Source organism: Muntiacus reevesi, chromosome 21, assembly GCF_963930625.1.
Source record: "Muntiacus reevesi chromosome 21, mMunRee1.1, whole genome shotgun sequence".
In the NCBI taxonomy this organism is placed as follows: Eukaryota; Metazoa; Chordata; class Mammalia; order Artiodactyla; family Cervidae; genus Muntiacus; species Muntiacus reevesi.
In genome coordinates, this window is record NC_089269.1 from 42916071 (window position 1) to 43204428 (window position 288358).

The 288358-nt window shown below is 39.2% G+C and overlaps 1 protein-coding gene across 1 annotated transcript; it reads right to left on the reverse strand.

The window, feature by feature from the left end:
- Positions 1-41831: 41831 nt before the first annotated feature.
- Positions 41832-164829, reverse strand: CYYR1 (cysteine and tyrosine rich 1). The gene is made up of 4 exons (XM_065913735.1): positions 164429-164829; positions 158264-158366; positions 56067-56224; positions 41832-44251 (listed from the first exon to the last, which is right to left on the reverse strand). The coding sequence occupies exons 1-4, from the start codon at positions 164817-164819 to the stop codon at positions 44127-44129; spliced, it is 777 nt and encodes a 258-aa protein (XP_065769807.1). The 5' UTR covers positions 164820-164829; the 3' UTR covers positions 41832-44126.
- Positions 164830-288358: the final 123529 nt, after the last annotated feature.

The following is a 288358-nucleotide window of genomic DNA, read 5'->3' on the forward strand; positions in this document are numbered from 1 at the left end:
ACACCAAAAGCACAGCCAACAAAAATGAAAATAGATTAATTGGACTGTATCAAAATTAAAAACGTGTGCATCAAAGGACACAGTCAACAGAGAAAAGATAGCCTGGGAGGCCATATTTGCCATGGAAGGAAATATTTGCCAACTCTATATTTGAAAAGAGGTTTATGTCTAGAATATATAAACAACTACAACTCAACCACAACCCCCCCCCCAAATAATCCAACTTAAAAAAAAAAAATGGACAAAGGACTTAAATCGACACTTCTCCAAAGAAGATGTACAAATGGCCAATAAGCATGTGAAAAGGTACTCAACATCACTAATCATTATGGAAGCACAAATCAAAATCACAGCATGATACTACCTTGAATCCATTAGGATGACTGCTATCAAAAAATAAAATTAAGATAACAAATGTTGATGAGGAAGAAGTGGAAGAAGTAAAATGTGGAAGAAGTAAAATCTTTAGCATTTGCCGTGGGGAATGCAAAACAATATGGTGTTTTCTCAGAAACCTAAAAATATCTTTACCACATGATCTAGCTATTCTATTTCTGGGCATTTGTCCAAAATAATTGAAAGCAATGTCTCAAAGATGTATTTACATACCCATGTCCATAGCAATGTTATTTATTTATTTTTAAAATTATATTATTTTTAAAATATTTATTTAGTAGTGGCTCATGGGATCTTTAGTTGCAGCATGTGAAATCTAGCTCTCTGATCAGGTATTAAACCCATGACCCTGTATTGGAAGGCGGAGTGTCAACCATTTCTTTGACTTTGGTTGCCGTAAATTTGGCCATCATGGCCTTACTTGGTTCCTGTTTGGGAGCTGCCTGGAGATAAGCAGGACTTCATGTGGGAACCTGAGGTGTCTGCCGAAGGAGATAACATTTGGAGGTGGTCAGCCAGGCACATTCCTGGAGGCTAGCACATTCCTTCTTCCAACAGGCACCTGAGTGACACATCTCCCTGACTGCCACGTGGGACTCGTTTGCATTTATATGTATTCCACATTTCTAAAAATAAATAAAAATGACTGGGATTCCCTGGTGGCTCAGTGATAAAGAATCTGCCTGCCAATGCAAGAGACATGGGCTCGAGCACTGATCCAGGAAGATCCTACATGCCACGGAGCAACTAAGCCCGTGTACCATGACTATTGAGCCAAAACTGCTGAGCCCACCCGTTGCGACTCCTGAAACTCAAGTGCCCTAGAGCCCATGCTCTTAAGGAGAGAAGCTTTTGCAATGCGAAGCCCAGGGACTGCAACTAGACAGTGGCTTCTGCTCACTGCAAATAGAGAAAAGCCCACGCAGTAATGAAGACCCAGTGCAGCCAAAAATAAATTATTTTAAAAAGTGACTTCTTAATCAGAAAAGAAATGTAAGTTATTATGAGGGATTCTCTCATGGTTCAGATGGTAAAGAATCTGCCTGCGATGCAGGGGACCTGGGTTCGATCCCTGAGTCAGGATCCTCCCCTGGAGAAGGGAATGGCACCTAATTTTACCTGTGGCGCAGTTAGGTCCATATTAAATATCCATTTCAGATTGTCACATTCAGATCTCTACCAAGTAAACACATCCCATTATAATAAATCGAGGAGTTATGGATCCTCCTGCGAATTGAAAGAAAATAATTGTTCTGCCACATCAGTTTATATTTGTAAACTTGATATTGTTATATAAAACGGGCATCGACTTTAGATACTGCCAACTTTAATTGTGTCCTAATTTCTACCAGAGTATAAAAGACATTCCAGTGGGTCAATGGAAAGATATCAACCACCACAATGGAAAAACTTTACAAAGCATCGTTTTATTTCTCTGGAAACAATGGAGTCCTCCTGGCAGGCTTAAGGCAGAGGTAGAGACTTTCAAAGCAGGCCTAGGTACCTGCAGGAAGACTGTCAGGGATCATCATCCAATAATGTTGGTAAAAAAGTGTTCAGATCCTCACATGAAAGGAAGCTTCTAAGAACAAGATTCAAGTGAAATCCTCAGAGTGACAGCTCTTTTAACTTTAAATTATTTATGGGTTATCTACCTGCATTTGGGGTAGGTTGGTGTCAAGAGGGCTTCATTCACAAAAGAATAAAATTTTCTAATTTCAATGAGGGAAGATGAACTAAGGGAGCAAGAAAATTATAGAGCAAATTATAGATCCAAAGGCTCAGAGAAATGCAGGGCTCTGGGCTTTTCCACATGCCAAGAATAAGGGCACTGACGTGCTGAGAATTCATCCATGCAAAATTACTGAAGTTAAAATTACTTTCGCCTACAAACTCACAAAATGGAGGATCAGTATACTGCCAGCAGATAGAAAACACTGACTAATCACATATCTCAGACTAAAGCTGTTTCTGCTATACATTTCTGAGATCTGGCTTTATGTCTAATTAAGCAACTGAAATGATTTGTAGACTTTATAACATTTATAACATTCACTTTAAATGTGCAATGTGAAGGCAATTCTGTCTTGCTAGATTTTACCTGTTTGAATAGGAATCTTAAGTCACCAGTGGTGAAACTCAATTAAATCTCTAGTTAAAAATTCACTTGGGTTTGGATAAAGCTAAATAGATTGCATTACTAAAACTGGGCAAGATTTTCAAGTTCTGTTAACCTCCTGGCAGTTTAGAAGGGCTATTCTGTTTGTTCTGGTTTTCTTTTTGTTTTGAATGCATTAAAAAAAAAAACAAAAAAAACTTCCTTTGCATACTGGCCCCATGCAGTTAAGCACTGTTCCATGTACTCATGATATAAACAATGAATAAAACCAAAGAGAAATTCCTGTCCTCAGGGAGTTTCAGTTCTAGTGGTGGGAAGAGCTAAGAGCTAAATCCGCTTCAGTCGTGTCCGACTCTTTGCAACCCCAGGGAGTGTAGCCCACAAGGCCCCTCTGTTCATGGGATTTCCCAGGCAAGAATACTGGAGTCCGTTGCCATTTCCTCCTCCAGGGGATCTTCTGATCCAGGGATGGAACCTGCGTCTCCTGTGGCTCCTGCATTGCAGAGGGATTCTTTACTGCTGGAGCCACCAGGGGGACCCTGGGAAGGGGGAGATAAGCTTGACATGTTCGAGGATGATAAATGCCATGGAAAAGAGCAAAGTAGGGAAGAGGTACAGGGAAAGGAGGGTGAGAAGTGCAATTTTGAATCAGAACAGGGTGGGTCTTGCTAAGAGGGTGCTACTTGAGTGAAGACTTGAAAGAGGCTTCGGAGTGAGTGATGTGTGTATCTTTTCTTTTCTCAAGAACCAGATAAGTTGATTTTTTTTTTATAATGAAATGCCAAAAATTCTATTCTTTTTAATTGCAGTATTTTAAAAACAATTTTTTAAAAGCCTCTATTTTTATTTATTTTATTTTTAAATTTTATATTGGAGGATAGCCAAATAATGATGGCATAAGCCAGAGAATGAGGAATATCCCATGATGTGTGTATCTTGGAAAAGAGTTCTACAGGCAGAGGAATCAGTAAGGGCAAAGGCCCTGCTTCAGTTAAAGCAAGAGAAGGATGACACAGTCAAATCTGATGTTTTGGAGAGAGTTACAAAAAGTGATTATTCTTTTTCTTCCCCCATTTATTTTTATTAGTTGAAGGCTAATTACTTTACAATATTGTTGTGGTTTTTGCCATACATTGACATGAATCAGCCATGGATTTACATGTATTCCCCATCCTGATCCCCCCTCTCACCTCCCTCTCTACCTGATCCCTCTGGGTCTTCCCAGTGCACCAGGCCTGAGCACTTGTCTCATGCATCCAACCCGGGCTGGTGATCTGTTTCACCCTTGATAGTATTCTTGTTTCAAGGCTGTTCTCTCAAAACATCCCACCCTTGCCTTCTCCCTCAGAGTTTAAAAGTCTGTTCTGTATATCTGTGTATATCTCTTTTTCTGTTTTGCATATAGGGTTATCATTACCATCTTTTTAAATTCCATATATATGCATTAGTATCCTGTATTGGTCTTTATCTTTCTGGCTTACTTCACTCTGCATAATGGGCTCCAGTTTCATCCATCTCATTAGAACTGATTCAAATGAATTCTTTTTAATAACTGAGTAATATTCCATGGTGTATATGTACCACAGCTTTCTTATCCATTCGTCTGCTGATGGGCATCTAGGTTGCTTCCATGTCCTGGCTATTATAAACAGCTGAGTAATATTCCATGGTGTATATGTACCACAGCTTTCTTATCCATTCGTCTGCTGATGGGCATCTAGGTTGCTTCCATGTCCTGGCTATTATAAACAGTGCTGCGATGAACATTGGGGTACACGTGTCTCTTTCAGATCTGGTTTCCTCGGTGTGTATGCCCAGGAGTGGGATTGCTGGGTCATATGGCAGTTCTATTTACAGTTTTTTAAGGAATCTTCACACTGTTCTCCATGGTGGCTGTACTAGTTTGCATTCCCACCAACAGTATAAGAGCGTTCCCTTTTCTCTATACCCTCTCCAGCATTTATTGTGTGATTATTCTTAAAAATGTGGGCACTTTAGTTTCCTTACATGTCTTGGCTACTGTACATAATGCTATTATAAATATTGGGATCCATGTATCTTTTCCAATGAGTGCTTTTGTGTTTTCTGGATATATGTCCAGGAGTAGGATAGCTGGACCATATGGAAACTATTTTTAGTTTTTAAAGGATCCTCCATACTATCTTGTAATGACCTATAAGGAGAAAGAATTGGAAGAAAGAAATGTTTATATTTATTTATAAAGGGCTTCCCTGGTGGCTCAGATGGTAAAGGATCTGTCTACAATGTGGGAGACCCAGATTCAACCCTAGGCTGGGAAGATTCGCTGGAGAAGGAAATTCTCCAGTATTATTGCCTGGAGAGTTCCATGGACAGAGGAGCCTGGCGGGCTACAGTCCCTGAGGTTACAAAGAGTGGGACATGACTTAGTGACCAACAATGACACTTACATTTATATTTACATATATGCTGTGGGCTTCCTTGGTGGCTCAGACGGTAAAAAAAAATCCACCTGTGATGCAGGACACCCGAGTTTGATCACCGGGCAGAGAAGATCCCCTGGAGGAGGGAATGGCTACCCAGATATGAATCACTTTGCTGTATACCTGAAACTGACACCCAAAACAAACAATACACTTTACCCGGTATTGTGCAAATCAACTATACTTCAACTAAGACATTATGGGCCACCTGTACAGAAATGACAAAGGACAGTCTGGTTTCTTGGAGCTAGAGGTTGTAGGGCCCTGTAAACATCGCTAGGCCCGAGGGAGTGACTGGGCCATGGTTTGGGAACCCAGAGTAAGAAACAGCTGCGCACAGAGTCTGCCTGATGGGAGCTGTGACCTTAGGTTGAGAGATGCAGGGCCTGCACCAACAAACAGTGCAGGAAGGAAGCGATGAAAAGGAGAGGAAAGGAGACTCTAACTTTCTCCTCGTCCTTCCTTCAGATGTTCTGCTGCGCTCTCCACTTGGAAGCAGAGGGCCAGGGACACCATCGCATCCGTCATGGAGTTCATCCTTCCAGGGTAGAGAGCAGGGAGAGAGGGTCTGGAGTAGGAGTGGGCTGAAGACATTTGGCATGAGCTCGGAGGCCATATCCTGGCTGACATGAAGAGGACTAACAAGGGCGTCCTGGTGATTATGGAGGAGTGATTGAATACAAGTTCCGGGAAGTGAGTCCCGGAAACATCGGAGGCGAACTGGATGGCACTGTCAAGGACTTGTCAAGTCCTTCGTTCTTACTGTGAGGGAGAGAACTGTTGGAGAGTTCTGTGTAAAAAGGTGACAAGGGCTGAGATATCCTAAAGGCATCTCCCTGGATGCTGGGCTAATTAATAATAGACTGTGGTGAGACAAGGATGGACTCTTGAGACCAGTGAGGATGCTGTTGCCTAATTCAGGCAAGAAAGATGATAGTTTATAGATGGATGCAGGGAAGATGATAAAAAACACTGCATTTCCAAATAAATTTGAAAAGTAGAGCAAACAAGATTTGCTGGCTGAATGAATAGGGTACGTGTGTGTGAACCAAAGCGAGAAGTCAAGGAGCCCAGGATGACTCCTAGTTGGAAGGACAAAGTGGCCATTGTTGAGATGGGGAAAACTGTGGAAGGAGCACTTTGGAGGAAAGCTTAGCAATCAGTTTAGGACATGTTGAGTCTGAGGTGTCTGTTCAGTTCAGTTGAGTCTGAGGGTGAGTTCACTTGAATCTAAGGTGTTTGTTGAAGTGAAGAAGTGAAGTTGCTCAGTTGCATCCACCTCTCTGTGACCCCATGGACTGTAGCCTACCAGGCTCCTCTGTCCATGGCATTTTTCAGGCAAGAGTACTGGAAGGGGGTTGCCATTTCCTTCTCCAAAGGATCTTCCTGACTCAAGGATCAAACCCAGGTCTCCCGCATTGTAGGCAGACACTTTACTGTCTGAGCCTCCAGGGAAGTCCTATGGCTGTTGGGACATGGTAAATAGACAGATGCCTTTATCAGTCTTGAGTTTAGGAGCAAGGTCTTCCTGGGAGATAGCAATTTTGTAGATGTTAGTGTTGGATGGTCTTTAAATTCATTGAATGAGATGCGATCACCAAGGGAGTGAGTGTGGAGAGACAGGAGAGGGGGACCAAAGATGGGTCTGGAGTCTCTGAGGAGAATTCAGCAAAGGAGACAGAGAAGGAGGTGCCAGCACAGCAGGGAGAAAAAAGACAAAAGAAGAGGAGATGTTTTCCTGAAAACAAACTGAAGGAAGTGTTTCCAGTGGGAGGGAATGCTCAGCAATGTCAATTTCTGCTGATAAATCAAGGACAATGAGGATTGAGACTTTACCATTGGCTTGAGTAGCATGGAGGTAATTAGTGTCTTTGGCAAGGCCAGATTTCCTAGGGTGGTGGGGAAACAAGCTGGTTAAAGTGAGTTTAATGAGAATGGGGGTGGAAAGATATGCATTGGAAATAATTAGTATAGGTTTCTCTCAAGAGTGCTTTGTATCAAAAAAGTATCAAAAAGAACCCATTCTAAAAAGTGTTTTGCTGTAAAAATAAGTAGAAAAATAGGGCAATAACTGGAGATAGAGTCAAGAGAATTTTTTTTTTTTTTTTTTTTTTTTTTAGCAAGAGGTAGAATAGCATGTTTTAAGGAGACAGGAATGCTCTAGCAGAGGGAAAAAAAATCAAAGATGTGAGAGAGAGAAGAAATTGCTGGAGAAGTGTCTTTGAGGAGGCAAGGGTGAGGGAAGCTATTGATCATATTGAAAGGTTGTCCTTAGATTTGAGTGTGGACTATTGAGTCATAGCAGTGATTTTCAAAACTGCTCATTAGAGTCATTTGGAGAAGTTTTTACAACTTCTGCCATCCATCTCTTATCCCTTAAAATTTAAAAACAGTTTCTGGGGGAGGACTTTTAAGCAAAACGTTTCCCAGATGGCTCTCAAGCTTTAGCATGTGCCAAAGTCACTCCAAGGACTTGGTAGAATACAGATTGCTAGGCTCCGCCTCCAGAGTTTCTGATTCAGTAGGTCTGAGTCCATCTGAGAATTTACATTTCTAATATCCCAGGTGATACTGATGCTGCTGAGCTGAGGACCACTCTCTAAGGATCACTGATCATAGTAACAGGAGAAAATGACAGTGTGTGGGGGCCAATGAAGGTAGATGGGTCAACTTGAGGAAGTTCTCATCTGATGATCTGAAAAGTGAAAAGATCTGAAGTGAAAAGAAAGATTATTTAGGAGTGTGATGAAAGGTTGGAACAATGTCATCAAAGATTCAGGATAGAGAAAAGAAAGTGAAACTGTCAGGCGCTTCAGTTGTGTCCGGCTCTTTGCGACGCCGTGGACTGTAGCCCACCAGGCTCCTTTGTCATGGGATTTCTCAGGTAAGACTGCTAGAGTGGGTAGCCGTTTCCTTCTCCAGGGGTATTCCTGATCCAGGGATCGAACCTGAGTCTCCTGCACTGCAGGCAGATTCTTTACCATCTGAGCCACCAGGGAAGCCCAGGATAGAGGAGAAGTTATCTCATGGTCATTTAGTAAGTGACAGAGTGGGTGTTATAAGGGAATGTAGCATAATTTGGAGGCAGGAACAGGGAGCACTTGAAATTGGAAATCATGAATTTAAAATGAGACCAAACAGCATGTTTTTTTTTTGTTTTTTTTTTTTAACCTCCTATTTTACTCTTGCCACATTTAGTTGCAGAGATCAAGTGTAGAGATGGTAGAGATGAGCTTGACTAGGGTTCAAGTTTTGCTAAAGATGGGTTACAGAGTGATAGAGGAGCAAGAGATTTGAGAGTGTTCACAGGGAGGGTTTATAATGATTGACGTGGTGTTTAAGTTTGGGTCAGAGGGAAAAGGAAGACCTGAGAAGTGTGAGTGGGAAGGGGATGGAGTTAAAGGAATGGAGGTTTTTTTTTTTTTTTTTTCCTTTTTTTTTTTTATTGGAGCAGCAGGATACTTGTTTGCTAGAGAATAGAATTTTTGAAACTGAGATTAAGGAGGGGTTGCATTTATTCATTTTGACAAGGTCTGTGTTATTACCAGGGGAGTCTGTGGTTGAGGGACTGTTCAGATCAACTGTTCAGATTATGGTGGAGAGGTGTTTCATGAGCGAAGAGTTGGGGTACTGGGAACATCATTAATATGAATAAAGATATTGCTAGGACCGGGACTTCCCTACTGGTCCAGTAGCTAAGACTCCACACTCCTAATGCAGGGGGCCCAGGTTCAATCCCTGGTCTAGATCCCACATTCCGAAACTAAAGATCCCACATGCTGTAACTAAGACCAACTCAGACAAATGAGTAAATATTAAAAAAAAGAGACATGGAGAGGGAAAGGCAGTGAGCTGTATGCCAAGGTTTTTGAGATACAAGAGGAATGCAAAGCCAGGTCTTTAGAAAGGATAGACTGGAGTGGAAGTGAAAACCCAGGAATACATTTCCTGGGGCGGTGGGAGAAAGTAACCACTTCTTGAAGGGATTTGAGGGGCAGCTTGCCTTCGGGGAGACCCAGTTATCTGTTGGACTAGGAAGGGCAGTCCTGGAGAAGGAAATGGTAACCCACTGCAGTATTTTTGTCTGGAAAATCCCATGGATGGAGGAGCCTGGTCAGCTAAAGTCCATGGGGTTGCAAAGAGTCAGACATGACTGAGCGACTTCTGTTTCTTTTTTTCTCTTTCTTTAGGAAGGGCAGTAAAGCCCCAGAGGAGCGTTGAGGTGATTGGATGCTTTGAGGATGTCTGGCTCGAGTCCCAGAGGGCATAGCAGAAGAGTTTCAGGAGACAGTCAGGGACTGGAACAGAGCCAAGGATATGACAGGATGGAGGTGCTTAGAGGCAATGAAGGTCACTTAGGAGTTAGAGCTTCTTGGGTTGACCCATATAAATAGTGGGATGGGCCATAATTAGGTGAATCCTCATGGCCTCAAGGTGATTCTTTGAATATTGAAAGGTAGTAAGAAGGGGGGCCTTCATACATCATTCAGGGCTCCTGAATGAAGGCCAGGGAGGGGTGGTCTCACTCTGGAGACATGAGGCTGTCTCTCCTCTCCTGAGGATGGAGTCTTGAGTGCACAGCAAGGAGATGTTTAACCCAGAGCACACAGTCAAAATCATTCTGATTAAAGGAAATGATCTTGTGAACACTGGCCAACTCAGAGGGAAAAAAATCTCTAATGATTACAGGGAGAATTACTATAACATTTTGGAAAGAACTCAGTCCTTATTTCTGTTATATAAAACACAAAGGGTAAAATAAAAACATGAGAAATTGCCCCTATCTATCGCTCTTTCAGTTGAGTGATTTGGTTCGTTTATCTATCTTTATCTGGAGAAGGAAATGGCAACCCACTCCAGTATTCTTGCCTGGAGAATCCCAGGGACAGAGGAGCCTGGTGGGCTGCCGTCTACGGAATCGCATAGAGTCGGACACAACTGAATTGACTTAGCAGCAGCAGCATCTAGCTTTTCCAGATTTTATTTAGATGTATCTTATCCAAATTTCCCACATAATTCCTTCAACTTTGTACCACATTTTATGAAAACGGTCATTAAGATTTCTTGGCAGAATCTTGATCCGCAGGCAACCTCAGATATTTTGTTTTGATATTTCTTTAACCCTTAATTTCTCTGGATTTGGTGGTGTCAAATTCAATCTAACTAGTATTTATTGAGTTTTTGTGTGCATGGCAATGATTATGTCCTCTGGGAAATTCAGAAGAATCTCAGATGCTGGTGGCTTTCAGTTCAGTTCAGTCGCTCAGTTGTGTCTGATTCTTCGTGACCCCGTGGACCACAGCACACCAGGCTTCCCTGTCCATCACCAACTCCCAGAGTTGGCTGGGTGGCTTGAATGAAACTAAATATTGCTTTACATTTCTCAGCATTTCTTCCTGTTGAACATTTGCAAATATCAAAAGTTCATCCTGAACTCAAATTTGCTTTACGATGGCCATTATGAAAATTAAAATTTATACTTTAAGAAAAGGCCTGTGCATGTAGAAACTCCCAGCAACATGAAATTGTTTGTAGGGTGGAAACTATTTTACAGCTATAACTAGAAAATCTAGACTATATAAAAGGGTTCCTCCTCTAGTCCCTACCACTGATATCTGTTCTTCCAATGGTCCCCAACATTTTTGGCCCCAGGGCCGGTTTCATGGAAGATAATTTTCCCATAGGCTTGGGTATGGTTTGGGGATGATTCAAGAGCATTACATTTATTATGCACTTTATTTCCATTACTAATTACATCAGCTCCACCTCAGATCATCAGGCATTAGATTGTGGAGGTTGGGGACCCCTGCTTTATAGCACATGCATGCATAGTTGCTTCAGTCATGTCCCACTCTGCAACGCAATAGACAGAAGCCTGCCAGGCTTTTCTCTCCATGTGATTCTCCAGACAAGAATACTGAAGTGGTTTGCCATGTCCTCCTCCGGGAGATCTTCCTGACCCAGGGATCGAACCAGCGTCTCTTACGTCTCTTGCAGTGGCAGACAGTTCTTTACCACTGGCGCCCCCTGCACAACTCTTGGCAAATATTTCTACTACGTGTTGGCTACATTACCATTACCTTCAATTCCCTCTCCCACCTACTTCGTTCAGGAGTCACTGCTAGTATTCATGGAGATCTCTAATACCAGCTGAGTTGTCACAGTCTTAGCCCCATCTTCATCTCTATGTGATCCGTGTTTAGTCTTTACCTTGTTCTCTCACCACTTTTGACTTAATTGATCGTTTTTTCCATCTTGATACATTTTCTTCTGCTCTTTTCCTGAATCCCACATTCTCCAGGTTTCCTGATTCTCCTTTGGCCATTGCTTGTCAGACTCCTCCTTCTCTTTCAGGTCCATAAAATGTTGAGGATTCAGTCTTTGGCCCTCCTCTTCTCCAGCTGACACTCCTTTCTTAGTTGCTCTCATGCAATCCTGTGGTTTTAAAAATTGTCAGTAGGATGGTGGTTCCTGAACCTTTATTTCTAGCTGTGAGTTCTCCCTGAACTCCAGCCTCAAGTGCTGAACTATTTCACATCTCCATTCAGATGTCTAGTGAGCGTCTCAAACTTACCAATGCCTTGAGCTGGACCCTCATGTCTTCCTCTCTCCAGTTTTTCCCATTTCAGTGACAGATATCACCATTTACTCGGTTACTCAACTGTCACATGTCTTTTTCTTATACCCAGAATACTCCAGTAAATCCTTTGGCTCTACTTCCAAAATATGTCAAAAATTCAACCATGCTTCATCATTATCACCCTTGTCCAAGCTTTCACCTGGACAGCCACCAAAAAGCCTTACAACTCATCTCCTACTCTTGTTCTCCTAGAGCCTAATCTGCATCCAGAAAACAAAGCCATGTTTTAGAAATGCCAATCAGATTGTGCCCTTTCTTATTCCAGAACCCTCAGAACACTCACACCACAGTGACTCTAAAAGGCAAAGGCAAAGACAAAGGTCTACATTTCCTAGTCATTTTCCCTTACGTTCCCCCTTTCCAAGCAAGCTGGCCATGCTGGTCTCCTTGCTGTAATATACTAAACATGTTTCTATCACATTTTTACCTTTCCTATTTCCTTTGACTAAACAACTTTCCCCCAAGATATACACAGGCTTGCTTTTATTTTATTCAGGTCTCTGTACAAATATCATTAATTCAGAAAGGACTTTTGAACCATCTTATTTGAAGAGCAGTGCCTCCCCGACAAGTCGCCCCCCAGCACCCCAGCACCCCACATTCTCCCTATCTTTCTACTACACTCATTGTTCTTCTTGAACTCTGTACTACTTGATGTTATGTTATATATTTAATTGTTTATTTTTGTTTCTTCCAATGGCATGTAAGCTTACCAGAGTTAGGGATCTTATTTTATTTCTCTGCTGTGTCTGAGGCATTTAGAACACTTTGAAACTTGGAAAAATTAAATTACTGCTGGTGAGGTGAGCCAAAGTTGCAACTCCCTCCAGGAAGACTTTTGATAATGGTGAACATTTGACAGATGGCCTGCAGTTATCTTGTTCTAACAGTTGTTACCGTCTAAGTAACTATTTTTGATAAGGAAACAGAAAGAACATTTTTTTTTTTTTTTTTTTTTTTTAAATATTATTTTATTAGTTGGAGGCCAATCACTTTACAACATTTCAGTGGGTTTTGTCATACATTGGCATGAATCAGCCATATAGTTACACGCATTCCCCATCCCGATCCCCCCTCCCACCTCCCTCCCCACCCGACCCCTCAGGGTCCTCCCAGTGCACCAGGCCCGAGCACCTGACTCATGTATCCCACCTGGGCTGGTGGTCCGTTTCACCATAGATAGTATACATGCTGTTCTTTCAAAACATCCCACCCTCACGTTCTCCCCCAGAGTTCAAAAGTCTGTTCTGTACTTCTGTGTCTCTTTTTCTGTTTTGCATATAGGGTTGTATTTTTATGTTTTAAACCTAGTGGTAGAGAGACAGGCCCATAATAAGTGCTCAACAAATTTTTGTTGAATAAATGACCTAAGAAATGAAAGAATGAATACAGATATATCTCGGTGTGTGTGACATATGAATTACACAGAGATCACATCTCAAATTACTAGATCTTCAGATAATTTATTTTGCAGTTACTATGCCTCTTTGGTTAAAAATATTATTTAATGAACCAAAATAATTTCACTTTGCTTTAAGTAGTAAAATGATTATGACATTCTTTCTCTATGTCTTCACTAGGTTTAAAGCAAAATAACATTCTATCAATCTAAAATAAGAGTATATTTTGATTAACTGGTCCAGTAAAAGAATCTGCCTGAAAAGAAGGAGACTCACAGGAGCTGGGGTTCAATTCCTGGGTCAGGAATATTCCCTTCAGGAGGAAATGGCAACCCACTCCAATATTCTTGCTTGGAAAATTCCATGGACAGAGAAACCTGGCAAACTACAGTCCATGGGTTCACAAAGAATCTGACATAACTGGGAGTGCATGCATGTACCTGTATGAACTCTTACAAATATACTTAAATTGTAGATATAGAACCATTTAAGACAGAATTATCTGTGTTTTTCAAGTCCTTACACATCAACTCCTCAGGACAGAAATTTCTGGGAAAACTGCATATCCACAATAAAGACATCATAAGACGATTTATTGAATTTTGGAGTGAATTTTGGTTTTTTTATTCTTGCATTTTTATCATACAAAGCAATTAGAGCCTTACTTTCTTGGACATGAAATTCTGTCCTCCCTTTCCTGGGGTAGTTGTGCTAGACTCTTCTTTCTCTCTTTTGCATTTCACACAGAAAATACCAAGGACTGACTGCAGACAGAGCCGGAGCTTGGAAAGGCTCTGAGTCGAGTTGTCAGCAAATGTGGTTTCCAGTCTCTAGCTGTGTGATCTTGGGCACAACACTAACCTCTCCATGTCTCCAAAAAAAGAGGGTATTCTTTTTGACCTTTATGATGGTTTTTCACTTTACAATCTCTGGTTTATAAACTTGATATCAATTTATTACAGCGTGAGATTTCTTCCCACTGAAAAAATACACTCTTCAACACTGCACTTCACTGATGAGACCAAAGTAACAAGTTTTAAAATCACTTGGAATCCTAAATTTTTGCCACTCTGTATTCATATCCTTGTATTTAAAAAGTCAGTTCTTCATTAGGAAATCACTTGAGTTATGTAAGGTATAAGCAACATTCAGTAGGAGTTAGTTAATTTCTTGCATGAGGAAGAATGAGACAAGTGCTATCTATTTGCTGAGTTTAATATGCTGGGTTTAATATAGTTGGGGAAAATGCAGGACAAAACCAAGTTTTGCCTTATAATGCACTATTGTATTCAGAGACGGAGCGTGAGTTCTCTTTTCTAATATGCATTTTACATGTCAGATTTCCCCTGAGGATGCTCACAATGTGAAAACATAGGATACTGACTCCAGATAGGTGAGGTGCTTATCAAAGGAATGATTTCAGTGAGGCCAGACTTTTGCATCTTCCCATGTATAGAAAAGTGCTAAATTCCTTAGCCTGACATATCTGATCTTCTTTAATTAACCATAATCTTTTGATGTTCAGACTCCCTGCCTTTTGTTGCAAAACTCCTGTTCCCCACGCCTCCTTGAAGCAGTTCTCTCAGGGTTACAGGAGATGCTGCCTCCTGGGTTTGAGGCCCTAAAAATTCCCCTTGACTAAAACATACCTCTCAATGATGACAACAAAAATTTTCATCGATGTCAAGCTTTTCTTCAATTGACTTTATAGTATAAGGCACACATTTTAAGTGCACAGTTCTATGACTTGTGACAAAAGGACAAGCCATGTGCTATGGCTTGAATTGTGCCCCCTAAAAAGATATGTTGAAATCTTAATCCTAGTAGTGTTTCAGAATGTGACCTTATTTGAATACAAGGTCTTTACAGAGGTAATAAGTTAAAATGAAGTCATTAAGGCAGCCCATAATCTAATGTAATTGGTAACCTTATGAAACAGGGGAATTTGGACCCATGCACGCAGGGAGAATGGCACGTGAAGTTTGCAGTGATGCTTCCACAGGCCAAGCAACTACCAGAAAGTGGGATTTTCTATGGGATCTTCCATATCAGAATACTGGTCTGTTCAGTTCAGTTCCTCAGTCATGTCTGCCTCTTTGAAACCCCATGGACTGCAGCACTCCAGGCCTCCCTGTCCTTCACCGACTCCCAGTGCTTGATCAAACTCATGTCCATTGAATCGGTGATGCCATCCAAACATTTCATCCTCTGTCATCCCCTTCTCCTCCCACCTTCAATCTTTCCCAGCATCAGGGTTTTTTTCCCCAATGAATCAGTTCTTTGTATCAGGTGGCCAAAGTATTGGAGTTTCAGCTTCAGCATCAGTCTGTCCAATGAATATTCAGGACTGAATTCCTTTTTCGATTGATTGGTTGGATATCCTTGCAGTCCAAGGGACTCTCAAGAGTCTTCTCCAACACCACAGTTCAAAGGCATCAATTCTTTGGTGCTCAGCTTTCTTTATAGTCCAACTCTCACATCCATACTGGACACTGGAATGGGTGGAGTGGGTTTCCATTTCCTTCTCCAGGGGATCTTGCAGGGATCAAACCGCAGTCTCCTGCACTGCAGGTAGGTTCTTTACCACTGAGCCATCAGGGAAGCTCTTTGGTGGAAAGTTAAATCACTTCAAAAAAAGGACTCAGACCTTCATCGAGGGATACAGGTAGTGTATCACTGCATCAAGGGAGCAGGTTCTACTCCTACATGGGAGTGGGAGAAGGGCATGGCAAGTGGGAGAAGGGCAAGGCCGTGGATGAGAGGTCAGATTATTATAGCAGGATTTCCCACCAATACAGGACTAAGTTCTCAGTAGACAAGCAGCTGGCCAAGGCTCTCCCAGGCTCATTAAATGGGGGCTGAGAAATAGAACTGAGACAATTCTCAATTACAGTTCCTTATAGAAGGTCTTTCTTGGTTGGGATTGAATCAGTAGCTGGTTGGGACTGAATCTGACAGGTGAAGGAACTGATTCTTGTAGGAGGAGGGAGCTGAGGACGGGTTGGAACAGAGGGACTAATATAGGGTGATCATGACATAGGGTGAAGAGCCTTTCTGGCTTACCTGTGCCCGAGGAGATTCCTGGGACATGGGCCTCTGAGTTGCAAAACTGAGACAGTCCTGTTTTAACTGTTGGTCACCCTATGAAGAAATGTATTTGATAGTCTTGGTCAAATGCCTCCTCAAGTGTTCCTTAGGGTTAAATATGAAAAAAAAATTCCTTATGCAAAAATGTTTCATGTAGTACTTTTTGACATGTGGTTATTTTATGAAATGTGGTAACTTTAAAAATAATTTTGGTAACTAATATTCACATTTTACTGATATATTTCATTATAGAATCCAAGTTTTAAAATTGAGATGGAAATTAGATGTCATTTAATTTTTCATTGTGTAAATGATAAAACTAAGAGTCATAAAGACTTGAATAACTCAAGTTTGTATAGCTCCTTAAGGGCATACATTTTTTTGGAGTTCAAAGTCTTTGCTGGACCTCATCAATTTTTTTCTGAATCACCTAAAGATTCTTCCCTTTACCTCTTGTCAAGGGCCTTTAGAAAAGATCCAAAGGGCTCTTGTTATGATCAAAATAACATTTTCTTCTCTTTTTTTGGTCTTAGAGATGATGTATGTGAACTACATTTCTTGTGGACATGATTTCACAGTATATGAAGGTCAAATCATTATGCTGTATGCCTTAAACTTATACATTGCTGTGTGTCAATTATATCACAATAAAATGGATCCAAAAAAATGAGCTTTTATCACACATAGGCTAGAGGTTCTTTTTTAAGTTAGGTTTCTTCAACCTTCTTCACAAGTTTCTGGTGAAATGTACCACAGAAGTCTAAGGACATTGGTGTGATGTTTCTACGACAGTTATTAATGTGGACAGCTCATAGCATGAATACCGTTGGCACCATTTCTGTAGTTTAAGAGGGTATGAGCCAGTGGTTTAATTCCAGTTTCTTAGGAGGGTTGAAAGGAAGAACACCATGAGTTCAGGGAATCCTGCAGTACTTCTTGGCTCCTGGGTGTCTCTTTGAAGTCCCTACCGTAAATCTCTGAGACAGACACTTAGCTTCGGGGTCAGTCAATTTACTCGTTCCTACATGTTGTCATTTTGGTTACTGCCTGGGTTGTAAGTCATATTCAGGCCTCACATTCCTGCAAGTAGGAAAAGAAATCGAAGACTGCACAGCCACCAAAGCTTCGACCCCATAAACTGTGGTGAGAGAATTCCATACCTGCAGAGTGAGTGAAAATGACAAAGAACTCTTCAAACTTCAAAGTTGAAAGGAACAGATCGATTCCAACTGGAGGGTCAGTCTGACATTTTTCATTCCATGTATTGGCAGGTCCATCGTGTTGAACATGTTCAGAGTAGCCCCAGGGGGAATTGTCTGCTGCTGAGAAGCACAAGCAGAAGGATGTTTTGAACAAGTTCATGGGTAAGATGTGTTTATACTTTAAAAGTGCTTCAGGTGAGTCTGGGAGAAAAAACAGTCCAGATTCTTCACTCCTTAAAATGGAAATTAGCAGACTAGCCTTGAAATAGATGAAATAGGGTATTTCATCTGACCCTGTTCAAGGTTGGATTGAGAATAACTTGATCTGGGTTCAAGTTGAAAATATAGATTCATATTTTGGCTCTCAAACCAATGAAGTTACTAAATGATGGGTTAAATAATTAAATATCACCAAGGATTCTCTTTTTGTTTACATGCTATCATCGATTTAACTTGGGTTGAATTGGTTGATTTCTTTGCCCAAACAATGCCTTGACGACTTTGGAATTTAAAGATATATATTATTTTTATAAAAATTAAAACAAAAAAATCACTTATTTTTCCCAGGAAAACTGTGGATGTTTTGAAAGATGTTGAAGGGTGTTTGTAAAGAAATAAGACATTCGTGACCAGGGTCCAGAAGCTACATATGTGGGACCAAAAATGTTTTCTTTCATAAAAACCTCAGTTACAAGAAGGGAAATTGATGTTTCAAAATTGAATGGTTCATCCTCAAAATTCTAGGGAAGTTTTTCTGAATTACCCCAGAAGCTAACCTTAATATTAAAAATCTCTAGGGAGTTCTAGAGTTCATGGGAAGTTTTCTCTATTTAATTCGGTTAATATCACCTCTTTCATTCTTTTATGCAAGCACCAAGTTCAGTGTTATATAAGTAGTAATAACCAGAGTTTCAGGCTTCAGTAAATATAAGGCCTATTAAATACAAACTAAGTGAGGTTCATTGCTTTTGCTACTTAATAAGTATTTAGCTTAAAATAGTCACCTAATTTTTTTCTCTAGTATAAGACTTACAATGTATTGTTAAAGACAATTAAAAGTTAGTTTCATGAGAAGATCAAATTTAGATGGTTAATATGCCCACACTGGAACTGGGAGATTGCTTTCTCAGAGGGAGTAAAAGTTTTTCTCTGTAATATATTGTTTTCAATAAAGAATCAGTCCCTGCATTAACTATTCCAATATTCATTACAAAGGAAAGCATAATAAAACATATCTTGTCAGATTAAGAAGCTCCTGAATCAACCTTTGGAAGACAAAGTGGAGCTTCTGAATAAACAGATTATATTATGTAGTGCAATGCTAGCAGGCAACCTTAATTATACTTTCTCCTAGCATGTGATAGTAATTCCCATGAATTATTGTGAGTAAACATTGGGATGGCAACCGACAGAATAACTTTTAAAGTAGTCACATTGCATAGTAGTTCTTTTGCTTTGCTCTTATGCTTAAAAATACCTAGTTTTTATCATTTTCCTTAGTTTGATCCAACTCATATTTGATTTTGAAATCTTATCAAGAATAAATCCCTATCTAATCAATGAAGCAGAGAAAGAAAGTAGGGAAAACACAGCTCATAGTTTTTCCCTGTGCAAATGAGAAGCACCATTTCTGCACAGACAGAAGAGAGGCTGAGGACCTGTAGGTATATGTCTTGTGCGGTCATACTGTGTGAGGAAGGCGAGCCAAACCCATCTCCTAGCCTCAGTTTTCCCATGTGTGAAAATGGGAAAACTGGAGTTGGCAAGATTATCTAAAGTAATGTAAAATACTCTAAGTGAGATGGGCCGGGACCTGGGATGCTTCACGGCAGTGCTGCAATGCTTGGGCCTGGACACACCTCTCCTCCAGCAACAGAACACAAGGAAGCTGTATGGGCCTGAAAATAACTGTGTACACGCACACTTGGGGCAGGTTCTGGACCAAGAAATATACATATATATATGTATAAAAAATCCAGCTGCCGTTTCTGAAGAACCAGGAACAAAAACTGAATGTAGCAGCAAAAGCAAGGTGCAGTGCCTGCCCCCCTGCACTCAACACCACGTGAGCAAACTACACAAACCACCCCTCCGGCCTGACCTTTGGGATACACCCCTCTCCTCGCCTCATATAAGAAACACCAAGAGGGAAGGTAGTCATGCACTAATGTGAGAGTTAGACCATAAGGAAGGCTGAGTGCCAAAGATGTGGTGCTTTTAAACTGTGGTGCTGGAGAAGTCTCTTGAGAGTCCCTTGGACTGCAAGGAGATCAGACCAGTCAGTCCTAAAGGAGATCAACCCTGAATATTCATTGGAAGGACTGATGCTGAAGCTGAAGCTCCAGTACTTTGACCACCTGATGCGGAGAGCTGACTCATTGGAAAAGACCCTGATGCTGGAAAGACTGATGGCAAAAGAAGAGGGAGACAGAGGATGAGATGATTAGATAGCATCACCGACTCAGTGGAGATGAGTTTGAGCATCTCTGGGAGACAGTGGAGGACAGGGAAGCCTTGTGTGCTGTGGTCCATGGGGTTACAAAGAGTTGAACACAACTTAGCGATTAAACAACAACAAGGGGGAGTGAGAAGGGACCCTGTTAGTTGTTTTTGCTCCTTCCTGCAGCCGGTGCAGTAGCTGCAGTGATGTCTCGCTTGAATTTCTTGTCTGGCCTGTAGTCAATGTCTATTGCTTGGGGAAGACCAAGAAGCCTGGTTGGTATCGTTACTATGTATTATGCACAAAAGTATTCCTGAAAGTTTTCATTGTAAATCCAGATTATGTGAATAGAAAATTAAATTCACTAGGTGAACTGATTATAGGAAATGTCATGGATTAATCTTCCTATGAAACAGATTTTATCTCTCACGCTTGTTTAAAACGTAGCAAAAACCATCACTAAAGGAAGTCACTGTGTTTATAACAGACTTAGTGAGGGTACACAGAGTCTCCAGATTTTTTGACATGAAAATCTGTTTTGTAGCCTAAATTTGATATAACTAGAAACAGGTGGGGCCATTTTGAGAAATCTGACAAAATCAAGGAATTCTTCCTCTGAAATGATCTCACAGAATTTGTCTGGATTCAACTGAATGTGCTTCTAGACCAAGGCTATTGCCAAAATATCAGAGAAAAGTAAAATGCCTTTGTCAGTTAGTTTAGTAATCTGATGTATGGTACACCCCTTTCCATTACTTATGATATATAATCAATTTGAAGTCACCAGAAATATCTTCTAACCAGCAGTTTCATTCCAACATTTCTGACACATACTGTCTAAAATGTGACCAACATAATATGATGATTGCTTTCTGAACTAAAAGTGCTATTTCCTCTATAAAAACCCCCTTTATGAGCAGATAATCTATGACAAGCTTGACTTCTTAAGGTAATTTCTTAATGTGACAACCTTGCCACAACTAATTTATTTTTTCCCCCAATCTATAGGACTGTAATCAATCTGGATATTTAAGTCTTCTTATTCTTACATCAAATAAGATGTTCTCACATTAATGATTTTACTTAAATTTAGATTCTGTTTTATTCTTAAACAGGCACTATGTTTACATGATTCAGAATTCAAAAGGCAAAAAGAATGTTCATTGAAAATTCTCTCTTCACCCCATCCTTCTTCAGCCACCCAGTTTCATTTCCTGAAAACAATGTCATTCTTTCTTTTATTTTCATTTTTGGTTGTACCACGTGGCTTGTGAGATCCTAGTTGCCCGACCAGGCATCGAACCCAAGCCCTCAGCAGTGATAGCAGGACGTCCTAACTGCTGGACTGTAGGAAAATCCCTGTCAGTAGTTCTTTGGGGATTCTTCCAGAGAGACTTTATGCTGCATATACAAGGTAGCTCAGTGGTAAAGAATACACCTACCAATGCAGGAGATGCAGGTTTGATCCCTGGGTCAGGAAGATCCCCTGGAGAAGGAAATGGCAACCCACTCCAGTATTCTTGCCTGGGAAATCCCATGGACAGAGGAGCCTGGCAGGCTACAGTCCTTGGGGTTGCAAAAGAGTTGGATGCAACTTAGTGACTAAACAACAGCAACATAGATATAAATAGACTGTACGCTGGGGACTTTCTAATCAGTCATGTAGGATGTGTCTCAATGTTACCTGATTTCCCAGGTGATGTTAATGCCCTCGTACTTCCACACCGTGCGTGCATCAGAATGGCTGAGTAGGTTCCACAGGTGTCCCAGGCAGTAGCAGCAGCAGCAGAGAAGCCCGAGGGCAGAAAGCGATAAGTGGGTGGCATGGCTATGGAGTGGGGCTGAGGGGCTACCCAAAGTGGCTCCTGAGCAATGACTTACAGTGAGACAGTACAGCCATGAGGACAGGAAAAAAGGCTCTAGAGACGTCCAACACACTGACCATTTGGGCATGAGTATGCACAGTCCATCAGACTTTAGGAGAGGTGGTGGTCTGAGATTCTAGCATGGACTCAGATTTTAACACATTCACATAATTCTAGAAAGAGATTCATCTTAAGAATTTTCATTCCATGGACTTATTGTTCTACTAGACATTCCTTGTAGGCGTTTGTATGTGTGTGTGTGTGTGTGTGTGTGTGTGGTAAAATATACACAACTTAAAATTTAACTTTTTTTGTTTTTTCTGGCCATACTGTGCAGCTTGTGGGATCTTAGTTCCCAGATGGTGGTGGTTTAGCTGCTAATCATGTCCGACTCTTGCAACCCCATGGACTGTAGGTCACCAGGTTCCTCAGTCCATGGGATTTTCCATGGGCTAGAATGAATTGCCATTTCCTTCTCCAGGGGATCTTCCAGACCCAAGGATTGAACCCGAGTCTCCTGTACTGCAGGCAGATTCTTTATTGATGGAGTTACCTAAAAGCCCATAGTTCCTAGACCAGGGATCAAACCTGTGCCCACTACATTGGAAGCATGGAATCTTAACCACTGGACTTTTAGGGAATTCACTAAAGCTTAAAAAAATTTAAATATCGAAGACACACACATACACATGTATAATCACAGACGCTTAGTGAATAATTTGTGTAAATCTGTTTCAGAAATTCATAAGAGATATTTCTGTGGACCAGTACTAGTGGTGGTAATACAACAAATCCCAGGAATAAGATTTTGTGAGAAAGAAGAAGAAAGGAAATGTAGGTTCTTGTTATTTCTTTCTTTTTTTTGGATAGGTAAGAATTGGATTTACTTAAAGAGAAACACACTTTACGGATAGAGTGTGGGCCATCTCAGAAGGTGAAAGAGCCCTTTCTGAAAGAAATTAAGTGTAGCTGATTTACAATGTTGTGTTATTGTTTCACGTATATAGCTTGATCCTTGTTAGTTATCTATTATATATATGGTACTGTGAATATGTTAATCTCAAGCACCTAATTTATCCTTTTTCCCCTTTGGTAACCATAAGCTTGTTTTCTACGATTTCTATTTACCACTTTAACCATTTTTAAGTGTACAATTCAATAGCGTTAAGTACATTCACATTGTTGAGCGACTTCGTAAGCTTTTGTAGAAGAAATGCATGGTAGGCAGTTTCAACTATTTGCTCATGTTGAAAGTTGCCGTTTCATGCCTTATTTTTCATTTAGACTCCTGCTGTATTAAAAGACTTTGACGTCTTTCCATGAATTTAACTTCTGCAGATCTACAGAATGAAAATCACTAAAAGATGGTGTCATGGCTGGAATTGTAGAATGTCAGAAATGGCTGAAAATTTCCAGGAGCAAAAATAATTTGAAATGGCCATCGTTTTACTCATCACTTTGAGAAATGGCAAATTTGGAAGTATCAAATTAACCCATTCAAGGAATATTATTAGAAAACTTTATTATAACTTTTGTATACAATGCTTAAGGTAAGGCAGAGTTTCTTGACTTTGGCACTATTGACATTTCAGGTCAGATAATTGTTTATCATGGGGCTGTAGAATGGTTAGCACTGTTCCTAGTCTCTACCTGCTAAATGCTGGTAACTCCTTCCCCCAGTTGTGACAATTAAAAATGTCTCCAGAAGTAGCCAAATGTCCTGGGAGGCGGTAGCAAAAATGCCCTTCTTTTAGAACCACTAGCTTAAGAGAGTGCATGTAGGGAAACCCTGATTTAGTTTATTTATTATTATTGGGATTTAGAACTAATCCTAATGCCAGTTGCATCCAAAGATTACAGGGGAATGCAGCATGGTTGAAATATGGGAATAATTTTACAATAGTTGCTAAATAGCTGTACATCTCTCTTTTTCTCCCTTGCCTTTGGCTATTCTTCTTTCCTCAGCTATTTGTAAAGCCTCTACCCTTGCTCTTTGGAAGGAAAGGTATGATAAATCTATATAACATATTAAAAAACAAAGACATTACTGTGCCCACAAAAGTCTGTATAGTCAAAGCTATGGTTTTTCCAATAGTCATGTATGGATGTGAGAGTTAGACCATAAAGAAGGCTGGGTGCAAAAGAATTGAGGCTTTTGGATTGTGGTGCTGGAGAAGACTCTTGAGAGTCTATTGGATTGCAAAGAGATCAAACCAGTCAATCCTAAAGGAAATCAATCCTGAAAATTCATTTGAAGGACTGAGGCTGAAGCTCCAATACTTTGGCCACCTGATGCAGAGAGCTGACTCATAGGAAAAGACCGTGATGCTGGAAAAGATAGCAGAGGATGAGACAGTTAGATGGCATCACCAACTCAATGGGTCTTCCCAGGTGGCCCTTGTAGTAAAGAATCTGCCTGCCGTTGCAGGAGACTTAAGAGACACAGGTTCGATCCCTGGGTCAGGAAGATCCCCTGGAGAAGAGCATGGCAGTTCACTCTAGTATTATTGCCTGGAGAATCCCATGGACAGGCGGAGCCTGGCAGGCTACAGTCCATAGGGTTGAAAAGAGTTGGACACGACTAAAGCGACTTAGCAGGCATGCACGCATGCACCGACTCGGGATGTGAATTAGAGCCAACTCTGGGGGATAATGGAGGACTGAGGAGGCTGGCATCTGACAGTTCATGGGGTCACAAAGAGTTGAACACGACATAGCGACTGAACAACAACAAACAGGTGTTGTTCTTAGATCTCCAAATTCTTCTCCCACCCTCTGCTTTCTCCTCTGCACGACATACTTCCCACCTCCCCTCTACTCCAAGATGTCTTTTCTATTATTAAGTTGTATTAGCTATGATTACTTATTAATGTTATTATTTATTTTATTGTCACCCCTTTCGGACAACTTAGAGGAAACTGGACTCATCACACTTCTGTGTTCACAGTTGAGTCCTTGGACAGAAGGTCAGTTTACTCCCTTTATTTTGTTCTTTTGATAGACAAATGCTATATATTTCCCTGTTCGACACATCATCCTTCCTCAAAAATGATTGATCTACCTTTATCACTGAACATGTATTAAACATTATTCTGGCTGGAATTTTGTTTTAAGATGAGCTTGTTTTGAGAATCAATGGCGAGATACCCAGAGAGAAATTGCTACGTACACTTACAATGTAAAACTTGCTCCAATTGAGAAGATAACAAAAGCTTTGTCAACTTGTTCATAATAGAGTCAGTGATAGTGCTTGGAATTCATCCTCACAATACCTGAGTCATTTATTGACAAGCTGCTTCTGCTTCTCCACAGATTTAGAGACACTGACAAATGTATTTTTTCAATAATTTCCATGGATCTCAGCCTACATTCTTAACTGCAGGATTATTGAGCATTTAAATATTTTCTTGTGCTTTCCTTGACTTTCAAAAAATTCTTTTTTGTTTGAATCTGAAACAATTCACTTCTGCTTCTGCCTGTCATTAAGAATTATTGACCAGTTTTCTGAAACTTCAAAAATTAAAAACCCTCCTTAAAATGTGTGAAAGCAAAATTTTGTACTGTCAATCAGTTCAGTTCCTTTCAGTCGCTCAGTCGTGTCCGACTCTTTGCGACCCCATGAACCTCAGCCCGCCAGGCCTCCCTGTCCATCATGAACTCCCGGAGTTTACTCAAACTCATGTCCATTGAGTTGGTGATGCCATCCAGCCACCTCATCCTCTGTCGTCCCCTTCTCCTCCCACCTTCAATAGTTAGAATTTTAAATAACTATCTTTTTTTTTTTTTTTTAAATAAAACTCAGTGGGCTGTTTATCCTGCAAGTGAAAGGAAAGAAAGAAAAATAGTACTACCCTTTCACCCAGCAATCCAGAGACAACAATTTTTAATTTTTTGTATATATTACTTTAGACTTTATATACAGATAGTATTTTTGTTAAAAGCAACATGGTAGCACACTCTAAATCTTCCATTTTCTGCCTAATATAATGTAGATGTAAATTAGTTCTGCATGACTCACTTGTGGTTGCGGAATATTTCTGTATTAATGATCATTATGTATTTAACCTTCTTGGTCATATTATGTTATCTTTATAATCAACATTGTAATGATAATTTTCATGTATACATCTTTGCGTGTTTGTCTTATTATTTCTTTTAGATTATTTCCACAGAGTGAAAAAACATGAAATCAAACGATATGTGCATTTTGCTTTTTGATTTATGTTGCCAGACTGCTTTCCAGGAAGATCTATCCAGTTTACATTCTAATAGGGTACAAGTTTACTTGTACCCCACATTTTTTTCAACACATATTTTTGAAAACATTTTTTTTTCAATGCATTTTGAAGACCACCCAGAATTTAAAGTCTTGAATTGGCTTAGCTTGACTGTGAAAGTTTGTGATTTTGTTTACTTGAACCATAAAATTCAGCATCTTCCTAGAAGAAATCAGTTCAATCCAATGTAGAAGTTAGTCTGGGAGTCCAGAGAGAGGGGAAAGTGAATCACGTGTGTAGTTGTTGAGAGACATGGCTCTATGAGTTTACCGTATGAGACCAGTACCAACTTCATAACTTACCTGACTTGGTTTAAGTTTCTGCCTTAGAAATTCTGATGAAGAACAGTGATGGTATTTAAAGTATTACATTATTTTTATCACATTCGGCAACAGAGAAAACATAGCCTCATTTCATAGTGCTTCTTCTGATGGAGTTATTTTTGAATTCTTTTTCTCCATCTGCTTTTGAGATGCCAGAGCCCAGGTGAAGCACAGTTTGGTTCTGGGTTTGAAGTGAGAGGGTTTCCAGAAATGAGGCCCACAGCTCTCTTTTAAAGTGACTCCAGCTGGGCATAGAACATTCTCCTCTGGTGGAATGACACTCAGTCTGGGGCTGGATCTGGGATCTGGGCCAGGAGACAGCTAAAGACACACTGGACTCGAATTTTTGGGTCCTGGGCAGTTGCATCCCTTGTGGGAGAGACTTCTTGACTTTCTCTCCCTCTGCCCCCTTCCCCAATTCTCCTATAAAGCCCAGAGGACAAAGCCAAGTTGCTTTCGAACTTGTCTTATGTGTGGACTCCCTGTAACTTTTTGAGGGGAGGAGTAGGGGAGTAGTGGGGCAAGAAGCCAAAATTTATTAAACGCCTACAATATTCTGGCGCCATATGGAACTTCTTGCATCTTTATAACAACACCGTGAGATAGTATATTGGTCCCTGTTCTCCAGAAAACAGAACCATAGGGTATATATGTATGTATATTTTACTATTGTTTAGTCTATAAGTTGAGTCAGATTCTTTTGCTACCCCATGGACTGTAGTCCTCCAGGCTCCTCTGTTCGTGGGACTTCCCAGGCAAGAATACTGGAGTGGGTTGTCATTTCCTTCTTCAAGGGGTCTTTCCAACCCAGGGATTGAACTCAGTCTCCTACATGGGCAGGAGGATTCTTTACCACTGAGCCACCAGGGAAACCCAATATATATATACATACATAAAGGATATATACACACACATATTAAAGCATTTTAGAGCTTTATAAATTCTTCACCCTCTAGCCTCTTTTCAAGGAAATTAGAATATTCTGCTTTTGATTGGCTACCTCTTAAGACATTGAGTGCTTTGGCAATTTCAATATACAGGTCAATTCATTTTTATTCTGTATGTACTGAGAAGCTTGTGCATTCCTTCATGTCCACTCAGAAATATAAAATGGGAAATTAAAAAAGTCAGAAATCAAATGGCATTACTTCATTAGAATATAATCATTCAACCCCTAAATCATCATGTTTTGGCTCTGAGTTAGGAAATAGCATCGTTGTTTCAGAAAAAAAGAATTTTTATGGCAGAGACAGCAGTTTTCTTTAACTGTCCATATTTATCTTCTTTCATTTGACTCATCTTACAAGGAGAGCTTTCAGAGAAAACTGGAAAATGCCATGAATTACTGACTCAAGGGAAATGCTAATCTTACATTGAGAACCACTGTGGTTATTTTCAAATTTGAAGTCGTCCTTTGAATGTTTTATGTAGGTAAGGGATAAAAATCTGGTAATTGATATAGGAAACATTTGAATGGTTTGTAAATTTTATTTTGTAATGGACTAATTTGGGGATGAAAAATGATTCACACTCATATGATGGATTTTCTGGACATCACCTCCATATCTATCTGTTATTATGAATGCTTAAGTGAATATGAGACACACACTAAATTACTCGTCATTGAAAATGTAAAAACTATTAGATATTCATAGCAATAAACTAAAAGTTTCTACTTTCAGAAGTGTACAGCCTCCTTAAATTCATTTTAGAGGGAGCTTATGGTCAAATCATATTTCTCATTTTCACTTCCTATCTGCTGAAAACATGCACAAAAGAATGTTAAATGTATTTTGTAAATTACAATACCTTTAGGAAGTAAAAGGCCCCACGTTACATGGCAGTTCTGGCAAAAAAAGAAAAAAATGGTAAAGCAAAAGAGCATTCATAAGAACCAAGGACTGGGCTTCCCTGGTGGCTCAGTGGTAAAGAATCTGCCTGCTAATGCAGGAGACACAAGTTCGATCCCTGGTCTGGGAAGATCCCATATGCCACAGAACAACTAGGCCCAGGTGCCACAACTATGGAGCCTGTACTCTAGAGACGCAACTACTGAGACCTCATGCCTCAACGACTGAAGCCCATGCGCCCTAGAGCCCAGTGATCAGCAACAAGGAAGCCACCACAGTGTGAAACCCACACACCACAGCTAAAGAGTAGCCCCCGCTTGTCACAGCTATAGCAAAGCCTACAAAGACCCAGCACAGCCAATAAATAAATAAGATTTACATATATATATATATATATATATATATATATATATATATATATATAAAGAACCAAGGGCTTACTGCTTCTTATATTTCTAATAATCTGACACAACCTTTCTTGTACATACTCACTGCCCATAAAAAGAATGAAATTTTATGTGTGTTTTTGCATAGTATCATAGAGATAGTAAACACTCAGAAACATAGGCAGAACCACACAAACAACCAGATTTTCCAGTCCAGGAAACCGTAAATTGGGTGATAGAACATCTCAGACTGAAGACCTAAGGGTTTCTTCAAATAAAAATGAAACTTTGACACCTAATCTTGTACTTCGAAGTTTTATTTCTGGATGTGCCTCGGGTGGGCAGGCTAGGAAGGGCTGAGTAGAGCTCGATCACTATTCTGCAAGCATTAGGGGACATTTTAGTGATCAAAAAAACTTCAGGGAACCATCGCTGTCCACTTTGAAGTGACCCTAATTTTATTCCAGTACCGTCTCTCTGTGAGCTACTCCCAACTGCTACCCAACAATCCAACTCTGCCCCCTGCCCCCTCAAGATCCAAAGCAGTGACCCAATTCTCAAAATTTTATTTATCTTGTTGTTGTTTAGTCACTAAGTCATGTCTAACTCTTTGTGATTCCATGGACGGTAGCCCACCAGTTTCCTCTATCCATGGGATTTCCCAGGCAAGAATAGGTTGTCACTTCCTTCTCCAGGGGATTCTCCTGACCCAGGGATCAAACTCACATCTTCTGCATCGGCAGGCAAATTCTTTACCGCTGAGCCACCAGGGAAGCCCAAACTCCCCAGGAGGATACAAAAAGCTGTTTATACCTGTGAAGTAGGTAAGCCTTGCTAAAGCTAGCCAACCTACCAATCAACTGACGGTCAAACAAATCTAGGTTTATTAAGCAAAATGAAATAAAAGCAATCAGTGTTGGTCACATTAAAACAATAAATAAAAAAGAACTCTCAGGTTCAGAAGACAAATGTTCTTAAGGAAGACTCTTTAGATGACTTGAGTTATGAGCCTGACTAGAGCTAAAGTGCATATACAGCTGTATTTTCCCTATTGGTGGTCTTGTTAGTCTTCTACATAGATGAAAATCACTTCTACTTCTTCTGCATTAACTGGTGTGATTCTCAGGCATGCCTCTTCCTCTGACTACGCTCACCTAAGCCACTTCCCCTTCCACTTCATCCTTCCCATCTTTGAGATAATGCAGTCAAAGTTAATGACTTCTAAGGTTGCATCTTGGACTAATTTGTCTTCACAGAACTTGCTATAATTGGAGTGGATAAATGGATTTTGTCATGACTGATATTTTTCCTGTATGACAAATAGAGACTTGCTGTAATCTCTGTGAGTCAAGAGACCTTGTCCATTTTCTTTATTGCTAACAACCCAGAATTTAGTGCCTGACACAAAATAGGTTTACTATAAAAAAATAATCCTGTTGATTGAAAAAAAAATGCCCAAAGGGACTTCCTTGGTGGTCCAGTGGCTAAGACTCCTGCTGCCAAATGCAGTGGGCCTGGATTCAATACTTGGTCAGGGAACTAGATCCCACATGTGGCAACTAGGAGTTCACATGCCACAACTAAAGATCTCACATGCTGCAACTAAGACCCAGCCCAGCCAAATAAATAAGTGGTTATTAAAAAAAGAAAGAGAAAAATAGCCAAATTCATGGATGCATGAGTGAATGAAAGTGATTCTTAAAGAAAATATCCACAAGTGTTCCAGGATTTTGCTGTTCTTCAGTCACTAAGTTGTATTCAACTCTTTGCCACCCCAAGGACTGCAGCACACCAGGCTTCCCTGTCTTTCACTACCTCGAGAGGTTTGCTCAAACTCATGTCCACTGAGTTGGTGATGCCATCCAACCATCTCATCCTCTGTTGTCCCCTTCTCCTCCAATCTTCAATCTTTCCCAGCATCAGGGTCTTTTCCAATGAGTTGGCTCTTTGCATCAGGCGGCCAAAGTACTGGAGCTTCAGCATCAATCCTTCCAATGAGTAGTCAGGGTTGATTTCCTTTAGGATTGTCTGGTTTGATCTCCTTGCTGTCCAAGGGACTCTCAAGAGTCTACTGCAGCACCACAGTTCCACGATTTTTTGTAACTTTCTGGAAAAATATCACTCCTTCCTGTGAAATCTACCAACTTTGTTTTATTTTAAACCTAGACCTGGAGATATCATTAGATCAGTGGATCCATTCTAGTAATTTTGTTTTGTTCTCCTTATATAAGTAGAAAAGTGGCCTCTAATGTTTTAATTTCCATCATATCTCATGGTTACAGGGCCTGATTTGCTTAAACCCAAGCCCAGGATATGTAAGAAGCCAATGTTTGTGCATCCAAAGACATTACCTTAAGCCTGGTATCATAAAAACAAGGCTTCTTGATTGAATTTCCCCTAATGAATGGAGTCCATAAAAAGGATTTATTTCCAAAATCAATTATTCATACTTCAACAACTTACACTTCCACAAGTTACCACGCACCTCTTCACCAACAATAAAACACAGCAGCTTCACTCTGGATAGAATGCAGTTTGTTGTCAGGCAGAAATACGTCCTGCCTTGAATAGTGGATATTTGCATCCGTTGCTGAGAGGCAGCAACACGTGTCCATGACCTGAGTGAAACACAGCTGTCAAGACTAAACTGCACTCAGAGAGGCCAGAAAGGTGCTTGAGATATTCTTGCTGTTTACCATGTGTCTTTGAAGTTTGAAGTAGAGGATGGAGGTAGCAGATTTATTAATACTCCCTTGTTCCTCAGACCAGCACAGTCAGGGGAGCAATTCACTGCTAATGACATGTCTTGTGGTCATTAATTCTTGCAAATATTTCAAAATTAATGATGCAACATGTAATTGTGGATTTTTGCCTTTTGCGTTGACTCTTAAGTGCTCAAGGAAAGAAAATTTGGGGTAAAACATTGGCACCTGTTGCTGTTGGGGTGGGTCAATTCTTTGTTTTGCTTTCCAGTGTGATGTTAGTTTCTGTTGTACAGCAAAATGAATCAGCTATACGTATACATATATCCCTTTTTTGGATTTCCTTCCCATTTAGGTTACCACAGAGCATTATGTAGTGTTTCCTGTGGTACACAGTAGGTCCTCACTAGTTACCTATTTTATGCATGCATGCACAGTCACAACCGTTACTTCGAGTCTGCGACCTCAAGGACCATAGCCCACTAGGCTGCTCTGTCTATGGGATTATCCCAGCAAGAATACTGGAGTGGGTTGCCATGCCCTCTTCCAGGGGATCTTCCCATCCAAGGGATTGAAGTTGGGACTCCTGCATTGGCAGGCAGACGTTTTATAGCTGAGCTACCGGGGAAGCCCCCTTCTATTTTATACATAGTATTGTGCCTGCGAGCTAAGTCACTTCAATTGTGTCTGACTCCCTGTGAACCCATTGACTTGCAGCCCACCAGGCTTCCCTCGTCCAGAGGCTTCCCCAGGCAAGAACACTGGAGTGGGTTGCCACGTCCTCCTCTGGGATATGTAATATCAATAGTGAAAATAGGTCAATTCTCGTCTCCCAATTCATCCCATCCCTCTTTCCCCCTTGGTATCAATATATTTGTTCTCTATGTCTGTGTCTCTTTTTCTGCCTTGTAAATAAGGTCGTCCATACCAATTTTTTCAAAGTCCACATACATGCGTTAATATACAGGATTTGTCTTTCTGACTTACTTCACTCAGTATGACGTCTTTAGGTCCATGCACTTCTTTATAAATGACCCAATTTAGTCCCTTTCGGGACTGTCTTTTGTGCTATACTAAAGGTCAGTAGCATCTCTGCAGGCATTGCATTAGCTGATGCAATTGAAGGCATTGCATATGCATGTTGTTCCGGGGACCCCTGGTCCCGAACGGTGGTGATAATGAGGTCAGCTGTGAGCCTGGCCTTAGATAAAGTGCAAACACAGCTATGCTTTGCCCTTTAGTGATCCTGTGACATGTGTAGATGAAGATCTCATCTACTTCATCTGTGTTAACTGGTGTGAGCCTCAGGCCTATCTCTTCCTCTTCCACGGCCCCTCATCGTGGATCATGCCGGTGAAGGCAGGGAGTAGGGAAAGAGAGTAGAGAAGGTAACACTCAGGAAATGGTGACTCCGAGTAAAGGCAAGGAGAGTTGGAGACTTACCCAGATCGGGTTGCCAGGGAAGCCTTGGATTGTGGTTTGATATTTAAACTGAGATGTGAAGAATGAGAAAAACAGGATCAGCAGGTGCAAAGGCCCTGAGGTTGGAAAGAGAATGGTAATAACAACCAGAACCAGCAGCTGTGTAGAGATGTGGCATGGCGCAGTGGGTAAGAGCGAAGGCTTTGGGATCACCAATGACTTTGAACAGGTCTCTTCTCCTTTCTTTCTTCCCCCCTTCCCTTTTCTATGTCTATTTCCTCACTTTAGAAATAAAGATATTACATAAAAATATTCTTATGGTGCCTTATAGCTCTGAGTCTATGCAATTCTTTTCATTAGCTTGTTCATCTTAAAAGCTGTCAGATGGCGATTTATCAGTCCCTTATTAAGACACATTAGTTTCTTATTTGGTTCAGTTCAGTCACTCAGTCATGTCCGACCCCATGGACTGCAGCACACCAGGCTTCCCTGTTCATCGCCAACTCCTGGAGCTTGCTCAAACTCATGTCCATCTAGTTGGTGAAGCCATCCAACCATCTCATCCTCTGTCTTCCGCTTCTCCTCCTGTCTTCAATCTTTCCCAGCATCAGGGTCTTTTCCTTCATGTCAGGTGGCCAAAGTATTGGAACTTCAGCTTCAGCATCAGTCCTTCCAGTAACCCAGGCCTCAGGGTGTGTGTCTGTCCAAACTATAATGGCCCCTGGAGCCAACAGCCTTCAACAGCCTCTGGAGGCAGATACAGCCCATGGGTTATTCTTCATGATAGTTCAGTCACTGCAATAGTGGGCAGTGACAATGTAACATGGTACCTCCTGAAATAACAGGAACACTGGTGTCTGGGCCCAGCAAACCAGCGCACAGATCTTAACATGGGTCTTGAACAGCATGGTAGGGCCACGTGACCTCATGCACTCTATGGCAGATGTCTAGCTAATAACAGCAGTAAAGGGAACCTAGAGAAAAAGAAACTGGAAGATACAGCTTAGTAACTTAAAGGCCGTAAGGCATATCCTCTAGGGACTCCCAAATATAATTATAGGCTGTACTTTGTAGGAGTATGAAAATCCTACAGTAGCAAACGAGACCCAAGATGCAGATATACAGTTTATTAGATTACTATGGCCTGGAGAAACACAGTCTTCATAAATATTTTAATTTTGACATTCAGGCAGAGATAGCAGTGTGCTGGGCAAAACTTATTTTATTTCTTGATTAATATAGAACTCTGTTTATGCAGAATTATCTGGAAGGTTATTATTATTGCCTTTGTCTCATTTAAAAATCCTTCCCTAACTATGCTAACATGTTATTAATGTCATTCAATATTTTCTTGCTTATATGTATTTTTTCTCTTAAAATTCTACAGAGATCTTGAGTTTCTGGAAAAAAAAGTGTGCAACAGAAAACCAAGAAGAAATTCCATAGGAATATTAGGTCTGTACAATGTAGACACCAACTTTTACAGTTTTTATTCATTGTTACCAATATTTATGACTATTCCTTCAAAATTAATTAAAAGTTCACATCAGTTTGCAGGTGTCCCCTCCCTTAATGGGCTTCCCTGGGGTTTCAGTGGTAAAGAACCTACCAACCAATGCAGTAGATGTGAGTTTGATCTCTGGGTCTGAAAGATCCTCTGGAGAAGGAAATGGCAACCCACTCCAGTATTCTTGCCTGGGAAGTCCCATAAACAATGGAGCCGGGTGGACCACAGTCTATGGGGTCTCAAAAGAGTTGGACAAGACTTAGGGACTAAACAGCAGCAATAATAACAACCTCCCTCAAGGCCTCATTGACTCATTCCTTTGTCCTGGTCAAAAGAAAATACAGAGCATCCCCAGAAAATTCATTGTGGTTTCTGTACAGGTGACAATTCATGACTTAAGAGATAACTGAGTGACGAGGTCTGCTGAGACCAGGTGCCGGAGCAGAAACAAAAGAGTCCTGCCTTTCTCTATCTCAGCTGCGGTATACTGTAAGGACCGGAACTGATGGAGACGAAGTGATGAATTGCAAGAGAAGGACAAAGTGAAGGATATGAATCATCAGTATTGCTCAAACACGTACAGTCATCCACTTGGAACTCATGAAAAGGCAGTTTCTACAATCAGCTCCAAGATAGCTATGGGTAGGTCTAGAAGCAAAGAATAGATATGGATATATTTTGTTGCAGCATTAAAAGTTTATCCTCACTGAAAGATATTATGAATTGCTCTGTCTATAGTTTATGTAAAATGGGGATAATAATAATAATAATACCTACATTGTGGGACTGGAAGATTAAATGTAATTAAATATAAAGCGCTTACCACAGTGCTTGGCACTTATACTGACCCCAAACTATCATTATTATTATTAGATTTAAGGTAAGGTATTTCTAGGAAAGATTCCTTTGAGAAACAGTCTCTTTTCATAATGGTATTATCTGGATAAACACTCTGTTGCTCTCTCTGTATATTAAATAGTAACAGCACAAAAGCTGATGGCCATTGTATTACCCATTTCCAGCAGTTTTGGCCTTTTTCGTTTCATTTCAGAATATTCAGTGGCTTTTCAACATACCTTGAAGGAATGGTAATGTCAAAACTACGGCATCTTGGGACACTGCTTCTGAAGTCAACATTATATTAGGATGCATTCTATAAAAATGTGATTTATGAGACCATTCTTTTCTGATATTTGATTGGTGTTCTTTTTATGTAAAAAAAGGAGAAGCTCAATTTTAATGTGAAGGATTATGAGAGTGACGCTCCCATGTTGTTGTCTTGGGACAACACGCTCCCAAGCGTGTTGTCTTGTTTGGAGATGAACCTGTGCAATTACTTGAGGCAGCATGTGTTCACTTTTGCTTAAAAACACAATCCAGCTGTTTCTGGATTGACTTGAACCATCAATTAAAAACCACAGAACTGTAGCCTTTTGTCTAGTTCCCTGAGCCATATCTTGAGTTATGGACCCCTTTTAGAATATGCTGTACTAAAGTTGCTTCAGTTGTGTCTGACTCTGTGCAATCTTATGGACTGTAGCCCCCCAGGCTCCTCGGTCCGTGAGATTCTCCAGGCAGGAATACTGGAATGGGTTGCCATTTTCTTGTCCAGGGAATCTTCCTGACCTAGGGATCGAACCCACATCTCTTATGTCTCCTGCATTGGCAGACAGGTTCTTTACCACCAGTGCCATCTGGGAAGCCCCTTAGAACATGTTGCTCAATATAAACACTTTTCCTTTCATTCTTAAAGTTACCTGAACTTTGTTGCCGTGTATTACTTGCTGACTTAATAATACTTCAGTCATTTATTTCAAATATCATAGAGTCACCACCAGGGACTACAGATGTCCAAGAAACAGTTCTTGGAGTATGAAGATAGGTACAAAATGAGGCAGAGGTGGGGATCAATTGATTCTGACTTGGAGAAATGGGCTGACCTCACCTCAAAGTATATGCCCTTTTGTTACATCTGGACAGATGAGCAGGGGTTTTACCAGGCAAGGAGGTGAGGGAGTTTGTATGTTCAGATGATGGGTCCCCAAATGTGTTTTCATATGTAAAACACAAGGAATTGAACTTCAACTACCTCAAGTTCAACTATTTCAACTGAACTGCTTTCAAGCTGTTCCTAGTCAACAGAGAAAATAATACACAAGATGTGTGATAATGAAGGCACTGATTTACAGGATGTAAAAATGGGGAAATCAAATCACTTGGTTTTCTGTGGACTTTAATCAGAAAAAAAATAAATTATCCATCTTTCAGGGCATGGAAACAGTATGAGATTTCCTATTCACCTACTACTTACTACCAGATGTCATTCAGAAAGTTATCCCTCTGCCTCTTCTTCACTAAGGAGTGGCTGGTGGCACATCCTGAAAAGCTGCTCACGACTTGGGTAGTGGAGGGGGAGCAGAGGAAATTCCCTGGTGGTTCAGTGCTTAGGACTGCACACTTTTACCGCTGTGGCCCCGGTTTGAGCCTTGGTCAGGGAACAAAGCGGGCTTCCCAGGTGGCTCAGCAGGTAAAGAATCTGCCTGCAGTGTAGGAGATGCAGGTTTGATCCCTGAGTCAGGAAGATCTCCTGGAAGAGGAAATGGCAACCCACTCCAGTATTCCTGCCTGGAGAATCCCATAGACAGAGGAGCCTGGTGGGCTACAGTCCATGGGGTTGCAAAGAGTCGGACACGACTGAAGTGACTGAGTGCACATGGACGGGGAACAAAGACCCCACAAGCTGCACAGTGTGGCCCAAAAAAGAGGGGGCACAGAACTGAAATAAGAGTCGAAAAAGAGTCTGTGCTTCATTGTTCATTGTTTTAAACCAGTGATTCCTGATGTACCCAGAGAAGGCAAACATTCCCAACACATGTTTCTGCAGTTCCAAATATTCTTCAGGTTTGTTTTCCATTTTTAGTGAAGGTATTCAGGATTAGGTTAGGTAGCAACATGATCCACTATACACTCATCTGGAAACTTGTCTTGGAAGTGTTTTCTTGATGAAGACAAACTATTTTGGAACAAAGTCAAAACAGAGGTTAGAACTGGGACCATGTTAAGACTTGTTCATAAGGTACATGGTATGTGTTTACTTCATTCCCTGTCAAATGTGATGGACTTTAGAGCAGCTCATAAATGAAGCTCATGGAAATGTAAACATGGTGTCTCTTTTCAGTATTCCTCAGGAATGCAGCGCTTGTCCAGTTAGCCTGGGCCTCTGAATGCTGCTGGCTCCATCCGACCCCTGCCGGCTCCCTAAAAGCAACTTGATCCCAGCCAAGCATGGCCCTGGTATTCTTTTCCCTGTTGCGTTGGCACGTTCCTGTTAGAGGGAAGATTGCCTAAACTCCAAATAATGAACTTAAAGGGAATGAGCTGAAATATTCCTGCTCTAGTAGGCTGATTACCAAGACGGCCCCAAATGCTCTCATCTTCCTGTAATCCCCTCCTTCTCTTTTGTGCAGAGTGGACCTAGGGAGTGGATTCTATGGAACAGGACATTTCAAAAGGGATGGGACGTCACTTCTGAGATTAGGTTTTAAGTGTGTGACTTCCCTCTGGCTAGCGCTATGATTTGCTAGCAGGTTCTTTCACTCCGCGGTTCTTCTTGTTGGCTTGCACTGGGGAAGAAAGCTGACATATTTTGAGTTGCCCTATGGAGAGCTGCATATGGTAAGGAACTGGGATAACCAACAACCAGTGAGTGAATGAAGCCCTCAGTCCAAAAGCCTGCAAGGAACAGACTCCTGTCAGTGACCACGTGAGTGGCTGAGCTTGGAGGCAGATCTTTCTGTCTGTTGCACATTAAGATGACTGTAGCCTGTGAGAATCCCCAAGCTGGAGGACCAGCTAAGCTGGACCCAGATTCTGGACCTATAGAAACTTAGATAATAATTGAAGCTGTTTTAAGGCACCAAATTTTGAAGTAATTTGTTTCACAGAGATGGAAAACTATTTCACCTGCTTATTTGGCACCAATGGTAAAGAACCTGCTTGCCAGTGAAGACACGAGAGATGTGGATTTGATCCTGGTTTGGGAAAATCACCTGGAGGAGGGGATGGCAACTTGCTCCAGTATCCTTGCCTGGAGAATCGCATGGACAGAGGAGCCTGGCGGGCTACAGTCCTTGGAGTTGCAAAGAGCTGGACACAACTAAAGTGACTTAACACACACATATAGAAGTGGTAAGGTTTGGAAGTGGGGACAAAGATTGGAAAGAGAATAGGTACACATATTTGTGTCTTTCTGAGTCACCAACCAGATCGAATCTTTATGACAGATATTTTATATACTGTTTTTATATAGATAGTATATAAAAACAACATCCTGACAAGGGTGGTATAGGCATGTTTTAGACAACACTTAGGTTATGGAAACTCAGTTATTTGGCTCAGACACATAGCTTAGAAGGTAATAGACATGAGAGAAACTAGAATCTTACTCTGAAGTCTTAATTCTTTCACCCTAGCCAGTTATAAGAGGCAGTGGTAGGGTTGGGATTAGGGTGGAAATCAGAATCACCTCTAGATCTTTTTTCAAGCTGGTTATGTTACTTTCCTTTCCGACAGTTTGGGCCAGACTATACCACACTGCGGGACTGCACCTTAAGAGCACTGAACTTACACAAGTGCAACCTCATCCTTTGTGTCTTGGACTAATAAGTAGAAAATAAAACTTGTACTTTTCAAGTAGGTTCTGATTGAAGGTCCAGTAGTCCTTAGATGCCTCTGCAGTGATGAGTAAGGTGATCACGTGGTTTTAGCATGCTGGTATTGGATGGTTTAAATTATGTTAATAAAGAACAGCACCCAGAATTCCATTATTTGATGGGCTCAAGCTTGTCTGATGTGGCAGATCCTCTCTCACCTACAGCCCCAAATTGGCAAAATGGGTTTGGCTAAACAAGGACAAGTTGGGAAGAAGTGGATGCGTGGTGAATGCAGGTTTCATTCAGTAGTAAGAACAAGATGATGTAGTAATGAAGGAACCCACATCAGTGCTGCATCTTAGGAACATGTGTGTGGCCCTGGAGATTCCTATAATTGCTTCTAGGGCTGAGCAAGGCAGCTGCAGAATTGATTAGACTCCAACAGGCCGTGGCCCTGTGTCATCCACTCCTGGAGCAGGTCCGGGGGCTCTCCTCTACCTTCAGCCCTGGTCCTGATGAAAGCATCACTGGGACTCTCATCGTTCACGGATCTCCTGTAGATCACAGCCTTGCTTCCATAGCAACGGCCTAACACAGTTGTGCAGGACAGTACAATTAACTGACAAAGACTATAGTTTCTCCTGGACAAGATGACTGTAGCAGCTTTTTCTTACTTCAGCTCCTTCCTGCTACCTTTTTGCATTTTGCAGAGGATTTTCTAGAGCTGCTGCTGCTAAGTCGCTTCAGTTGTGTCTGACTCTGTGTGACCCCATATATAGCAGCCCACCAGACTCTCTGTCCCTGGGATTCTCCAGGCAAGAACACTGGAGTGTAGAGAAATGTAAGATCAGAAACTATAAAACTCCTAGAGGAGAACATAGGCAAAACACTCTCTGACATAAATCACAGCAAGATCTTCTATGACCCACCTCCCAGAATATTGGAAATAAAAGCAAAAATAAACAAATGGGACCTAATGAAAATTAAAAGCTTTTGCACAACAAAGGAAACTATAAGTAAGGTGAAAAGACAGCCCTCAGATTGGGAGAAAATAGTAGCAAATGAGGAAACAGACAAAGGATTAATCTCAAAAATATACAAGCAACTCCTGAAGCTCAATTCCAGAAAAATAAATGACCCAATCAAAAAATGGGCCAAAGAACTAAACAGACATTTCTCCAAAGAAGACATACAGATGGCTAACAAACACATGAAAAGATGCTCCACATCACTCATTATCAGAGAAATGCAAATCAAAACCACAATGAGGTATCATTACACGCCAGTCAGGATGGCTGCTATTCAAAAGTCTACAAGCAATAAATGCTGGAGAGGGTGTGGAGAAAAGGGAACCCTCTTACACTGTTGGTGGGAATGCAAACTAGTACAGCCACTATGGAAAACAGTGTGGAAATTTCTTAAAAAACTGGAAATAGAACTACCATATGACCCAGCAATCCCACTCCTGGGCATACACACTGAGGAATCCAGATCTGAAAGAGACACGTGCACCCCATTGTTCATTGCAGCACTGTTTATAATAGCCAGGACATGGAAGCAGCCTAGATGCCCATCAGCAGATGAATGGATAAGGAAGCTGTGGTACATATACACCATGGAATATTACTCAGCCATTAAAAAGAATGCATTTGAATCAATTCTAATGAGATGGATGAAACTGGAGCCCATTATACAGAGTGAGGTGAGCCAGAAAGATAAAGAACATTACAGTATACTAACACATATATACGGAATTTAGAAAGATGGTAACGATGGCCCTATATGCAGGGCAGAAGAAGAGACGCAGAAGTACAGAACAGACTTTTGAACTCTGTGGGAGAAGGGGAGGGTGGGATGTTTCAAAAGAACAGCATGTATATTATCTATAGTGAAACAGATCACCAGCCCAGGTGGGAGGCATGAGTCAAGTGCTCGGGCCTGTTGGGCTGGGAAGATCCAGAGGAATCGGGTGGAGAGGGAGGTGGGATGGGGGACGGGGATGGGGAATACGTGTAACTCTATGGCTGATTCATATCAGTGTATGACAAAACCCACTGAAAAAAAAAAAAAAAAGAACACTGGAGTGGGTTGCCATTTCCTTCTCCAATGCATGCATACATGCTAAGTCATTTCACTTGTGTCCGACTCCATGCGACCCTATGAACAGCATCCCACCAGGCTCTCTGTCCACAGGATTCTCTAGGCAGAAATACTGGAGCAGCACTGCCCAATAAGGCAGCCACTGGCCATAAGAGACTCTGTAGTATTTGAAATGTGGCTGGTGAGACTGAGGGATTCCATTTTTCATTTAGGATTTAAGTTTTTACTGAATGTTACAATATTGCTTCTGTTTTATGTTTTCATTCATTGGCTGGGAGGCATGTGAGGTCCTAGCTCCTCGACAAGGGATCAAACCTACACCCCCTGCATTGGAAGGTGAATCCTAACCACTGGGCCATCAAGGAAGACCCCCATTTAGTTTAATGTAAACCTTCATTTAAACTGAAATAATCATATGTAGCTGGTGGCTAATATGTTGGTCGCACAGCTCTAGAAGCTGTTGTCTTTATGTTATTCTTCTGTTAATTTATTTTTGGGTAATATTTCTAGAACATTTTCTATGTGCTAGGCACAATATATAGAATGTTGTGTGCATTCACCCAATTTTCACAAAACCTGATGAAGTTGATTCTATTATTCATTTTCCAGAGCAGAAACTGAAACTTTAGAGAGATGAAGTGGCCTGCCCAGGTGCCACTACTGGTAAAGAACCTGCCTGCCAATGCAGGAGACATAAGAGACATGGGTTTGATCCCTGGGTCGGGAAGATCCCCTGGAGAAGGGATTGGCAACCCACTCTGGTATCCTTGCCTGGAGAATCCCAGGGGCAGGAGAGCCTGGCTGGCTACAGTGCATAGGGTCGCAAAGAGTCGGACATGGTTGAAGCGACTTAGCATGCATACACTCCTCAGATCATTCAGGCAAGAGATAGAATTCAAAACAAAGTTCATCTGGCTCCAGTCCTGTGTCTCCTGCATAGATGAATGAGGTTAAATCTGCAGAAATGGAGGATGAAGCAGAATAGACGCAAGATGATTTAAAATATAACTCTTGTTATAATGGGTTATTTCATTTTATTGCTTATGTAAACACTTTGGCCACAGCAAATACATTAGTTTTTAAATAACTGTAATTCAAAGCTTTCACATCGTATACTATTTCCCCCCAAGATGTGTCATCTATGAAAATAATCAGTGAACTCCAAAAGTCTATACTGACATTGTGCACATTTATGCTATTGTGACACTAAATACAAATAGTAAAAATGCTCATTTATTGGAGGTCTATGGGTTTGTGATATGCCTTAAGGGAGGCCTTAAAATCACTCAGAGAAGAGAGATGGTGTGGATTGTAATAGCTCCTATGCGAGTAATGTTGGCAGAACATAGGAGGTATGCAGTAAACATTTATTGACAGCAAAGATGATGAGAATTCAATTACTGCTGGACTTGCCCTCTCCATTTTTTCTTAAGGAATATATGGTGCATTGGGAAACATCACTCTGAATGTCACAGAGGCTTTGACACTTTGAATTGTGTAGCTACTGTGTAATTGGGTCTGATCACACTTGCAGAAGAGAGATAAATTAAAGCATATGTACTGTTAAAATTGTGCTAAAATCTCAGTTACTAGGTAGAACAGGCTGGAATGCTTGAATGGTTTCCATCTTTATAAGCAAGAAAATCACAGTGCCTGAAAATCAAGCCAGTCATTCAAAACAAATCTAGCTTTCAGATCTCACTGGCAGTTAGACTGTATTTCAGTTCAGTCAACGTCTTTGAAAGTAACATATGCTACTTATATGAGTTACTGAGTTTCCTAACTATGATTTTTACTTTAAGACATTTCTTTTGATTGTTTTATTCAGCAAAACTCTTAGCATCATTTTGGGATTTCACTGAATTATGCTGATAATGTTGGATTAAACATTTTAGATTTAATTGCAAAGTGACACACAAATTTCATGATCTATTCTCAATATTGTGCCAACGTACAACTTTAAATACATGAAAATAGAAATGTTAAGATCACCTGCAGCAATGAGTATGGCATATTAGAATTATTTATTAAAAACTTTTACACCTAAAGGTAGGCACTTTATAAAATTTGGGTTTTGGCAAAAGGCAACAGTCAACAGTTTGACATCAATATCTTACTTTTCCATTAACTGTGTAACTTTTCAAGAGACTAGATTATTAAAACATTACAAGAGACACAGAAATTTGTCCAAGTTGCATGTGAGTGGAGTTATACAAAACAGAATCCAAGCTTCATTTTTCCCTCTTCCTTTTGTAAACTGCTATATAGCTTCCTGGTCAAGTTCTAAATTTTACTCCCTGATATAAAATCCCATGGGATTCTGGCTTCTCATCTTTTAATCTGAAGTGAAGTACTTGTTGCTTGTGGAACTTGGTACGAATTTTTTTTCACAGTTGGAATTACCATTATCATCATATACTACATAGAGTCAGATGATTTTTAGGTGGCAATAGCTAGCAGTGAAGAGCTCTTGGCTTCAAGCGACTGTTGAGTCCTTTGGATTATGTTTTAAGTCTCCAATTATGTAGATTCAACTACCCCTGTTGTTTCATTCTTGGTAATGTAGAAATTCACCTCACTTCTATCTAAAACATGAGCAGAGCTTTGGGGGCCCACTGAATCCGTCTACCATTTGACTTAGCTCTCCCTTCTCAAGCAGGTCTCTACCGGGTAGTCAGCCAGAGTCTGTTAGGAGTCTTGGCGACAGGGAGCTTCACAAAGCAATCTAGTCAGTAAGAAAACCCCAACTGCCCTTTCTTATACTGAAACCCGAGTTCTCTTCCTGCAACTTCCATCCAGTGTTTCCAACAGTGTAAGGCACAGAGTAGGCTTTCAGGCACTTGATCTGCATTTGATGAACAAAAAGACTGAAGAGTTCTATTTCTGACTTGTAAAGCTACAAAAGATAGTCGTTTCCTCATGTGGTCCAGGGTATTCTCGTATCTGACATAAATCTTCTCTTTTTCAGGGTGAATATGGTCATTTCCTTCATCTGTTCCTTAAGCGACATGAATTTCCGGTGTTTTGCCTACCCGTTACTCTTATCTGAGTGTGCTTCTGTTGATCAGTAGACCTCTTCAAATGTGGTCCCTGTGAACCCAACATAATACCCCAGATGGGATCAGCTCTGGGTAGGGTAGAAATCCTGTCTCTTCTCTTAGCCAGGCTATTCCACTTGACATACTGTCCAACCCAAAAGGATGTTCCTTAGGGTGATCCTTTCCTGTTTGTTTCTGAGTAGAGGCATTTTATTCTAGGCAAGATTGCTGACTGGCAAATACTCTGTTCCAGGAGGATTACTTCCTTGAATTTCCAGGATATGGAGGGGGTGGAGAACGCTGTGCTGGGGTCGGGGAGTATGGAGGAGGCAAGTCTGCACAGTATTCCATCTCATGGTCATAATTATAGGGGGGTGGTGCCACTGGAAAAAAACAAAATGAGAAATGCATCAGGCATTTAGCAATGATAGAGTGTCCATTATATTTGAGGCACTCAGCTGTGTACTTTGGGGGAGGACATAATTTTTACAAAGGTTCCTATAGTCAAAACTATGTTGTTTTTTTTTTTAAGTAGTCATGTACGGTGGTGAGAGTTGGGCCATAAAGAAGGTTGGGCGCCGAAAGATTGATGCTTTTGAACTGTGGTGCTAGAGAAGACTCTTGAGAGTCTCTTGGACAGCAAAGAGATCAAAACAATCAATTCTAAAAGGATTCAACCTTGAATATTCATTGAAAGGACTGAGGCTGAAGCTGAAGCTCCAATACTTTGGCCTGACTCAAAGAGTTGACTCACTGGAAGAGACCCTGATCCTGGGAAAGACTGAAGGCCAAAGGAGAAGAGGGCGGCAGAGGATATGATGATTAGACAGCATCACTGACTCAATAGACATGAATTTGAGCAAACTCTGGGAGATAGTGAAGGGCAGGGGAGCTTGGCATGCTGCAGTCCATGAGGTCACAGAGTTGGACACGACTTAGTGACTGAACAACAACAACATCATTATTGCCTTCAATAATCAGTTTTATCAGGCTGAGGACACACGTGTATGAAAAGTCAAGTGCTATAAAAAATAGTGCTATCGACCAAAGTATTAGAATTGGTGGCTTAAGGCAAATTTCTTGGAAAGATCATCTTGAAGTGACAGATAGAAAAAGGACCAAAGGATAATTCAAGATGAATAAAAGTTCTGAAAGAGGAAAAAACTTTTATTCAAAGCAAAAACTACACAGAAAAGAGAAATGGGAAAAGATACTGAGGAATCTAATTGTATCAACATCATGGTGGGCTTGGACTCTCACAAAAGGTGTGTGTGATATGCAGTTTTTAGAGATTTTTTGAATATGATAGTATGCTTTAGGAAGATGACTCTGTCAGCATTATGGATTCAGGTGGACCAAACAAAAGGTGAGATGATGTAGTAGCATACGTGAGGGATTATAAAGGGCTCATGGAAATTGGTGGTGGGGATTATTAGGAGCTCTTGAGCATTTGAGAGCTTCAGTGATGACAGGGTGTTTGGAAAAGAGGTAGAGAGCAAGAAGGTATGGAGGTATTGGGTGCCTGGTACTGAGCTCCTGTAACTTGGAGGGTCATGGAGTCATTATAAAAATTAGAAACAAACAAAAGGGAAGACAAATAGGTTTGCAAATAAGGATGGAGAAACTTTTTCAAATCTCATTAGAAAAAGTTTCTTTAATTTATTTACTGTAATATACATCAGTGTGTTTTAAAATCACGTTTAATATAACAAAATCATATTTGTTATGATTATGTATGGACATCTATTTTGTCATGCTCTCCACTGCATCTACAGGGTTGGAAAAGAGGTACTCCTTGAGCACTCCATGTCTTCCAGAACCAAATCACTTGGAAACATCTGAGCAACCCTTCTGGTGATTTGCCAGTAGTTTTGATTTATCATCAGGATCACAATTCTAGTTGGAAATTGACATATCTTAATTGCTTCCTGTGAATGTAACCTAAACCACAGACTAGTGTTATAATAATGTGAATAAAGAGCCAAGCTTTCACTTTCAGAAAGGCAGAGAAGAACAAGCAACATTTCAACACACCTCAACAGGTCTTCTCAGTTGTACTCTTACTGATAAGACTATGATAGTATTCTGATCAATATGCAGGTATTAATAAACATAGGACTTCATCCTATAGGCAAACACAAGCTGTTTCTTCAGCATTTCTTTATTTTGTATTTGTGTTTTAAATTTTTAAAATTAGTTTCTATTGCGATATGGTTGATTTACAATGTTGTGTTACTTTCTGCTGTCCAGCAAAGTGAATCAGTTATACATATCTTGTGTTCAGTGGCTCAGTCATGTCCAATTCTTTGCTTCAGAACCAGACTCCTCTGTCCATGAGGTTTTCCAGGCAAGAAGCCTGGAGTGGGTTGCCATTTCCTCTTCCAGGGGGTCGTCCTGATCCAAGGATTGAACCTGCGTCTCCTGCATTGGCAGGCAGATTCTTTATCACTGAGCCAGCTGGGAAGCCCTAGTTATCTATATACTCACTTCTTTTAAAGATTCTTTTCCCATCGACGTCTCTTTAACTTGGCTCGCTTTACCAGGAGCTTGGTGATTCGAACCATTTACTGATCTACCTATGCTTAGGAAAGAATTGAGACCCTTGACACAGAAGAAGATGGAGACGCAGAACTGAGTGGGCTGTCCTCTGAGGCCAGGGCTCACAGCAGAGGACACAGTTCTGAGGAGAAGGCTGCTTTAGGCCCTCAGAGGCTGGGCTAGTCCAAGCTTTGTTTTCTACAACAAAATGGAGTAATTCCCATTGAGTCTAAACATACCTTCTCTCTGCATATGCCCACTCCTTTGCTTCATTATATTCAGGAGGACTGAGACAGAGAGAAGTATAATAAAATTCCTCCAAGCCAAGCAATGCACCCTCCACGTAAAACAGAAAGTTGCAGCTGGATTCCCGTTGAACTGTTTCGTGTAAGTACGTGGTTCTAAGTTGTTTATATGCTGAAGCTTTTCCCTGCCTCCCACCTGAGGGGCACACACCAGAGGAATCTACAGATTGACTCTCATCCTTCTTGGTCATGAAGCCATGGCATGCCTTTATGCTTCGGTAACAAAGCATTTACATTTTGCCATCTGCATAAACACTGCTGGAGGACATTTCAGTGAGATTCCCTCTGGTTTACACAGCTTCATGTTGAACATGAAAATCTAAGACCTGAAGCCATGTTCTTTCATTCATATAGGTTTTGAATTTTGATAAAGTGATAATACAATGCTGAAGAATGGTATTTTGAGGATTTTGAAGACCATATCCATCATGAAATAAACATGGCACATTTTTTACAGTACCGCCTATGGGAAGGCATTGTGAAATAATACTGGTGTAACTGTGAACTGTGCTATCTTTCTTTCTTACAGACAAAAAGGTTTCACCAGGAAATAAACTTTTCAGGGTATCAATTTTAGAATTCCTAATTAACTCTAATAGTTTTTTTTTTCTATCTCTTAAAGTCAAATCATCTTTAAAAGATACATGGATGTAGCTGGAAATGCACTTTTGATATTTTTTCATAACCAATAATTCCAATTCTCTAAACAGTGAAAATATGCCACTTATCATGTATGTCAGTATAGTTGTCTAAAATTTCACAAAATTCAGGGATGCTAAGAAATTCATAGCAGAAAGTTAATTTTTTTTTAATCCACCCAGGACAACATCTCTAAAGCAAATGTAAAGAAAGATGCATGGTATTATCAAAATTGTACAACATTATTTTAGAAAATTGGAAATAGAGTAAAATTATCCATGATTTTGTCACCAAAATTTAATAAACAATCCACTTGCCAATGCAGAAGATGCAGGAGACACAGGTTTGATACCTGGGTTGGGAAGATACCCTGGAGAAGGAAATGGCAACCCGCTCAGTATTCTTGCCTGGAAAATCCCATGGGCAGAGGAGCCTGGTGGGGTACAGTCCATGGAGTCGCAGAGAGTTGGACAGGACTGAGCGACCGAGCATGTGTCTTTATATACTCTCTTTTAGTCCTTCGTATATTTGTATAAAAATAGTGTCATGCCTTTTCACTTTGTATTGTAAATTAGTCTTTTTCATTATGTTACATATCTTTCATTAACTTTATTGGCAACACTTCACATTATTCCACTGACCATTTACTTATTTTTTTATTATTATAAATACTGGAGTGAAAATATCTTCTCACACATAGACTTTTTATTACTTTAAATTCATTTTTTAGAATGAAATTCCAGGAATCAACTAACTGGCTATGATTTAATATTTTAGCAATTTAATAGTGAAAAAATTTCATTATTAAAATACTCTCTAATTTTATATTTATTTGATATTTATACATCTTATTTATTATTTATAATTCATATTGTGTGAGTTCCTTTGCTTGGACTGATAATTTAAACACTGGGATCTTTAATAGAATTAAGATATAATTAAGATTGTCGTTGTTCAGTTGCTCAGTCATGTCTAACTCTTTGCGACTCCATGGACTGCAGCACATCAGGCTTCCCTGTCCTTCACCATCTCCCAGAGTTTGCTCGAACTCAAGTCTATTGAGTTGGTGATGCCATCCAAATATCACCAATTCAATGATAACAAGATATAAACATGTGAACAAAGTTATTTATCTTTTCCATACCTTTCTTAAAATAAGTGTTTGTCAAAATGGTATGTTATGTTATTTTTACCTTGTTGACTTACTGAAGTTTAAAATATATCTAACAAAATATATGGTTCTTCTTTTTTCTTTTATATTGTTTCCAAGCTTAAACATTTATCTTTTCAGATATCTGATTCATAACCAACCTATTTCTGAATTTCTTCATGTTAATTAATATATTTGATGCTTCCTTACTTCCATTATTTCATGTATTTTGTATCAGTGCTCATTTTTTTCTATTTAAAATTTTGATTAAATCAAATCATTGAAAAGTGGCTTCTTAATCCTTGCTTTTCACGTTGTTTTGTTAGCTTTTCTATAGAGTTTGTGGGCTTCCCTGGTAGCTCTGTTGGTAAAGAATCTACCTGCAATTCAGGAGACCCTGCCTGGTTCAATTCCTCAGTCAGGAAGAGCTGCCAGAGAAGGGATAGAATACCCAAGAATATTCTTGGGCTTCCCTTGTGTGGCTCAACTGGTAAAGATCTGCCTGCAATATGGGAGACCTAGGTTTGATCCTGGGTTGGGAAGATCCCATGGAGAAGGGAAAGGCTACCCACTCCAGTATTCTGGCCTGGAGAATTCCATGCACTGTATAGTCCATGGGGTCACAGTCAGACATGACTGAGCGACTTTCACATAGAAATTTTAATAGAAATTTCACATAGACAATTTAATCTACTTATTTTGTCTCATGACCAAGGCATACAATTTCTTTTTTAATCAAAAATGCCCAATTTTAGTTATTATTGATTCTAAATGGTTTTAAAGCCTGGTAGGATAGATGAAGTTTCATGGTTTTTTAAAGATTTTTTAAAAAATTAATATTTTCAATTGAGATATAATTGACTTAACATTGTATAAGTTCAAAGTGTACAATGTGTTGATTTGATAAATTTATATATTGCAATATGATTATCACCTGTTAAATTAATTTAAAAAGGAGGTTATTAGATTGATATGGGCTTCCAAGGTGGCTCAGTGGTAAAGAATCTGCCTGCCAATGCAGAAGACTTGGGTTCAATCCCTGGCTTGGGAGGAAGATCCCCTGGAGGAGGATATGGCAACCCACTCCAGTATTCTTGCCTGGAGAATTCCATGGACAGAGGAGCCTGGCAGGCTACAGTCCATGGGGGTGCAAAGCGTCGGACACAACTGAGCATATGTTACATTATTATATTGATGTGGCTCTAATGCCATGGTGTCTATGTAAGCAAGCGCTTCCTAAGTCACTCAGTTGTAAAGAATCCGCTTGCCAATGCAGGAGTTGCAAGAGACGTGGGTTTGATCTCTGTGTTGAGAAGTTCCCTTGGAGGAGGAAATGGCAACCCACTCCAGTATTCTTGCCTGGAAAATCCCATGGACAGAGCAGCCTGGTGGGCTTCCGTCCATGGGGGTGCAAAGAGTCAGATACAACCGAGCGACTGAGCATGCACGCCTGCAGTATGTATATGTCAATCCCAATCTCCCAGCTCATCCCGCCCACCTTCCCCCCGCTGCTAACCACACGTTTGTTCTCTATGTCTGGGACTATTTCTGCTTTGCAATTAAGTTCATCTGTACTATTTTTCTGGACTCCACATATAAGCAATAGTACATTTGGTTTTTTCTTTCTGAATTACTTCACTCCACATGACAGCCTCCAGGTCCATCCAGGTCTCTGCAAATGGCACTATTTCATTCCTTTATAGGGCTGAGTAATTATTTCATTGTATATATGTACCACATCTTAACCCATTCCTCTCAGAACCATTTGTAAACAACTGTCTTTAAAAACCTGAGCTCTTTTGTAGCACATTCTAAGAGATTATACTACTTTCTTCTCCTCCATGTTATCCATATCTGTGGTCCTCTCTACTCCAAAATCTCACCTATTGAAGATTTAGGATCAGGCTCATTGCCTTTCTTTGCATCACAGCTTCTAGTAATAGTATCATTCTCTTGGTGATTTCAACACCCCTTTGTTGAAATAAATTTCTAGCCCCAGAAACCACTGGGTTTATAACCACTCCTACTCGAGCTTCCATATCAGCAAACTGAAACTTACATCCATGTCCTTGTAAGCCTCCATATATCAGAAACAGTACATCCATTCATAAAATCCCCAAACAGCAAGCCCGCTCTGGGTTCTACACTCAACATTCCTGGCTCCTTCTCACCCAAACAAGGCTAACTGTGTAGCCCCAACCAATCAGATTGTTTCTACTTTTCTTTGTTATTTATTCTTCATCCTACAAAAGCTTCTTACCTTTCTTCCACTTTGCTGTTCTCCCCATGAAAACCTTCCACTCCATGAAGTGTTAAATAAAGTTATCACCTAGGTTGTCTTCTTTAATCTATTTTTAATATATGGATGGCATCACCAATTCAATGGACACGAACTCGGGCAAACTCTGGGAGATGGTGAGGAACAGGGAAACCTGGTGTACTGCAGTCCATGGGGTCACAAAGAATCTGACACGACTTGGCCACTGAGCAACAATAATCCTGACTCTTCGTCCCTTGGGTCTTTTGTCTTCAAAGGTCTTTTTCTTACTATTATTGTAACCAATGATGGTACCATATTGTAATCTAACCAACACTTCTTATCTTTCTAGAATATACATCACAATATATCTTGGACTTCCCTTGTGGCTCAGCTGGTAAAGAATCCGCCTGCAATGCAGGAGACCTGGGTTCCATCCCTGGGTTGGGAAGATCCCTTGGAGAAGGGAAAGGCTACCCACTCCAGTATTCTGGCCTGGCGAATTCCATGGACTGTACAGTCCATGAGGTTGCAAAGAGTCGGACACGACTCAGCGACTTTCACTTTCACCTGGATTTCTGATTTACTGATGGCCTTAGGCAGATTAATTTAAACTGACATCACTTCTTTCCTGTCTTCACGTCTTTCTTCATTCAACTTATATTTATGGTCCATCAATAAAATTATCTCTGTGCATCTATCATCAAATTTATCTCCTTTTTTCCCCACTGCCTGACAAAACTCCAACCCAACATTTTGGCTATCTTAGATCTGTATCTAGGAGCTTAATATGCTTAGAGAAAAATGCACAATTGTGCCAACTGATCTCACTTTAAATGCATGACTATATTCTTAAGTGTGGAGGCCCTTGGCATTGCTCTGAAATTGTGCATTAGGCATCTCACCATCCCTCCATTCTCTGAGACGACTGTTTCATGTTTTTTTTTCTTTCTCCTTAATTACAAACTCCTCAAATTTACTTTCAGCATAAAACTTACTTCTTATTTCACTAGATAGATACAATTGGAAGATACAATAGATACAATTGAAAGAGACCATCCTCCTATCACCAAATCCTTTGTTGAGTACATGAGTCACAATGAAAATAATTGTTTATCTATCTATCTATCTAACTTCATCATCAGCATCACCATCCATCTGTCTATCTACCACGTATCGATCAATCAGTAAGTCAATAATCTACTGACCTAACTACCATTAGGGACTCTAAAATGTATTGATACTTCAAATCTCCATTTTCTCGATAGCATTATAATCCCTAGTTTTCCTTTTGTTGGCATTTAATTTTTATATCTTTGACAAGCCTTTTTCTTATGTTTTATCCATATTATTTCCTTTCATATATGTAGCGTCCAAACCCATATTTTTTAAAGGCGGTTAACATAATCACTTTCTTTTGTTTACACTGAGGTTCGGAAAAGTCATGGAAATTTAAGACTTGATAAATAATTCTTATTTTCACACTGATGGTTTTTAAAATAGTTGTAATTAAACAGCACATGGCTCAGGATACCCAAGGTGGCAGGAATACAAAACCATTCCAGAAGGTCATGTGCAACAAAGGGTTGGATGTGGCAGATCACCTCTCCTTGGCAATCTCCTCCCAGTGCAGAGTGATAATGTTCACTGTAGGGATCCCCACTAAGGACTTTGAACAAGAGATACACTAACCTTGACTAAATTATTTTCTGCTCATTTATGGGGCCTTCCAGCTGTAGGACTATGTAATAACTTGAGTGGTTATTCAATTATCACAGGGTTAATTAATTAATGTGGGTAAAATCATTTTATATATCCACAGGATGAGAGATTTTTGAAAAGTATTCAATACTACTCTGTGTTGTTTCCTGATCCTTTAAGTGAAAGCTTAATTAGTGACTTTATGAAGGAAATGAGAAGCAATCAAGCAAATTATGTTTTTGAAGGCCTAGTCTTTTTACAGTGAAAAATGCGTCCACCATAAGGCTTATTATGTTTTCTGCATTACTCAGTTCCCAGAACAACACATTTACTGAAAAGGCATCATGGCGCTGTGATCTGCCAGTATAAATAATACCAGTACAATAAAGTGTTTAAAAACACATTTCCATGGGTGAAAGAGAAATCTCAGACCCAAGAACACAAAACATCACATTAAAATATTTTATTTTTTCTAGTCTAATTTTATAAAGAATATTTTTAAATGTTTTAAAAATTAATTTTAATGACACTTTTTTTTAATCAAGGAAAGTGAATCTGGAATATTATCTACAGAGTGTTTCTCCTCATCTTCTCTTGGTTTAATGTCTCTGTCAGACTCTCCTCCTCTCTTGGGTTATGGGTTGACCAGGAAAAATGGGGAGATTTGAAGAATAAAAAAAAAAAAATCCACCCTATTTTTTCCTTATACCATAGTCTTAACATTGTCATATTAGCCCTAACCATAATCTCAGTAAATTGGGAAATTTCAGAATTGTGAATTGCTTTTGTAATGAGTAAAAGATACAGTATATTCCAGAGTGGAATTTAAGGTTAATTTTCTAGGTCTTAATACAATTAAATCAGATTTTGTCATGATATTCATTCATTCAGTCACATCTATTGAGTGCCTGTTACCTGCCAGTTCTGGTCTTGTATGATTGGGATTGAGATATAAATAAAATTGACAACAATGCCTGCCTCGTGGAGCTAATGTTCTAGAAAGAGGGGATGAACAATAAATAATAAACATAACCATTAGGTGAACTTTATGATATCTTAGAAGGCTAAATGAAGCCCTCTGGACAAGGAGTAGACTAAAAGGATGGGTTCATGTGGGAGGTGAGACAGCTTACAATCTTAAGGAGGGTGACTGAGGAAGACCTCATTCATAAAGTGACCTTTAACAAAGACTTGAATTAAACAAAGCATTGATGCTTTTGAACGGTGCTGTTGGAGAAGACTCTTAAAGAGTCCCTTGGACTGCAAGGAGATCCAACTAGTCCATCCTAAAGGAGATCAGTCCTGAATATTCATTGGAAGGTCTGATGCTGAAGGTCCAATACTTTGGCCACTTGGTGCGAAGAGCTGACTCATTTGAAAAGACCTGACACCGGGAAAGATTGAAGGTGGGAGGAGAAGGGAACAACAGAGGATGAGATGGCTGGATGGCATCACCGACTCAACAGACATGAATCTGAGTAAACTCCGGGAGTTGGTGATGGACAGGGAGGCCTGGCGTGCTGTGGTCCATAGGATCGCAGAGTTGGACATGACTGAGCCACTGAACTGAACTGAATTAAGTAAGAGAGTCAGTGTTCTAGGCAAACTCTAAGATGAGAGTGTGCCCCGTGTGTTCACAGAACAGCAAGAAATAGTGTGAGTGGAGCCAGGTGGCGAGAGGGAGAAGGAAGTGAAGTCAGAGAAATAAAAAAAGGAGCCAGTTCCAGTACTGCATTGAGGGCCCTGGTAAAGAATCTGACTTTTTGGATAAAATGAGAAACCACTGACTTTGACTCTTCCTCTGTGGACGTGGGGAGCCACTGAAAGATTCTGGGCAGAGAAGTGATAGGATCTGACATTTAACCATCTTAAATGGGTTCAGTCTGCAACTGTGCTTAGAATAGACCCCTAGGGGGCACGAGTGGATGCTGGCAGAGCAGCTAGGATATCACAGTCATGGAAATGAGAGTTGATGGTGGCTCCCACCAGAGAAGGAATGGTGAAAAGTACTCAGATACTGTTTATATTCCGAAGGTGGAGCTGAGAGGTTTTCCTGCTAGACTGCATGCAGATGTCAGGGAAAGAGAGGACTCCAGGATGATGCCAAGGTTTTTGGCCTGAACTGCTGGATGGCTGGTGATGCCATCAGTCAAGATGTTTACTTATCAGAACTTATCAGTTAAGTTTACTTATCAGTTAAGATAAGTAAAGGGTGAGTGGAGGAGGCTCTGGGGGGATGATCAAAAGTACAGATTCAAGCATGTAACGTTTGAGATCTATCTGTTAGACATCCAAGTGGATAGGTTCAACAGGCAGTGGGATCAAATGAGTGTGAAATTCAGGAAGGAGGTTTAGAATGGAGATATTTAACATTGGAAGGCATTTAACATATAAATGGTCCTTAATACCATAAGGCCAATTGATACAACTAAAGAGGTAAGTCTGGATAGAAGACACAAGGGTGAGACTTGAGGCACTCTAACACAGAGATATTGGAGAAGAGGGAGAACTAACAAAAGATGACAGAGGAGATGATCATGCTGACGTTCATCTGAAATTTGCTCCCTCAAGGTGACTGTGATGGGTAAAAGATTAAGAAAGGAGAGAAGTTATTAGGGAATTGATACACAGGGCAGACCAGATGTAGAATTTGCCTTCTTCCTTTGCTATAAGGAGTGAGAGAGAGGACATGAATGTGGTTTTAAGCCTCTTTCTCTCTTTCTCTCTCTCTCTCTGTAAATATTTAAGTGAAAGTCACTCAGTTATGTTCAATTCTTTGCGACCCCATGGACTGGGGCCTGTCAGTTTCCTCTGTCTATGGAATTCTCTAGGCAAGAATACTAGGGTGGGTAGCCTATCCCTTCTCCAGGGGATCTTCCTGACTCAGGGATCGAACCAGGATCTTCTACATTGCAGGCAGTTTCTTTACCAGCTGAGCTACTTACATATAATCAAATTACAATACTTACATATAATCAAAATATATACTTACATATACTTACATATAATCAAAATACAATACTTACATATAATCAAATTACAAATAATCAAAGAGAAGCACAGCACTTTGTTTATGGATTCGTGTACAATATATTTATATGTGAAATTTCTGGAAGATTCTCAACAAATACTTGTCAAATTACTAAAAATTATGTTTTCTCTTTGGTGATAATTTTAGTGTTATGTTAAAACCGTTTTCTTGCATAAAGAGGACACATAAAAACTTTATTCAATACTTTTTTTCTAGACATACATACCTGTTGAATCAGATGCCAGTTTAGTCAGACATGTAACTTGTTCTTTCTCTATAATTATTTGTCAAAACTCACTGGCAGATAGACACAGTAGGTGTGAATTGTCTATTTCTCTTAACTATGGCAGGTTGGCAACCGTAGTCAATAAGACAACCATTGAACATATTAATATCTTTAAATAGGAGGTAGATAGTACAATGCAGATCTAAGTTAGAGTTCAGTCTACATTTACTAAGAAACATCCTACATGGGGATTATTCCAGTGAGACTCTTTAGTGATTCTTCTCTCCCAGAACCAGAGCGTAACTAACAAATCTGACTCTTCCTTCAGAATGAGTAAGCGATGTGGCTCACCAGGGTAGGAGGAGATGGCATTGATGTGGGTGGTCCTGATGACACCCACCCGGGTCCCACGGTTGTTTTTCATGCACATGCAGATACATATGGCAATTCCAGCAATCACCCCCATGATGAACACGATTCCAAATACTATGCCAGCAATTGCCGTGCCCCTAAAACAGAAAAACAAAAGTACATTTATTTAAAAGACTCATAGGGATTCCTCAGTCTTTCAAATACAGTTCTATGACTATATGACAAGTGCCCTCTTAGAAACATTCTTAAGAATAATGTTAAAGAAAAAAAACACTTAAGTTTTTCAGTTCTTGAAACCATTCCATAAATTAATGATTTCCTTTCTAGCATTTTCTCTGCTTTTCTTTCTGGAAACCTATTCTGAAATAAGTCTCTTAGTCTCCTGGATAACTTCTCTAATTTTTCTTATCCCTATTTTCTTGAACTACTTTGTGGGGGATTTCGTTGACTTTATATTCTAAAATTTTACTGAATTCTAGAATTTCAGCGATCATATTTTTCGTTTCCAGGTGCTCCTGGAAAAAATAAAATATCCTTTATTTCACTTCCTTTTTTTCATAGTGTCCTTTTTTGCTTTTAAGGATGCAATTTCTTCTATTCATCTGTAATGTACTCATGATGATATATTCTTTGAGACTATTTTTCTCCTCTGTCCTGTCTACGCTCCTTTGTATTGATTGTTTACTTTGACCTGTTTGTGGTTGACATTTTCCTTAAATGTCTACTGTGGTTGTTGTTCAGTGACTAAGTTGTGTCTGACTTTTTGGAACCCCATGGACTGCAGCACACCAGGCTCTTCTGCCCTCCAATATCTGCCAGAGCTTGCTCAATGATTCCTGAATCTACTCTTATGTTAAAATTTGTGGGTTGGAAGTTCAGCGTGCAAAGTCAATACTGGACAGATGAACCCCACAGCAGGGGATCAATTGAGGTCAGTTCTCATAGTTTTGTTTTTCTTTTGGATTGTAGATTTTACTCTTTAAAAGGATCCTCCAGTTTCCTACTTGGGGAACATGAACTGGGCTGGCTGCCAGTTTCCTGGAGCCTAGAGTTTTATCCATAAGAGTATGAATTTTAAAAAAATCCTCGGGCTTTCATCTCAGAGACTCGGTCTCATTCTGCTGTGACAGGGGAGGCTTTCAGGATAAGTCATCAGTAACAAAATCTTGTGCTTTAAAGCATGACTCCTAAAGCCAGACTGCCACGGTTCCAACTGTAGCCTTGGGTAACCTTGGGCAAGCTGCTCAATGCCCCAGTTTGCTTATTAACAAAATAAATGCTTTGGTGCTTTTCTGACTCTCCTCTCGAATTCAATGTCATGAAGTAACTGTGCTCCTGGATTCAGTGGTCACATCAAAAAGGTCCTATTCTCAAGTGCTATATAAACAGCTATCCTGTACTTTTCTAGGACAGGTCCATGATCTCCCATCCCAAGCCCTTGGGACTAGATATGTTCACAAGCCAGGAATGTTCAGATTTTGGAAAGGGAATATACATATGCTGTATGTTGTATGATACTCCCACAGCCAGCATCTGTAGCATAACACATGAACATTTCTGAATATTAATACTTGGATTACATGGAAGCTATAAAAATAACCCCAGGTTCATTCAGGTCCAGGCTTGCCACCAATTGTAATGCATAAAACCTTTACTTTTCAGGGTTTTTTTTTTTTTTTTTAAAGATTTCAGAATTGCAGATAAGGAACTGTGAACCTATCTGTATGTATGCTTTGCAGTAGAAATCTTCTCTTTATGACTTTCCCCCACTCAATTAAAAAAAAAACAAACAAAATACTCCATTATGCATTCCAATAGACTCCTTTAAAGTATTCCTACATAATTTTAACTTTGTTAGTAAATTATGAAAGTAGAACATGAGATATTTGGATGGTCTATTAGCAATTAAAGAATGACAGAGTCTAGCAGTTCAGTAAATAAATCCTTTCAAGGAAAAAGATTTATCAAAGGAGATAACATGAAATTAAAAGAAAAGTGATCTGGAAACCTCTTTTTCATTGTAATTTTTAGGTCTAAATAAGATTAAATTGGAGGGCTTAATTCATGTCCCAGAAATAATCAATGGCCCAATTATTTAGGCATAGAGTTTCCAAAGTGTGTGCTAGGGAAGCTAAGACATCAAATTGAGGCATATTTATATTCATTAATTCCTCTTTAAGTAGAAAAAAGTAGAAAATCAGTCGCATTTTATTTTCTTGTCAGCAGCTCCAGCAAAAGTGTCTGCTCTTGAGGTCAATAATGAGGTTGCAATTAATGTGTTAAGAGGTTTTTTGATTAAATCATGATTTTCATGTCCTTGATACTTTGATACCCATTAGCAATTATAAATTAGTTATTTAAAACATGGCAAGTATAAAATTTATAGCATTATTTACTCAGTTATTAATTTAAAAAATAAGCAGTAACCTTCCAGTATATAATATATTTGGTTTAGTCATCTGTTTGAAAGAGAGAATCTATTAAGTTGAGAAATTTGACTTCATAAAATACTTGAAAAAATTTAGGGAATGTATTTTTTTTTTGAAAGAAAGCATTACAAGGTTTGCATATTTTCTCTTTTCTAAACTTCTAATTTGAAATAATTATAGATTTCCAGGAAGTTGCAAAAGTTCTGCAGAAAGGTCATGTGTATCCTTCACCTGCTGCTGCTGCTACTGCTAAGTCACTTCAGTCGTGTCCGACTCCGTGCCACCCCTAGATGGCAGCCCACCAGGCTCCCCCATCCCTGGGATTCTCCAAGTAAGAATACTGGAGTGGGTTGCCATTTCCTTCTCCAATCCTTTGCCTAGTTTTCCCCAAAGTTTACATCTTAGGTAGTAAAAGTGAAAAGTGCAAGTTGCTTAGTCGTGTCCAACTCTATGACCCCGTGGACTGTAGCCTGCCAGGCTTTTCTATCCAGGGAATTTTCCAGACCAGAATACTGGAGTGGGTAGCCATTCCCTTCTCCAGGGGATCTTCCCAACCCAGGGATCGAACCCAAGTCTCTGGCATTGCAGGTGGATTCTTTACCCTCTGAGCCACCAGGGAAGCCCTAGATAGCCAAAGTACAACATTAAAACTAAAAAACTGCAATTGGTATAAAGTATGTGTAGGGCTTCCCTGGTAGCTCAGCTGGTAAAGAATCTGCCTACAATACAGAGATCCTGGTTCAATTCCTGGGTTGGGAAGATTCCCTGGAGAAGGGATAGGCTACCCACTCCAGTTCTCTTGGGCTTCTCTGGTGGCTCAGCAGGTAAAGAATCTGCCTGCAATGTGGGAGACCTGGATTAATCCCTGGGTTGGAAAGATTCCCTGGAGAAGGGAATGGCTACCCACTCCAGTGTTCTGGCCTGGAGAATTCCATGGACTGTATAATCCATGGGTTCACAAAGAGTTGAACGCAACTGAGTGACTTTCAATTTCATGGTTGGTTCTATGTCATTTTAACACATGCATAGATTTATGCAACCAATTCAGTAACCAAGGTACTCTTCCATTACCACCAAATATTTCCTTGTGCTTCTTCTTTATAATCATACACACACCTACCACCATCAATAACCCCTACCACTAATCTGTTCTCTATTTCTATCATTTTGCCATTTCAAGAGTGTTATACAAATGGAATCACATAGCATGTGACTTTCTAAAATGGTCTTTTCTTCACTCAGCATGATGTCCATGGAAACCATCTTGACTTTCTGTATAGCAATACATTCTTTTTTATTACTGTGTAATATTCCATAGTATAGCTATAACCCAGTTTATTAAGCCATTACTTATTATAGGACATTTTGGTTATTTCTAGTTTTGCCTTTTCCATTGATAAAACTGCTATGAACAATTATGTACTGGTTTTTATGTGGACATAAGTATTCATTTCTCCAGAATAAATGCTCACAAGTAGGACTGCTAGGATATACAAGCATATAGTCTATTTTAAAAGAAACTGCCAAACTATTTTCCAGAGTGACAGTACTAGTCTACATTCCCACTAGCAGTGTAGGAGAGATCCAGTTTCTATACATCCTCACCAGCATTTGACATTGCCATTATTTTTTATTTTAGCTATCTTAACTGGTGTGCAGTGATACCTCATTGTGACCTTAATTTATACTTCCCTTTAGTTACTGAAGCTGAGCATTTTTTAATGAACCGATTTGCCATTTCTATATCTTCTTCAGTGAAATGTTTCCTATCTTTTGCTCATGTTCTTATTGGATTGTTTGTGCTTTCACTGTTGAATTTTTGAGAGTTCTTTGTAAATTCTGGATATGAGTCCCTTCTCAGATAAGTAAATTGTAAGTGTTTTCTCCCAGCTTCCAGCTTGCCTTTTCATCCTCTTTATAGAGTCTTTGGCAAAAGTGAAAGTTTTTCATTTTAATGAAGTCCAACTTATCAAGTTTTTTCTTTTATGAACTGTGCTTTTATTATCATGTCTAAGAACTCTTCTCCAAGCCCTAGTTTCTGAAGATTTTCTCTTATGTTTCATTATAGTTTTATGTTTGATGTTTAAATCTATGATCCATTTTGACTTAATTTTGTATATGGTGTCAGATTTGGATTGAGCTTCATTTATTTTGCCCATTGATATCCAATGACTCTGGCACCATTTACTGAAGACACTATCCTGCTTCCATTGCACTGCTTTTGCACCTTTGTCAAAACCGGTTGGCTTTGCTCTTTGGGAGTGTTTTTGGGCTCTGTATATTTTCTTGTTGCTAGATGGGGTGTTTTATAAATTTTGATTAGATTTTGTTGGTTGATGACATTGTTCAGTTCTTCTATATCCTTGTTAATCAATTGTATATCCTTGTTTCTGTCTAGTTCTACTAATTGTCAGAGAAGGGTGTTAAAGTTTCCAACTATAATTTTGGGTTTCTGTGTTTCTCTTTTATGTGTTTTGCTCCATACATTTTGCAGCTTTTCTGTTCTGTCTAGACTTCACACTTGACCTTTGCTGATAGGCACTTGGGTGGAGTGTTTTTTGTTATTTTTTTCCCTTATAGTGTTTGGCTATAGTTAAATTTGTCCAGTTGTTACTGTCTAAGAATTTTCTGTTTTGCTAGACTGTCTCTTTCTGGGTCCTTTGACTGAAGAGATCAGGCTTTTGTTGGGGTTTTTATTGTCTGCTTCCATTGGTGTCTATGGGTTGTCAGTTTCTTTACCTATAAAGCTGGGAGAAATGAGGCGAAAAGAAAACCCAGGGAGCTCACTGGTCTTCAGCACATGGGGTTCCTGGCTGCTTTGCCTTCTTTTCTTCACCTTTCAGGATTTTCTTGTTTGTTTTATATGTAATATCAAGGGAAAACCCTTGATATTTTAAAAAAAGTACTTTAAAAAAAGTACTCAAAGGGAAGAATAAGGAAATGTGCATCTACTCTAAAAAAACCAAAATACTGCAATATATGGTATTGTTTAAAACTGTAAAGTGATTTTTTTAAAGTACAATATAAAAACATCCTTATGGAAGAGATTAAAAATGGATGAATATCCTTAAAAACATAGTTTTCAATATTACTTGTGTTTTTAGGGAAAAACTGTGTCATCTATATATTATATATATCTCCTGTGATTTTGAGATTTTCCTATACATATAAAAACTGGTCCAAAATCTTTAATACACAAATTAAGCTAAACTTTTGCACTTGGTCACTCAGTCATGTTTGACTCTTTTCGACCGTTTGATTGCAGCATTCCAAGTCTCCTCTGTCCATGGGATTCTCCACGCAAGAATACTGGAATGGGTTGCCACTTCCTCCTCCAGGGGATCTTCCTGATCCAGGGATCAAACCCTTGTCTCCTGTGTCTCCTGCATTGCAGGCAGATTCTTTACCCACTAAGCCATAAGGGAAGCTCCTAACCTTACCCACACTTATTAAACTATTAGGGACTAATCCACAAAATTCTTTCTCTGTAATGAAAGTATTACCTAAAGGCACCTGTTAATCCCTTATTCAGATCAAACCTGAAAGGGCATTTTTCTTGGGAAAAGAAAGAAATATAACTTCTTTTTGGTGTTGTCCTTTTTAATTTTAATTGATGACTTTTTGTATTATAAAGCATAATTCATGTAAATATTTATATATGCAAAGAGAAATTTCTATTTTCAGGGGACTACTGCAACACCTTTTATGAATTCTACAATTTCACAAGTAATTATGCTTTCGTGCTTTTCATAATTTCACACGAACTTGGTACTAAACAAAAGCATTTAGTTAATTGGTTATAAGAATCACCAGGCAAAAAATCAAAGGTTTGTGAACAAATTCTTCTTTTAAACTATCCATTATCGTTATCTATTATAGCAAATGACTTTTTTTTTTACTCAATTTAGTCTAAGGGAAGGCGAACTATGGCCATGGACCAAATGGGGCCCCCTAGTTGTTTCTGTAAATAAAATTTGATTGGAACAAAGCCAAATCATTTGTTGACCTGTTGTTTGACTGTTTTGCTGCTAGAATGGCAAAGCTGAGCAGTTGTGACGGAGACCACATGAGCACAAAGCCTACAATATTTACCATCTTGTGCTTTATAGAATAAGTGTACTGAGCTCTGATTTAATTCACTTGTGAATAAATTAATGCTGCCTTTCCCTAGATGATGTTTTCTGAAACATGCCAGTAACAAAAGGGTAGCAAAGCAAGCAGTAGCATAGGCAAGACAATTTGTACTGAAAAGTGAAGGTGTTAGACTCTTCGCGACCCCATGGACTGTAGCCCACCAGGCTCCTCTGTCCATGGAATTCTCCAGGCAAGAATATTGGAGTGGGTTGCCATTCCCTTCTCCAGGGGATCTTCCCAACCCAGGGATTCAACCCGAGTCTTTCCCATGACAGGCGGATTCTCTACCGTTTGAGCCACAGGGAAGCCTCGTTACACCACAGAGCATGAGTGGTAATGATTAACACCGTGGTATAATAAATAAAAAATAAACATCTGGTCTTTGTCCCAGGCTCCTGACACACAGTTTTTAAAACCTTTAGAGTCTCCGGAGTGACTAAAGTGTCTTTTGTATGCTAATGAGATGCCTGGTGGCCCCTAGATACCTTAAACCGGGGGTCTGGTCTCCAGAAAGACCAAAGCATAATTAGAGGGCTGGAATTTTCAGTCCCACTTCTGACCTCCAAAGAAGGGATGAGAGGCTAGAGACTGAGTTAATCACCAGTGGTAAATAATGTTTTTTTCTTTTTGAATTATTTTTTATTGGCGCATAGTTGCTTTACAATGTTGTGTTAATTTCTTCTGTAAAGCAAAATTAATCAGCTATACATATACATATATCCCCTCCCTTCTGGACTTCCAGTCCAGGTCACCACAGTGAACTAAGTTGAGCTCCCTGTGCTATACAGTATGTTCGCATCAGTTATCTATTTTAAAAATAGTATCAATACTGTGCCTGTGTTGATCCCAGTCTCTCAATTCTTCCCACCCTTCCTTTCCCTCTTGGTACCTATCTGCTTGTTTTCCATGTCTGTGTCTCTATTTCTCCTTTGCAAATAGGATCATCTAAAACATGGCTCAGATGGTAAAGTGTCTGTCTGCAATGCGGGAGACTCGTGTTCGATCCCTGGGTTGGGAAGATCTCCTGGAGAAGGAAATGGCAACTCACTCCAGTATTCTTGCTTAGAGAATCCCACGGACGGAGGAGCCTGGTAGGCTACAGTCCATGGGGTCGCAAAGAGTTGGACATGACTGAGGGACTTCACTTCACTTCATACCATTTTCTAGACTCCACATATATGCATTAGTAACCCAACATTTGTTTTTCTGACTTACTTCCCTCTGTATGACACTCTCTAGGTCTATCCAAGTCTCTACAAATGACTGGAGAAGATCCTTGAGTGTCCCTTGGACTGTAAGGAGATCAAACCAGTCCATCCTAAAGCAAAGCAACCCTGAATATTCATTGGAAGCAGTGATGCTGAAGCTGAAGCTCCAATACTTTGGCCACTTGAAGAGCCGACACATTGGAAAAGACCCTGATGCTGTGAAAGATTGAGGGCAAGAGGAGAAGGGGACGACAGAGCATGAGACAGTTGGATGGCATCATCTACTCAATGGAAATGAGTCTGAGCAAACTCCAGAAGATAGTGAAGGACAGGGAAGCCTGGCGTGCTGCATGCAGTCCATGGGATTGCAAACACTCTGACATAACTGAGTGACTGAACAACAACAATTTCACCAGTCGTGCCCACAAAGGAACCCTCCATTAAAATCCCCTTTTTTATGGAGGTTCAGAAAGCTTCCAGGCTGGTGAACACATCATGGTGCTGGGATGGTGGTGGGCCTGGAGAGGGCACAGCAGGTCTGCAAGTCCGCTTCCCCTCCCCCAATGCTTTGCTCTACACATCACATCCCTCTCCTTTGACTGTTCATGAGTTGTATCCTTTACAATCAACTGGTAATAAATGGCAAGTAAAGCATTTTCCTAAGTCCCATGAGTTGTTCTAACAGTCAAACCTGAAGGAGTGGGCTCTGGGGATCCCTGACTTTGTAGTCAAGTTGGGTGGAAGTGTGGGTAACCTGGGGGACTCAACACTTGCGATTGACATCTGCAAGGAGGGCAATCTGATGAGACTGCCAGGTGGTGTGTGTCAGAATTAAATAGAACTGTGGGACCCCTCCTGACCATGGAATTCTCCAGGTAAGAATACTGGCGTGGGTTGCCATTCCCATCTCCACAGGTTTTCCCAAACTAGGGATCGAATCCGGGTCTCCTGAATTGCAGGCAGATTCTTCATTGTCTGAGCCACTAGGGAAACCAACTAACTCGTGTCATGTCCTATTAAATAGAAAAAGAAAAAAAGGCCACAGAGATATTTGATGCCTGTAAAAGATGCAGGTAGAATTACAGAATATTTCTATTAGGAGAAATTTTGAGAAACTTTTCAAACGAACATAAGAGATTTTAAGAAGTACATTAAGTGAGAGAGAAAACTTTTAGAAGAGGTTTTTCTGGAATAACTACAACTTCAAAAGAATAAACTTAAGATGAGTTAATTTCCTATTACAATGAAAAATAAGTCATAAATGAAGCAAAAGCATTTTATCTTTCTATTAAAGAAGGAAATATTAAATAATCCTATTTATTTATAATAATCCATAAGTGATTAATTTGCTTTTTGTTATTTTAGTTACTAAATCATGTCTGACTCTTTGCATCCATATGGACTGTAGCCCACAAGGCTTCTCTGTCCATGGGATTTCCCAGGCAAGAATATTGGAGCAGGTTGCCATTCCCTTCTCTGGGGGATCTTCCTGACCCAGGGGTCAAATCAGCATCTCCTGTGTTGGCAGGCAGATTCTTTACCACTGAGCCACCGGGGAACTAATGCACAAAGTGATTAATTAAATTATGAAAAAAATATCATTCCAGCTCCTGGGCTGAAAGTAAAAAGCACACATGAGAAGGATAAAACTTGGTAAAATTTTTCTTCTGACTCATTTATTTGCTTGATAATTACTCTTTTGGCCAGTGCATTAAAATATGTAATACAACATTTTCATGCTCAAAACCTTCAAAACTCATATTTTATTTTACACTTGTCTGCAGTTTGTAAGGCATATAACTTTAGCAAAACTTGCTTAATTTAAAAATGTACATTTCCTCCTTGTTGCTTTGATAAATCAATATAGAAGAGGAAGAATAGAAAAACAAGCTCAATGGAGTATGGTTTTCAATATGAAGAGTATTTAGTTTTGCCCCTTTTATTAAAAACAATAGTACTCCAGAACTAAATATATCTATATCTGTATCTATTTATCTACATATACATATATATGTAAAATAAGATGACTATAATTTCCAGTAAGTTATTGCTAAATATTGTTACAATTCCACATATAAAATGCTTATGAAGAGTAGAAACACCAATCCATATGATTTTCCCAATAAGTCTATATTACTTGCAAAACCAGTCCATATGATTTTCCCAATACGTCCATATTACTTTCAAAAAAAAAAAATTCCTGTAAAATTCAGATATGCCAAAGATGTTTATGTTGCCTTTTTTTTTTTTTTTTTTTTAATTTTAATCCCTCTCTCTAATGACATAATTCAACTTATCCTCTTTCTTGGGGTTTTACAGGTAATTCTCTGTTGTCCTCAGAATTATAAAATTAGAAACTAAATTTTTCTCCTAAATGTTTAAATTTACTTCATTTATTGTCTCAGTCTCTGTGGTAGACAATTGTCTACCTCAATCTATTCCCTACGTTTTCCTTGATAGAAGAACTCTTGATGTAAGTTAACCGGGTACATGCTGAAATGAATACTTTTTCCCTAGATACTCTTAAAAATAGTCTTTTTATGTGGTACAGTTGTAAGTAAATGTTGTAAGTAAAATGTCTTGTGAAATCACACAAGAAACCTCCTTAAAGATGGCTAGGTTGGGTTTTTCACCCCTTCTTCCTTATCTTACCCGCCATCTTGTTTTCTGTAATGTGGGTGTGATGGCTGAGTTCGAGTCTCCAAGTAGGACCATGAGGCTAGTTCACCTAGAGAAGGGGGAGGTATGAATTTGATGAAATAGGCATCTCTAATAACTACATGAAGATGTTATATCACTCCCATTTGCCTGTCTCTACATTTCCTTTACATGAGACAGAAGCAAACTATTTTTAAAAAAAATTATTAAAACTTCTCTTATTTTAAAGTGTGTGTGTGTGCGTGTGTGAGAGAGAGGGAGAGAGAGATACTACTTGACCTAATCTTACCAAATACTACTCCTTTGCCACAATAAGCTCACTGGGTAAACAAAAAGAAATACCTAACATGCAAATAGCAGTTCCTAGGAGCACACAGGTACTCTGAGATCGCCGGGAAAGTGTTCCATAAAACCAAACAGAACCAAAAACGCATAAGCCTGCATTCCCTTCTACTAAAGTCAGATTATTCATCTTCCATGTAGAATTAAACTTTTATGATTCAGTGAGAGACCTTTGAAAGAATCCCTGCATTGACTACACGTCAAAGATATATACAAAATGAGAATAAAAAATGATCTTGGATGTGTTGTGAACGGTAGGGTGACCTGTATGATTAAGCTTTATCACTAGAGATCAGTACTAACTGATTTGATTGATGAGGACAGCAAGAATAACTCAAGCCAAGAAGTACCCTTTGAGAATTGTTTGGTTTGCATTTACTCCACTGATCAAATTTTCTGAACAAGTGCCCAATTCCTATGTTAGATTTGTACCTCAGTCCCTGTGGTAGACAATTGTCTTTGAAGACAGTGAAGACCAAATCCATATAATAAAATAATATTAATAATATCAATTAATTGTTTGATCACAGTATATGATCATATATGAACATATTGGGCTTCCCAGGTGGCGCTAGTGGTAAAGAATCCACCTGCCAATCCAGGAGACTTAGATTCCATCCCTAGGTTGGAAATATTCCCAGAGGGGGAAGTGGCAACCCACTCCAGTATTCTCACCAGGAGAATCCCAAGGACAGAAGAGCCTGGTGGGCTAGAGTCCACAGGATTGCAAAAGAGTCAGACATGACTGAGCATATGAGCACATGAACATATATAACTTTAATTTAGAAAAATAGGAATCTGAGTGAAGAACTACATTACTTGACATATTCTGTATATTGTGTACATTCCAAATACCATGATCTGACTCATTGTCAGTCGAGCCCTGAGACAGAACAGCATAACACACTGTAAGTCAAAATTTAAACACAGTCATTCATAATTACAGACACTTCCAGAACACTTTTGTGCAATATTCACAAATGTGATTCATTTCATTGTTTATTTAGTGATAATACTTGGAAAAATAGAATTTACCCACATTTAAGTTGGTTTAAATTTCCAGTCATGGTCTTGAAATATTTGATTTGTTCCTCAGTCATTATGCCTGTAATTTTATTTATAGACAAGAAATGCTAATGTATTAGTTTAAAAAAATGATTAATTTATTTTAACTGGAGGCTAATTACTTTACAATGTTGCAGTGGTTTTTGCCATTCATTGACATGAATCAGCCATGGGTGTACATGTGTCCCCCATCCCGAATCCCCCCACCTCCCTCCCCATCCCTCCCTCAGGGTCATCCCAGGGCACCCGCTTTGAGTGCCCTGTTTCATGCATCGAACTTGGAATGGTCATCTGTTTCACATATGGTAATATGCATGTTTCAATGCTGTTCTCTTAAATCAATTGATGTATTACTTTCTAATTTTTATTTGTTTATTTTGGCTGCCCTGGGTCTTCCTTGGTTTGCCTGGGCTTCCTCTAGCTGCAGTGAGTGGGGGCTGCCCTTCGCGGGGTGCACAGGCTTCTCAGTTTGGGGGCTTCTCTTGTTGCGGAGCACGGGCTCTGGGTGCACAGGTTTCAGTAGCTGTGGCTTTTAGGCTCCAAGCTCAGTGGCTGTGGCACAAGGGCTTAATTGCTCCCCTGGCATGTGGGATCTTCCCAGACCAGGGATCAAACCCCTGTTCCCTGCATCGGCAAGCGATTAGTATCCACTCTGGCACCAGGTAAGTCCCTATGCCTGTAATTTTCAATTGCAATTGCTGCATAATGAAGAGTCATTGCTTTATTCAGGAAAAATATATAGGTTATTACCATGTGCTGGGCACTATTCTGGGTGCCAGGATGCAAATTGAGTGATACATGGTATCTGCCTTCAAGGATTTTAGAAGCATGTATGGGACAGTAAACAAAAAGAGATTTTGATGAAAACCTACTGTATGGCTAAGGGAACTCTATTCAGTGCTCTGTGGTGATCCAAATGAGAGGGAAATCCAAAACAAGAGGGGATGAATGTACATGTATAGCTGATTCACTTTGCTATGTAGCAGAAACTCACCATTGTAAATCAATGATAGTCCAATCAAAAGTAATTTAAAAAAGGGAGAGATTTGGAAGGTCAACTATCTACAGGCATAGAAGACTAAAGACAATAAAATAATCAAAGAATTTGATCATAATCAGCAAAAAAGAACCATTCTTTTCTTTTTTTTTAATGAATACAATCAACTCAAGAGAATAGTAATGATTTCTTAAGACTTCTTAGTTGCATGTAACAGTTTTTTTGACCCAGAGGATGCTTTTGTGAAATAAAAGCCAACTCACTCTTTGCAGATGAAAAAATCAAATCCTTGAGAGTCAAAAAAAACTACCTTCTAGCTAGTTTTACTGTAAGGAACAAAGCTTAAAAGTCCTGATTTTCATCCCAGAGCTGTTTATATATCTGTGGACTGTCTTGCTCTTATTCTTTCAACCACTGCCCACATGTTTATGGAGTCTCTTTGCTGTACCAGATACTCTCTTGAGCAACAAACAGATAAAGATGAACAAAGTCTCCTTAGGAAGCAAAGAAGAGGGGAGAAGAGATTCCTGGAATATCTGGGAAATGGAAGCCCTGAGACCTGATGACTGATTGAGCAGTAGTGGTTCAGTCATGTCTGACTCTTTGCGAGCCTTCGCAACCCGCCAGGCTCCTCTGTCCCCAGGCAAGAATACTGGAGTGGGTTGCCATTTCCTTTTCCAGGAGATCTTCCTGACCCGGGGATCGAACCTGGGTCTCCTGCATTGCAGGCAGATTCTTTACCATCTGAGCCACCAGGGAAGCCAGATGATGGATTGAATTGGGTAGTACATGGGAGACAAGAGTGTGGATCACTTTTCATGCGGATGACTGCCCCTTGCTGTACCATATACAGTTCATAAAGATGTCTTGAAATGAAGAATATGTAAGACATGCAGTTATAAACCATATTTAAGAAGACACAGCCACTGCACACAGGTTTCCTTGCCTTCTGCCTTCTAAACCTAACAGAACTTGATGATGTAATGGACCACTGGGCCATGAGCCCATGTGCCACCAAATGCAATATTTTCACAGGTGGCTTTATCAACTGCTAGACTATACATATTACAAGGCACCCAGCCCACCCAAACACCTGTGGTCCTTTGTGCAAGTCCCCATCCTCGACTGAGACAAACCTGTGACTGATCACCATCTGCTGGGGTGGTCTCCATTCGAGGCCCTCCAGGGATTTGCTTGGTTCTGACATTTATTATTCCCACACAGCTGCCGCAGCTCAGGGCTGCCCAGGACCCAAGACAGGCTGCCTGCTGTCAGCTCTCTGGAAGTCTTGTTCATGATCTCCCCTGCACCAGCCTGATGTGGTAGATCAGCGCTGTCCCACTTTGCTTCTTCATATAGGATCTAGCCTCATACTCCCTTAAATGATTCTTGAGATCACGCACAAACAATACATCCTCATCACAGCATCAGTGTCATTCTCTCTCAATCTAGATGGCTGCCTCTATATAGCTCCATACAGTTTCTGAGTTTTATGCCTTGAGAGGAAAACTAAGTTCAACCACGTCTCGTTATAATAAATCCACTATGTAAGAACCTTCAAGTTGTGAACTTTCAAAGGTGTGGCTGGACAATGAGATGCCTAGAGGTGTAACTCGTCCTGCCTTTTTCACTTGATGCCAGCCCTGTATATGAGCTCTTGTATTGTGTTTTAGTTGCTCACTCGTGTCTAACTCTTTGCAACCCCATGGACTGTAGCCTTCTAGGCTCCTCTGTCCATGGGACTTTCCAGGCAAGAATTCTGGGGTGGGTTGCCATTACCTTTTCCAGGGGATCTTCTTGACCTAGGGATTGAACCTGCGTCTCCTGCATTGGAAACCCTGTTGTACTGTTCTACTGTAATTTTCAAGGTAATGTAAGATTATAATGTTTTCTTTATTTTGTGTGTTTGTTTTTATATATTATTCATGTGAAAAGTATTATAAACTTAGTACAGTGCTACCTAGCTGGTTGTGTTAAATGGGTACCCAGGCTAACTTTGTTGGACTTATGAACAAATTAGACTTACAAATGCACCCTCAAAATGGCACTCATTCATATGTGGGGGACTTACTGTATGGGAGATTCAGTCCCAGAGGAGGAATGTGATTGGCTCAGGTGGTCCAGGGCCTGGAATACCACAGTTAGGCCAACTTGAGTGAAATGCCTGTCCTCAGATCTGTTCCATGTAACCAATGCAGAAACACACTGGGGAAACACCACTGTTCTTGTTTAGTCGGTCAGCCATGTACAACTCTTTGCAACCCCATGGACTGTAGCCCACCAGGCTCCTCTGTCCATGGGGTTCTCCAGGCAAGAATACTGGAGTGGGTTGCCATTTCCTTCTCCAGGGGATCTTTCCGACCCAGGGAATGAATCTGCCTCTCCTGCATTGCAGGCAGACTCTTTACAGAGGTGATTAATTCAGAAGCAGTGACAGGAGTTTGGCAAACAATAACAGAGACAATTCACAGGCACAATAACTTTGTATAGTTGACATTAGGATTCCAAGCCCAAGTTCATGGATGTAAGCTAGGATTATAAAAAAATTGAAGGACAGACAGAGGCAAATGCCTCCAAATCTCAGTTCTGTTCATCCTTCATCTAAATATATATGTGGTACCACAAAATCAGAAAGATAACTTCAGACAAATAACAGAGTTATGAGACTACAATGCTTTCTAGTGGCCATCTGTTTTGAAAGACCATATTTCAAAGAATATTTTTTAAGTTATTTATTTGTCTGCATTGGGTCTTAGTTGCAGCACATGGGATTTTATTTTATTTTTTTTGTGGCATGTGGGACTAGTCCCCCAATCAGGGATTGAATCCAGGCTTTCTGCATTGGGAGCATGGAGTCTTAGCCACTGGGTCACCAGAGAGGTCTCTAAAGATTCTTAAATTATATAACTCTAGTCATATTTGTGCATTCCCAATATATGTTGGGAGTTTCAAGGAAGACAGAACCTGAGGAAGACACGATTGCATGCATGTAATTACCATGCACAGAACTGACTGCAAATAGGATAAGCATGGAGAAGCTTCCACGACAGCAGAGGACAGCAGATGTGTGAGTGTGTGTGGGTGAGTGGAGATGGGGTGTGTGAGAGAAGGTTTATCACTGAAAGAAGGTGGAGGTGTATATGCATGTTTTTGGAGGGCGGTCCTTGTGAATGCATAGATTCCCTAAAGAAGTAACCCCTCCTGAATCTTAAAGAAAGATGAGGAATTAATAAAAGAGGATTGAGGGGATTAGAGCAGAAGCACAGCTGAGATCAGAAGAGCAAAATATAAATGTCATAGGGATGCAGGATGCTGTGATGTGGTTAAGGGACCATGAAAAGTTGAGAGCTGCTGAAACAGAAAAGAGGGAGATGAGACAGAAGAATAAGCAGGGGCTTGGGGGGATATTAGGAGGGTCTTCAATAACACTGTAAAGAACTTGACCTTTTGTATTGACGAAAACGGAAAAACAAGTGAAAAGCCACAGCATGGATCAATCTAAGAGCAATGTGAAGAGTGGATTTGATGGTTACCAGGCTGTACCCAAGTAGTCATAATGAAAGGCCATTGCCACTCTCCGGGCAAAACATGGTGAAAGAGTGAACTTGACCATGAAAATGGGGCAGAGAAGAAGGTGGGGAGGAGGGCGTTAAAAAACACAGAACATAGAACATAGAAAGTGAAGTTAATGGCGTCTTCAGGTCATCAAATTCTAACTCCTAAATGACTGTTATAGCTTTGTGCTATCCCTACCCAAAGTCTTTGGACACTCCCAGTGCTTAAAAGTCACAATGTCCGGAGGCCTCTTTTTCATTAGTGAATAATTCCTTGTAAGTATGCGACACTTCAGTAGATTGAGTTCACCGGATCTCTTATCTCTCTCACAGAAGGGACCTCTGCAAAGAGAAAGCTCGGAGTTTTCATAGGAAAGAAGAGAAGTGTCAGGATCAGAAGATGTCAGAGAGTAGGAGATAAACTTTGCTCACCCTTGTTGCCCACTGGTCTCATTTCAACCAAGTGTGTTTTCCAGAGATGTGTATGTTTATGAAAAAGCATATATACCCTTTAATTTATTACATAAACTTTTAGCATAATGAGCATGCATAGATAGGAAGTTTGCTTTATTTGTATAATCAGTGAACTCTTAATTGCCCTTCTCTGAAGCCAGTGTCCTTAAACCTCTATAAAACATAAATTAAAAATAGTAGTCTTTGAGTTATTCTTAGATTGTTTCTGCGGTCTGATCTTCCGATCCAAGTCTTTATGCAGTTTGAATCTAATTGGATCAGAAGATGCCCCACGTCCCCTCAAGCTCCCCAGTACCACAGCTAATTAACAGAAATTCCACTTTAATTATATAGCTGCTGCAGGTCAAGAAAGGAAAGCAGAACAGAGGTGGAAATCGCAACCTAATGAACATGGAAGAAAGATTAGAAGAGAGTTAAACTTCAGTGTGATAATTAATTACAGTCCAAGAAAATGAATATTGGCTCATTGTAATTTAAGCTGTATTTAGGCACACAAACCTATTCCACAACATCACTTCCATTTCTAAGATGGAAAGAGAATATCTCTTCTCAGTAATCTTATCTCATTTATTGTCAGTATGAGCAACAATCTCAAGTCTGTGAAGATGTAAAAATCATCAAGGTAGTATTCAATGTTTTACATAAGTAATTAAAACTGTATGTACTCATGCATAGTATCAAGGCAGCTCTTTATTTATTTCTACTTTGGAAAGTCATAGTTTTAACTCCATGATCTTGTCAAAAATAGCCATACTATAATACAACAGTTGGTGTGGAAGATATTTTACATGATTTTTTTTTAAAATAGAGAGAATAAAAGATTTAAAAATCAGATGGATTCAGTGCAATTTTAGGAGCAGCTATTATAAAGTACTTGGATGTTTCACTGGATTCTCTGACATTCCAATGGGCTGGGTTCTACTCTGACTGCCATCCAACATACAGAGAGGGCATTTTGCCTGATTTGAACCACCAGAGTGGTATAACATCGCTTTTGTCTCTTATTTGTATGTCTCTTAAACTAGGCAGATTTCATCTTTTCCCATCTAGTGGCACAGTCAAATTGGACGAGTGACCCCCAAAAATAGCAGCTCTCCTACTGGGGAGAAAACAGTTAGCCAACAGAAGCTGTGGAGTCTAGCGAGATGAGGCAAACAGTAGGTTATTTAAGTAAGTCATGAGTCATCAACAAAACACAAGATTCTTCTGATCACTTCAGTGCAGGTTGAGCAGAGAGGTGGGTCCAACAGGAAGAAACACAGCAGTAGAGAACCCCCGGTGGTTCAGCAGTAAAGAATCCACCTGCCAATGCAGAGACTGCCTGCAAAGCAGGAGGCGAGGGTTCGATCCCTGGGTTGGGAATATCCTCTGCAGGAGGCAACAGCAACCCACTCCAGAATTCTTGCCTGGAAACTTCCATGGACAGAGAAGCCTAGAGGGCTACAGTCCATGGGGGTCTCAAGAGCCAGAGGCGACTTAGCGACTAACCCACTACACCAGTCTTTAGTTCTGCAGATCCATCTGGGGCAGATGAGTGCTGGCAGTAGGGTTGCTATGGTGATAAGAAGAGTTACCTGCTCCTCCTCTATATTCCTTAGCTTTTCTTGCATCTGGGAAGGGAGGGGCTGTGTGACTGATTCTCCCCAACAGAATATTAAAGGAAAAGATATGTTGCTTCCTGTCAAGATCAGCTGATAGCTGGTGTTCCTTCCTTACCACCTTTCACTACTGTAACCAAGCTGGACCCTATGGGGCCTTCTGGGATCAGGCCTTCCCCCGTATCCTCTGCTTTAGCTCCTCTCTGGGGCACCTAGATAACAGTCAGTTAGTCAGTTCAGCCGCTCAGTCGTGTCTGACTCTTTGCAACCCCATGAATCGAAGCACACCAGGCCTCCCTGTCCATCACCAACTCCCGGAGTTTACACAAACTCATGCCCATTGAGTCAGTGATGCCATCCAACCATCTCATCCTCTGTTATCCCCTTCTTCTCCTGCCTTCAATCTTTCCCAGCATCAGGGTCTTTTCAAATGAGTCAGTTCTTCGCATCAGGTGGCCAAAGTATTGGAGTTTCGGCTTCAGCATCACTCTTTCCAGTGATTATTCAGGATTGATTTCCTTTAGGATGGACTGGTTGGCTCTCCTTGCAGTCCAAGGGACTCTCAAGAGTCTCCAATGCCACATTTCAAAAGGATGAATTCTTCGGTGCTCAGCTTTCTTTATAGTCCAACTCTCACATCCATACATGACTACTGGAAAAACCATATTGACTAGATGGACCAATAACAGTATTGGATGCAAACTGCCTGTGTTGTTTTGCAGATGTGAAAACCCCCCATCAAACGCAATATAAGTGCTGCTGCTGCTGCTAAGTTGCGTCAGTTGTGTCTGACTCTGTGAGACCCCTAGACGGCAGCCCACCAGGCTGCTCTGTCCCTGGGATTCTTCAGGCAAGAATACTGGAGTGGGTTGCCATTTTCTTCTCCAATGCATGAAAATTAAGTACTTGATGACAATAAGCACATAGCCCTGGGCATCTTGGAACCTAAGGACAGACAATGTTAACCTCTCGGACACCACCCTGTTCCTTCCTATCAATATAAGAATTGTGCAGGTCTGATCAGGTACCCTAGGATATCACCCTCCCTCACCTGGATTTTAAAAATGCTGAAACTTAAGGGAGCTCAAGGCATTTTAAGGCTTGAGTCACATTGTTTCCTTGCAAGGCTTTGCCATAAACCTTCCTCTGCTCCAAACTCCATGAAGTTTCAGTTTGCTTGACCTCCCTGTGCCCATGAACATGAACTTCGTTAGCACTAGCCCAGCGTAGGTGGATGGAAGCAAAGGATTCTGGAATGGTGAGCCCACAATGTGGAAGGAGGTGGAGTCCCTGATCATGGCTTCAGGGAAAGCCACACAAGTGAGCTGCTGATATGATTTAGAAGTAATATGGCATCGGGTTGAGCCACTGAGATTTCAGAGTTTATCTGTTTCTGCAGCACAGCCTAGCTGTCCTGTCTAATGCATCAGTGCTATGACTCAGAACACAGGATGTGGATTCAACACACCAGTGTGTAAATCTGGTTTGCACCACTAATGAGCTCTGTGACTTTGTGTCTCTGAGCTTCAGTTTGGGGCAAGAATTCTGTTATCAGGATAAGATGTCATAAGTGGTTTCAACTCAGGAAACAGAATTTAAGTCCAGCAGTGGAGTGGGCCCCTGGAAATATTGTATCCTAAAACTTGATGAAGATTCCAAGATGAAACTTCTAAGGAATTAGGTGTGGATCTCAGACTTCTCGAGGTACAGAGCTGAATCGGCCTGATAGGGTGCCTGATTTAGTAAAGAATATGAGACCTAATCCCATTTTGCCTCAGAGTGAAGACTGGTCCTCAGATCTGTCTTCATGTTAGATTCAAATTCAGTCACACCTAGGTGGCGCAGTGGTAAAGAACCCACCTGCCAATGCAGAAGACTCAAGTTCGATCCCTGGATTGGGAAGATTCCCTGGAGAAGGAAATGGCAACCCACTCCAGTATTCTTGCCTGGAGAATCCCATGGACAGAGGAGCCTGGTGGGGTATAGTCCATGACTAAGGGATTGAGCATGCACGCGCACGTGCACACACACACACACACACACATATCGATGCCTGGGTCCAAATACAGCTCAATGAAACCAGAATCTCTGGGATGATATGCAGATATTATTATATTTTTAAAATTACCCTGATGGTGCTAATATAGAGTAAGAGTTAGGAATCAAAGAGTTGGAGTAACAAAGAGATCTAAAGCTGCCTAAAATCTTTCAGTCTCAGTTGAAATTGACTCAGGAGGTGAAGGATGGGGCTCATAGAAATGAAACACCAAGTGGACTCACATATGTGGAAGCAGTTGCTCAACAAAATAGAGATAATGATTTAAGTCAAAACATTTCCATTTACAGAAATTACATGGATAAATATCATTATGAATATTACTGTTATTTTCTGTTCAATCCTCATTCTATTTCATATTCTTAAACTACTAAATGTGTTTAAGATATGGGAAGATACCATGGTGTACACAGTGAATATTCAGCTGTGAATATTCAACATAGAAAAATGTTTCTGAGGCATAATATAAAAAACTAGCAAACATTAACAAAATGTTACAGACATAAAGAAACTGAATAACTGATATGTTTGGCTCCATGAAAGTAGGCATACCAGTGGTTCCGAAATAGGGAGAAAATTTAGTTCAGCAACTATTCATTCAGAAACTGCCAATTTGTACAGATCCCTATTCATCCAATGTACTGTTCTATTGCTGACCTAACACACATTCAGCAAGAAAGATCAATTACCTAGTGGATGTGAATGACTCTTAATGGAAATGTGTATGTTAATTTCCTTTAGTCATTTTTAACTATTCCTCAAGTTTCTCTTAACTGTTTTTGGACCCTTAAGGTCCAGCGGAATAACAAACTTGAAAGAATCTGCTAGTAATGAAAGGCATTTATTGGACACTAACATATTCATTACTTGGTTTTGATGATGTAAGAAGGTTACTAAAAGTACTCAATTTAGGTTCACTAAGTTTCACTGGCATCAAGGTTTTTCTTTCTTCTTTACTTGAAATCAAAGCTAACAATCTTAATAATTTTGGCTGGTCCTTAAAACATTCTCACATTTGCTCAGATTTACTTTGCAAATCACGAAAGATTGAAGGCAAAAGGAGAAGGAGGTGGCAGAAGATGAGATGGTTAGAGAGCATCACTGACTCAATGAACATGAATTTGAGCATAAATCTGGGAGATAGTGGAGGACAGGGGAGCCTGGTGTGCTGCAGCCCATGGGGTCGAAAAGAGTCAGATGTGGCTTAGCGACTGAACAATATCAACCACACTTTGCAAATGAGCCCTTTCCCACCAATCTACCCTTATCAGGAAATCTAAATCATAAAAATTCCAGTGAACAACACCAATAACATTTTATGTACACAGTTTGGGATTATGTCAATCAATTCAGCAGTTCATGATTTCAAAGACTGTTTCATCAATCTTGTATTACTCAGGTCAAAGAACATAAAATAGACCCTTTAACAAGAATTTGGATTTGATTTTATAGGAAACACAAGGTCATTTTTAAAAAGAAAATCAGCTAGCAAGAGGGCTATGAGAAGCATACCTATAAAGAAAAATGGTCACAGAACCTTTGGGTTCTATTCTATAAATCTTGACTTTTATTTTTCCCTTCTGCTACTAATTTGCTTCTTATAATATTTCCTAAAGGAAGTTCTAGTATCACATGGGACTAAGAAATACAATTTGGTCTTTTACTATTTTAAGCTCAAGCTATTAAAATGCCATGAACTCAGTGAAGTGTCCAACCTCAGAAAGCGTCATATATCCTATATCTGACAATACTGTGATAATGTGAAACTAATTGCTTTGGGGGAAATCAATTTAAAATCAAGGCTCCTAAATGTTATGTTTCAAAATACCTTAGAAACATACATTTTTAAAAATTCTACACTGAAAGACAATCAAAACATGAGTCTTTTAGGAAACCCACATGTAAGTAGTGATTTTATGCTGACCACTGAATTAAAAGAGCTTCTCTGATAGCTCAGTGGTAAAGAATTCACCTGTAATTCAGGAGATATAAGAGATGTGGGTTTGATCCTTGGGTCGGGAAGATCCCTGGGAGGAGGAAATGGCAACCCACTCCAGTATTCTTGCCTGAAAAATCCCATGGACAGAAGAGCCTGTCATGCTACAGCCCAAAGGGTCACAAAGAGTCAGACACGACAGCGATGGGGCACAAACGCCCTGAATTAAAATGTCTAAACTGGATCTCAGGCTTCCCTCATGGCTCAGTTGGTTAAGAATCCACCTGCAATGCGGGAGACCTGGGTTCGATCCCTGGGTTGGGAAGATCACCTGAAGGAGGGCATGGCAACCCACTCCAGCATTCTTGCCTGGAGAATCCCCGTGGACAGAGGAGCCTAGCGGTCTACAGTCCATGGGCTCCCAAAGAGTCAGACACAACTGAGCGAATAAACTGGATCTCACACAAACTGGATCTCAAGTTGAGTTCCCGTTTCATCTGTATCATATATTTTCATTTGGTTTTAAACTCCAAGCAGCTAAATTTGACATCAGTTTGAGAAGATTTCCATTTCTTGTACTTGATAAGATATTGAAAAGAGAGTGAAGAATACACATCTTCATATATTCATCAAGTGTAATGAAATACCTGTTCAGGTGTTTGCTTAGGAGCTGAGGACACAATAGTGATCCAGAAAGCATCTGCCTTGACATCTACCATGGAAGAAAGATGGATAATAAGTTAGAACATAATAGATAATATTTGGAAATATTAAGAAGTGGTGATTAAAATGAGATTTGAAAGGTGAATTAGTCAAGGAAGGAAACAAAGGATTCAGGAAGAGAAAACAACCTATGGGAAATCAGAAGAGAGAAGGAATGTTTTAAGAGAGAAAGATCAGTAGAGCAAGTACTGTATATAGCTTTGGTGGCAGGAAGGTATTTGACTAATAGCTGCAGATGGGCTTGACAAGGAGCTAACTAGCAATAAGGTAATGAAAGGTTTTCATGCCTTGAAAGAAAGAAAGAATGTTTAGTCGCTCAGTCATGTCCGACTCTTTGTAGCCCCATGGACTGTAGCCTACCAAGCTCCTCCCATGGGATTTTCCAGGCCAGAGTACTGGAGTAGGTTGCCATTTCCTTCTCCAGAGGATCTTCCCGACCCAGGGATCGAATGCCGGTCTCCCACATTGTAGGCAGATGCTTCACTGTCTGAGCTGCCAGGGAAACCCTGAAAACCCTGGTAAAAGGGAAAGCGTAAAGTAAGGGTGTAGGTAACAAGAAGGCAATTGTGTTTCAGGGGGCTGTGGATATAATGACAAAGAGATTGCCTGAGACAAGCATGTAGACAGGGATACCAACTGGGAGGTAAGAAAAGGCAATGCCAAGCATAGTGGGTTCAAAGGCATTCCTCCAACAGACATGTCCATGTCCTAATTCCTGGATCCTGTGGACATCACCTTATGTGGAAAGGACCTTTGCAGATGTAATGAAATGAACGATTTTGAGATCAAGAGATCATCCTAGATTACCTGGAAAGTGTGGAAGTGTTAGTTGCTCAGTCATGTCTGAATCTTTGCAACCCCATGGACTGTAGCCTGCTAGCTTTGTCTGTCCATGGGATTCTCCAGGCAAGAATATTGGAGTCGGTTGCCATTCCCTTCTCCAGGGGACCTTCCTGACCCAGGGATTGAACCTGGGTCTTCTGCAACTCAGGCGTCCTCATTACCATCTAAGCCGCCAAGGAAGTGGTGGACTCTAACTGGGTTAGACTACCCGGGTAGACGCTAACTGGGTGGACTCTAACTGGGTTAGACTACCCGGGTAGACGCGAACTCCAATGTCAAGTATCTTATGAAGGGAACACTGGGGTGCTTTGACAGAAGAGGAAAATGCAATGCAACGGAGGCAGAAGTTTGAGCAGAAGCCAAGGAATGTCAGCAAACGCTGAACACTGGGCAAGGTGAGAAAGTGTTTTCCTCTAGGGCCTCCAGAGGGAACATAGCCCTGCTGAGACCTTGATTTGGGACTTCTGGCCCCCAGAACCATGGAACAAATTTCTATTGTTTAAACTACAGTTTTTGGTAATTTGTTATGGCAGCTACTAAAACCAAATACAGCAAAGCAAGAAAGAGATACAGGAGGAGGCAGAGAACACAGGGCATTTGGGAGCAGGAACTAGGGGCCATCATGAGTGAAGCTGGAAATGAAGTTGGGCAGACAGGCAGGAGGCTGTATTAGTGAAAAACTGCTGGGTCTGGATGCACACAGAATGCCAAATATCAGTAAATGTACCAGACTGGCTGAAGGGGAAGAATTATGGTCTTGAGTCATTTGAAGGAAAATTGGAAAGGGAGAAAAAATGAACAGAATGCAATATTTTCTGGCCAGAGGAGAGGTCTATAGCAATACAGGGAAGGAGAGTTAAAGGGATGGGTCTGGGGAACTTATACCCCAGCCAAACACAAGGCAGTACCTTAGCTCAGGCTGCTATAAGAAATACCACAGACTGGGTGACTTAAACAACACAGCACACAGCTCTGGAGGCTGGGAAGTCCAAGGCCAAGGTGCCCTCCTCCTGTCTCCCAGATGACTACCTTTGCACTTGGCAGAGAGAGAAAGCTCTAGTGACTATGCCTCTAGTTGTCGTTGCCAAGTCGTGTCTGACTCTTTGTAAACCAATGGACTGTAGCCCAGCAAGTCCTCTGTCCATGGGATTTCCCAGGCAAGAATACTGGAGTGGGTCACCACGCCCTCCTCCAGGGGATCTTTCTGACCCAGGGATCAAACCCAAGCCTCCTGCTAGGCAGGTGGATCCTTTACCACCAAGTCACCTGGGAAGCCCCAGAGAAATCCTAGTAAATGATTTTTCCCTCAGAACCAAATCAGTCAGGTGGTAAAGCTCCATTCTGAATAGATGCTACCCAATTGCCTAGTGTTCAGCTCACTAACCATGGTGTGATTATTGGTTTTTCTTTATCTATGTGCTGCATGATTGCATGCTAAGTCGCTTCAGTCGTGTCTGACTCTTTGTGACCCTATGGACTGCAGTCGGCCAGGTTCCTCTGTCCGAGGGATTCTCCAGGCAAGCATACTGGAGTGGGTTGCCATGCCCTCTTGCAGGGGATCTTCCCTACCCAGGGATAGAACCTGTGTCTCTTATGTCTAACTGCATTGGCAGGCGGGTTCTTTACTGTTAGCGCCACCTGGAAAGCCTTTCTTTAATGGTATCACTTAATAATTCTTAGGGAAAGTTTTATACAGAAGTTTCTAAAGCATGCCATCCAGTTCTGTCTCTTTTCTCGCAGTCGAGAGAGAGATCTGTAACAAGATCAAATACAAACGAGCCAGAGATTGAGAGCTGGGATTGAAAAAGTGTTTGCACTCTGTTCACACAGCCTCTCTTCCTGTTCCCTTGCTCACCACTTCAGCGTCTGTGCTCATTTTCTTCATCTGTACAGTGGAGATAATGGGTCCCAATGTCATTTTGTTATCTTGATGGAAGGTTTCCCACAGTTAGACTGAATGAAAATCCAACGAATGATGCTCACCTATGTGCCTCTCTGAAGTGTTGTAAGAATTAATGATGGCTGGGAAAATGTATTGAAGACGAACAGCACATCCTGAGAGAAAGCTGATGAGTACTATTAAAATTGTCAACTGATAAGTATATTTTAATGAATGTGGGGAAAAAAAAAACACCCATCAAAGGATCTTGGCTTACCTGCCCTAATACTTCAATGCCTTAGGGTAGAAAGGAATATGCATAATTTCTGAGTAGAAAAATAAAAGCAATAACCATACCTGACATTCCAAGACCATAAAACCATTCACAATAAAATGTGCTTTGCATCCTAAGAAATCCAGCTGATTTCTAAAATAAAGCACTGATGTATGCATCTAGGATATAATGAAATCAAGCAATATGTCTTGGAAATTTAGAATAGTCTGTATAGAGAGTCAAAGGACAAAAGACAGAAATGTTCAGAAATCAAGTCAAGTTGATGTGATCAAGAACACGCTTCTCCCCAATTCAAAGTGCAGCATGGGCAGGATTCATTTGCTGTGTATAAATTTGATAACTGCATTTTTTTCCTGGTCTTGCAAAAAGAGATGAAAAGGATATATGAATGTGGCTTGCTTTGGAGGATATTCAGGGAGCCGATGAAAATGCATAGCAAGTTTGACAAGAAAGGTAAGATACATTTGTAAAGCAATAAGAGAACAAGTTATTTATGAATTTAAACATTTTAAAAGAAAGTTAAAGTCACTGTTTCCTTCCTGTATACTAATTATTTCAGGCTGTAAACCTTCCAGCATATAGAGAATAGTTACATTATCTTGGCCCTTCCACTTTCTCTTGGTCTTTGCATCTACAAGGAAAAGGTATTATATTAGTGTTTGTTTTTTCTTTTTAGAAGACTCTTTTGATTCCTTGTATACATAAAACAGGTGTCGAAGTCTATTTATAACATATTTAACTCCAAATATATTTTCTATTTCATATTGTTATGTTGTACTACACCAGTGAGCTGTTGTTAATGTTAAAGCTAAGACATTTTATTTAATTTCTTATCTTTAAAAGAATGTGTGAAACAGGTGGTGCTCTGTTCCCATAGATGAATATTTTTGATGATGACTTTTTTCTTTTTATTCCTCTTTCCCATGTGCTTGTTTATTCTGGTCCAAATGTTGATATTCTTCCCTAGAGATATGGTCTGAGTATATATGCTGTAGTCAAAAGTGTCTATTTTATATTTGATTCTGGAGGCAGGTGGGACAAGGAAACAAGAGTAGGTGGAACATATAATAGACTTTACTTTTTCTGTTTTTCACAAAGTTCAATTTTAGAGCTGCACTGGGGTCCACAAAAACCAGTCTCTTTGATATTAATTCTAATTTCAGTAGGGTAATTTCATCACCATTAGAAGTACTGGGAGGTGCTATTATAATGAAAAGAATATTCAGGGGTCTCATTTATTTGGATATTAGTGAGATAATTTAGAGTATCTTCCTGAGTGATGAGATACTAAGTCCTGCTTTCCTAATCACTGATTTCATTCTTTAAAAAAGAAAATAGTAATTTGAGGTCTGTGATCAAAATTGAGCCAAAATTATTTAAGAGTATGTTAATAAGCTTTCACTTTGGCCACCTGATGCAAAGAGCTGACTTTGGAATAAGCCCTGATGCTGGCAAAGATTGAGGGCAGGAGGAGAAGGAGGTGACAGAGGATGAGATGGCATCACTGACTCAATGGACATGAGTTTGAGCAAATTCTGAGAGATAGTGAAGGACAGGGAAACCTGGCGTGCTGCAGTCCATGGGGTCACAAAGACTCAGACATGACTGAGCAACTGAACGACAATAGTAATAAGCTTTCCATTCTATTGACAAAAATTCAAATGCTATTAAAGTCCTGAATAAATAATTTAAAAATCCCATATTCTAAGAAATTAATTATGGGTTAAAATGCCACCTTTCAACTCCTCTCTCCAAGACACTAGAATGTTCTGACATGTATCCCTCAAATGCGTCTACATTTTTTTGTGAATTCTTCCTTTTCCCAAACTCAGTGTCTCATCTTATTTCTGTTCACTTTTGTGTCCTCTGAAGTATCTGCCTGGAATCCTGTTGCCTGGAGACCGTTCTTGAAGAACATTCACTGCTGTGGCCTCTTGGAGATTTAAGACTTCTAATGAGGAGCTGACAGCAATCTTTAGCTTGCTCCCCATCAACTGACATTTTTTTTAAGGTCACAATAAACATTTGTCTGGGTATTACCCATTCATGTGGTCATAAAAGTAAAAGTATAGGGTGCAAAGTAAGGGAAAAAAAAAAAACAACCTTGAGAAAATTCTAAATGTTACAAATCCATGCCAAAGGCAGGTGGGACAAAAAAAGTAAATCTTCAATTTTTTTTTTTAAAGAGAACTTTTCAGGGCTCCCCATTATTGTTTATCCATTTTAATTTTCAAAATTATTCTAAAAGGCTCTAATATCTGTATTTTAAGCTTTGTTTGTCTAGTAATGTTCTCTTTAGCCCAAAGGACTTTTAAATAGCAAGTTCAATGAAATGGCATAAGGACAACCAAGAAAAAAGTTAACAATAATGGAAACACTAAATGCAGCTATGAGAATTCCATATCAACAAAAAAATCAACAAAATGAAAAGGAAACCTATGGAATCAGACAAAAATATCTGCAAATCATCTATCTGATAACAAGTTAACATTCAAAATATATAAAGTACTCAAACAACTCAATAACTATATATATGTATAGCTATATATATATATGTGTACACACAGGGGCTTCACTGGGAACTCAGCTGGTAAAGAATCTGCCTGCAAAACAGGAGACCCCGGTTCAATTCCTGGAATGGGAAGACCCCCTGGAGAAGGGATAGGCCACCCACTCCAGTATTCTTGGGCTTCCCTGGTGGCTCAGATGGTAAAGAATCCTCCTGCAATGCGGGAGACCTGGGTTCGATACCTAGGTTGGGAAGATACCCTGGAGAAGGGCATGGCAATCCCTCCAGTATTCTTGCCTGGAGCAGCTAAGCATAGCATAGCATATATGTATGTATGTATGTATATGTATATATAGGCTTCTCCAAAGCCCATAGACAGAAGAGCCTGGTGGGCTCTAGTCCATGGAGTCACAAGAGTCAAACAGGACTTAACCACTAAACCATCACCACCACCACAAGAAAAGGTGTGTAACATCCAAATCATCAGGGAAACACAAATCAAAACTATAATGACATATCATCTCATGCCTGTTAGAATGGCTGGCATCAGAAAGAGGTGATAACAAAAGCTGATGAAAATGGAGAGGAAGGGGAACACTTGTGCATGACTGGTAGGATTATAAATTGGTGCGGCCACTATGGAAAACAGTATGAGGCATCTCAAAAAATTAAAAATAGAACTACCATGTTTGTGTGTGTGTGTGTGTGTGTGTGTGTGTGTGTGTGTGTGTGAAGTCACTTCAGTCATGTCTGACTCTCTGTGACCCCTATGGACTGTAGCCAGGCTCCTCTGTCCATGGGATTCTCCAGGCAAGAATACTGGAGTGGGTTGCCATGCCCTCCTCCAGGGGATCTTCCCAACCTAGGGATAGAATCCATGTCTCTTATGTCTCCTGCACTGGCAGATGGGTTCTTTATGACATGATCACCTGGGAAGTCCTAGAACTACCATATGATCCAGCAATTCCAATTCTGGATATTTATGTGGGAAAAAAAAGTTCTGAGACCTCTAGGGCTTGCTACCCAAACTCAGTGGTTGCCTACGTGCTAAAATGACCCTGGTTCCTCATTTGAGCACTTGGCCACTGGACATTTCAAGCAAATGAAGCTTGTGATAATTCAATGATCAAGATTTAGAGTTGATCACAGAGAAACTAGCATCATTTCCAATATCATCCTTTTCATAATAGGAACAGTGAGCTCTGAGCTTGGATTTTTCCATTTGCTGCATGAAAATACAGAGTATAATGATGCAACTTGGAAAAAAAAATCAAATAGTAGCTATGAAAGCCCTCAGCCCACAGATTGCTGTGATTTTTCACTTGAGTATGTTCAAGGGTTCATTTTACTTTTAGCTTTAAAACTCACACTCAATTTTGACATAAGACATATGACTCAGCTCTTTACAGTATCAATCCTATAAAAACTGATGACTCAGCCACTAGTTATAACAGCATATTATTGCAGTATTCAACCAAACATGCCTTATGCTGACTAGAGAGGTGTTTCACGTTGATGAGGCAAAAACAGCACTGTCCCAACTCAGAACATACACTGCTCTGTAATAAGAAAAAATAAGAGCCAAATACAAATACTAAACAATGCTGTATCACTGAAATGTACTTTCTCAAAAAATCAGGCATCTTTAAATTTTCCATTATTTGATCAATTTTAGAATAGTTGCTCTTAAATAAAATCTATTTTAACATAAATTTCAGATTCAGATCTGCATATGAACCAAGAAACCAGAGGCTGATTTTTCTCAACAGGTTTCCCTTTCATAGCCAAAGTATCCAGTGAACAAGAAAATGAGGTCAACCCTAAGAAGAGTGGTAATCATTTAATAATAGCATCTGCAAGCCAGAAATTTACAAAGACAAATCAATCTGAAACAATAAAATGCCAGGGGAAAAAAAGCCTAAGTAAGGACAGGCTCAATTTTAAAATATCATTTGTGTTCGACTTACTCAACAAACTGATGGAAGAAATCACCATATTTTCCTCAAAAAATGTGACAACATAATGCCACTTTCTATCCATTGAAGTGTCTGACTCTGAGACCCATGGACTGCAGCCTACCAGGCTCTTCTGTCCATGGAATTCTCCAGGCAAGAATTTTGGAGTGGGTAGTCCATTTCCTTCTCTAGGGGATATTCCTGACGCAGGGATAGAACCTGGGTCTCTTGCATTGCAGGTGGATTTCTTACCATCTGAGTCACCAGGGAAGCCCTTCGGCCCACTAAACATCGTAGGATATTGGGATAAAGACATGACATCCTTTTCATTACGTTGATGCCAGGCAGTAGAGCTAGATTGGCATTTTGGAGTGTTAATTCACTCAGCTTGGACTGAGCACCTACTATGTATCTACTCTGCCTCTGTCTTAGGGGCTTGACAGGCACAGAGTTGTCCTGTGGGTGTGACAGATATAAGCTCAAAGTCACCATTGAGATAAAGTTACATATGAGAGGCCCTTGGAGGGGAGAGCAGGGAAGATTTCACAAACAGTATAGCATATAAGCAGAAGCTGAAAGCAGGAGAAATTTTGCAGTTAGACAAGGTGAAGAAATATTCCAGCAGAGGGCATATGTAAAGTCACAGATGTCTGGAAAACAACAAGCAGATTTGTGTGGCTGCCGCAAAAACTGTAATCTAGATGTGACAAGAGATATAGATAAAAATGCAGGCAGAAACTTGATGGTCAGGAATCTTTTAAGTCCAAAGGGTTTAGCTCATTCTTTCTTTCTTTCTTTTTTTTTTTTTTGATGTGGGCCATTTTTAAGTCTTTTTTTTTTTTCCATTTATTTTTATTATTGGAGGCTAATTACTTTACAAATATTTACAATATGTAGTGGTTTTTGCCATACATTGACATGAATCAGCCATGGATTTACATGTGTTCCCCATCCCGATCCCCCCTCCCACCTCCCTCTCCACCCGATCCCTCTGGGTCTTCCCATTGCACCAGCCCCGAGCACTTGACTCATGCATCCAGCCTGGACTGGTGATCTGTTTCACCCTAGATAATATACATGCTTCGATGCTGTTCTCTCGAAACATCCCACCCTCAACTTCACCCACAGAGTCCAAAATTCTGTTCTGTATATCTGTGTCTCTTTTTCTGTTTTGCATATAGGGTTATCGTTACCATCTTTCTAAATTCCATATATATGCGTTAGTATACTGTATTGGTCTTTATCTTTCTGGCTAACTTCACTCTGTATAATGGGTTTCATCCATCTCATTAGAACTGATTCAAATGAATTCTTTTGAATGGCTGAGTAATATTCCATTGTGTATATGTCCCACAGCTTCCTTATCCATTCATCTGCTGATGGGCATCTAGGTGCCCTGGCTATTATAAACAGTGCTGTGATGAACATTGGGGTGCACGTGTCTCTTTCAGATCTGGTTTCCTCAGTGTGTATGCCCAGAAGTGGTATTGCTGGGTCATATGGCAGTTCTAATTCCAGTTTTTTAAGAAATCTTCACACTGTTCTCCATAGCGGCTGTACTAGTTTGCATTCCCACCAACAGTGTAAGAGGGTTCCCTTTTCTCCACACCCTCTCTAGCATTTATTGCTTGTAGACTTTTGGATAGCAGCCATCCTGACTGGCATGTAATGGTACCTCATTGTGGTTTTGATTTGCATTTTTCTGACACTGAATGATGTTGAGCATCTTTTCATGTGTTTGTTAGCCATCTGTATGTCTTCTTTGGAGAAATGTCTGTTTAGTTCTTTGGCCCATTTTTTGACTGGGTTGCTTAATTTTCTGGAATTAAACTGCAGGAGTTGCTTGTATATTTTTGAGATTAATCCTTTGTCTGTTGCTTTGTTTGCTATTATTTTCTCCCAATCTGAGGGCTGTCTTTTCACCTTGCATATAATTTCCTTTGTTGTGCAAAAGTTTTTAAGTTTCATTAGGTCCCATTCGTTTATTTTTGCTTTTATTTCCAATATTCTGGGAGGTGGGTCATAGAGGATCCTGCTGTGATTTATGTCAGAGAGTGTTTTGCCTATGTTCTCCTCTAGGAGTTTTATAGTTTCTGGTCTTATATTGAGATCTTTAATCCATTTTGAGTTTATTTAGAAAAGTATAACCTTCCAAAACTGAACCAGAAAGATCTTAACAGATCCATCACAAGCAAGGAAATCAAAACTGTAATCAGAAATCTTCCAGCAAGCAAAAGCCCAGGACCAGATGGCTTCACAGCTGAATTCTACCAAAAATTTAGAGAAGAGTTAACACCTATCTTACTCAAACTCTTCCAGAAAATTGCAGAAGGTAAATTTCCAAACTCATTTTATGAGGCCACCATCACCTAATTCCAAAACCAGATAAAGATGCCACAAAGAAAGAAAACTACAGGTCAATATCACTGATGAACACAGATGCAAAAATCCTTAATAAAATTCTAGCAAACAGAATCCAACAACATATTAAAAAAATCATACCTCATGACCAAGTGGGCTTTATCCCAGGAATGCAAGGATTCTTTAATATCCACAAATCAATCTATGTAATACACCACATTAAAAAATTGAAAAATAAAACCCATATGATTATCTCAATAGATGCAGAGAAAGCCTTTGACAAATTTCAACACCCATTTATGATTAAAATGCTCCAGAAAGCAGGAATAGAAGGAACATACTTCAACAAAATAAAAGCTATATGTGACACACCCACAGCAAGCATTACCCTCAATGGTGAAAAATTGAAAGCATTTCCCCTAAAATCAGGAACAAGACAAGGGTGCCCACTCTCACCACTACTATTCAACATAGTTTTGGAAGTTTTGGCCACAGCAATCAGAGCAGAAAAAGAAGTAAAAGGAATCCAGATAGGAAAAGAAGAAGTGAAACTCGCTTTGCAGATGACAACTTTGCAGATGACATGATCCTCTACATAGAAAACCCTGAAAACTCTACCAGAAAAGTACTAGAGCTAATCAATGAATATAGAAAAGTTGCAGGATATAAAATTAACACACAGAAATCCCTTGCATTTCTATACACTAACAATGAGAAAACAGAAAGAGAAATTAAGGAAACAATACCATTCACCATTGCAACAAAAAGAATAAAACACTTAGAGTATATCTACCTAAAGAAACAAAAGACCTATACATAGAAAACTATAAAACACTGATGAAAGAAATCAAAGAGGACAAAAACAGATGGAGAAATATACCGTGTTCATGGATTGGAAGAATCAATATTGTCAAAATGACTATACTACCCAAAGCAATCTATAGATTCAATGCAATCCCTATCAAGCTACCAACAGTATTTTTCACAGAACTAGAACAAATAATTTCACAATTTGTATGGAAATACAAGAAACCTCGAATAGCCAAAGTAATCTTGAGAAAGAAGAATGAAACTGGAGGAATCAACCTGCCTGACTTCATTTTTAAGTCTTTAATTGAATTTGTTAGAATATTGCTTCTATTTTATGTTTTGCCTTTTGGCCTCAAGGCATGTGGAATCTTAGCTCCCTAACCAGGGATCAAACCTGCACCTCCTGAATTGGAAGGTAAAATCCCAACCACTGAACTGCCAGGGAAATCCCAGTTTAGTTCATTCTTTACAGGGAGAACGGTGCCACAACTGGATTTGTGTTTTAGAAAGATGCTTAGCAATGTGCAATGAGAGGCTGGAGCCTGAGAGATGCATTAGCGGCTGATTCAGCAGTTCACATAAGAAGGACTGAGGACTAGATTTGGAGGTGTGTCTGAGGAAGAATACTTTGGCCACCTGATGCAAAGAACTGACTCACTGGAAAAGACCCTGATTCTGGGAAAGTTTGAAGGCGGGAGAAGTGGACAACAAAGAATGAGATGGTTGGATGGCATCACTCACTCCATGGACATGAGTTTGAGCAAGCTCCAGGAGCTGGTGATGGACAGGGAAGCCTGGCATGCTGCAGTCCGTTGGCTGCAAAGAGTCAGACACGACTAAGCAACTGAACTGAACTGAACTGAGGAAGACAGGTAAAAGGGTGGATTTGAAAGGTGTATGGGAGAAAAAACTTTTAGAAATGGTTATCAATCTTTAGATTTTCTAACTTGAGCTATGTGGCAATAGGTTCTTGTTTTTTTGGGTTTGTTTGTTTGTTTGTATATACTGAGCCAAAGATTTCTTTTGGAGATCCAGGTGGAATTGACAAAATAATTTGTGGGGTCAACATATTCACTATCTAGGATACTCCAAGTGCTGGTTTAATATGTTATGAAATTATATCCAACTCTCTTTGGCAATTTACAGTGGAGATTCAGGAGATTAAAGACTCTTGCAAAGATTTCTTTGATAGCTTTATGGCAGTGATTCGAATCGGGGCGCTGCAGCCTAGTGTATTATTGGGAACCTAAGATGGAAGTCTGATCATCATCGATATAGTTTGCACTGTATGTGAACTCGACCATTATTGGATTGGTGAGAATTATTCCAGGATCATAATGACCCATGAGTGAAACCAGGATTATATTGCAACAACAGCATCCATTGTAAATAACTTTTTAGTGCCATAAACACGCTGTTAGAAGAGAATTCTTGATAAATATAAACCAAATCATGTCACTACACTGCACCACCATTTCCAATGGATTCCAGCTTCACTCAGAGTAAGAACCAAAGTGTTTATAACAGCCCACGATGTTTTTGTCTCTTTTCCCCTCTAATTTCATTTCTCATTACTCTCCTCCTCCAGTCACTATATTTCAGCTACATTGGCCTCCTTGCTTCTCCTAAAACAGGGGTCCCCAACTCCTGGGGCTGCAGATCAGCAGGAGATGAGCAGAGGGTGAGTGAGCAAAGCTTCTCTTCTGCCTCACATCACTTCCCACTGCTTGCACTACCATCTGCACCGTTACAAACCCCCATCCTTGACCAGCCCAGGGAAAAACTGTAGTCCATGAAACCAGTCCCTGATGCCAAATAGGTTGGGGACTGTTGTCTCAAAACATCAGATGACTGAATATTCTCTTTTTGCTGAGAGTGTAATTTTCAGAAGATTTCTACATGGCTTCAAATCATTGGTCAAATTTTACCTCTTAAGTGAGTCCTTCCTTGACCAACTCAATGCAACATCTAAAGGCACTGGGGCCTGAACCAATCCCTGTCACCTTCTCTTGCATTATTGTCTCCATAGCAACCAAGAGGAGTTTTTGTACCTTCTTTAAACATCTTAATTGGACATCACGGCATATTGGGATGGAATGGTAAAGTGTTGCTAGGAGCTGCAGAAAAGATCTAGATGAGATATGTTAGGATATGCTGAGCTTATGCTACTGTGACAAACAAGCCCCCAGTTTCAGTGGCTAATGGCAAAGTTTATCTGTTCCTCAGCGGAAGTCTGCTTAAGTCAGATGACTCGGCAGGACAACTCTCCTCTATGCAGCGAGTGACTAAGTAATTCAGGCTCTCAGTGTCTTATGGAACCACTGGCTCCACGTGCAGCCTCCACACTTGCCGCCAAAGGGGAAGAGAGACGGTTGGAAGGTCCTATCGAAGCTTTAATAAAGCCATACAAAAGCGACACACACTTCTACTCATGGTCCAGTGATCAGAGCCATTCCAAAGTCCACTGACTACAAGAGGGCTGGCAGGGGAGTGCAGTCTTCTAAGCGCTCTGGAAGGACAGATAACCAGGATATTGGTGGGCCCTCCTTAGAGTCACCACAGTAGCTGACTTTGGAATGAGCTTTAGATGCAGGGTGATGTGATGGAGAGAACATGGGAGTAGGATTCATCAGGGCTGAGCAGAAGACTTGGTTGAACCATTCGGACTAAGTCAGATATCATCTCTGGGACTCTGTTTTCAGATCCACAAAATGAGGTAAATAATACATATCTTGCCTATTTCAGAGGGGTTTGTGAGTCACTAACATAAATGTCTGCAAAGAGACTTGCCAAATTTAGGTTACCATTCAAATGCAAGTAGTGTACATAAATAATGCAGTATGAAACACGGAAAATCTGCCTGGGTGAGAGAAAATGAATTATGCTCCTATTTCACATCAACGTTGATAGTTATCCCACTGTTAAAGCCATAGAGAATGGCATCATTTCCAGACCTTCTGGTTTAACAGTTGTGACATCTAAGCAGTGAATTAAGGAGTTGTTTATTTTATTAGCACTGAGAGGGTATGAAGAAAATGCCAAGGAAATTCAGATATATATCAAATATTAAAGATTACAAAAGCATGAGTTATTGGAGCCTGAAGATGCCTTTGTGTTATCACTTCTGTGTCATCAAGAGTGAGTTAATCCAAACTGGCAGCTTGTATGGTATATTATGCTCTGTTCCCAGAGGGGGTTCTCCTGGTTCAGTTACAGGGTGACAACATCAAGCCTAGGCTCCAAGGGTTGATGCATATTTAGGAGAAAGTGAAATACTGACTATTAGCTATTTGAAAAATCTCCCTGGATTGTATTTAAGGATTTATCAAAATCTTGTAGTAGATTTTTATAGATTTGGGTAGTTAATGAATACATGTATTCTCAGACTTCAAAAAGATACTGAATTTATACACAATTATTTTGCTAGTACCTCAAGATTGTTGTTGATGATAAAATGTTCTTAATGTTAACCATGATATTCTATTTGTCCATTTCTTACATTCAAAGAAACGTTGTAAATAGCATATGTCATCTTTTAAACACATTAAGTGAAAAATACTCAAAGATGTGGATTCTACTATTAAAATAAGCTTTGGGTTCTCTGGACAACTTAGAGGAATCCTACAAAATTATGACAGGAGGAGTCCAAGTCAAGTATTTCAGTATCCTACCAAATTGTCTGTAAGGAGAACTTCTGATTAACTTGCATCTTATTCACTTTCTATAAGAAGGTTCATTCCATTTGTATATATCTCTGATAGAAAAGTATGTCCCATATTAATCAAATATTTGCTTAGGTTTGACCTCCATCCATTACTGCTGTTAGTAACAGGACTGTACACACAGATACTAAACATTAGGAACATCTTTACTATTTTTTGATTATCATAGACTGCTAGTCTGAAATATTAAAGACCATAAACCAGTCAGTATTAGGGTTCAGTTCAGTTCAGTTCAGTCACTCAGTCAGTCCGACTCTTTGCGACCCCATGAACCGCAGCACACACGCCTCCCTGTCCATCACCAGTTCCTGGAGTTTACTCAAACTCATGTCCATTGAGTCAGTGATGCCATCCAACCATCTCATCCTCTATCGTCCCCTTCTCCTTCTGCCCCTAATCCCTCTCAGCATCAGGGTCTTTTCAAATGAGTCAGCTCTTTGCATTAGGTGGCTAAATTATTGGAGTTTCAACTTCAACATCAGTCCTTCCAATGAACACCCAGGACTGATCTCCTTTAGGGTGGACTGGGTGGATCTTCTTGCAGTCCAAGGGACTCTCAAGAGTCGTCTCCAACACCTCAGTTCAAAAGCATCAATTCTTCGGTGCTCAGCTTTCTTTATAGTCCATCTCTCACATCCATACATGATATCTGGAAAAACCATAGCCTTGACTAGATGGACCTTTGTGGACAAAGTAATGTCTCTGCTTTTTAATATGCTGTCTAAGTTGGTCATAACTTTCCTTCCAAGGAGTGAGTGTCTTTTAATTTCATGGCTGCAATCACCATCTGCAATGATTTTTGTAACTAACATTGAAAACCATCCCTAGGACAATTTCCTAATTGAACCTTGTCATGGAGCTTTCCTGCCCTAGTGACTGGCCCACATAACTCCGCTGTGATAAACAACAGAAGATGGATCCAATAGGGTTGACCACAAATAGATATCAACAGCTACGTGCTAGAATGCTGACAGCTCATCCACAATGAGATAAAGCTTTCTGAAGCAGAAGGTCACTGAACCAAGATTTCTGACACCTGCCCAAGTGCTGGCTTTTCAAATGGGGAGCAACAGAAAGCAGTGAATTTTGTAACATGCTTTTTGTGATGTCGTGATAAAACAGAACCAGGTTATTGTTAAAGTTGAATGCTCCTTTGTTTCTTCTGGCTGACAGCTTATATAATTGCTTTGACTCAAGGGTTTGGGTGCCCTCCTACCCCACTGTTACAACCTTGAGAATGACTGCTTTTCTTATTCTCTTTAGACACTTCTGCTATTCTCTTTTATAAAAGACATTCAGAGAGCTCGTCACAGTGTCGGGTTGCTGGTCACACACTCTATAGTCGTTTTGGAATAGAGAGTGCAGAAAAAGAAAGTCTAGGTCAAATGTCGCTTTCTACATGGCAGTTCAAAAATGTGTCAAAAATAGTGCACGTGCGTGCACACACACATACACACAGCTGGAATTATGACAGGAGGCTCAGAACTGGCCTTTTCAAGAAAAAAAATGAAGAAGAAAAGAAAGAATTGGCCTCCTATCTCACACTTCTTTGCCATGATTCTATTTCTCATCTAGCTTTGACAATATCATCCTTGGGGGGGAGTATAATTGTTTTACCATGTTGTGTTAGTTTCTGCTTTACAACAAAGTGAATCTGCTATTATTGTTGTTGTTCTATCACCATGTCATGTCCGGCTCTTTGAGATCCCATGGACTGTAGTACACAAGGCTCCTCTGTCCTCCACCATCTCCTGGAGTTTGCTCAAATTCATGTCCATTGAGTCAGTGATGCTATCTAACCACCTCATCCTCTGTCATCCCCTATTCCTCCCGCCTTCAGTCTTTCCCAGCATCAGGGTCTTTTCCAATGAGTTGGCTCTTCGCGTCAGGTTACCAAAGTGTTGGGACTTCAGCTTCAGCATCAGTCCTTCCAATGAACATTCAGGGTTGATTTTCTTTAGGAGTGACCGGCTTGATCTCCTTGAAGTCCAAGTGACTCTCAAGAGTCTTCTCTAGCATTGCAGTTCAAAAGCTTCAATTCTGTGGCCAAAACTTCCAACACTATGTTGAATAGTAGTGGTGAGAGTGGGCATCCTTGTCTTGTTCCTGATTTCAGAGGAAATGCTTTCAATTTTTCACCATTGAGGGTGATGCTTGCTGTGGGTTTGTCATATATAGCTTTTATTATGTTGAGGTATGTTCCTTCTATTCCTGCTTTCTGGAGAGTTTTAATCATAAATGAGTGTTGAATTTTGTCAAAGGCTTTCTCTGCATCTATTGAGATAATCATATGTTTTTTATCTTTCAATTTGTTAATGTGGTGTATTACGTTGATCGATTTGCGGATATTAAAGAATCCTTGCATTCCTGGGATAAAGCCCACTTGGTCATGGTGTATGATTTTTTTAATATGTTGTTGGATTCTGTTTGCTAGAATTTTGTTAAGGATTTTTGCATCTATGTTCATCAGTGATATTGGCCTGTAGTTTTCTTTTTTTTTTTTTTTTTTTTTTTTTTTTTTTTTTTTTTTTTTTAAACTGGAGCCCATTATACAGAGTGAAGTAAGTCAGAAAGATAAAGAACATTACAGTATACTAACACATATATACGGAATTTAGATAGATGGTGGCGATAACCCTATATGCAAAACAGAAAAAGAGACACAGAAATACAGAACAGACTTTTGAACTCTGGGGGAGAACGTGAGGGTGGGATGTTTTGAAAGAACAGCATGTATATTATCTATGGTGAAACGGACCACCAGCCCAGGTGGGATACATGAGTCAGGTGCTCGGGCCTGGTGCACTGGGAGGACCCTGAGGAGTCGGGTGGAGAGGGAGGTGGGAGGGGGGATCGGGATGGGGAATACATGTAACTATATGGCTGATTCATGTCAATGTATGACAAAACCCACTGAAATGTTGTAAAGTGATTGGCCTCCAACTAATAAAATAATATTAAAAAAAAAAAAAAAAAAAAAAAAAAAATAAACTAAATTTTCTCTGAAGAAAAAAAAAAAAAAAAAAAAAAAAGCTTCAATTCTTTGGTGCTCAGCCTTCTTTATGGTCCAATTCTCACATCTGTACATGACTCTTGGAAAAATCATAGCTTTGACTATGTGGACCTTTGTTGGCAAAGTGGTGTCTCATTTTAATATACTGTCTAGGTTTGTCATAGCTTTCCTTCCAAGGAACAAGCGTCTTTTAATTTCATGGCTGCAGTCACTGTCTGCAATGATTTTGGAGCCCAAGAAAAAAAAAACCTGTCACTGCTTTCCCCTTTCTATTTTCCATATGTATACATATATTATACATATATCCCATCCCCCTAGAGAGTCCCTCCCACCCCACATTCCACCCTTTTCTTTGTCACAGAGCACCAAGCTAAGCTCCCTGTGTTTTATATATACATATATATATATGTATATATAATGGAATATTAATTCCATATTAATTACTCAGCCATTAAAAGAAACAAAACTGGATCATCTATAATGATGTAGATGGACGTAGAGTCTGTCATACAGAGCAAAGTGAAGTTGTTCAGTCATGTCCGACTCTGCGACTACATGCGACTACCAGAGGCCTCCATCCAAGGAATTTTTCAGGCAAGAGCACTGGAGTGGGTTGCTATTTCCTTCTCCAGGGGATCTTCCCAACCCAGGGATCGAACGCGGGTCTGCCACATTGCAGGCAGAGGCTTTACCATCTGAGCCACCAGGGAAGCCCTGGTAGACAGCAAAGTAAGTCAGAAAGAGAAAAATAAATATGGTGCATTAACACATATACATGGGATCTAGAAAAACATTTGTTTCTAATAAACACCAGCAATGGCTTTCCACCATAGCCACTGTGTCTTACAGTTCCAGGAGTATCCTTCATTGAATCTCAGAGTTGGCAAACTATATTGAAGTTACTCAGTCGTGTCTGACTCTCTGTGACCCCGTGGACTGCAGCCTGCAGGGCTACTCTGTTCATTGGATTTCCCAGGCAAAGGTACTGGAGTGGGTTGCCATCTCCTTCTCCAGGGGATCTTCCCGACCCAGGGATCGAACCCAGGTCTCCCACATTGCAGGCAGGCAGACACTTTACCATCTGAGCCACCAGGGAAGCCCAAACTATATGCTGAGGGCCAAATCTGGTGGGTTGTTTGTATAGTCTATTAACTAAGATTTTTTTTTTTTACATTTTGAAATGATTGAAAAAAATCAAAAGAATAATCTTGTCTAATTCAAATTTCAATGTCCATAAATAAACTTTTATAAAAAAAAATCCACACTCATTTGTTTACATATCATCTGTGACTTCTTGAGTTATGAAGGCAGAGTTGACCAGTTACAACAAAGACTCCATGGCCTACAAAGCCTAAAATCTCTCCTATCTGACCAGACAAAACAGATAAAGTCTGTCAACTTGCCACGTGTAAGAATTGGACCTGGTGGAGTTAAGCAGTGAATAGCTGATGTGGCTGTATAGTTCAGCCCTGATTTTCACTGCTCATCACATTAAGTGCTTTTTCGCTGACCAGGCACTCAGGAGTTTCCATAATGCAGCTTAAAGCAGGCTCTCTCTCATCCACATCACTCCTTACGCTTTCCTTGTGCCCTTTTTCTGTCTTTGTTGCTTCTTTGTTCTAGCTGTGCGTTCCTCTTTATCTGTCAATTGATATCTAACATGCAGTTTTTTTGTTTTGTTTTGTATTTCAGTCACTAAGTCTTTGTCTGACGCTTTTCGACCTCGTGGACTGTAGCCCACCAGACTCTGTCCATGGGATTTCCCAAGCAAGAATACTGGAGTGGGTTGCCATTTTCTTCTCCAGGGGATCTTCCCGACCCGGGGTTCAAACCCACATCTCCTGCATTGGCAGGCAGATTCTTTACTGCTGAGCCGCCTGGGAGGCCCGACACTCAGAGGCCACCTCAAATGTCATTTTCAGCAAGGCAGTTCAGAAATGTGGTCTAGTGTGATTTCTTCTAAGAATTCTTGCTCCTCTGATACACTTGCCATGTTCTAAGTATCATGTGTTTAGTCAGGCACTTGCCTCATTTCCTCTACTTTGTTATGTGAGGACTTGTTGTACTCATCCTTGTACCCTGAAGAAGGGTGGGGAAGTTAACAGGCCTAGTACAGATCCTGTAGACAGAGGGACTAGTGCCAGGAGCCGTGCCAGCACTGACTACACACGCAATCACATACTTCCTCACGGTGCCAGGGTCCCAGGGAAATTCCAGCGGTGTGGCAGAAGACCCAAATCAGTGCTCTGATAAAGCTTCTGTGGGGAGGGGTGGCTCAGTTCCATAAAAAACAAACAAGCACTTTGAAGGGCACAGGCCTAGGACTCAACGCCGAACCAGAGGATCTCAAGCTGAAGATCAGTCAGGCCCTAAACATGGGTGGCAAGCGGTGTAAATACCAAGATTCAATTAACCAGAACAGGGCCCAGGACAAAACAGCCAACAGAAAAGGGGATACAGTGGGGGCTGTGGAATTTGGCAAGAAAATAGAGACCAGGTCTTAGAAAGACTGAGGTTCTGAAGAGGGGACTGAGCCAAAGGTCAAAGACATAAAAACACTCAGGATCAGAGCTGAACTCCTACCAAGAGGATGGTTCAGTTCAGTTCAGTTCAGTTCAGTCGCTCAGTCGTGTCCGACTCTGCGACCCCATGAATCGCAGCATGCCAGGCCTCCCTGTCCATCACCAACTCCTGGAGTTTACCCAAACTCACGTCCATCGAGTTGGTGATGCCATTCAGCCATCTCATCCTCTGTTGTCCCCTTCTCCTCCTGCCCCCAATCTCTCCCAGCATTAGGGCCTTTTCCAATGAATCAACTCTTCGCATGAGGTGGCCAAAGTATTGGAGTTTCAGCTTCAGCATCAGTCCTTCCAATGAACACCCAGGACTGATCTCCTTTAGGATGGACTGGTTGGATCTCCTTGCAGTCCAGGGGACTCTCAAGAGTCTTCTCCAACACCACAGTTCAAAAGCATCAATTCTAGAGTTCCAAATATTTGGTAGGGGTTCCTTCCATGCTTCTTGCTTAGGTTTAGAGGGTACAAAAGCCTATACAGAAGGACTAAGTGGCCCTAGCTATGGGGGAAGACAGGAAACACAGAAAGGGAAGGAACAGAGCCCTGGAAAAGAGACCTGGAAAAAGTTGGAGAGAACTTCACTTGAGCACTAAGTATGCCTCTGATCTTGTGACAATAAGTCTTTTACTTATAATTCCTCATTGGACATACATAGGAGCTCTGCAAGGAAGCAGCATTACCCCCATTTTACAGATGAGGAAATTGTGGTTCAGAAAGACAATAAGTAATTAGTGCTCCTGAGATTTGAAGGCCGGTCTAAATGAAACCAAAGCAGTTCCCCTTAGTCCCTACCACTGCGTCATGCCTCTCAAATAAATATGTACTAAATGTATTGTGAAGATAGAAAAATTATGAAAGGACAGCCTTTTTTACAATTCAATGTAGTAAATAAGTGTGATAGTACTAATCTTTTGCCCCATGTTTTCTCTAGTTTTTTTTCCCCTGGTAAGTTAGGCACTTTTGTCTCTTTTATTGCTAGCCCATTGAACTCACAACTCATGGATTCTTTGTCCCACGTACCATCAGGCACATAAACTAATTTAAGAACATATTGATTGCTCTGGGTGCTCTGGATTTCTGACCTTCCAAGCCTTTCACAGACTAGTATAAATTTCCTTTCCAGGATTATTATATTTTGCTCAGTCCTCCTGGGCTACCTACTGTCTTCCAACCACTGCACACCTTGTACCCTCCATGTGAAATGTTATCTCCCCAATAGAACCTGCCCTGATATCTTTATTCAGAAATGGCCTCTCACACTCTCTCCCCTAGTCTCACAGCATTTCCATCTATACCATTTACATCATTCTATATTTCATCTGAAATAATACTTGTGTGCCTACTATAAATTCTATGAACTTCAGAGTTGATAAAATCTTTTTATCCCCCACAATGCCTGATAGTGTCAGTTATACAAAAGAGGTATTTAAAAATATATAAGTACTAAAGAATAATGTGTAAATGAAACTTCACATTCTTAGGCTCCTCTGTGTTAGTGATAGTCCTCTCAGAACTTTCCTTTGTCCCCTTATTTTTGACTTGGTTCTTTCCAGCTAATACAATCTTTCTCGTCACGAGAATTCTGTACAATGAGCAGTTGTATGAAATGGACGTAAAAGTTAGCATTGAAATTAAACTATGGCTTTAAAGTAGACTGTGTTTTATACTACTTGCAAAGTCAATGTGAGGATATGCGTCTAAAAATACTTTCTACTATCAATAGTATGTGCAGGGCTATTGGTATACAATCTGTTTTTCAAAGTCTTTTAATGAAATAGATTGATTTGTATCTTACAATCACATATTCCTCCAAGAGGTTCTATGTAAATAACTGCATAATTTCTTTTATTACATAATTCACATCATTGTGACATATTGATGGCTCACAAGGGTCTTTTGACAGCCAATTGGATTAGAGGGCAAAACTTATTCTTAGGACATATTCATTTCCTTTGATAAATATTCAGTTCAGTTCACTTCAGTTGCTCAGTCATGTCCGACTCTTTGTGACCTCATGGACTGCAGCACGCCAGACCTCCCTGCCCATCACCAACTCCTGGAGTTTACTCAGACTCATGTCCATTGAGTCAGTGATGCCATCCAACAATCTCATCCTCTGTTGTCCCCTTCTCCTCCTGTTTCCAATCTTTCCCAGCATCAGGGTCTTTTCAAATCAGTCAGTTCTTTGCATCAGGTGTTCAAAGTTTTGAAGTTTCAGCTTCAGCATCAGTCTTTCCAATGAATATTCAGAAGTGATTTCCTGATAAATATTAGTGCGTTTATTTTGGGGCTTCCCCAGTGATTCAGTGGTAAAGAATCTGCCTGCAATGCAAGAGATGCTGACCTTAATCCTTGGGTTGGGAAGATCCCCAGGAGGAGGAAATGGCAACCCACTCCAGCATTCTTGCTGAAAAAATCCCATGGACAGAGGAGCCTGGCAAGCTATAGTCCAAAGGGTTGCAAAGAGTCAGAGATGACTGAGTGACTAAGCAAGCACAGTGCATTTATTAATGGATAACCAAAGGGTGTATATTATCACCCTGCTTGTTTACCTTATATGCAGAGGACATCATGAGAAACGCTGGACTAGGGGAAGCACAAGCTGGAATCAAGACTTCTGGGAGAAATACCAATAACCTCAGATATGCAGATGATGCCAGCCTTATGGCAGAAAGTGAAGAGGAACTAAAAAGCCTCTTGATGAGGATGAAAGAGGAGAGTGAAAAAGTTGGCTTAAAGCTCAACATTCAGAAAACTAAGATCATGACATCTGGTCCCATCACTTCATGGGGAATAGATGGGGAAACAGTAGGAACAGTGTCAGACTTTATTTTTTGGGCTTCAAAATCACTGCAGATGGTGATTGCAGCCATGAAATTAAAAGACGCTTACTCCTTGGAAGCAAAGTTATGACCAACCTAGACAGCATGTTAAAAAGCAGAGACATTATTTTGCCAACAAAGGTCTGTCTAGTCAAGGCTATGGTTTTTCCAGTGGTCATGTATGGATGTGAGAGTTGGACTATAAAGAAAGCTGAGTGCCGAAGAATCGATGCTCTTGAACTGTGTTGTTGGAGAAGACTCTTGAGAGTCCCTTGGACTGCAAGGAGATCCAACCAGTCCATCCTGAAGGAGATAAGTCCTGGGTGTTCACTGGAAGGACTGATGCTGAAGCTGAAACTCCAATACTTTGGCCACCTCATGCGAAAAGTTGACTCATTGGAAAAGACCCTGATGCTAGGAGGGACTGGGGGCAGGAGGAGAAGGGGACAACAGAGGATGAGATGGCTGGATGGCATCACCAACTTGATGGACATGACTTTGAGTAAACTCCAGGAGTTGGTGATGGACAGGGAGGCCTGGCGTGCTGTGATTCATGGGGTCACAGAGTCGGACATGACTGAGTGATTGAACTGAACTGAACTGAAAGGGTGCTAAATTATGAAGAAATAATCTTGAATTTTCAGCAACTACAGGAAAATTCACCTTACTGAGGCCAAGAGTATGTAATACATTCTTCTGAAAACTGCATCGTAAAACTACTGGTGGTAGAATAACAAACTAATATACTGTTGGATGATAAGTTCTCTAGACTTTGGTAGGTTTACAGAGGGTTCCCTAAGTATAATAAATTTTAATTATCTCTGCAAATAGACAATAGGAGCTATGTATATTATATATGATAATGGTTAAATATAAAGCCACTTACTGAACTCTAGAATATGTTATATATTCAAGGGAATATTTGCTTCAAAATTTTTTACTTAAATTATTGTTAAAATTATTCAACAAATAAGTGATGAAAAGATTTTAAGAAATAATAAAAGAAATGTTTAGCCAAGATATAAGAATTCACTAGGATAATCTATCCAATTATAATTTTGCCTATGATCAAGGCTAAAAGTATGTACCTATCAATAAAGCGAATTACAAGGAAGAAATAGAATACTCTGTCCTAATATTATCTGAACCTATTTCTTCTAAAATCCGTTTTTTTTACTTTTCATGTTATTATATGCAGATTTAATATGGTATTAGTTCTAATCTTTCAAGTACTGCTGTCAGATAAACCTAATTATTTTCCAGAAGTGGCTTGCAACTAGAAGAAAAATGCAGCAGAAAATGTATTCATCAATGAAGTATATTTAGTTTATATAAAATATTTTTCTGTTTATTCTTTTGTCTAAAATGAGAAGATTCAGATGAGGAATAGGGTATATTGGCAGAGGTAGGTCGGTGCTGTGGGGTAGGGGGAGTCCAGGCAATTCTTTATTAAACATCTAAGAGACCCCAGAAGATTTCCAAACAGTACACACAGGTATTCCTTGGGGACTGTGTAAGGAATAATATTCGTGCCCCTCAAGATTCAGATGTTGAACCCCTAATCCCGATGTGATGCTATTTGGAGTTGGGCCCTTGGGTAAGTAATTAGGTTTAGGTGAGGTCAGGAGGGTGAAGATGGGATTAGTGTCCTTTTCAAAAAGAAACCAGAGAGCTGCTTTGCTCTCTGCCTCACCCTTCATCATGCCAGCAAGAAAGCATCTGTCTGTAAGCCAGGAAGAGAGCCCTCACCAAGTGCCCAACCATGCTGACTGACCTCCGACTTCCCAGTTCCTAGAAATGTGGGACATACATGGTCAGTTTAGCCACCCAGTCTATGGCTGCTATAGCAGCCTGAACAGACCTGACCTGAAGGTGTTCAGTGTTCCTCTCACGTGGCTTGAGGTCTTGGCCGACAATAACACTGAATCTTCATGTCTTAGTACTTACACAGCCACGATGAAGGCATTGATCCTTTAAAAGGAAGGGTTGACTTCAAATGTTGGGAGGGCAGTGCCAAGACAGACTCTGGGTGATGAAAGCAGAAACCAGCACCTAAGATCTGCAACCACCTGAGATCCAAATTAGACCTCTGGCCCTGATGTCCAGGACACTAACTTCCTGAACCCACTGCTTTCATCTCTTGCAGAGATTAGCCTGCTTTATTCTTTGTAACTTCACACTTTACGACGCTCCCAGAGGGATATCTGCCTAAAGCTTAGCCTACCAATACATAAACCAATGGTTCAATTTACTTCCTCACCAATCGACCACTGCAAGAAAGGGGAAAGGCCATAGAACAGACTCACAGACAAAGAAAACAAAGGTGTGGGAAAGGGTTAAAATAGAAGTATGGGAAGAACAGAAGAACTATATATAGTACACAGCACTATATATATAATAGGTAAACAATAAGAATTTTACTATATAGCATGTGGAGCTATTCTTTTTTTAAAAAATTATTTGTTTTAATTGGAGGCTAATTACTTTACAATATTATAGTGGTTTTGGAACCATTCTTAATATCTTATAATAACCTATAATGGAAAAGAATATGAAGCTGTAGACCTGAAACTAACTATTGTAAATCAATTATAGTTTAATAAATAAAGTGAAAAGAAAATAAGAAGCTGCTAGAAAAAAAAGATAATTTGTTACATTAATAAAAAAATACAGTTGTTCCTCTTTTTTTTCAGAAGTTCAGAAAACCTGTGGTCTAGAAGTTTTCTTTTTCTAATTTCCTCCATCCGATTACATTGATTCTACCTCTAAAACACATTCAGAATCTGCCTCCTTCTCTTTATTTCCATGTCATCCGCTGAGGAGAAGCCCCCATTCTCTCTCTCCTGAGCCCCCTGAGATAGCTCCAAGTTTATGATTCTGCTTTCTCTTATCCCTCACAATTCTCCACACTGCAGTGAAGGATCTTTAGAATAAAATACAGATCAAATCATTTAATTCCCTTGTTGAAAATGCCCACTATGCTTAGGGTCACATCTAAACTTCTGACTGTGGTCTTCCAGGCCCTGCGTGATTGGGTCCATGGGCTCTGCATCTCTTTCTCAATCCCTAGGACCCGCATGGGGGAATGATGCTCCAGCCACAGCCACGTTCTTCCCATTCCAGGCCCACTCCAATTCTTCCCTGCCTTCTTCTTCTTCCTTCTTTCCTGCCTCCCTTCTTCCTCTCCCTGACATGACTCACTTTCCAGGTTCCAGACCAAACCTCCCCTTGTCAGAAAAGCCTGACTGACTCCTCATTCTAAGGAAACTGCCAGTCTCATCATTGCATTCTGCCTTTAATAGATGCATTGTGTATCACGTGCAGGGGCTTCCCAGGTGGCGCAATTGGAAAAGAATCCGCCTACCAATGCAGGAGATGTGGGTTTGATCCCTGGGTCCAGGAAGATCCCTTGGCGGAGGAAATGGCAACCCACTCTAGGATCGTTGCCTGGGAAACTCCATGGACAGAGGCGCCTGGCAGGCTACAGTCCATGGTGTTGCAAACCCTGACAGGACTGAGCACACACACACCAAACAAGGCAACAACGGCAGATCCTTTGCATGTTTGAGATCTCTACCTTTCTCCCCCTGTCTCCCCCACCCATGCATGCTCCATAGCAAGCAGGGTATCTTGACTGAATTGTTTCGTGTTCTGTTTCTGGCCGCACATCTAGCACGGTGCTGTCCAATCCAGTAATCATCAGCTACCTGTGGCGATTCAACTATGAGTTTAATTAAAATTAGACACAATTAAAAATTCAGTCCCTCATTTGCACTGGCAGCATTTCAAGCGCTCAAGAGCCACGTGTCGTTATCATATTGGACAGAGCAGAGACAGAACATTTCCACCATTGCAAAGAGAGCTGGTAAATATCTGTGGAACGAACACATTGTTGAATGGGAAATGCGAAGCACTACCACTTCCTCAACTTGACCTCATTGTAAGTGGCCACTCATTTTACAAAAACGAATTAAAACCCTGTATCTTACTCAAATAAAAAGAAAAACTCTCTAGGATTCTAGAATAATCAGCTTTCACACATAAATATCCAATCGTTAGGGACTGAATGCTCATGTTCCAAAATTTGTATGTTGAAACCCTACCCCATATTGCAATGGTATCTGGAGGAAGGACCTTTGGGAAGTAATTAGGTTTAGATGAGGTCAGGAGGGTGGGGTCTTCATGATGGAATTAGTGTCCTTATAAGAAGAGGAAGAGACAATAGAGCTGCTCGCTCTGTCAAGTGAGGATACAGCGGGAAGGCAGCCCTCAGCAAGACAGAGTGTCCTCACCAAGAACCAAATCTGCTAGCACCTTGATGCTGGATTTCCAACCTTCAGAACTGTGAGAAATAATGTCTGCTGTTTAAGTGACTGAGCTATGATATTTTGTTATCAAAGCTCAAGCTGATTAAGATACAAACATGCAAAGTTTTCATTAACATTTGTTGCTTTGGTTAGCAGGGACTCCAAGCAGTGAATGTTGGCAAAAACTCTGTGTGTTGGTATCTTAGGTCTAAGGTCCAGATTTGACGGGAAGACAAGTAAATGCACACACATTTGTACTCCACTTTCAAGGTGGGTTTTCCCCTTGGTGAGGCAGAAGGCTCTCAGGGCTCTGGTTTCCATGGTTGAAGGGTCCCAGAGAAAGGCTATTGTCAGGCCAAAGCTGCAAAGTTATTGAGATCTTGTGTTCTGGGTGGGTGGCTGGAGCAGAGCTCCACCTGACGTCTTCACATCCACACTGCTGACCTCCCACTTCCTTGTATTTCTAGTGCCCTCTACTAAGAAAGCTTAGCATCATGCTCATTTTATAAGAGCAAGTGGTGGAAAGTGGAGTTGCTCAGTCGTGTCCGACTCTTTGTGACCCCGTGGACTGTAGCCCACCAGGCTCCTCCATCCATGGGATTTTCCAAGCAAGAGTACTGGAGTGGGTTGCCATTTCCTTCTCCAGGGGATCTTCCTGACTCAGGGATCGAATCCGGGTCTCCCGCATTGTAGACAGATGCTTTACTGTCTGAGCCACAAGTTTAATGCAATTCCATCTGTCTTCTCAGAGAATATGCTGAAGGGTGAATCTGGAGCTGAGAGGCAATAAATTGATAATTGACTTGGGAACATTTTAGAATATTCCATCTGTCATCTCCTTTCTAGTGTCCCTTATAACTTTCTCAAAACAATCTTCCAATTAACTAAATCTCTCTTCAACCATATATACATCTTATTCTGTGAAATTTTTCTTTTATCTCAATGCCACATTTTTGACTTGCAGGATTTCAATTATTTCTTCTTTCCCCTACACACCAGGGTCTTTTCCTCTCTCTCTTCCTTTTTCACCTTCCTCACATTTTTTTTTCTCTTTGTTTTTCTTTGTTGCTCTTCCAAAATTTTTAATGGCCTTCTTCCTTTATATTATTGAGACTCTAAGAAACATTTCTTATGAACTATTTTCAATGGCTCTGTCATGTTATTTTATTGCAAATATTTTAGCCTCTCTGAGAGGTGGGTAAGCTTATTTCAACCCCGTAAACACCTACAGGTTTAAGCAGTGAGTGGTTTCAGACCCCAGTCTTGTAACCTCCACAATGAGTGCAGAATTTTGGGAAAAGATATTCCCAGACATCCTTGCCTGCTTCTCTTCTGAAAGTTTCCAACCCTGACTAACATCTGTGTGTTTCTATTCATTTTTTTAATCCATAGAGCTATTTATTCTGTTTCTGAGCCCTATAACAACATTTAAATTTTTAAAAAAATGCTATTTGAATGTGTATATGAACCATTTAATGAGTGGATTTATAGCAATATATTAAATGGAAACATTTTTTCTTAAAGAGATCTACTTATTCATTAAAGCTATTCTAGGCTGTCTGACCCCGATTACACTCTATAATCATTGCCTATAGTTTAAAACCACTTTATTCTGCTAACTTTATAGGTATTTTTTAGCTTGCTGAAAGTTAAGTATAGGCAGTAGCTAGTTTACTGGTAAACTGTTTTACAAAAGTTACATTTGAACCTCTTATTGTAATGTAGAAACTACCTCCATGTTAAGATCAGGACAGCCATTTTTAATTTATAATTTACTTGATGAATATGATAATTCTGATTATATTTGAAATAATTTACAAATATCTCAAATTTTAAAAAAATTCCAGTTCCAACTTCAGGATTCCATAAACATATATTCCACCTTGGATTCCTAGTGTTAGGTTCAGAAAACAAGTTTCCATCTGAGATCAGTAATCTAGCTATCCTTGCCTGCTCCCTTTCCAGTGGCTTCAGCCCTGACTAATACCTATGAGCATGTATCCCTTTTCTTTTGTCCACAGAGATATTTATCTTATTTTTGAACACTACTATAACCTCCTATTGGGCTTCCCATGTAGCTCAGCTAGTAAAGAATCTGCCTGCAATGCAGGCGATCCGAGTTCGATTCCTGGGTCAGGCAGATCTGCTGGAGAAGGGATAGGCTACCCACTGCAGCGTTCTTGGGCTTCCCTTGTGGCTCAGCTGGTAAAGAATCCGCTTGCAATGCAGGAGACCTGAGTTCAATCCCTGGGTTGGGAAGATTCCCCTGGAGAAGGGAACGGCTACCCACTTAGTATTCTGACCTGGAGAATTCCAAGGACTGTATAGTCCATGGGGTCACAAAGAGTGGGAAATGACTGAGCGACTTTCACTTTCATAACTTTCTATTAGCTAAGGGACTATGTAAATCCTATATAAGGCTCTTTACCTCTTCAATTCTTGGTTTTTATTTGTTTTTATATTTGATGTAGTAGAATGCTTCCAGTTCTTACTTCAGAGTTCTTATTAAGGGAAACAAGAAAGGTGAACACATTTTAAAATTCAGGAACCCCACTTAAGAATATATCATGTGTTCTTCAGAAGTACAGAACAGACTTTTGGACTCTGTGGGAGAAGGTGAGGGTGGGATGTTTTGAAAGAACAGCATGTATATTATCTATAGTGAAACAGATCACCAGCCCAGGTGGGATGCATGAGACGAGTGCTCGGGCCTGGTGCACTGGGAGGACCCAGAGGAGTCGGGTGGAGAGGGAGGTGGGAGGGGGGGATCGGGATGGGGAATACGTGTAACTCGATGGCTGATTCATGTCAATGTATGACAAAACCCACTGCAATGTTGTGAAGTAATTAGCCTCCAACTAATAAAAAAAAAAAGAAAAGAATATATCATGTGTTCTTCAAACACTATAGCTTTGCTAGTTCTCAAAATTTGCCTGAGGTAAAGCATTCTTATCCCTGTATAAAAGAAACCAAGGGTTCAGGTCAACCACTCATAATGAATTAGACAATAAACTAAGTTGATCCTAACGGTGAAGAGGCTTTGGACTCTTCTAGTTTTTTCCTTGCAAATATACTAGGGTGTTGATAACATGATCAGTGTCAGGGCATGGCTGCTCTCAACTCTCTTCTGCCCAGGAAATACACCATAGGACATGCAGATATTTGGAGAGTAAAGGCCAGAAACACTGCCAGTTTTTCTCTTTTCCTCTCCATAGGCCAAAATGCTACCATGCTAGTCCTGTCATCAAACCAGGATTTAGAATTTAGAATTAACCAAATTTCTGAAATATTATGGCTTTCTCTTTTGCTTTGATTTTGCAGGCATGAAATTGTGTAAACTCAGCATATTTTAATTATGTAAAATAATCCAACTTACATAACCACATAAAGTCAAATCACTTTTACTTTTTCTCAGTGAATGATGAATAAACCTTGAAGTTTAGAAAGCCAACTGCAAAAGAAGATCTAATAAGTAGCTTTTTATATTCTCCCTAAATTTAGGAATCTTTCATTCTATAATAATCGCTGGATTGTTGAATAGATCTGTTTTCATCATCCAGTAAAAATGGCCTATGCTGGAATGAGTATACTCTGTTTGATTACTGATTCTGTACATTTCTTTTATTTTGCATGAATATGACCAGATGAATCATATACAAAGAAAGCTCAGCTCCTACAGAACACTGCTATTTTACAAAGAGTTCTGCTGCCAACTTCAAAGCTAAATTCAGGTTTGAGGTATCAGAATCTTTTATAGGTCCCAGAAGAATATTTTGTTCAAATAATATAATAGCCCAGTGATCAGAAGTTCTATTCACCTGCTGGGCCTCCAGAAATATGATATTCAACAAAATCAGAAGTAATGAAGGTTAAGGCATTATTATATATTTTTTAATAAAGCTCAAATTAAAGAGGAACTGTTTTATAAAAACAACACATAGAATGTTGAGGAAATAAACTCTAGCAATTCTATAAAGAAAGGATAAAGGAAAAAATTCAGCAACACTTAAAGTGAGTAAAAATCTAGAAATGCTGTGTTAGAAATACAGTCAACTGTCGATCAAAAAGAAACAAATATCATTTCAGAAAAAACATTTGGATATAATAGAAATAGGAATATTTTATGCCAAAATACTATCATTTTGATTAATAGCTAAATTTCTGCTTTTAGAGTAAAAGGTTGACATTTAAAAACCTTTGCTTTATTTTTTTATTTTTTATTTATTTATTTATTTTTTAAGATGTTCTTGTTAAATAATATTTTCCAAAAGTTTGCTGATGCAATTTTGGCAAGAACTTAAAATGAGGGAAAAAGTGAAAGCAAAATCCTAAGATTCAGTTCAATCTGTTGGGATGGTATCATTATTTATATACTCAGAGAGAAGTAATTTCCTGATCAGAAATCAATTTGACCTATGGTTATTGAGGCGCTTGGTTACTGATTACATGTGGCCATCAGAGGAAGAAATGTGCAAGAGAAAAAGGAACATTCAAATGAGTCTCTGATGAGCTTTTTCAACAGAGGATTTCTGGAGCAGGCAGGGTAACACTGTAAAGTTTCACTGGTTTAGTATCTACTTTCACACACACCTCATCCATCATTAAGAGCAAACACAGGAGCATAGGTGAAATTATCAATTATTAAGTCTTTCTCAAAGACACTTTACAAAGCCATTTCGTGTATATTACATATTTCTCATAACAATCCAATAGATGTGTATTCTACTTGTCACTTAACCTAAAAGTAAGGCTCAGAGGGGCTTATTAACTTGCCAAAAGTCATCTACTTAATAAATGGCAGAGGTGGCAATAATCTTTTTGCCAATTTGAATGGAAATATTCAAATTCTACTGGCTTAATCCAAAACTGATCATGTGTCTATCATATCAGATATTCTTACACATATTTACCCTGGCATATTTTTAACAAGATATACTGAGTTTGATGAAATAATTGAGTTTCTAATAAACTGAATGTAAATTATCTTATATAGATTGAGCCATATGTTAACAAGTGTGTGTGTGTGCTCAGTCATGTCTGACTCTTTTGTGATCCCATGGACTGTGGCCAACCAGGCTCCTCTGTTATGGAATTTCCCAGGAAAGAAAACAGGAGTAGGTTGCCATTTCCTTCTCCAGGGGATCTTTTTGGCCCCAGGACTGAACCTGCATCTCCTGTGTCTCCTACATTACAGGTGGACTCTTTACCTGCTGAGTCACTGGGAAAATCCATATATTAACATATATAAGTTAAATATTATTTGTGTTTAAAATATGTATTTAACAATTCTCCAAGCTAAGCTTCAACAGTACATGAACTGAGAACTCCCAGATGTTCCAGCTGGATTTAGAAAAGGCAGAGATCAAACTGCCAACATCTGTGGGATCATCGAAAAAAGCAAGAGAGTTCCAAAAAGAAAAAACATCTACTTCTGCTTCATTGACTATGCCAAATCCTTTGACTGTGTGGATCACAACAAATTGTGGAAAATTTCTTCAAAGGATGGAATAGCAGACCACTTTACCTGCGTCCTGAAAAATCTGTCTGCAGGTCAAGGAGCAGCAGTTAGAACTGGACATGGAACAATGGACTAGTTCCAAATTGGGAAACGAGTACATCAACATTGTATATTGCCACCCAGTTTATTTAACTTATATGCAGAATACGACATGCAAAATGCTGGGCTGGATGAAGCACAGGCTGGAATCAAGATTGACGGGAGAAATATCAATAACCTCAGATATGCAGATGACACCACCCTTATGGCAGAAAGTGAAAGAACTAAAGAGCCTCTTGATGAAAGTGAAAGAGGAGAGTGAAAAAGTTGGCTTAAAGTTCAACATTCAGAAAACTAAGGTCATGGCATCTGGTCCCATCACTTCATGGCAAATAGATGGGGAGACAGTGGAAACAGTGGCTGACTTTATTTTGGGGGCTCCAAAATCACTTCAGATGTTGACTGCAGCCATGAAATTAAAAGACACTTACTCCTTGGAAGGAAACTTATGACCAACCTAGACAGCATATTAAAAAGCAGAGACATTACTTTGCCAACAAAGGTCCATCTAGTCAAGGCTATGGTTTTTCCAGGGGTCATGTATGGATGTGAAAGTTGCACTATAAAGAAAGCTGAGCACCGAAGAATTGATGCTTTTGAACTGTGGTGTTGGAGAGGACTCTTGAGAGTCCCTTGGACTGCAAGATCCAACCAGTCCATCCTAAAGGAGATTAGTCCTGGGTGTTCATTGGAAGGTCTAATGTTGAAAGCTGAAATTCCAATACTTTAGCCACCTGATGAGAAGAGCTGACTCATTTGCAAAGAGCCTAATGCTGGGAAAGATTGAGGGCAGGAGGAGAAGGGGATGACAGAGGATGAGATGGTTGGATGGCATCACTGACTCAATGGGCATGAGTTTGGGTAAACTCCAGGAGTTGGTGATGGACAGGGAGGCCTGGCGTGCTGCAGTCCATGGGGTCGCAAAGAGTCAGACATGATTGAGCGACTGAACTGAACTGATGAAGGTGAAAGAAGAGAGTGAGAAATCTGGCTTAAAACTCAACATTCAAAAAACAAAGATCATGGCATTGGGTCCCATCACTTCACGGCAAATCAATGGGGAAACAATGGAAACAGTGACAGACTTTATCTCCTTGGTCTCCAAAATAATTTCAGATGGTGACTGCAGCCATGAAATTAAGACGCTTGCTCCATAGAAGAAGAGTTATGACCAACCTAGACAGCATATTGAAAAGCATAGACATTACTTTGCCAACAAAGGTCTGTCTAGTCAAAGGTATGGTTTTTCCAGTTCATGTACGGATGTGAGAATTGGACCACAAAGAAAGATAAGCACTGAAGAATTGATGCTTTTGAACTGTGGTGTTGGAGAAGACTCTTGAGAGTCCCTTGGACTGCAAGATCATCAAACTAGAGGAAATCAACCTTGAATATTCATTGGAAGGACTGATGCTGAAGCTGAAGCTCCAATCCTTTGGCCACCTGCTGTGATAAGCCGACTCACTGGAAAAGACCTTGATCTTGGGAAATATTGAAGACAGGAGGAGAAGGGGATGACAGAGGATGAGATGGTTGGATGGCATCATCGACTCAATGGACAGGAGCTTGAGCAATCTCCAGGAGATGGTGAAGGACAGGGAAGCCTGGCATGCTGCAGTCCATTGGATCACAAATGGACACGACACAAGTGTGCAACTGAACAAAATCACAGCAAAACATTTATTTTAAATACAAATAGTCCCTCTTGGCTTTGCCTAAAATGGACTAAATTTATATAAAACATGGTTTTGCTGGAGCTAACAGCAGCTGTTAGCATGATTTGGGAATAAGGTCACAGTATTGCAGATTTGGAGGATGGAAAGACCAAAAGTACTGCACATCCACACACAGATCCTGAAGGCACAGGGGAATGTGGGATGCACAGCCATAAACAATATCATTAGTCTATTTCACTGAATTTAAAATTCTCAGCTGTAGGTAGTTTGTTTTTGATAGAAGTCACTGTGGTTCAACAGTACTGGATTTTATCTTACTAAGCATTTAAATTTGTTTGCTTGAATGATTGAGGGGCAAAGTTATATCTGGAGTAGCTAAGGAGTTAGCTGTTAGACATTTGCTAACAGCAGATCATTAAAATGAAGGAAACAAAGGATCTTTGAAAACTATTTTATATTATTGTGTCCAACTCACATTTTCAAGCAACACTAAATATTAATGTTGATAAATAATATCAATAGGAATGCTGACTTGTTAATGTCAGTGAGCAAGGCCATAACTGTGGTAAGTAAATAACCAGTTCTTCCATCAGAGACTAGAGCAAACCCAAACTCTAGGATTTGGGATGGGCTGTGATGCTCAGATGTGTTAATCAGTCTGCCTCTATATGTGTGTTATGGAAGTCACTGAAGTTGAAAACCTGCTTTTGGAATCCAGCATGCCACAGCAGCCTACATGCTTATCTCATAATAACAAAATTATGTTTTCTTAATGGAGAAATTTTACTGGTGTCTAAAAGTTGAGTGGGCTTCCCAGGTTGCACAGTGGTAAAGAATCCAGCTGCCAATGCAAGAAACATGGGTTTCATCCCTGGATTGAGAAGATCCCCTGGAGAACGGAATGGCTACCCACTCCAGTATTCTTGCCTGGAAAATTCCACGGACAGGAGGAAATCCATCTATTAAACTCTCTTCGATTTCCAATTTGAAAGTGGTGTCTGTCTTTTTCTGGGAACTTGTCAGGTACCAGCTGCTTGCATAGATCTTATGTAATTAATTTTATTCCACACACTTGCAAAGAAAATAAGACTATTTCCATTTTACAGAATAGCTTAAAATAGATAATAGAAATAGAAACATAATATAAATATATAATAAAACATTATAAAATAATGCTATAAAATAGATATATAATATACATATTATATATGAATATATGATACATATACAATAATACAGTATTATATTCCTGGCAGACTGAAGTCCATGGGATCACAAATAGTCAGATACAACTGAGTGATTGCACACACCCTGGGCACACAAAAGTTGAGTAGCTTCTTATTCTGGCCACTTTACAGGCAGCACATTCCTCACAAAGTATTGACTAGGCTGTTGCTATTACCATTGTTGTTGTTCGTGGTGGAGGGGTGTGTGTGTGTATGTGTGTGTATCTGTTTGTGTTCTGTGCTCGGTAGTGGTTCTGAGAGTGAAAAGACTTGTAAAAGTGAATGTCAACAATCCCTGGTGTACATAACATAGCCAGCCAAGACCACTTACTCTTTCATGGCAAAAGGCCTAGAAGCTTTTGTTAAGATGTATTGCTTTAAGGTCGATTCTAACGATATAAAATTCAGGACCAATCTCTAACTGCCATACAAGCATGCATGGCATGCCCTTCACCAGTATTTCTGGCACTGTGTCAGTGTTTATTTCAAATCAGTTTAACCAACTGGTCAACCAGAATCTCAAAATAATGACCTTTGAAGAAGACTTTGCCAATAATTTCACCGATATCACCATGATGTACTGTCCTTTGCCTGTTTACGTATCTGATCTCTTCATTACACTCTTTCAAGGTGAAAGCGCTATCTTATTTCTTTGTATTCACAGGAACTAGAGGTGTTCCTTTATATAAGGTCTTCACAAAGGGTTAACGTTATATGCATGAATCGATTCTCACTTCTTAGCCTCAGCATCAGTGGCCATACACTGAGTCTACCATGTGTCAATGTGCCGGATACTATCTTCGTGTGCCTCTGAGCCATTCCCCCACCCTCTTCCACCCTGCTCAGTAATCAGGAAGGCGGACCCACAGTGGCTGCATAGGCGATCAACATGCCCTCTGCCTTCTGTTTGGGTTTGGCAAATGGAAGCCGGATGCAGGAGCCTGGAGGCTGAGAGGAGAGTGAGGATAAGAGCCACGGTGTTCTGGCTTCTCATCCAGTCAGTTACCAGTTGGCTGCCTTCCACAGAGAGTCACAGTTCGGGTGGGAGCTACTCTCTGTGGCTGTGGGTAACTGCTCCCTGGTCTGCCCCTTTCTGCTTAGGGATGGTACAGGCTCTCTGGTGCTGACAGTCCACAATCCTGAACCAACTTTTCCGGGTTTCTCCAGTTGCTGCCTGCACCTTTACAGAAGATATTTCTATTAAACTCTCTTCAGTTTCCAGTTTGAGTGTGCTGTTTGTCTTCTTCTGGGAACTTGTCTGGTACCAGCTGCTTGCATCAATTCAGTTCAGTTCAGTCACTCAGTTGTGTCTGACTCTTTGCAATGCCATGGACTGCAGCATGCCAGGCCTCCCTGTCCATCACCTACTTCTGGAGTTTACCCAAACTCATGCCCATTGAGTTGGTGATGCCATCCAACCCTCTCATCCTCCGTCATCCCCTTTTCCTCCTGTCTTCAATCTTTCCCAGCATTAGGGTCTTTTCCAATGAGTCAGCTCTTCGCATCAGGTGGCCAAAGTATTGGAGTTTCAGCTTCAACATCAGTCCTTCCAATGAATATTCAGGACTGATTTCCTTTAGGATGGACTGGTTGGATCTCCTTGCAGTCCAAGGGACCCTCAAGAGTCTTCTCCAACGCCACAGTTCAAAAGTATCAATTCTTCAGCGCTCAGCTTTCTTTATAGTACAACTCTCACATTGATACATAACTACTGGAAAAACAATATAGGTCTTATGTAATTAACTTTATTCCACACACTTGCAAATACTATTCCCATTTTACAAAATAGCTGTAATAGAAACACATCCTACCCGTAGCTTTTATTACTTTCATCCATTCCTTTTTTGTTTCCCAATAATTTATGGGAAGTTCGTCTGCTGACAATGCAACTGCGAGGTGTAGTCCCTGCCAGAGCAGGGGAGCCCAGAGACAGCCTGGCCCAGAGCGGGTGTCTCTGTTGGATATAAGAATAAGACAGTCGAAAGGGGCTCTTTGCTGAGTGGGGACAAGAAGAGGGAGGAGGGAAGCTATGAGAGGAATGGAGGTATTTCAGGTCAGAATAATTTTGCTATGATAAAGATCAGTTCTGTTGAAGTTTTGTTCCTTCTGTTCATTTGGATGGAGAGGGGACAGACTTGTGAAACTCCTACTATTACTTCGCTCAGTGGCTGCAGAGTGGGGTCAGTAAGTTTCCAACTAGGTTTCATTACAGCTCTCTCTAAAATCCAGGAGACTCTAATTTCATTTGTTTTGTTCACAGTGGCTGCACTGCCAGGGTTTTTTTCTCTGCATGAGCTGCCATGGTGAGTCAGCAGCCACTCTCAGATCCTGCCCTCCAAGGGCTGCCTCAGTTTCTCCATCAGGCTCAAGAGTCGAGTGAGCTCTGAGGGACCTTCACTGGAGCATATTTGTAACTTGCTTATCCAATAGACCATGGTGGGTTGGTATATCTCCTTTGTCACACTAGACTTCAGTTACCAGAGAAACATGAAGAAAAAGGCAGAAGTGATAGATTCTTGAAAGCACTGTGGGTATTATGCCCTGCTTGGCTATTATGCTTTTACCAAATGGGTATATGTATAGTCTTTGTGAATTAAGAAATCATGTACATTATCAAAAGAAGGCAATGTCAAATTATAACATTTTGAAATCGGGTATGACAGGAACTTAAGACTTTTTGGGGGAAGTATAAGTCACCTTAGTACATTTTAAGCACCATTTTCTCCACACTTCAGAGATTTTCATTTCAGAAAAGCATGGCAGGAGTCACTCTAATGTGACTAGAAAGGGCCTGAAGCTTTGCTTTTAAAATTCAATACTTAGGTAGAAAGAAAATGATAACTTTTTCCCTTTCATTTTTTGCCACTATTTTTATAACACTAGCAGCCCTGAGACACCAGAATGGAAATGGATCTTCTTCTTGATGTCACCAGGGCACCAGTAAATTGCAGGCCTTGAACTGGTTCTATTTTCATCTGTGCCTTGATCTTTATTTCTGCATTTTCCCCACACCACACAATTTCTGTATTCTGCAGACTTATTCCCAGATTTCTGGATGCTGCTTAAATGTGCTTCCTCTTTCCACTGAACGAGCACCTATTATGTGCTAGACCCAGAGGTGCTGCACTTATGAAGTCAACCAAAAGAGCCAAGAATTTATAACAATAGGGACTTCCCTGAGGGTCCAATGGTTAAGACTCTGCACTCCCAATGCAGGGGGCCTGGGTTCGATTCCTGGGTAGGGAACTAGAGTCCACATGAGGCAACCAAAGATTCTACAGGGTGTGATGAAGATCCCACATGCTGCAACTAGCACCCAGCGTGGCAAAATTACAAAAAAGAAAAAAACTGTAACTGTAAGCTCAGATTCATTGTAAATATTGTGAGGGAAAAATACAAGTGTAGGAGCATAAAGCTTGGGGACCTTATGTGGTATCTGGATTTGGACAAGTTTTCATGGGAAATGATGGAGAGAATTGAGATGTGTGAACACAGTTAATTAGTTAAGTGAAGAGTACAAGAAAAGGTCTAGGGAGAGTTCATCAGATAGAATGGCATGTGCTTGATACAGTACTATGTGCTTCTTTATTAATGCATCACGCAAGAGCTTTAGAGTTATGTCTAATAACTGTTGAAATAATGATGGGTGTAAATACTCCATCAAGATATATGCAGTGAATTATGTGATAAGAAAATAACTGTGATTCCTGTTTGTGACGAAGTTACAGGTGCTGCTAATACTCCAAGGGTTTCTTGGCCACACTCAGAAAGGACAGAAATGCTAACTCTCAGAGGTTGGGGAAAGCAAAAATAAATTACTGTTCTCATTCATGTTCATAGACCCTCTGGTTAAAAATTCTTACATGAGGTTTTTACTTCAGTATCATTTGTTTTTTGTTTTGAAGAAGAAGAAGACAGTTTACAAATCTCTAACCTTAAGTATGTAGACCTGGTTGTATGCTTTTCAGGAGCCAGGTGAAGAACAAATCTCTCTGCAGTGGGAAGATTTTCCCATAATCCCTCTGTTGCAGCACAGTAACTCATCCTCCAATCTCAACTAGACTGACTGTCTCCGAACCCAGAGGCTGCAGATGAAACCTCTCCAAAAACTGACTGCAGGTTTTCTCCTGATGAAGCAGGGGTGGAGAGGGGATATGGGGATCAACCTTCTCTTTTAAAGATATTCAGTTCACTCTCCAGTTTTCCGTCTTGCTCTCTCTTTTGCACACCTGCCTTTCAAGCAATAGTTGTTTCCAATCCCTGAGGATTTCTGTAGTTTTGTGTGGAAATGACTGGCTTTTGGCTTTCTGCCTCAACAGATTCAGATCATTGCTTTCTCTAGTATAAGCAGTTATCAGTGGTTAGACAATTCCCCAGATTTCAAAAATGTTACTTTGTTGTCTGCTGTCTTCTTTTTGTCCTTGTGAGTTTTTTTTTTTTTTTCTTTTTCCTTCTTAATTTCTTTACTGTCATTGCTTTGTGAGGCTTCAGGAGGAAATAGACATTTGCATTCAATGCTGTATTATCAAAACCTTTGATGCATTCATAAATAGCATTTTATTATGTCTTGGATCCACATTTTTTTTTCTCTCTCATAAGAGCATATTTCCTTCTTTCTGATTTAATATAAAAGTAAGTGAGAAAACAAGGTTGATATGCAATGCCACTTTAAGAAGATATCTCCTCTGTGTTTTAAGAAAATAATTTCTTTAAAGACATTTTCTTAGACTCTCTCCAGAAGCTCTTAGCCTTTTGGCTTAGGACACTGGAATATGAGTTCCTCAAAGTCAACAACCAGGGAGTGGATAGTTTCTGCTTCCAGTAGAATGGTAAAGTGGAGTATTTCCTATGGGTCCAAACTTACCACAGATAACAGCTATGAATTCTTAACAAAATACAAAAAGCAACTTCCTGAAATCACTAGAGAGAAACCAAACACAGGCATAAGCTGGACGACAGTCAAAACTTGCAAGAAGGAAATGGGATTGGGTGTTTCCTGTGGATAAGACCTTTTGTTCAAGGGCATGCCCCAATCAGATTAAGCAAATTAGCTAATTTTTAGATAGAAACCCTTGTAGTGTACTGATTTGAAGAACCAGAAGAGAGAGTTTAGTACTATCAAAGTAGATGGAAAGTGAGGGAGAAATCAGGGAAATGAGAAACTATGGAGGTAACAAGGACATTAAATTTTGCACATAAATTGTGAGAAAATCTCAGGATCATATCTGAATTACGCATGCATGGTTCAAACTAACAGAAGTCCAGCCACAGCTAAAAGAACTGAGCAGAGATGATAGCAGTTACCCAGTGCATGGTGACAAAGACTGGGCTTGTCTTGCCACGTTAACTATCTGATAAAACAAATAAACAAAACAAACAAACAAAAGTCAACACAAGAAAATAACAGAATCCAATTTCCACATGTACTTTTCACAATGTTCCAGATACATCTCGGATTACTAGATACATAAGTCAAGAAGAAAGACAGTTAAAGGCATTAATCCTCAGATGACCCAGATGAATCAGTTAACAAGGATTTTAATGTTAACTATGACCAAGGAGGATACAAAGGAAAATATATTTGTAATGAATGGATAAACAGAAAATCTCACAGAGATTTTTTTTTTGATAAAAAAAAGAACCAAATAGAAATTCTAGAAACAAACAAAAAACTACAATATCCAAAACAAAAAATTCACTGGATGAGCTTAATAGCATATTGAAAAGACAGTGACTTGAAGATAACCCAGTCGAAATTATACAATGGAGGAACAGAGAAAAAGAAAGTCAGGGAAAAAACAGATTCTCAGTGATCTGCAAGGCTATATCAAAAGGTCAAATATAGACAGAGTTTTAGAAAATGAAAGACAGAACTGAGTAAACCCAACATCTGAAGAGAGAATGGGCAAAATTTTACAGATTAAAAAAATTCAGGGAATTCTACATAGTACAACTAGAAAAAAAAATCCACCTTGGAAATGTGAAAAACAACCTTAAAAGCATCCAGAGGAAAAAAGCACACTATATACACAGATACAAAATACAAGTTACCGGTGACATCTCAGCAGAAAGGCTGGAGGCCGGAATACAATGATACAGCATGTTTAAAGTGCCAAATGAAAACAAATTGACAACCCAGAACTCTCTGTAGCAAAAATAACTTTCAGGGATAAAGGTGAAATAAAGGCATTTTCAAATGAACAAAATAAAGATAATTCTCCAGCAGACTTTCATTAAAAGAAAAGTTAAAGGAAGTTCATTAAGTAAGGGGAAATGATTCCAGGTAAAAATTCAGATTTTAACTTCTCTAAACTATTTATGGTCTTTTAAAGTGAAATAATGCATGCATTGCATCTTATGTAACAAACATGAAATCTACAGCACAAATTATAGACAGTAAAAAACCTATAAGATTCTATTTAAAAAACCCAAAAGATTGCAAAGTTATTATATTTAATGACATTAACTCCCAGCAGACTGAAAATCAAAGATGTATATTGTAACCTTTAGAACACCACTAAAATAATAATAAAAAAAGATAACAATATAAACAAATTCTAAAAGTAATTTCAATGAACTCAAAATGACAGGAGAAAAGGATAGAGGAACACACACAAAAAAGATGGACAAATAGAAAACAAAGAGAAAGCTGATAAACTTAAATTCAACTACATCAACACTTAAAGTCAAACGGAGAGTAAACACTCTAAAAAAATGCAGGGATGGTCAGAAGAGCTTAAAAGGCATGAAATATAAGCTGTCTACATGGGAGATACTTTAAATACAAAAGCTCAGGTAGATTCATTCCGAATTCAAAGACTCACTGAAAGGCTGAAAAGAAAATACATAAATATTTCCATAATGTTAAAGGTCAATTCAACAGGAAGACTTAACATTCACAAGTGCATTTGCACTCAGGAACAAAAAGAGTTTCAGAATCCATGAGACAAAAACTGGTAGAATTGAAGAGATGAAGAAACAAATCCACAGTTATGGTTGGAATTTTAACAACCTCTCTTGGCAATTAATACAGCAACTACATAAAAGGTCAGGATAAAGACCATCTGAACAACACTGTCAACCACTTTATACCTGACATATCGAACACTACACCTAAGTAACACAGGAGGCACATTCTTTTCAAGTGCACACATATGTTCACTGAACAGGCCATATGTTAGGCCAAACACAAATCTCATTAAAGTCCAAAGTTTGAAATATTCTGGAGTATGTTCTTCTACCGAAACAGAACTAAATTAGAAATCAATAATAATAAGATACTGAGTAAAACTCCAAATAGCTGAAATTTAGGAAACATACTTCTAAATAAATGAAATGATGAATCAAAAAAGAAATCATAAAGGAAATCAGAGCAGATTTTCACATCAATGATTATGAAAGTTCACAGCAGTATTTGTGGGATGTAACTATACACGGCTTAGAGGAAAACTTACACCTTTAAATGATTATATTAGAGAAGATCTGACGTTAAATGATCTAAGCTACTATTTTAAGAAGAGGAAAAGAAGAACAGTGCAAATATAAAATAAATAGGAGGAAATAACAAAGAGCAGATAGGTATCAGTGACTTAGAAAACAAACAATAGATAACATCAACAAAGCCCAAAGTTGCTTCTTTGAAACTATTAATAAAATCAAGAAACCTCTAGATAAGGTAGACATTAAAAAAGAAAGAGAGGATGAATGAACAAGAATACAAATTAGCAATATTGGGAATAAAAGAGGATTTATCACTATAGATCCTAAGATATTAAAGAATAATAAGGGAAAATTATGAACTTAGTAAAACTATGTTTGAAGACTTGGGTGGAATGAAAAAAAAATTTTGAAAAATATAGAAGTGGGAATAGAAAATCTAAATAGTTTCATACCTATTTAATATTAAAATCATTATCAAAAATATTTCCCTCAAAAAGACTCCAAACCTGGAAGACTTCATTGATGAATTCCAACCAGCATTTGAGGACGAAATAAATCAATTTCACATTTTCTTTCAGAAAAGAGAGGAAAAAAGAGCACTTCATTGGCTGTTGTACAAAGTTAGTGCAACTGAGAACAGAATTAAAAACATTTACAAGGAAGTAAAATTATAGACCAAGATCCCTCATCAACATAAATGTAAAAATCCATAATAAAATCTTACCAAATTAAATTCAGAAATATGTTTTTGAAATTAAAACATCATTTACTAAGTAGGAATTCTTCCAGGACTTCAAGGGTAGCATAAAATTTGAAAATCAGTCAATATAATTCATGTTACAAAAGAATTAAACATATGATCATTTTAATAGATGTAAAAGAAAAGGTGTTTGATGAAATTCAATCCCCAATCATTAGGAACAGTGCAGAACTTTCTCATTCTGACAAAGATGATCAGCAAAAAAAAAAAAAAATCACGTTTATGATAACTTAATGGCATATTTTTACTCCTAAGTTCCAGAATGAGGCAAAGATGTCTACTTTAATTACTCATATTCAATATTTACAGGGAAATAAAGTAAGAAAAAGAAATTAAAAGGCATACAGATCAGAAAGAAAGAAGTATAACTCTATTTGAAGATGACAATTTTTTACCCAGAAAATCCTAACTAATGTGTGAAATAATTAATAGGAGTACTAAGTGAATTAGCAAGATTGCACAAGGATTTATACACAATACCAATTATATTTATATACTAGCTGCAAACAGAAAACAAAATTAAAAACAATTCTTATGTATTCATGCGTTAAGAACAAATGACTACTGAAGAACACATTTAACAAAGGCAAGAACTGAATCACATTTACCTCTGTTTCCACAGCAACTAGCAGAGTTCCTGCCAAGGAACACATTTAATAAAATTTGTTGAAAAATGAAAGAACGTTTGTCTGCTATAGCAGAGATTTAAACTGATATTTAAATATGAGAAGTTGTTTTCTCCCTCATCTATCTGTCGTGGTATATGTTCATCAGAGATCAAAGGATGGTACCCTCATGTCAAAGGTCACACTCCTTCCTTCTCCCTCTGGAACTAAGCTACTTATGCATCGCAGCCAGAGCCTATGTATGTATTGCGGTCATGCTTATAGCCTTTGCTCATACACCATGGGCTGCGTTAGTCACACGGTCACACGGCTGCAAAGAAGGCTGCCAAATGTAGTGTTTATCTTGGGCAGACATGGGGCTCCATGAAAATTAAATAATAATTTCTATCATTATAGCAAAAGACAGGTTGGATATTAGAAGACAACTAGTGGGTTTTGATGTACCAGTCCCAAGCTGGCAACAATAGTCAATAATTATTGCAATTACAATATTTTACTTTTCTTTTTTTCAAGATAGATTAAACTTTTATTAAAAAGAGCAGCATTAGTATTTTTATTTTTATTGGAGTAGAGTTGCTTTACAATGTTGTTAGTTTCTACTGTCCAGCAAAGTGAATCAGCTATATGGATACACACATATATTCTCTCTTTTTTGGATTTCCTTCCCGTTTGGGTCCCACAGAGCATTGAATAGAGTTCCCTGTGCTGCACAGTCAGCTATCACTAGTTAGCTATTTGAAATGTGTTTTGTACACAGTATCAGTAGTGTATATACGTCAAGCCCAGTCTCCCCATTCATCCCATCATCAACCCCTCTCCACCTTCGTATCCAAACATTTGTTCTCTAAGGCTGCGTCTCTGTTTCTGCATTCTAAATAAGGTCGTCAGTGCCAATTTTTTCAGATTCCACATGTATGTGTTAATGCGTGATATTTGTTTTTCTCTTTCTGACTTGCTTCACTCTGCATTAGATTTATGACCAGCTCATTCGTTGGGTCCCAGGATGTCTTTTTCCTTTTCTTAAACAAATTATTCATTTCTGTATTTATCTGGCTGCGCTGGGTCTTCGTTGCCAGGCACAGACTGTCTCCGCTCGCGGGGAGTGGGGGCTACCCTTCCCTGTGGTTCTCGGCTTCCCACTGCGGTGACTGCTCTTGGGGCGGAGGGCAGACTCTAGGGCACGTGCTTGCGGCTCCCGGGCTTCCCGGGGCTCTAGCTCTCAGGCACAATGGTTGTGGCCATTGCATTGGTTGCCAGGGGGCATGGGCCGGGGGCCGGGGGACCTTCCCCGGCCAGGGATTGAACCTATGTCCCCTGCATTGGCAGGTGGGTTCTTTACCCCTGGGCCACCAGGGAAGCCCCCACACCCCCACCCAGGTGTCTTAAGAGCCACATTAAGCTGCCTTTGCTCAGCTTCGGAACTGTTTCTGCTTCCTCTGATCTTTCCTGATGGAAGCACACCCACTCAGTCTCCTCTTACCACTGGCCCCAGCTGGTCAAGCTGCCCTCCACTGCCTCTGTGCCTTCCCGCAGCTGGTATGGTCTCCGGCTCAGCAGAGGCAGCTGCATCATGCTTGAAAGTTCCTGATGTTCACAGAACCAGCTTTGGGAGACGCCCTCTCGATCTGGCCAGTGAGTACACTTTTTATACAGTTGATGTTGCTTCAAATTGAGAAAGGAGTGATTCCTCCTTCAGAGGCTGCTTTTAGTCCAAGAAACCAGAGGAAAACTTCTTTTTACTGTTCTTAAAGTTTGAAATCACCAATAAGTGTAGAGCTCACGTCTACCAATGCACCCACTAGAGTTCAGACAAAGTTCTCCTTAGCTGCAGTTTTTAACTGAGTTATGTACACGCTATCAATCATTAATTGACATCCAAAAATATATACTTACAAGACCCACTGCTAAATGCAGAGCACTCAGAAACCTAAAAACCTACACTGACCAGGATTTATGAATTACATGTCAAAACAGAAATAAGATTTGTGCCTGATCAAACAGTACATTTTAGCATACTGACTCATAAATCAGTCACTTGAATCCTAACGGCAATAAAAGAATTTATAAATCAAGACTTATTTAGGATTTATTAGCAAAATGTCTATCGTAAGAAGGCCATGTTTATAAATCTCTTTCCTGACTTACAAAACTAAATTCTATAAACTCTTTTTTTGTGATCAAAGTGAAAGTTGCTCAGCCATGTCTGACTCTTTGTGATCCCCTGGACTGTAGCCTGCCAAGCTCCTCTGTTCATGGAATTCTCCAGGCCAGAATACTGGAGTAGGTAGCCGTTCCTTTCTTCAGGGCATCTTCCCAAGCCAGGGATCAAACCCAGGGTCCCCTCATTGCAGGCGGATTCTTTACCATCTGAGCCACCAGAAAAGCCTGTGGTTCTTCTCTAATGACACTTTTGGTGAGTAGACATTGTGAGGTACGCTGGTGATGCTTAGGACACACTGATTAATGATGATATCAGAAAGATACTTTTATTAAAATTGTTTAGCATTAAATTTTTTTATTTAAATAAATTTAAAGGATAATTTTATAATTAAAACATAAAACTCTATCTATATTTTTTTATTTTACAGAGATATGACTGCTTTTGAGTTTGAATACTTAGAGAATAAGATAAACTATACTTTTAAAATAACATAAAAAATAACTTAAACAGCAAAACCATATCAGAACAGGTTAAATGTCCCAGAACACATGAAATAACAGAATTTCTCTACTATAAATCCTGGAATATTACTCAGCCATGAAAAAGAATTTTGCCATTTGCAACAACATGGATGGACCTAGAGGGTATTCTGCTTAGAGAAGTAAGTGAGAGGAAGACATTGGCTTGCAATAATTTAGCTACACATGGATGTTACTAGGAATCACCTAAAATATATACTAAACTTAGACTAAATGCATCCTCAATTCCATTTCTCCAATCTGGAACCCCCAAATGGTACAGCTATTCCAAAGCCCTGATGGTGAAGACACTGAAGGGGAAAGAGATTGTGGTTTTAAAAGAGGCAGTCAAAAAAAGAAAAAAAAAGAGACAGTCAAAATATCATAACTTTGTGCTACAAAAATGCAGGACCATGTCAGTGCACCTCTTAGATACAATGTAGAGGCCCCTGCAAGATAAGAGTCCAGAGGAGAAAACTTCCTTAACATCACAATAGATTCTACTGGGCTTATAGTAGTCCAGCAACAATTGTGGATGGGTACTCAGGAAATAACTTGTTCAGCTCCAAGAGGAAGCTCATTGTGGCCTGAGGCTGCCTCAGAGGATATTAAAAAGACACAAACACAATCTAGTGCAAATGCCAACTTCCCAGCTTGGAGACAAGGCATCAAAATCTGAGTAAGGCTGAGGGTGCAGTTTTGGGGGTTAAGGAGCCTCAAGTGTGAGCACTCATTTTTATTTTTCTTAAAATAGCACAAGAAAGGATCCAGCCCGTGCAGCATTTAAACTAAGGGTCTTATCCTTTCCGGCTGAAGACTGTAATTCTATTCTGACTTTTTTTGGACTCCCTCTGCCAATGAAAAATTATGTGTCAACCAGCATAGCTTCCCTGTTGCACTAATACCATGCCTGATTTGCCTATCACATATGAGATAACTGATGTAATGGACGCACACCCTGGAGAAGAGGAGATGGTAGCTAATAACTACTGGGGCTTCCCTGGGGGCTCAGTGGAAAAGAATCTAGCAGGAGATGCCAGTTTGATTCATGGGTGGGGAAGATCCCCTGGAGGAGGGCATGGCAACCCACTCCAGTGTTCTTGCCTGGAGAATCCCATGGGCAGAGGAGCCTAGTGGGTTACATAGGGTCACAAAGAGTCAGACACAATTTAGTGAGTGAGCTCACATGCTCACACACATGCAGTAACTACTGAGCACCAGCCACTGTTTTAAAGTGGCTCCTAAGTATTAACTAATTTATTTTCTGTAGCCACTTATGGGACAGATTCTAATGGTCTCATCCTTTTACCACTCTATTTTTGGTTGTGCTAAAAGCTTTGTAAATTTGACTATCCACGGCTCACTGAGAACTCATTGATCTCCCCCCATATTCAATTCCTTTGATCAAACATAAATTTTATAGGACTTTAAGACTCCTAAATATATTCAGCATAGTCATAGGAAATAACCCTTTCTATGTCTATGCATGTGTGAAAATTTTATAGTTTATGAAATTACAGTTATATCTCTTAATTTGATTACTAAACAGGATAATAAGTGAGGCTTTCCAGGTGGCACTACCCGCCTGCCAGTGGAGGAGACATAACAGAGATGGGTTCGATCCGAGGGTCAGAAAAATTTCCTGGAGGAGGTCATAGCAACCCACTCCAGTATTCTTGCCTGGAGAATCTCATGGACAGAGGAGCCTAGTGGGCTTCAGTCCATAGGGTTGCAAAATGTTGGACATGACTGAAGCAACTCAGCGCACACGAAAACAGAAAAGTAAGAGTTCAAAAGTGAAATGTTTTTTGGCATAGTTTATTTAGACTAGTGTGGTCCAGGGGCCATTTGTTCTAGAATTCCCTAGTGGGAGGTGGTTAATAAAAATATGTTTACTGCCCCTATATGGACCAACTGTACCTGAATTTATAGATTACATTCTGAGAAAATGGATTCTTGGGAAGCACTCCTGGATGATTATAATGCATATAAAGTTTGGAAACTCCTAATTTAAAGTAATTTAAATGCTGTGAAACCTCTACTTTCCAGTGAACAAACATAACTAATGTCTGATATTTATAATTGCAAGATATTTAAAAGTTTGAATGTGATTTAAGAAATGAATAAATATGTTTTTGTTTCTTGTATGCTAATGTAGGCTTAAAAGTGGTATTCGAAACAAATGATGCAGTACAGGAAAAAAAAAACTGCAAGATTTGGCAGATTTTTAAATCAGATCATCGATTAATTGAAACACCTGGGAGGTTAGTCTTCTTAATAACATAATCTGAAAAGTGGAACAGATTTTACTGGCTTTGGATGAATCGTTTCAGGGTAAGCTCTTCTCCTTGTGCCCAACTTCCTGTCTGCACCCAGAGAGGAGCGAGTTTTGGGGTCTTGCATTCTGAGTGAGCTCTCCCTTCTCATAAATATTTAGACTAGAAGAAAAAAGCCAGGATCATTCTTTTAAAAACCTTAAATGAATTTTTAAAAATGTATGAACATAGTTGGGAAAGCCTGCCAGTGATTAAAGGGTCTCAAGTTTAATATTACATTCCTTTCCTTTTCCAAATTCTCTTCCACATTTCATGAGACAATATATTTGTCTTAATAAATCTAAGTTGAGATTAATTCTTTTAGTAATTTTCATCACAAAATTTAATTATCTACAAATTTTCTGTTGCCCCTGACTTTGTCTTTATTCTTTGTCATCTACAGGGCAGACTCTCCTTCCTGTAAGTTAAATTAATATTTCTACCATCACTGCAGTGGCTTTTTGGTGCCATTTGTGTGGACCATTTCCTTAAAGATCTCATTTCCTAGTTGAGGTGTTTACACATAAAAATGCCACAGACTGTCAAGTTCCAGATTGGTTTAAAATTAGAATAGAGTAAATATAAGCTTCCAAGCTATTGTCTGTAATTCACTGCCATAACTCATGATGAAAAATGAAGAAAAAGAAAATGTAAATAATTTCTCTTAACCATCCATGTAAATCAATATACACAAATTGTTATTTTTTCCTTTGGAGGTTAGTTTCAACAAAGAAAATTAGTCTTTTTTTAAATTGCTACTTATAAAACCCAAATATCAAAATTCTTAATCTCTCCTTTTGATTTTTATGCCTTCTGTGGGTTGTGGTTTCTACGCAAATTTTATTTCCAAAGCCTCTGTGGGCATGTCTGCACCTGTCCCACATGTACACCACTCAACTGTCCATCTAGGACTTAGGTGGCTCTATATCCTGATTCAATTCTTAAGGTCAGTGGTGTACTGCTTAGGATCAGCTCCATGCATGTGCAATCTGAGATGAGCCCAGGGGTTCACAAGCAACTTTTGGGGTCATGTCCTTGAATTCTTCTGTCTTGATGATCTCCCTAGTATTATCTGGTTCCCTGGGGCCATACTTGGTGGATCTCTGGTCAGAAAGATAGACTTTATTTACTCTGCTTTTTTGCATACTTACACAAATGGGCTCATTTCCAGGGTTGAACAGTAGGAAGGGAAAGAAAAAATAAAAGCAATGGGGATTCACCCTGTCCTCCTGGTATTACATCATTCTGATCAGGAAGGAAGCCTTCTATTCTTAGAGTTGCAGGCTCCTGTCGGGTCCTATTGCTGCCATTGCGGCAGCAACCAGAAGATCACTTAGAAGCTGCTCAAGAGAACAAAGAAAAACACTGGGGGACTTCCGCCACCATCTGTGACCATAAAGAGACCTAGCTTCTTTCGCTAGAACTAGAGAGATTCCTTGTATCTCTCTCTGTCCATGTCTTGGAGCCCACTTATGTACTCTGGGCTATGTTGCTGTTCTTTAGTTGTTCAGTTGAGTCCGACTCTTTGCGACCCCACAGACTGTAGCCCTCCAGGCCCCTCTGTCTATGTCCAGGAAAGAATACTGGAGTGGGTTACCATTTCCTTCTCCAGGGGATCTTCCTGACCCGGGGGATGAACCTGTGTCGCCCGCATTGGCAGATGGAGTCTTTACTGCTAAGCCACCAGGGAAGCCAGACTAAATGAGGGGGGCGGGGGAACAACCTGGTGAACTCAGACCTAGCTTGGTATCACTCTGAATTTTGGTTTTGTTCCTTAATCTGCATATGCTGTGGTTCTCCATCTACCTGAAATACCTTTTCCATACATTATATCCAAGTTTTAGAGCTGCATTCAGTGGGAGGCAGACAGTGGAGTGTGCTCTCTGTGTAGAGCAGAACTAGAACCATTGTTCCCAGAAAAAGGTAATGAGACAAAAACAACTTTACCATGAACACACAGCAAATGTATAATAAGCTTAAGTTGTTTAAAGCCAGCAAGCTGAATAAAAGGAAACTCATTTTAGAACTGATAGACCTCAGCTGAACCTTGCTATGATCAATGACTTTGTATTCAGCATGCCATCTGGCATTTATTTGCCAGCACTGAAAATAACTTTCAGTCTGGCAATTGTTGCAAAATGTATGTTATGTACAATACCATCAGAGGTAAGCTATTGCCCTTTTCATTCTTATATGTTTTATAAGCACTGACATATTGACAGAATTGCTGATTAACAATTTAAAAAAATGTCTATTCAGGGCAAGTGTAAACTTTTGCATGAGATATTGTTGTTAGTCGCTCAGAGAAGCCCACCAGGCTTCTCTGTCCATGAAATTTCCCGGGCAAGATTACCGGAGCAGGCTGCCATTTCCTTCTCCATTTTACATGCAAAGGCATGCTCAAATCTAGAGACTACTGTGATCAGTCCACTGAAATGGCTGTTAGGATACTGTTTTGTGCATTAATTATTGACATGTTATCAATAGAGATGGGGAGAGACCCTGATGTTGAGAAAGACTGAGGGAAACAGGAGACGGGGATGACAGAGCATGAGATGGTTGGGTGGCATCACCGACTCGATGGACATGAGTCTGCACAAACTCAGGGAGACAGTGAAGGACAGGGAATCTTGGCGTGCTGCAGTCCATGGGATTGCAGAGTTGAATGTGACTTAGACTGAACAACAACAATAGAGATGAGACAGGCACATGTGAATACATATTTCTGAAAAGTATGAGTAAAATGGGTTTTCCCTGGTGGTCCAGATAATAAAGAATCTGCCTGTAATGCAGGAGACTCAGGTTCGATCCCTGGGTCAGGAAGATCCCCTGGAGAAGGAAATGGCTACCCACTCTAGTAGTCTGAGAAATCCCATGGACAAAGGAGCCTGGTGGGCTACAGTCCATGGGGTCTCGAAGAGTCGGACAGGACTGAATGACTAACACTTTCACCCACCCCAATAAAATAAATTATGAAAAGGAAATTAACTGGAACTCTGTAGTGAATCCTTTTGTACAGCAAAATCATTGGCCTCTGATTTTGATATTACATATATGGTATTTTTCATAAACCTGATTTATATATTTTTATTTAAACCTGATTACCCTGTTTTGGGTCAACTTCTCTAATTCTCAGGTCAGCCTGGGGCAACGTGGCAGATTTGCCACTTAACGCACATGACTTTGGGGCTGTCTGTTACTTACAGCAACTGCTGGGCAGCAGGAGAGAGTACTTAATTAGCTGCCTTTGCAGTTATCAGACTGCAATCACATTTGATTAAGAAGGCTGTTTATTTCACTCAATGCTGAGAAAGCTCTCCTGAGGAGAGACGCCCATGTGTCAGCCAAGAGGACCAGGAAGATAGCCTCACACCTGAAGGGTCCCTCTGCAACTCAGCCCTGGGCTTACTGAATGACCTTGGAGGAGTCATTTTGTTTCCCATCTTCTCCCTCTTTTCCCACACACCAAATGTTTTCAAAGCACCGTGTTTTCATTAATGACAGGAGCATATTTCAAAGCTCTTCTAAGTACTTTTATGTGCAAATATATCCTTCCATCTAATTCTGTGAAATAGGCAAGTTGTTACTATTATTCCCTCTTTACAAATTAACAGAGGTTCAATGATATTAGAAGAATAAAATTTACACAGCATGAAAGAAGAGGAGCTCAAACCCAATTTGGTGAATCCAAACTTTCTCAGCTGTTCTTCTACACCTCTTATTTTAAAACTACTATTAATTAAGCACACAATCACAGACAGTTGTTTCCTGTTTAATTTCACCTGGCAGAGGGCAAGGTCTATTTACTTAACATAGGCTGGGTGCAGCTTGAGATTGAAACTGGAAAGAAGTCTTCACCATGTATTTGGTAAATTCAAATATTTCCCTACATGCAATATGTTGGAAGTGGACCTTGTATTATTCCTGGTGTTTTTAAAGGAAAAGTGTTGTATTAACATGTATGGTTGGTCATTTGCAACCATGGGTAGCACTTATTTTTTGCAAAGTGAAGCACAAAAAGATAGTCTGTTCACCTTTTTGACAGTGTGAATTCCTACTGAGTATGTTTGAAGTAAATTGTCATGTTTTTCTCTATTTCGGTCAAATTTGTGCAAAGGCATAGAAAAGCATTCTTCTCATTACCTGTAAGACTTTCTTTTTTCTCTTTCCTTAAGAATGACTATCTAAACTACAAACTCTATCCCTGAGTTACTAGGGGTTAAATAGCCAAGGCTTTCACCCATGGCACTTTCTGCTGGAATCCTATTACACTTTATGAGGTTATCATCTGCCTCTGAAATTTTCATTGGTTATGGGTGTGTTCATCCTAACATTTGGCAGTGGAGAGACAGCTGAAAAGATACTGTGCTCAGGCCAGCAGCTGCCCGCCGGAATTCTTCCAATATAATGGAATAAAAATCACTGTGTATGCATAATTCTCGCCTCCTCAATTTTATCAATAAAACATTCTGTCTCCAACAATTATGTAAGTGAAGAGTAGTACAAGAGCCTGTTGCCTTTAGAGTCACAGACTGACAGATCATACTGTCTCATGGATAGGTAGAACACATTCAAATACGTGAATTGTGCAAAAGCAGATCTGGACGGGAGGTAGGTGGGACCAAAGCTAGACCTACAATATGCTTGAGTCAGTATTTAGAGCAAAGCGCCTTCTGCCTTTGGGTTCCAGACATTCTGCAGTGGAGCCATTTTTCAATTTTTTCCACCAAAGCACTGAGCATTGATAGAGCACATTAAAATATGTGCTCTACAATGAAACATGACAAGAAGTTAAATCACTCTAATCAAATTGGCTTTTGAGTTCTAATTCCTATCATCTGATTATAATTTATCGTAAACAGTGTGATAAGAGAGTGACGGCCAATTCCCTAGAAATCACTCCTTTTATTTTGTAATGATAGCTGATTTGTTCTCCATGAAAGAAATTCTCTGAAATCAATAACATATTTGAATTATGATCTGATTGTTTTAAGAAAATATTTATCTAAGCATATTTATTTAGAATTCACTTAATATCAGCTTTTTCAGTGCTTCAATGGAGGATTACTTGTGTCTACATGATCCACTCCAGATCATTCAGTTGGTCAGGCCCTGTACCTTCAGTGGTTAATTGGCCAACCTCCTGTTCTCTTGGAGTCTAGAGTGTAGAAGGGCAAACAGTCCATTTAGGAACTCGAATACAGTGATAAATAATAGCAAGGTGAAGAAAGTATACAATTATGGCAGCATATAGGAGGGAATTTAATTCAGACTGAGAGTAGGAAAAGGCTCCCACCAAAATATGATATTTAGATTTTCATAAGGTCTCATAGTAATAAGTAATTTTCATTTATTCTATCTTGAAATCCTCAATTCTTCAGCAAACAATGGAAAGTAGTAGAAAAATGTCAGGTACAGGTAGTTCTTTTTTTATATTTTTAATTGGAGGACAATTGCTTTAAAATGCTGTGATGGTTTCTTTCATCAGTTCAGTTCAGTTATCGAGTCGGTGATGCCATCCAATCACTCATGCTCTGTCATCCCCTCCTCCTCCTGCCTTCAATCTTTCCCAGCATCATGGTCTTTTCCAATGAGTCAGTTCTTTGCATCAGGTGGCCAAAGTATTGGAGCTTCAGCTTCAGCTTCAGCATCAGTCCTTCCAATGAATATTCAGGATTGATTTCCTTCAGCTTCGACTGGTTTGATGTCCTTGCAGTCCAAGGGACTCTCAAGAGTCGTCTCCAACACCACAGTTCAAAAGCATCAGTTCCTCAGTGCTCAGCTTTCTCTACGGTCCAACTCTCACATCCATAAATGACTACTGGAAAAACCATAGCTTTAACTAGATGGACCTTTGTCGGTAAAATAATGTCTCTGCTTTTTAATATGCTCTCCAGGTTTTTCATAGCTTTTCTTCCAAGGAGCAAGAATCTTTTAATTTCATGGCTGCAGTCACCATCTGCAGTGGTTTTGGAGCCCAAGGAAATAAAGTCAGCTACTGTTTCCATTGTTTCCCCATCTATTTGCCATGAAGTGATGGGACCGGATGTCATGATCTTCGTTTTTTTTTAATGTTGAGTTTTAAGCCATCTTTTTCACTCTCCTCTTTCACTTTCATCAAGAGGCTCTTCAGTTTCTCTTCACTTTCTGCCATAAAGGTGGTCTCATCTGCGTATCTGAGGTTATTGATATTTCTCCCAGCAATCTTGATCCCACTCTGTGTTCCATCCAGCCCGGCATTTTGCATGTTGTATTCTGCATATAAGTTAAATAAGCAGGGTGACAATATACAGCCTTGACATACTCCTTTCCCAATTTGGAACCAGTCCATTGTTCCATGTCCGATTCTAACTGTTGCTTCTTGACGTGCAGACAGATTTCTCAGGAGGCAGCTAAGGTGGTCTGGTATTCCCATCTCTTGAAGAAATTTTCCACAGTCTGTTGTGATCCCCACAGTTAAAGGCTTTGGCACAGTCAATAAAGCAGAAGTAGATGCTTTTCTGGATCTCTTTTGCTTTTTCTGTGATCCAGCTTGAAAAGCAGGAAGTTCTTGGTTCACATACTTTTGAAGCCTAACTTGGAGAATTTTGAGCATTCCTTTACTAGCATGTGAGACGAGTTAATTGTGTGGTAGTTTGAACATTCTTCAACTTTGCCTTTCTTTGGGATTGGAATGAAAACTGACCTTTTCCAGTCCTGTGGCCACTGCTAAGTTTTCCAAATTTGCTGGCATATTGAGTGCAGCACTTCCATAGCATTATCTTTTAGGATTTGAAATAGCTCAACTGGAATTCCATCACCTCCATTAGCTTTGTTCATAGTGATGCTTCCTAAGGCCCACTTGATTTTGCACTCCAGGATATCTGGCTCTAGGTGAGTGATCACATCACCATGGTTATCTGGGTTGTGAAGATCTTTTTTGTATGGTTCTTCTGTGTATTCTTGCCACCTCTACTTAATATCTTCTGCTTCTATTAGGTCCATACTGTTTCTGTTCTTTATTGTGCCCATCTTTGCATGAAATGTTCCCTTGGTATCTCTCATTTTCTTGAAGAGATCTCTAGTATTTCCAATTCTATTGTTTTCCTCTATTTCTTTGATCACTGAGGAAGACTTTCTTATCTTTCCTTGCTATTCTTTGGAACTCCGCATTCAAATGGGTATATCTTTCCTTTTCTCCTTTGCCTTTAGCTTCTCTTTACTCGCCTATTTGTAAGGTCTCCTCAGACAACCATTTTGTCTTTTAGCATTTCTTTTTCTTGAGAATGGTCTCGATAACTGCCTCCTATAGAATGTCATGAACCTCTGTCCATCGTTCTTCAGGCACTCTATCAGATCTAATCCCTTGAATCTATTTGTCACGTCCATTGCATAACTGTAAAGGATTTGTGAATCAGTCATATTCATACGTATAAATCCCCTTCCTCTTGAGCCTCCTCCCCCTGCCCCCATTTCACCCCTAGTTCATCGCAGAGTGCCAGGCTGGGTTCCCTGCATTATGTAGCAGCTTCCCATCTGCTATCTATTTTACACGTGATAGTGTATATATGTCAGTGCTGCTTTCTCCATTCAGTTCACTCTCTCTTTCCCCTACTGTATCCCCAAGTCTGTTATCTACATTTTCTTCTCCATTCCTCCCCTGCAAATAGGTTCATCAGTACCATTTTTCTAGATTCCATACATATGTGTTAGTATATGATTGGAGCTGGAGGAATCAACCTTCCTGACTTCAGACTATATTACAAAGTTACAGTCACCAAGACAAGATGGTACTGGTACAAAAACATAAATATAGACCAATGGAACAAGATATAAAGTCCAATGATAAACCCACACACTTATGGGAACTTAGAGGAGGCAAGAATATACAATGAAGAAAAGAGAGATTCTTCAACAAGTGGTGCAGGGAAAACTGGACAACTACATGTAAAAGAATGAAACTAGAACACTTCCTAACATCATACAAAAAATAAACTTAAAATGGATTAAAGACTTAAATGCTCTCACAGGTAGTTTTAAATGCCAGTTAGCTGTGTGAAATTAGACAAATTACTTAACTCTGAGTCTCAACACCCTCATCTGTATATACAAGAACCCAGGTCATGAGGGCTATTCTGAAGATTAATAAACTAATATATTTTAAGTTTCTGGGACGGAGATTGCATTAAATAAATGATAGTTCCTTTCACACTAGTAATTTCTCCCACCACAAAACACTCTTTCTCTTATAAAATACAACTTTGATTTCTATCTAATGAAAGTGGCCCCTACTTGGAATATATGACCAGCTGTGATTTGTTTTCGGCACAATCCCATGGTTGAAAAAATAAAGATGCATCCTCACATAAACTACTTTGTTATGGCAATATGTTCAATTCAGGATGAGCTGAGATATCACAAATCCTATCTTTTACATAATACAAAACAAAAAAAAGAACATAAAAGAAAATTAAGGTATTCACTGTCCTACCACCATGGAAGGTGAATTCAGGTTGATGAAGGATAGATCAATTCTGGTAGTGAAGGAGTTTTGAAGGGATGAAGAACACTTTTAGGGAACCTGAAATAGATGTAGAACGCTTTTCAGGAGGCTATTGGAATGTAAAAGGGGCGAAATACAGTGTATTCTTGAATTTTCATGTGTTGGTTTGCTGTTCTCTTTCTCCAGGGAGGGGAGAGGAGCTGGAGGTTGAGTTCAATCATCTATGGTCAGTGATTTAATCAATCATGTCTGTCTAATGAAGTCTTCATAAAACCCCAAAAGGATAGGGTTCGGAGAGCTACGTGGGTTGAAGATTTTGGAGGAGGGACCCACCTGCAGAGGGTATGGAAGCTTCTGTCCCTTTCTCTGCACCTTGCCCTGTGTAGCTCTTTCATCTGACGATTCCTGAGGTGTGCTGTGTGTGTTCAGTTGCATTGTCATGTCCGACTCTTTGCAACTCCATGAACTGTAGCCCCCAGGCTCCTCTGCCCATGAGATTTTCCAGGTAAGAATACTGGAGAGGGTTGGGTTGCCATTTCCTTCTCCAAGGGATCTTCCTGACATAGGGATCGAACCAGTCTCTTGCACGGCAGCCGATTCTTTTTTTTTTTTTTTCGATTTTTTTCGATTCTTTACTACTGAGCCGGGAAGCCCATTTCTGAGTTACATTGTTTAATTCCAGTGAGTAAAATGTTTCTCTGAGTTCTGTGAGTACTCCAGAAAATTAATCAAACCCAAGGGTCATTGGAACCTCTCATCTACAGTTCAGAACCTCAGGTGACAACCTGGACTTGCAGTTGGTGGCTAAAACTGGGGAATGGGGGAACAATCATGTAGGACTGGACACTTAACCTGTGGATCTGATGCTGTCCCAGGGTCCACAGTGTCAGAACTGAGTTAACTGCTTGTGGTGCTGGAAAACCCACACCGTAGAACTGATCTTGAAATTGCAGGCACCTACTCACTCCAGTATTCTTGGGCTTCCCTGGTGGCTCAGGGGGTAAAGAATCCGCCTGCAATGTGGGAGACTGGGTTTGGTCCCTGGGTTGGGAAGATCCTCTGGAGGAGGGCATGGCAACCCCCTCAGTTTTCTTTCAGGATTCTGGAGAATCCCATGGACAGAGGAGTCTGGTGTGCTAGTCCATGGGATTGCAAAGAGTTGGACATGACTGAGTGACTAAGCACAGGCAATCTCTTACTGTTTTTATCAAACTTTGTCCTTGCTTTCCTTCTTTAAATCATAAGGATTTTTAAAAATAAAAGAACTACAGATACTAATATTAAAAAACCTACGTACTCACTATATACACTTATTACATGTTAATAATTTATAATACATTTCAGATTTGTAGTTTTTAATAAATTGCATACTTTATTAGAGTGATAAAATCTTAGAGTTGAAGGCCATGCTACTCTTCTGCCTAAGGTGACTGACTTGTCCCAGGACTTTTCCAACTGTAGCACTGAAAGTCTTACATCCCAAGAAACCCCTCCGTTCTGGGCAATCCCAAAATTCATCTGTACTTCTCTCAGTTCAATTTAGTTCAGTTGCTCAGTCATATTTGACTCTTTGTGACCCCACGGGCTGCAGCATGCCAGGCTTCCTTGGCATGGTCCATCACCAAATCCCAGAGTTTTCTCAACCTCATGTCCATCAAGTCAGTGATGCCATCCAACCATCTCATCCTCTGTCCCCTTTTCCTTCCGCCCTCAATCTTTCCCAGCATCAGGCTCTTTGCAAATGAGTCACTTCTTCATATCAGGTGGCCAAAGGATTGGAGCTTCAGCCTCAGCAACAGTTCTTCCATTGAATATTCAGGACTGATTTCTTTAGGATTGACTGGTTTGATCTTGCAGTCCAAGGGACTCTCAAGAGTCTTCTCCAACACCACAGTTCAAAAGCATCAATTCTTTGGTGCTCAGCTTTCTTTATGGTCCAACTCTCACATCCATACATGACTACTAGAAAAACCATAGCTCTGACTAGAGGGACCTTTGTTGGCAAAGTAATGTCTCTGCTTTTTAATATGCTGTCTAGGTTGGTCATAACTTTCCTTCCAAGCAGCAAGCATCTTTTAATACTTTTCTCAACACCCCTCTGCAGGGGCTTCCCTGATAGCTAGTCGGTAAAGAATCTGCTTGCAATCCAGGAGACCCCCGTCCGATTCCTAGATGGGGAAGATCCCCTGGAGAAGGTATAGGCTACCTACTCCAGTATTGTTGGGCTTCCCCCATATTTACACATTTACCACATATGCATGTTTCTTAATAAACAGAAGTATTCTCTGCATTTAACTTTACACAAACAGAGCCATGTTTGGCACATTCTTTTTCTGTTCGCTGTTTTTCACACAGCATTACCGTTTTGAGATTTACTATAATGATACACTAACATGCATGGATTTAATTGCTATATCCCATTCTACTGTATGAATATGCTCCAGTTTACTTATTCATTCTCCTCTGAAATGAATTTATGGTGTTTCCAACGTTTTGTTATTTTAAGTAATATGCCAGCCAGCATTAAAACGTTTCCTGGTATGTATTTGGGAGTTTTCTAGGGGAGATATGTAGAAGGGGCGTTGCTGCGTCATAAAGGATGCCCACCTTCATCTTTTCTGCATGTGGTCAGACTGTGCCTCAAGTGTTGATAATGGTTTGTGTTTCCCACCAGCAATGTGAGTTCCCTTTCACGTTGCCCACAATGCTCGGTGCTGTCAGAATTACAGAGTGTTGGCAGCCTGACAGCTCCGGACAGTCTTGCGCTGTTTTACACTGCACTTCCCTGCTTTGGCTAGCTAGGGGCAGCATCTCCCATAGTTGTATTGCCCTTCCACTTTTCTGCTCTGTTATTCCTTTTGAGTGACACATTGTCCATTTTCCTTGTGATGCATTCTGGACACTGATCTTTTCTGAATCATATGAATTGCAATTCTCCAAGTGGGAAATTTGCCTATGGACTGTTGCCTTGTATAATTCAAAAACAGCTTCCCAGGTGGCATTAGTGGTAAAGAATCCATCTGCCAATGCAGAAGACACAAGGGACGCAGGTTCGATCCCTGGGTCAGGAAGATCCCCTGGAGTAGAAAATGGCAACCCACTCCAGTATCCTTACTGGGAAAATTACATAGGCAGAGGAATCTGGGGGACTACAGTTCATGGGGTTCATAGAGTCGGACATGACTGAGCAACTAAGCATATATTCAAAAGGACATTTTTAAAGACTGAAATATAATTCACATACCATAAAATTCATCATTTTAAAGTACAGAGTTCAGTGATTTAGTATATCTATTTTTCACTGTTTGTGCATTTCATCTTTTATTTTAGAAAGCTTTCATGTCTTGATATGATTGTGCCATTCTATCTCTTTTTTAAATGTTGTTAATGTTTGCTTCTTGTCTTTATGTAATCAGTCCATTTTGGGTGTAGTGTGATGGACTAGTTTGATGTTTATCCACATAGCTACTTTCTCAGCATTATTTATTAAATAATACATCCACCTCTACTGGTTTTTAGTGCCATCTCTGTCACCTAACAAGTCCCACAGGTACACGAATCAATTTCTAAGCTCTGTATCCTATCAGTTTATCTGTGAACTGTCAAACTCAACAAAAAAATGGTCTTGTGGGTCTTGTTTAGAATTTCACTGAATTTATATATAGTTTATCTGTGAACTGTCAAACTCAACAAAAAAATGGTCTTGTAGGTTTTGATTTAGAATTTCACTGAATTTATATATAGTTCAGGAAGAATTGACATATCCGAATATTGACATCCTTATACTCCTATCTGCAATTTGGTATATCTCAATTTCTATAGCTCTCTCTTTCATCTCTTGAAACTTTTATATATTCATAAGCGCCATGCATAAATTAGTGGGTTTCTTACTAGGTACTCAGTCTTTGGTGTTGTAAATGAGATTTGTGTACACACATACACATCACATTTTCTGAGTGTTGTTGATGTACAAGGATGCACTAATTGTCATACACTGATCTTAACGTCTTGCCATTTTTTTTTCCATTTATTTTTATTAGTTGGAGGCTAATTACTTTACAATATTGCAGTGGTTTTTGCCATACATTGACATGAGTCAGCCATGGATTTACATGTGTTCGCCATCCTGAACCCTCTCCCACCTCCCTCCCCATCCAATCCCTCTGGGTCTTCCCAGTGCACCAGCCCTGAGCACTTGTCTCATGCATCCAGCCTGGGCTGATTTGTTTCACCCTTGATAGTGTACTTGTTTCAATGCTATTCTCTCAGAAGATCCCACCCTCGTCTTCTCCCACAGAGTCCAAAATTCTGTTCTGCATATCTGTGTCTCTTTTTCTGTTTTGCATATAGGGTTATTGTTACCATCTTTCTAAATTCCATATATATGTGTTAGTATACTGTATTGGTCTTTATCTTTCTGGCTCACTTCACTCTGTATAATGGGCTCCAGTTTCATCCATCTCATTAGAACTGATTCAAATGAATTCTTTTGAATGGCTGAGTAATATTCCATTGTGTATATGTCCCACAGCTTTCTTATCCATTTGTCTGTTGATGGGCATCTAGGTTGCTTCCATGTCCCGGCTATTATAAACAGTGCTATGATGAACATTGGGGTACACGTGTCTCTTTCAGATCTGGTTTCCTCAGTGTGTATGTCCAAGAGTGGGATTGCTGGGTCATATGGCAATTCTATTTCCAGTTTTTTTAAGAAACCTCCACACTGTTCTCCATAGTGGCTGTACTAGTTTGCATTCCCACCAACAGTGTAAGAGGGTTCCCTTTTCTCCACACCCTCTCCAGCATTTATTGCTTGTAGACTTTCGGATAGCAGCCATCCTGACTGGTGTGTAATGGTACCTCATTGTGGTTTTGATTTGCATTTCTCTGATAATGAGTGATGTTGAGCATCTTTTCATGTGTTTGTTAGCCATCCGTATGTCTTCTTTGGAGAAATATCTGTTTAGTTCTTTGGCCCATGTTTTGATTGGGTCATTTATTTTTCTGGAATTGAGCTGCAGGAGTTGCTTGTATATTTTTGAGATTAATCCTTTGTCCGTTGCTTCGTTTGCTATTTTTTTCTCCCATTCTGAAGGCTGTCTTTTCACCTTGCATATAGTTTCCTTTGTTGTGCAAAAGCTTTAAGTTTCATTAGGTCTCATTTGTTTATTTTTGCTTTTATTTCCAATATTCTGGGAGGTGGGTCATAGAAGATCCTGCTGTGATTTATGTTGGATGTCCTGCCATCTTAATGAATTTTCTCATTCACTTTTATATTCTGAGGAATATAGGTAATTATATCACTTGTAAATAATAACAATTTAGTTCCTTCCTTTCCAATTTGTACCACTTCTTTTTCACTTGTCTTGTTGACCAAAGACAGCAGGATGCTGAATAGAGAGGTGTTAGATGCTAGCTTGGGCTTTCCCAGTAGCTGCCTGCCAGTGCAGAAGCTGCAGGAGATACGAGTTTGATTGATCAGTTGGGAAGAGCCTCTGGAGGAGGAAATGACAACCCACTCCAGCATTCTTGCCTGCAAAGTCCCATGGACAGAGGAGCCTGGCAGGCTACAGTCCTTGGGGTCATGAAGATGCTAGCTTGTCTTACAGTTGCCTTTATATGGAAGGGTTATAACATCGTAGCATCAAGTATGGTGCCTGAGGTATGGTTTTTTGTTTCTTTGTTTTTTCCTGAGGTCTTTATTCAGTTAGGAAATTTTCCTCTCTATTTCTAGTCTAAGTTTTTTTTTTTTTTTTTTTAACTCTGAGTGATGGATTTCATTGACTGCTATTTCCTTCAAGGATCATCATAGAATTACTCTCCTTCAAGAAGTCTTCTTAGCACCCTAAAGTTGGAATGAAGACTCCTCCTCTCTGATTTAACTGTGTGGAGTCCTTTCCACAGCCTATTAAATTGAAAACTATGTTCCCCAAGCGTCTTCCCAGGTGGCACAGCGGTAAAGAATCTGCCTGCCAATGTAGGAGTCCCAGAAGACGTGGGTTTGATCTCTGGGTCAGGAAGTTCCCCTGGAGGAGGGAATGGCAACCCACTCCAGTGTTCTTGCCTGGAGAATCCTATGCACAGAGGAGCTTGATGGACTACAGTCCATGGGGTCGCAAAGAGTCAGACATGAGCATGCACACACGTAAAAAATACGTTTCCCAGTAGCTTATAAGCCATTCAGGAGCAGGAGCTGTGTTTGATTCACAGCTATGTCCTCTAGCACCTGGTAGAGAACACAGAATACCTCTGTGCATATTATGAAAATAAACTGCTGAGAACATGTTCTAGAAACTTCATGTAACCCTTCATAAAAATAATGTTTTTCATAATGAAGCTTAATTTACATAGGCAATTATGATTGAATAGAGTTGACTCAAAAAAGTTTTAGATATTTACATATTTATATTTGTTCTTAATAATACATAAAATGTGCTTATGTAATACATATAACACATGTCTTCTGAGAAACAACGGCTACTTTCTTATAGCAAACATCATTTTCTGTGTGTGTACTCAGTCTTGTCTGATTCTTTGAGACCCTGTGGACTGTAGCTCGCCAGGCTCCTCTGTCCAAGGGATTTTTCAGGCAAGAACGCCAGAGTGGGTTGCTATTTCCTCCCCCAGGGGATCTTCCTGACCAAGGGATTGAACCTGGTTTTCCTGCATTGGCAGGAAGATTCTTTACTACTGTGTCACTTGGGAAGGCCAGACATAATTTGTTATTACATTAAAAAAAAAAAAAAAAAATATATATATATATCCAATTACTTAAACTAAAAATTAAAAAACGTTCTCTGAGCATGACATTCTCTGCAAATCTCCATGTGTTCACTGACCTGGCAGCTCTCCAAAACCTGTTCTTTTGCATTTTCATGGACGTTTCATTAGAAAGGCATGATTGATTAAATCACTGGTTGTTTATACTGAGCTCAGTCTCCATTCCCTCTTCCCTCCTCACAGGTTCAGGGGTTGGGACTGAAAGTTCCAACTCCCTAATCATAGGGTCGGTTTCCCTGACAACCAGCCCCCACCCTCAGGTGCTTTCCAAAAGTCACCTTGTTAACATTAAAATCGTTTATATTTATTTTAACATTATATTAGTTATTTAGCTTTCTATCACTATTAAAACAAAAACAAGACTCCTATGGACTTTAATTTGCTCAGTATGTACCTTTCATAAGTGTTTTTTTTTTCATATCTAAGTGCTCAGAACATTTTAATTCATTTAATTCAAATGATGTTCTTGCCAGTGACAAAGGGGTTTCAAGCTGTATTATGTTTCTGTCCTTATTTGAACAGCCTCACGTGTTTTGTTCAGAATGCTCAGCTACTTCATTAGTACAGGACCTCAAATGCCATTTGGAAATGTGAAACCTCTATTTTTTAACTCAGTTTTGCTTTCATGCATAACATAGCTCTAACACCACAGCTTTGATATTTATTAGCTGTCTTTGCAAAACTTGGGGCAATACATCTTTCATATTTCATTGAGAAGAAAAGAAACTGAATCCCACCAGGATCTCCATTATTAGTTCTTCCTCCATCTTCTATCATCTGGCTCACTATGGCCAACCCATTGTCTAACCCAGTCATTTGGTTTATGTTCAATATTATACAGTTATCATCTTACTCACATACCAGTTTTCCTTTATTTTCAGTACGGTACTGCTTTTAGTCTGCCTCATTATTACCAGTAATTAGCTACTCACTTGCATCCTCTGATCCTTCAAATTCTACTAATTCTAAGGAACACTCAATAAACCATAACTTTATGTTGGATTCTATCTCCAGGAAATGTCAGTCCAATTTCATCAGCAGCACAATTGAAACACTGCTTTCCATATTCATCACAGAATGTTTATTGTCCATGGAGAAAAGTGGCTGGATGAATTGTTTGAGAGTCAAGTATGATGAGAAATTGTTTACTTTGTAAATTGGCCCAGTTCTCATTTTGAAACACAGTGAGGTTTCTAACTGTCAAGTACCTAACTCCCTGATCAAAAATGTCAAAAATGGAGGTAGGAATGGGAGAACAAGATGGTGGAGGAGTAGGTGGATGCTGAGTACATCTCTCTCCATGGATAGATCAGGAATACACCTTCAGATACAGAAGTGCATGCAGATCACCAGGTGAAAGTGGACAGGAGTACTTGACCAGAGGAAAGGAATATATAGAACAATGCAAAAATTGTCAACAGCAGCCCTTGCCCTGGGATTGCTCCACAATCCCTAACCTCCAGCTCCCAGTCACTGCGCCTTCCAGTGGACCAGCGTTTCTGTCCAGGAGATCAAGCTCTGAGCCTTTGGAGTGGGAGCATTGACTTCAAGACCCTAGACTACCAGAGAACTAACTCTCAGTTCAGTTCAGTCTTGCAGTCGTGTCCGACTCTTTGCAACCCCATGAATCGTAGCACGCCAGGCCTCTCTGTCCGTCACAAACTCCTGGAGTATACTCAAATTCACGCCCATCGAGCCGGAGATGTCATCCAGCCATATCATCCTCTGTCCTCCCCTTCCCCTCCTGCCCCCAACCCCTCCCAGCATCAGGGTCATTTCCAATGAGTCACCCTTCGCATGAGGTGGCCAAAGTATTAGAGTTTCAGCTTCAGCATCACTACTTCCAATGAACACCCAGGACTTATCTCCTTCAGGATGGACTGGTTGAATCTCCGTGCAGTCCAAGGGACTCTCAAGAGTCCTCTCCAACACCACAGTTCAAAAGCATCAATTTTTTTGGCACTCAGCTTTCTTCACAGTCCAACTCTCACATCCATACATGACCACTGGAAAAACCATAGCCTTGACTAGACGGACCTTTGTTGGCAAAGTAATGTCTCTGCTTTTTAATATGCTGTCTAGTTTGGTCACAACTTTCCTTCCAAGCAGTAATCGTCTTTTCATTTCACGGCTGCAATCACCATCTGAGGTGATTTTGGAGCCCCAAAAAATAAAGTCTGACACTGTTTCCACTGTCTCCCCATCTACTTCCCATGAGGTGATGGGACCAGATGCCATGATCTTAATTTCTGAATGTTGAGCTTTAAGCCAACATTTTCACTCTCCTCTTTCACCTTCATCAAGAGGCTTTTTAGTTCCTCTTCACTTTCTGCCATAAGGGTGGTGTCATCTGCATATCTGAGGTTACTGATATTTCTCCCGGCAATCTTAATTCCAGTTTGTGCTTCTTCCAGCCCAGCGTTTCTCATAATGTACTCTGCATATAAGTTAAATGAGCAGGGTGACAATATACAGCCTTGACAGACTCCTTTTCCTATTTGGAACCAGTCTGTTGGTCCATGTCCAGTTCTAACTGTTGCTTCCTGACCTGCATACAGGTTTCTCAAGAGGCAGGTGAGGTGGTCTGGTATTCCCATCTCTTTCAGAATTTTCCACAGTTTATTGTGATCCACACAGTCGAAGGCTTTGTCATAGTCAATAAAGCAGAAATAGATGATTTTCTGAAACTCTCTTGTTTTTTCGATGATCCAGCGAATATTGGCAATTTGGTCTCTGGTTCCTCTGCCTTTTCTAAAACCAGCTGGAACATCTGGAAGTTCTCGGTTCACATATTGCTGAAGCCTGGCTTGGAGAATTTTGAGCATTACTTTACTAGCGTGTGAGATGAGTGCAATTGTGCGGTAGTTTGAACATTCTTTGGGATTGCCTTTCTTTGGGACTGGGATGAAAACTGACCTTTTCCAGTCCTGTGACCACTGCTGAATTTTCCAAATTAGCTGGCATATTGAGTGCAGCACTTTGACAGCATCATCTTTCAGGATGTGAAATAGCTCAACTGGAAGTCCATCACATCCACTAGCTTTGTTTGTAGTGATGCTTCCTAAGGCCCACTTGACTTCACATTCCAGGATGTCTGGGTCTAGGTGAGTGATCACACCATTGTGATTATCTGGGTCGTGAAGATCTTTTTTGTATGGTGCTTCTGTGTATTCTTGCCACCTCTTCTTAATATCTTCTGCTTCTGTTAGGTTCATACCATTTCTGTCCTTTATCGAACCCATCTTTGCGTGAAATGATCCCTTGGTATCTCTAATTTTCGGGAAGAGGTCTCTAGTCTTTCCCATTCTGTTGTTTTCCTCTATTTCTTTGCATTGATCGCTGAGGAAGGCTTTCTTATCTCTCCTGGCTATTCTTTGGAGCTCTGCATTCAAATGGGAATATCTTTCCTTTTCTCCTTTGCTTTTTGCTTCTCTTCTCTTCATAGCTATTTGAAAGGATTCCTCAGACAACCATTTTGCCTTTTTGCATTTCTTTTCCATGTGGATGGTCTTGATCCCTGTCTCCTGTACAATGTCACAAACCTCCATCCATAGTTCATCAGGTTCTCTGCCTATCAGATCTAGTCCCTTAAATCTATTTCTCACTTCCACTGTATATTCATAAGGGATTTGATTTAGGTCATACCTGAATGGTCTAGTGGTTATCTTCAGTTTAAGTCTGAATTTGGCAATAAGGAGTTCATGATCTGAGCCACAGTCAGCTCCCAGTCTTGTTTTTCCTGACTGTATAGAGCTTCTCCATCTTTGGCTGCAAAGCATATAATCAATCTGATTTTAGTGTTGGCCATCTGGTGACGTCCATGTGTAGAGTCTTCTCTTATGTTGTTGGACGAGGGTGTTTGCTATGACCAGAGCGTTCTCTTGGCTAAACTCTATTAGCCTTTGCCCAGCATCATTCTGTACTCCAAGGCCACATTTGCCTGTTACTCCAGGTGTTTCTTGACTTCCTACTTTTGCATTCCAGTCCCCTATAATGAAAAGGATATCTTTTTTGGGTGTTAGTTCTAAAAGATCTTGTAGGTCTTCATAGAACCGTTCAACTTCAGTTTCTTCAGTGTTACTTGTTGGGGCATAGGCTTCGATTACCACGATATTGAATGGTTTGCCTTGGAAACGAACAGAGATCATTCTGTCATTTGTGAGATTGCATCCAAGTACTGCATTTTGGACTCTTTTGTTGACTATGATGGCTACTCCATTTCTTCTAAGGTATTCCTGCCCACAGTAGTAGATATAATGGTCATCTGAGTTAAATTCACCCATTCCAGTCCATTTTAGTTCGCTGATTCCTAGAATGTCGACATTCACTCTTGCCATCTCCTGTTTGACCACTTCCAATTTGCCTTGATTCATGGACCTAACATTCCACGTTCCTATGTAATATTGCTCTTTACAGCATCAGACCTTGCCTCTATCACCAGTCCCATCCACAACTGGGTATTGTTTTTGCTTTGGCTCCATCCCTTATTCTTTCTGGAGTTATTTCTCCACTGATCTCCAGTAGCATTTGGGCACCTACTGACCTGGGGAGATTCACTTTCAGTATCCTATCATTCTGCCTTCTCATACTGTTCATGGGGTTCTCAAGGCAAGAATACTGAAGTGGTTTGCCATTCCCTTCTCCAGTGGACCACATTCTGTCAGACCTCTCCACTATGCCCCGACTGTCTTGGGTGGCCCCACATGGCATCCTTAGTTTCATTGAGTTAGACAAGACTGTGGTCCTGTGATCAAGTTGGCTAGTTTTCTGTGATTATGGTTTTAGTTTGTCTGTCCTGAGGCCCTCTCGCAACACCTACCGTCTTACTTGGGTTTTTCTTACCTTGGACGTGGGGTATCTCTTCACAGCTGCTCTAGCAAAGTGCAGCCGCTCCTCCTTACCTTGGACAAGGGGTAACCCTAGGGAGTATCAAATAGTGAGAACTCATACAAAGGAAACCACTGCATACAAGACCTGGCATCACCTAACCACCACTAGCACCCTGTCGGGACGCCTCATCTAAACAACAAACAAAGCAAAAATACAAACCCAATCATCAACAGATAGGATTACCACCTCACTTGGCCTTGCCCATCAGAGGAAAAACAAACAAACAAACAAATAAAAACTCAGCATAAGTCTCACCCTATAAGAAGCTTACACAAACCACTGGACCAATCTTATGAGGGCAGAAATCAAAAGGAAAAAAGAATTCAACTTTCTTCAAGGAAAGAATTCAACTTTCCTTGTAGCCCAGGAAAAGGAGACCTCAAACACTGTAAGTAAAAAAACAAACAAACAAACAAACAAACAAAAAAAACAAGGAAAGAAAGAAAGAAAAAGCAGAGAAATATTAGACAATTGAAGTGACAAACTAGAAACCCAGAAGTCCAAATAAATGAAGAGGAAATAGGCAAACTATTTAAAATAGAATTCAGAATAATGACAGTAAAGATGATCAAAAACCTTGAAAACAAAATGGAGAAAATGCAGGAATCAATTAACAAAGACTTAGAAGAATTAAAGAATAAACATACAGAGACAAACAACACAATTACTGAAATTAAAAATACTCTAGAGGGAATCAATAGCAGAATATCTGAAGCAGAAGAACGAATAAGTGGGCTGGCAGATAAAATGGTGGAAGTAACTTCTGGAGAGCAGGATAAGGTAAAAAGAATGAAAAGAACTGAGGACAGTCTTAGAGACCTCTGGGACAATATCAAATGCACCAACATTTGAATTATAGGGGTCCCAGAAGAAGAAGAGAAAAAGAAAGGGTATGAGAAAATTTTTTAAGAGATTATAGTTGAAAATTTCCCCAACATGGGAAAGGAAATAATCAATCAAGTCCAAGAGGCACAAAGAATCCCATACAGGATAAACCCTAGGAGAAACATGCCAAGACACATACTAATCAAACTAACAAGACTAAACACAAATACAAGGGAAATTCCATATGCTTAACAGCTGATCTTTCAGCAGAAACTCTGCAGGCCAGAAGGGAATGGCAGGATATATTTAAAGTACTGAAAGGGAAAAATCTACAACCAAGATTACTGTAGCCAGCAAGGATCTCATTCAAAATTGATGGAGAAATAAAAAGCTTTCCAGACAAGCAAAAGTTAAGAGAATTCAGTACCACAAAACGAGCTTTACAACAAATGTTAAAGGGACTTATATAGTCAACAATTACAAGAGAAGAAGGATCTACAAAATCAACTCCAAACAATTAAGAAAATGGCAAAGGGAACATATATATATCAATAATTACTTTAAATGTAAATGGATTAAATGCTCCAACCAAAAGACAGAGATTGGCTGAATGGATACAAAAACAAGACCCATATATATGTTGTCTACAAGAACCACACTTCAGGCCTCAAGACACATATAGAATGAAGGTGAGAGGATGGAAAAATATATTCCATGCAAATGGGAAGCAAAAGAAAGCTGTAGCAGCAATCCTAGTATCAGACAAAATAGATCTTAAAATAAAGAAGATTGCAAGAGATAAAGAAGGACACTACATAATGATCAACAGATTAATCCAAGAGGAAGACATAACAATTGTAAATATATAGACACCCAACATAGGAGCACCTCAATACATAAGACAAACACTAACAGACATAAAAAGAGAAATTGACAGTAACACAGTAATAGTAGGAAACTTTAATACCCCACTCACACCAATGGACAGATCATCAAAACAGAAAATTAATAAGGAAACACAAGTCTTAAATGATACATTAGATGAGATGGATCTCTTGGATATCTTCAGGACATTCCAGCCAAATGCAGAATAATAAACTTTCTTCTAGAGTGCACGTGGAACATTCTCCAGGATAGACCACATCTTGGGTCACAAATCAAACCTCAGTAAATTTAAGAAAATTGAAATTGTATCAAGCATCTTCTTTGACCACAATGCTATGAGACTAGATATCAATTACAAGAAAAAAACTGTAAGAAACACAGACACATGGAGATTAGACAACACATTTCTAAATAGCCAACAGGTTACTGAAGAAACCAAAAAGGAAATCAGAAAAATTCTAGAAACAAGTGACAACGAAAACACAACAACTCAGAACCTATGGGATACAGCAAAAGGACTCCTAAGAGGAAAGTTTATAGCAATACAATCGTATCTCAAGAAACAAGAAAAATATCAAATAGACAACCTAACTTTATACCTAAAACAACTAGAAAAAGAAAAACAAAACAAAAAAAGAAACTAAAGAAACTAAAATTAGTAGAAGGAAGTAAATTATAAAGATCTGAGCAGAAATAAATAGAAAAGAAATGAAAGAAACAATAGTAAAGATTAATAAATCTAAAAGCTGGTTCTTTGAGAAGATAAACAAAATTGACAAACCTTTAGCCAGACTCATCAAGAATAAAAGACAGAAGAAACAAATCAACAAACTTAGAAATGAAAAAGGAGAGGTTACAACAGACAATGCAGAAATACAAAGGATTATAAGAGACTATTATGAACAACTATATGGCAATAAAATAGATAATCTGAAAGAAATGGATAGATTCTTAGAAAAGCTCAATCTTCCAAGATTGAACCAGGAAGAAATAGAATTTATGAACAACCCAATTACAAGCACTGAAATTGAAGCTGTCATCAAAAATCTCCCAAAAAACAAAAATCCAGGACCAGATGGTGTCACAGGAGAATTCTATCAAACATTTAGAGAAGAGCTAATGCCTATCCTTTTAAAACTCTTTCAAAAAATTGCAGAGGAAGGAACACTTCCAAACTCATTCTATAAAGCCACCATAACCCTGATACCAAAAGCAAACAAAGACAATACAAAAAAAGAAAACTACAGGCCAATATCACTGATGAACATGGATGCAAAAATCCTCAACAAAATTTTAGCAAACAGAATTCATCAACACATCAAAAGGTTCATACACCATGATCAAGTTGGGTTTATTCCGGTACTGCAAGGATTCTTCAATATACACAAATCAGTCAATGTAATACACCATATTAACAAATTGAAATATAAAAACTATATGATCATCTCAATAGATGCAGAAAAAGACTTTGACAAAATTCAGCACCCATTTATGAATAAAACTTCAAAAAATGGTCATTGAAGGAACTTGCCTCAACATAGTAAAGGCCATCTATGATAAGCCTACAGCAAACATTACTCTCAATGGTGAAAAACTGAAAGCATTCCCCCTAAGATCAGGAACAAGACAAGGAAGTGTGTCCACTCTCACCACTATTATTCAACATAGTTCTGGAAGCCTAGCTACAACAATCAGAGAAAAGAAAAATAAAATGAATCCAGCTTAGAAAACAAGAAGTAAAGCTCTCACTGTTTGCAGATGACATGATACTGTACATAGAAAACCCTAAAGATAGTATCAGAAAATAACTAGAGCTAATCAGTGGATTTAGCAAAGCTGCAGCATACAAAATCAATACACAGAAATCACTTGCATTTCTATGTACTAACAATGAAAAATCAGAAAGAGAAATTAAGGAATCAGTCCCATTCACCACTGCCATACAAAAAAATTAAATATCTAGGAATAAACTTACCTAAGGAGGCAAAAGAACTGTACACAGAAAATTACAAGACACTAATGAAAGAAATCAAAGATGACATAAACTGATGGAGAGATATTCCATGTTCCTGGGTAGGAAGAATCAATATTGTGAAAATGACTATACTACCAAACACAATCTATAGATTCAATGTGATCTCTATCAAATTACCAATGGCATTTTTCACAGAACCAGAACAAAACATTTCACAATTCGTATGGAAACACAGAAGACCCTGAATAGCCAAAGCAGTCTTGAGAAAAAAGAATGGGACTGGAGGAATCAACCTTCCTGACTTCAGATTATACTACAAAGCTACAGTATGGTACTGGCACAAAAACAGAAATATAGACCAATGGAACAAGATAGAAAGCCCAGAAATAAACCCATGCACCTTGTTTTTGACATAGGAGGCAAGGGTATACAATGGGGCAAAGACAGCCTCTTCAATAAATGGTGCTGGGAAAACTGGACAGCTACATGTAAAAGGATGAAATTAGAACACTTCCTAACACCATAAACAAAGATAAACTCAAAATGAATGAAAGACCTAAATGTAAGACCAGAAACTATAAAACTCTTAGAGGAAAACATAGGCAGAACACTTGATGACATAAATCAAAGTAAGATCCTCTATGACCCACCCCTTAGAGTAATGGAAATAAAAACAAAAGTAAACAAGTGGGACCTGATTAAACTTAAAGGCTTTTGCACAGCAAAGGAAACTATAAGCAAGGTGAAAAGATGATCCTCAGAATGGGAGAAAATAATAGCAAATGGAACAACTGACAAAAGATTAATTTCCAAAATATATAAGCAACTCATACAACTGAATACCAGACAAACAAACAATCCAATCAAAAGGTGGGAAAAAGACCTAAATAGACATTTCTCCAAAGAAGGCATACAGATGCCTAAGAAACACATGAAAAGATGCTCAACATCACTCATTATTAGAGAAATGCAAATAAAAACCACAATGGGATATCACCTCACACCGGTCAGAATGGCCATCATCAAAAAGTCTACAAGCAATAAATGCTGGAGAGGGTGTGAAGAAAAGGGAATTCTTTTGCACTGTTTGTGGGAATGTAAACTGACACAGCCACTATGGAAGACGGTATGGAGATTCCTTAAAAATCTAGGAATAAAACCACCATATGACCCAGCAATCCGACTCCTAGGCATATCCCTTGAGGAAACCAAAATTGAAAGAGACACATGTATCCCATTGTTCATTGAATTACTATTTACAACAGCTAGAACATGGAAGCAACCTAGATGTCCATAGGCAGATGAATGGATAAAGATGTTGCAGTACATATACACAATGGAATATTATGCAGCCATAAAAGGAACACATTTGAGTTCTAATGAGGTGGATGAACCTAGAACCTATTATACAGAGTGAAATAAATTAGAAAGAGAAAGATAAATATTGTATTATAACACACATATACAGAATCTAGAAAAATGGTACTGAAGAATTTATTTATAGGGCAGCAATGGAGAAACAGAACAGACTTATGGCCGTGGGGAGAGGGGAAGAGAGGGTGAGATGTATGGAAAGAGTAACATGGAAACTTACATTACCATAGGTAAAACATAGCCAATAGGCTATCCTGTATGGCTCAGGAAACTCAAACAGGGGCTCTGTATCAACCTAGAGGGGTCAGATGGCGGGGAGATGGGAGAGAGGTTAAAAAGGGAGGGGCTATCTGTATACCTATGGCTGATTTATGTGGAGGTTTGACAGAAAACAGCAAAATTCTTTAAAGCAATTATCCTTCAATAAAAAATAAATTTTTTAAAACTGTCAAAAATGGACCAATAGTTCCCAAGTCATACATTCCATCATAAATGGTACTAAAAAGTGTAATATCTCAGTGTTCACTCTAAATCTTTTCTCTATTGAATAAATAAAAATAATCTTCATTTGGTGGCTTCTCACCTCTGTTCCTCATCTACGTGGTATCTAAGGGGCTTCCCTGGTGGCTCAGATGGTAAGGAATCTGCCTGCAGTGCCGGAAACCCGGGTTTAATCCCCGGGTCATGAAGATCCCCTGGAGAAGCCAATGGCAACACACTCCAGTATTCTTTCCTGGAAAACTATGGACAGAGGAGCCCGGTGGGCTACAGTCCATGGGGTCACAAAGAGTCGGACACAACTGAGCAACACTTTCACTTAGTGAGATCTAAGAATGTGTCCTCTCTACATGAAACCAGCTATCTTATTTCCAGAAAAAGACTGTATTATTTTATTTTAGTTTTGTTAGACATGACCAGTAAGATTATGTAATCTACCAAAAAAAGTCTAAAAAAGTAAGTATCTGCCTTTTGTCTTACCTAAAGTTTAACTTTCCTTTTCTAGCAACCCTGACCAACATAGGTTTTCCCAAACTGACCATTTACTTTATTAAATCTTTGCCTTTATAAGGGAGACTCTGTCTATATCTGGAATCCACTTCCTTTTCTCCACTGTTCACTTATGTAAATATCTACTCTTTCTTTAAAACTCTGTTCAAATTTCATATTTATGAGGCTTTTTCTAAACATCTCTTTCTAGACACACACACACACACACACACACACACACACATACACACACTTAATTGCTTTCTCGCTTTTCAGCCCTTCAATAACACTCTATAGATTAATTCACTGAATTAGAATTATTGGTCTACATTTTCTTCTCTTATTAAGATTGAGAGATCATAAAAGTCAGGGAACATCATTTATTTATCTTTGGATCCTATGCTGCTATGGTAACAGGTACTCAATATATATCTGTAAATAATTGATTGCATAGGGTATGCTGACTTTTGCAAAAATTATCCTTAAATTCTAAAAACTAATATTGTTACTTTTCTATATGGAAGTCAATACCTGTGACCATAATGAGCAAAAGTAGGCATGCCATTTTAAATAGATTTATGTCAATAGACTTATTATAGTGATCATTTTGCAGTATATACAAATATTAAATCATTATGTTGTACATCTGAAGTCAATATAATGTTATACATAAGTTATATCTTGATTGTTTAAAGTATTTTTTAAAGTTTAATTTTTAAATTGTTTTCACATGATATACATTTATAACTGAAAAAAGGGGGTAAATCTAAATTTACTTGTCAAAATTAACTCATATTTAGAATATAAAATATGTAAAGGGGAGAGATCTGAGTCAAATAATACTTTCAAACTAAAAGGTAAATTGAATGCTAGCTTTTGGGATCTATTTGAAAACTAGTCTTACTGGTTAATTTTAAAAAGTTTAGAAAGGGTAGCTGAATTAAGGGCTAAATATCTCTACTCTGATTATTTTGGAGAGAGGTCTCAGCAAGAAGGATCAAGTATGCCTTACCTTACCAATTTATACACAGTCTGCAATGACCCAAATTGTATTTTATATTCTCTTTAGCTCATTTTAAGCTAGGCCAAGACATTTTCTATTTTAAAAATAAATAAGACTAGAAACCAAATTAAAATCAATTTATAAAATCAATTTATAAAATACATAACATTCCAGTGGGTTTACTGATTTCTTCCCTATTACCTTACTGATAACCACAAAGATTAAATTTTCTGTTAGGATGATTAAAATGATTTTACTAAGAGTGTGCCTAGATGCTTGCAAGAGAGGAAACGGAGTTTATGAGTTCCAAAATAGCAATATTTGAAAACATGTGCATGAAAGAACTTTTGTAAGCATTCTTGGAATTATTTACTCTTTTTCTATTTCCCCCACCCTAATTAAAAAAAAAAAAAAAGGAAAGCTTTGGGTGGAGTTAACTCTTTTCAAATCTTAACAATAACTGGAAATCCTGAAAATGTATTCTTTATCCAGTGGGGAAAACACTTTAAAGCTCTTTTTTTTTTTTCTCTAAGAATTGTTTAGCAAGGGAATTACTTGGTGGCTTCTATTTTGAACAGAAAATTCAGTTTAACTGCCTGAAATATTATGCCATCTGTGTTTGTTTCCGCCATCCACAGAACACAATTCTGTTTTTCAAACATAACAAGTACATGGCCCTAAAAACCAAGATAAATATATAACTCAATGAATTCTTTACCAAGTGATGAAATTAGTTCAAAGGACAGGTACCATTAAAAAAAAACAAAGGAGAAGAATCTGATTGTAGATGTGAAACATGTAAAGCCCAATGGTAAATTTAAAAATATTTAAGTACTTTGATTAATAACTATTTATGTCTTCTATATATATTGATCAGGGTGGAGGTATCTACGAGGTGAGAAATAGTTCAACGCATGCCATGATGCAGTTAGTGGGCAGAAACCTGGGCCAGGTGCCAGAGGACCAGAGAGTCACAGAGGCATTCTGACCCCAGGCTGCTCAAACCTATACCACCTACGAGGCTCACTCACACATCTGCCTGGAACAAACAGCCTCTGGCGTGTGAAGACCAGTCAAAAATCAAATTTGAATTTAGTAATCAAGTACTTAAAAAACACGAAGTGATATACAAATGTGGAACATCATTATTTGTCTTTGCTTAAGGTATTCTGAACTGATTCTTACCATTCTCTAAATGTAAGGGGACTTAATGTTTTTCTAGCAAGTCTTCAATGATGAAAAATTCAAACATTTTATTTAGAATTTATACATATCTCAAAGAATGTTTAAATTCTATTCATCAGTCTTTATGACAACCTGACATTTCTTCCATCACCATGACAATCTTCAAAAATATCCTGAACTCTGATTCTTTCTGGCCTTATTCAGGGAGACATAATCTCTAAAATCAATCCCACTTTGCATCTAGAAAGTGTACTCTATGCCAGGTTTCCTGTTCTCAGGAAACAGAGGATGATTTACAGACCTTGGTCACGCATGCCAGTGGGATCTTTCCTGGCTCTACTTAAGCCTTCATAGAACACAGACTAAGTCACAACAGAACAGTTTTCAAATCATCCTGATTGTCACTTGAAAAATACAAAGTAAGGAGGACAGAAGCAGACTCCTGAAAGCCTTGAGTGATGGTCGCCCCTGGGTGAAATTCATATGCTCCTAATCCTCTGTCTTCTATTTCTCAACTTGAAGGTGTGTGTAGAAGGACAGAGTTGCACAGTTCTCAGACATACAACCCTGCAGGCAGCTTCTGCTTGTCCATTTCCCTTACCCAGAAGCATCTCTAAAATAAATTCTATAACTATAATTAGTTATAGACAAATGCTTAACATATTCTCTGTGTTATGTTTCACTGACTTTTGTAGTTGCTTATCAGGTTACACTGTTGGCACCTAGCTTTTCTGAGGCTCTAATCTTGTTGCCTGAAGTTGCTTAGGTAAAAACTGACCTTTCATGTCTCAATTGTTTTTTATTTATAAAGTCTCTTTCCCCTGATATCTACTGGATGTGTCTGACAAATACATGGGATGGCAAAATAAACTGGTTATCATTAAATGACAAATTCTAATCTTTCAACAAAGCAGATAAAAACATGTCATTTACAATGTTAAAAAATGGATCAATATTATGAATATGATCTACTAGGACATTATTATTACTATTATCATAAATACAAACTAAAGAATATCTTTTAAACTTCTAATAAAAGCAATTTATGTTGTATATTAATTTACACATTTAGTGAAAAAAATATGACACATTAGACTGTCATGAGTGTTTAGAATCTCCAGTAAGGATTTTATGTCAACAACCAATCTTAAAATTTCCTACTCAAAACTATAACTTAGCACTTTTTGAGAACATAACTGGGCAAAGGAAAGAGTATCAATATTGCCAAATGTGATTAATACTCACGAAAGAATATTCCCAATATAGGCATAGTAGGAGCAACAGTAAGGTGTGGTTCCATCACAGCAGTAAGATTTGCAGTCTTTGCCACAGTGAGCAAGGCAATCCTCTACAAAATAAAACCACATCCACATAGTTACTATTCTAAAATCGCAGATTTACAAAAAAATTGCTTTATTTTACATCTTAATCAATCAATGACCACTTTTTAGTGCATTTAGATTCTCAAAATGCTCAGAATTCTAAAACATTTGTAAACATTTAAACTAGCTCCTTGTTGTTCTTTAGTTGCTAAGTCATGACTGAGTCTTCTGTCTGTAGCCCACCAGGCTCCTCTGTCCACAGGATTCCCCAGGCAAGAATCCTGGAGGAGGTTGCCATTTTCTTCTCCAGAGGATCTTCCTGACTCAGGGATCGAACCCAAGTCTCCTGTACTGGTGGGTAGATTTTTCTTACCACTGAGTCACCTGGGAAGCTCCCTTCCTCTTTATCAAACATAAATCTAGAAAAGGCAAAGACCATTCTTGGAACCTCCTGCATCAAGCACCATAACTGGTAGTCAGAGTGGGTTGAAAGAGACAATGAAGGGAGAATGAATGAACCAAACAATCAGACATTCAATTTGTCAACAGAGTTCCTACAATAAATTTTAAATGATAAAGTCTTTTGACTTCAGAGTGTTAATCCTAAATATATTTGAAGGAAAGTGTTGACATGAATAATAAGAACTGGAAATCATTTTTAAAATACTGAATGTTTTTCATGACAGTGCATTATATGTTTTTCTCTACCATTTTTGTCTTAATACATAATTTGTCATAATTACAGCGTGCATACATAAGGTAACACATATGAGTCTGCATATCCTGTCAATCCATTTGGAGTCAGTTGTGGGAAAAAGTTCCTATAGATAATGAACTGGTGAATAATTAAGAGTTTGTTTAATGTCAGATTTAAGAATCAATAAGCTATGAAACAGCACTGTGTGAAGGGGAAAGTATTTTCTGATTTAAAAGGACATATCAGAGCTGACAAAACCAAATTATTGTCTTTTCCCCATGTTTTTGGCAAGGAAAATTATACCAAATGTTGAATAAAAGTTACCCTACCTATAAAAAAAATTCTTTATTTCATCTAAATGATTTATGTTTAACAAGTGAAGGCTATCTTTTAGCTATGTGTGCGCTAAGTCACTTCAGTCCTGTCCAACTCTTTGGACATGGGCTCCTCTGCCCATGGGATTCTCCAGGCAAGAGTAATGGCTCGGGTTACCATTTCCTTCTCCAGGGGATTTCCCGACCCAGGAATCAAAACTGAGTCTCTTATGTCTCCTGCACTGGCAAGTGGGTTCTTTACCACTAGCACCACCTGGGAAGCCCTATCTTTTAGTTACAATCAGTTATAATCAGTGGTATAAATTATAATGAGTGCGTTTATAAATATAAATATAAAAATAAATATAAATATACTCATAAATATGTGAGTTTCAGGTACATGTAAGAACACATGTATAAGTATAGTCTGATAATTTGAGTTACACATTCAAGAATCACAAAAGAGGTCATTTCCAACTCAATCTCTGAAGGCAATAATTCTTACAAAAATTATACAAGACTTTTGTTTTCCTGTCAAAGTCATAATATAAAAGTGCAAATGTTATATTTATGCCTGCAGGTTCATGTAATTGATTTGTCTAGAGAGGAAAATATAGTTTTGGCTTTTAAACACCTCCCTGACAAAATGATTCTTTACAAATTGATGTGATCAAAAACTAGCAAAGTTCATTCACCTCTATCAATAATGCATGACCTTTGTGGAATAAGCGAAAAGTTCATGTTTTCTTTCCCTCAATTTTATTTCTACTTCAGAAATGAAAAAACCTTAATGTTTTCTTCAAGGATGTGGTAAGAAGGCATGAAGGGGTAAAATAATCAACTTTGTAAGATTCAGTAACTCTACTTAAATCCACTTAAAAATTTTGAAGACAGAAACATGATCTAATGATTTATTGACATTAATTTTTTTGCATTAATATGCTGTGTATGCTTTTTGCAATTTATTTTACCATTTTCCCAGGGAATTTCCATAGCTCTCATTTTTAGTACTGTTTAATTCAAATATTTAGACTGCTCAGTTATGTCAAGCATGTAGCTGGGATGTTCTACTTTGTACACTTAAAAGTCATTCAGATAGTGGGAGAGCTGACACCCCGCCTTACTCTGGTGGAGCAGGACAAGTGATATTTCAGTAGCTTCACAGGATCCTTTTTGAACGACGCCCAAGACAGTGACATCTTATTAAGCTCTCCATGATTATCAAAGATTCAATTACTATTATTATAAGGACACAGTGTTATCAAAATATTTTGAGTCAATGTTTCAGGAAACCAAGCCCCAAGTCTTGTTGCCAAGAAGCCGGATTATACCTGCAGCAAATATCTAGATCCTGTCATACACTGTTCATTATTTTAAGGGCATTTTCCAGCACTTTAGTCTGCTTCCCAGAATTAAACAACTGAAAGTGTGTGTTAATTGCTCAGTCGTGTCTGACTCTTTGCGACCCCATGGACTGTAGCCTGCCAGGCTCCCCTGTCCATGGAATTCTCCAGGCAAGAATACTGGAATGGGGTGCCATTTCCTTCTCCAGGGGATCCTCCTGACCCAGGGATCTGAAATAACTGAAAAGGGGAGATTTAATAGCACGACAAATACACTCACAATCACATTTCCAAACCTGGATGTCAATCACACCTCAAACTTCTTTTGAGAGGTTAGTTGCTTTCTCCGGTTTATTTGAAAATAATCCTATAAAGATCACAGTTTGGACAATATGGAGACAACTTCTCACTTGCAAAAGCGTGAAACACCCCAATGGCCTCAGAAGATAAATAATATTACTACTAATATTCAAGTTAATATTCTTGAAAATTAGCCAGTTCCAATTTTCTTCAGTGACTTTAAGGCAGGATCTGGAAGAAGCCTCCCCACTCCCTTCTCAAGGAATGTGTAGAACAGGAAAGCATCTGGCTCCAAGCACTTGCTCAGAATTGGCTCTTGTAATCTACAGCTAAGAATCAGAAGGGAAGGAAAGGGAGGGGACAGAAATCACTGCACAGGCCAGGAAGGTTAAAACCTTGGCCAAATCCTGCCTTTGTAGCCTGCAATGGGAGTTAGATAATCATATAAACACTCCCATGGATTTCTTTCCAAAAGTGACTCCAAAGTCAAACATAATGCTTCAGGTATAGAAACCTTGCTTTTATTTCGCTGACAAATGGATCCTGTATTTAATATATCTTCTTTGGGGAAAATAATTCAGGTTATGGACAGCTTCCCAGGTGGCTCAGCGGTAAAGAATCCGCATGCCAATGTCAGAGACTTAAGAGACCTGTGTCTGACTCCTGGGTTGGGAAGATCCCCTGGAGAAGGAAATGGCAACCCACTCCAGTTTTCCTATCTGGAAAACTCTATGGACGGTGGAGCCTGGCGGGCTACAGTCCATGGAGTTGCAAAGAGGTGGACATGAGTGAGTACGCGTGCGTGTGCACACACACACACACACACACACTTGCGCGTGCACACTCACACACACACACACACACACACACACGGACAGCACATTGACAGGTTTTTGTCCCATTAAAGCTGGCAATTCATTTAACAGGGTGTCTGGATCAATCCTGGACTTTCCTGGTGGCTCAGATGGTCAATTGTCTGCCTACAATATAGGAGACCCGGGTTCAATCCCTGGGTCAGGAAGATGTCCTGGAGAAGGAAATAGCAACCTACTCCAGTATCCTTGCCTGGAAAATGCCATGGACGGAGGAGCCTGGTAGGTTATAGTTCATGGGGTCTCAAAGAGTCAGACATGACTGAGCGACTTCACTTCACTTCATTTCTGGATTAATTCTATTTCTGTAGTGTTCCTTCATCTCATCCCAATCCTCACTTCCAGCCTTATCTCTTAGTTCCAACCCATCTGTACTGTCTGTTTTACACTTCTCATGATTTCTGCCTTTGTTCATACACTATCCTACTTCATCTTCTAAAAGGTTTAGGTCCTAAAAACCCTCCTCAATTCAAATTCTCTGAGCAAATATCTATTGCTCTCCTCTTATGGGTCAGGCATTTTGTTCGTCTCTGAGAATATTACGTTAAAGAAACAGACGTCATTTTCACAGAGCATATACTCCTAAGTCAGCAGTAAAGTCTCCTCCTTTGAATACCTAAAGTACACCATTGTCTGTCTTCCATAATACAGCTTTTTATAACGTCGAGTAACGGGCACAGTTTATCTTCCAGACAATACTCAAAGTATGACCTCTGTCTGTCCTAGGCATCACTCAGCATACCTCACTCAATTAACAGTAGTTGAGTAAATGCTGCAAGCATAAAGAAGCCTCTGAATAAAGAACTCAGGAATTAATATCAGAAATGCACTAGCTAATCATTTCTTATCAAAGGTGATAAGCTGACCTAGCACTGGTGAGTTATGACTTTGTAATGTACTGAGGAGGGATGCAGATGGAGAAAGGGAATGAGTGGAGTAAAAACTTCTACATTGATCAAGCTCCCTGCTGGCCAGCTGCTTGGGTTCCCTGAATCCTGGGGGTTGGGGTGGTGAGGTGTGCACTTAACATTGGGGGAACGGAAAGAAGGGAAGGAAAATCAGAAGCTTCAGCTCACCAAGGAGAATAAAATAGACAAAAGAACAAGAAAAAGTTGTTCAATGATGTGGTTGAAGATGAGTGAAGGTATTAAAATTTCACTTGCTGTATTATATTTTCTCATTTCTATTTTCTTTGGTAAACAGTGAAAGTGAAAAGAATCGTCACTGCTCCGAATCACCTAATGAAAAGATTTTAATATAAAATGGATATTAATGCAATTGATTCTGTTAGACTCTCAAATTCTGCAAACTTTATAGGACTTAAGTAAAAGAAGTAAGTGCTGGAAACACATTATGATGTGGACTCTCATTAAATAGAAAGTACTTTCCTTATTTTATGCATTTTGTATTTGAAGGTCAGCATTTTCCCTACAATAAAATATCTTTGAAACAACTCACAGACGACCACTAATTTACATTTTAAACAGAGTGTAAATTTCTACAGGAGTTATCATCGTGACTCATTTCTCCCAAGGTTGAAAGAGAAATTCAATTCTGTTGATGTTCAGGTAAGAATACTGAAGACCATCTTCATTTCAGGTGCCATTATTTTTGCAAATATCAAAAGGTAAATCACAGTACTATACATAAATTTAGTATTGCAGGGTCATAGGTAAGCCTGTGGCTTTTATTATAAGAAGTCAGAGACATGAAAAATTCTACAAAAACTCTGCCTTTATCCTGTTTTTTAAAAATATGAAGCAGATGGAAAACTGCATGTGCAATTAACTTTATACTTGAATAACTAACAAAAGACCATTTTGGGCTTCACATCAGTCACAAAACAAGAAAACCGCTTCGCTACATCAAATATTAGCTAGCAATTCTAGCCAAGAAAAATTAAAATGAGGGAAATAAGATACTCTTCACTTATAAACAAGGGCTTAACAAGCTCAGCAAAAACAAATTAGACGCTGGATGCCTCTTGAAAACTGTATATTTCAACTCAAAGCTTCCAGTTGCACTGTCCACCACACTTGAGAATCAAATTCTAAAGAATGAAAACACCAGTCTATGGTTTTTTGGGGTTGGTTTCTGAAAGGAAAAATCTGGAATGTTCAGCATGTGGAGGTGGAATAAGGCAGCGGTAGCCTTTACTGAAAAGTCGCCAGTTTATCTGAAAATCTTAGTGATACCTCTAAACTTCAGGTGCTTAAAAAAAAAATGCTTTCCTTCCACCGCTCAGTCTCCACTCTCACCTTATTCAGAAAATGAAAAAAAAAAAAAAATCCCTTAAATGTGGGGTTGGGGGTATTAATAGTTGTTCCGCGGAGAGAAAGGAAAAGAGAGAGAGAGAGAAGGACACGTGGAAGGAAAGGGACAAAACAGAACCGCGTGGAGGTCGAGCCCCGGGCTGGCGCGCGCGGGGTTCGCCCCTGCCGGCGGGGACCACCCAGCCTCTGCCCGCCCACCGCGCCCCGCTCAACCCGCGCTGCCTGGCCTGTGACCCCAGCGCCGCCGGGAGCCCCAGTCCCCCCGCTCCCGCCGCCCTAGGTCACCGACCTGCGCAGACAAAGAGCAGGACCAACTTCGGAAGCAAGACCCCTGGACTCCCGGGCACCCTCCGCGCGTCCATCCAAGCCGGTGGCCGGAGGTGGCGCGCCAGGACAGAAGGACAAGCAGAACCGGTCTGTAGAGAAGGCTGGGAGCCAAGGGCGAGCCCAGCGCCGGGAGGGGATGCGGGCGCCGGGGGGCGATCAGATGGAGCGGGCAGCGCTCTGGAACGCGGGCTGGCGCGGTGACCCGGCCATCGCGCTGCGAGCCTTCGTGGGGAGCGCGGGCGGCCGCGCGGGGCTGCGCGGTGGCCGAGGTCTCTTTGTCTGCCCCCGGGGCGGTCTGGCGGCAGGCTGAGCAGCGGATCCAGCGTCCTCGGCCACCCGGGCTCACATTTCATCTTCGCGGGTGGCACCTACGCGAGGCTGGGGGCGGGGGTGGCCCCGACTCCTCCCCACGCTCCGGTTCTTCCTTCTATAGAGTGACTGTCAGAGCTTGGCCCTGTCCTAAAGGAACTTTTTCTAACCTTTTGCTCTGACTGTCGTCACGAAGTTCAACAAGCTACTTTATCGCCCTGTCCTCCACTCCACAGTTTTTCCTTTGGAGTAATGGATGCTCCCCAAACTTTGTAATTTATCTGTACACAAATGGACGGAGTTTCCAACGTTGAAGATATTAGATGAAGAAAGCCAATGAGGAAAACCTAGGAGAACTGGAAAGTACAGAAACAGTATATGGTTTTTTCTGTCGAAAGCTGGTAAAGCTTTTGTTATTTGTTAAACACCTAAAACATTTCCAGTAAAGTCAGGGAAAACAAAACAAGATTGCATACTGTCATCACTATTGTTTGATACTGTTCTGGAGTTACTGGCCTATGCAATTAGATAAGAGAAAGAGGAAAAAAATCATAAAAACTGGAAGGAAAATTATCATTTGCAAATGATATGCTTTTATATGTGGAAAGTCAAAGACAGTCAACTAGAGGTGACTAAACAATCAATAGTTTTCTCTCAAGCAAATAAAAATCAGAAAGTTATCAATTTTATACACAAAGGAGAAGAAAAGACACAAATAAGTGAATAGAGAGTCTCTTGACTAAGAAAATTAAGCATAATAAAGGTAAGAATTCCCCCCCCCCCAATTAATCTATAAATCTGGAAATTAAACTGGCAGTTCAGCTGGTAAAGAATCTGCCTACAATGTGGGAGACCTGGATTGGATCCCTGGGTTGGGAAGATCCCCTTGGAGAAGAAACTGGCTACCCACTCCAGTATTCTGGCCTGGGAAATTCCATGGACTGTGTAGTCCATAGGGTCGCAAGGTGTCGGACAGGACTGAGCGACTTTCACTTTCTCTTAATAAAAATATCTATTTTTTTTCAAAACTGTCTAATTATAGTCTATTTAGAAAATAACCTAGTAAGACTATCAGTTAAAAAAAAGAGTGGGAATGGAATAAGCCTCAATAGATAATAAATATAACATCACAATAACTGAAACAGTTTGATCAACACTAAAATAGTTAGTGGATCAGAATGGAGATTTCAAAAATAGAGTTATACATGCAGAAATTTAATTCATGGTTTTAAAAAAAGTATTATTTTAAAGTAATAAAGGAGGAAATTATGGGTTATTCAGTGAATGTTTTAGGGTCATGAGTAGGCATCTGTGAAATCTTATCTCCTTTCATCAAAATCAGTTCTATATGAATTAAATATTTAAGCTTAAAGATATAATTATGAAAATACTAGGTAAAAGAATGAGAGGGTGACATTTAAATAACTATGAAATAGAGAAAGATTTTCTAAACATTATTTAAAAACTCAGAAATCACAGAAGAAAAAATTGAGCAATTTGATTACATAAGAATTAAAACATTCTGTAGATAACAAGCCAGGTATTTAACTGTTAAAAATATTTGCAATGCTTAGGCTACAGAGACCTGATCTTTTCACTAGATAAAAAGCTTTTAAAAATTATAAGGAAAAGAAAATCACCAATAGAAAATTGAGCAGGGAGATTAATGGATAACTGTCTTCTAGTCTTCCAAACACTTAGAAGAGGTTCATTCTTACTCTCAAAAAATTTTTTAAAAAGTAAAAATCAAACTGACAGCAAGACATCATTTTTCATGTATTAGGTAACCCCCACCCCCAAATCAGTTTTAAAGGACAGCACTGTAGCCATATGTATCAAAATTCAAATACACACTCTTTAGTCAGTCCTTCTTTAGGAATTTATAAATATACTGCTACATGCGTATTAGAGGATGCAAGGATACATCATCTCCAAAACAAATATGGCCCGCTATGTTTTATGCATCACTGGAGAGTTAATCATCCACCAGGTTCACCAAAATACTTGGTCAGTGTCTTCTTTTCCATCAGCCCCAATAACCAGTCTACCACCAGGTACCACTGATTGTACACCTAAATCCCCACCCAGCTGTATTTGTATTTTAACCTCCATTTCTGCCCTAATCTAGGCTCTTATAGTCTCCATTATAGCCACTCTTCCTGCCCCCAGGGATATGAGCAGACTGAAGCTAGATTATTTCTTCGCAAACTACAGATTTAATCACATTTATTCACCTGTTTAAAATTCAGTGGATTCCTGTTGCCCTGTTGGATTTAAATTAAATCCAAACATTTAATCCCTGGTTTTTAAGAAACTTCATCTCTTGGTCCAATAGGTCTCTACCTGGTCTCAGCATTCTGCCAAAGATCACAATGTTTAAGCAACTGGGTGAATGGTTGGAGCCTAGAGGAAATCCCAGCTATACAGGATGTCAAGTTCTAAAAAAAGAAGATACAAGTGTATGTCAGTGTTTGCAGAGTTGGAAATGGTATGAAGGATTCTTGGAATTGAATGATGCTTAATTCTGCAAATGAGGCTGGACCCAGGGTCTGGAGTGGGAATGGGCAGCTGGTGATGGAAGAGGCACCTGTTTCTGCATGGTTGTTGCATACAGTTCTGGAAGGGACTGGTTTTGCCATTGCAGCCAGAAGGTCAGAGTAGCCTTTCCCAGCTTACTTTTGAGAAGAAAGAGCTTTCTCCTCATACAGTTCAAGCAACTGACCAAATAATGCTTGCCTACTGGTTCACTACTGCAAGAGAAATTCTGCCTTAAAATACTCAGGTGCTTAGGAGGCCCTACTCAATTGACAGTCAAAGATAAAGAGTGATATCAAGCCATTTAAAGACATGTAGTAGCTTTAAAAAGGGATTTGAAGGAAAAACTTTAAAAGTAGATACATGTATATGTATATACATATATTCACATGTAAACACAAATTTATATGAAATAAGAAACCTTAAGAGCATGGCATTGGAGGGCATAGAAGAGTTTCTGGCAATTTGGCTTGAGATTTTTTGTTTTTAAATTACAGAAGAATTATAAAATGCTCACTTTCAAAAACAGCTTAGACCATTCAATCAATAGAGAACATAGTGGTAGCATAGAGAATGAATACAAAGATATGGAAATCATGAATAAAAATATTTTAAAATGTCAAGGCACATAGTGGAGGTCCAATATGAGAACAATATGCAAGCTCGAAATAGTTTTAGAAGAAACAAACGTAAAGAGATTTAAAAAAAAAAATTCTGAGCTACAATATTTGAATTTTCAGAGTTAAAATGGAGAGTGTATATATGTCAGTCCTAATCTCCCAATTCATCTCGTGCTCCCCTTGCCTGACCCCATGTCCACATATCTGTTATCTATATCTGCATCTCTATTCCTGCCCTGCGAATTGGTTCATCTGCACCATTTTTCTAGATTTGACATGTGTGTTAATGTACAGTATTTGTTTTTCTCTTTCTGGCTTACTTTATAAGACAGACTTTACACCCTTTCACATCTCTACAAATGACCCAATTTTGTTCTATTTCATGGCTGAGTAATATTCCATTGTGTACATGTGCGTCTTCTTTATCCACTCATCTGTCAGTGGGCATTTAAGTTGCTGTCAATGTCCCGGCTATTGTAGATAGAGCTGCAACGAACATTGGGGTATGTGTGTCTTTTTAAATTATGATTTTCTCATGCTTTATGCCCAAGAGTGGGCTTACTGGGCCATATGGTAGTTCTATTTTTAATTTTTTAAGAAACTTCCATCCTGTGTAAATTAGGTAGCTAGTGGGAACCTATTTTACAGCACAGGGAGCTCAGCTGTGTGCTCTGTGATGACTAGATGAGTGGGGTGGGGAGGAGGGAAGTTCAAGAAGAAGGGGCTACATGTTTACATATAGGTGATTCACCTCATTGTACAGCAGAAAGTAACACAACATTATAAAACAATTATACTCCAATAAAAAAAGTTTTAAATGGTTCCAAGAACTTTTTAAAAAAAGAATCACGTCCCATAGATATCCCAGAGACATATTTGAACTAGCATAACTTTAAAATCATATAAATTTTTGTATATAATTTTTAAAAGGTCTCTAACTTTTAAAAGATTTTTTAAAAGAAAAAGAAGCAGGCAGATATCAAACTTGAAATCTAAAAGAGAAGTGAAAATATTTCCAAACCATTAAAAGATTAAAAGAATGCTATTCCCAGATCAGATTCTGTTAATATTTGAGTTTATGAAGATATTTATAACTGTGTTTGTTATCATTTTAAAACATGGTAAAGTGTTTGCATGTCAATTTGCATGTTATAGTCATACTTTAAAATGATGGGAAAAATCCACAAGATATACAGTTAAAAGGAAAAATGGGAAAGGAAAACTGGAAGTAATCCTTGGATAAACAAATTGTGCTATATCTATCCATACAATGAAACACTCTTCAGCAACAAAAGTAAATTCGAAGTGTATGCAACAACACAGATAAATGTCTGTTAAGAACATGCTGAGCAAAGAAGCTAGGCACAAATAAATCACTGTTTTATTTTGTTTATGTGAAATTCTAGAAAGGCATGATTAATCGGTAGTGACAGAAGGCAGATCAAGGATTGCCTGAGGGTAGGAAGAGGAAATTGATGGCAGAAGGTTAAGAGGGAGCTTTTGAGGGGTGGTGGAAATCTTCTATATCTTGATAATGGTCGCTCTTCTACAGGTGTACACATGTGCAGAAGTCATGGAGCTGTACACTTAAAATGTGTATGTTTTACTGTATGCAAATTTTACCTCAGAGAAGTTGATTTTTCAAAAAGCTTTGCTACTTCATAATGGGGGATAAGAGCATATACATGCTTTTTAAAAAGCTACTTTTGACTACTGAAATTTTAACTACTGGCTATTTCATAATTTGCCCAAATATTCACATATTGCTCTACATAGCTTTAAAATATGATAAATCTAGTTTTAAAGCAATAGTAGGTTCATCATTTGCAGTATCATTCTGTCATTAATTCATGTCTGGAAAATATTTAAAAATACAGGAAAATACTCTTGTTCTCTTTAAGAGGAAGTAAAACTGTATTTGAGATTTAATTTAGTAAATACACAGTATTTCTTTATGCTTGTTTATACATTTTTCAGATATTTTACAGAAAAGCCATATTGCTTTATAATTAGAATAATGGGTTTTTTTTAATCTTGTGGTCTGACCATGCCAATTAGACTGGACATTTGCCAACAATTAATATGAAAGCTTTTTAATGCTATTGCATTTTGAAAATTGAATGGTTTCACTTTTGGAGGTATATTAATTCAACCTAAGTTCTGAAATTTGAAGATACATGTTCATCAATGGGCATTAATGAGTACATCGTGTATAATTTGGTGGTGTGTGTATTTATAGTTCTACTTAGGATGATGTATACATCTACATTTTATTTTTAAAACATTTATTTATTTGGCTGCATCGAATTTTAGTTGTAATCCTGATGCATGCAGGATCTTTCGTTGGTGGCACATGGGCTTAACCGACCTGCTGGGATGGAATCTAGTTCCCAGACCAGGGATCAAACTTGCATCCTCTGCATTGGAAGGCAGATTCTTAACCACTGGACTACAAGGGAAGTCCCTACACCTACATTTTAAATGCCTGAAAATGATTTAAAAAAAAAAAAAAGCAATAGATGTATATGACAGTTGAGTAATTTCACCTTTTAGTTTTATTTAGGACCAAAGAATTAGTGTAGGACTGGACTTCATGGATTGTCTAGATGAACTTCCCAGTTTCATAGCTGAGAAAGCCAAGGCCAAATGATCAAGTCAGCTAACGGCAAGGTAGGTTCCCATGCCGAGAGATCACGTTAGATTTTGCTTTGATATGGTAGAAAAATTACTGAAAGTGTTAGCCTCTCAGTCATGTCCCACTCTGCGACTCCATGGATGGTTTGTAGCCCACTAGGCCTCTCTGTCCATGGAATTCTGGAATGGGCAGCTGTTCCCTTCTCCGGGGGATCTTCCCTACCCAGGGATCGAACCTGGGTCTCCTGCATTGCAGGCGGATTCTTTACTGTCTGAGCCACCAGGGAAGCCTGATATGGTGAAAGAAAGTGAAAGTGAAGTCGCTCAGTCGTGTTCGACTCTTTGCGACCCCACGGACTGTAGCCCACCAGGGGCTTCAGTCCATGGAATTTTCCAGGCAAGAGTACTGGAGTGGGTTGCCATTTCCTTCTCCAGGGGATCTTCCCAACCCAGGGATCGAATCCGGGTCTCCCACACTGCAGGCAGACACTTTACCATCTGAGTTATCAGAGAAGCCTGATATGTTAGGGTAGGCCTGAATTTGATGATGATTACCTTTGAGTTCTCCTGATCCACACATTCTTCAAATAATTTATTTCACTATATGGTCAGGTAGAACAGTATAATGTATCTCAAATAGTTACTCATTCATAAATAAAAAACATTTAAGGTGTCTATTGATATATGTGCTTGTCTTCATCTTCATTAGAAAACGTGCAGATGCCAAGAAAAGAGTGTTCAGGCAGAGGGGCATAAAACCCCCGAAGAGAGCAAGTTGGGAAAAAATGAAGTAAAAATGGAATAAAGTAAGTGTGGCATTCAGGGTACAGGGAGAATGTTGAATGTTGTGTACTAGGCCATTTTTAAGTTCTTTAAAATTTTAATTAATACTCTCAAAGTCTCAATGAGGTGAATATTATTATTATCACTCTTGTCCTATGAGCAAAGTCAGGAGGCCCAGTGTGAGTAAATAGCTTTGCCAAAGTCACACAGCAGTGAGTGGTACCCAATAGCATAACTCCAAAGACAGCATGTGCTTCTAAACACAGAAGCTAAATTGTCTTTCAAAATTAATAACTTGGTTGATTTTGGTGAAGTTTAAAATTCCCAGTTTGATCATATCAAAAACAGGAGATAAAATACTTGACAATGACGTTTTTCAAATGGACTTATTTCAGTTAGCATCAATAAAGCTTAATGAGCAGTCCTCTGTGCAAGACCTAGTACCAAGTTTAGGAAGTTTTAAGGAATTAAGCTTTTTTGAAGCTTTGCAAAAGGGCAGTTTGATAAAAGCCCAAAGTACTATTGGTTTTAAGATTTTTCTCCCACAATTTTATGTCACACAATAATAATCTACCATTAATGATGAGTGCTTTTGTAACAGTTTAGAAATCACTTCCTCATGGGTAATATGTCATTTAATCATCATCATAATCCTAGGATGGACTCTATTACTATTGTTGTTTTCTTATTACTATTGTTTTATTGTAGTTTAGACTTATGGTTCCAAAAGTTTGTATCAGAAAAACTTGAGGGGCCTTTTAAAAACACAGGTCAGTACATCTATCTCAACTCCATAGGTTACGGGTGGTACCTGAGAATTTGCGTTTATAACAAACTCCTGGTTAATGAGGATGGTGTTGGTCAGGTACCACAATGAGAACCAAACCACTGATTTAGAAAATCCTAACTTAGAGAATCTCTAAGAGGAAGAAGCAGGCTTTAAATCCAGGTTTCTGTTTTCTAGCTCTCATGCCCATTTTAAGATAATACTGTTTCTCATCTTCTCCTTTTCACCATGGTTAACTATTAGCAGCCCTACAAATCACCTTTTAAACATTCTCATTTTCTTGCCTCACAAGAATTTCTGATTAAAAGTGAGATTTGAGTTTGATGAATTTTTCCCCTCTCAATATGACCATGCCAGCTTTTCAAAAGAAATTTGGGAGAAATTCATGTAATGGCCATATGCTTTGAAATATCAATTTAGTCTTAAAAGTGTATCCATTGGGAAGTAATTTTATTCTTGCAATCTATCTTGTGTGGCATTAAATGCTTGGTTCTTAAAAGACTGGAGTGTAAGAAATTCACATTTTAGAGGACATATACTAGTATTGCTACTAGGCACATAATGTACCTATTTTATTTAACTATTTAAATCAGATGTTTCATCGTTTCTTTAAGTTTGTGTAAAATACCCAACAATCTGCCATAAATCAAAGAGAGATGGAAACGTTACTGTTTGGATATGTTCCTGTTTATCATTTGTGGCACTTGCATTTACTCAGAGGATGATGGAAAAATGACATTTGTGTATAATTTATTTTTCACTTTGTTTTCTATTTGGAAATAATGTCAAACGGAAAATTTGTAAGAGTAGCAGAGAAACTTCCATGTACCCTTTACCCAGATTCACCAATTGTTAACATTTTGCCCCATTTATCATTTGCTCTTTTCATGTATATGTGTATACATTATTGTTTTTATGAACCATTGCAATTTATGGTGTGTGAATTAGTCAAACTCTCCCTCTCCAACCTCAACTTTAATTGTGTAGTTGGATTCATTTATTTCCACTTGTTTCCAGTGTTAGTTTTTTGAAGTTGTTACTGTTGTCACTTGTTTTGGGTCCCCCCCCCCCTTTCTTGATTTAATTTTGTTTTTTGAATGTGTAGAGCTTCTCGAAGTCAAAGACAAACAGAAAGATATATTCAGCGAAGGTTTATCCTTCCCCTGTGCCTTTCAGCCCAGTCTCCCCATGCCTTGAATGGAACCAGCTTCATTTTTTCCTAGTTTGTCTCTTGAGTGTTTTTGTTTGCAAAGAGGAGCAGTTTCTTTTTTGTAGTGGGCAAGGAAATTTTAGATGTATTATAAGACTGTTGAATTGGAAATGGAAAGGGAGAAATCTGGGGTAATAGATTGAGAATATGTATTGTTGGCATTATATTTTCAGGGTAAATTAGAAGAAGTGAAATTGCTAGGTTGTTAAATACTGCCAAACTCTCTTATAAAGGGACTATACCATTTTGGACTCCTACCAGAAGTGCATGTTAGTGCCTGTTTCACACAACTCTACCAAAAATACATGCTGTCAAGTATTTGATTTTTTATCTGTTTTGTCAATTTGATAGTGTTGGTTTAGTCACTAAGTCATATCTGACTCTTGAGACCCCATGGACTGTAGCCTGCCAGGCTCCTCTGTCCATGGGGTTCTTAGACAAGAATACTGGAGTGGGTTGCCATTTCCTTCTCCAGGGGATCATCCCAACCCAGGGACTGAACCCGGGTCTCTGGCATTGCAGGCAGATTTTTAACCAACTGAACTATGAGGGAAGCCCCTGTCAGTTTGATGGGACAGGAAGTATCTCTTGCATTTCTCTTATCATTAAATTGAACATCTACTCATAAACTATAATTTTTCATCTTTCTGTGAATTATATATTCAAATCTGTAGGATTTTGGTGTTTTTTTTTTTTCAATTAAAAGTTTTTGTCTATAATAAATGAAATCTTTTAAAGTGATGTTGCTGTTTTTCAATCACTAAGTCATGTCCAACTCTTTGCAACCCCACAGACTGCAGTTATTTCAGACTCCTCTGTGAAGGAGTCCTTGGGCCTAGAAAAGAAAACAATGGTCTCAAAGGCCCTTGCTGAATCATCTAACTTCAGAGAAAATAAAACCAAGCTTTAAGTCCTGCCCTGATGCTCTGAGCCAGTTGCATCTACCTGGGACTTATCACCCCCTGCCCAGAAACCTCCCACTCCCTACATCTGCCCAGGACTTATCCCTGCCCAGGGGACTTATCACCCCCAGTTCAATTACAAATGCCATCTCAACTAAAGATTACCCAAAACATCCCGCCTGACTAACATTTCCCTTATCACTTCCAAAAACCTCCCTTTAAATATGAAGCCTCCTCTCACTCTCAGCCTGGTCGTTAGGCCGACTGTCACCCCTCCTAGACTAAATAAAGGTAACCTACCTCCGTTGAGGTACTTCTCTCCTGCTTTTCTGCCTCGGCCTGAACTATACCTTACACTCTTGGTGCCGAAACCTGGGAGAGGGCGAGGCACTCGTGTCTCTCTCTCTTTCTCTCTCGCTCTAGCTCTCTCTCCCTCTCATTATTTTCTCTTTTCCTGGAATCTAGGAATGTGAACACCCGCTGAGCTCACTTTCTGCCAGGGCTCATAAGTTCCCCTTGGGGATGCCTAGTGCCTTTGTGAGCGGTGCAAGCCTTGTCCTAAGGCTTTATTGATGCTTTACATACCCCCAGGCCTCTGACTCTTATCCCTTTTTTTCTCTCTCTCTCTCTGACGACCTCCAGTACAGGGAACTCTTGCCATTGACTGCTCTACATGCAATACTCCACTCAAGATTAAGTTAAGATCCAGACGGTGTTCTAGAGGTGCTCTCCAGGTCCCAGGGGCCCCTGGCTTAAGGTCACCCTGTAAGCGACAGTGGGGGATACTCCACCTCGACACAGAGCTCTCTTCTCATAACTCGTATTGTGACTATGGGTGATCACTTGAATTCCCAATAGGAGCCTCTGCTTGCCTTTTGATTATGGGGTCTGGCCAATCTGTCCCAATAGATTCCCCTCTGGTCTGTGTCCTCAAAAATCTCAAACCGCTCTTACTCACTGAACTCAAAGTTAACCACTTAAGACAACTGTGTATACAGATCTGGCCTCAATACCAATTGGATAATCAAGACCGCTGGCCCGAGTTTGGCACATTTGACTTGAACAGTCTTCAAAACTTCACCGCCTTCCTTAAACGGAATGGCAAGTGGCTGGAGGTCCCATATGCCCAAGGCTTTTGGGCGCTTCAGAGCAGGCCCTCCCTATGCCAGGCCTGCTCCACCCACGAGGTCCTTCTATGCACCTTGCCTCCCAAGCAAAAGGGCTCTTTTTCTTCAATTAATCACCATTGGTGACCTTCTGCACCCCCTGAGTTCGACCCCGCAGAGAAGCCCCCTCCCTACTCGCCACACCCCCCTCTCCTTCCCCCTCAGTCAACTCACCTACTGGCCCCAAAACCTCTCCTGACTCCCCCTCAGCCCCACTACCCCATCTCCCTGACTCCCCCTCCCCCCTTCCTTCCCCCCTCTGCCACACGGTCACGTACCCGGCACGTACCCCTGAGAGAGGTGGCAGGACCAGAGGGCCCCACCCGAGTCCTCATGCCATTTTCATTGTCAGATATGAGCCAGATAGAAGAAAAGTTAGGATCATTTCCTGAAAATCCTACCACATACAGAAGAGAATTCCTGAAAATCAAACTCGAAAAAAAAAAAAAAAAAGAATTTCTGAGTCTCTCCCAGGCCTATAACCTCACATGGAGTGACATGTAGTATATCTTAAATGCCACTTTCAACCCAGATGAAAAAGACCATATCTGGCAAACAGCAAAAGCCCACGCCGATCACTTACATAGCCAAGAGCAGGATAGCCCAGTTACTTATGAGGCAGTGCCTCAGTTATATCCCCACTGGACATACCAACCTGGTGACCCAGGTATCAGAAGACTCAATCATATGATTACCTGCCTTCTAGAAGGAATGCAGAAAAATGCTCATATCCATGTCAATTATGATAAAGCCAGGGAAATCACCCAAGGGGAGGATGAAAATCCAGCCTTGTTCTTGGCACGCCGCACAAAGGCAGTCCAGAAGTAGATATCACCACCCCTGCTGGGTCACTCTACCTTCATGTTCAATTCAGTAGCCAGTCTGCCCCTGACATTAGACATAAGCTTCGACAACTAGAGAAGGGCCCTGAGACCCCCCAAAGAGACCTTCTAGAAGTAGCCTTCGAGGTGTTCAATAATAGAGAGGAGGAGGCTAAGAGAGAAAAAGACTGTGAGAGAAAAGCTAAATATGCCTTTTTGGTGGCAGCAATTAAGGGAAGAGATCAGCCCAGCCCAAGTCATCCCAGACCGGGGTTTAAGACAACTCCCCGTCCCCCGGACCCTGCTTCTGATGCAATCAGTCAGGACACTGGGCAAAGGCAGGTCTGAACCCGCAGACCCCCACAAAAGTGTGCCCAATCTGTGGGAGGTCCCCACCTCCCAGACCTGGAGAATAGAATGTCCACAGGGATGCCCTGGCACCACTGGAGAGATCCCCACTTCTCCCCGGAACCTCAGTCCAACCCTATGAGAGTTGTTCCAAGGACAGGACCCGGGTTCCAGCCCCCTGGCCCATGTCCCGGACACGAGCTCAGAATTTAGGGGTGGATGGGATAGTGGCCGGGAAAAAGACCTTCTTTATAGTAGACACTGGAGCCACTTTCTTTCTTTTAACTTCCTACTCTGACCCAACTTAAGAGTCAGAACTCACAATCAAGGGGGTCTCTAGAGTTCCCTTAAGGCCAAAAGTCAGCCCTCCATTACTCTGTCAGTTTGGAAAATCTACCCTCATACATTCATTCCTGTTAATGTCTCAGTGCCCAATGGCACTCCTAGGGAGAGGTTTGCTATCCAAATTGGGGGTCTTTATTACCATACCCACCTAGACACAGTCTCTGTATTCTGCATGCAGATGGCACCTGGACCATCCCTATACCTCACCCCTGACCTTCCCTTGGTCTACCCGCCTTAAACCCCCAAGTCTGGGACACTGATCAGCCATCCATAGCCAAACATCATCCCCTAGTCCACATTACCCTAAAGGATCCCTCGACTATAATCATCCAACAACAGTACTCTCTCACCCCGGAGACCCACAAGGGACTTAAGTCTGTCATAGACCGTCTTCTTCAAGCCTCCATCTTAATTCCTACCCATTCACCACACAACACCCCGATTCTGGCAGTAAGGAAGGGACCAAACTCCTGGACACTGGTCCAGGATCGGTGAAAAATTAATGAGGCTATTATGCTGACATTCCCAGTCCCTAATACTTACACCCTTCTGTCCGCCATACCCTTGGCTGCAACCCACTTCACGGTATTAGATCTCAAAGATGCCTTTTTCACCACTCCCCTCCACGCCCTCTCCCAATCCCTTTTTGCCTTCACCTGGCAAGACCCTGAGACTCATGTTTCCCAACAATTAACATGGACAATTCTCCCCCAGGAGTTCAGAGACAGCCCCCACTTTTTTGGACAGGCTTTACAAAAGGACCTAAAGACACTCAACCTAGTCCCGAGTCATCTCCTCCAATACGTAGATGACCTCCTCTCTTGTAGCCCAACCTGAAAACTCTGCATCCAACATACTGCCAAACTCCTTGGGGCCCTGGGATCCTGGAGTTAACGGGTGTCTTGATCCAAGGTCCATGTAGTACAGACAAACGTCACCTACTTGGGGCTCTCCATATCCCACCAACAAAGAACTATTGCCCCAGAAAGAGTCCAAGACTTAATTAAGTGTCCACTTCCAAAAACAAAAAGAGAACTCCTGTCTATCCTCGGCCTCCTAAACTTTTTCCGTATCTGGATCCCTAACTTTTCCCTCACTGCAAAGCTGTTCTATGAGGCAACTAAAGGATGTCTGGATGAGCCCCTCTTTAACCCCTCTGTACTGGCCAATCCTATTCACCAGCTCACCCAGAGCCTCCTCCGAGTGCCAGCTCTCCACCTGCCAGATCACACCAGACTATTTTTTCTCTTTACCCACTCCAACCAAGGACAGGCCCTGGGACTTCTGTGTCAGCGGACCGGAGACACCTGGACTCCCACAGCCTATCTGTCAAAACAGCTGGACATGGTGACCAAGGCGTGGCTTCCCTGTATACAGGCCATGGCTGCTATCGCAACCCTCGTACCTGAAGCAAATAAACTCTCTAGACATGCCCCTTTAACAGTCTGTTCTCCACACATCTTCCGAGACTTGCTGTCACATCGGGCTTTCCTCTCCCTTCCCCCTTCCAGGGTACAGGTCCTACATGCCTTTCTCCTCGACCCTCAGCTCTCATTCTCCCTCTGCTCTTCCCTTAACCCCGCCAGCTTATTACCCACGTCCTCTACAACAGACCCCCTCCTACATAGCTGCAGCCTAACAGTAGATCTTAACCCAAATCCCTTCCAACATGTAACAGATCAGCCCACCCTAGACCCAGACACCCCACACTGGTTCCTTGATGGCAGCTCTCAAAAATCCCCACCCTTCGCGGCAGGATACGCCATCATCCAGGGGGACCTTCGTCACAATCACGGAACCCAGACAATTGAAGCTTCACCTTTGCCACCTCACACCACCTCCCAACAGGCAGAACTGTTAGCTCTCACAAGAGCCTTGACTCTGGCTAAAAATCTCACAGTTAATATCCACACAGACTCCAAATATGCCTATAACATACTTCACTCAAACATCCTAATATGGAGAGAAAGAGGTTTCCTAATCTAAAAGGGATTCCCCCCTTATTAATTCAGACCTGATCCACAAACTTCTAGAGGCAGCACTCTTACCAAACAAAGCCGCCATCCTTCACTGTAGGTGACATCAAAAGGGAAGTCTCATATAATCCTACAACAATGCCACAGACCAGAAGGCAAAGGAGATAGCCCTGTCCCTTCCCTCCCTCCAGTCCCCTGTCATCTTAGTCCTGGCTCCATCTGACCCTCCCACCGCCAGAGAAATCCTCTCTTATCTACACTCACTCTTTCATCCCTTGCCCCTGACCCCCAAACCCCTCGCCCCCTTTACAAATTGGATACATGGTCTATCTGTCTGATAATCCCCAGGGTGACCTAACCCTGAAGTGGCAGGGACCATTCAAAAGCATCCTCCTTACACCAACTGCAGCTAAACTCGAGAAGGTCACCTCCTGGGTACACCTCTTTGGCCTAAAACGGGTCACCTCCGATCCTGGGCTGCCTTCCTTAACTGACACCTATCAGGTCTCCCTCTCAGGGCCAACCTCCTTAAAAATCACCCGGTGACAACCCCTGTCAACCATCCAAGAGGACACTGAATGACCTGGACACTCCTCAGCCTACGACTGTTCCCAACCCAACTACTACAGGACCTCTGGACCAGGGCCCGACTGGAACCTCCTTCAAAGATCTGATCACACCGGTGTCTCATCCATGGCTCCAGGGAACCTTCTACAACCTAAGTCCAGACGAAATTGATCTCTTTACTCTCATTCTCTACAACATTCTACATCCTAATGAACACTGTTCCTCCTCAGATTCAAGCAACCACCAACTTGGGGCCTTCTGCCCCTCGCGCTGACTGGTCTCTCTCTGTCTCTCTAACTATAACTGCACTCTTAATCTTAGTCCTTGCTATAGGCCTAGTAACTGTCTCCCCTCAGGACTGGTCACCTATCCTTTGTCTCTTCATCGGTATCACGAATGTCGTTAGCTGTGTTCTACTCCTAGGGCGCTATCTCCTCCACACTGTCTAGCTGACAGACCCATGACTCCCCTGTTCCTTGTCTTTGCTGCACTCCCCAGCCTCCTGGCTACTCCTTGCCTCTGCTCAGACATTTATTCCTATGCTCATTCCTCATGTCACAATACGGCTCCAAGACCATGCACCATGAACCTCGGGGTGGGGTGGGGGAGCCCAAACCCCTACCCACTGTTAAAGTACAGAAGAGAGGGGGTTTCTTGAGCACCTGCCATGAGCCAAATGGAAGAAGCACATGTTTCTATCCCATTACGCACTGGGGTACTCAGATGGGGGTGGGTACTAGATCAATATTGGGAAAAGAAACAAGAACAAGGCATAAAGAACATAATTTCCTGGTTACAGGCAACTCCTGTAACCCCTGGTTACAGGCCTTATAAATGCCTAGACCTCCTTTCCCAATTACAGCTTCTCCTAAAACCTCCCTCTGACAACCAACGCCTTACCCGCCTTCTCAACTCTTCTTTCCAATTCTTCCAGTACACACAACACATCCCAGTGTTGGATGTGCGTGCCTCTGTCTCCCTCACCACACATAGCAATCCCCTTACCCTCAACCTGGCTGTCACAGGGAGACTATACCTCCCCTCTCCCACAAACACCCCCACCCAAAAAAAAAAAAAAACAAAACCTCATTGGGCCAGTCTCTGGCAATGTCCTACTCTCAGCCTCTTCAAACCTAACCTGTATTTACTACTCTAGTCCCAACTACACTGGTGTTACAAACTCTGCTCCCTCCTTTTGTTCCACTTGGGTTCTCTGGAACAACATAAATAATTGCACCAACCTGAGAATCTTCATTCTCTGCGGGACCTTTGCATGTTCGTGTCTCCCCCTTGACCCCCTGTGGACCTTGCATCTTGGTCTTCCTGACCCCAGGTCTAACATTCCTCAACGAAGAAGAGGTACAACAAATAGTCTACCCCCAAGGGGAACTTTCCCATAGAAATAAACGAGCTGTCATAGCCCCCCTCCTGATTGGGACTGGCATAGCAGCAATCCTAGACACTGGGATTGGGGGCATCTTGACCTCTGCCCATTTCTACTACAAGCTATCCCAAGAATTTAATGAGGATAAGGAGCAGGTGGTGTAGTCCTTCATTTCAGTCCAAAGACAAATTAACTCATTAGATTCTGTGGCCCTACAAAATAGGCGAGCCCTGGACCTTCTCACTGCAGAAAAAGGAGGGACCTACCTTTTCCAAGGAGAGGACTGCTGCTATTTTGTTAATGAAATGGGCATAGTCCAGGGAAGAGTCAAAGAACTTAGAGACAGAATCGGATGGAGCAGCAAAGAGTTACAAAACCTTTGCACTCCCCAAAGCCTGTTCCAACTGGTCCTCACTTGGTTGCTCCCTTTCTTGGGAGGATTGGTGCTTATCATTTTATTCCTCTTATATGGACCCTGTCTCTTCAGTCTCTTTCAAATGTTTCTCCAAGAATGGATTCGGGCCATCTAGGTCATGACCATTCTTCTTCTTGAGAGCCTCACCCCAACCTCAGGAAAAGGAAACCCTGGGCCCTAGAACAATCCTCCGTTCTAGACACAGAACCATCTCCCCTATCCAGCAGGAAGTAACCAGAGAGATACGGTGCCCTTTCCCCCATTTTTTTATGATTTCAGGGTCTGGAATGAAGGAGTCCTGGCGCCTAGAAAAGAAAACAACAGTCTCAGAGGCCCTTGCTGAATCATCTAACTTCAGGGAAAACAAAACCAAATTTTAAGTCCTGCCCTGATGCTCTGGAATAGTTGCATCTACCTGGGACTTATCACCCCCTGCCCAGAAACCTCCCACCCCCTACATCTGCCCAGGACTTATCCCTGCCCAGGGGACTTATCACTCCCTGCCCAAAACCTCCCACCCCCTGTTCAACTATAAATGCCATCTCAACTAAAGATTACTCAAAATGTCCCGCCTGACTAACATTTCTCTTATTGCTTCCACAAGCTTCCCTTTAAATATGAAGCCTCCCTGATCCCTCTCATGCTCAGCCTGGTCGTTAGGCCTACTGTCGCCCCTCCTTGACTAAACAAAGTTAACCTACCTTCATTAAGGTCGTCTCTCCTTCTTTTCTGCCTCAGCCCGAACTATATCTTACACTCTGTCCTTCACTATCTCCCTGAGTTTGCTCAAAATCATGTACATTGAACCAGTGATGCTATCTAACCATCTCATCCTCTTTTGCCCCCTTCTCCTCCTGCCTTCAGTCTTTCCCAGCACCAGGGTCTTTTTCAATGCATTGGCTCTTCACATTAGGTGGTCAAAGTTTTGGAGCTTCAGTTTCGGCATCAGTCCTTCCAATGAATATTCAAGGTTGATTTCCTTTGGGATTGACTGGTTTGATCTCCTTGCAGTCCAAAGGACTCTCAACAGTCTTCTCCAGCACCACAATACAAAAGCATCAATTCTTTGGCATTCAACCGTCTTCCTTTTTTATGGTTCAGCTCTCACATCCATACATGACTACTGGAAAAACCATGGGGCTTCCCTCGTGGTTCAGACAATAAAGAATTCTCCTGTAATGCAGGAGACCCAGGTTTATTCCCTGGGTCAGGGAGATTCCCTGGAGAAGAGAAAGGCTACACCTCAGTATTCTTGCCTGGAGAATTCCATGAACAGAGGAATCTGGTGTGCTACAATCCATGGGGTCAAAAAGACCTGGACACTGCTGAGCAACTTACACTTTCACTTTTCACTGGAAAAACCATAGCTTTGACTATACGACCTTTGTCAGCAAAGTGATGTCTCTGCTTTCTAATATGCTGTCTAGGTTTGTCATATCTTTCCTTCCAAGGAGCAATCATCTTTTAATTTCATGGCTGCAGTCACCATCTGCAGTGACTTTGGAGCCCAAGAAAAAATCTGTCACTGCTTCCACTTTCCCCCCATCTATTTGCAATGAAATGATGGACTCAGATGCCATGATCTTGGTTTTTTGAATGTTGAGGATTAAGCCAGCTTTTCAAAAAAGTGATATGTATTGCAATTATTTTCTCCCAGTTTTTCATTTTCCTTCTGACTTTGCTATATGCTTATGCTGTGCAAATGATTTTAATTTGTCAGAAGTCAGATTTTTAAATTTTATTTTTTGGTATTTGGATTTTTTCCCCTTTCATCCGCAGACATTTATTGAACATCTACTATAAACCAGTAGTTAATAACAAAGAAAACAAATGAGAGTCCAGCTGATCTTATGGAATTTACCTTCTAGTTGAGGGAGAGAGACAATAAAACATCAGTGAAGGAGATAGATTTCAGATAGTGGGTATCTGGATTTTGGAGTCATCATTAGAAAGACTTTTTCCTGTTCCAAGGTTATAGAGAAATTCACTTTCAATAAAAGTACTTGTATAGTTTCTATACATTTAGAGCTCTTTTTGTAGGATAAAGGGTAACAGGATATAGATTCAACATGCAAAAATCATTAAGCATTTAACTACAGAAGTCATAACTATTTGGAAGGTATGTTCTTTTTGTTGCTGAGATATTATATGGGGAGGTTTGAAATCAGATAGCCACCATTGTTTTCCAGTTGGAGGTTTGATGCTTTTATTTTAACATAGTTAGAAATTATTCAAGCAGATATCTTTTTTGTGTTTGTAATGCAAAGAATCATATAGGAAAACTAATAGAATGCCTCTTTGTGTTAAAAAAACAAACTGAAACTCTTTAGTGATAAACACAACTGCAAATGTGACTTATATTGTCAACAATTTTATCTTCTGGGCTGATAAAAATATGTCACCCTATGAAGAGAAAAAGCAAGAGAAATCTTTCAATTAACTAAAGAAAATTTCCCAATTTATCTTGTAAAATAATATTACATTATTTTAAAATTTTGGAGGAAAATATCAATAAAAAAGAAAAAAATTATCCATATTTCCACTCTTTATTTTTCTTTTTCGACGTAGTTGGGGTGTAGTCTCATTTAAGTCTTTGTATGCATACAAAACCTCACATAGGTGAAGCATAATATCTGTTCAATGTTATATTCTTCTCTTTTCAGTTAACATTGTATCCTAAACTTTTTTTTAGCATTTGTACAGTCTTCATCATCATTGTTGTCAGTAACTATTCAGAATTCCATTAGCTGATTTTATCATATTTTACTTAGACCTCATCTATTGTTCTCATAGCCTTCGTACTGGTCTCTTCATTTCCACTTGACTCATATTCAATCAGTTCTGGACATTGGCCTGAGTGATTTTTTAGAAATTGTGTCAGAGCCCCCTGAAACTATTTCATCTGTTTCCTTTGCACTTTGAATAAAATTCAAGATTCCTTACCAAGACCTGCAGAACCACACACCAGTTGGTCCCCAACTGCTTTTCTCACTTCTTGCCATCTTTTCATTCTTTCTCACTGTGATTTGTGAAAGAGCCTCTTGGGTCTTCCCAGAAGTACCAGTCAGTTTCTTGAGTCAGAATCCTAGCTCATTTTAGCCCACCACTCCACCACTCTGTAGCAGGTTTTTCCCCACATCTTCACCTTCAGACCTCACCTGAAAGGTTACTTCTTCAGACTCCTTCCTTGATCCACCCTCTGTTCCTGTCAATTAAAACACCAATTAACATGACTTTGAGTTAATTTGGATGCATATTAAAATTTGAGGACCACTGGTCTAGAAAATTGCTGTCCAATAAAAATATAACATGAGCCACATATGTAAAATTTTCTGTAGTCATGTTTAGAAAGTACAATGAAAGAAGTGAAATTAATTTAAGGGTATATTGTATTTACCTTGATCACTCTAGAATATAATTGGAACATGTAATGAGATATTTTGCATTAGTTTTTATTTGAAGTCTCCAAAATTCTGTGTGTATTTCATATAAAAATCCATCTCGATTTGTGTACTAAATTTCCATCAGAGAACCTGATCTGATTTTTGACTTCATAAAATTTCCAGCTGAAAAAGTAAATACATGTTACAAAGTTGTTCCAAATATACTTGAAAGTTTTCCAATAAGTGAATGAAACAGCTATTTTGAAATTTTAATCAAAAAAGGTAGTTTATCAGTTGCATTAGCTACAGTACAAGGGTCCTATAGATACATATGGCTATTGGCTATCATATTGGATCTCACAAATGTAGAAAATACCTGAATGATACCATGAGGCTGCTTAACTGACTCTACACCTTGAGCACCAAATATTACATTAATGATCCTTTTCTGTCCTGGATGACTTTGCAATGTTTATGCCACCCTCAGAAAAAGTAAGTTCTGTGTTTGACTTCATCTTCATGGAATTTTCTTTTGTATTTAATATCAACAGTGTAAATGATCAGCAGAGCTATAGTCACAGGCCTGTGATTTCATTGTAAGAGAGACTAGAATATTGAGTTTGGGGGGAGTCTTCTTTGAGGAGGTAGGTTTCCTTAGGTGGAAAATTTGCAAAACACTGGAGAAGTGCTAAGAGGGTACTGGACAGTCAGAGAGGTATGGTAAATAGCCACTGTATGGCCCCATGAGAGTGTAAGCTGTCACAGTTAAGAGCAACATCTATTCCATTCATGGCAATTTTATCCAAAGCTCTAAACATAATTTGGCTTACATGGCTATTCAATCATTTGATTCATTTCAGAAAATGTCAATTAAGAAATATAAAACACAAGTTCATTTCTGTGTCTGGGGAAAATCAGTGTTAATCTTACACTCTTGTGAGGTAGACATATACTTATCTATTTGCTTTTAACCTCTGTTACTGCTAGGATGGTTTTTCTGATATCTTCCAGGGATTTCTCCAGATGATAAATTATAAATGGAACATGGATGATAGCAGAGCTGAAGGGGAGAATGACCTTGAGTACACACCAAAGAGTGATTTACCTGGTGATTTGGGGAGATATGTCAGTCAGGAAGCTTGCCAGCCCACAGACTCTTTAAAGAGAAACTGACTTGACTGCAATACTGCTCAAGGGAAACTGCAGGCAAGTATTTCAGTACTAACTGACCTTTCCCCTCCATAGGCTCTTTGACTAGATTAAGAAAGGGCATCTGAACCAAAAGTAGTGAATCCTTATATTAGCAAGCAGTGTATGGCATTACTTGGAATCAAAAGGTAATTTTAGCCCACTAGATGAATTCAAATTAGGAAATACCAAAATAATGAGACAGGTAATAGTGAGAGCTGAAAATAGATGAGGGTGATGCTTGGAGACAACAGATGAGTAGAATGAACCATTTACTGGCCTAAGTTAGCAAGGGAGGAACAACTATGAATAAACAGGAGTAAGGAGGTAGAGAAAGTGAACTTAATTGTACAGATGTGTACATACTGTTCAGACTGCTATAACAAAAATATGATAGACTGAGTGGTTTCTAAAAAAACCCAGAAATTTATTTCTTAGGGTCCTGGAGGCTGGGAAATCAAAGACAGCCCTACATATAGTTCTACCTCAAACTCCCCTCTCATTAAGGCTGCCTCATAACATTGAGCAGAGTTCCATGTACCATACAGTAGGTCCTTGTTGGTTATCCATTTTAAATATAGCAGTATGCACATGTCCATCCCAAACTCCCTAACTATCCCTTCCCTCATCCTTCACCTTGGCAGCCATAAGTTTGTTCTTTAAGTCTGTGAGTCTCTGTTTTGTAAATAAGTTCATTTGTATCATTTCTTTTTAGATTCTGCATACAAGGTGAGCACTATTTATAATAGCCAAGACATGGATAAATATCTTATGACATTTCTTATACGTGAAGTCTTTTATGAGAGCACTAATACCAGTCATAAAGGCTCCATCCAGATGATCTAATCACTGCCCAGAGACCCACCTCCTAATACCACTTCTTTTAGGGACTAGGATTTCAACATAGAAAATTTGGGGGAACACAATCACTTGGACCATAACACAGAGAAACACAGACCTCCCCTGGTGGCTCAGTGGTCAAGGGTCACTCCACCTGCCTGTGCAGGAGATGCCAGAGATGCAGGTTTTATCCCTGAGTCGGGAAAATCTCCTGGAGGGAGTTGGCAACCCACTCCAGTATTCTTACCTGGGAAATCCCAGGGATGGAGGAGGCTGGTGAGCTATAGTTCATGGGAGTGCAAAGAGTCAGACATGACTGAGTGTGCACAAACACACACACATACACACACATATACATATACTTACATGGTGCTGGCTCTTTCATTCTCCATGAGTTATCTTTTCAGAACTTCATATGAGAAACCTTTAACCTTAACTTAGGTTTAATGTCTAATTATCTCTTGGGTTTTGAGTCAAGGTCATCTCTACAGTAGAATTTCTCTGACCTGCCCATGAAGTCTTGCCTTCTGTGCTTCTTCCCCCCACCCCACCATTCATTTCTAACACATTTCACCACCAAAGTTAACTTATTATTTCCTGTCAACTACTCCATGTGAATACAAATGCCATGAAGGCAGGGACCCTAAATATCACATACGCTATTGTATGTTCCATGTTCCCAATGATCCCTGACACGTTGTGGGTGAGATATAGATATTTGCTAAAAAAAAATGCAGTGAGTATAAATTGATAATGACACGTATAATGTGATTGCTGGAGAGACAGTGAATGCTGTAAATAGTGAAACCTTGTGTGAAAATCAAGGGCTTCTACCACTGAGTTCCTCAGAGCTTCCTTGGCTCCTTCTGTTTCTCACCTCTCCTGGAGTCTGATTTGTTTTTACTGAGATCATAATATAATTTAGGGTCAGAAGTATTTTTTTAAATTGGACTATAATTGCTTTACAATGTTGTGTGTTTCTGCCGTATGACTGCATGAATCAGCTATACGTGAATATATATCCCCTACCCCCTGAGTCTCACTCCCTGCCCCCACCCCACCCACCTAGGTCATCACAGAGCACTGAACTGAGCCCCCTGTTCCACAGTAGCTTCCCCCTAGCTAGCTATTTCTCACATGGTGTCTATGTCAGTGGTACTCTCTCAGTTTGTCCCACCCCTCCCTCCCCTCCTCTGGGTCCACATGTCCATTCTCTGTGTCTGTGTCTCCATTCCTGCCCTGCAAATCTAGAAAAACGGTACTGAAAATTACTTTTTTAATTGAGGTGTGATTGACATGTAACATCATGTTAGTTTCAGGTGTATAGCATAATAATTCGGTGTTTGTGTATACTGGAAAATGACCACCACAATAAATCAAGTGACGTCTATCACCCTACATAAATACAAACATGTCTTGCTTGTGAAAGGAACTTTTAAGATTCACTTTTCTATCAACTTTCAGATATGCAATAAGTATTATTAACTGTAGTCATCATTCTGCAGGTGGCATTGTCGTTTAGTCACTAAGTCATGTTTGACTCTTTGCAACTCCATGGACTGTAGCCTGGCAGGCTTCTCTGTCCATGGGATTTCACAGGCAGGAATACTGGGATGGCTTGCTATTTCCGTCTCCTGGGGATCTTTCCAACCCAGAGATTGAACCCATATTTCTTGCACAGGCAGGTGGGTTCTTTACCAATGAGCAACCAGGGAAACCCCTGTATATGGCATCAGCAAGTCTTATTTATTTTATAGCTGAAAGTTTGTAATTTTTGACAGTGTCAAAATATTGGGATATGTCTTTCTGTAACTTTTTCCAAGTTTTTTGTGTTTTAGATGAAAGAATAGGTATCTTTCTTGTACTTCGCCCCCCTCTTCCTTACCCTGGTAATAGTAGTTTAATTTATCTCTAAATAAGAGGTCCTCAACCAGGAGAAATCTCCTCTATCTCCTTTCACCACAGAAGACATCTGATAACCTCTGGAGACGTTTTGTTGTCATGACTGGGAGAGTGGGTAGCGACCAGGGATGCTGTAAACATCCTACCAGTATACAGGACACCTCCCCACTATTCCCAAACAAGAACAGTGCTGAGGTTGAGAAGCATTGCTGTAAATGATCATCCCATTCATCTATCTTATATAGACGATATAGTGCTTACTTGTTTGCTGCTGCTAAGTCGCTTCAGTCGTGTCTGACTCTGTGCGACCCTGTAGACGGCAGCCCACCAGGCTCTGCCATCCCTGGGATTCTCCAGGCAAGAACACTGGAGTGGGTTGCCATTTCCTTCTCCAGTTTACTTGTGTACTTTGTCCCAAATCGAAGGATTTTCTGTCACTTAATAGAAGAGTTGAAATACAGAGATCACCATTAAGAATACTTCCCATTAACCAGGTAGATTGATGACACGTATGTATATACCCTCTCTCTCAAACTTCACTAAAAAAGAATTAAAAGTGTACCAGTTCATAAGGTCAAAGAGAATAAGAGACAAGACCCATGTGGGCAAGAGATGGCTATGAATTTTGGAAGCCAAAAAGTCAGTTGAGGAGAAGTACCTGGCCTGGTAAAAGGAAAAGATACCGCAGTTTAAGTATCAGCAACAGATAATCCAATTGCAATGCTCAGAACTTTTGAGTATCGGGTAACATGGAAAGCAGCAGTAGGGAGAAGCATGAAACAAGAAGGGCTGGTTTAAAGTTTATAACTGGTTAGACCCCCTGTCTCCTCTGCAACCACTAAATGCCAGTTACTACACTTCTCTTCTCTTCTCCCTCCTGCTTCACTCCCTCCAAACACCATGCTCATTCTCATTCCCATCTACCCATATTTAGACCCTGGACAGTTTGAACAAGAGAGTTTCTGGAATCAATGACCCCCAAGCAAGAGTGAGCCAAGCAAGTGGCTAGTGGTATGAGAAGATGATGTTGGACTCAATTCTTGTTAGTCCTAGTAGACCATAGCGAGTTCAAAATAGTTCTAAATATGGCAGGAAGACTTTGAGAATTTCAAGCAGAGAGTTGTCAGGATTTGATTTACCTTTTTAGAAAATTACTCTGATTGCTAGTATGGAATATGGATTCTAGAAAAACAATATAGAAATATAAGGAAATAATTTTGGAGAATAGATTTGTATTTCATGGTCATTTGGACCTGAGTGGTAGCAGAATAGAGAAATGGATGACCCTACTTCCATCTGGAGGTTAAAGAGTGAGAAAGAACTCTTTATACATGTAAGAGATAAGGGTAAGGAAGGAACAAGAGATGACTTTTAGATTTTTATATTGAACAATGAGGTGGATGTTCACCCCATTCACTGAGATGAAGAAGGCTGAGAAAGGAAAGGTTTAGCGCTGGGACAAGAGGCGTTGGGACAGATGATAAGGTTTGCCTATGTTAGATGCCTATTTAGATATCCAAATGGAAATACCAAATAGGCAACTGAGAGATTGCTCAGGGTCAATATTAAAGCAACGAATTTGGGAGTCACCTGTATATTAGTGGTGTTATAGGTTGAACTGTGCCCTTTATTTATTTATTTATTTATTTTGAACTGTGCCCTTTAAAAAGATACTTTGATGTTTTAATCTTCAGTACCTTAGAGTGTAAACTTGTTTTGTGAAACATGGTCATTGTAGGTATAATTGGTCAAGTTAAGATGAGATCATAATGAAGTGGGTCAGGCCCTAAATCCAACAGGAGACTCAGAGATATAGGCACACAAGAAGAGAGGACCATGGAACAAGAAAGGCAGAGACTGGAGTGATGCAGTGATGCACTGGAGTGATCCAAACCAAGGAAAGCCAAGAATGGCCAGCAAACCATCAGAAGCTGGGTAGCAGTAAGGAAGGGTTCTCCTACAGGTTTCAGATAGAAAATGGCCCTGCTGACACCCTGACTTTGAACTTCTAGCCTCCAGAACTGTGAGACAGCAAACTGCTGTTAAGTTGCCTAGTTGGTGGTACTAGGCTATTGTAGCCCCAGAAAACTAATAAGATGAAATATAAAGTCAAGGACTTAAATGTAAACATTCAGGGGAGAAAATACATAGACTAGAGGGCGAAGAACGGAGTCATGAGGCGCTCCAAGTGAGAGGTTCTATGTCATTGTCCCAGTTTCTGACTGATTTCTAATTCCAGCAGTAACCAAGTGCTTCCTCCCACGTAGACAATCTTAAGATATCCTATCTAGGCCCTTCAGACATTTTGCTGATGGTTTCCCTTGATTTTGTGGTTCTATCTTTTAGAGTGAGTCATACCAGTGCTGCCTTACTAAGACAGGAGACAGAAAAGCTGGCAACCATGTGAAGTACATTTATTACCATATGTTAAAGGAGTTTGTGGATGTGTCAGATTCACTGCTAATAAGCAAAGGATCCAGAATACTAGGCTTCAAAGCTTTCAGAACTCATTCTCTTTTCACTATCACCTATCATAACAATCCTGAGAGCAGGCAGCCTTGACATTATGGACATGGTGATGTTCTGCTTCAGTGGATGCACAGACCCTCCTTCACAACATCTTAATGTTCCATATCATAGACCAGATGAGACATGCAACCCAATGAGGAGGAAGTCCTACCTTCTGTCTACTGGAATAAATGACCCTATGTTTTATAATTAGGATCTGTAATTATCCAGCTTTCATAGAAGGCTTTTTGTATATATTCCCTCTTGATTATGAACAAGATATTATATACTTTACTGAAGGTCTGCCATCTTCCATTTCTCTATGATAGTGAATATTCTATTTGTTTCTTAATTTGAGAAGTAAGCAGGGGTGCAACAATACCTCTCTTTTATTAGGTTAATTCAAACTTAGGAAACTAAAGAAGCTTCTTTACTAACTGCTTAAGAGCTAAAGATGAGTTAAATAAATCTAGTGTTTTAGCCTATCCATCACAAGATCATATTAGAGGCTTCATTTTTGGCTTAGAGTCTTTTCCCAGACCTCTATTCCCAAGGTTTAACCAGCATATCTTCCTATCTGAGGTTATTCCATCCACTTGTGTTCTGACTTCCATCTCCTAGTTACAGTCCTCCTAAGAGAATTTTCTCCTGTTTGGGTCTCTTATTCTGCATTTTAGCATCTTCTTCTTTCTTCCTAGTTCTTCTCCTCAGTGTGTAAACATAACTGCAGATGTTATAAACTGAGGAGCACTGTAGTCTCTTTGGTGATTTTAACTGGCATGCACAAGTTTTTGGCAAACCCATGTCTCTACAGATTTTGCTGCTTCTTTGAGAGATGCATTTCTGCTTTATGAATATATTTATAAAGTAGTCTGCTTGTATACTGTAATTTATTCCCTGAGATTGTGTATATTCCTGCTTGAGCAGCTGCTTTCTGGAATGAGGAACTCAGATGTAGAGGATTTCAGGAAAGACACAGACATAATTTTAGACATACTGGAAAGAAATTAGAAAAAGGAAAGACATTTGTTTCTGAGTGTAAACGTCTTTGATTTCTAATCAGTGGTGTTGTCTAAGTGAATGACAAGGATGCTGAGAAATGACTTGATACAGGATTACTGTGTTCAGATAAGATGTTTCTCTGGGGATCAGTGGAAAAGGCTACATCTCTGTAAGAGTAGGGAGGGGGTCTCCCTTTAAAGGAGAAGATAGTCCCTCAGTGAATCTGATTAAGTGTCTAGAAGAGTGTATACAGGCTCAGAGTCATGGCACTTTGGGGGCATTCATAGACATGTGACCTTCAAGCCTAGATAATAAAACATTACCTTCAATACTTCTTCATTTCCCCTCCTCTATTGCAAAAACAAATGTCTTTCCTCTAATCCTGAGAATATGCAATGAAACATAATTGTTGGGCTCTTAGTGACCCATGGGGAATGATGAATTTACCAGAGAAAAGATGAAGAAACATAGCATTTAATTAATGAATAACTCCAAAGACTATAAATTGGATGTCTATACTCAACTATATTTGGAAAATAATTTTAGGTAAGTATTTTTGTTAGAAATAAAGCAGAGTGAAAGGAAAGTCAATACGTTGTGATAGGGAAAACAGCAGCGTATACATCAAAAGATCAGTATTCTAATTCAGAATAATGCTCACTTGCAGGGAGTCCTTGTAGCTAACCCTTTATCACTCTGAGCTTTCATTTTCTGTACAATGCAGTAGGAGCACTCTTACCTTCTCTGCTTACTTATATAATAATAAGAGTAAAATAAAATAACATATATAAGACATATAAATGTACACTCCTAGGTTATTATTTGTTCCATGTAATGAACTCTCGAGTGTGTGTGTGTGTGCTTACGGACTATAACCCACCCGCCAGGTTCCTCTGTCCATGGGATTCTGCAGGCAAGAATCCTGGTGTGGGTTGCCATTTCCTTCTCCGGGGGATCTTCCTGAAGCAGGGATCAAACCCACATCTCCTGCATTGGCAAGTGAATTCTTTACCACTGAGCCACCTGGGAAGCCCAGGAAGTGGTTTTAAGTGCATAAAAACAGTTCTTTGTATTAGTCTTCTGGGGCTGCTGTAACAAAATACCACAGACTGGGCAGCTCACATAACAAAATTTTATTTTCTCACTCTCCTGGATGTTGGAAATCCAAGATGAAAGTGTTGGCAGAGTTGGTTTCTCCTGTGGGCTCTCTCCCTGGCTTGCAGACAGCCGCCTTCCTGCTGTGAGCGTCCTCACATGGTCTTTGCACTGTGCACACATCTCTGGGGACTCTTCCTTTTCTTACAAGGACACCAGTTGTTTGGGATTATGGCTCCACCCTTATGACCTCATATAATCTTAATTACCTCTGCAAAGGCCTTATCTCCATACACAGTCATGTTGTGGGATATGGTTTCAACATCTCAACTTTGAGGGTACACAATTCAGGCCACAACACTATCATAAGACATTTTCCTAAAACTAATGAAAATCATAAAAATCTAAAGTATATTAGCAGTGTACAGTGGCAAATTAAAATCCCAGTCCAGGCTAATGGCAATAAAAAGAACAATTAACTGGTTCATTTATTTTCTTTCTGGATGCGACTTAATTACAGAAAATTATTGATTTATAAAAAATACTTTATGTTTCCATCCTAGGTATAAAAGTGTAGACTGTGATTAATTACCTAGTATAAAAGCATAATTCATAATATTAAGAGATGGGTTATTAAACATTGTCTCATTTATTATTATCAAGGTTCAAGATTTTATATGAACCCATATAAACAGAGGCTGTGTAAGGAATTTTCTTTTTTAAAAAAATAATTTTATTTATTTCTTTTTGGCTGTAAGGGGTCTTTGGCTGTGCATGGGCTTCTCATTGTGGGGGACCTCTCTTCTTGTGGCGCACAAGCTCCAGGTACATGGGCTTCAGTAGTTGCGGTTCTGGGCTCAGGAGTTGTGGACTCTGGGCTTAGTTGCTCCACAGCATGTGGTACCTTCCCAGATCAGGGATCGAGCCCGTGTTTTCTGCACTGGCAGGTGGATTCTTTACCACTGAACCATCAGGGAAGCCTCAAGGGATTTTCTAACTGGGATACAAAGAGTAATACAGATGGCTACCTCAGTGTTAATGAGTAAAGGTGATACTGGCAGCAAACTGCTGGTTGGGGAGGTTGCTTGATCTATTTGACCCTCAGCATCCACAGTGGCAAAATGAAGGAGTTACATTAGCAAAGACCAAATTCCTTTCTATCTTTAAAGCATAAATGGTTCTCTTGTGGGTGGTGGTTCAGGATGAGAGGGTGAGGGGTGTGCTGAAGTTGAGGGTGTTGGAGATAGGATGGAACTAAAGCTCTCAAAGAAACTCTCCTTCTTCCCTGCTCAAGGAAGATAGGTTATTCATGTGATTGGTCAGATTATGGGACCATAACTGGGACACTTTTTTGAGTGGCAGGTGAAATTGCATTTAGTGGCTGCACAAAGGAATATGGCTCTCTCATCTGGCCCTTGTTCCTAGTGGCAAGAAGGAGTGTGTTGAACCAGATCCATGCCCCCATAAAGAGTGTCTTCATCCTGTTCTATTCTTTTTCTTCTTCTCCCCTGAGATATATAGATATTGTGGTGGTGGTTTAGTTACTAAGTCATGTCCAACTCTTGCAACTCCATGGACTGTAGCCTGCCAGGCTCCTTTGTCCATGGGATTCTCCAGGCAAGAACACTGGAGTGGGTTGCCATTTCCTTCTCCAAGAGATATTCCCGACCCAGGAATTGAACCCAGTTTTCCTGCATTGCAGGTAGATTCTTTACGGACTGAGTTATGAGGGAAGCCCTATATAGATATAGATATATAATATTAATCCAACTATACCAATAATCAATAATAGATATGTACACACACACACACACACCACACACAATATAGGGTTTACCGAGTGACAGAGTGGTAAAGAATTCCCCTGCCGATATAGGAGACATGGGTTCAATCCCTGTGTCAGGAAGATTCCCTGGAGCAGGAAATGGCAAACCCACTTCAGTATTCTTGCCTGGAGAATCCTATGGGCAGAGGAGCCTGGGGGATTACAGTCCATGGGATCACAAAGAGTCAAAAACGACTGAGCGCACATAATATGCATTTTTTTTTTTTTTTTTTGCAACACGACAGGTAGGAATCTTAGTTTCCTGGTCCTGACCAGGGAACTAAATGGAAGCTCGGAATCTTACCCACTGGACCACCTTTGAGATAAATTGAGAAAGTCCCTTGGCACTTTTCCACACAGAGATGGGTCTAACCATCGCTATGAAAACCTGGGACTACTGCCTTTTGGGTCTCTTTTTCTCCAGGGATAAGATTCAGATTCAGGTCTCTAAGCCTACCTAGAGGCTTATTGACTTTCTTAATTGCAGTATTTCAAATGACCAGCTTTTGATTTAATTGGTTCTTTTTATTGATTTCCTCTATTCAATTTCATTGATTTCTGCTCTAATTCTCATTATTATTTTCCTTCTGCTTACTTTGGGTTTAATTAGCTCTTTTTTTCCCCTCCTAATTTCCTAAGGTGGAAACTTAGATGATTGATTTTGCATCTTTTTTTCTCCTCTATGCATTGAATTTTATATTTTCCCTCTAAGCACTGCTTTATCCATACCCTCCAAATATTGATAAGTTGCATTTTTATGTTCACTTAATTCAAAATATTTTATTTTATTTTATTTGTCCCAATTGGATCTTTAATGAAATTGGCAGCTCTCTAAATATTGAAGTTCACTGTTTTTCAAATATATTTAGTTTGATTTTGAAAAAAATCTTATGTCAGTCACTAATATTTAAAACAGATAAGGGACTTCCCTTGTGGTCCAGGAGTTAAGGCTTTGTTTTTCAATGTAGAGCGTGTGGGTTTGATCTCGGGTTGGGGAGCTAAGATTCCACATACCTCCGGTCCAAAAAACCCAAAACATTAAATAGAAGCAATATTGTAACAAATCCAATAAAGACTTTAAAAATGGTCCACATCAAAATAATCTTTTAAAAAAACAACAGATAAAAGCAGAGTTGCCTTGGTTGATTGTACTTGATGTTCTAGGAATCCACGGCAGGGCAGTTTGTTTTGCTTTTTCTTTTTTTTTTTTCACTTAGTTCAAAATATTTTAAAACTTCTCTTGAGCTTTCTTCTTTGACCCAAGTGTTATTTAGAAGTGTGCTGCTTAATGCCCATGTATGTTGGGATTTTGCAGTTGTCTTTCTGTTACTGACTTCTGGTTTAATTCCACTGTGGTCTGAAAGCAGATATTGTATGTTTTCTAATTTTTTAATTTAACAAGGTGTGTTTTATGGCCAGGCATGTGATCTGTCTTGGAGAATATTCCACGTGAGCTTGAGAGGAATGAGTATTTTGCTGTTGTTAAAGTAGCCTATAGGTATCAATTGTATCTAATTGATTGATGAAGTTGTGCTTAATTCAACCAATGTTATTCCTAATTTTCTGCCTGCTACTCTGTCTGTTTCCGATAGACTAGTTTGGAAGTTTCCAACTGTGAAAGTATGTGCGTCTATCTATTTCTCCTTGCAATTCCATCAATTTCAGCTTCTTGGAGCTTGACACCCTGCTGTTAGGCACATACACAATAAAGATTGTTAGGTCTTCTAAGAGAATTGATTTCCTTAACATTCAGTTCAGTTCAGCCTCTCAGTCATGTCCGAACCTTTGCAACCCCTTGAATCGTAGCACGCCAGGCCTCCCTGTCCATCACCAACTCCCAGAGTTAACTCAAACTCATGTCCATCTAGTCGATGATGCCATCCACCCATCTTATCCTCTGCCATCCCTTTCTCCTCCTGCCTCCAATCCCTCCCAGCATCAGGGTCTTTTCCAATGAGTCAACTCTTCCCATGAGATGGCCAAAGTATTGGAGTTTGAGCTTCAGCATCAGTCCTTCCAATGAACACCCAGGACTGATCTCCTTTAGGATGGACTGGTTGGATCTCTTTCCAGTCCAAGGGACTCTCAAGAGTCTTCTACAACACCATAGCTCAAAAGCATCAATTTTTCGGCACTCAGTTTTCTTCACAGTCCAACTCTCACATCCATACATGACCACTGGAAACACCATAGCCTTGACTAGACGAAGCTTTGTTGACAAAGTAATGTCTCTGCTTCTTAATATGCTATCAAGGATGGTCATAACTTTCCTTCCAAGGAGTAAGTGTCTTTTAATTTCATGGCTGCAATCACCATCTGCAGTGATTTTGGAGCCCAAAAAAATAAAGTCTGACACTGTTTCCACTGTCTCCCCATCTATTTCCCATGAGGTGATGGGACCAGATGCCATGATCTTAGTTTCCTGAAAGTTGAGCTTTAAGCCAACATTTTCACTCTCCTCTTTCACTTTCATCAAGAGGCTTTTTAGTTCCTCTTCACTTTCTGCCATAAGGGTGGTGTCAACTGCATATCTGAGGTTATTGATATTTCTCCTAGCAATCTTCATTCCAGCTTGTGCTTCTTCCAGCCCAGCGTTTCTCATGATGTACTCTGCATATAAGTTAAATAAGCAGGATGACAATATACAGCCTTGACGTACTCCTTTTCCTATTTGGAACTAGTCTGTCCATGTCCAGTTCTAACTGTTGCTTTCTGACCTGCATACAGGTTTATCAAGATGTGGGTCAGGTGGCTGGTTTTCCCATCTCTTTCAGAATTTTCCACAGTTTATTGTGATCCACACAGTCGAAGGCTTTGGTGTAGTCAATAAAGCAGAAATAGATGTTTTTCTGGAACTCTCTTGCTTTTTTGATGATCCAGCAGATGTTGGCAATTTGGTCTCTGGTTCCTCTGCCTTTTCTAAAACCAGCTTGAACATCTGGAAGTTCACGGTTCACGTGAACCAAGCCTGGCTTGGAGAATTTTGAGCATTACTTTACTAGCATGTGAGATGAGTGTAATTTTGTGGTAGTTTGAACATTCTTTGGGATTGCTTGTCTTAGGGATTAGAATGAAAACTGACCTTTTCCAGTCCTGTGACCACTGCTGAGTTTTCCAAATTTGCTGGCATATTGAGTGCAGCACTTTCACAGCATCATCTTTCAGGATTTGAAATAGCTCAACTGGAAGTCCATCACATCCACTAGCTTTGTTTGTAGTGATGCTTCCTAAGCCCCACCTGACTGCACATTCCAGGATGTCTGGGTCTAGGTGAGTGATCACACCATTGTGATTATCTGGGTCATGAAGATCTTTTTTGTATGGTGCTTCTGTGTATTCTTGCCACCTCTTCTTAATATCTTCTGCTTCTGTTAGGTCCATACCATTTCTGTCCTTTATTGAACCCATCTTTGCATGAAATTGGTATTTTGGTATCTCTAATTTTCTTGAAGAGATCTCTAGTCTTTCCCATTCTGTTGTTTTCCTCTATTTCTTTGCATTGATCACTGAGTAAGGCTTTCTTATCTCTCCTGGCTATTCTTTGAAACTCTGCATTCAAATGGGAATATCTTTCCTTTTCTCCTTTGCTTTTTGCTTCTCTTCTTTTCACAGCTATTTGTAAGGATTCCTCAGACAATCATTTTGCCTTTTTGCATTTCTTTTTCATGGGGATGGTCTTGATCCCTGTCTCCGTACAATGTCACGAACCTCCGTCCATAGTTCATCAGGCTGTCTATCAGATCTAGCCCCTTAAATCTATTTCTCACTTCTACTGTATATTCATAAGGGATTTGATTTAGGTCATATCTGAATGGTCTAGTAGTTTTCCCTACTTTCTTCAATTTAAGTCTGAATTTGGCAATAAGGAGTTCATGATCTGAGCCACAGTCAGCTCCCAGTCTTGTTTTTCCTGACTGTATAGAGCTTTTCCATCTTTGGCTACAAAGAATATAATCAATCTGATTTTGGTGTTGACCATCTGATGAGGTCCATGAGTAGAGTCTTCTCTTGTGTTGTTGGAAGAGGGTGTTTGCTATAACCAGTGCGTTCTCTTGGCTAAACCCTATTAGCCTTTGACCTGCACATTCCATACTCCAAGGCCAAATTTCCCTGTTACTCCAGGTGTTTCTTGACTTCCTACTTTGGCATTCCAGTCCCCTATAATGAAAAGGACATCTTTTTTGCGTGTTAGTTCTAAAAGGTCTTGTAGGTCTTCATAGACCGTTCAACTTCAGCTTCTTCAGCGTTACTGGTTGGGGCATAGGCTTGGATTACCATGATATTGAATGGTCTGCCTTGGAAACGAACAGAGATCATTCTGTCATTTGTGAGATTGCATCCAAGTACTGCATTTTGGACTCTTTTGTTGACCATGATGGCTACTCCATTTCTTCTGAGGGATTCCTGCCCACAGTAATAGATATAATGGTCATCTGAGTTAAATTCACCCATTCCAGTCCATTTTAGTTTGCTGATTCCTAGAATGTCGACATTCACTCTTGCCATCTCCTGTTTGACCACTTCCAATTTGCCTTGATTCATGAACCTAACATTCCAGGTTCCTATGCAACATTGCTTTTTACAGCATCGGACCTTGCTTCTATCACTAGACCCATCGACAACTGGGTATTGTTTTTGCTTTGGCTCCATCCCTTCATTCTTTCTGGAGTTATTTCTCCATTGATCTCCAGTAGCATACTGAGCACCTACCGACCTGGGGAGCTTCTCTTTCAGTATTCTATCTTTTTGCCCTTTCATACTGTTCATGGGGTTCTCAAGGCCAGAATACTGAGGTGGTTTGCCATTCCTTTCTCCAGTGGACCACATTCTGTCAGACCTCTCCACCATGACCCGTCTGTCTCGGGTGGCCCCACACGGCATGGCTTAGTTTCATTGAGTTAAACAAGACTGTGGTCCTGTGATCAGATTGGCTAGTTTTCTGTAATTATGGTTTCAATGTGCCTGCCCTTTGATGCCCTCTTGCAACACCTACCATCTTACTTGGGTTTCTCTTACTTTGGACGTGGGGTGTCTCTTCATGGCTGCTCCAGCAATGCGCAGCTACTGCGCCTTACCTTGGACGAGGAGTATCTCCTTAACATTAGGTCATACCATTTTTTTTATCCCTTATAATGTTCCTTGTTTTGAAGTTTACTTTTTTTTAAAATTAGCATAGCCACCCATCCTTGATATCTTATGATCAGCATTAGCATGATTTTTATTTCTCCATCCATTAACTTTAATCTGTATATATCTTTATATTTAAAGTGGATTTCTTATAGACGACAAGTAGTAGGGTCTTGGTTTTGGATCCACTCTGGTAATCTCTGTTTTTATTTGTAGCATTTAGACCAAGGGCATGCAAAATGATTATTGATATAGTTGGACTAATAGTAAACATATTTGTCACTGTTTCCTGTTTGGTGTCCTTTTTCTTTTTTCATATTTTTGACTTCTTACCTACAGTTTTTCATTCGTGTTTTAAAATCCAGATATATATAGGAGTGTATGCAGCATATGTATATAGTAACAGCAAGCTAACAGTGACTCTAAAAGGAAGAAATGGAAACTAATAGCTTATATAATATAGCAAGAAAAAACTCTCTAAATCACTGATATGTCCAAATTTAATGTCAAGAAAAGTGTAGTGATTTTATTTGAAAATTTTCCTAACATCTTTTTTCATGAAATATCTTATTATTTCTTTAAGTAGATAGAGAATTATCCTTGAAAGGAAGATGTCTAAGAGAAGGATATAGAGGGCAACCTTATATTATAGGAAGTTTAATCTGTCTCCATGGTACTTATATCTAAAGGGGTTTCCGTGGTGGCTCAGATGGTAAAGAATTTCCCTGCAATGTGTGAGACCTGGGTTCAGTCCCTGGCTCAGGAAGATCCTCTGCAGAAGGGAATGAAAACCCACTCCAGTATCCTTGCCTGGAGAACCCCATGGACAGAGGAGCCTGGTGGGCTACAGTCTATGGGGTTGCAAAGAGTCAGACACGACTGAGCGACTAATGCACACATGCACATTAGGAATATCTTCCTATCAACTGGAATGTAAAGACACACATACACAGAGAAAGGGGTATGAGAGGGAGATAAATGATTTCTCTCTTGAAATAAGCTGGTTTGGGATAAAATTATTTTTGAAATCATACATTTTAGAAATCTTTGTGAGAAAGAGCTCATGGAAAACATGCAAATGGCCAACCACATCTGGCAGTTCACAGTAACAGATGAAAATCCACTTGGGACAGATAACCACGACAGATAATTTTACAAAATTTGGCAGCCTGCTTTTTTGTTTGTTTGGTTTCTAATAATGAAAAATCACATCAGGCCTATGGAGCCATATGTGTGGTGATGTGCATCTTTTAATCTGTCAAGTGACGAGACTAGGGATAAAGCATTTCATACATTTTGTATATATTGCTGATTACACTCCTGAGCTTTGCCACTAATCTAGGCAAAGAAGCTGGTTTAGATGACATCATTCCTTGCATTTAAGTTTGTCCGTGACTATTTTCCTGTGGACTCAATTCAAGCGGGTTTTATTCACTTGGAATAAATATAACCTAAGTGATCATCTTGATTCATAGAACTACTGCTGTTTGTTATTGATTCTTAAGATGGCTGGGATTTTATTAGTTAGTCTTCGATATTCAGTATAAATTGAGGGCAATTGAGTTTTTTTGAAGGAAATGTGCTTACCAGGTAACCATTTCTGTGCCTGCGACATTTTTAAGCATCCACTCTATTTTCAGATTGTATCTCCTCACTCTCAGCTGGAAAATCAGTAGGAAATTAAAACTAATTTTAATATTGCACAAAGCAAACATAATTAAGAAAATGTATAAAAAATTAAAAAGCTGCTATCCTCATAATGCAGTTCAAAACTAAAGAGAAATGATGTTTTAATTATGGGCTCATCTGAGTTATGTGCCATTGCTTCCCAAGAGAGATGTCTGTTTCAATCCAAGTGCAGGGCTCAGTACTTCATCATTACACCATGTGCGGGTATAAAAGGAAGTAAAATTGTTTTGCCTCCTCTCCTTCCTTCTTTCTTATCTGGACGTGGGGATGGATTATAGTAAGAAGAAGTGGACATGATTGAGTGACTGAACTGAACTGAACTGAGGATGGATTATGGTAAGAATTCTCAATCAACATTCATTCTCAATCCAAAACTTTTGTTATTCAGCCACTCAGTCATGTCTGACTGTTTGCAACCCCATGGACTACAGTACACCAGGCTTCCCTGTTCTCCACTGTGTCCTGGAGTTTGCTCAGACTCAAGTCCATTGAGTCAGTGATGCCATCCAACCATCTCACCCTCTGTTGTCCCCTTCTCCTCTTGCCCTCAATCTTTCCCAGCATCAGGGTCTTTTCCAGTGAGTCAGCTCTTCACATCAGGTGGCTAAAGTATTGGAGCTTCAAGGTCAGCATCAGTCCTTCCAATGAAATATTCAGGTTTGGTTTCCTTTAGGATTGACTGGTTTGATCTCCTTGCTGTCCAAAGGACTCTCAAAAGTCTTCTCGAGCAGCACAATTCAAAAGCATCAATTCTTCAGCACTAAGCCATCTTTATGGTCCAGCTCTCACACCCACCCATGACTACTGGAAAAACCATAGCTTTGACTATACGGGCCTTTGTCAATAAAGTGATGTCTTTGCTTTTTAATACACTATCTAGGTTTGTCTAGGTGCAGGGTAGGAGAAGGAGCTATTATTGAATAGCTTATTCTAGGTAACGTCAGTTATCCCTTTTGTTTTGAGCACATTCAATTCCTCAAGCATTTTTTTTAAAAAATTAAAATATAGTTGACTTACAATGTTGTGTTAGCTTCACGTGTACAGCAGAAACATATATATTCTTTTTCAGATTCTTTTCCATTATAGATTATTACAAGATATTGAATCAGCCTATTGGTTTTGTAGTGCCAACAGATTTGATTGTTGGGAAGGGAGGTGAATTTCAGCTTTTCCCAACCAGCTAAATCTTTTATCACTCATCTGTCCGTTTCTCCATTTTTCAAGAATTTTTTGGACCTATCCTCTCTCTTCTTTTTTTTTCATTTATTTTTATTAGTTGGAGGCTAATTACTCTACAATATTGTAATGGTTTTTGTCATACATTGACATGAATCAGCCATGGATTCACATTTATTCCCCATCCTGATTCCCCTCCCACCTCCCTCTCCACCCGATTCCTCTGGGTCTTCCCAGTGCACCAGGCCTGAGCACTTGTCTCATGCATCCAGCCTGGGCTGGTGATCTGTTTCACCCTAGATAATATACATGTTTCCATGCTATTCTCTTGAAACATCCCACCCTCGCCTTCTCCCACAGAGTCCAAAAGTCTGTTCTGTACATCTGTGTCTCTTTTTCTGTCTTGCATATAGGGTTATCGTTACCATCTTTCTAAATTCCATATATAAGCATTAGTATACTGTATTGGTGTTTTTTTTCATCTTTTTGGCTTACTTCACTCTGTATAATGGGCTCCAGTTTCATCCATCTCATTAGAACTGATTCAAATGAATTCTTTTTAATGGCTGAGTAATATTCCATGGTGTATATGTACCAAAGCTTCCTTATCCATTCGTCTGCTGATGGGCATCTAGGTTGTTTCCATGTCCTGGCTATTATAAACAGTGCTGCGATGAACATTGGGGTGCACGTGTCTCTTTCAGATCTGGTTTCCTCGGTGTGTATGCCCAGGAGTGGGATTGCTGGGTCATATGGCAATTCTATTTCCAGTTTTTTAAGAAACCTCCACACTGTTCTGCATAGCGGCTGTACTAGTTTGCATTCCCACCAACAGTGTAAGAGGGTTCCCTTTTCTCCACACCCTCTCCAGCATTTATTGCTTGTAGACATTTGGATAGCAGCCATCCTGACCTCCCTCTTCTGTTATAAAACTCTTTTTATCCTTATGGGATTATGACTTTTACCTTTTTTCTCTCTTTACTATCATTTTGGTTAGATTCTTGAAGGCAGCATGAGAAAATATATCTGAAACAGATGTCCCTGAAACAGTGTTTTGAGTGAAAGGAAGATAAGTCCTTGCTCTCTGCCTTTCTCCCTACAATACTCCTCCTTTATTTCTGTCTCACTTATGCTTTGAAAGGTACCTATAAAGTTCTCAATCAGCTGTCAATTTATCATCATCAAGATATTAGCTGACAGCAGCTTAAAGATATAGCTAGGTAGGAACATTTTATATATATATATATATATATATATATATATATATATATATATATATATATATACTGTTCCAGAAAAAACATGTTCTCTTTACATTGAGAAAAATAATACAGAAGGATACAACAAGCAAAATTTCTTTTAAATGAGGGTCTGAAAGACCAAAACCTCCCCCTTTAGACTACTGCAGAATAAATAAATCTTGATGGAAGGTTTAGGCTGATCCATTGCTTTGGGAGAAATTATCTCCATCTATCTAATTATCCTCGGTCAATTCAGACAACTTGTCCTCTTTGAGATTCAAGTAGCTGTTATGATATTAATGAAATCAGCAGATAAACTACTGAGGGAATCACAAAAGGATCATTTAAAGGAGCACATTTTTTTTTTAAGTCAGTAATTTTTACACTGGGGATAATTTTTAGTTGATTAGTCTTGATGACATTTCAAGTAGTGTTTACATACCAAAAGATTAGGGGGGAAAGCTTCTCTTTTTTTCCAAAAATTTTAGGCATCTGTTCAAATTTATGGAAAAAAAATGCATTCTTAAACATATTTCAATTGAAGGCATAAAGATAGATTAAGAAAATAACCTAACACTCAACTGTGTGATATCTGAGAAAAATGACTAAAGCAGATCTCTTTTGAATTACTATTTGTGTTATGCACTCCTTAAATAAAGCCGTGATAGCTGGAGAGACCTTTGCATAAACACAAAGAACAGTTTTTTAATGTTTTCACAAATCCTTGAAAAAATAAATTCTTGATTATATTATTTTTTTTGTAAAGTAGACAGAAAATGAAACAAACCTCCCAATTCCCAAGGAAAACATAAGCAGTAATTAAAAATCTATTATTAAACAGTGAGAACAGCAAAATTTATTTTTATGGCTCTCTGGAAATAATGGAAGTGCTTTAGAAAATCTGTATGTGTAACAATATTTACTTTAAGCCAGTTCCACTTACAGAACATTCCCAATTGAAAATTTTAGTAATTTTATCTGATGTTAAATCTTTAACCAAGTAGCTGGCATAGTCATATCCTTCTGTCGCTGTAGGAAAATCACATTGTTCAGACTTTCATCCTGTTTTACTTAAAAAAAAAAGAAACTTTTGAGATTTGATCATCTTTCTAGTTTTAGTCTAGGGTTAAAAAAAATTGCATATTGAATCACTTAATGAATTAATCATTTAAGGTGTCTAATGTGCTGAACTGACGGTATTGAGGGCCAAAGAAAAGAGGATTTAATCACAGAATGTCCTACATTATTTGAGATTTTAATTTTATCACAAGGTACTTCTTAATCTGCCTCCAGGAGTCAACCTCTGGGAGGCCTGATGTCTGGATGGGCTTAGGGAATAGCCTGGAAAATTGACTTCTGCTTCTCAGAAAGTGTTTAGAAATATGTTGAGGGTTGCCTTGCAGGTGATTCATGCACCTGTTAAGTAGGTGCAGTTGTAGTCAGATTCTTAACCACAGGTCAGTGGTTAGAAGCAGGGAAAGAGGATCTAAAATCAGTAAGTGAGTACACTGGAAGCCTCTCTCAAGTGGTGCTATTCTTTCTCCTCCTGGATGGAATCACACACAGCTGTGCATACTACCTCTTTCCACCATAGTTCTGGGAATTGACGAACTGTGTGATATCCTTATGTAACCAAATCCATACATTTTGGTATCTTTTCTCCTCAGCTGAGCTCTTGTACTTGCATTTGTTGACTTTTTTTCTATCGCGGACACCATCATCTCATTATGCCAACAATGCACTACCACCAACTCAGAGTATTCAAAACATTGGAGCATTTTATTAGAAATAGATCTGCTTTCCAGAAGATTAGGACTTAGCTTCTGAAATGCAGCAAATTTTTACTTTTAGCTTCATATGAGAAACACTGTGTACTTTTCCTATTAAGTTCTCTTTTCTACTTTTACCCTTTCTTCAATGTATTTTTGGATCACTTAGCATTAGTTTGATCTTTGGGAAAATCCCTGTGTTATTGTAGGTCAGGGGTGGTGACTCCCATGGTGTTTGACCTCTACCATCTCAGACACCTGTCTCCCACTATGAAGTGCCAGGGCTAGTTCATACCAGTTGATGCACATATCTCTTCCCAACTTTGCATTCATCAAAGGCAAACTGGTGGTGTAAATCAACAATGGTGGGAATGTTTACAGCTTTGGAACTAACCACTGCTACAAATCAGCCCTCCTTTCTCTAAGCTGGTGGTTCAACATTTACCAGCATACCAATGTCCCCAAATTATCTATATGTGCAGATACATTCTGATATATTCAAATGCTATGCTTAAGCTTAGATAGCAAAAAAATCTCCATCTGAAAACGTCTTTTCAAAGCAACCTTCAAATCCTGAAAAGATAGCAGAAAAAAGTAGCTACCCAGTCCCTCACACATTATGTTGGACTGTTTGCCATGCTGATTTAAAGAATCAGTAACAAGGAAGTTCAGCCCCTTCAGTGTTTCCCAAAGGTTCTTGTGCAAACTCTTTAACATACTTTCTGAAAGATCCTCTTAAGAATGTGTTGAATCATGTGTTCACTTCTGAGTGGTTTAGTATCATAAAAGAAAATCTGTTATTACTTCAATATTTTAAACATTGTAGAAGATACGAGGAATATTATAGTGACCATGTATCCACAGTCAAGGTTAATTGAAATTAGTTGAAGCTTCCTGTCTTTTTCTTATACATAATCAGTATATTGTTTTATTTTTCTTTTTTTGAACTTTATACAAGTATTAGACTGTATATAATACACTGGGATTTGCTTTTTTTACTCTACATTATGTTTGTAAATGCCATATATTATCCTGTTTGGCTATAGTTCATTCTTTTGCACTGCTATATAATATTCCTTTGTAGAATAAGAAGCTTCCTGTCTCTTATCTCACTCTAGTTTCTGCAGGGATAACTGTTATTGTCTGTAAGATGATCAGCATTTTTACATATTTCTTGATAAATTTTATGCATATGTGCTATTTTATTGTTTTAAATATATATTTAAGGTATCATAACATTCTTTGAAACTTTTTTTGCTCAATATTATATTTGTGAGAATTGTCCCAGTTATTTTAGTTATTTTCATTGCCAATAGTATTTGGTTTCAGGATATATAAAAATGTATTACAATCTATCCATTCTTCCACTGACAACACATTTGTGCTGCTTTGACATTTTGGGTTTTATAGAAAACGTTGCTGTGAACACTTTTGTCAGTGTCTACTTATGCACATATCTGAGAGTTTCTTTAGAGCATGTAAGTAGAAGTGGAATTACTGAATAATGGAAAATGCATCTCTACAACTTTCTTAAATATTGTCAAATTGCTCTCCAAAGCAATTATAATAATTTACATTTCATCCAGCAGAATATATTGAGTTCTGGCTACTCCATAATCTCCCATAAATGTGTTCTTGTTAGACTTCAGTGTTGGCTGGTATGATGGATGGGAAATTACCAAACTGGTTTTAAGTAAATACATATTAGAGCTGTACATTACTAAACACATTATAGCAGGAAAGATAAAAACTGGAATAACCAAAAGTATCTCAAAAAGAGAACAGATAAAATAGCAATGAAAAAGAATGCAGTACAGCTACATGAAAAATATAAATAAATCACAATACAAAAATAGAAATGATCATATTGAATAGCTCTATTAATTATAGGGAACTTATTTGTTCACAAGGGTGCAAAGGAATTTTCTGGGCTAATGGAGATGTTCCATATAGTTTGAGCATTGAGTACTGGTTACACAAGTGTATATATTTGTCAAAATCCATCCAACTGTACATTTAAGATCTGTACATTTTGTAGAATGCATATCATACATCATTTTAAGGAATACTGGAAGAAAATAGAAGTTCGAGCATAAAAGAAAAAAATACTGACTATGAGTATTCACAGCCTTTGCCCCATCTCCACATTGAGAGTAAGACTTCTTTGTTGCTTGAGCAGCATTCGGGGTTGCCTTCTTGTTTTATTATTATTTTAAAGCTATAACTTAATCAGGACAATGGAAGCAACTGCAAAGATTTAGGGAGAAAAAAATTGAGGGTATGGGTTGGAAGGAGAAGGGAGACTGGAAGCAACTACCTTGCCATGTTTTGAAAGATAATGAAAGAGATTCTTGATAAAGAGATTTTAACACATTTTGCTCAGAGTTCGAAATATAGTTTCTCTTTGTTTTCCGAAAGCAGCAATAAAAATTTAAATTGCCTTCCAATTTCTCTTCCATATCACACTGGTGCTTCATCTAAATGTCTTCTCTTTGCTGAGATATACCAGGTAACGGTGTCTCCTGAGACACAAAGGCATAATAGGTTAAATTTTAGTACATTTTTATGACTATTCTTAAGATAGAGAAGAAAGTTTTAGCTTTTTTTTTTCAAGTGATATGACATTCACTGTTGATTTATTTTAAATCGAATACATAGGAGAAGTGTGATTTAAAAATAAATAATAAAGATATAATTTATATTTGAAGTCAAATACATGTGGAGCATTAAGAACTATGGTATTTGAAACATAACAGCAGCTTTTATTATCTGCTGCTGGGAAATCTTGTTATTTGTAATTTTTTTTTGTGTGTGGTAATTTTGTGTTTGTTTTTAGATGAACACATAGGAGCTGCCATTTAAAATTATTCAATTATGCTTGGTCAATACACTTTGCTAGTTTAAGGAACCTATTTCCAAACAGCTAAGAGTCAAAATAGAGATATTCCTTTTCTGTGTTCTGTCTTTGGGCATTGATTTTTAACTTCAAAGAATCACTTTAAGATGTTAGTTAAGACTTTTGACCTAGTAAAGATTACCCTGAAGTGAAACTATTTTTTTATTTTACTTTTTCCTTGTTTTTGTTTCTTTCTTTTTTTTTTTTTTCCTTTATTTTTATTAGTTGGAGGCTAATTACTTTTCAATATTGTAGTGGTTTTTGCCATACATTGACATGAATCAGCCATGGATTTACATGTGTTCCCCATACTAAATCCCCCTCCCACCTCTCTCCACATTCCATCCCTCTGGGTCTTCCCAGTGCACCAGCCCCAATCACTTGTCTCATGCATCCAACCTGGACTGGCGATCTGTTTCACACCTGTTAATATACATGTTGTGATGCTGTTCTCTCAGATCATCCCACCCTCACCTTCTCCCATAGAATCCAAAAGTCTGTTCTGTACATCTGTGTCTCTTTTTCTGTCTTGCATATAGGGTTATAGTTACCATCTTTCTAAATTCCATATATATGCATTAGTATACTGTGTTGATGTTTTTTTTTTTTAATCTTTCTGGCTTACTTCACTCTGTATAATGGGCTCCAGTTTCATCCATCTCGTTAGAACTGATTCAAATGAATTCTTTTTAATGGCTGAGTAATATTCCATTGTGTATATGTACCAGAGCTTTCTTATCCATCATCTGCTGATGGGCATCTAGGTTGTTTCCATGTCCTGGCTATTATAAACAGTGCTCTGATGAACACTGGGGTACAAGTGTCTCTTTCAGATCTGGTTTCCTCAGTGTGTATGCCCAGGAGTGGGATTGCTGGGTCATATGGCAGTTCTAATTCCAGTTTTTTAAGGACTCTCCACACTGTTCTCCATAGTGGCTGTACTAGTTTGCATTCCCACCAACAGTGTAAGAGTGTTCCTTTTCTCCACACCCTCTCCAGCATTTATTGCTTGTAGACTTTTGGATAGCAGCCATCCTGACTGGCATGTAATGGTACCTAGTTGTGGTTTTGATTTGCATTTCTCTGATAATGAGTGATGTTGAGCATCTTTTCATGATTTGTTATCCATCTGTATTTCTTCTTTGGAGAAATGTCTGTTTAGTCCTTTGGCCCATTTTTTGATTGTGTCATTTATATTTCTGCAATAGAGCTTCATGAGGTACTTGTATATTTTTGAGATTAATCTTTTGTCTGTTTCTTCATTTGCTATTATTTTCTCCCATTCTGAAGGCTGTCTTTTCACCTTACTTATAGTTTCCTTTGTTGTGCAAAATTTTTAAGTTTAATCAGGTCCCATTTGTTTATTTTTGCTTTTATTTCCAGTATTCTGGGAGTTGGGTCATAGAGGATCTTGCTGTGATTTATGTCAGAGAGTGTTTTGCCTATGTTCTCCTCGAGGAGTTTTATAGTTTCTGGTCTTACATTTAGATCTTTAATCCCTTTGAGTTTATTTTTGTGTATGGTGCTAGAAAGTGTTCTAGTTTCATTCTTTTACAAGTGATTGACCTGATATAAAATTAACACACAGAAATCCCTTTCATTCCTATACACTAACAATGAGAAAACAGAAAGAGAAATTAGGGAAACAATACCATTTACCATTGCAACAAAAAGAATACAATACTTAGGAGTATATCTACCTAAAGAAACAAAAGACCTATACATAGAAAATTATAAAACACTGATGAAAGAAATCAAAGAGGACACAAATAGATAGAGAAATATACTGTGTTCATGGATTGGAAGAATCAATATAGTGAAAATAAGTATATGACTCAAAGCAATCTATAGATTCAATGCAATCCCCATCAAGCTACCAACGGTGTTTTTCACAGAACCATAACAAATAATTTCACAATTTGTGTGGAAATACAAAAAACTTTGAATAGCCAAAGCAATCTTGAGAAAGAAGAATGAAACTGGAGGAATCAACCTGCCTGACTTCAGGCTCTACTACAAAGCCACAGTCATCAAGACAGTATGGTACTGGCACAAAGACAGAAATATAGATCAAGGGAACAAAATAGAAAGCCCAGAGATAAATCCACGTACCTATGGACACCTTATCTTCAACAAAGGAGGCAAGAATATACAATGGAAAGAAGACAACCTCTTTAACAAGTGGTGCTAGGAAAACTGGTCAACCACTTGTAAAAGAATGAAGTGAAATTTTAGACTTCGACCCTTTGTATGCCTATCTTGTGTGCTTTGGTGCTCAGGTGTGTCTGACTCTTTGCAGCTCCATGGACTGTAGCCCACCAGGCTCCTCTGTCCATAGAATTTTCCAGACAAGAATACCAAGTAGATTGTCATTTCCACTCCAGGAGGTGTTCCTAGCCAAGAGATTGAACCCAGGTCTCTTGCATATCCTGCATAATCAAAATCTAAAGGGACATTCTTTATCACTGTTATCTTTAATTCAAAAGCATTATTTCTTATGCTTCCTCCTTTAATGAATGGTCTAATATGAGTATACATTACATGGGGTATGACCAAAATTGAAAGCAGTAAAAAAAAAAAAAAAATTAAACCTTCACACCCCTCCAAACTACCATGGCATCCAGTCGGATACAGTTGAAGCAAAAATCCATGAGTGACACTCAAGAGGCAAAACAGGTCACTCCCTTAAAGGGGTTGTGACTTACATCAAGGTGGCTCTCTTCTGCAGAGGGTGATCACCCAGAGGGGTGGGGGAAGGAAATCTCAGTATTGGAAGAGGAGCACATCAATCCAGTAAGAGGATCCATGACCCAAACCAGAGCACCCTCTAGAGGGAGAGAGTGGACAGATGTAAAGACAGGCTGTGTGTGCATGCTAAGCCTCTTCAGTCAGGTCGGGCTCTGTGAGACGCTATGGGCTGTAGCCCGCCAGGCTCCTCTGTCAATGGGATTCTGCAGTCAAGTATACTGGAGTGGGTTCCCATGCCCTCCTTCAGATCTTCCTGACCCAAGAATTGAACCCCAGTCTCTTATGTCTCCTCCATTGGCAGGTGGGTTCTTTGCCACTAGCGCCACCTGGAAAGCCCTATCCGGGGATTAAAGGGATGTAGAAAGTGAGATAGGAAACAGAGAATTAGGTGAAGCAGAGGTAGGTATGTATGCTCTTTCACAGAACATAAGTGGGTTGGAATCTGGCACTATATTTCTATGTTTGACAAGTTTTCCCCAGTGAGAGTTCATATGCATGGCCTTATTTCAAGTGGTGGTGTTAGTCTAAGATCTTTGTTTCACCTGTGTGGTTCAGTATATGTTATAAACACAGCTTATCACTGTTTTTGAAACAAATACCATTTTATATAAAATCTATCACTTTAATGTAACTTTCTGCTTTTATACTTGTAGCTATTATTATGATAATTATCTATACTTCTAAGGCATGTTTTATTTGTGTATCATGGATTCTTAATGAAAAATTTTCTCTACCCTCTATTCTCCTCCTGGAGGTTATGTGGCAATTATACATCCTTTTTGGTCATGCATAATGCATGAATAATACAGAAGTAGGTTATTGAAGTATTTCACTTATCTCCTGCCATCACTTTTTCAGCTGATGTGTAGCGAGTAGAGATTTAATATACAGGTATTTCTTCCCATCTTTTATGCCCCAGTTGCAAATCTAGGTTGCGTGTACAGAAAAGAGAGTTTCAGGGAGCTGGTTAATTTTTGAAATAAACAAACTAAGTTGGATTCTGGTGTTTGTTCTGCTATTCACTATGTGTGGGATGTGTTCCACACAGTTTTCTCTCTCTTGATCTCATTTAGTATTTGCAAAGTGCAGTTTTGGATTGAATTATTTTTATTTATTTTTTCCATTGGTTTTTGCTTTTATTTCTTTCTTTCTATTTTTTATTTCAGTACAGTTCAGTTGCTCAGTCGTGGCCAACTCTTTGCAATCGCATGAACCACAGCACGCCAGGCCTCCCTGTCCATCAGCAACTCCCAGAGTCCACCCAAACCCATGTCCATTGAGTCAGTGATGCCATCCAACCATCTCATCCTCTGTCATCCCCTGCTCCTCCTGCCTTCAATCTTTCCAAACATCAGGGTCTTTTCAAATGAGTCAGCTTTTCGCATCAGGTGACCAAATTATTGGAGTTTCAGCTTCAATGTCAGTCCTTCCAATGTCAGATTTCCTTTAGGATGGACTGGTTGGATCTCCTTGCTGTCCAAGGGACTCTCAAGAGTCGTCTCCAACACCACAACAATGCAATTTAGCCATAATTATACATACATCCCCTCCCTCCCTCACCTCCCTCCTCTCCCCACTACCCATATCTCCAGGTCATCACAGAGCTCCAGACTGGGCTCCCTGTGTTACACAGCAACTTCTCACCAATATCCAACTTACACCTGATAGTTTATATATGTTGATGCTGCCTTCTCCATTCATCCCACTCTCTGCCTCCCCCACCATGTCACAAGTCCATTATCTAAATCTGCATCCTTATTCCGTGCCCCACCATTGCAAGTGGGTTCATCAATATTTTTCTGGATTCAAATTCACTCCTTTTTGTGGCTGAGTAATATTCCATTGTATATATATATCACATCTTCTTTATCTATTTGTCTGTTGATGGACATCTAGGTTGCTTCCATGTCCTGGCTATTGCAAACATTCTGCTATGAACATTGAGGTACATGTGTCATTTTCTATTATAATTTTCTCAGGGTAATTACTTTACAATGTGTGGTGGTCTCTGACATACATCTGTGTGACTCAGTCATGATTATATATATATGTACACACACATATGTACACACACACATACTCCCTTGTGCTTAAGCCTTGCTCTCCCTCCCATTTCAATTGCATTGTTTTTAATCACACTACTCAACTCCCATTTCACTGTCTTTTGAATAGGTAGATAGAATTTTTCTATCTATTCACAATGTTCAAATTTTTTCCAAAGAAAATGAATCTTGCCTTATCCACTGTAGCTCAACTTCCACAGACCATTTTGGTGCACAATTAAATTCTAAACATACTTTCACTTGGTTTCATAAACTCAAATCTATCCAAATCTGTAGTAGGGTCAATCTATAGCTATAAACTCCTATGATATAAAAAATGCAATAGGTTCATTACTTTTCATAACTGATAAAAAATTCTTAACAACCTTCCATTGTCACTATGTACAAGCAAAATTCAAATGCACTTTCAGGTATGTTTCTCTTTTCCCCCATCTTATGTTGCAAGTGAGAAGACAGTTCACATGTCCCCTGCAGAAGGGAGAGGGTCTATGTGTGGATTGCTGTGTGTCGTCAGAGCTCTCATGGGTCTCTTGTCTAGCTGGGCACCTACTCTACATCTTCTAGATTACAGCTGGTTTCTCTGGTTACGTCGTGAACTGTGTTTTCTCCTCTGCTGATGTCTACCATGGGGAAGTTTCTCTGTGGGCTCCATCCTGGTTTCTGCACCTATGACTTCTAGTCCATGGTTCTTTGTGAGGTGTAATTGACAGTCTTCAGGCTTTTTCTTGGCAGCATCTTGAAGCTGAGGATCCAGTGGAGCCTGATTTCTACCTGTTCTTCCCAATCATTTGAAAGTGAATCAAAAATTGCCACTCTGTGGGATTCTTTGGCTTTCCTCGGACTTTTTTTTTTTTTTTTTTTTTTTTGAGAGTACAGAGAGTTGGCCTCTTTGTGAGCAATCCCCCACTTCCTTCTCTAGGCCCATGTAATACCAGTGATTTCTGCCACTCTGATCACAAATCTAAGAGAAATCAATTTGATGATTTTCGTCTTCTTCTAGCTCATTATGCCAATCAGCTCTTTTCAGCCTGGGAGGCACACTGGCATATATGGCCCTCATCTTAAGTTACCATGAAAATATACCAGGACCCATTGGGGACAAAATCACACTGTGCTAGGATTCCTTTACTTATCTGGCTGCTTTTAGCATATTTTAGCAAATCTATTACTTAAGCCTGAACACGAACGTCTGACCTTCTGTACATGTCCCCCCCCACCCCCCCCTCTTTCCTAGGCCCCACCTGGGAACTAGAAATTTTGTCTCACTTCCTATTTTTGGTCTGGTAGCAACTTCTCCTGTGTTAGTCCTGTCCTCTAACTTCCCAAAGTGGGATTAATTTCCCACCTGCCCTGGAGGTAAGATGATTACCAATAAGAATGGTACTTAGGTAGTATTGAGAACAAACATATCATTCTCATTGCATGGAGTTAAATCCCTTCAAAACGGAAAGAGCAGTTGCTGCATCTTGTATTAAGGAGAAGGAAAAATGCTTCATGGGCCCCTTAAGTTGATGACAATGGATATCACTCTGGGATACTGCTCTGATCCACTTACTGGGTGACTTGTAGGCTACTGGGCTTCCCTGTGGTCCAGGGGAGCTTCTTCAGAAGGTCTTACAGGGCAAGCAGCTCTGCTATTTGGGCACTTTGAATCAGCAGAATCAATTTTACTTGAACTTTCTTTAGCTGATTGGATTGTTCTGTGGTTCCTATAACAGATCCCAGGAGGGGGATAACTGAGCCCTCTAGGGCAGCATGTTTCACACTGTGTGTTATGATCCTTTAGTGAGTTGTACAAGATCTGTTCAACAGGTCTTGAGCTACATTTGAAAAGATATGAAAGAGAGTAGACTAGAAAGGAAAATATCAGAGTACATAGCCTATAGTAAGGCAACATTTATTGAGACTTCTTTATTTTTGTTCAGGGTCTTCTGAGAGTATTGTTCAGTTCAGTTCAGTCACTCAGTCATGTCCGACTCTTTGTGACCCCATGGACTGCAGCACAGCAGGCCTCCCTGGTCCATCACCAACTCCTGGAGCCTATTCAAACTCATGTCCATTGCGTCAGTGATGCTATCCAATCATCTCATCCTCTGTTGTCCCCTTCTCTTTCTGCCTTCAATCTTTCCTAGCATCGGGGTCTTTTCAAATGAGTCAACTCTTCGCATCAGGTGGCCAAAATATTGGAGTTTACAAAAATTCTATAATTTTTAAAAAAGGTGTGGGCTGAGGCTCATAAGATTCACAAGTCTTACCACGAGGTGGTAAAAGAGAAAATGGTAATTCTTGTATTTACACAGTCATGCAAAATGTTCCTTCTGTCCCTAGACTCTGAGATAGTTTTGTTGGGAGATTTTAGGGATCAAGGAATAAATGACTTTATTATGAAACATAAGAGTTTCTTCAAAGTGAGACTGGTCATTTCAGGCTTCAGGTTTTACAACCACTGGATGACACCCAAAAAAGGAGGAGAAAGAGGAGAAGAAGAAGAAGGAGAAAAGAGATGGTAGTGATTCCTGGGGTGATTTATCCTATCAAAGGGAACTAGAATTGGTGTATGTATCTATATCTCTTTATTTGCTACGTAGCATGTGTTTGTTGGCTTCCCCAGCGGCTCAGTGGTAAAGAATCCACCAGCAACGTGGGAGAGGCAGGAGATGCAGGTACAGTCCCTGAGTCAGGAAGATCCCCTGGAGGAGGATGTGGCAATCACTCCAGTATAATTGCCTGGTGAATCCCATGGCGAGAGGAGACAGGTGGGCTACGGTCCATAGGATTGCAAAAAGTTCGACTCAACTGAACTGACTTAGCATAGCATGTATTTGTATATATTTAATGCACACATACCTCCACCTTTGTGCTTAAAATGTCATTTAGATGACACATCAAAGAATATCAGAATAGAATCCTGACAGACCTGGAGAAAGATAGCAATCTTGCAGATGATTGGGTTTGGTGCCAATAATAACTGTGACACATTTACAGTCTTGGCTGCTAAGTTCAAAGGACAGATTTGAAGCAAAGCATCAAAGTGGCTGTTGGGCTGGAGATGCCTGGTGATCAGGGCCCCTTGGGCCTTCCCTGGTCTTCATTTGAGAAGAGCTGGTTACGGCATTCTGTCTGACCACAGTGAATTCCTGCCAGATTGCAAGAGGTTGAGTTGGGGCCTACCAAGCTGCTCAAGACCCTCACCAAGTCACATTTAAACAACTAGCTTACTATGGATGCAAGCCTGCATTTACGAAGACAGGTGGCTGGGCTCTAGCAGTCAGGTTCCAGGTAGGATCTCTAACTATGCCTCCAGTGCCATCTGCTCCATTGTTTACAAGTTGTATTGTGATGACCAGGCATCACCTATTTACATTCTTTAACTACACAACCATTGGTGTCTCCTGGACAAGACCGAGGAGGCTCTTTGCCTGGTCTCCTGTACACTCTGTACTGCACATAGCACCATATCTAGTGTAGGGCATATTCTCATTGTACCCTGTTCACACTCTCTTGGAAGTGTCAGAATCACTTCATCACAAAAAGATTTCATCTAAATAGATTGAGTGGACTTCTGAGAGAACATAGGGAAGTGAATTTTCCTGAGTGTATGTTACAGTTTGATTCTTTCATGCTACCTATAAGGCAGGCTTCTGCATATTAGGCTGAGTTCAGGGGTCCTTCACCTTTACTAGACCATGAACACCTTTGGCTCTTTGGCAAAACCTATGAAACCCTGCTCAGTATTTTTCAAACTTCACAAAATAAAAATAAATAGAATCATAAAGAGGATCAACCAATTACAATGCAATTATCAAAATAATCAGCTTTTTTTTGAGATATTTTGTATTTTGAGATAGTGATATATATGCTTTCTGAAAGTGAAAGTCATTCAGTCATGTCCGACTCTTTGTAAGCCCATGGACAAAAGAGTCCATGGAATATTCTCCAGGCCCAGAATGCTGGAGTGGGTAGCCATTCCCTTCTCCAGGGGATCTTCCCAAAGCAGGGATCCAACCCAGGTCTCTCAGATTGCCTGTGGGTTCTTTACCAACTGAGCTATTAGGGAAGCCCAGTGTGCTTTCTAGTAATGCATAAAATAAAATGGTCTAGCAGTGTGTTGCTTGCTGTAATGTGAAGTTACTTTTAAGCAACTGTAAACAGTTGTAGTATAGGAAAGTATCAGTAATTTCTTGGTGACACAAGCATAAATATTGCTAAAACTATTGTGGTTTGTTACCTATATTCACAATCAAAAGGAATACTAATGTGTATAGTTAGAAGTTAGTGAAAATAAAAATTTATTTTTACCCTTCCAAAGTCAACGACCTCTGAATTCTATACACAAATCCCTTGGTTAAGTAATCATAGATAAATTCTGAAGATTCAGTTGGATATCTGAAGACAATTCTTCACAAGAGGAATGCCATGATAGCAAATATTAAATGCTTGATATCTTAATATCACTAATTTAAGAAAGATGTATTCATATTTCTTTTAGACATGCATCTATTTATTTATCTACATTGTTTCATCAAAAATACTTTCTATTTTGGGTTATCCTAAGATTTTTCTGTTCCTGAACTTCCTTTTTTCAGCTATGTATATCATCAGTAGAGTTTTCTTTCTCTCTTTTCTCCCTGTGTTTTATATTATTTCCAGTCTAAGAAAACTGTTTTTATTTTTTCTCCTTTTCATCTGTGTGGAAAAATGGGTAAGAGAATTTATCTTTGGGATATATATCCAACAAAAGATTTTGATTCATAATTCGTGTGCTAGTCAAACATAAGCTTGAGCTTTCACCAGTGATAATTTTTGCCTAATCACATTATTCATTGAATATAACCTCAAGGTAAAACCCATTTATAAAATTACATAGAATATAAATCACAGTAATCAGCCTTTTGCAGGAAATTTAGAAATATTTTATAAATTAGTAATTTCCATGGTGATTTAAATACATTAAATTTGTCAGAGATCATATTCTGTCCAAGATAGATTTATTCTCCCTGTCCTCAAGAATTAGCAATATTAAAGGAAGGAGAAGGCGTGTATGAAGGCTTAAGAAATATAGATGAACAATAATTACAGAAGTCCCATAGATGGATACTCTGCTGCTAGATTTAAGAAAGAGTAAGGTTATTTGGGAAAAGTTTTTCAGAAGACATAAGATGTACATTACTGTTGAAAGGAAGAGAGGGATGCTAATGACAGGATGAAAAATACTGTTTCAAGTAATATGGGGCTCAGAGGGACACGGAAGCTGATAAGTGGAGGACAGAGAAATGTCGGTAGAGGACCCACAGCAAACTGGGCTGGTACTGATGGTGTCTGGGGGTTAGAAAAATGATAGACGTTGGAACAGACAGATAAGGTGAAAAATAGCAGAGAAAAGTAAGTGCAATAAAGTTTCTCTTTGATATGAAAAAGGTTTCTATTTGATTCCTTGCCAAGAAAGATAACAAAGTGCTTAGAGGGTTTTAAATAGCAAACATGTATAAAGGCATAAGAAAAATTAGAATTATTAAGCTACACTGGTAAAATGATGCTACAACGATGTAAGCAGTACGCAGATTACACTCATTCAATGGATACATTAAGATAAATAATAGTTGATTACTTTTGATACTTTAATAAAATAACAAGTGTTGCTATATATGAATAGTCCATATTCAAATGAGGATAGCACTCAAATTAATATGCTAGTGTAAAATATTTTCCTGAGCATCACTGTAGTTTGCCTGATGCAAGGCATAAATAGTTTAAAAACCAGAAAATTTTCACCTAATTATGCATTTAGTCAGTGGACCATGAAAGCTCCAAAGAGAGTCATTCTCATTTATTGAGCAAATAGGTATTTATTCATGATGGAGTTATTCCTGTCTCTTGAGTGAAAGTTTGTTTTAGAATTGTCCAAAAAAAAGTTTTGAAATGTGCTTGTAAAATTGTAATACAGTTGTAATCTTATAATGCAGTTTCACATTGAAACTAAAGAGATGTTAGCTATTTAGTGTTTGAATACTATAAAGAGACCATCTTAAATTAATAAGGAATTTTATTTTTTTTCTAGAAATAATTCCTTAAATAGCCTACAAATGAATATCACCAAATATTCTCTCCATCTTTTCTTCCTCCATTATCTTTCATGAAGAAAAAAAGATATGCACTCTAAAAGCAACAATACTGGGAAGGATAATATAGATACGTTTTTATTAATGAAAATTATTAAAGCCACAATCGTTCACCTTCTAAACTTAATCCTCAAAGTAAGTGGAACAACAGAAAGAGGCCAAACGTTTCCCTAAGCTGTTTAGTCATAGAACTGGATTTTATTTGACTCTTAAAGCAGTTCCCTTGTCAGGTTTACAAAGTCAGGTTTAAATAACCAGCTCCCAAGCTCTCAGAGTAAGAGTCAAGAATTATGTTCTTAATTTCAGGAGTAGTTCCCTTCATATGTATCCCAAATCCTCTAATACTATATTTCTATAAGAAGTGCTGTTAAGCATATTATTCCACTTAAATATGGAGCCATCTTTTATGTCCATAAAGCTCATTTTGAATGCAACAGTACCTGTTTGAGGGTAGAGGATAAATGGGATATGAGAAAAAAATGATAATCTGACCTTCGGCTTTTCCATTAAAAAATAAACAAAATGCAGCATTTCTGCGCCTTGTGAAAATGATGTTGCTATGGAGACTGGCTTTATGAATCCCGATGAAACTGATGTTAGCCACGTTCTTCTGGTTCTGACTGCCCATGAGTTAAGGCTGTTTCTCGTTCTCTAAACCTTTTTGTTCCTTGTTGAATATGCATCTCTAGGGCAGCAGAACAAGGCATGTAAATCTGTAGGGCAGTCATCTTTTTTTCATAGCAAAGTAGAAAATATGGAGATAAGACATTGGCATTTTCAAGGAAAAGAATGCATTTACACATTGGGTGGAGAATATTAAAAAAAAGTAACTTCCGTGCTTGCTGTGCACACAGGGTAAAAGGAGAAAAAGCATAAGAAGTTTGAAAAATATTTTTCTGCTTTTTAACAGCATTTTTGTGAAAATACTGCATAAATAATATTCAAACATGTTAATTTGATCTGTTAGTTTATAAAAATTATAGCATACACTGAATTAAATTTTCTCAATAACATTTTTTTCTTTAAATTTTACAGCAATAACAGATGTCCTGTTATTTGCTTCCATAAACAAACACCAGCTTCTCTTTCTGTGTTCTGCATCCCAGGTTATATCACTTAGGAAAATGAGAACAAAACTCAGAACCAAACCTACCCAAATGAAACCTCTTTCTTCAGTTATAAAGATACTGATGACCAGTCAGAGATAGAAAAATACCTTTCCTTGATTGTTTATATAGCATCCTACTTTAATTTATGAAATGTTAACTTTTACCATGTTGTCCCTTTTGATAAATATACAAATATTACCGAGGGACTTCCCTGTGGTCCAGTGGTTAAGAATCCACCTTGCAATGCAGGATCCCAGCCCCAGCTGTGTGCCACAGTGGACCTGATGCAGCCAAATAAATAAAATAAGTAAATATTTAAAAAAAATCACTAAGCATTTTCTCCCGAACTCTCATAGCATCTTGTACATGTCTTAGACCACTGGCCCATGATGGTAATGAGTGGCTTCCTTATTTATGTCTCCTCTTTTCTGTGAGATGTTGGACCTGTGTTCTCATTGACCTTCTGTCCCCAGAACACTTGCATAGTACCTAGAAAATGGGTGGTGTGGGTAGGGGCGCTCACTCTTTATTGAATGAACACGAATCAAGTCATGTACTGAAGATTCGGTGAATTCTTACTTTCTGTTTTTTTTAAAAGCTCTTTTTAAAATGTTTGTTTCTGGTGTTCAATTGAATGTACACCTTACACTCCCAGTTTCGTTCCTTATTTACAGGATGAATTTACCTGCCAAGTGAGACTGCCTATAATTTCCTATAATATTTCAGGGATTGAAAAGGTAATAAAAAGAACATTTCACTTAAGTTTTACTTCTGTGAGAAATTTAAAGCTAGTAAAAAGAAATCATAAGCAAAAAACTATCTTGGGAGTACAGAAAATATCCTTTACACTTTTATTTTTGTCATTTAGCCGCAAAGTTATGTGTGACTCTTTGCAACCGCTTGCACTGCAGCACGCCAGACTCACTCTGTCCTCCATTATCTCCCGGAGTCTGCTCAGAATGACGTCTACTGAGTCAGTGATGCTAGTCAGCGATCTAGCCCCTGCCCGTCTCTATCTTATCTGCTGCCCCCTTCTCCTCCTGCCTTCAGTCTCTCCTAGCGTCAGGGTCTTTTCCAATGAGTCGGCTCTTCACATCACATGGCCAAAGTATTGGAGCTTCAGCTTTAGCATCAGTCCTTCCGGTGAATATTCAGGGTTGATTTCCTACAGAATTACCTAGTTTGATCTCCTTACACTTTTAATATGGCACTATATATGCGTTGGGAGAGATTCATTAAAGGACTGCTAAGTTCAGCTTATCTTCAGGTAAATTAAAATGACTTTAGAAAATCTTAAAGACAAAGTATATGGTAGGAGTGCTATATTTAGTCACTCAGTCATGTCTGACTCTTTCTGATCGCATGGACTGTCGCCCACCAGGCTCCTCTGTTCATGGGGATTCTCCAGGCTAGAATACTGGAGTGGGTTGCCATGCCCTCCTCCTGGGAATCTTACCATCTGAGCCACCAGGGAAGCCCAGTGGTAGGCGTGGATGTTAATTGCTTTAGGGAGAAATTAACATATGGCTGTTGAGTTCTTAAAATTCTTCTTCCTCAGAATTTATAAGATAACTTCTTGTTTTGTCTGCATCCATTTTCATGTTTTATCTCTTCTCAGTACAGACTTTCCCCAGAGTTCTGCTCAAAATTGTTTCTTTTCTAACTGAGTTCTTTTTGTAAGTACTGCATCCATTTTTCTTTCTTTGTTTTTCTTCAGACTCTGCCATCCTGATTCTGTGCAGGCTCCTAAAACTTCATCATCTCCTCTGCCCAATTCAACCCTTTATCTCTTGCTCTCTCTCTCATCTGCACTCCAGATCTATGCTTGAGAAATCTCCAGCCACTAGCATGAAATCTGAGAGTCATTTTAGGTTCATCTTCTCTCTTAATCCACTCATCCAAGTCCTCCCAATTTGACTTCCTAAAGATTTCTAAACACTTGTCCTTCCTCAGTATCTCTTTGAAACTCTCATTGTCTCTCTCACCTGAACTTTCATGAAAACTCCTTGACTGGTCCCTCATTTTTCAGGCTTGGCCTTTTTGAAGGCCAAGAAAAAGCTCCACCCACCAGAAAAAGCTCTCCCAAATAAATCTGACCTTTAAAAATTATTTTCTAAGAATGTTCTTTTTCTACCCCTATCATGTAAGGTCACATTGACCTGGTCCTTGCCCATCTCAAGAGCATTGTTCCCCTTATCTATACCTGAGGTTTTACTATTTGTACTTGTTACCCAACTAAAGAGTTTATATTTCTCAAACATGTATGTTCAACCTGTTTTCTCTGCCTGGAATATCTTTCTCAATTTAAAAAATATCTGGTTTATTCTAATTTATTCCTCAATACTCAGCAAAGTATTACTTTCCAAAATCTTCCATTTATCACTTTGTTTGATTAAGTACAAAAAAAGATCTTCATAACCCAGATAATCAGGATGATTTCATCACTCACCTAGAGCCAGACATCCTGGAATGTGAAGTCAAGTGGGCCTTAGGAAGCATCACTACAAACAAAGCTAGTGGAGGTGATAGAATTCCAGTTGAGCTATTTCAAATCCTGAAAGATGATGCTGTGAAAGTGCTGCACTCAATATGCCAGCAAATTTGGAAAACTCAACAGTGGCCACAGGACTGGAAAAGGTGTTTTCATTCCAATCCCTAAGAAAGGCAATGCCAAAGAATGCTCAAACTACTATACAATTGTACTCATCTCACACACCAGTAAAGTAATGCTCAAAATTCTCCAAGCCAGGCTTCAACAGTATGTGAACTATGAACTTCCGGATGTTCAAGTTGAATTTAGAAAAGGCAGAGGAACCAGAGATCAAATTGCCAATATCTGCTAGATCATTGAAAAAGCAAGAGAGTTCCAGAAAGACATCTATTTCTGCTTTATTGGCTATGCCAAAACCTTTGACTGTATGGGTCACAATAAACTGTGGAAACTTCTGAAAGAGATGGGAATACTAGACCACCTGACCTGCCTCTTAAGAAATCTGAATGCAGGTCAGGAAGCAACAGTTAGAACTGGACGTGGAACAACAGACTAGTTCCAAATAGGAAAAGGAGTATGCCAAGGCTGTATATTGTCACCCAGCTTATTTAGCTTATATGCAGAGCACATCATGAGAAACACTGGGCTGGATGAAGCAGAAGCTGGAATCAAGATTGCTAGGACAAATATCAATAACCTCAGATATGCAGATGATACCAGCCTTATGACAGAAAGTGAAAAACTAAAGAGCCTCTTGTTGAAAGTGAAAGAGGAGAGTGAAAAAATTGGCTTAAAGCTCAACATTCAGAAAACTAAGATCATGGCATCTGGCCCCATCACTTCATGGTAAATAGATGGGGAAACAGTGGAAAAAGTGGCAGATTTTATTTTCTTGGGCTTCAAAATCACTGCAGATGGTGATTGCAGCCATGAAATTAAAAAGATGTTTACTCCTTGGAAGGAAAGTTATGACCATCCTGGATAGCATATTAAGAAGCAGAGAGATTACATTGCCAACAAAGGTCCATCTAGTCAAGGCTATGGTTTTTCCAGTACTCATGTATGGATGTGTGAGTTGAACTATAAAGAAAGTTGAGTGCTGAAAAGTTGATGCTTTTGAATTGTGGTGTTGTCGAATACTCTTGAGGGTCTCTTGGACTGCAAGGAGATCCAGCCAGTCCATCCTAAAGGAAATCAGTCCTGAATATTCATTGGAGGGATTGATGCTGAAGCTGAAACTCCAATACTTTGGCCACCTAATACCAGGAACTCACTCATTTGAAAAGACCCTGATGCTGGGAAAGATTGAAGGTGGGAGGAGAAAGGGACGACAGAGGATGAGATGGCAGGATGGCATCACCGGCTCAATGAACGTGAGTTTGGGTAAACTCCAGGAGTTGGTGATGGACAGGGAGGCCTGGCATGCTGCAGTGCATGGGGTCACCAAGAGTTGGATATGAGTGAGTGACTGAACTGAACTGAACTGAATTAAGTTTTCCTGCTGTTGGAAATTCCTATATCTTATCATTTATTATATTATATTACAAATATGTTTACTTGTATCATCCGTGCTAGACACCGAATTTGTTGAGGGCCCAGATTATTTCTTATTCATCAATCACAGTGCCTAATACATAGTAGGAATTAAGTAAATTTCTTAAAAAAATTGAACCAAGTTTGTATGTGTGTGCTAAGCCACTTCAGTCATGTCTAATTCTTTGTGACCCTATGACCTGGAGCCCTCCAGTCTCCTCTGTCCATGGGAGTCTCCAGGCAAGAGTACTGAAGTGGGTTGTCATGCCCTCCTCCAGGGTATCTTTCGGACCCTGGGATCGAAACTGTATCACTTACATTTCTTGCATTATCAGGCAGTTTCTTTACCACTGGTGACACCTGGGAAGTCCTGAACTAAGTTTAAAGAAGCAAAAATATTCGGTTACTATTTATCATGCCATGTTAGTCTTTTGTACAGTCTCTAACAAAAAAAGTTACCATTTGGGGGGCATGTAATATTGTTTCCATATATGCAGAAAGATTAAGCTTTTCTTCCCATCACAAAGCTGTCAGAGGTAATTATCCTTGCTTCCATCTAAGAGCAGAGAGGGGCAAAAGTATAATATCCTACACCTAATAAGGTACAATTTTAAAATATATACAGAGCTAAATCCTCCACAATATAACCTCAAATGGAGTAAGACAATCTTGAGCTCAAGCTTTTTAAACTAAGGCAGGCACACAACTTTCAGGAGTTGTATGTGGCTAGTGGTAATCTTGGTGGTTCCCTCATTATTTTTTTTTACCTAGCAAGAGTTTGAAAAATAAAATATTTCTCCCCTCCTCCAGAGGTGAACTTTCTGAAAATATTGCTGTCATGTGTAGAAAAGTGGTCAACAGGGAGCATGCAAAACACCAAGCTAAATTGGCATGTGCCTCTGTGGTCATTTAAATAATTTCTACATGACTGATTATTCTCTCATGGAAGTTTGCTATTATGACCTTGGATTAATGACCTTTCATGCTTGTTAAAGCTCCAAACTAAAAGTGCATCTGGCAGTTTTAGAAACTAGAAACCCCTAGAAGGAAGATGCTATGCCAATTATCCTGCTCTTTCCATCTTAAATAATTATTTTAGTTTTTCTTTGTTTCTGAATAGGATAATGTATAACAGAAAAGAAAAATCATTACTTTATATGCTACATTTTTAAAAACTGTGCTTTCAGCTTGAAAAATAACCATAGTCTTGTTGGAAATAGCAAACTTTTTCTATAGTGCATTTCCTTATCAATTTGTATTTATAGTCTATGCAATTGTGCTACTGCACATAAAATTATGCAGAATCATTACAGAAGCAAAGAGAATGCTAATGACATGGAAGTAATTCAGATCATCTCCTGTTAAAATTTTATCAGTAAGCATTCGACTGCATACCAAATTTTTAGTAATGCTCTGTTAGGGGACTTTGATATTTAAGACTTCAAAATAAAATTGAAGAGTAAAATGTATGCATGTGGAATTTTCCCTTCTGCCTCAGTCTTAGAGGTAAATCACCAGTTCAATATATTTGGTTGATACCAACCCACATTATTATTCGGTTCAGAAGTGGTAAAATAAAATCAAATGGCTTTATCTCACAAAATACTAACCTTGAAATAATGATTATTAACTTTAGGAGGGTGTGCTTACATTTTGACAGTAACCTGCGTCGATAGTTATCATTACGGTTCATGTGTTTTTAATTGCTATTTTACATTATTTTAGTGTGTGAACATATCCTAACTTCTTTATTAATTTATCTGCTGGTGAAATATTCAGTTCTAGTTTCTGTTTGCTTGCTAGAAATGGTGACACAATGAACAATCAATCTCATAATGCTTATGCATAGGTGTCACACTTTCTCTAGGTCATATAACCTAAGGTAGAATTGCTAGACTATAGGGCAGGGTATATACATGTTTAATATTATCAAATATTGCCAAATGTTTGCCAAATTGCCTGAGGCTATTTGCTCTCCCATCAAGAATGTATGAGGATCCTGGTTGCTCCACAGTCTGGCCCAGCTGTGATGATTAGGTTTTTTTTTTTTTATTTTCTTTAGCATTTTAAAAATTAACATATAGCTGACACACAACAGCTTAAGAATTTTAGGTGTAAAATATAATGGTTCAATGTTTGTATGTATTGTAAAATGATTACCACAATAAGACTAGTTAATTTCCGTCACCATATATACTTACATAACTTTTTTCTTGTGATGAAAATTTTTAAATTTCCACTCATAGGAAATTTCAAAGACTCAATATAGTTTTATATTAGTATTATTATTAGTCACTATGCTGCATATTAAATTTCCATGGCTTATTTATTTTATAACTGGAAATGTTTAACTTTGATTACCTTCACCAATTTCACCCACACCCTACTACCAATCTCTGTCAACCACCAATCTATTCTATATATCTATGAGCTTTTATTTTTTTTCTAAATTTTTGAAATTCTACATGTAAGTGAGATCACAAGTTATTTGTAATTATTTCTCTCTTTTCAAGTTTGCTTATCTGATCAGGTTACATGTTATCTCAATCTTGCTCAAATTTGTTTTTCAAAGTTTTGTAAAATTAAGCATAATTTCAAGCACATACTTAAGAATATTCTTTTCACATGCTTAGCTATTTTTTCTGATGGGTTGTTTGTACTTTTCTTACTAATTTTTCTATTTTTGATACACTCTCTATATATACTTTTGTCAGTTATATGCATTGCAAATATCTTTATGCCATGGGCTTGCAGGTTTGCTTTTTAAATGGCAACTTTTGATACATAGAAGATTTTAATTTTAATGTAGTCTAATTTATCCCTTACAGTTCACAATTTGTCTTTTCACTTTTTTTACTTAAAATAATCCACTCATATCTTGGCTTCTTTTATATTTTAAGACATTTTCATACCTTGGTTTTTCACTTTACATCTTAATCCATCTGGAAGGGCATGTGAACATTCATGCATGTGTGTGTTAGTGGTTCAATTGTGTCCAACTCTTTGCAACTCCAAGGGCTGTAGCCCGCCAGACTCCTCTGTCCATGTCCTCTGTCCAGACAAGAATACTGGAGTGAGTGGCCATTCCCTTCTCCAGGGGATCTTCCACACCCAGGGATCAAACCTGGGCCTCCCACATTGCAGGCAGATTCTTTACCTTCTGAGCCACTAAGGAAGCCTGCGTGTTCATGCATTCATTTGTGTAAACTCTTACAGGAATTTATTTTGTTCCATTTCAATAATATCTTGTCCAGACACCATATACTGAATGTTCACATTATGTCCTCCTCATTTCTAATTTTAATATCATCTCTGGCTTACATTAATTATTAATATCTATGTGAGTCTCTTTTATTTTTCTGGGATCTCCATTTTGTGCAGTCAGTCTATTTGTTTATTATTATGTCAATACTATACTAGTCTGTTTTACTATAGTTTCATCGTGAGCCTTGCTATTCACTAGGGAATCACCTCTCGACTAGTCAAAATTAGTATTTCTTCAGTATTGTGTTGTATAAATTTGATCTGATTAGAAAATTTAAATTAATTTAAATTATATAAAATGCTGTTATAATTTTTATTGTAACTATATTCAATTTATTCAATATTGCATCTTATTTTCCATGACTATATATTTCCACTTAATCTATAAGGTTTTAAAAATGTCTTCAATAAAATTTTGTAGTATTTTCTATATTGCTCTACTTCAGAGTTTGGTACACTTATTCCTGGAAAACTTATTTTGTTTGTTACAATTATGAAAATTATATTATTTTAAATGTGTATTGGTTATTAACTGAGAGGCAAGTAATTTTTGTTAGATTTTTGTTTTCAGCAAACCCACTGATTCTTATTATTTCTAATAATTTTTCTCCTTGTCTTAGATTTTCTATGTGCTATTCATATCTTTGTGAGATTTGATTTTTTCTCATTTAATCATTATTTCTTCATCTTGTCTTACTACTCAAGCTGACAGTGATAAAATATAACTTATGAACAATGGCGTGTTGTACATGATCAACCAGATTTGACAGGTTTTATTTTTTAGGAAATATTACAATTCACTTAAATTTTCAATCTATTACTATAAAATTGCTGAATGTATTATTTTGTCATTGTTTTATTTTTACTCCTTATTGTTTATTTGTGTCTTTGCTTTTGTTTTCTTAGGAAGTTTTGTTAGAAGTATATTTATTTAAATAGCTGTTTCAAACAAACAGGGTTTGGGAATGTTACTAAGTTGATCTTGTTTTCCTTCTGTATCTTTTAAGAAATTATGCTCTTACAGTTATTGAAGGTTTCCATGTTCTTCTTTTTCTAATCTCTTCAATTGTTTTGTTGATAGTTTTCTGTATTTGTATAAAAATTTATTATAATACATTTCTAAGGCCTGAGTTGCCTAAATTCCACAAGTTTTGTTGAGAACATTTTCACTTTTTTCATTGTGAAGTATTTTATAAATGCTACTATGAATCTCCTCAACTCAAAATTTATGTAATTATGTTTTGTAATTTCAAAATGTTTTACATTTTCTCACATTATTTTTCGTTATGAATTTTAAATTCAATATCATGTTCTACATTATGGCAATGTTTTTTTTCTGTGCTTAAATATGCTTTGAATTCTAAATTGCCTGTCCAGTTTTAAAATTTCATGTACATTCTGTAATTATAAGATGCAACTTCTTATATGACTTAATTTGTTAATTATGCTGTTCTGTATCTTTACCAGTATTTTTTTTTCTTGATTTATCAATTGCTAGGAGACCTGTGTAAAATCCCTATTATGTGGATTGACATATTCTTACTAATTCTGTGAAAGTTTATTTGCTGCATTTTAGGCTTTAGTATATGTGCATAAGTTTATAGCTGCAATTTGATCTTATATATTAATTTTACAACTGTGAGTTAGCTTTATTTACTCACTTTATTTTTATCAGATATTATAGGTGAATCATTTATTTTAACCTTTCTGTGTCATTAAATTCTAGATGTGAGTTTCATAGTGCACAGTTGGATTTTTAAATTATACTTAAAATATCCCAGAAAGACAATTATCATGTGATATCACCTGTATGTGTAATTTATGATACAAATGAATTTATTCACACAATAGAAGTAGACTCACAGACAGAAAACAGAGTTTAAGTTACCAAAGGGGAAAGGCAGGAGGGAGGGATAAACTGGGAGTTTTCAGCGAACAGATAGAAAATACTATTATATAAAATTTAAAAGAAGAACCTACTATATAGCACAGGCAGCTATATTCAATATCTTGTAATAGTCCACAGAGGAAAAGAAGATGAAAAAGAATACATATAAATACATATATATATGCACAACATTGTACATCATCTATACTTCAATATAAATAAAAAAAATAAAATATCTAGCTTTTAAAAGCCATTTAGTCCATATATATCATTATAATTACTTATATATTTGCAGTTATTTTTACCATCTTACCGTTTTTTTCCCCTTTGTTTTGATTTTCCATGCATTTATTATTCTTTTTCTAGCCCTCAATTGGGTTAGTAAAATTTTTAAATTCTATTCTTTTCCTATTTTTATAATCTGAAATATATGTATTTTTAAATTTTAGGAAGTAAGTCTCGAAATTGTAGCTTGTATATTGACTTAAAATTTATAAAATTTATTATCATCTTTACCTTTTTTTCTGAACAATTGAAGTAACTTAAAATGCTTTCACTCTGGTGAACTGCCCCCACTTTTATAGGGTCATTTATTTCTCTAGTTTAGAGGTCCATTTTTGCCCCTAACTTGTGGAACTTTCATCTCTTATATGTGGGCATGCAAAATGGTGGTATTGTATTTGTTATATTCAGATAAGATATAAGAGGAAATAAAATAAACACACACATTAAAACACACATAAAACATAACATTATACATTAAAATAAAGTAAGACATCTCATGGATAAAACTGGAGCCCATTATACAGAATGAAGTAAGCCAGAAGGATAAACACCAATACAGTATACTAACACATATATATGGAATTTAGAAAGATGGTAACAATAACCCTATAAGTAAGACAGGAAAAGAGACACAGATGTACAGAACAGACTTTTGGACTCTGTGGGAGAAGGTGAGGGTGGGATGATCTGAGAGAACAGCATCAAAGCATGTATTGTATCAAGTGTGAAACAGATCACCAGCCCAGGTTGGATGCATGAGACAAGTGCTCGGGGCTGGTGCACTGGGAAGACCCGCAGGGATGGGATGGGCAGGGAGGTGGGGGGGGATCGGGATGGGGAACACATGTAGATCCATGGCTGATTCATGTCAATGTATGGCAAAAACCACTACAATATTGTAGAGTAATTAGCCTCCAACTAATAAAAATAAATGAAAAAAAAAATAAAGGGATTTATAAAACTAAAAAAACTTAAAAATAAATAAAATCAAGTGCATCAAATATTGCATTAAATGAATAAAAGATGTTCAATACAAAAAACAAAGTAAGACAAAGCTTTGAAAACAAATTTAAAACATATGTAATATGCTTTTTCAGAAAAATGCAAGTTATTGATATCAAGATCAGATAGGAGTAAAAATAACTTATAAATAAAAGAAAATGAGATACTTGTCAAACAGCTAATATACACAATGAGAAAATAATGACTAGATATTTTTATGAGAATTCTTTCTCAGTATTGAAGAATTTTAAAAGAAAAATTTTTCTCAGCATTAAAGAGAACATCCTTCTGAATCTATTTAAACTCTTCCAGAACCTAGAGAAAGATGGAAAGTTTTCTAATTATTTCATGTAATTAGCATAACTCTGATTTCTTCTTTTCTTGGAACCTGCATTATAGCCATCCTCCTGATAGCTTATGGTGAACAGTGTCGGATTCGTGATCTCCGAAGGAGAGAATTTCATTTTGGGACCAAAGACATGGCTTTAGTCACTCAGAGCTTCATGTGGCAAAAGATTTATTACAGTGAAAAAGGGATAAAGAAAGCTTCTGACATATGCATCAGAAGGGGGCAGAGACGGCCCCACGCACTAGTCTTATCAAGGCCTTATATAATTTTTCAATTGGTTACTAACAACAGAAAGGTCTTACCAGAACCACTCTCACAACATCCATTTTAGGATAACAGGATTAGTTGGAAAGTTTCTTCTTAACAAAGAAGGAAAAGCATGTCCTTGAGCAAGCTGCATCGTTGGTATGTAATCATTAGTACAGAGCGTAAGGAAAAACTCATTGTGTGTGAGCACAATGAGTTGTCTAGTTGTGTGATCATTAGATCTGGGCTTTAAAAAAGTTAGTCTTAGAAGAAACAGCTTGTTGCCATTACAACTCAGAGCTTAAGAAAAACAGTCTCGGTGACTAAGACTAAGGGGTGTAGAAAAAAACGTTATCCTTCCCTCCTCTTCAAGGGCCCCAGACTGCCTATCAACCTACCTAAAGATTAACTTTCACTATCTGCTTCCTATATACACTGGATTGAGAACCACTTCTATAAACTAATGATTAATAAATCTGATGACTTGAAACTATTTTTATGGAAACAATAAACAATCATTTGAGTGTAAATGCACACACAAAGAGGAAAATTATTTGTATCTGACATGATATAAAAATGGTAACATTGATTAACTCACAAGAAACTCATAGAAATAAAAAATCTGACAACTCCATAAGTTCTGGAAAACTACAAAAAAGCAGTTCAAAAAAAAAGTCATTTAATGACCTATTGATATTAGCGAAGATACTCAAATTCCCTCATAATTTTTAAAATGGAAACTTAAAGATGACATGCCAGTCCTTTCCCATCAGAGAGATTATTAACTATTATTGTCACAGTGGAAGGTGGGAAATGGGTGTCAATAGGTGCAGGTTGTTTACAAGATGAATTAGGTGATATTTTTCAAAATAAACATAAGCATGGCATTTGATTAAATTATTTCACTTTGAGAAAATTTATCTACAGATAATTTTATTCTGGTTCATTTAAGATATAGATACTAAGATACTCAATCTAGTATTGTATTAAAGTGTTAAAAATGGAAGCAGTCCAAATGGTCACTAACAAGAACCAATTAAATTATGCCATAATCTATTAATAGAATAAAGACAGTCTTGAAAAGAATAAGGTAAATCACAAGTGATTGAACAAATATTTATGTAACAAATTTATATGGGAAAATAGGAAAGTTCCCAAATGTAAATCTAGGTTTATATTTCAATCTCTATACAATATTCAGGTATTATTTTGTTTATGAAAATGTGGAATAATATGCACTGAAATGTTAGCAGCAGCTAATCACTTAACCTCAGACAGCAAGGAGATCAAACCACTCAACCCTCAAGGAAATCAACCCGAATATTCACTGAAAGGACTGAAACTGAAGCTAAAGTTCCAATACTTTGGCCATCTGATGCAAAAAGCTGACTCATTGGAAAATATCCTGATGCTGAGAAAGATTGAGGAAGGAGAAGAAGGGGACGACAGAGAATGAGGTGGTTGGATGGCATCACTGACTCAATGGACATGAGTGTGTGAGTGATAGTCACTCAGTTGTGTTCGACTCCTTATGACCCCATGGACTGTAGCCTGCCAGGTTCCTTTGTCCACAGAGCTCTCCAGGCAAGAATATTGGAGTTGGTTCCCATTTCTTTCTCCAGGGGATCTTCCTGACCCAGGGATCAAACACAGGTCTCCTGCATTGCAGGCAGAGTCTTTACCATCTGAGCCACCAAGGGAAGCCTACTATTAAGAGACATTTCTAAATATAAAGACAGGTCAACTTAAAAAGTATCAACAGATACATGCTTGACTTTACCTTATAATCTATAGACAATGTATTAAAATATGTAATGAATCCATGCAGGTTTTTCAAAGGAATACCTGAGACATAAATAACAATAAAGTCATAAATGACAATCATCAATTAGATGAAATAATTGAGATGATGCTTATCTCTTTCAAAGAGATGGGGACTGGGCAAGTGGTCAGGATGAATTATAATGTGCTTTTTAACTTCATATGAAAAACAATTATTATATTTCATACAAATAACTGTATGAAACTATGTTGCTGAGTGAGTTTTGTTTTTGCCAAAGAAATCCTCTACTTCAAATTACTGTCCAACATGAATCTGATCAAACTCCTGGAGATAGTGAAGGACAGGGAAGCCTGTTGTGTGGCAGTCCATGTGGTCACAAAGAGTCAGACATGAAGCAGTGACAACAACAGCCACTTTAAACAGGGGTGAAGGAAAGGGGAAAACCACTCACTCTATCTTGTCTCTTTACACAGCTCTATAGTTTGACTTTTTAATGGCCAGAATGTATTACTTTTCTAATTATGAGTTTTAAGGGTTTGGATGTGTGGAGGTTGTTGGGTAAATTTGGGCCAATTGCACTTCTGTCGTAGGAGACTAGATGAAGTTTGTTGACCAGTAGGGGAACTTCTGAAGATTTTTGAGCAGGAAAGTGAGTTCAGTGCTGGCCTGTCGATGAGCTCCAGATTGAAGATTTGTGTCTCACCAAAATTAATGTGTTGAACCTAACCACAATTAGGATGGAATATTGGAGGTAGGATCTTTGGGAGGGGATTAGATTATGAACAAAGAGCCCTCAGAATGGAGTTAGTGTTCATATAAGAGATCCCAGTGATTCCTCACCCCTTTCACTAGATAGAGATTCAGCAAAAAGTGGCTGCCACCCTCTATAAACCAGGAAGTGGGACGTCACCAGACAGCAAATCTTCTGGCACCCTGATTTTGACTTTCCAGCCTCCATAATTGTGAGAAACAAATTCATGCTTTCTATAAGCCACCCAGTCTGTTATTTTTATCTCAGCCCAAGTGGACTAAGACAGAGGGTTTAGCAAATTAGTGCTGTAGCCCTAAGAGAATTAGAACTGTGGAGACCAGCTAGGAAGTTTTAAATTAATTTTGGGGAGAAGAAAAGTGGACCTGACCTAGGTGACAACTTTGGGAATGGGCAGAAGGGGGTGAATACTGGACGGTATCATAAGTATGACTATAGCAAATAGCAACTGATTGAATGTTGGGGGGACAGAGAGGGACAAGTCAATAGTAACTGTACCTTTCACTTTGTAGATATTTTAGAAACAGACCCAGAAAGACTGAATAAAGGTTAGAAAAACTTTTGTGGAATTGTTTAGCTTTATGATATTAGATCTTTTAGGCAATTTTTACTGACACATTTTTCTTTAAACATAAAAATTCAATAAGTATGACTCATATCTCTTCTCTCCATAATTTTTTTCTCTTGATATCTACTTTTAGAAGATGTGTATCTTGCAGGATTTGTTACCAGAGTAATATCAAAAATGGGCAAAACTTTTAATATGATAAAGTGAGAGCAAGAAATAAGGAACTTGTTTTTTCATTTATCTTGAGGTTGATAGGATTGAAATTATTACTTTGCTCTTTTCTTTAATGTGAAGTCACCATATAAATGGGTCTCTTAGAATGCCAAGAATAAGATAATAATAAGATAAAATAGAGATTCTTTTTCTTCCTAAGTTTATTAAAAATTCATTTCAGGAAAATTCACTGAAGTAGTTAAAAAATAATTCTTATCTTGCGATTTTAGTCTAGCCCAAAGGAAGCAGCCTTGTTTTAGATAGGTGCAGTCAACAAAAAAGCCACTTTTGTTCATATTTGGTAATTTCCCTGTAGTATGTTTCTAACTGAGATTAAAGGATAAAAGAGTTGCTTTTGGAAAAACAAAAGGAAAAAGAGTCTCTTATCATAAAATGGATCCAGAATCATCCCTTTAGTTCTACACATGCCAGAATAAAATAAAGAAGAAATTTATCCAGTAAAAATAAGGATATGAGACCAGTAAGGTAAACTTAAGCACACAGTAAAATACTTGCAATTTAATAAATATCATTTTACTAGAGGGTTGCCACACATGGATTTTTAAAACAATGAAAAGTGAAAAATTGAGTCATAGTATTTAGGTAATTTTTTAAATTGAGGTGAAATTTATATATTGTGAAATGCACATATATTAAGGATTAAATTCAATGAGTTTTGACAAATGGACCTACCCTTGTAAATAGCATGACGTAACATTACCGTCACCTCCCAAATTCTGTCGTACTCCTACTCAGGCAATTTCTCATAGACAATCATTGTTCTGATATCTATCACCCTTGGTTAGTTTTTCTTGCCCTTGAACCTCATAAAAATGGATATTCTCATAAAAATGCATCCTTTGGCTTGTACATTTTTATAAGATAAAGCTTATATTTTCATTTATGCTTCTGTGCTGGATGTGTTCATATTTTTCTTGTCAATATTCATTCAATGAGCTTCACTTTATTGGATGAATATAACACATTTCTTTATCTATTTTCATTTGATGAGCACTTTAGGCTGTTTCCTGTTGGGGACTGTTATGAATAACATTGCTGTATTCTGGTGTCAGTCTTTTTGTGAACATCCGTTAATGTAAGTTTATATGACCAATTCTGTGAGTCTATAACTTGGAATAGAGAGGAAGCTGGAAGCAAGAGCAGTTAGGGCATCTGGCACAAGGCCAGAGAACGTTTTTATTTTATACTGAGGCTCTGTCTTCTCCCCACCTGGGGCAATCAATGGTGACCTTTGTTGTCAGATGAGGTTCTAGTGTATCAGGAGACAGTCCTGTTGCCATTGACTGTGATTGCCACGGCCACAGTTGACCTCACATGACATCCCCTTCTGATTGTTTGGATCCACAATCTGGAAAAGATCCGCTACATTTTCCTCCACTACATTGTCAGCCACTCTCATCTCAAGCCTTCTCTCCATGTTTTAGGAAGTGCCGCACTTCTGACCAGATATCCCACTAGTCATCTCACTCCTATGCTTTCTTGGGAGAGACAGTTAGGAGTTGGCTTTTAGGCAAATCTTTTAATCTAGCCCCAATTGGATTACTTCTACTAGATATACCTCTCATTTCATTGCGTGTCATTGGGATGCTTCCATCATTTCTTATGCCAATGTAGATTTTCCATTTCTTTAACATGTTTTTTTTTTTTTCCCCTTTTCATTTAGTTCTGGGAGGGAAATTTTAGATGCCAGTATTATATCTCTGGTCTTACCCAGATGTACACTTTACTCAAGATTTTGTTTTCTTTTATATTTCTTTGTAGGTTTAGAATGCAAAACTTGGAAGTCAAGAGATACCTGGAATAACAGGCAAGTTTGGCCTTGCAGTACAGAATGAAGCAGCACAAAGGCTAACAGAGTTTTGCCAAGAAAAAGCACTGGTCATAGCAAACACCTTCTTCCAACAACACAAGGGACTCTATACATGGACATCACCAGATGGTCAACACCAAAATCAGATTGATTACATTCTTTGCAGCCAAAGATGGAGATGCTCTATACAGTCAGCAAAAACAAGACCAGAAGCTGACTATAGCTCAGATCATGAAACCCTTACTGCCAAATTCAGACTTAAATTGAAGAAAGTAGGGAAAACCACTAGATCATTCAGGTATGACCTGAATCAAATCCCTTACGATTATACAGTGGAAGTGACAAACAGAATCAAAGGGATTAGATCTGATAGACCAATTGCCTGAAGAACTATGGACAGAGGTTTGTGACATTATACAGGAGTCAGTGATCAACACCATTCCCAAGAAAAAGAAATGCCAAAAGACAAAATGTTTGCCTGAGAAGGCCTTACAAATAACTGAGAAAAGAAGAAAAGCTAAAGGCAAAGGAGAAAAGGAAAGATATACCCATTTGAATGAAGATTTTCAAAGAATAGCAAGGAGAGATAAGAAAGCCTTCCTCAGTGATCAATGCAAAGATATAGAGGAAAACAACAGAATGGGAAAGACTAGAGATCTCTTCAAGAAAATTAGAAACACCAAAGGAGCATTTCATGCAAAGATGGGCACAATAAAGGACAGAAATGATATGGACCTAACAGAAGCAGAAGATATTAAGAAGAGCTGGCAAGAACACAGAAGAACCATACAAAAAAGATCTTCATGACCCAGATAATCACAATGGTGTGATCACTCACCTAGACCCAGACATCCTGGAATGTGAAGTCAAGTGGGCCTTAGGAAGCATCACTACGAGCAAAGCTAGTGGATGTGATGGAATTCAGTTGAGCTATTTCAAATCCTGAAAGATGATGCTGTCAAAGTGCTGCACTCAATATGCCAGCTAATTTGGAAAATTCAGCAGTGGTCATAGGACTAGAAAAGGTAAGCTTTCAATCCCAGAGGTAGGCAATGTCAAAGAATGTTCAAACTACTACACAGTTCCACTCAGGCTGTGAGTTGCATCTCACAGGCTAGCAAAGGAATACTCAAAATTCTCCAAGCCAGGGTTCAATGGTACATGAACCAGGAACTTCCAGATGTTCAAGCTGGACTTAGAAAAGACAGAGGAACCAGAGATCAAATTGCCAACATCTGTTGGATCATAGAAAAATCAAGAGAATTCCAGAAAAAACATCTGCTTTATTGATTATGCCAAAGCCTTTGACTGTGTAGATCACAACAAATCATGGAAATTGTTCAAGGGATGGGAATACCAGACCACCCTACCTGCCTCCTGAGAAATCTGTATGCAGGTCAAGAAGCAACAGCTAAAACTGAACATGGAACAATACACTGGTTCCAAGTAGGGAAGGGAGTACGTCAAGGCTGTATATTGTCACCCTGCTTATTTAACTTATATGCAGAGCACATCATGCAATATGCCAGGCTGGATGAAGTACAAGCTGGAATCAGATTACTGGGATATATATCAACAACCTCAGATTTGCAGATGACACCACCCTAATGGCAGAAAGCAAAGAGGAACTAAAGAGTCTCTTGACGAAAGTGAAAGAGGAGAGTGAAAAAGTTGGCTTAAATCTCAACATTCAAAAAACTAAGATCATGGCATCTGTTCCCATTACATCATGGCAAATAGACTGCATAACAATGGAAACAGTGACAAACTCTATTTTGGGGGGCTCCAAAATCACTGCAGATGGTGACAGCAGCCATGAAATTAAAAGACACCTGCTCCTTGGAAGAAAAGCTATCACCAACCTAGACAGCATATTAAGAAGCAGAGACATTACTTTGCCAACAAAGGTCTGTCTAGTCAAAGCTATGGTTTTTCCAGTAGTCATGTATGGATGTGAGAGTTGCTCTGTAAGGAAAGCTGAGCACCAAAGAATTGATGCTTTTGAACTGTGGTGTTGGAGAAGATGCTTGAGAGTCCCTTGGACTGCAAGGAGATCCAACCAGTCCATCCTAAAGGAAATCAGTTCTGAATATTCATTGTAAGGACTCATGCTGAAGCTGAAACTCCAATCCTTTGGTCACCTGATGCAAAGAACTGACTCATTGGAAAAGACCTTGATGATGGGAAAGATTGAAGGTGAGAGGAGAAGGGGATGACCCAGGATGAGATGGTTGCACAGCATCACTAACTTGATGGTCATGAGTTTTAGCAAGCTCTGGGAGTTGGTGATAGACAGGGAGGCCTGGCATGCTGCAGACCATGGGTCACAAAGAGTCAGACATGACCGAGCGACCACTGAACTATAAGTTTAGAGTTTCAGTTCAGTTCAGTTCGGTCACTCAGTAGTGTCCAACTCTTTGCAACCCCATGAATCACAGCACACCAGGCCTCCCTGTCCATCACCAACTCCCAGAGTTTACTCAAACTCATGTCCATCGAGTCGGTGATGCCATCCAGCCATCTCATCCTCTGTCATCCCCTTCTCCTCCTGCCCCCAATCTCTCCCAGCATCAGGGTCTTTTCCAATGAGTCAGTTCTTTGAGTCAGGTGGCCAAAGGATTGGAGTTTCAGCTTCAACATCAGTCCTTCCAATGAACACCCAGGACTGATCTCTTTTAGGATGGACTGGGTGGGTCTCCTTGCAGTCCAAGGGATTCTCAGGAGCCGTCTCCAACACCACAGTTCAAAAGCAGCAATTCTTCAGTGCTCAGCTTTCTTTATAGTCCAACTCTCACATCCATACATGACCACTGGAAAAACCATAGCCTTGACTAGATGGACCTTTGTTGCCAAAGTAATGTCTCTGCTTTTTAATATGCTGTTTAGGTTGGTCATAACTTTCCTTCCAAAGAGTAAGCGTCTTTTAATTTCATGGCTGCAGTCACCATCTGCAGTGATTTTCGAGCCCCCCAAAATAAAGTCTCCCACCCCTAGGATTCAATAAGGTTAAATTAATATTAACAATCTTAACTTCCTTCCAGCCCTCCACAGTTAAGGAATCTCCAAAATCTTCTCTGTCATTTCAGCATCCTCTGTCTATTTCTAAGAGACTTTAGAGTTACTTTCATAAAATAATTTCTTTCAATATTTTTTTTTCTTTTTCAAAGTGACCCATCATCATACATGAGCTTCATATACTCAAGTCCTCTCAAACTTTATAAAAATGACATGCATCTCTTGCAGTTAGTCAAAATGCACAAGGAAACCTTGTTGAGTCTCTTCCTGTGGCCTCTGCTGTCTCTGGAGGCTGAAGTACTGACAGCAGTACTGTCTCTGATGGAGGCTGAAACTCTGACCACCCTCTAAGTTTAACCAAGACTTCCAACCACAGGGGTGTTCGGCCTTCCCTGATGCTGTCACCTTTAGCTGCTAGTGCTAATAATGGGCCATCAGCAATGCTTGTCATACTGCTGCTTCCTTCTGTCTTCATCTGACAGAGTTTCAGCATGCTAGTGTCTCTGTTTCAAAGAAGGAGAAATTTCTTCCTACCAGTCTCATCTGAAAAGACCCTGATGCTGGGAAAGAGTGAAGGCAGAAGGAGAAGGGGTCGACAGAGGATGAGATGGTTGGATGGCATCACCGATTCAATGGACATGGGTTTGGGTGGACCCTGGGAGTTGGTGATGGACAGGGAGGCCTGGTGTGCTGTGGTTCATGGGGTTGGAAAGAGTCCGACAGGACTGAGCGACTGAAATGGACTGACCTGAACATCATGCATGCATGCTGTCACTTCAGTCATGACTCCCTGTGATCCTGTGGACCATAGCCCGCCAGGCTACTCTGCCCATGGGGTTCTCCAGGCAAGAATACTAGAGTGGGTTGCCATGTCTTCCTCCTGGGGATCTTCTCAACCCAGGGATCAAATTCATGTCTCTTATGTCTCCTGCATTGGCAGGCTGGTTCTTTACCTCTGGTGTCACCTGGGAAGCCCCCCAACAACATAGAGTCACTCTGTTCCAGAAAGAGGGCAATTTTGGATCTCTGTTACAGTGTGTGTTTATGTATGGATATTTGCTAAGTTTTTGTTCTTATGGCTTGCCTAGTCATCTGAGAAATGAGGGACACTAGGCCAGAAGAAAATGTGAATCTGAATAACCTGTGTTAATGATCTTTTTAGTTAGATTGTTATTCCTTGGGAGACTCCTCTGACCCTCTGCTGATCTCACTCACCAGTATTCCAGGCAGACCAAGGTATGTTAAACTACAATTTAGACTTTAGCTGTTAATTATCCCTATCCAGCTACATACATATTGTTTGGAAAATTAAGATTCTGTTCCTTCTTTCAGAGTCACAGACTACAAAACTTATTTTCAAGCCACTGAAATGTAAATAGTTCAATATCTTGGACTCAAATTTCATCTCCAATTTCAGATGCCAGAGATTACCACATCATATCACACCTTCAGTATTATTTGCATAAAGATGCATATATTTTCTGATACAGAAATCTGATTCTATTGCTATACATGTACATATTTAGAGTTAGCCTAGCAAAGATAGTATTTAATATTGATTGTGTGGTTGACATGTTCTTGACTATCAACATGAAAAATAGGGCTAAAGTGATATTATTGTTTCCAACCAGTTTAAAAATGTGAAATACAACACTCAGTCATGTCCAATTCTCTGTAACCCGATGGACTGTACCCCACCAGGCTTCCCTGCCCATGGAATTCTCCTGGCAAGAATACTGAAGTGGGTAGACATTCCCTTCTCCAAGGGGTCTTCCTGACCCAGGGATTGAACCTTAATCTCTTGTATTGCAAGTGGATTCTTTACTATCTTAGCTACCAGGGAAGCCCAAAATATAACACTCACAAAAAATTCCCCAAATTCACATATATCCTAATTATTAATATGTGTTTTAATAGAAATAGATATAAAATGTCACAAATCACAGAGAAAACACTAAAGTAAACATGATTCAGGTCCTGACACAGAACATTAACCCATTCTAGATGCCTCTTTCAGACCTGCTCCTCAGTGGTGCCTAGATCCCCCAACAAAGATTATAAGTTTTTTGGTTTTTAGTATCATCAACTAATTTTGCATGTTTAACAATGTTGTTGAATACATTTTCATTTAAAACAAAATATTCAGTAAGGTGCCCAGACTAAAAACTTTCATAAGGTGACCAAATCTATTAAAAAAAAATTCCAGAAGCCCCCTCATAACTCCTTCCAGAAATTCTGCCTCCAGCAAGATACCTATTATGCTTACTTCTCCACCATAATTTAATATTATTTAACTTAGAATTCAGAAATTTTGAATTCAACATTCAGAAAACTGAGATCATAGCATTGGTCCCATCACTTCACAGTAAATAGATGGGGAAACAATGGAAACAGTGAGAGACTTTATCTTTTTGGACTCCAAAATCACTACAGATGGTGATTGCAGCCATGAAATTAAAAGACACTTACTCCTTGGAAGAAAAATTATGACCAACCTAGGCAGCAAATTAAAAGCGGAGACATTGCTTTGCCAACAAATGTCCGTCTAGTCAAGGCTATGGTTTTTCCAGTGATCATGTATGGACGTGAGAGTTGGACTATAAAGGAAGCTGAGCACCAAAGAATTGATGCTTTTGAACTGTGGTGTTGGAGAAGACTCTTGAGAGCCCCTTGGATTGCAAGGAGATCCAACCAGTCCATCCTAAAAGAGATCAGTCCTGGGTGTTCATTGGAAGGACTGATGTTGAAGCTGAAACTCCAATCTTTTGGCCACCTGATTCGAAGAAGTGACTCATTGGAAAAGACCCTGAACCCGGTAAAGATTGAAGGCGGGAGGAGATGGGGACGACAAAGGATGAGATGGTTGGATGGCATCACCGACTCAATGGACATGGATTTGAGTAAGCTCCAGGAGTTAGTGATGGACAAGGAAGCCTGGCATGCTACAGTCCATGGGGTTGCAAAGAGTTGGACACGACTGAGTGACTGAATTGAATTTTGAATTGTATAAAAATGGAATCATATGGTATGTCATATTTTATATTTGGCTTCTTTTACTGAACATCATGTTTAATGTTGACTATTGAACATTATCGGGGCTCCCCTGATAGCTTGGCTGGTAAAGAATCTGCCTGCAAAGCAGGAGACCCAGGTTTGATTCTCAAACGCCATAGTTCAAAAGCATTAATTCTTCAGCTCTCAGCTTTCTTTATAGTCCAACTCTCATATCCATACATGAATACTGAAAAAAAACATAGCTTTGACTAGATGGACCTTTGATGGCAAAGTAATGTCTCTGCTTCTTAATAAGCTATCTAGGTTGGTCATAGCTTTTCTCCCAAGGAACAAGCGTCTTCTAATTTCATGGCTGCAGTCACCGACTGCAGTGATTTTGGAGCTGAAGAAAATAAAATCTGCCACTGTTTCCATTGTTTCCTCATCTATTTACCATGAAGGGATGGGACCAGATGCCATGACCTTAGTTTTCTGAATGTTGAGTTTTAAACCAGCCTTTTCACTCTCTTCTTTCACTTTCATCAAGAGGCCCTTCAGTTCCTCTTCACTTTCTCCCATAAGGGTGGTGTCATCTGCATAGCTGAGGTTACTGATATTTCTCCTGGCCATCTTGATTCCAGCAATTACTCCATCCAGCCCAGCATTTCTCATGATGTCCTCTGCACAGAAGTTAAATAAGCAGGGTGACAGTATACAACCTTGATGTACTCCTTTCCCAGTTTGGAACCAGTCTGTTGTTCCATGTCCAGTTTTAGCTGTTGCTTCTTGACCTGCATGCAGATTTCTCAGGAGGCAAGTAAGGTGGTCTGGTATTCCCATCTCTTGAAGAATTTTCCACAGTTTGTTGTGATCTACACAGTCAAAGACTTTGACGTTGTCAATAAAACAGAAGTAGATGTTTTTCTGAAATTCTTTTGCTTTTTTTATGATCCAACAGATGTTGGCAATTTGATCTCTGGTTCCTCTGTCTTTTCTAAATCCAGCTTGAACATCAGGAAGTTCATGGTTCATGTCCTGTTGAAGCAAGCCTGGCTTGGAGAATTTTGGGCATTACTTTGCTGGTATGTGAGATGAGTGCAATTGTGTGGTAGTTTGAACATTTTTGGCATTGCCCTTCTTTGTCATTGGAATGAAAGCTGACCTTTTCCAGTACTGTGACCACTTAAGAGTTTTCCAAGTTTGCTGGCATATTGAGTGCAGGCTTTTTACAGCATCATCTTTTAGGGTTTGAAATAGCTCATCTGGAATTCCATCACCTCCACTACCTTTGTTCATAGTGATGCTTCCTAAGCCCCACTTGACTTCCCATTTCAGGATAATTGGCTCTAGGTGTGTGATCACACCATTGTGGTTATCTGGGTCATGAGCATCTTCTTTGTATAGTTCTTCTGTGTATTCTTGCCACCTCTTCTTAATATCTTCTGCTTCTGTTAGGTCCATATCGTTTCTGTCCTTTATTGTGCCCTTGTTTGCATGAAATGTGCCCTTGGTATCTCTAATTTTCTTGAAGAGATCTCTAGTCTTTCCCATTCTATTGTTTTCCTCTATTTCTTTGCATTGGTCACCAAGGAAGGCTTTCATGTCTCTACTTGCTATTCTTTGGAACTTGCATTCAGATGGGTATATCTTTCCTTTTCTCCTTTGCCTTTAGTTTCTTTGCTTTTCACAGCTATTTGTAAGGCCTCCTCAGACAACCATTTTGCCTTTTTGCATTTCTTTTTCTTGGGGATGTTCTTGATCCATGCCTCTGGACAATGTCATGAACCTCCATCCATAGTTCTTCAAGCATTCTGTCTATCAGATCTAATCCCTTGACTCTATTATCACTTTTACTGTATTATTGTAAGAGGATTGATGTAGGTCATACCTGAATGGTCTAGTGATTTTCCTTACTTTCTTCAATTTAAGTCTGAATTTGGCAATAAGGAGTTCATGATCTGAGCTGCAGTAAGCCCTCGGTCTTGTTTTGCTGACTGTATAGAGCTTCTCTATACAGTCTTGGCTGCAAAGAATATAATCATTCTGATTTCATTATTGACCCTCTGGTGTCCATGTGTAGAGTCGTTTCTCGTGTTGTTGGAAGAAGTTGTTTGCTATGACCAGTGCATTCTCTTGGCAAAACTCTATTAGCCTTTGCCCTGCTTCATTTTGTACTCCAAAGCTAAATTTGCCTGTTACTCTAGATATCCCTTGACTTCCCTGCTTCACGCTGATAAGAGTAGCGTTTAGTTAATATTTATTTCATTGGTATTGGTGAGACCAGAATAGTTTTTAAAATTTATTTTACTCAAACATAGTTGATTTAAAATGTTGTGTTAATTTCTGCTGTATAGAAAAGTGCTTCAGTTATATGTATATATACAATCTTTTTGATATTATTTTCTTTTATGATTTATCACAGGATATTGAATATATTTCCCTGTGCTAATACAGTAGGATCTTGTGGTTTATCTATTCTATATACAATTGCATCTGCTAACCCCAAATTCTCAGTCCATCCCTCTCTTAACCCCTCCCCCTTGACAACCACAAGCTTGTTCCCTATGAGTTTGTGAGTCTGTTTCATGGATGAATTCATTTATGTCATATTTTAGATTCCACATGTAAGTGATGTCATCTGGGGTTTGTCTTTCTCTTTTGACTTATTTCACTTAGTGTGATAATCTACCTCCATCCATGTTGCTGGAAGTGTTTTTTGTCTTTTTTTTCCCATTCTTTTTATGGCTGAGGAATACTTGATTGTACTTAGGTACTAGATCTACTTTATCTACTTGTCTGTTGATGGACATTTAGGTTGTTTTCATGCCTTGGCTACTGTGAATAATGCTGCTACGAACACAAGGGCGCATGTATCCTTTTGCATCATATTTATGCCAAGGAGTAGGATTGCTGGGTCATATGGCAATGCTATTTTTAGTTTTATTGAGGAACCTCCATACTGTTTTCCACTGTGGCTGAACCAGTTTATATTCCTACTAGCAAAATAGGAGATTTCTCTTTTCTCCACACCCTCTCTAGCATTCGTTGCCTGTGGACTTTCTAAGTATAGCCTTTCTGACTGGTGTGAACCCATTGTTCACACATTTTTTTATATGCTTACTGGTCATTTGAGAAATCTCTGTTCAAGTGTTTCACTCATTTATTTTTTACTGTATTCTTAATCTTTTTCTTTCAGCAAGGAGAGCCAACCAGTCCATCCTAAAGGAAATCAGTCCTGAATATTCATTGGAATGACTGATGTTGAAGCTGAAACTCCAATCCTTTGGCCACCTGATGTGAAGAACTGACATTTGGAAAGACCCTGATGTTGGGAGAGACTGAAAGGTGGGAGGAGAAGGGGACGACAGAGGATGAGATGGCTGGATGGCATCACCGACTCAATGGACGTGAGTTTGAGTAAACTCCGGGAGTTGGTTATGGACAGGGAAACCTGGCGTGCTGCAGTCCGTGGGGTTGCAGAGAGTTGGACATGACTGAGCTACTGGACTGAACTGAATTTTTTACTTAATTAACATGTAAGCAATAATTATTCTTATAAGATTCCTACCAGAATGAAAGAAGTGGAGGACATCCAGTAAGCTGTAGAAGCTATGATTTTCAGATAGGCAGCTGGCTACTGTGTTTTGGTGCCACATTTTTCAAACATATTGCAGGAATCTGATTGACTCATTCAAGCACTTGCCTACTTGTTATTTCTTCTGCTTTTCAGACTGGTGTTATCATTGACTGGATGATACTTAGGTCCACTGCATTCTTATGCCGGTCCCTTTTTGTACAGGCAAATTTAAGCAACAATGTATTGCTCTGGAGAATAGGACCAGTGACTTTATAATTCTCAAACCTCCATCAGTTATGAAGAGGACTGGATAAATTGCATTTGGTGGGTTATTTGACAGCAGATTTGCACAAAGGATGCCACAGGCTATGGTGAAATTATGTGTGCTACTTGTGGCAGGCATGCTTGAAATAAAAACACACTAAACTGTATTCTTAATAAGGCAATGTAGGGACTGGACTTCCCTGGTGGCTCAGAAGTAAATAATCCATCTGCAATTCAGAAGGTACTGGAGATGCAAGTTTGACCCCTGGGTGGGGAAGATTCCCTGGAGGAGCAAGCAGCAACACACTCCAGTGTTCTTGCCTTGAGAATCCCGTGGACAGAGGAGTCTGGCGGGCTACAGTCCACGGGGTCTCAGAGAGTTGGACTGAAGTGACTAAGTATACAATGTAGGAAATAAGACAGAAATTAAATAGATTATCTCTCCTGGCCTTTTGGTATACATCCAGTAAAGCATGTTAAAGAATTGCTTTATACAGGGAACTCTACTGAGTACTTTCTAATTTTATACACACACACACACACACACACACACATGTAATAAATGTATATACATGTAATATGTATGTATGTATATATCAGAAAAGAATCTAAAAAAAGAGTGGATATATGCATATACATATAACTGATTCACTTTGCTATACAGCAGAAAGTAACCCAACTTTGTAAATCATCTATACTCCAATAAAAATTAATTAAAAATAGTAAGTCACTTCCCTTAAAAAAAAAACAAAAGAATTACTTTGTATTGAGGAAAACTTCTCTTTAAAATGGTTTTAGAGACTTTTATGAAATAATATGGGAAGGTTGTATTTGTGTCTAATACAACAAAATACATTATTATAAGACCTATTTTTCTTATTATTAAAGCAAAACATATTTAAGAAAGATATAAAGGAATCAGAAAGAAGAAAAAAAATAATCTAACTTTTCAGAAATAAGTTAATATAGCCTTTCCACATTACTATATACAAGATTTTTATATACAGTTTTTGTGTATATATTATTTTTAATGAGAATATGTGGTACTGGAGTCTGCTTTATTTTTTGTTCATTTAACAATGTATGGTTAATATTAATGTTAATGAAAACATTCAATAATAATTATTTGAGAAGTTGCTGAGAATTATTTAGTTTTACTGATGGATCCCAATTCTTTCTTTTTCACCTCTCCCACCTACTCTCATTTTGTACTTATTTTTGGTATGTCATGTTACAATGAAAACCTTAATAGTTATAGCTATATATGTGATCCACACATGATTATCCTTTTATACCAAATAGCTAGAAATATAACTAATGGATGAAAGGGTATGTGCCATGGTGTAGACATCAGCTCAGCTCAGGGTACAGCAAATAATAGCTTCATTCTTTCCACCACTATCCCTTTAAACTTTCATTGTGAATCAGTTCTTTTGTTAGACAACTGGATGAAATCTTAGGCAGGTTTCATAGCTGTTCATGACCCTCTTAGTTAATAAACAGATCTTTTGTTTGACATTTAAAAGAATTGTCCAAAACTTGGAAGAATCTTATGGTCTAATGTGATTAAGCATTCCTTCTGGAAGTAATTACCATTACTGATAAAATTCACCAGCAATTCCCTGATAGATATTAATAAACGTAAGAGCCCCTCCTAAAATTCCAACAGTGTTCAATCTCAGGAAGAGACTAATGTCATTTAATTAGCTGTCACATTATATTTTACTGAAACTAACAACTATTATACAGCCATTTTCTTGATAAGATATACCTCCCAGAGGAACTGTATAAATTGACATGTTCATAAGTTCCTTTCTTTGCAGCAAATTTCAAGATAAATTCCAACATAATCAATTTGAGAAGAACTTTTAACAAACATTAGAACATTCTATCTCAAGACTGACTGGGGTTAATTCCAGGTAGATAAATACATATTTTTTTTTAAAAATTAATAAAAATGCTAAATGAAACTACATAATTGAATACAAACTAAAGGTCATATAATCAATCATATTGAAAGATACAGAAAAGGCCTTTCATTAAATTCAACACTTATTTATGATAAAAATAAGCAAACAAATAAAAAACCTCTTATAAATTAGAAGAAATACAAAGGAATTTTCTTGATCAGAAAAAGAGTATCAATGAGTAATGTATCAGAAGAAACATATACTGTGGTGAAATAATGATAACATCCCCCAAAGATCAAAAACTGGAAGATGACACCTCTTTTATTCTATATTTTAATTTAGTCTCTATCCAATGAGACAAGAAAAATGTAAGTATAGTTAAGAGGGGAATAACGGTGCCATTATGTAGAACAGGATGATGATATACATAGAAATTTCAATGAAACTATTGAATTCATAGTAAATTGAACAGTGTGATTATACTGATGATTATAAACAAATCAGCAACACAGGTATGGGGAAAAAACTTATACAAAATTTATTAGTTATAGTAATATAAAAAACCAGATACATCAGAATATATCAAAATGATTTGTAAAATCTTTTTCCTAAAATGCAAGAACCAATGAGAAATGAAAGGACACCTATATAATTTTAAAATATTTTATGAGGTTTTAGAAGTCTCATTATGGTAAAGATTTAAATTATCCTCATACATATCTAAGATCCAATAAGATCACAATAAAAAATAACATCAGGATCTATCTATTTGTTTCAGAAATCACTGTGATGAATTTAAAATTGCATTGGGAAATGCCAACGACCAAGGATGGCCAATGCAATCTTATAAAAAAACAAAACTGAGAAACCTACACTGTATATCTAGATTATTATAGAGCTATAGTAACTTGTAGTGTGGTGGTGACACACACATAGACAAATCTATGGAATAGAGTTCCAAAATGTCTGTTATTATATATATATATATATAGTCACGTTATTTGTAAAAGCAGGCATGAAAGTGAAAGTCACTCAGTCATGTCAGACTCTTTGCAACTCCACTAAATGCAGCCCACCAGCCTCCTCTGTCCATGGAATTTTCCAGGCAAGAATACTTGAGTGTGTAGCCCTTCCCTTTTCCAGGGAATCTTCCCAACCCAGGGATGGAACCTAGGTCTCCTGCATTGCAGGCGGATTCTTCACCATCTGAGTCACCAGGACAAACATAGTTCATTAATAAATGGTAAGTGTTTTTACAAATATCCCATTTGATACTCAAGTGGGAAAAAGAAGATCTTGACCCTAACTCACCTAACTCACCCAATTCTGATAAAAGAATGATCAGATGAATTGCAGCTCTAATTGTTAAAAGTAAAACAATAAAGATATTAGAGGAAAACATGATTACCTTCATCATTTTGATTAAATAGGATGAGAGCACGTGGTGGTTCAGAGGGTAAAGAATCCGTCTGCAATGTGAGAGACCTGGGTTTGATCCCTGGGTTGGGAAGATCCCCTGGAGGAGGGCATGGCAGCCCACTCCAGTATTCCTGCCTGGAGAATCCCCATGGATGGAGGATCCTGGCTGGCTGCACCCATGGGGTCACAAAGAGTCAGACACAACTGAGTTCAAAGCACACACACATTGAAGAAATTCCATCGAAGATATTGTTTATGGGAACACATATTAAGTCTTCTGCTATGTTCATAATGCAGTAACTGGATCCAGATTTTTTCCTCCTGCCATATAAAATTAGAATAATAGAAAAAAAAAACTGTAATAGTTTCAGAACTTGAAACACAAGAGCTGTGGTCCCTGAGACAAGGGAAACCAAAGAAGGGAGTTGGAAGAATACACTGGATCACGGTGAAGGAAGTAAAATCATAAGGAGAGCATGGTGGTCCCCAGGATTTGAGGAGATAGAGTCCAGTTTTGAAAGAACGAAGTAGCTGTAACATGTGAGGAAGAGTACTAGGGAGGATAGCACTGCACGGAGATAGCTCTGGGAATCCACATAGGGTGTCCTTGATTGTGTTGATGAATGCTGGGCTGTCGCTTAGTCGCTCAGTCCTGTCCAACTCTTAGCAACCCCATGGACTGTAGCCTGCCAGGCTCCTCTGTGCATGGGGATTCTCCAGGAAAGCATACTAGAGTGGGTTGCCCTGCCCTCCTCTAGTGGATCTTCCCAACCCAGGGATCAAACCTAGGTCTCCCACATTGCAGGCTTGTCTTTTACCGTTTGAGCCGCCAGGGAAGCCCAAGAATACTGGAGTGGGTAGCCTGTCCATTCTCCATGGGAATATCCAAGCCAGGAATTGAACAGGGTGTCCTGCAGTGCAAGTGGATTCTTTCCCAGCTGAACCACCCCAGAAGTCCAGGAGCTGATGAATATCAAGCATCATATATGCATGATGAAATATCATGAGATTTGAAAAAGAATAGCCAGGAAGATGTAATCTGAGCAGTCCTCAGACCACACATAAGACTGGAAGACATTTTATATTCTAACAGGAAAGACTGAATGTGGTCATTCCACACCCAGGGCATCAGATGAGGATGGTGGAAAAGCCATGTCTCTGTAATGTGGCTACACCCCAGAATAATGGTTTCTCTAGACAAGCCATGAAAAGATCAAGCAGCTCTGCAATTAATTTTAAAACTTGACAGAACAAACCTTAAGACTCTTGAAAGGAAGACTATAAAATCCAGTCCTCATTATTATAAATTTGCCGTGTCCAAAATTATTAGATGTTCAAAGACCTATGAAAAGGAAGAAGAAGAATGTACCCCATTAACAGGAGAAAAATTAGGCAAAAGGAAAAGACATAAATGGCAAAAAAGATGGAATCAGTAGTTAAAAACATTAAGAAAACTTCTATAATTGTTCTCAACATGTTCAAGTATTTAAAGGGAAATGAACATAATGAAAAAAGAAAGAAGATAAAGCAAAGAACATATAGAGATAAGAATATGTAATACAAAGAACAAGAATCAACTCAGTGAATGGGTTTAAAAGTGGACAGTATTGTAGAGATTCACCAGTAAACTGGAAAGTAAATTAAAAGTATAGGGACTTAGGCAAAAAAAGAAAAAAAGACAGAAATTAATTGATGATCAGACATTCTGTCAGAGGATGAAATGTGCTCTGCCCCCTTCAAATCACCAGCTTCCCTTGTGACGCAGATGGTAAAGAAACTGCCTGCAATGCGGGAGACTCGGGCTTGACTCCTGGGTTGGGAAGATCCCCTGGAGAAGGAAATGGCAACCCACCCAAGTATTCTTGCCTGGAGAATTCCACGGCCAGAGAAGCCTGGTGGGCTGTAGTCCATGGGGTCGCAAAGAATTGGATGTGAAAAAAGTGAGTGACTAACACTTTTTTCACTTTCACTCCAAATAATCACATGTTGAAGTATGAACTCCCACAATCTCAGATTGTGACTTTATTTGGAAATTAGAGTCATTGCAGAGATAATTAGTTAAGTTGAAAAGAGGTCACCTTGGTTTTAGAGTGGGTCTCCAATTTTATACGATTGATGTCCTTATAAAAGAGAGAAATTTGGACACAGACATCTAGGGATTATGCCCTGTGAAGATAAAGACAAAAATTGAGGTAATACATCTACAACCCACACGGAATGCCAGAAACCTGGAGAAAAGCACAAAACCAATTCTTTCCCACAGCCCTCAGAAGGAACTGGCTCTGCAGACATTTTTAACTCAAACTTCTAGCCTATAGAATTTATGGGCAAGCAATAAATCTGTATTGGTTAAGTCACTGGTTATTAGTTTATGGTACTTTGTTATGAAATCCTGGGAAATTAGCATATATGTGAAACCCCAAAATATGAAAAAGCAAAAAATAAATCTATAATTTGAAAAAGTGTTCAGAAACAAATGAACTCATTCACAGGTCATGCTAGCATTGTATATGTAGCACAGTTAATTCAGTCACTCAGTCGTGTCCGACTCTTTGCGACCCCATGGACTGCAGCACTCTAGGCTTCCCAGCCCATCACCAACTCCCAAAGCTTGCTCAAATTCATGATACGTAGCATAGATGGAACAAAAATGTAGGCCAAAGGAGATACTGGCAAAAAGACTGAAGTTGATGCAATTTTTAAAAAATCTTATTTTAAAAAAATATCTATTCTTATGATAATATCACTGTTTTGAGTACTGTGACTTTATAATGTCTTAAAGTATGGCGGTGTGAGTCCATCAGTTTTTTTAGATGCTTTTTGCTTAGTTTGTATTTCCATATAAATTTTGTAATAAGCTTGTGAGTTTTTGTTTAAACGTTTCTGAAATCTGTATTGAGACTGCAGTGAATTTATAGGTCAACTAGGTGAGAAGTAATATCTAAGTCAACATTGAATATTCTAAACTATGAATGTGACATACCTCTCCAGGCTTTCTTTTAGGTCTTTTTTAATTCTTTTAGCAATATGTTTTAGTATTTGGCTCACTAGACTGGAATATTTGAATCTTTTTTCTTAAACTTGTCCCCATTCATTGCCTTTGTTTGGATGCTTTGTAAATAAATATAAAATTGCAAATTATATTATACCTTGTAGTTTTAAAAAAATTGTTACTTATTTATAGAAATACTATCAATTTTTCTAAGTTGATCTCATGTACTGTTACTTTATTGAGTTAACTTGTTAGCTCAACAGTTGTTATTTTTGTTTTTTGAAGATTGCTTAATATTTTCTATGTATGTGATCAAGTATATATCTTGCAAATAAAAATGATTTTTATTTCTTCAAAAAAATAGATGTCATCATTGTATCATAAAACTCATGTAAATTATCTTTGCTTAGTGTGTTTCTTTAAATGAAGAGAGTTTGTAAAATTTAGTGTTGATATATAAATGACATTTACTGGGAGCAAAATGTGAAGTACAGAAATATACTTTAACATTAATTGGGTTTTATTATTAGTATCTTGTATTTGCTGGCTCAAAAACAGCATGGTATCACATCCAAGAGGCTTAAACTTAGCTTGAAATATCTTTAAATTACAGCAAGAGAAGCCGTGTAATTCAAATTTTCTCTTTGTGCTTCTCTAGTCTTTAATGGAATTGGTTGGTGATTATCATGAAAATGTCTTTCAAGTTTGAGGCATTTCCCAGCAAGTTATTCCAAGTGCACATTGTTATCCTTTTAACCAGCTCTCATTTGTACTTTCCGGGTCAGTGACTGAAATGTAAGATGCTCTGTGAGTCAGAGTGACTTCAATATAAAAGATGTTAAGGAAGCAAAATTGCATGCCAAGCAAATCTTTATCTTAATTAGCTAGTACAACTTAAAAGAGTTTGCTTCTGTGTCTCAGAAGTAATACAGCTGCATACTTATGTGTAGCCTCTATTGCATTAGCCAATACAGATATTTTTTTCCCCATAGATCACCAGAGATACTGAAATTCTGGGCTTTCTTGGTGGCTTAGCAGTAAAGAATCCACATGCAATGCAAGAGATGTGGGTTCGATCCCTGGGTTGGGAAGATCCCCTGGAGGAGGGCATGGCAACCCACTCCAGTATTCCTGCCTGGAGAATCCCATGGAAAGAGGAGCCTGGTGGGCTACTGTGCATAGGGTTGCAAAGAGTAGGACATGACTGAGGTGACTTAGCATGCAGGCACTGAAATTTTAGAGGCGACAAATAAACTCTTTTCTTGGATGCAATATATTTTGTAGAAGGGGGAAGCATGTACATTTCCTTCAGAATAGGACTTACCTGCCTTAGATCTAAAGTGCCGCGTGGATGCTTAATATTTGAGGTCACAATTTTCAAACAGCAATCGTTGTAGGTAATTCATCTTTGTGTAGCAGAAAAAGATGTTCTTGCATCTATATCCTCCTGAAACTGGCAGGCAGTTTTTTTTTTTTTTTTTTTTTTTTAGAGAAATTGAGAAGGAAAGCTACTGAAATTCTCCTGAACATTTCCATCTATATCATTTTAGCTCCCAGACAGTGCCAGAATAAAACTGCAAACTATTCCACAAGGCATTTCTAAATGAATTCATTTGACAGAGGTGATTTGCTGCCGACCTCACTTCTCTTGGATATAATGGCAAGCGTGCTGCCTGATCACAACTGATAAAATACAGAACTCTGTATTATTTGGTCAAGTTCGGCATACCACTGCAGGTGGATACCTGATCGTGTTTTGGAATTTTGAAACGTTGCCGACAGAAACTCATGCAAGGTGAGAGGCTAGCAGCAGTGGGAAGGAACATGAGAGGAAAGCTATTCAGTGACCGAATGAGTGTTCAGTGAGAATTTACTATTCATGTGACTCTATGCGGCCATATGAGAGATACAAAGACCGGTCACTTTCGGAAATTGGTATAAAGGCATCATGATATATTTTTTCAAGTTGAATCCCAAAGAGACTGCTCACAGCCTTGCACTTCTAGAATGCCATTTTAGAGCTCAAATTTTTCTCTTTTGGCCTAGAGAATGTGTCTTCTGGTGCCTGCCGTGTTGCCTCATATGAGCACCATGGTCAAGGGTAGGGACTGAATACTTGTCATTTATTCCATCTAATACCACTTTCCACCCTCTTTTCACCCTACTCTATGCCCCCGGATGTGATTCTAGGCCAGAGAAGCCCTGTCCTCTGAATTCAGGTTATGTTCAACCAATGAGAAGCAGCCTCGAGAGTGAGATTAGGCGCTGCATTTCTTAGACTTCCTTCCCGAGTGTTGGCTTCTTCCCTCCACTGGAGCCCAAAATTGCCCTCAGCAGTCCTTATCCAGACCATGGCCTTCGTAAATTCCAGGTTCGAGTCTCTGCTTCCTTTTGACCTAGGAATAGCAGCTCTTTGTTGCTAGCCTCAGGTTAAGGCACAATAATCACTCCTTTATTAGTCTCTCTTCAATTGCTCAACTTCAATTCTAGCATTTTTTTCTTACCAGGAAAAGATGTAGAGTTGTAGTATTACAATCTAAGGGTCTTATGACAAAAAAAAAAAAAAAAAGTACGGATGTTACTGTGATTTTATATACTTGGTTCACGACTTTTCGAATACTTAATGATTGCAGAAAGGAGCCAGGCTGACATTGTTCACATTTTTTCTGATTAGCAGAGATTCATTGAAAAAGATTCAGACAGCAGACAGACTTCATGCTTCCATTTCTGGGAATGCTTCCTGGCTTCTGCAATCACGGTAGGATAAGTGTTTAAAATAGGCAGTTTGCCATATACATTTGTAATGATTTTCTGGGTTTTTAAAAATAGGAAATAAGATGTGTGTGTGTGTGTGTGTGTGTGTGTGTGTATACAAAGGACAGGCAAAGAGGATTATAGTTTATCTGAGTTCCAGTAGTTAGTATGGAAACTCTTTTAATAACATGCAGATATGTACTGTGTTGTTTGACATCTTGACCAAAATATTTTCCAATTACTGGTGTTATGAGAACAGATAGGATAATCTCTTTAAGCACCAGGTGAAAAAGTATAAGGATCACCTCTCTTCTTTCTACTTCCTTATTAAGAATAATGAAGTGCTAGATAGAAAGAAAAAAATAACCCAAGAAGGATGCCAAAAAGAGGAAATTTTTGAAGAAGGGAAGCTATAACAAGACCATCACTGAGAGGTTAGTAAATAAAAAGTATTTTAAATTCTTAAAATAAAAACTATTTTTTAAGTTCTATACTATTCTAAGTAATGCAAGCATGGTAAGTTGCTTCAATTGTCTGACTCTGTGCCACCTTGTGGACTATAGCCTGCCTGGCTCCTCTGTTCATGGGATTCTCCATGCCCTTTTCCAAGGGATTTTCCTGACCCAGAGATCGAACCCTCATCTTTTAAGTCTCCTGCATTGGCAGGCAGATTCTTTACCACTAGCGCCCCTCCCACCCCAGGAAGCAATACTTTAAGAGGGTAATCCCAGAGCTGCTTAAGCAGTAGTCCCCAAAGCTGCAGGGAGCAAAGAGGACAACTTGATACATGGAGTAAGAATAATTCTGATTTCTCAAGAAACAGAGGACTATGATTACTGATCATTTTCTGAGGTGGGGAAGTGGTAGAGAATATTTCACAGATTGCCTGTCCCTCACTACACGTGTCTGATATGCAGTAAAGAGGGCTTCCCTGATGGCTCAGTGGTAAAGAATTGGCCTGCAATGTAGAAGACTGGGTTTTGATCACTGGGTTGGGAAGATCCTCTGGAGAAGGGAATGGCAACCCACTCCAGTATCCTTGCCTGGGAAATCCCATGGACAGAGGAACCTGGTGAGCTACAGTCCACGGGGTGGCAAAAAGTAGGACACTACTTAGTGACTAAACAACAATGCCTTAAAGAAACTCTTGAGAATTAACCAGCTCATTGAAACTCCGGTGTCTACTGATTGACATAGAAACAAGTTCTATCATCAGAATGAACTGGAAATTTTAAGGAAATTGGAATCTTGGGAAGACCATTAATGACTGAGGCCACAAGGAAATCATTTACCTTTATCTCTTAGGAAAAATGAATAATCTCCTACAAGGTCGATGTGAAAACAGAATTTGACTTCTTGGTCTACGATTTATGATTCCTACATGAGTACCTTTTGAATGCAATAGTCCGTCTCATAAGTTCTGAGAGAATGTGTTTGACAGAAAGTTTGCTTAGTGGACCAAAAGGACCACTGAATGAAATGTGAGACAAAATAAACTTAAAAAACTCAAACATGAATCTAGATCCTAGGGAAAGCCACAGTTAATATATAACAAATGACAACATGGCTGATTTGAATCAATCTCTTGGTGGAACAATAATGTTGAGTTTCTGAGCCATCAAAGCTAAAGGCTCTTTGCTTTCATAAAACAGTGGTGTTTTCACAATAAATAATGAGGCAATCTCCTCTCCTTATATGTAACGTTAGTGAGCTTGACCTAGAAATGGTACAGATTTAATTGGAACTATATTTCTTTTTCTATAAATTTCTCAGTGATTTTAAGAAGTATAATTATATTAAAAGAATTGTTAAAGAAACTAGGCAGAATTTTATGAATAATTTGGGCTTATTTCTAAAATGTGTAATATTTAGAAGACTATTCTCTGTGACTACAGACTTAACCAGTGATCTTTGGGGCTGTTGATGTTCCTTACACCTAAAGAATATCCCAAATACTTCTGACTTCTCATCTTAAATTGGCAGAGTTTCAAACTTTAATAGGAAAATGATATTATGGGGCAGAAATTTTACTACCTACTGTGACTTTACACAAAACTATTCTTAAATATACTGGTATAGACATAGTAAATGGAAGTAGTGACAGATTTTATTTTCCTGAACTGTAAAATCACTGTGATGGTGACTGAAGCTGAGAAACTAACCTACACTTTCTCCTCGGAAGAAAAGCTATGACAAACCTAGACAGCATATTAAAAAGCAGAGACATCACTTTGCCAACAAAGCTCCATATAGTCAAACCTATGGTTTTTTGAGTAGTCATGTATGGATGTGAGTTGAACCATAAAGAAGGCTGAGGGTCAAAGAATTGTTTTTTTCAAATTGTGCTGGAGAGGACTCTTGGACAGCAAGGAGATCAAACCAATCAGCCCTAAAGGAAATCAACCCTGAATATTCATTGGAAGGACTGATGATGAAACTGAAGCTCTAATTCACCACCTGATATGTAGAGTCAACTCATTGGAAAAGAACCTGATGTTGGGAAAGATCGAAGGCAAAAAGAAGAAGGGGGGTTGCAGAGGATGAGATGGTTAGATAGCATCACCAACTCAATCGACATGAATTTGAGCAAACTCTGGGAGATGGTGGAGGACAGGGGAGCCTGGTGTGCAGTAGTCCATGAAGTCACAAGAGTTGGACACGACTTAGCTACTGAACAACAAGTCATAGTAAGGTGATGTTTCATTATATTTGCATTTTAAGCTAGAATATTACAAAAGATCAGTTTATAATTTTGCAAAGCTATAATGAAAAATATTGTCCTACTTAGTTTTCTTTTAGATTCTGCCAGAACTCATGGTCAGAAAAGAACAACGGCACCAAGATGATTTTACTTGCAATTTATTTCTTTGTACAGGTGCCATTTTCCTCAAGAAAACAGTTTAGCAGTTGTGTCAGAAAGTATTGACTGTTCTTTTAAGCACCTGGCTTATCCTTGTTTTGTGGTCACTGTGATCCATCGCAGCAAATACTGCAGCTGCACTGATGTGATCATGTGATCTTTGTTTCTTTCTTTGCAGACTAGAAATCTCAGATCCTAATGAACATCTTACCTTCCATCAGTGAAAAAGTCCCACAATGTATTTTGTACATTACCTTGAGTCATGACTTTAGTTTATTTTTTCCAAATTAATGTTTCTTCCATTTCATATATATCTCAAATCTTTTTATGTTGTTGTTGTGTCTTTTGTGGTGAGGCAACTTGAACCCTTTCTGAAGCAAGTTAGTGTGTAAATAAATCAGACAGATAAAGGATAGATAGGCAAATAGATAATAGATCATCTCAAATTTTGTCTGTAATAAATAGGATTATAAAGAAGTATGGCACAGTGGAAAGACTAATAAACTGTCAGGAAGCATTTAACAAGAGGCTTCCTGTGTGCTGTTTTGGATCTGTCAGGAACCCTCTGGCCCTTATTGATTCCTGAATATTCAGGAATTAAGAGGAGAGACACGCCTTTCCCGGGGCTGAAGAATACAGGCATTTCTCATTACAGTGATAAGAACCCTCTTCCTTTTTATGAGCTAAATGGTAAAAGGTGATTGTTTGCAACTCTCTCTCTTTGATAGGAATCATCTTATGTTTTGAAAGTCTGGAATTTTAATCTTTGTCTTTGCTGAGAATAACCACCTTATAAGACAGTATATATGCCCACGCCATGTTGATTAAAACACCTTTGCTCCATCAGAGCTTTGGTCCCCGTGTCTTTCTTCCTTTCTTTCTTCCTTCCTCCCTCCCTCCCTCCCTTCTTTCTTTCTTTCTTTCTTTTCCTTCTCTCCTTTTCTCTCTCTCTTTATTTCTGGTTAATTCCTTGGAGCACGGAGGCCCGCTGAGCTCACTTTCTTGCCTGGGCTTCTAAGACCCACTGCGCCTTCACCCACCGGAGAGGGCGCCCGGTGCCTACGTGCAGCAGCGCGAGCCCTGAGAACAGGGCTCTATTGCCTTTCCACATAAACCAGGAGATAGCAGCCTCTTTCTCTCTCTTACTCTCGGAACCACCAGATTCCGGTCTATTAAAGGACCAACAAGCGCTATCAGCCTCTTTCTCTCTTACTTTCTTATCCTCGACTCCGGACCACCAGGTTCCTGTCCATTAAAGGACCAACAATAAACTACTTCACAGGAGAACTCATGCTTCATCTCCAATCCAACCTTAAGTAGCATTAATAATTTGGAAAACTCATTACATTTCTATAAACCTTAATGTTCTTATTTGTCAACAGGGAGAGTGGTTGGATAATATGCAGATTCATCCTAAATTTTATATTATGGAACTCAAAAACACCACCAGCAATGCTTGTAGAAAGTTCTTATGCAAAAATACACCATTGATAATTACTGCCATGTAAAAAATATTGCTATTTTTATTACAATGAAGTTTTTTTAGGTGAAGAATGGGAGCTATCAGATGAGCAGCAAGAGTGCCTCATGGTAGAACAGCAGAGCTTTCATTAGTCTGAATGGTCTTACCAAAATCATGGGACAAAGGGTAGAACTGAGTCTTCAGTCTGATTTTAAACTACTCCAGCTATAAAAGGGTGGGTGACAAATCAGTGGTGAAATCCAACAGAAATAACAGGAAAAACCTTAGAAGCAACTAATTATCTCTAAGGACTACTGCTTCAAAAGTGAGAGCTTGCTTGGGTTAGTGTTCTAAAATACAAGAAATCCACCTTTAATTTTAGGTGCTTAATGTAAATTTTCATATTTAAAATTTTCTTAAAATTTGGTGGATTTTTGCACCCATTTATAAGATTCCAAACTTTCAGGGATTCACTGGTGTCACCAAGTGCCCTTATCTAATATATTTCTCCCCCCTGTAAATTCTAAGGCCAAAGCTTCCAAGGCCACTTTAGGATAGGATTGTAAGGGATAAGCTTTGTTTAAAGGATTCAATATGAATTTCCCTGGTAATTCAGTGGCTAACATGCTCAACTCCCAAAGTAGAGGCCCAGGTTCAATTCTTGGTCTGGGAACTAGATCCTACATGAGGCAACTAAAGATTGCTCATGCCACAACTAAGACCCAGCACAGCCAAATAAATAAATATTTAAAAAATATTAAGAAAAAAATCCATGAAATTATAAAGGAGCCAGTGCACCCATATCCCATTTGTTCGTGTTGGCTACTAACAGCTCTCGGCTATACCCTTTTGAGATTTACCCTTGTCTACTAAGAGCCCCCTCATCGATCAAGAATATATCTTGGAGTTTACACTCTTGGTCAAGAGAGAGAAATCAGTAACAATAGAAACATAATATGGACAAACATGGTCAAACTCCAGAGATGAGGAAACTGAGGCATGAAGAAATTAGATAATGGCCTAAAGTCAGTTCAGTTCACTTCAGTTGCTCAGTCATGTCTGATCCTTTGCAACCTCATGGATTGCAGCACGCCAGGGTTCCCTGTCCATCATCATCTCCCAGAGCTTGCTCAAACTCATGTTCATTGAGTCAGCGATGCCATCCAACCATCTCATTCTCTGTTGTCCCCTTCTCCTCTTTTCAATATGAAAAGGCCTAAGGTCACATTGGTAGTAAGTGGCAGAGCTGAACTTGGAACTTAGGCAGTTGGCTATCAGAACTCACACTATCCTATGTGTCAGGGCACATCGTATTCTTCTTGAGGGTCAGTTTTCTGGTATCCATCTGTTACAGACTGAAAGGTAATATTCTCTCAAAATCTGTGTTGAAATCCTGACCCTCAGTGTGATGGTGTTAGGAAGTGGGGCCTTGGGGGAGTATTAAGTCATGGGATGGAATGCTCATGGATGAGATTAATGTCCTTATAAAAGGGACCTCAGAGAGTCCTTTGTCCTTCCACCATACAAGGACACAGTGAGAAGACTGCAGTCTGCAACTGGATGCACTCATGTTGGCACACTAATGTTTGATCTCCAGCTTCCAGAACTATGAGAAATAAACTTCTGTTGTATAAGACTCTTGAGAATCCCTTTGACTGCAGTGAGGTCAAACCAATCAATCTTAAAGGAGATCAACCCTGAGTACTCATTGGAAGGACTGATGCCGAAACTCCAATACTTTGGCCACTTGATGTGAAGAGCTGACTCATTGGAAAAAACCATGAGGTTGGGGAAGATTGAGAGTTCCCAAGTGTTGCTGGTGGTAAAGAACCTGCCTGCCAATGCAGGAGATGTAAGAGACCAAAGTTCAGTCCCTGGGTTGGGAAGATTCCCTGGAGAAGGGCATGGCAACTCACTCTAACATTCTTGCCTAGAGACGCCCATGGATGGGGAGCATGGTAAGGCTACAGTTTGTGGTGTTGAAAAGAGTTGGACATGACTGAAAGCGACAACACAGGAGGAGAAGGGGGTGACAGAGGAGATGGTTGGATAACATCACCAACTCAATGGACATGAGGCTGAGCAAACACCGGGAGATAATGAAGGACAGGGAAACCTGGTGTGCTGCAGTCCATGGGGTCGCAATGAGTTGGACATGACTTAGCAACTGAACAGCAAGAACATAAGCCACGCAATTGGTAGTACTTTGCTATAACAGTCCAAACAGACTATGTGAAAATCATAGGATGTAAGTCTTTTGTGTAGATTTATTTACTGACTTTCATGCATTCAGCTTCATTTGAAATCCCAAAGAGTGTGGTGCTGACTTAGCAATTAAAAAGGTCTTCATTCTCAGGTTCTGTGGGCTGACGTAAGTCCTCTTCATAAATGTTGATGCAGTAAAGAGAAATAATATTGAAAATATTAAGGGAATATGTGTAAAATTATTTCTCTTGGTGTCAGTTGTCTCTGGATAGTGATATTTCACATTAATTTCTTTAAATTTCTCTATTTAAGATAAATAAAGGAATAAATATTAAACTACAGCAGTATTGATAGTTAACGTCATCAGTTTGTCTGTCAATTTTGTCAATTTTTGGATCCATTTCTCCACAATCACATTTTTTTCCCTGAAATGCAATATATGTTTATGTCACTAAAGACTTTATTCTCTTTGAAACAATAATGAGAAGAGGAGAGGGGTTCAGTTTATCAAGGTTTAGTTAATACTAATACTCCCTTTAGTCAATATTAAGCCTTGTTCACCTATGTCAGTGATAAACACAAGATGAGCATTGCACATTCTTTAATCAAGTAAAATGGATCTAATGTCACTTACTAGTTAGAAAAATTATTGGAACTTGCTATTCCTCAGTTTTTCCATCTGAAAAAAGAAGATGAGACCATCTCATAGGGTTGCTTCAATGATAATTAAGATAAATATATAAAGCCCTTGCCTGGCAAGGGTTAACTATTATATCTTTCGATTTCCCCTCCCGCTCATCCTCTGTTCCTCCCTCCATTTCTCCCTCCCTTCTTTCATTTCTCTTCTCTCTCTCTTTCTTCTTCCCAGTATAGGAATAGCTAATTAAAACTACAAACATTTCCCCCAATTATGATGAAAGCATACCTAACAAGTATGCTGTCTTATAAAGATTCCAACATTACATTGAATTAGTTGAATAATTCCAACTAAATTATAATAACGGCTCCACATTCTGAGTATCAACAAAAATTATAGCTAGGAAGATCTTATTGCTTATTCCACCAAAGAAGCTACATTTTCACCCTTTATCCTCATGAGCCTCTTCTAAGATTCCTATCAATTTAAAATCATGGGAGCTATAAACTATTGGGTGTAGATAGGCTACAATGATGTATTGTAAAACACAAGGAATGTAGTCATTATTTTTTAATAGCTGTAAATGGAGTGCCACCTTTAAAATTGTATTAAAATTAATTGAAAAATAAAATATTACATTTTATTTAAGTAGTGCACTTGTAAATAAAGTGAAAAAAAAAAGAATTGGAGGGATTCTGCAAAAAAAATTAAGAGCCTTAGACATTCTTTGTTCTTAAGATATATAGTTCATAAACAATGAGAATCCCAAGAAGTTAAAAAAATATTATAAAACTGTTGCCTATTAAAATCTATTAAAATGTGTTAGGGTGTTTGCTCCATTGACAGAGTAAACAACGTATGAAAATTTCTCTACATTTTAATATTTTTCTTCTTTGTTTTTTACTCCTATCCTATTCTCTGATGTGCTATATTCTACTTTTTGCTATATTTAAAAAAATAAGTGAATTGTTAATGATGAATAGTATTTTTATAGTCACTAGAAAAATATTAGCAGCTTTAAAACTGTAAAACCAGTGTCAAGCATTCTTCCCTCCTGTTTTGTTTCTTTTTCCATTTGAAACAAAGTTACCAGTTGTATAAAATCGTGACAAGTAATCATATTTGTTGTAATTGAATAGACTTCTCAAAACAGTTCCCAGAAGTCCTGTTACCTTTGATTGGATGATCTCATTTCCAACAAGAAATATCGAGAAAAGACTTCTCAGCTCCCCCAAGCTTCTGTGGAAAGCAGCTCAAAGAAACCAGGAAAATAGAACTTCACCTACATAGATACCACTTCAAAAATCTAATGAGAATTTCCCAACTTAGTAGAATAGAAAACTACCGAGAAACCTAGACGTAGGGACTGTGAACTCATCACTGACCTTTGAAGAATAGGTTTCAGGAAGACACAGATATATCTGTGTGTGTGTGTGTGTGTGCGCGCGCGCGCACAATATGTTTAGGAACAGGTCAGATTCCCTGTGGCTCAGACGGTAAAGCGTCTGCCCGCATTTGGGAGACCAGGGTTCGATCCCTGGGTCGGGAAGATCCCCTGGAGAAGGAAATGGTAACCCACTCCAGTATTCTTGCCTGAAAAATCCCATAGGCAGAGGAGCCTGATGGGCTACGGTCCATGGGGTCCCAAGACTCAGACACGACTAAACACACACACTGTAGCAATAACTGTAGCAGAGGGCTCTAAGTCCATCATCATCCTCAGGAGGCCACAGACCTCCATTTTAAACTTTTCTTCAACCTGATGTCCTCAGGGTAGGGCATTTGAAGCCCCTAGCAGATTCCATCTAGAAAACACCCTCAGTAATTAATGACCTAACAACTATGGCACTTCTGATCTGGACTTCCATTCGTAAGACCCAAATGCCCAGGAAGCTTGGCTCTCTTGCACTGTTGTTGATCTCATTGTTTGCTATTTCAACACTCCTGTTTGCCAACAAATATCATAGGAACATTCTTACTGTCACAGCTGGGCAATCAGAGGATGATGAAATGTTATCCCCTTAAGTCACAGGATGGCTCAAGTAAAGACTATTCTAAGTACACAAGCTCTGAACAGTGTTTTGTTAGCGGATTACCTGGATGAGTGTAAGGTTATCTGATCCTTAAGCTTATATTTCTAAGAAATACAGTTTTCCCCCTCAGCTTAAAATAGGACACTGAGAATTCTATTATTTCTACATGTTAAAAGTGGCATCAAAAAAAAAAAAAAAGTGGCATCAATGAAAACAGGTTCAAGCAGTTTAAAAAATACCACAAAAAGAAAATAAAAGTATGGAGGAAACATTCAACCTGAAATTGCAAGAACTTCATATTTTGAAACATTGATGATAAAGTTGGGCATATGTTCTCTTAGGGAAGAAAAGCCCAGTGACACTCATATCAGTATCAAAATTATATTTCTTTGCTTAGCTCTCATAAACATATTTGATTGATAATTGAAACTAATGAGGCAGTGGGGAAACTTCACTTTATGTTGCAAATGGAGCAGAGAAACATGTGACTCAGTAGCAAAATGAATTTGATAGCTGTGAACATAAACCATATCATGATAAAGGTCAGAATAATATTTTCACCTCTTATAGCAAATAGAACTAAAATATCAGTAAAGGTATCCTTTTGAAATATCTAAATCATACCATAACGAGGAAGAAACTTTGGTAATAAATATTATCTTTTAAAAAATGCATTCCCTTTCCAGACTCTAGAACTAAAAAAGGACTAATGTTACTTATATACATACCAAATTTACATGCAAAGAGAACTTTACACAAGAGAACACTTTTCTATAACACTGTCAAGCATGTATTACATAAAAGCAATGTAAAACTTGAAAACACTTTCAAATTTGTTCTGGGTTATTTGCTAAGTATTTCTAAACTTTCTCTGTTGAATGTATTATACAGAGAAGTCTTCAGAACCTAGAAGGTTGGGATGACCCAAAATAAAACTAAGACCTATAGAACTCTAGTAATTAGCATACTTTGGGCTTAGCAAGAATCTGAAATAATTTGAAACATCATTTAAAGATTGTCTTAATAACCTGAAAAGTGAAACAGAAAGGTTTAGCCATATTATGCTAAAAAAAAAAATAAGCTGTTTTAAAACTCTTCTTTGCATAATATAAAATCAAACATCCAATTAAGTTAAATAAAAAGAAAGGAAAGTGAGCTAGGAGTCTGCTTCACTAAACTTAGAAGTCAGCCACTTGAGCATAACCAGGCTTAGAGCTTTAATCAGCACATGTGCTGGATTAGTTTCCCCTGACCTGAAGACCAATGTAATTAAGAAAGTATGAAATGAATCTCAATATTTCTTCTTCTTTATTATCAGCTTCAATGAAAAAAATGAAACCTGAAGAAAGATGAGACAAACTTCTCAACTGGTTTTGAAAAATGAGCTATTATTGCCACCAGAAGGTAGAGTTTGTTTTAAGTACCTGAAGATATTTCAGAAAATAATCATCAAACATAAGCTAAATGGAATGCAGCCATTAACACAAAACAGTTGAACATGACTAGTGAAAAAAAAAAGGCACGAAAGCATCAACATTACAATTTATTAATATGATATGAGCTGTGTTCTTTCTTTTTAGTTTAACATCCCTGCCATACCTCCAAAGAGAACTACAAAGTGCCCAATATTAACACTTAGAAATGGTAAACATCATCCTTTCTGAACAATTTCATGTCACTTTACTTCATGGAGAATCCCCTCCAGATTTTTATCTTTCTTAGACGGTAGGGTCATGGTGGAGAGGTCTGACAGAATGTGGTCCACTGGAGAAGGAAATGGGAAACCACTTCAGTATTCTTGCCTTGAGAACCCCATGAACAGTATGAGAAAGCAAAATGATAGAATACTGATAGAGGAACTCCCCAGGTCGGTAGGTGCCAAATATGCTACTGGAGATCAATGGAGAAATAACGCCAGAAAGAATGAAGGGATGGAGCCAAAACAAAACCAACACCCAGTTGTGGATGTGACTGGTGATAGAAGCAAGGCCCAATGCTGTATGGAGCAATATTGCATAGGAGCCTGGAATGTCAGGTCCATGAATTGAGGCAAATTGGAAGTGGTCACACAGGAGATGGCAAGTGTGAATGTCGACATTCTAGGAATCAGTGAACTAAAATGGACTGGAATGGGTGGATTTAACTCAGATGGCCATTATATCTATTACTGTGGGCAGGAATCCCGCAGAAGAAATGGAGTAGCCATCATGGTCAACAAAAGAGTCCAAAATGCAGTACTTGGATTCAATCTCAAAAATGACAGAATGATCTCTGTTCGTTTCCAAGGCAAACCATTCAATTTCACAGTAATCCAAGCCTATGCCCCAACAAGTAACACTGAAGAAGCTGAAGTTGAACGGTTCTATGAAGACCTACAAGACCTTTTAGAAACAACACCCATAAAAGATGTCCTTTTCATTATAGGGGACTGGAATGCAAAGGTAGGAAGTCAAGAAACACCTGGAGGAACAGGGAAATTTGGCCTTGGCGTACGGGATGAAGCAGGGCAAAGGCTAATAGAGTTTTGCCAAGAGAACGCACTGGTCATAGCAAACACCCTCTTCCAACAAAACAAGAGAAGACTCTACACATGGACATCACCAGATGGCCAACACCGAAATCAGACTGATTGTGTTCTTTGCAGCCACAGATGGAGAAGCTCTATACAGTCAGCAAAAACAAGACTGGGAGCTGACTGCGGCTCAGATCATGAACTCCTTATTGCCAAATTCAGACTTAAATTGAAGAAAGTCAGGAAAACCACCAGACCATTCAGGTATGACCTAAATCAAATCCCTTATGACTATATAGTGGAAGTGAGAAATAGATTTAAGGGACTAGATCTGATAGATGGAGAGTCTGATGAACTATGGACGGAGGTTCGTAACATTGTACAGGAGACAGGGATCAAGACCAACCCCATGGAAAAGAAATGCAATAAGGCAAAATGGTTGTCTGAGGAGGCCTTACAAATAGTTGTGAAAAGAAGAAAACTGAAAAGCAAAGGAGGAAAGGAAAGATATTCCCATTTGAATGCCGAGTTCCAAAGAATAGCCAGGAGAGATAAGAAAGCCTTCCTCAGTGATCAATGCAAAGAAATAGATGAAAACAACAGAATGGGAGAGACTAGAGATCTCTTCAAGAAAATTAGAGATATCAAGGAAAATTTCAGGCAAAGATTCAGGTTCGATAAAGGACAGAAATGTTATGGACCTAACAGAAGCAGAAGATATTAAGAAGAGGTGGCAAGAATACACAGAAGAACTGTACAAAAAAGATCTTCACGACCCAGATAATCACAGTGGTGTGATCACTCACCTAGAGCCAGACACCCTGGAATGTGCAGTCAGGTGGGCCTTAGAAAGCATCACTAGAAACAAAGCTAGTGAATGTGATGGAATTCCAATTGAGCTATTTCAAATCCTGAAGATGATGCTGTGAAAGTGCTGCACTCAATATGCCAACAAATTTGGAAAACTCAGCAGTGGCCACAGGACTGGAAGAGGTCAGTTTTCATTCCAATCCTTAAGAAAGGCAATCCCAAAGAATGGTGAAACTACCAAACAATTGCACTCATCTCACACGCTAGTAAAGTAATGCTCAAAATTCTCCAAGCCAGGCTTCAGCAATACGTGAACCACGAACTTGCAGATGTTCAAGCTAGTTTTAGAAAAGGCAGAGGAACCAGAGTTCAAATTGCCAATATCTGCTGGATCATCAAAAAAGCAAGAGAGTTCCAGAAAAACATCTATTTCTGCTTTATTGACTACGCCAAAGCCTTCGATTGTGTGGATCACAATGAACTGTGGAAAATTATGAAAGAGATGGAACTACTATACCACCTGACCTGCCTCTTGAGAAACCTGTATGCAGGTCAGGAAGCAACAGTTAGAACTGGACATGGACCAGCAGACTGGTTCCAAATAGGAAAAGGAGTATGTCAAGGCTGTATATTGTCGCTCTGCTTATTTAACTTATATGCAGAGTACATCATGAGAAACGCTGGGCTGGAAGAAGCACAAGCTGGAATCAAGATTGCCAGAAGAAATATCAATAACCTCAGATATGCAGATGATGCCACCCTTATGGCTGAGAGTGAAGAGGAACTAAAAAGCCTCTTGATGAAAGTGAAAGAGGAGAGTGAAAAGGTTGGCTTAAACCTCAACATTCAGAAAACTAAGATCGTGGCATCTGGTCCCATCACTTCATGGGAAATAGATGGGGAAACAGTGGAAACAGTGGCTGACTTTATTTTTCTGGGTTCCAAAATCACTTGCAAATAGTGATTGCAGCCATGAAATTAAAAGATGCTTACTCCTTGGAAGGAAAGTTTTGACCAACCTAGACAGCATATTGAAAAGCAGAGACATTACTTTGCCAACAAAAGTCCATCTGGTCAAGGTTATGGTTTTTCCAGTGGTCATGGATGAATGAGAGAGTTGAACTGTGAAGAAAGCTGAGCGCCGAAAAATGGATGCTTTTGAACTGTGGTGTTGGAGAAGACTCTTGAGAGTCCCTTGGACTGCAAGGAGATCCAACCAGTCCATCCTGAAGGAGATCACTCCCGGGTGTTCATGGGAAGAACTGATGCTGAAGCTGAAACTCCAATACTTTGGCCACCTCATGAGAAGAGTTGACTCGTTGCAAAAAATTCTGATGCTGGGAGGGATTGGTGGCAGGAGGAGAAGGGGACGTCAGAGGATGAGATGGCTGGATGGCATCACTGACTCGATGAGCAGGAGTTTGAGTAAACTCCAGGAGTTGGTGATGGACAGGGAAGCCTGGCGTGCTGCGATTCATGGGGTCGCAAAGAGTCGAACAGGAGTGAGCGACTGAACTATATAGTCTTTCATGTTCTCTCAAGGGATTCTAGTTTTTGCTTTATTCTTCCTTCTTTTTACCCCTCCCATTTTAAATTCTGCTCTCCCTTAGGTCATATTCAAAATAAATTTTTCTGTTTTCATCTATGTCTTTCCCACTCAAGTCAACTCAAGTCTATCAACTACAGGCAAACAATGCAAATAGTGTAAGAAAGGCTTTTATTTTTCCTCTCAATGTGACAGCATCCAATATTTCTACCTATGGGATAATTGCAAGCAACTATTGAAATTCACATGAACTTGGTACCTGGATGAAGCATTAGAACATTAGTGTGGAAGTCAGCAAGGGTGAACACAGCCTGGGCTGTTACTCCCTTGACTCTTTGACCCTGAGTAACTTGAAGATATCTATACCTTTCCGCTAGTCCATAGTCTAAAATTGCACTAATCATGTCATATTGCTCCCTCTGTAAGGAAGTTTGGAGCGTTACCTGAAATAAGTCATGGAAAAGTATTTTGTTAATCATAAACACTATGCAAATGCAAGTTATTATGCTTATTTTACTATTATTTACTTTTTCTTTAAATTGCAAATTCAAACTCAGCAGGGACCTTCTGTTAGCTCTTGAATAGCCCCTAGCAGATTCAGAGGCAGAATTCAATCAATACACAGTCAGGAAAGTTAGTAGATGGTAAAGAAAATCCTTTAAATAGTTCCCCGCATTATGAAAATACCATTTCCATAAAATTACAGTGGCAAGGGTTATGGAGCAACAAAACTTGGCTTGATGTATCTGTTTTTAGAAAATAAGGCTGAGAAGACTTATCAGGGGGTAGCAGAGTGATAGTGAGTATGAAGCAATAGGGAGAAGCAATGATGTTTTCTTTCACTTCTGGCCTCATTACTCCAGAGAACTTTCTTCTCCTTAATGCATGTATGCAACTCCCTGAATGTTAATGAAAGTGGTGTGTGCCCAATGAGGGGAGAAGAGAGCTAAGATTAAAAACCAACACCAGTGATGCACATTTAATGAACTGGTCTTACAGTTTCATGCACTACTTCTTTAAAATTCTGACTTTTTTTTTTTTTTAAGTACATTAGCTGTGTCTATTTAGGGCCTAGAAGAAGTTCAAGGGGAAGAAATCACTCGTCTGAAAATTAGAGAGTAAGTCTTTTCCACTGCAAACAAAAGTTTCTGGTCTTGGAGAAAATTTTTGAAAATTTACAACTATGATGATTGTTGGAAAAATGTGGGCGTATGAGAGTAATTAATGGTTCTTCTGAGACATGGCCATGTCCACCAAGTATTTGATGATTCTTTAAGGCACTTTTTCTTAAAGTATGGCTTGGACCACTGACATTGGATTTATCTGAGTGCCCTGCAGAAGATGTTGTTTCATAGTTACCAATTCTGAAATTCTATTAAGTAGACAAGGATGGTGTTTAAATACTTTACTTTTGGTCTCGCTGTAACTGGCAAGTATCCATATAAAGAAATGTTTGTGAAATATACAAACACTGGTGGGTACCAAAACATGTTAATTTGTATTTTATGTATGTATTAGAAAGAATATTGACTATGACGAAATTTAGAACTATGCTTTTGCCTTACAGGTTGACCTTACAGGTTGTCACATGTATCAGTTCAGTTCAGTCGCTCAGTCATGTCCGACTCTTTGTGACCCCATGAATCGCAGCACACCAGGCTTCCCTGTCCATCACATACTCCCGGAGTTTACTCAAACTCATGCCCATCAAGTCGATGATGCCATCCAGCCATGTCATACTCTTTCATCCCCTTCTCCTCCTGCCCCCAATCCCTCCCAGCATCAGGGTCTTTTCCAATGAGTCAACTCTTCTCATGAGGTGGCCAAAGTATTGGAGTTTCAGCTTCAGCATCAGTTCTTCCCATGAACACCCGGGAGTGATCTCCTTCAGGATGGACTGGTTGGTTCTCCTTGCAGTCCAAGGGACTCTCAAGAGTCTTCTCCAACACCACAGTTCAAAAGCATTGATTTTTCAGCATTCAGCTTTCTTCACAGTTCAACTCTCTCATCCATACATGACCACTGGAAAAACCATAGCCTTGACCAGATGAACCTTTGTTGGCAAAGTAATGTCTCTGCTTTTCAATATGCTATCTAGGTTGGTCACAACTTTCCTTCCAAGGAGTAAGTGTCTTTTAATTTCATGGCTGCAATCACTATCTGCAAGTGATTTTGGAACCCAGAAAAATAAAGTCAGCCACTGTTTCTCCTTCTATTTCCCATGAAGTGATGGGGCCAGATGCCATGATCTTAGTTTTCTGAATGTTGAGGTTTAAGCCAACCTTTTCACTCTCCTCTTTCACTTTCATCAAGAGGCTTTTTAGTTCCTCTTCACTCTCAGCCATAAGGGTGGTGTCATCTGCATATCTGAGGTTATTGATATTTCTTCTGGCAATCTTGATTCCAGCTTGTGCTTCTTCCAGCCCAGCGTTTCTCATGATGTACTCTGCATATAAGTTAAATAAGCAGGGTGACAATATACAGCCTTGACATACTCCTTTTCCTCTTTGGAACCAGTCTGTTGTTCCATGTCCTATTCTAACTGTTGCTTCCTGACCTGCATACAGGTTTCTCAAGAGGCAGGTCAGGTGGTCTGGTATTCCCACCTCTTTCAGAATTTTCCACAGTTTATACTGATCCACGTAGTCGAAGGCTTTGGTGTAGTCAATAAAGCAGAAATAGATACGTACATAGTGAACATTAAATTTTAAATAGTTACTTAAACAATTTTTTCATTGAAATGATTCCAGGAAACATGTGATTTTACATCATATTTGAAAATATTACTCCTCTGTATGGAGTAAATGCCATAAAAATGACTTAGCATTAGCTCCTGAACACTTTGTACATTAATTCTGTTAAAATCCTTTTAATTATTTTTCTAGCATGACATGTTCTTCCAGCCCATGCTGTTTTTTTACCTCCAGATTCTTGCTGTTTCACTCTTACAGCAAATGAGTAGCCTTTGAATTTGAACTCTTGGTGTTAAATCTTCTAATGCTTTGGCCACTTGTATTGATCAGTCATGGTTTTAAGAATTGCTTTTTAGCAGCTACAATTTTTTCTTGTTCAGAAGCTTACTCCAAAGTACTGCTCTTATTTTCATAAGAAGAGTTACAGTGCTCCTAGTGTGAATTTCTGTAATTTCACAGAAAATAGCAGGGAATGAAATGATTCTAGCTTTCAGTACTTCCAATTGTATTGTTTGGTTTTTGACAGAATTTATTTTCATTACCCATAATAAGGACAAAGAGGAGTTGGAAGAGAGCTCAGGAAGAAAATGAGATAATTTTTAAAAATTCAGTTTAAGTGTTGGTTCTATTTTAACTGTAAGCCTTTATGCTGTTTAGACAACTTGATTAGGTGACTGAGGACAGATGGAAACATGAAAATGAAGCTCTTCATTAGCCTGATGCATTCATTAGATGATTATCAAGTTCATTCAGCCTTAAGTGCAAAGTCATCATCATCTTATTTCTTTCTAACCATCTACTTTTAATTTATGAAGCAAACAATTCAACTCTACCTAATCTTATTGTGCTTCCACTGGAAAGAGATGGAATGCACATGCCTCACATGAAACCTTTACAATAGAGAAAGAGATTTTAATTTAAAAAATAGCTTCCTTACCAGAGCTTGCACTATGTTCATTTTCAAGAGTTGTTAACAAGATCACATAAGTATCACATAAATAGCTATGGTACATGGTCATTTGACTTTGCATTCAGATCAGATTTTCCGTTTCTGTTTGGGAATACTTGAACCATTCAAGATCTGTTTATGAGGAGCAGAGACTCATCATAGTATAACCAAGGACTTAAAATTGCTTCAGGTTAATATTTTAACCTTGTGAAATTATACTTTCCCTTACCAAATGCATAACCTCATAGACAGGCTTCTCAGGTTGTACAAGTGATAAAGAACCCACCTGCCAATGAAGGAGACATAAGAGACTTGGTTTCAACCCCTGGACTATGGTCCATAGCGTTGCAAAGAGTCAGAGATGACTGAAGCGACTTAGCCGCAGCATGAGCCACATAGACATGCGTGACTTTTGTCTACTCCTTCTTAGCCAAAGAAAATGAGATTTCTACTGGGGGTTGGGGAACTCTTAGTAAACTAAGGAATTCAGGGAATAGTAGTTTCTTTAAGAAACACTGGAAAGGAACCACTCTTAGCCCCTCCTCCAGAAAATTTCCTCCATTGATGTTTTATAAGTAGTTTGCTTCATAGTACAGATGTTTCTATAGATCAGCACCTGCATATTTATGCTTATTTTAATCTATATTTACATGACAGCTATCACTCTGAAATCAAAGCTTTGGAATCGTAAATTGGGATAATCTCTCAATAAGCAACATCAAGAAAGTTTGATAGCAAAAGTGTTTCAGAAACTCTGAGACACAGAGACAGGAGAAGGGAGAAGTGAGTTTTTATTTATAATTCCTGCCTCTCAAGAAACACTTATCAGTTTTTAAACAAAAAGTAGTAGACGGTGCAGAAATTGCTCTAAATAAAAGGTTATTGCAGAGTTCCCATCCTAGACAGTTTTGTAAACCAATCAGGAATTCAAAGTCCACCTGACACATTCTGTGTCTTTTTATTCCTAAAAAGAATTTATTAGGAGAGTTATAAACCAATCACAACACATGGGTCTTTTTTTTCTTAAAATTTTTTTTTTAATTAGAGGATAATTACTTTACAATATTGTGACGGTTTCTGGCATACATCAGCTTGAATTGGCCATGGGTATACATATGTCCCCTCCCTCCTGAAACCCCCGTCCACTTCCCTCCCCACCCCTCCCCTCTAGGTTGTCAGAGAGCACAAATTTTGGGTCCCCTTTGTCATAAGCTAACTCCCACTGGCTATCTATTTTACATTTGGTAATGTATATGTTTCAGTGCTATTCTCTCAAACCATTCTACCTTCTTATTCCCCCACTGTGTCCAAAAGTCTGTTCTTTATGTTTGCATCTCCTTTGCTGCCCTGCATGCAGAATCTTCAGTACTTTTCAGATTCTATATATATGTGTTAATATATGATATTTGTCTTTCTCTTTCTGACTTCACTCTGCATAATAGGTTCTACATTCATCCACCTGATTAGAAATGACTCAAATGAGTTACTTCTTATAGCTGAGTAATATTCCATTGTGTATCCATTCATCCATCAATGGACATCTAGGTTGCTTCCACCTCCTAGCTACTGTAAATAGCGCTGCAATGAACACCGGAGTAGTGCTGTTAGTTGGTGCAGTTGTGGAAGGCTTCTTGCAGGAGTAGAGAGAATTCTGCTGAAAGAAAAAAGTATTATAGTTAAGTTCACAGAAAAAAAAAAAAAATGAAAGAAAGGTTATTTTAGACTGTAAACTCCATGAGAGTAGAAAGTATATACATTCACTATTATGTGCCAAGTAACTACTACACAGCTTGGCTGAATTATTTGGAAGCTAGTTGAGTAGAGCTATCAGGGAAGCCAAAGATACTTGTTTCTTGGAAGAAAAGCTATGACCAACCTGGAACATTAAAAAGCAGAGAAATTACTTGGTCAAAAAAGGTCCATTTAGTCAAAGCTGTGGTTTTTCCAGTAGTCATGTACAGATGTGAGAGCTGGACCATAAAGAAGACTGAGCACCAAAGAACTGATTTTTTTGAGCTGTGGTGTTGGAGAAGACTCTTGAGATTCCCTTGGACTGCAAGGAGATCAAACAAGTCAGTCCTAGAGCAAATCAGCCCTGAATATTCATTGGAAGGACTGATGCTGAAGCTGAAGCTCCAATACTTTGGCCACCTGGTGCAAAGAATTGACTCATTGGTAAAGACCCTGATGCTGGGAAAGACTGAATGTGGGAGGAGAAGGGGACAATAGACGATGAGATGGTTGGATGACATCACCGACTCAATGGACATGAGTTTAGCAAGCTACCAGAGTTGGTGATGGACAGGGAGGCCTGGCATGCTGCATTCCATGGGTTCCAAAGAGTTGGACACAACTGAGTGATTGAACTGAGCTGAAGTGGAAGAGCAGAAAGAAGCTTCTGCAGGAAATGGCAAAAATTGATCTATACTGAACAAAGGGTGTATTCTTGGGTGATTAATTTGAACTCAGGAAGAAAGGCAGTGACATAGATTATATTATTGATGCCTGTACCTATGCTGTGCTTTATCATCCAGTCCTGTCTGACTCTTTGCAACCTCATAGACTGTAGCCCGCCAGGCTCCTCTGTCCATTGAGATTCTTTAGGCAAGAATGCTGGAATGGGTTGCCAAACCTTCCTCCAGAGCATCTTCTCAACCCAGGGATAGAACCCAGGTCTTTCACATTTCAGGCAGATTCTTTACCATCTGAGCCACCAAAGAAGCTTGCGAATACTGGAGCAGATAGCTTAGCCCTTCTCCAGGTGATCTTCCCAACCCAGGAATTGATCTGGGGTCTCCTGCATTGCAGGAGAATTCTTTCCCAGCTGAGTTGGAAGCCCATATATTGATACAAATGCTCAAACAGTTATAAGGACAAATTATAAGTGACTTGATGCAGAAGTGATTACTGGGTGTTTTTTTCCCCCCAGTGAAATGCTGGGTTTATCTAGTTCTTCAGAAATGTGCATCTTTGATTGCTTTCACATTGACTAAGCTGTATCATAACTCAGGAGAGGTAGAAATTAGGTTGTAAAAACTGATGCTGATGCAAATAAATTCTTATAAAATTGATTTCTATTCAGTAGAAAGTATAAGCCCAAACATTAGATTTTATTGTCTTATAAAATATTGACCATTTTTGCAGCTTAGCATTCTTAGTTTTATATAATGTTGTTACTTACTCAATAAGTCATGTCTAACTTTTTGCGATCCCATAGACTGTAGCCTTCCAGGCTCTTCTGTCCATGGGATTTCCCAGGCAAGAATACTGGAGTGGGTTGTCGTTTCCTTCACCAGGGTATGTTCTCAATCGAGGGACAGAACCCACGTCTCCTGCATAGCAGGTGGATTCTTTGCCACTGAGCCACTAGGGAGGTCAGTTTATACACATGTGAATATATGTCTGTGTGTTCAGTTACAGAGTCATGTCTGACTCTTTGCAACCGCATGGACTGTAGCCCACCAGGCTCCTCTGTCCATGGGATTCTCCAGGCAAAAATACTGGAGTGAATTGCCATTTCCTTGTCTAAAATATACGTATACAGGTATATAAATATATGTATACTGTACATATATTTGTACATATATATACACACATATATATATGTACATATAAATATATACATACATATATGTATGCATATATATTCATATACATATATATACACATGTATATATATTATACGTATATATTTCAGGTGGTGCTAGTTGTAAAGAATCTGCCTCCCACAGCAGGGTGCAGATATATGTATCTTCCTTGAACTACTTTTAACTTTTTACTGATTTCCCCAGTCATTAATTCTCTCACTTTCATGCTTCCTCATTTTATATTTAAATGAGTCCTGATTTTGCATTTTTGAAAATTTTGCATTAGTAGCAGAATGTATTATTTCAGGTAGACATGTGAAGTCCAGACTCTATTCAAGACTATTACAAGGAATTTACAAGGAATTAATTTTCTCAGTACGTCTGCTGCTGCTGCTGCTAAATGCCTTCAGTTGTGTCTGACTCTGTGCGACACCATAAACGGCAGCCAAACAGGCTCCCCCGTCCCTGGGATTCTCCAGGCAAGAATACTGGAATGGGTTGTCATGCCCTCCTCCAGGGATCTTCCCAACCCAGGGATTGAACCCAAGTCTTTCCCATTGCAGGCGGATGCTTTATTGTCTGAGCCACTAGGGAAGGCCAAGAATACTGGGGTGGGTAGCCTGTACTTTCTCCAGGGGATCCTCCCAACCCAGGAATCGAACTAGGGCTCCTGCATTGCGAAAGGATTCTTTACCAGCTGAGCTACCAGGGAAGCCCTCTAAATTTGTCAACCGCTATATTTTGGAAAAGAGTGAAAATTTGAAACATTGTGAAAGCAAAATCAGAGTAGTGATATATTTATAGGGATATAAATATATATATTTATATCCTGCAATGCAGGAGCTGTGAGTTTGATCCCTGGGGTCAGGAAGATCCCCTGGAGAAGGAAATGGCAACTCACTCCAATATTATTGCCTGGGAAATCCCATGGACAAAGGATCATAGTGGGCCACAGTCCATGGGGTCACAAAGAGTTAGACAAGATTGAGCACCCACCCAAAGCATCCCATAAAATGAAGGTTTAAATAACGAAATAACTTATCACTCTAGTCTCTTTCCTCTTGAAAAATCTTTCCCACCATACTGTGCTGGGAAGAAATCTAGCCCAGATCTTGACAGCCACTTTGATAGTTTACAAATGAAGAGAGAGATACTGAGAAACAAACCTGGAAGAAAACTCAGGAAAAGCCAACCAGGGTAAAAAAAAAAAAAAAGCAACAAAATGTATTTTGGAAAGCTCTATTTACCTCTTATCAAAAAAATGCACCTTTTCCCCCCTCTATGGTTTCTTTTCCCTCTTTTTTTAAATTGGAAGATAATTGCTTTACAATATTGTGTTGGCCTCTGCAATACATCAACATGAATCAGCCACAGGTATACAAATGTCCCCTTCCTCCTGAACCCCTCTCCCATCTCCCACCACACTGAGCTATAAAAAAAGAATGCATTCGAGTCAGTCCTAATGAGGTGGATGAACCTAGAGCCTATTATAGAGAGTGAAGTAAGCTACAAAGAGAAAGACAAATATTGTATATTAAGGCATACATAAGGACTCTAGAAAGATAGTACTGATGAACGTATTTGCAGGGCAGCAATTGAGACACAGACATAGAGGACAAACTTGTGGATAAATACACTTTTAAATACACAAATTAACTTTTAAGTATAATAATATATTTATACCAAATATATAGAAAGCATGCAATCAACCTAAATGTTCAATGAAACTAAAAGCTAATGTAAATTATGGCATTTTCACTCAAAAAAGTATTATGTATTCACAAAAAGTATGCTTGTAAAATTGATATTTTATCATCTGTTATGATTTAATCTATACAGCGGTTTATTAAATTGTCAATAAAATTTGACCTCAACTAAGTGAAACAAGCAGACAAACAAACAAAACAGAAGTATAAATCTACTGATTGACATTCTTCTGTGTCAGGCCCAGGTATTTGTATTTATAAGTTTTCTTCAGATAATTCCACTCAGCAGTTGGATTTTGGAACCATTAGTCAAACTCAACAGTTTCTGAATTATAAAAATTTATATAGAAATATGCTGTCTTCCTGCCTCATGGAGTATTTGTTATTTCAGTGCCAGACAGCAACCTGGATGCTCTTGATATTCTAAGATATTTGTTGTTGTCATTGTTCAGTGGCTCAGTCGTGTCTGACTCTCTGTGACCCCATGGACTGCAGCATCAGTCTTCCCTGTCCTTCTCCATCCCCCAGAGCTTGCTCAAACTCATGTCCATTGAGTCAGTGATACCATCCAATTATCTCGTCTTCTGTCATCCTCTGCTTCTCCTGCCTTCAGTGTTTCCCATCATTAGGGTCTTTTCTAAAGAGTCAGCTCTTTGCATCAGGTGGCCAAAGTATTGGAGCTTCAGCTTCAGTATCAGTCCTTCCAATGAATATCCAGGACTGATTTCCCGTAGGATTGACTGGTTTGATGTTCTTGCAGTCCAAGGGACTCTCAAGAGTCTTTTCAAACACCACAGTTCAAAAGCATCAGTCTCTGGTATTCAGCCTTCTTTATGGTCCAACTCTCACATCCTTACATGACAACTGGAAAAAAAACCCCATAGGTTTGACTAGACAGACCTTTGTTGGCAAAGTAACATCTCTGCTTTTTAATATTCTGTCTAGGTTTGTCATAGCTTTTCTTCCAAGGAGCAAGTGTCTTTTAATTTCATGGCTGTGGTCACCATCTGCAGTGATTTTGGAGCCCAAGAAAATTAGACATTTATTCAGTAAATGTTGACCATCCATGATGTGTCAGACATGGTGATAAGCTCTGGGGAAACATTAACAAACCAGATAAACAAGTAACACTGATTTCTTCATTTAAACTGGGTCATGAGCGCATGCTAAGTTGCTTCAGTTGTGTCCAACTCTTTGTGACCACATGGACTGTAGCCTACCAGGCTCCCCTGCCCAAGGGGTTCTCCAGGCAAGAATACTAGAGTGGGTTGCCATGTCTTCCTCCAGGGGATGTTCCAGACCCAGAGACTGAACCCATGTCTCTTATGTCTCCTGCATTGGCAGGTGGTTTTTTTTTTTTTTTTTTTTTTTTACCTCTAGCACCACCTGGGAAGTCCTTATATTAAGTCATTAGAATGTAAATTACTATAATGTAGGAACATTCTTGAGGCTTCCCTGGTGGCTCAGATGATAAAGAATGTTCTAGTAGCTTAAATCCCAATGACTCAGTGTGAATGAATAAACTGATGACTTTTCAGATTCATGGCCCTTATCTAAAGGAATAATTTGTATTCCTTTACAAAGTAGTTTTTCTACTACTAAAGGTGGAGTAGTTTTTCTACATCCTTCTCTAGTATAGCAGTTTTAGCAACGCTTAAATAACACTATGTGCCTGGCATTATTCTAAACATATATTTTACATACATCAGCGTATTGACAGACATCACATGATCAGAGATTAAAAAACTGCAGAGCTGTATAATCTGTCTCACCAAGCCCATCACCCACATCTCAGCTTCTTACTCATATATTGGGATGCTGGCCGAAGACCTGATTCTTGGACTTGCCCTCTCCTTTGGGTGTGCTGGGAAGACTTGACTTCTTTTTCACTGTCCATGCTCCCTCTTTCCTTCAGATTCTCTTTTCCAATCCATAACCCCTACATGAAACTCTAAGCAGTGGCCTTTCTCCTTCACTATTGCACTGTGAACCCTTCTGCAGATCTTGAGGGAGGAATAAACACAATGTTTCACAGAAATAGGCTTAGGCTGTTTAAAGGTTGAGAACCAACCCCAAAATCTGAATCATGGGATAACCTCTATGTGTGATCTACAAGTAGTATTAACATACTTTTGCAGCTCTGGGCTGGTGATGATGCCAAAAGCTTGGCCTCTGCACCGGTGCAGAATCAAGTCTTAGGGACAGAGCTGCGGGTGAAATAGATAAAGAAACGCTTTATTACTTTGCCAGGCAAATGGGGACACAACAGACTCCTGCCTTGGAAAACTATGAGTTCTCAACCCAGGAGGATTTGATGAGGAGTTTTATAGCAAGGGTTCAAGGATGGGGTGCTGACAAGATTAGAGTGCCTGCAGGGCCTGCATTTAATCAGGAAGGCTGTCTCCTAAACGTGATGAGATTCTCTGGCCCCTTTAATCTTGTCTCAGGTGGTTTCTTGGCTGCTCCTCTCTTGATTAGTAACTGTTAGAATCCTCTCTTTAGATCTCAGGGAAGGTCATGGAGGCTGGATGGAGTCTTGCCCATAAAACAGGGGACAAAAGGCTTTTGTGCCCAGGAACCACTAGGCCTTTCTTGCTTTCACTGATAGAGGTATTAGATGATCAGAAACACATAAGAAGATGCAAGTTATTAGTAAGATTCTAGTTACTAGCTTGGATGAAATGCTCATGAGTGTTAATGCTTTTTTTTTAAAGGTAAAAAGAATTTTATTAAAAAAAACTTTTTTGTTCATGACCTTTTTAAACTTATAACAACATATATATTATTTATACTACAGGTGTCAAATTTAGATAGGCAAAAGAAAGCCAACCAGAAAACCGCAAAATGCCTGTTGATAAATCTGGATAGAATAACTAATACAATTGGATGATAACCTTAGCATATATTTGAAATTATAAAAATTCTAAGGTATAAATTACTCCACCCCCCCAACTCTTGAAATTACTATGTTGTTGGAACACCAGTTTTTCAGTAGAGCTTCCAGTTTTATCATCATAAATTTTGGTTGTACTGGGTTATGAATAAACAATTTCCTTTACAACTTGATATATTATTTAAGGCACAGGCCAACTTGCAAAACTACAGTGGCTTAAACAAGATATGCATGATTTCTCTCTCATATTTTGTTTATATTGGGCAGAAGATCCTGGGATAGTAGGAGGTTCTGGGTTTCATCTCTGAATCTAGATTAGCTGCTCAATATTTCCTCCTCTCTAGAAGGGAAGCAGCTTCCTTTTTTTTTTCTTCTTCTTCTTTTTAAATTAATTTTTTATTGGAGTAGAGTTGTTTACAATATTGTGTAAATATTGTAGTTTCTGTTGTATCACAAAAGGAATCAGTTGTATGTACACATATACCCCCTCTCTCTTGGAACTCCCCCAGGCCATCCCATCCATTGAGGTCATCACAGAGCACAGAGATGAGCTCCCAATGGTAGTTCCCACTAGTTACGTATTTTACACACGATGTTTTACATACGTCAGTCCCAATCTCCCACTTCATTCCCCCCACCTCACTGTGTCCACACATCTATTCTCTGTGTCTGTGTCTCTACTCCTCTCTTGCAAGGATGTGGAGAAAAGGAAACCCTCTTGCACTGCTGGTGGGTACATAAATCAAGAACAATATGGAGGGTCCTTAAAAAAACTAAGGCTAGAGCCACCATGTGACCCAGCAATTCTACTCCTGGGCATATACCTGGAAAAAACCGCAATTCAAAAAGAGACATGCACCCCACTGGTCATTGCAGCACTATTTACAATATGCAGGACATGGAAGCTGCTTGCTTTCTAAAGAAGTGATTCAGAAGATGCACACATCCTTTCCCCTCACATCTCATTAGTCCCATGGCTACAACCAGATTCAAAGGGATGCTGGGAATTGCAGTTTTGAGATGAGGCAGTTGGGGCTGAAAGGCACTCAGAAAAAGCCAGTGACAGTGTACTCTAATTACAATGAGGGAGAAGAAAACAAATACTGGAAGATCATTAACCATTTCCCCCAAAATGTCTAAAAACCTTAATACACTGATGTATATGGTGAATATCCTGGCTAGATGGTGAACTTGAGGTGGCCATGGAATGGGATTTGACATTCACAATTTCTTAGACTGTTTTATGAAGAAATTGCTTCTTTTTAGTACTTAGGTGTAGTAAGCCCATGACATAACTTGGGACATCAGCCACACTTCAGCAGTGACTTCAGCATGACAGTCCTCCATATGTGAGTACCCACCCAGATAGAATGGCTTCCTAAGAATGTAAAAGGACAAAAGCCATTACCCATTGTGGCAAGGGATCATACGGCCCTCAGCCTTCTAGGCCAGATCTAGATCTGCTCTGATGTTGCTTTTATATGTGTGAAGTGACAAGGGCTGACTAGGAAGGGTTTATCCCAGTCCTTTCCAACTCATTCACATAGACAGATGAAATTGAATCCTTGAAAGCAAGTTCTTAAAAATGGAAAAAAGAGTTGGTTTACCTTGTGAAGTGGACAAACTAAGAGTCAGTAGTGCTAAATGCCCGTTCTTCCCATATTCACATCGGCCAATCTTCCCATATTCACATTGGCCAATCTTCATTCCAGGACACTGTGATATTTGCAGGGTCTCCACCAAAGACAGCATGACTGGTAAAAATGATAATATCTCATTTAAGACTGTGACAATATTAGATTGGGTTTCTGCCAAACATCCCATTAAAAACAGAATTTAGTCTCAAGATACCATCTGGAAAGAGCAACATGGTTCTGCAAACCTGAGGAGCCTCTTTTTGATGCAAACTCTAGGTTCTGTAATGAGAAGTAGGTTGTGCTCTTCAATAGTCTTAGTAAAGCAAGTTTTTATCCTCATTGTTCTTTTTATTCATAAGAACTTGTCTGTCTGTGTGTGCATTCTCAAGAGGTTTATCTTGCTTGAATTCAAAAGTAAATAAAACTAGGGACTGAAATACTTTTTTGTTTCAAAGTGTACTTTTAAAAATTGAAGTTCGGTTGATTTACAATGTTGTGTTAATTTCAGGTATACCGCAAAGTGATTCAGATATATATTTTCCAGGTTCTTTTCCCTTATAGGCTACTACAAAATACTCTGTAGTTACCTGTGTTAATACAATAGGCCCTTGTTGATTATGTATTTTACATATGGTAGTGTGAATATGTTAGTGCCAAACTCCTAATTCATCTCTCCCCCAAACCCCAACTCCACCCTATTATCCCCTTGGTAACCATAAGTTTGCTTTCTATGTCTGAGAGTTAATTTCTGTTTTGTAAATAACTTCATTTTTATCACTTTTTAAAATTTCACATATAAGCAATATTATGTGATATTTGTCTTTCTGTTTGGCTTACTTCACTTAGTATGATAATCTCTAGGTTTATTTATCCTGCTGCAAATGGCATTATTCATCTGGACATGACTGAGCAACTTTCTCTCACTTCAATTTACATATACACATTTATACATATACATATACATATACATATACATATACATATACATATATATATATATATATATATGTAACTCAGCCATGAAATACTTTTGAGATGAACTATTACCCTTGGACTGCAAGAAGGTCAAACCAGCCAATCCTAAAGGGAATCAGTCCTGAATATTCTTTGGAAGACTGATGCTGAAACTGATAATCCAATATTTTGGCCACCTGATGCGAAGAACTGACTTATCTGAAAAGACCCTGATGCTGGGAAAAATTGAAGGCAGGAAGAGAAGGGGACAACAGAGGATGATGTGGTTGGATGGCATCACCGACTCAATGGACATAAGTTTGAGTGAATTCTAGGAGGTGGCGAAGGATAGGGAAGCCTGGTGTGCTGCAGTCCATGGGGTCACAAAGAGTTGGACACGACTGAGCGACTGAACTGAACTGAAGCTCACCACTTTGACTATCTCATCAGTTTATACCATAGGCATATAACCAATGCAATGCTCATTTCCCTATTACAATGACCAAGGTACAATAATTACAAACATGAGTTAAATATCTTGGGGCTCAGTGGTAAAGCATCCATCTACCAATGCAGAGGACATGGATTTGATCTCTGATCTTGGAAGATCACATATGATGCAAAGCAACGAAGCCCATGAGCCACAACTATTGAACCTGTGCTCTAGAACCTGGGGCCTGCAACTGCTGAGCCCACAAGCCGCAACTACTGAAACCCACATGCTCTAGAGCCCATGCTAAACAACAAGAGAAGACACTGCAATGAAAAGCCCGTGTGCCACAGCTGGAGAGTAGCTTCTACTCTGTGCAGCAAGGAGGACCCAGCACAACCAAAAATAACAATGAAGCCTCCAACTAATTAAAAAAAAAAAAAAAAAGAAATGCCTTATACTGAGCTTCAAGAAATATCAGGGGGTCGGGTTATGAGTGATGCTCTAAGTGTTGCCTTATAGTATTAATACAAGGCAGGCGGACTCATGCCAGTGTCCTCTTGAGGCCTGCTTTTGGAGGTAGGGATTGTTACCAGGGGATCTTTCTGACCCAGGGGTAGAACTCACATCTCCTGCATTGGTAGGGAGATTCTTTACTGCTGTGCCACCTGGGTAGCCCGGAACATCTTTATCCCAGTATAATTCCCTGTTTGTAAAAAATTCATCCAACCTTAAAAGACTTCTCTCCACCATATGGTCTTTATTGTTTGTCTTCCTTTTAGAAAGAATCAATCCTCTACTTATTTGTTCTCAAATCAGTAGTTTATTAAAGAAAAACTATTTTCCGATTACCTTCCAAATAATGAGCCACTTTCATAAACTACTGTTGATGCTAACTTTATGAGCCAGTTATATATCTTACCAATAAAAATTTCATTTTGAGTATTAAAAAACCAAGTTGCAGAGAGATTTAAGATATTAGTGTAACTGTTCACATTGCATGCTTTCTTGATAGTTATAATCTTATTCCTGAGAAGAATTAATAACCTATTTCTCAATAGTGACACTGTTAGAATAGAATGAATAGTGAAAGTGTTAGTTACTCAGTTATGTTTGACTCTTTGCGACTTCATGGACTACAGCCCTCCAGGCTCCACTGTCCATGGAATTCTCTAGGCAAGAACCCTGGAGTGGGTAGCCATTCCCTACTTCAGGGGATCTTCCAGGCCAAGGATCAAATGCGGGAACACAAGTCTCCTGCATTGCAGACAGATACTTTTAACTTTGTGATAAAGCATGGTGGGTATAGGTCACATATACATTGCTTTATTTAAAATGCATAACCAGCAAAGACCTACTGTACAGCACATGGAATTCGGCTCAATGTTATGTGCCAGCCTGGATGGGAGTGGGGCTTGGAGGAGAATGCATACATGTATGTATATGGCTGTATATTCCTTGTTCATCTGAAACTACCACAACATTATTAACCAGCTATACCCCAATACAAAATATTTTCCATGTTAAAATAAATAAATAAAAGAAAAAATAGAAATAAACACAAAAACATGGTGGGATATTTTTCAGATTCAGAGTGCTGCTATTCTGTTGGGGTTAATAATGTTATTTATTCAAAAGCATTATGACTTGTTCCATTAAGCAGTTAGTACCATTTGTTAAAAAAAAAAAAATGAAAGATCTACTTGATAGAGCATTACGCTCTTTTATGTGCTTTGCTAAAATGGCTTTGCCAGCAAGTTAACATGACATGTATTTTTATGTAAAAATGAGAAAGCTTACAGAAAACATTCTATGTTTGTGGTGTACTTAATACTCTAATATTGCTTCTTAAGAATGATAAACTATTGATAAACTATTATAGCATATAAATTAATATGTTTGAGTGAAAACCAGTTTATAAACCTAATTACATCTCTGTGCAAACTCATCTTCCTTTCCTCAAAGCTAATTAGTGATTTAAAAATGCTCTCAAATACCACCTGATCTTGTATAAGGTATCCAAAGTTAGAGGGCTGGCTCAAAATCAGTTTGGGTTAATCCAAGTTATGTTTTAGGAACAAGAAAGCTAAAATAATTTTTTAGAAAGGAACTTTTTATAGCCATAACATTTTGTGATTAAGATTTTTTTATTTTTTCCCTCCATTTATTTACGGTCCTTGGAAGTCGTTTGAATTCTTGCTAAAAGCTTTCATTTTCATTTCTATGACCTAATCACCTACAGTTTTATGATTCATAATATTTTAGAACATTAACTTAAGTAGTTTGGCATATACTGCTATTGGAATTATGCTTGTAAAATTAAGGGCACATTGAAAGGCTTGTAGAATCAGATATAGGCAAGTTTGTTCTTTATCATGCAACAACCACCTGTGATACTTGGGTTGGGTTGCATTCACGCTCAGTCGTGTTACTCATTGTGGCCACATGGACTGTAGCCCATCAGGCTCCTCCGTCCATGGTATTTTTCAGGCAAGAATACTGGAGTTTTTCAGGCAAAAATACTGGAGTTGGTTGCCATTTCCTGCTCCAGGGGAATCTTCTTGACCCAGGGGTTGAACCCATGTCTCTTGCATCTCTTGCATTAGCAGGCAGATTCTTTACACAGAGACCTCGGGGAAGCAGAGAGTTACATCATATCAACCCCAAAATTGCCATTCTAAGCTGAAATTGCATGTGCTTTCCCCTAACGATCTCATGCTTCTAACCTGTGAAATGGAGTCTTATAAATTATTCTTTTTAATTCAATATGTTAAATCTTTTCCTTTGCTAAGCAAATCCGAAAGGAACAGTCTTATGAAAATGTAATTGCACAATAGTAAGCCATCTTATTGTTTGTCCCAGATTTCCTCATATCTGCTTATGTAAATTTTTGAAACAAGCTATTGAAAGGCCTTACTCAATGGTTTGTCAGTGTGTTTTACTGCCTTTTAAACCACACTCATAAAGTACTCTTCAAGAAAGGGTCCAGGAGCCTTCTCAAGTGTTTTGCTGAGACAGGAGAGTAATTGAATTATAGATTAAAAGAGCTATCATGTTTCACTCAGCAAAGGCTGTCTTAAAGTTCCTGGACTTGCCAATCTCTCCTTTCTCCAATGAGATGTTTCACTCAGCTAGCTGTAGCAAAGCAGTCATTTGTTGTTATAAATAAATTACTTTAAAATGAGCTCCTGACATTGCTCTAGAAAATAAAGATTTCCTCCAAACACATACACACAAAGTAAGCTAGGTCTCAATTTATTTGCTCAGTAGAGGGAAAAAAGGTTTGCTTTTTGTCATGTAATTCGGTTCCTGTTCAGAACTGGGAATGGGAGAATAAAAGCAAGGGAAA

What these genes read in the sequence shown, in the direction of transcription:
- CYYR1 (XM_065913735.1), bottom strand. Translation starts at nt 164,819, where the DNA reads ATGAAATGTGAGCCCGGGTGGCCGAGGACGCTGGATCCGCTGCTCAGC. An exon ending in CCTGCTCTTTGTCTGCGCAG is followed by an intron (nt 158,367 to 164,428) that starts GTCGGTGACCTA and finishes TTTATTTTGTAG; the next exon opens with AGGATTGCCTTGCTCACTGT. An exon ending in TATATTGGGAATATTCTTTC is followed by an intron (nt 56,225 to 158,263) that starts GTGAGTATTAAT and finishes TTTCTGTTTTAG; the next exon opens with GGGCACGGCAATTGCTGGCA.